The following is a 260,456-nucleotide window of genomic DNA, read 5'->3' as shown; positions in this document are numbered from 1 at the left end:
ACAGCTTTGGATGTTGGCTCCTGGAAGGATAAGTACTGCACAATTTAATTGTTTTAAATGCCGGTGTAGTAGCTGTGAAGCCTGTTGCTGCAGTGACAGCTGTAATAGACTAAGAGGGGGCTAAGAAATACCTTAGTACCCCTACATAGCTCTGTCCAACATATGCTGCACTGACCGCGTCAGGTGCACACAGTACTTCTCCCCACCAGCCGCAGTTACAAGCTGAGGATGGCTGTTTTACTTAAGGTAAATTACACCTGCTCATGCGGGATAGTGGTTAGCGTTATTGCCTCACCGCACTGCGGTCGTGGATTTGTGTTCCACTACAGCCCTAGGTTCCAGTGCTTGCTTTGGCAGCACATATATTAAAATTGGAGCCCTGCGAAGGGGCCTCCGGTCTAAGCAGATTAGCATGGTTGCTGCGCCAGGATGGTCATGCAAATGAAGTGCACTAGTGAAGCATGAAAACCAATTTCAGACTTGCGTATTCCGTCATCTCGAGTGGCTTCCTTCCCTCCTTAGGGTTAAGTACCCAGCCACGGTATGTCCCGCTCTGGCTCCATGCCTCGCTGCATCATTACTTACATCAGGTTGCTAGTGCGCTTTTTCAGGTATCCTCTGCTGTGCCTTGGAGGCATCTTCCTCCTTCAAGGGCCCATTCCACATTTAGCAAAGGTTTCTACTTCAGGGTCCACAGGGTGACCTTGGGGTATAGCTGGATCCTCGGGCACCACGGAGTTAAAGCTTTTAGCTGCTCCCAGGATGCACTTGGGTCCAACTTCCCCTATACCCCGCCCCCGAGCCACAGGCACCTCAGTTTAAGATGGTGCCCGGCCGGAGTCGGGTCACCCTGCGGGGGGGGGGCTGCAGGAGCAGCCCCCTAAAGCTTTTTATTTAACTAGGTTAAATCTATTTTTACTATAGTTTTTTTTCTCCAGAGCGGCAGCGCTGGGCTGTCTGTACAGACGCCCACGCTGCCGCTCCTCCCTGCTGGTGCCGCGACGCCAGCACTGAACTGGGGATCGCGGCGGGGGAAGCCAGAGTCTGTACTAGCCGGACTCTGGTTTCCCCCGGGACTGGTGCCGGAAGACGCCGGGGAGCTTAAGGTAAGCCGCGCACCGCTGATTAGCGGCGGTGCGCGGGTAATGCCTTTTATATGCAGTCCCATGCCTCCGGTCTAGGGGACAGACTGGGGGCGCTAGCGGTGGCGGCGGGCCCCCCCTCTATCGGAGGCATACCCAGTCAGACCACTAGACCACCAGGGTAAATTAAGCGGCAAGCGGGATGCCGCAACCTTGGGGGTTAATATGCTAGCCAGGGGAGGAAGCCTTCCCTGTCTAGCTGCTCCTCAGCTCAGCGCGCCTTTCAGCTCGGAGTCTGGCGTCGCTGAGCTGCAGCTACTCGGCCACTCCTCCTCTGAGGTCTCCAGCGTCCATTTTCTTACTGGCAGCGTGGATACTCTCAGGGAGCACGCGGACCGGTCCCCCTGTGTACCTCTCCCCCCGACAAGGACAGTGTACACAGCGCTATAGCCCTCCCAGACACTGAATCTGGGAGGTTGATTGTAGTGGAAAGGTGCAGTGAGTATATCTTCCTGCATGGTATGTGACTTTTGCTAGTACTGCCTGTGTCTTTTTTCTACTTACTGTCAGCCTATCCCTTTCCTTCTCCTACAAGCCCTACAGGTGTGCGGGGGAATGGTGTTTCTACTGACCTCACCTATATAGATCACGTATTTGTGAGGTCCGTCACATACAGTTGTGTGCTACACGGTGCCATATTGTGGGCTGTTGTTCAGCACACTGGTGAGTGCGCACGTTTTCTTCCTAAGTCATGTCTGAGGAGGAGATTGAGCACTCCGGGGCTCCGGCATTGTTCTCCTGCAGGCGCTGTTCTGCAGGAGTGGATAGGGAGGATTTGTCACAGGACGGCCTGTGCGGACGGTGCCAGGCGTTCCCTGGTACGTCTAAACCTCCCATGTCGCAGGAGCCACCATGGGCGATGTTTTCCCAGGTGCTGGTGTCCATCGCGGACCGTCTGTCGGTCCCGACTGCCACCCCTACTAGGGCGTTGCCCCAGCCTGCCATCCCCCATTCCCCGGGTGTCCCACAATTATTGCAGACTCCCCCGGGGTCTCAGCCTGTTGGTCCCTATGCGGGGTTGCCAATGTATATTCAGTCCACCCCTGTGGCACAGCCGGCTGTGGTGCCGTTTCAGGCTCCTGTGACAGCCCCTCCACCCTGGGTGGATGCGCTTTCCCACACTGTCCAAGATTTGGCGGCAGCATCTTCGGCTTTTCAGTCGATGTTGCGTAGTGACGTGCCCTCCAGGGCGTCTAAACACTCAGTCATGGCACAGGCTGCGCATCTTTCGGATTCTGAGGGGTCCTCGGACGATGGTGAGGTGCAGGATGACTCAGTGTCTACCTCCTGGACTGAGGCATCTGAGGCTAAGTCTTCCATCAATGTGCGGGCTCTGGTTAAGGCGGTGCGGGCCATTCTTCTGATTGAGGATGAGGCACCCGCTCCCAAGTCAAGGTATCCTAGTTTTAAAAAAGCTAAGGTTACTTCTACAGCGTTCCCCCTTGTCTGATCAGTTGACTGATCACATGGCGGTGGCCTGGCAGACGCCCAGTAAGCGTTTCCTGCCACAGAAACGCTTGGCGTTCAATTATCCATTCCTGGAAGCGCATTGTAAGAAATTGGAAACTCCGCCTGCAGTCGATTCCCATGTAACACGCCTCATCAGGAGTGCTACTTTGCCATTGCCGTCTATATCCTCGCTGAAGGATCCTACGGACAGGAAGGTGGAGACTTGTCTAAAGTTTATTTATTCTCTCTCAGGGGCTGTAGCCCGGCCGTCCATGGCCATCTCCTGGGTGGCCAAGGCCATTGAGGGGTGGGCCAACGCCTTGGAGGACACATTTACGGATGAATCTCCGGACGTCCAGAGGGCGTTGTTAGGACAGATGAGAGATGCCGCCTCCTACATTGGAGAAGCATCTTTGGGTGCTAGCCTGTTGACCTCTAGGGTTTCGGCGGCAGCAGTGTCTGCTCGTAGATCCTTGTGGTTGCGGTCTTGGAGAGCAGACGCGGATTCAAAGAAAGGCTTGGAGGCCTTACCTTTTAATGGGGAATTACTATTTGGTCCGGACCTGGACAAAATAGTAGATACCCTGGCAAAATCCAAGTCAGCCTTCCTCCCTTTAGCTACTACACCTGCTAAGGTCCGGAGCTCGGCGTTTCGTTCCTTTCGGGTTCAGGGCAAGGCAAAGGGTCAGTCCTTCCCGAGGCAGTCCGCACCCAAGACCGCCTCAAAGCCAAAGAAGCAAGCCTGGAGTGCTAGGCGCCCTTCTTCCAAGCCAGAAGATAAGCCTTCTGCGTGATGGGACGGGCCTCCCTCTGGGTTACCCCAGAGTGGGAGGCCGACTTCTTCAATTCGCCCAGTGCTGGCACAATACCACCACGGATGCCTGGGTGCGAGAAGTGGTCTCCCAGGGGTACGCCCTGTCTCTTCGGCACAGGCCGCCTTGCCAATTTTTTTGCACAAGTCCTTCTCAGGACAAAACCAAGGCCTTGCAGGTTCAGGAAGCCATAGAGGCCTTGCTGACGGCGGGGGTCATTATACCCATACCACAGTCTCAACGTGGGATGGGGTATTACTCTACGCGGTTTCTGGTGCAGAAACCCAATGGCTCTCATCACCCCATCCTCAATTTGAAGTCCCTGAACAGGTTTCTCAGGGTTCCCAAATTCAGGATGGAAACTGCGTTCCATCATACTGGCGATGGAATCGGGGGATTATATGGTCTCCCTGGATATCCAGGACGCCTACCTCCATGTGCCTATAGCAACATCGCACCAACGGTTTCTGCGGTTTGCTAGTCTCCACAACCACTACCAATTCAGGGCTCTACCCTTTGGTCTCTCCACGGCACCAAGGGTATTTACCAAGGTGATGGCGGTCATGGCGGCTCACCTTCGGAGCCAGGGGATACGGTTGCTACCGTATCTAGACTACCTCCTCTTGCTGGCAAGCTCCCCGGAGGTACTGATCCAGCATCTCCACCTGACTGTCGCTTGTCTACAGGCGCACGGCTGGTTGATCAACTGGAAGAAATCCTCCCTCATCCCATCACAACGGATGGTTCATTTGGGGGCCCTGCTGGACTCTCGTCAGCAACGGATTTTTCTGACTCCAGAGAAGGTCTCCTCCTTACAGCTGCGGATTCACAGTTGTCTGAGCAGTGGCAGAGTGTCGGTGCACTCAGCGATGAGAGTTTTGGGGTCCATGGTGTCGGCATTCAACATGGTGAAGTTTGCCCTGTTCCATTCCAGGCCCCTGCAGGGGCTGATTCTTTCGGAATGGAACGGATTGCCACACAGGATCCGCTCTCAGATGCTGGTGGTGTCCTCGGAGGTGCGTCTGTCCCTAGCCTGGTGGCTGCAGACAGCTCATCTCCTGGAGGGGCGCCCCTTTTGGATCCCGGAATGGGTTTTGCTCACGACAGATGCCAGTCTCCGGGGTTGGGGGGGCGGTGACAGGCTCCTTGTCACTTCAGGGTCGTTGGTCGGCGGAGGAAGCGATTCTTCCCATCAACATCCTGGAACTGCGGGCAGTATACAGAGCCCTGCAGTCGTCCGGCACCGCTCTTCACGGAAGGGCCGTTCAGGTGCAGTCAGACAACGCCACCACGGTGGCGTACATCAATCACCAGGGAGGGACTCGCAGTCAAGCTGCGATGTCGGAGGTGTCCCGCGTCCTGGCTTGGGCGGAGCGCTATCTTCCAGCTCTCTCGGAAGTTTTCATCCCAGGAGTCCTCAATTGGGAGGCAGACTTCCTCAGCCGTTCATCCAGAGGTATTCCAACTATTCGTGGACAAGTGGGGGCTGCCAGAGCTGGACCTGATGGCGTCCCGTCACAATTACAAGCTGCCTGTGTACGGGTCAAGGACAAGGGACGCAGGCGCGAGTCTGATAGACGCGCTGTCGGTGAAATGGCTGTTTCAACTGGCTTACTTGTTCCCTCCAATATCTCTGCTGCCTCGGGTCCTGCGCAAGTTCAAACAGGACGGAGGCACACTGATCCTGGTGGCCCAGAAGGCCGTGGTACTCCGATCTGCGGAGCCTGTCCATCGACACTACGTACCTCCTACCTCAACGGCGGGACCTGTTGTCTCAGGGGCCCTGTCTTCACCCGGATCTGGGTCGACTATCTTTGACGGCGTGGCTCTTGAGACAGCCGTCCTGAGGTCTTGGGGCTTTTCTAGCTCCGTTATTACCACCATGCTGAGGGCGCGCAAGCCTGCTTCTGCGAGGATCTATCAGTGTGGCACACTTACTTTCAGTGGTGCGAGGCCAGAAACTATGATACCCAGGTGTTCCGGGTTTCGCGTATTCTGGCTTTCCTTCAGTCGGGTTTGGATTTAGGATTACGTCTTTCTTCACTGAAGGTACACGTGTCTGCTCTGTCGGTGTGGTTCCAGCGCAGGATCGCTGCTATGCCGGACGTACACACCTTTTTCCAGGGTGTTTTGAGAATCCAGCCTCCCTTTGTGCCACCTGTGGCCCCGTGGGATTTGGCGGTGGTTCTTCGGGCCTTACAGGGTCCTCCTTTTGAGCCCTTTGAGTCAGTGGAGCTCAAGTGGCTAACTTTTAAATCTGTTTTCCTCTTGGCAATTGCTTCTGCCAGGAGGGTTTCAGATTTGGGGGCGCTTTCTTGTCGTCCTCCTTTTCTGATTTTTCATCAGGACAGAGCGGTGCTTCGCACTCGTCCTGATTTCCTGCCTAAGGTGGTTTCCAGGTTCCACATTAATCAGGAAATTGTTGTACCAGCCTTTCAGTCACCTGATCTTTCGGCTGGGGAGACTTCCTTAGACGTTGTCCGGGCACTCCAGGTTGATGTGGACCGGACTAGTTCTGTGAGGAAGTCGGATTCTTTGTTTATCCTCTTTGGTTTTCACAAGAGGGGTTGGCCTGCCAACAAACAGACTCTAGCCCGTTGGCTTCGTTCTGTTATTATTGAGCTTATATGCAGGAGGGTTTACCTGTTCCAGCCTCTGTTAAGGCTCATTCCACTCTTCTTGGGCTGCTAGCCGTGGCGCCTCTGCTGTTCAGCTCTGTAAGGCGGCCACCTGGTCTTCCATTCAGACCTTTTTGAGGTTCTATGCGTTTGACACCTTTGCCTCTCAGGATGCATCCTTTGGGCGCCGGGTTCTCCTATCAGAACAGGAGCGTCCCCGCCCTTAGTTGGACTGCTTTGGGACATCCCCAAGGTCACCCTGTGGACCCCTATGGACCCTGAAGTAGAAAACGAGATATGGTAAGAACTTACCTTTATCTGTTTCTACGAAGTCCATAGGGTCCACAGGGCACCCGCCCTGACGCACCTGGCTTCATATGGGCTCTGTGACTGGTCACCGGTTTTCCGTCTCCCATTTCTGTGAGTATGGTTCTTGTGTGTTCCAGTCTTCCTTCTCTCTGTTTCGTCTCCTCCTCCGGCCTGGGCTGCTTACCAACTGAGGTGCCTGTGGCTCGGGGGCGGGGTATAGGGGAGGTTGGACCCAAGTGCATCCTGGGAGCAGCTAAAAGCTTTAACTCCGTGGTGCCCCAGGATCCAGCTATACCCCAAGGTCACCCTGTGGACCCTATGAACTTCGTAGAAACAGAGATAACAAAGGTAAGTTCTTACCATATCTCTTGTTTTTGCTCTGTAAGAGACAATTAGATCCTGAAAAAAAACAATTTACAAACCAACAATAATCACAATAAATCAATAATAGAATATTTTACTCTGTTGGTGGTGCTCCCTTGTAAAAGTGTAAATTATCCTCTTAATTACCCGAAAATTCCCTTTCGATATGATAATATTAAAATCGAAACTTTATTGTAGTTGTATTGCTAAAATAGTGGGATGTATTTGAGACTAAAATATCATTTAAACATATTAGTCTCCCCCCATACAAATATAGTAATAAATTATATGCTCCGTAAAGCGACAAAATATATGTATGTTTTAATCATCACTTTAATGTAGATAAATGACAAAGGAGATGCATGGGGATTCAATAACCCCCTTATGAGTGCTGTGGCAGCTAAATACTACAGTTGTTGCTCTTCAGTGGATACAACAGTGTATGATTACATATATGTATACAGTTATACGGTCAGAATTTTAACCAAATAATCCACCTATTCAACAATAATTATTATAAGCTTAAGATGTATATATTGCACTTAGCCCATTAACCAGAGATCTATACAAAAAAATCTCATAATTTATAATCACATGTCCCTATTTCATGAGAACTTGCAATCTACATACACAGGATATTCAAACAGTTCATCCATAATAATCAAAATAATTGCACTTTGCCCAAATTCATTATAGGATCATATACACATTGTTTAAATTTCATCGCAGAATGCACATAAACAAGGTAAATTCTGAAAACCTGCATCTTGTACACAAGTCAGGAAATAAATCAAACAAATGAGCATTTGCACTTTCCGAAATATTAAAGCCTGCACAAAGCAGTTAATCCTTAAGAGTCAAAAATGATCAAATAAATCATTGCACTTTGCCCAATTTCTTTGTTAGAACAAAGAATAAATCAAACCAACAAGTAATTGCACTTTGCCCAATTGTTAAAGCTTATTGTTAAATTCTCATTGCATGATGCGCTGAAACAAATTGCATCCTGAAAACTCACAACATGTGCATAGTTTCTGATGCCCCTAACAGTGTGTGGGTTATAAAACAGGAAAAACATTCAGAATGTGCCTGTTTAGCCTCCTAATTAGTTTGTGTTCAATCCCATAAATAGGGATAAGGCAAGGTACACTGCACCTACAGTCAGGTGCATAGATATTGGAACATTAACAGAATTTTCATATTTTGGCCTCAATTCACCACCACAATGGCTTTGAAATGAAACAAACAAGATGTGCTTTAACTGCAGACTTTCAGATTTAATTTGAGGGTAATTACATCCAAATCAGGTGAATGGTGTAGGAATTACAACGGTTTCTATATGTGCCTCGCACTTTTTAAGGGGCCAAAAGTAATGGGACTATCAACTCAAAAGCTATTTCATGGACAGGTGTGGGCCATTCCCTCGTTATTTCATTATCAATTAAGCAGGTAAAAGGTCTGGAGTTGATGCTAGGTGTGACATTTGCATTTGGAATCAGTTGCTGACTATCAATATGAGATCCAAAGAGCTGTCACGATCAGTGAAGCAAGCCATCATTAAGCTGAAAAAATCAAAACAAACCCATCAGAGAGATAGCAAAAACATTAGGTGTGGCCACATCAACTGTTTGGAACATTCTTAAAAAGAAAGCACACACCGGAGAGCTCAGCAACACCAAAAGACCCGGAAGACCACGGAAAACAACTGTAGTGGATGACGGAATAATTATTTCCCTGGTGAAGAAAAACCCCTTCACAACAGTTGGCCAAATCAAGAACACTCTCCAGGAGGTAGGTGTATATGTGTCAGTCAACAATCAAGAGAAGACTTCACAAGAGTGAATATAGAGGGTTCACCACAAGATGTAAACCATTGGTGAGCCTCAAAAACAGGAAAACCAGCTTAGAGTTTGCCAAACAACATCTAAAAAAGCCATTACAGTTCTGGAACAACATCCTATGGACAGATGAGACAAAGATCAACTTGTAGCAGAGTGATGGGAAGAGAAGAGTATGGAGAAGGAAAGGAACTGCTCATGATCCCAAACATACCACCTCATCAGTGAAGCATGGTGGTGGTAGTGTCATGGCGTGGGCATGTATGGCTGCCAATGGAACTGGTTCCCTTGTATTTATTGATGATGTGACTGCTGACAAAAGCAGCAGAATGAATTCTGAAGTTTCGGGAAATATTATATGCTCATATTCAGTCAAATGCTTCAGAACTCATTGGACGGCGCTTCACAGTGCAGATGGACAATGACCCGAAGCATACTGCAAAAGCAACCAAAGAGTTTTTTAAGGCTAAAAAGTGGAATGTTATGCAATGGCAAGTCAATCCCCTGACCTGAATCCGATTGAGCATGCATTTCACTTGATGAAGACAAAACTGAAGGGAAAATGCCCCAAGAACAAGCAGGAACTGAAGACATTTGCAGTAGAGGCCTGGCAGAGCATCACCAGGGATGAAACCCAGCGTCTGGTGCTGTCTATGCGTTCCAGACTTCAGGCTGTAATTGCCTGCAAAGGATTTGCAACAATGAGGGGAATTCAATATGAAATCGTAAACTTCGATGTCGAAGTTTACGTTTCATATCTGAGCTTTTACCTGGGATAAAGTATCGGGCTTATCCCCGTATTCAATATGAAACTAACGAAAACGGGAGCCTGCGAAGTGGGATTTGCGTAAAGTTACGAAATTTTCCTTAAAATTGTAGGACCCCCCCTAAAGTTGTAAAAACATGGGGGATCACTATGGGTACCCCCGTTTTTAGCCTGCAAATGAAAGTCTGGGATTTAAATAGCCGCAGCAGGTGTTTTTTTCCCAACATTGAAGAAGTGTTGCAGAAGAGCACTTAGGTTATTTTTTTCATTTTTTTAAGTGGTCCCATCAAATTTGGGGTACATGAAAATGGGTACTAGCATATTTTGATGTCCCTAAAGTAATTGTTTAAAAATTCTGCAACTATGCACCTGCCGCTAATAGCTTATTCTAGAATACACCAGCCGCATACTTGCAGAATTGCCCTGAACCTATTTCCCTATTTTTAAACACTTTTTTTCACCCCAATTTTTTAATTCATTTTTTGGGGTGTCCCTATTTTTTTTGTATTTTTTGACAGTTAATTTTAAAATGTCATTCCCAGGGGTGCAGGCTATTTTTTTTTTTTTTTTTTTAAGCCTGCACCCCTAAACCCCAATTCTGCACTTTTTTTCGCCACCTATTCAGTGGTGAAAAGTTATCCCCGTTTTTTTTTCGAACCTGCAAAAAGTCTTTGAAATTGAGTACAGTGTAAAAGCAAAACCTGCAATAATGACGTCATAGGTGCGAAAACATCGCAAAAACGATGTTTTTGCTCCCATATTGAATACTCCTAAATGTGTTAAAAAGTGGAAGTTAGATTTAGAATTTAGGGCCTGATTCAGACCCACTCGCGAGCGGCTGTCCGCTCGCAAGTGGGTCGATGTTCTGGACTGAGCATGCGCACGACGGAGGGAGCTCCGTCGTGCGCATGCGCCAGACGCGACGAGCGAAGGAAAGTTCTTCGCTCGTTGTGTCTGATCAAAGGGGGCATGCTGTCGATGTTGTTTGACAGCACGCCCCCTTTGGTAGGCGTGCCATCCTGATGGGCGTTCCCACGGGAACGCCTCCCGTCAGAAGCCGGCCCACTGACATCACTAGTGATGTCAGTGGGAGTGATTTTGGCTCTGATTAGAGCCAAAATCTCTCCGGAGCTTGCGGTTGAAAACCTCAACCGCAGGCTTCGGCTCGCAGTTTCGATGGTCGCGGCCATCAAAATGCACGCTCGTATAGCCTGTGGGTGGTGACCCACAGCTATAAGAGCGTCCAGGAGGACGCTCCATTTTCATGGAGGCCGGCCCTCATTCAGAGCGTGCGCTCTGCTCAGAGCGTACGGCTCTGAATGAGGGCCTTAGCTTGTTTCATTACTTTTGAAAGTGGGAGGCACATATAGAAACTGTTGTAATTCCTACACCGTTCACCTGATTTGGATGCAATTACCCTCAAATTAAATTTGAAAGTCTGCAGTTAAAGCACATCTTGTTTGTTTCATTTCAAAGCCATCGTGGTGGTGAATAGAGGCCAAAATATGAAAATTCTGTCAATGTCCCAATATTTATACATGTGTGTGTGTGTGTGTGTGTGTGTGTGTATGTATGTATGTGTATATATATATATATATGTGTGTGTGTGTGTATTATAATATATATATTTTTTTTTTTCACCTTTCTAAACAAGACTTGGAGTGCCACCTTTTTGTTCTTTGATCATATTGGGGGGTATGCTAGCCCCAGGGAGGAACCCAAGCAGGTCATTGGTGGGTTCCAGCTACCTGCAGAGTGCTGGCTGTGTTTACTTTCTGTATGTAAATATATAATTATTCTATAGCACAGCCCACTGTACAGGCCCTTATTCAAATTTGCAGGGGATCATATGGACAGTTCTAGTGGGTGTGGTAGTAACAATAAATTGTATATGATCAAACGATACAATATATATCGTCTGATCGTATGTGATATTGGACTATGTGTAGGCTCGATATCGTATGTTCTGCCCTCTAGGGAAATGAGATATAAAATTAGTCCAATTACAAGTTGTTCCGGTGTGTACCCACCCTTACAATCTGGCATACATCTATGGTTATTTTCTATTCTCCTTATGTAATGCAAAGATTTTGTAAAGCTGCTGCTTTAAGGGATTGTCAACCCTTTAGTCGATATCCATAAAAATCAAGCCAGCTACAGCGTAAACACATATTTTCACAAATCTACATTGGAATAGTTTGTTACAGTCTTAATAAAATATGCTGGCATTAGGAAAAGTGTGTGTGTGTAATAAATATATATATTTAACACATTAGGGCAGTCGAGCCCTTATATTAAGGCTGCACCAAACAAAACAAAACTGATTTCTCCATAGAAAATTCTAAAGGGGGGCAGGGTGTTTAAGGGTCTACACTGCAAAAGCTATTAGAGGTATGGAGCTGAAATGCAAAAACATTACTCCCATATCATATATATTTTTTTTTAAAGCTAAAGCTCCAACTGTCACTTTTCTGACATTCTAAATTAGGATCACTTTTCTGCTGTTCTCTATGGGTTTTTTTTGGGAAGGTATAACTCAGGGTAGAGGGTGAATTTAGACTTTGGGTTTTAATAGGTAGTTATTGTTCCAGGGTATGTGCTTTTGGGGTTTAGGTAAATTAGAAACTTAGTTTTTAAACTATTACCTCCAAGAATCCGCCATTATACAGATAGGGCTTTAAAACTTGTCTGCAGCCTCAGAAGGAGCCTCCAGCAGGTGTACTCACTGTTGCTTCACTTGGGTGTACAAAGATGGCTGCCTTTTACTGGAGTTAGCGGCAATGGCAGCAGGTGGTATTGGTGGGCAAGCGTCGGCGGTTTTGATGGCGGCGGGTCTGGAGCAGAGAGGATCCCGTCCCCGCCAGCCATTCTGCAGAGTATGGCAGTGGCATCCATTTAAAAAAAAAAAATGGTTCAAGATGGCTGCTGTGAGCCAATCACTGCTCGCGGCGTCATTGGGACCCGGCAGTGCCAGCGCTGTGTCCCAGCGTCTGTGGTGGGCCTGGATCCAAGAGGATCTAGTCCCTGGGAGCCATTCTGCCAATCATGGCTTGCGATGCCCTTGCCCCACCTCCTCGGCTAGCTTATACAAGCCAGCGCAAAGAGGCAGCATGGCAGTCCGATGGCCGGGAGGGAGGAGGGAAGAGCTCCTGAACAAACAAGATGCCAGAAGTCCTAGTGGGCGGTGGCCATGCAAAAGAGCTGACAGGCTGCCGCCTACTATGCGAAGACGCTGAATCCCTGACTGGTTGGTGCCCGCCAGGAAAAGATGCCGAATCCCTGGGTTGGCTGTGGCCACGCAAAAAAAAGGCTGCTGCTCCCCAGGTGAAGCTGCAGATGAAATGAAAATCTGTCTTTTTTTTATTTTTATATATTTATTTTTTTATTTTTTTTTACAAGTGGGCCCAAAATGCCCCGCTTGCTAGTACTAGTGGTTTTCCAAGTACCAACATGCAGGGGAGGCTTGCTGAGACTTACTGCTCACCTGCAAAAGAAAATATTCTTTAAATGAACCACAGTACAAAATCAACCCACCGCCCAGGAGTGCTGGGGATAGCCCTGGGTCTGTGCATCAAGTTGAAACTTCCTATCTCTATAATGGCGGATTCATGAGGTAATGGTTTAAAAACTAACTTTCTCAATTATCTAAACCCCAAAAGCACCTACCATTGATCAATAACTAGCTAATAAAACAAACCCAAAGTCTAAATTCACCCCCTACCCTGAGTTATGTCTTCCCAAAAATCCCCCAAAGAGAACAGCAGAAAAGTGGTCCTAATTGAGTGTCAGAATAAACTGACAATTGGAAATTTAGATTACTCCCAAGTCCTCATTTTTTACTATTTTGCCCTAAAATTTGGCATGCATCACCGAGAGACAGTTCTACCAGCCCATGCCAAATTTTAGCTCCGTACCTCCAATAGCTTTTGAGGTGTATACCCTTAAACACTATGCCCCCCTTCAGGATTTCTCTATGGGAAAATGCAATTTTTTTGTCGAGGGGAACCCCCTACATAGTTTGTCCCCTGTATTTTGGCACAGGGAACCCCTACTTCATTTGTCCCCTGTGTTTAGCACAACCAGTACTGGGGCTTCAAAGCCTGATGCAGGTTGTGCTGTGGGGGCACGTCATTTTTATTTTTATATATATATATATATATATATATATATATATTACACTTTCATTTTTTAAAACAATGCGGATCTCACTCATACGTCCATGCATTTGTCTTATTGATTAGATTTTCTTAGGTGCATGCCCAACACCAGTGAGTCCCTCTGTGGCCCGCTGATGCTTCTGTGCACAGCTCTGTTGCTGCCACTGCTCCACAAACCCGCTGCTGCCACAGCCCCACACACCTGCAGCCTGCCCCCACAGCCGTCTCTCCCTCTGCACCCTTAAAACACCTCCTGTGTGCTGGCTGCTCCTCCACCCATGTTAGTGTACCTATTTGTTGTCCTGTCCTGCAGGTGGCCTGGTTTGCCCCTCCAAACCCTAATAGTACCTACATTTTAAAAAAGCAATGAAATTCCATAGACAAAAAAACCTTACGGTTTCACATGTCCCATTAAGGCTTCTTACACATGAACTGAAATTTTACAAAACCTACTGAATTTGTGCCACTCAAACTAAATAAAACAATGAACTTACTATCTTTAAGGCTGACTACTTAATGGACATGTTCCTTGCGCAATACAGATATCGTATGCCATCAAACCCTGTGGTTAACTGCAGATTCAGTACTCTGACAGAGTGAGATTGCTGTCCCTCACAAAATGGTGGAGCTGCTAATTCACAGAATTGTGTGCTCATTGGAATACACACATGTAGTCTATGCAACTGAAGTCTGAGCAGAAGATAGAGCTGCACAGATGGGATAATACTGGAGTGGATGTGGGAAGAGATAGGATGGGGACATATATGGGCGTGGAGAGGAAGTAGATTAAGCGGCACTGATGGGAAAAAGCCAAAGTGATGCAGAGGCGTGGAAAACTGTGTGGATGCAGGGGACGCAGTGTCACGGTTTGGAAAAAAAGCCACGTGGATGGGAGTACAGAGTGGCATGGATACGGGAATACAGCAGCGCAGACGGGTAAAAACAGATTGGTACGGATGAGGGAATACAGACTAGCACAATGGTAGAACACATCAGAAGAGATTGGAGAGACAGATTACCATGGTTTGATGGGGGCCAGAGTGGTACAGATACAGGAATAAAGAGTGGCACAGATGAGGGGTAGACAAAGTGGTGTGACTATGAAGAAGGCGGTGGTGCAGATGGATGGAAACAGTAGCACGAATGCAGTAAGACAGCACAGCGTGGATGGGGAAAGAGAGATTGGTTCGGTTGAGGGGAAAAAAGAACTAGCATAGTTAGGAGATCACAGCTATAGGGATTGGGGAAGTTATAGCAGCATGGAGGCACAGATAGTGTACATGCATAGACTTAGGCCCATATTCAATTAGCCGCTATAAGTCAGTATCTGCGGAAAAGTGACGTAATTTCGCCATGCGAAAAGTATCCTCCGTATTCAATTCCAAAGTGTTTTCACTGATGCGAAAACTCAGAATCGGCGAAAAAGATTTGCCTATGAATAGCAGTTGGAAAAAAAAATGCAGAATTGGGGTGCAAACTTCTGAAAACCCCCCTGCACTTTCTGGACATTTCCCCAAAGGTAAAGTAAAAAAAGTTTAAAAAATACTTTAGAACACCCCAAAAAGGTACTTTCATTTTGGAGGTGAAAAAGTTCAAAGTTGGGGGACAAACCTAAAACCTAGCGAAATCGACTCCAGGGTGCTCCCCAAGTATGGGGCAGGTGTTTTTAAGTTTGCAGGTGCTTGCGGCAGGTGGATTTTTAAAGATTTTTAATCTTCACTTTAGCGACTTAAAAATAGGCACCCATTTTCAGGTACCCCAAAATTGCTGGGACTACTTATTTTCACCAAAATAAACTGCTAAATGCTATTGACCACTTAAGCAAAGACGCTAAATAGCAGCTATTGTGAACATTTAAGTACCACAAATACCTTCAGCAGGGCTATTTGGGGGCATCTACCGTGATCCCCAATGTCAATGCATCTTTTGGGGGGGTCTCAGACTGTATTCCCCAAATCTGACAGGACTTCTCGCATGTTACAGTTTCGTCGGCTCCCGTTTTTGCAAATATCCAATTGAATATGGTGAAAAGCGGGGACGCGCGCAATCATTTTCCGCATTGAAAACCAACGAAGTGGTCGAAAAGCACTGCATGCGAAAAGTACGGAGCTTTTCGCCGGGAATTGAATATGGCCCAGAGTATTAGCAATTAGGGAGCTGAATGCGTATTCTGAATGATCAGTATGTATGTATGTTTGGAGTAAGAAGTATGTTGGAGCCCAGTGGGATGGTCGTGAACGAATGGGAAGATTGTGGGCACTCAGTGGGATGTGTGTGCCACATAACTGCTCAGATCTCAGTTGCATAAACTGCATGTGTGTATTCCACTGAGCACACAATTCTGTGAATTAGCAGCTCCACTCTGTGAGAGTGCTGAATCTGCAGTTAACCACAGGGTGTGATGGCATACAATATTTGTATAGCGAAAGGAACACCTCCATTATGGCTTCATCCTTAATGATCGTAATTTCATCGCTTGTTTTTAGTTTGTGTCACAAATTCAGTAGGTTTTGTGAAATTTCAGATCATGTGTAAGAAGACTTAATGGGACATGTGAAACCATAAGGTTTTTTGTCTATGGATTATATATAGATATTCATTCACAAATCGCAAAATAAATGGAAATCCTGTTTTGCTAATTGTTAAAGTGTAGCTTTCAGCTGTAAAGCTTGAAATTCTACTCATCATTTCTTCTTGGCCTACTTCCTCTACCTAAGCAATGTGCTCATGATGGTTGTCTCATCTGTTTTGCTAAATTTTTTCTATACTTTGTCTTATTTAGTTTAACCCCTGTAATGTGATTTAAGTGGAGTGTCTCACTCTCTCTGCCTTCTGTGCTTTTGATATGTTTTGGATATAATTTGATTTGTAATTCCTCCACCGTGTATCATAAGAACTGCTTTGCCACCTACTGTAACCTATGTTTGTGCTTAGGTTGTATTTTGTATCTTCTCAAAGTGTATAATTTTTATATATTGCTCATCATGTTTGTTGTAGCATTCACAAATCGGTTGCTTTGTCTTGTACAGTTGTGGGTACGATGAACAATCCATAGAACCTACAATTCTAAGGATGTCCTGTATTTTGTATATATTATATTAACCCAATATGTTGTGTCCACGTAGTGCACCAAAGATGGCTGCATCGCCCCCATTACATCTGGAAATAGAAAGACTGTTGCAAATATATACATTACACAATACCTACAAGATTAAGGGTTGGGTATGAAATCCCGGCTCTAGGGTTGCCGCTGGTCAGAATACCGACAGCGGTATCCTGCACCCATAGGAACTAACGGTAAGTATTTTCCTAACCCTCCCTCGTGCTTAAACCTAACCTCCACCTCCCAGTACCCTAATCCTAACACTCCCTCCCTGGTGCCTAACACCACGATACCTTCGGGATGCTGACTGTCGGGATACTGGTGCTGCAATCCTGACCTGTCGGGATTTCGGTGTCGGTATATAGACAGTCTGCATACTGCACGACGGAACGCAGATTACATCCCATTTGCAACCATTGTGGTGGTTTGTTTTTCATGTGTGTAACCATTATAGTGCATACACAATTGCCATCTCACCTTCTTGTAAAGGTGTAGATGCACTTCCCGACAATGAAACGAGTGCACGATTATGACATTGTAATCGTGTAGTCATTTCAGTCTGTGATGTGCCTACATCTAACTTCAGTGTAGGCACATAAATCATCCCTGAACATGGGAAACCTAATGTAGACGCCAGGTTGACCAGTATGTTTGGGCGATGATAGATGTACAAAATGACCAGCGGGCGTGTGCTTCGCTGGTTGTTTTCTACATTGCAAATCGGGCACAAATCAGGAATTTTAAACGATTGAACGATAATGACATTATTGTTCAATCGCTCTTGTAAATGGGGAAGTGGATACGCACCTTAACATGGTTTCTTTCCTGTGTAAGTAAAGCGCTATATAAATATTTATAATTTACATGTGCACAACTAAATAAGTATTCCCAGTTATGTACACATGTGCCAATCAGGTAAGGAATTCAAAAGAATTATAGGCATAGAGCACCAAGAGATAGTTTTATTGCAGATTGTTGCAATCTTGCATTTCACCAAATCATGTAAGCAATTCACTCCTCATCAGGAATTCTTCTTTTTTTTTCTTTTTTTTTTTCAAATCGCTCCTCATGTTAATAGACCTGGATCAGCATTTTAGGTGCTACTAGTCTACTACTCCCTGGTCAGTAGGAAGAATGGAGGCCATCAGCCTACTCTTCAATCTAAATTTGTTAACAGTTGGTTAGATTAGTCATTCCATGGAAAAACCTTCAAGATATCCACTGAACTCCTGAATTCATCCCCTCTGCAAACTAGAAGGATCTAGGTTTTGTATTGTGTCTGTGTAGCCCACCTTTAGCACATGGACGTTTCCTTAAACTTTCCCTTGGGTATTGTTTTACAACCCCTACATAATCCTTAAGTAAAACTTTGAAAGCAGATTCTGCAACTATTTGGCAGGTTTGTCAGTCCCAAGATGAGTGCTCTGTTTTTGAGAGACCGATTTGACTTTAAGATCAGACATGGGCAGCAAAGGTACAACAACTAGCATACTACACTACCAAAATTGTTGGTCCAGCCTAACGCACATCTCCTGGGGCTCATAGAATGAAATGGTTTTGAGAGCAAAAACTCACACATCCAAACAGGACCATTGTAAACTGTAATTCAGAACTAGAGACATCCACCTATTGTACTGTATCACTTACAAGTCAGACAATCCTGGCTTCCTTCAGAACTGAACAGATGAGTCTGCTAGGTTGGTTAGTCTGATGCTGTCCAATCACTTAAAATAATATCTTCCAAATTCAGTGGTACAATGTAATATGTATAATTAATATCGTGGAGAGGGGGTCACACCATCATGAAATTTTCAAGTAACTGGATAGTCTCTTGGACCACCTGGACATAGGCCTAATGGCCTCTCAGTAAAGTTACAAGCTCCTGTGCAAGGTCCTGGTACCCACAGGGACATTAAACAATGGTACCGATATTACTAGTCTATCTTTTCTCACGACAGTACACTCTTAAACACAGCTTTTTTTGTGTGTGCATCCAGGAAAAGCTATGTCTACATGCCGGATGAAGGTCACTGCAGCGGCTGGTGCCTCAAAATGAATCCCATGCATCTTGCGGTTGATTTGTAGGAACACACAAAAATTGCAGGGGGCCTGTACTGTATGGCAGAAGACCCTGGCTGCTTTTATGGGCCAGAAAATCCACCACTGCCTTAGACTTGTGGGGCAGGTGCATTTTTATGATGGAGAAGGGCAGCATGAGTTCTTGGATGGCACCTGGAAATTGCTTCCAGCACTTATGGCAGGTGTTGGTTGGCGTACCAGTCCCCAGTGACGGTACACTGCTGCACTAGTGGTACGGTAGGTAGCTACATGACCAGTTTTGGCCACAAAAACGTCACCATCTGCTTGGCCTGGCTGCGCTCACCTCGGAACTTCTTTGGTGGTGCACCTCCATCTGGGGTCTACTGGGCTGACTGGTTTGTCATTGTTTTGGTCTCTGGGTTGCCCGGTGCTACCGAGTCATGACATGGTGCGACAAGAAGTGCTGTTTAACGCACAAGGAGGCTAGATGTATGTGGACCCATCGAGCTACTTCATAATCAGGTCATATCATTAGGTCAATATTACCTCTTGTAGACCATCTCTGATTCCTTCTATATAAATAATGGCAGTTTGAGAAGTACAGAATATCTTCCAAACACAATAGCATATCGGCTAGCGCACTGGTAGTCAGATTGTTCTTCTTTTCCATTATATATATTTACTTTATTTAAAAAATATTTTATCTGCTGGATTTGGCTTCACTGCGCTAAGGTCATAAGTTACATTTCCAGCAATGACCCTATCTGTATGGCATTTATTAGCTCTAACAGGTGCTCCAATTTTCTCCTACACACAAATACATACTATGTTAATCAGATTCTGTCAAAATTGTCCCTTGTGTGTCTTGTATGATATGGCATTTCAACTCTAAAGGCACACATCCAGTAGACGACAGGCAAAAGACTGCACAATTACGAAATTGTAATCGTGCAGTCGTTTGTCCGTGAAGTGCCTTCACTGAACGAGCAGTCGTTCAGTGAAGGCACATCAATCAAAAAGTATGGTGGTCGCTCACATAAGCTTAATGATGTTGCACAGGTGCTTGTAAAGGGTGGGGTTTACACTGAACCACAGAAAAAAAGGGATATTCCCTCCGTCACACTGAAGCAATATTAGCAAAAATACTTGAATCCTACATGATAGTAGAAATTCAGAGGTATTCGTTACATGCTTATTCATATATTTGCAAATGTGATAGGCAAGCTCCTCTACACTGGCGTCCGTAACATGGGGTTCACGTCCAAGGTGCAGGGAACCCCAAAAGTATCTAGCCAAGGACAATCACACTAAAAAGGGAAAAAAGTGATAGTGAAGTATATAATATAGATGTGTAAAGAAAAATCAATAAGTGTTAATATAATGAGAGAGTTAAAATTACATAAATAATAGACAAATATAAAAGTGATGAAAAATATCTATGTGAATTAAGTGGTGATGCACTGAAAAAGGCCCAGCCAGGGCAACTCCAGGGGTCCCACGCCCAAACGCTCAATGGGAGGATGTGCTGGTCCGTATAGTGCCATTTGGAGGTTTCTGGGGTACCTCCTAGGTGAGTCAGCTCTTGGCTTATACATGTGCTGTTATCATGCAGTACAATAATTTGTAAATATATGACCCAGAGTGGGTGCTACTATTAGGTAGCAACAATTATTTTGGGGTGAGCGTTTGGGCGTGGGGCCCCCAGAGTTGCTCTGGCTGGGCCTTTTTCAGGGTATCACCACTTAATTCACATAGATATGTTTTCATCACGTTTATATTTGTTTGTCTATTATTTATGTAATTTTAACTCATTATATTAACTTATTGATTTATCTTTACACATCTATACTATAAGCTTCACTATCACCTTTTTTCCCTTTTTCATGTGATGCCCTGGGGATGGTCCTTGGCTAGATTCTTTTAGGGTTCCCTGCGCCTCGGACGTGAACCCCATAATGTTAGGGACGCCAGTATAGAGGAGCCTTGACGCTGGCCTGGCGCTTATTCATATATTTGCAAATGTATGTAACTAATACCTCTGAATTTCTATTAAGTAGGATTCAAGTTTTTTTGTTGATATTGCTGCAGTGTAAGGCACATCAATCATCTGCAAACATGTTGAACCTGACGATATCGTTAGGTTGAACAAAACTATTTGGTTATCCGCACAAGACTCCAATATTTCATGACAATCTTATCCCTTATATGCTTTTTAAACATTAAATAAATTCATGTATATAGGGAGGTGCACCTAAGAATAATACACAAATCTTACAGAAAAGAAAAAACAGGTATTATGTAGGGCACACACATTTTGTCCTATGTGTTTATATGTCAAAAGTTGTTTTAATACTTTAATCAGATTTATTAGATATTTTATTATCGGCGAAATAATCAACAAATATATGTGCAAAAATAATATGTTTATTAAAATTATGACTGAAAACCTTGGTAATGTGTTGTTTACAATAAAGTATAAATACTTGTATATTCTCATGAACCGCTGTATCCTAAAAGGAGCCTCAATACACTATGGATGGACTTATTAAATTCTGTATCCCGTAGGATCCAATTATATAAAATATTGCAGTTCTGTTTAATCTCTTGGAAGAGATAGTGATATATGATATACAGTCAGGTGCATAAATATTGGAACATTGACAGAATTTTCATATTTTGGCCTCTATTCACCACCACAATGGCTTTGAAATAAACAAGATGTGCTTTAACTGCAGACTTTCAGATTTAATTTGAGGGTAATTACATCCAAATCAGGTGAACTGTGTAGGAATTACAACTGTTTCTATATGTGCCTCCCACTTTTTAAGGGGCCAAAAGTAATGGGACAAACTAAACAATCCTAAATCTAACTTTCACTTTTTAATACTAATTTTAAATATAATTACAGCCTGAAGTCTAGAACGCCTAGACATCACCAGAAACTGGGTTTCATCCCTGGTGATGCTCTGCCAGGCCTCTACTGCAAATGTCTTCAGTTCCTGCTTGTTCTTGGGGCATTTTCCCTTCAGTTTTGTCTTCATCAAGTGAAATGCATGCTCAATCGGATTCAGATCAGGGGATTGACTTGGTCATTGAATAACATTCCACTTTTTAGCCTTAAAAAACTCTTTGGTTGCTTTTGCAGTATGCTTCGGGTCATTGTCCATCTGCACTGTGAAGCGCCGTCCAATGAGTTCTGAAGCATTTCAATATGAGCATATAATATTTCCCGAAACTTCAGAATTCATTCTGCTGCTTTTGTCAGCAGTCACATCATCAATAAATACAAGGGAACCAGTTCCATTGGCAGCCATACATGCCCACGCCATGACACTACCACCACCATGCTTCACTAATGAGGTGGTATGTTTGGGATCATGAGCAGTTCCTTTCCTTCTCCATACTCTTCTCTTCCCATCACTCTGCTACAAGTTGATCTTTGTCTCATCTGTCCATAGGATGTTGTTCCAGAACTGTAATGGCTTTTTTAGATGTTGTTTGGCAAACTCTAAGCTGGTTTTCCTGTTTTGAGGCTCACCAATGGTTTACATCTTGTGGTGAACCCTCTATATTCACTCTTGTGAAGTCTTCTCTTGATTGTTGACTTTGACACATATACACCTACCTCCTAGTGAGTGTTCTTGATTTGACCAACTGTTGTGAAGGGGTTTTTCTTCACCAGGGAAATTATTCTTCTGTCATCCACCACAGTTGTTTTCCATGGCCTTTGGGTCTTTTGGTGTTGCTGAGCTCTCCGGTGCGTTCTTTCTTTTTAAGAATGTTCCAACAGTTGATTTGGCCACACCTAATGTTTTTGCTATCTCTGATGGGTTTGTTTTTCAGCCTCATGATGGCTTGCTTCACTGATCGTGACAGCTCTTTGGATCTCATATTGAGAGTCGGCAGCAACTGATTCCAAATGCAAATGTCACACCTAGAATCAACTCCAGACCTTTTACCTGCTTAATTGATAATGAAATACCGAGGGAATAGCCCACACCTGTCCATGAAATAGCTTTTTGAGTTGATAGTCCCATTACTTTTTGGTCCCTTACAAAGTGGGAGGCATATATAGAAACCGTTGTAATTCCTACACCATTCACCTGATTTGGATGTAATTGCCCTCAAATTAAATCTGAAAGTCTGCAGTTAAAGCACATCTTATTTGTTTCATTTCAAAGCCATTGTGGTGGTGAATAGAGGCCAAAATATGAAAATTCTGTCAATGTCCCAATATTTATGCACCCGACTGTATATTATGTATCAATTGAATAATAATATTAATCACCAGCCTCAGGATAAAGGTATTCTAATGGTTATATCTGTGGGAGTTACAGTACAAGTCTCTCCTCACTATCAAGGTTCTATATTCTGTGAGGTCCTATATGTAATATATTGGAATACAATTCAACCTCTAGTGGGAAGTAGTAAATAGATATCAGTTGACTCTATTAACATTATAACCACCAACCCCAGGATATAAATATTCTCCTAAAGGTTATATCTGTGGGAATCTAGTGCAGTTCTGCTGGATTCACTTCACATTCACATATATTGTGGCTTGTGTGAGGTTTAATAATAGTCACACCTCTAAATACAGAACACCGAGTTCTGATCATTTGATTACACAGCCACGTACATTATAGCTCCCTGTGAGACTTAAATCACAATCACTTAAATCATATTAATGGGCAATCCAATCTTATAAAGATTGGATCACAAGATCTTTTTCACATGGATACAGAGCGTATATTTTGGGTCTAATAAGTCACCGCTGAGTAGCATGGTGAATATAAGCAACACGATCTGCCACATTTATTCACAACTGTGTGTAGTTAAATTCGGTGTGAGGTTTAAATGGCATCAATACTTTTCATATAAGCAGCAAAGTTTGCTGAATTAATTTCACAGCCACATATATTATGGCTCAGTATGAGGCTTAATATTAATCACGCCTCTAATTATACAACACCAGGTTTTGATGATTTATCTTCACATCTGCGTACACTGTGGGCAGTATGTCAAATAATGTAAATATAAAACAGTTCACAAATCTTTTTTCAAATGGATACAAAGTATATATTTCGTATCTTATTAATCACCGCTGAATAGCGTGGTGAATGTAAGCAGCGCGATCTGCCACATTTGTTTCACAGCCGCATGTAATAAGATTCGGTGTGAAGTTTACATAGCATCCATACTTTGGTATAAACAGTAAGGTCTGCTGGATTAACTTCATAGCCACATATATTATGGCTCAGTGTGAGGCTTATTATTAATCATATCTAAATATAAAACTTCCAACTCTGCTAATTTAATTTCACATCTGCGTACACTGTAATTCATTGTGAGATATGAATCACAACCTCACTTTAATCATAAATGTAGGCAGTATGTCATATAAGGAACAATTCACATAAACCTTTTTCACATGAGTACAGAGTATATGTGTTTTTTATATTTCATTAGTCACCACTAAATAGCGTGAGTATGAACAGCATGGTCTACCAAATCTGCTTCACAGCTGCGTATACTGAGATTAAGTGTGAGGCTTAGATAGCATTCATACTTAAGATATATTATCATTTAACACAGGAAGTGGTTCACAAAACACAAAAGGTACAGTCTATTAAAACAAAGGAGACGCCATATAGTATGTCCTTAATGCCCTGATGCACGTTTTGCCAGTGGCTTACTCATAGGGGCCAACCCGTCCAGTGGGCTGTCTTCCTATTTTAAGGGTGTATAACCAATCAATCCTAATTGATGGTGATTGATGGCTTATTTGTCCAATCTAAATGCAGTGCTGAGATTCTCATACAAACTAATATGTTTAATGTCAAAAATTGCTTGTTTTTTTAGGTATAATAGAAAAAGGAGAAAAAAGGGGAGCTGATAGGACGATTGGATACTACTAGCTAAAATAATAATATAATTAACTAGATAATATAAGATTACTTAAATGTATAAGGAAAATAAATCTAAGTATATACATATTTAGGATTTATGAGGTGCAAAACAAATAAATTGAAACCATCCAAATTAAATGCTCCTAAATAATTTATAGTATAAATATATAGTGTGTATATTCTGTGTGTGAATATTTTAATTATATAAATATAATGTGATCATTTGAATTATATTAAATATGTGAATATCCTTATATTGACTAATAATTTGTGAAGTAGAATTAATATGAGTGATTATTAATTGAATAGTTTCACATAAAATTTAAAAAAGTGTACAAACTTTGTGGAAATAAAATATAATAAACTAAGAACCCATCATATTATTAATAAATATAAAATAACAATATATTATTATAAGTCATTAATGATTTAGTATTGTTTCCTATATCATTAATAAGATGTATGATATTAATTGAAATATTTTGGTATAATATACCAAAAGTATAAAGGAAAATTATTAATAATCTTTCAAAGAATTAGCTATAAAAATACTCCAAAATTGATGAATTCATTAAGTCCTATCGGATTTAAACTTCCCTTTTTATAGGTCCATCTACTTTCTCTCCATAGTAGTTCTTCTGTTACATCTCCACCCCTAATCCCCAATTGGACTTTTCAAAAGTCTAACATCATTTTGATGACAGTCATGGAAGAGTCGAGCTATCGATTTTAGTTTCTTCCTTTTGGTTATATCAGTGATGGAATTTCTGATATTTCCCACATGACCACGAGACCCCTTAAACAAAGGGTACTAGAGCATATCTATATAGTTTTTCTCACAGGGGCATTTAATACAATATATTATTCCTGATGTGTTAAAATTAATGTAATCCTGGATCGGATGTATTTTATGGAATTTATCTTCAAATACTTTGTTTTTATCATGTGTTGGCGTGCTTTACATCCCCCACATTTATATGATCCGTTCACCACAGGTTGTTTCTTAGGTCTCTTTGTGAAATGACTATGTACCAGATGATTCCTTAAATTTCGTGTTCTTCTCTATGACATTTGTATCTTTGGTTTTAGATTTATTGCCAGATCTGAATCAAGTAGAAGAACATGCCAATGTTTTTGCAAGATTGTTTGAATCTCCCTCCATTCTTTACAGAATTCACCAATAAACCTCACCTCTGTTGGCTCTTTGATCTTGTTTTTGGGGTATATCAGATGTTGTCTATCCTTCTGATCAGCTTCATACTTGGCCTTTTTTATGGCTCGTTTGCTGTATCCCCTATTAGTCTAAGGCTTAGTTCCTGACATCTCAGATTGTATTGATTTGGGTTTGAACAATTGCGTTTAAGATGTTTGAATTCACCTTTAGGTATTCCTTTCAGGATCGGTCGCGGTGTGTTTTCTAATAAGATCAGTTATAATTTTTCCATCCTCCAGTTCTTCTTTAGGACCATCCCACAGTACCAGGATATTGTCTATAAATTGCATCCATAATATTAGATGTTTAGTATATCTTTAATTTTCCTCACTGAATATCATGTTTCTCCCACCAGCCAAGGTAGTTATTTGCATACGTGGGGGCACAAGCTGCCCCCATAGCTGTGCCCCTCACTTGAAGAAAAAACTGGTCGTTAAAAATGAATACATTTTTAGTGAGCACAAACTTGAGTAATCACAGCAAAAATCTCCAAAATCAGTTATTCCTTCCATCTCAAGGAAGTATCTCACAGATTTTATACCTGCTTAATGTTGAATACTTGTATACAATGATTCAACATCACATGTTGCTAACAAGGTATTTTCTCCAATGTATACATCTTCAACTTTCTGAAGGACATCCATGGTATCTTTGGTATAGGAAAGGAGTTCTGTCACAAATTTCCTTAAATGGATATCAAGAAATATACTCGCTTTTTCTGTTAATACTTTTATGCCTGAGACGATTGGACCTCATGGTGGCTTGGTCTCATTATTTACTACCGAAGGTCCATAAAAATAAGTTGGTATGACTGGATTCTCTGTTTTAAGAATCATATTCAGTTTTCAAAATTATTCCTTCAAAAGCATGTTTAATGAGGTTATTATACTGATGTTGATAGTCAGCCATAGGATTTAAAGTAAGAGATTTGTAACATGATTCATCCTGTAGTTGTTTCATAGCTTCTTGGGTATATTTCTCTTTATCCAATATGACAATATTGCCCCCCTTATCGGAGGGCTTAATGACAACATCTTCAGACTTCTCCATTTCTTTGAGAAGCTTTTTTTCTTCTCGTGATGTTACCAGGATCAAATTTTCTGCAACTTTTTACATATAACAAGTCTAAATCCTTGGATACTAAATCCATATATATAGTAGCTTCAGGACATTTATTTGATTGGGGGGGAAAATTTGGATCTATTTTTGCAGATAGATCTATTTGTGCTTGTTGCGTCACTGGATTCTTCAGCCAGTTCTTCCAATATACGTAATGCTTCCAATTCTTCAACAGAAATATTATCCTCATTATTTATCATGGCTATTTCTTGGGAGGAAGATGGTCCATACAATTCTGATTTTTTACAGAATATTTTTTTTAGTAAGAGTTTCCTCCCAAACAATCTAAGGTCTTTCTCCCAGTTGAAACTAAATGGCTAGTAGGGGAGAAGGAAAGCCCTCTACTTAGAACATTCACGGAACAACAATTGAATTTACTATCTGAAATGTTAATAACCCTTAATGTTGATTCATGCATTCTATTATCTTTCTCCAGGTTTAGCATCTTTTCTGTGATCGTTTCTGGTATCTTGGGGTGTCTTGATTCTCCCACCTTCCTTGGTTCCTTGTATTTCTTCCCCCTTCTAATCTACCTCTTTGAGGTCTTTGATCTGGGGCCCAAGGGAAGATCTAAAAAATCCCTTGATGTCATTTCTGATGTTCGCTCTTGTGGGTTATCAATAATATCATCTGTCCCTGAAGATTCCAGATCAGAGGAGGAGTATCTTTCAAGATTCTTGCTGTTATTCTTGGTACTCGGGTTCCTATGAGGCCATTAGGAAAGTTTATTCAACAGGGGTTCTTTTCAATCTCTCTGAAATTTGTTCCTTTTACGTTCTTTAATTATTTCTTCATACTCGGACAGATCTTTTTTTATACTTTTCAAATAATTTCTGAAATTTAGTTTCTTGCTCATATGTTTTGAGTTCAATACTCAAAGTATCAATTTCCCTTGAGCATTATTCAAGTATTAGATTATCATGTTTGATTAGAATCAACATAAGTTCATGTGAACATTTTTTCAGAGTCTCCTCCCATTCAATTTTAAGATTTTCAGTTTTGAGTTCATAAGCAGGAAAGAGACGTGGTCTTAACCCTCTTGGAATCAATTTTCTGTTTCACGTAGTTCTCAAACATCGTCATATCCCACCATGTGCGGTTCTGTTTGTAGAGTAATCTTTTCAATTGCATAAGGTCTTCCTCCCATATATTGATATTATCTGGGTTAATCATTCTATTATCTGAGAAGATAGATCCCAGTTCTTCATTCCATTTATTTCTTCTTGTCGAAAGCTCAGCACTAAGACTAAATGTTGCCATATTGTATAGAAAAGGTTATACACTTCAAACTTGTTATTTATACCAGATTATTGACAGTTAAATTTGGATAGTATCTGAGGAAAGACCTCAGCAGAGACTATATGAACTAAACGATTTGGTTATCTGCACAAGACTCCAATATTACGTGACAATCTTATCCCTTATATGCTTTTTAAACTGTAAATAAATTAATGTATAAAGGGAGGTGCACCTAAGAATAATGCATAAATTGTACAGAAAAGAAAAAACAGGTATTCTTATGTAGGGCACACACAGATTTTGTCCTATGTGTTTATATGTCAAAAGTTGTTTTAATACCTTAATCAGATTTTTATTAGATATTTTATTAACGGCGAAATAATCAACAAATATATGTGCAAAAATAATGTGTATTAAAATTATGACTGAAAACCTTGGTAACGTGTTGTTTACAATAAAGTATAAATACTTGTATATTATCATGAACCGCTGTATCCTAAAAGGAGCCTCAATACACTATGGATGGACTTATTAAATTTTGTATCCAGTAGGATCCAATTATATAAAATATTGCCGTTCTGCTCAATCTCTTGGAAGAGATAGTGATATATGTTATATATTATGTATCAATTGACTCTAATAATATTAACCACCAACCTCAGGATAAAGGTATTCTCCTAAAGGTTATATCTGTGGGAGTCACAGTACGTCTCTCCTCACTATTCTTTTGGGGTTCCCTGTGCCTCAGACATGAACCCCATAATGTTAGGGACGCCAGTATAGAGGAGCCTTGACACTGGCCTGGCGCTTATTCATATATTTGCAAATTTATGCTAATACCTCTGAAATTCTATTAAGTAGGATTCAAGTATTTTTGTTGATATTGCTACAGTGTGCTGGAGGGAAAATCCCTTTTTTTCTGTTAGGCACATCAATCATCTGCCAACATGTTGAACCTGACGATATTGTTAGGTTGTACAACATATAAAAATCCCACACCTATGGGGTTTGTCCTGCATGTACAGGATTTTTGCTATTCAATTAGGTGCGTGTTTTTTTTTTTTTTAATAATTTTGAGGTCCGGGAGGTTTTTTTTTCACGCACCTCCAGAGCAAGTGTTATTTTTCCAAAAAACGTTAATTTAAGAAAAACTCGGAATTTGCTCTGGGTTCCCGGCAGCATTTCCCCCCCCCCCCCTTACGGACTAGTTAAGCAAATTGGAAACTTCCAATTGCTTAATTAGTCCTAATTACTTACCTTCTGCAGCGCTGTCTTCTGCATCCAGTGTCAGGAGGGGGCTCTTCTGCAGCAGCGGTGAGTATGTCAGTGTGTGTGGTGTTTGTAAGTGTGTGTGTGTGTGTGTGTGTGATCCCCGGTGTATGTGTATCCCCTCTAATGTATGTGTGGCCCCCTGGAATGGGCACTAGGAGAAATATATCTCCCAGCAGCCCTTGCCCCTCCCACTAGCCCCTGGAGCCTCTCAGCAGCCCCTTCTCCAGTAAGAAGATAAAGGGGAGGCCATCGGCCAGGTAAGTGCAGATTTTTTATTTTTTTTTAATTTTATTACGTGGCGTGAGGTTTTCAGCTCTGAAAACCTTGCAACCACTTTTTTTTACATTGGATACTGTGGGTATCAGGAGCACGCATACCTGCGGTAGTCCAAAATTGGGCGCGAGGTATTTTATCTCGCTAAACCTCACTCCCAATTGAATATGCCCCTAATAGGTATATTTACTAAAGTGCGGGTTTTTAGAAGTGGAGATGTTGCCCACACCAACAAATCAGATTCTACCTATTATCTACTAGAAGGTGCTAGATAAATGAAAGTGCAGGACTGGGAGAGCTGGAGCTATTGAGGGCACAGACATGGGGAGGGCAGGGAAGGCTGGACCTTAATGGGGGTGCACAGGGCAGGGAGGGTATAATATGGGGACCTGGAACAGGGAAGGTTTGATCTATTGGCACAGGGATGTCTAGACATAGTGGGGGAGTAGCACAGGGCAGGGAACACTTCTGCTGCCATGAAGCCAGTGTACCCGGCTGGTTAATGCAGTTAGAGGGAGGGAGGTGCTACCCTGGCAGCTCCTCCCCCAACCCAGAACATGACTAAAAGGAAACAGGAGGGGGAGCCCCCTGTGCTGGTTTCATGTAAATCATGTATGACATATGTGTTCTCTCAGGATGTAAAGGATGGTATGTGTGTTGTCTGTTATAAAGAGCCACCTCACAAGTACAGTTTTCCTGTCTCTGGACAATAGCCATCTTGTGTATCCTCTTTGTCCCAGATAATGAAGCAATTTGTGGATCATATGGTTGTTGCCACAATGCCTTCTTGCATGGGGTGGCTACAGCATGCTATGTTTGTACCTCCATCCTTTCTGGAAAGATGTTTATGGCCATTCTAGTCAGAGTATAGCACCATCTAATGTTGAAAGCAGACCAGTAGTTACTAAGGTGCCTAAGCAAGTTATCTTTTTATCAGTCGGCTCAACATATGGATTCAGACGCATCAAAGGAATCAGATGATGCTCAGGGTTCTTCTCCAGGGTCTAACTCTGGGAAAGACCATAGTGGATGTTCCTTCTTTGGTGAGGGAGGTTAAATCAATGCTACTCAGGATGATGAACCAGCTCATAGTAAGTAGGCTCCAATGTTTAATCACCTCCAGAAAGTGGTCAAGACAGAGTTTCCTGTATCTGAACAGCTTACTGAGCTTCTGGATGAGGCATTGGGTAACCCTAACAAATGTTTTTATGTGAATAAGAGAATAACATTGTTGTATCCTTTCCAAGCTTCTGTATGTATTAAGCAGGAGGTATCACCTATTGTGGATGCTCATGTGATGCATTTAATCAGAAATGCTACATTGCCTATTCTGTCAGTATCTTCTCTAAAGGATTCCACAGATAAGAAAATTGAAGCATGTCTTAAAGCAATATTATCATCACCTGGAGCTGTTACTCATCCAGCTATGGCTGGAGCCTGGGTAGCCAAAGCTGTTAAAGAATGGATGGGGGCATTGGGAGACTCTCTACCAGATGCTACCAGAGAACAGAGGATGTATATCTCCCACATATGGGAAGCACCTTCCTATCTGGGAGGAGCTGTGGTAGATGCTGGAATATTAGCTTCTAAAGCATCAGCAGCTTCAATAGTGGCACGCAAGGCTCTTTGGTTAAGATCCTGGAAAGCTGATACAGGATCAAAGAGGGCACTAGAAGTCTTACCTCTCTATGGAAAGGTACCTTTTGGAGCAGAGTTGGATAAAATGATAGCTACTCTGGCGGCTTCAAAATCAGGTCTGCCATCTACGGTGACTTAAAAGTCTAAGCAGGTTTCTTTTTGGTCCTTTTGTCCTCTGGTATGAGCAAGAGAACAGTCTTCCTCTAGGTCAACTAGTTTTCTCAAGACAACAAACTAAGAGGTCTGGCCTGCCAAGACGTCTGACAGGATGGGCCTCCTGGGGCATCCCCTGGGTGGGAGGCCGACTTCTTCAGTTAGCAGATTATTGGCATCAAACAAAAACAGATGCCTGGATCTGAGAAGTGGTCTCTCAGGAGTATGCCCTCGCTTTCAGGATGCATCCTCCCCAGTTCTTTTGCACAGATCCTCCATCAGATACGGTCAAAGCCTTGGCCTTTCAGGAAGCCATTCGCTCCCTGCTACTGGTGGGCAGGGCCGGTTCTAGATATTGTGGAGCTCAGGGCAAAAGTTCCCAGTTGCGACCACCCCCCTTATTTTGTAGATGGTGTTCCTCCTGTGCGTGCGGGCCTCCGGAAAGGGGAGCATGTCCTTGTGGAACACCCCCAAATTCATCACACTTCGGGGCATGCCCAGCACTTGCAGAGGTGCTTGGCTTCTCCCAAGTTCTCCCCTCATAGTACGGAGGTGCTGGGCTTCCCCCAAGTTCTCCCCTCAAAGTGAATAATTGCTGTGCGCAGTAATGCGCCTTACACATTATGCTGCACGTAGTGATGCCCTGTATAATACAATATAATCCCCAATTCAATTTACGCCACACAGTAGTCCCTTACTCATGTTATGACACACAGTAGTGCCCCTTTTACACAATGCCCACAGAAGTAGTGTCCCTTATACAATGCTAACAGTAGGAGTGTCCCCTACACAAAGCCCCCAGGAGTGGTGCCCCCAGTAGTAACTGCCCCATTAGTAATGCCACCAGTGGTAATGCCCCATTAGTAACTCTCCCAGTGGTAATGTCCCCTATAGTAGTGCCCCCAGTAGTAGTGCACGCAATGGTAATGCCCCCAATAGTAATTTCCCCAGTGATAGTGGCCCCTATAGTAGTGCCCCCAGTGCTAGTGCCTCTAGAAAAAAAAAGTTTCAGATACTTACCTTAAGCCCCGCTCCTGCGTCCACTGTCATCCGGTCTGACCACTTTTCGGAACTATGGGAGAGACATCATGACGTCTCTCCCATAGTGCTCACTGAGGGAGCCGGAGCACAGGAATGAGCTCTGGCTTTTGGCTGCCACTGTGGGGAGAGAGCTGGGTCCCCTCTGGTAACAAAATGACAGCAGGCGCCCAGCAAATGGAGGTTCCCCACAGCAGCAGGAGGTTGGGTGCGGATAGTAGTGTGGCGGCTGCCACTAAAAGAAATAAAAACACCAGTCATACTATTTTTTTTGGGGGGGGGGGACTCAGCGGCACCCTCTAGGGGCCGGCGCTCCTGGCGATGGCCCTGTTAGCCCACCCCTAGAACCGTCCCTGCTGGTGGGGGTAATAATCCAGGTTCCTGTGTCGCAACATGGACGGGGTTATTATTCCAATCTATTTCTGGTTCAGAAACCAAATGGGGCTTATTGCCCTATACTAAATCTAAAAACCCTCAACAAGTTTATCCATGTACCCAAGTTTCGGATGGAAACTCCCCAGTCAATTATTTTGACAATGGAGCCAGGGGATTACATGGTTTCCCTGGACATTCAGGATGCATATCTGCATTTTCCTATAATACCATCCCAATTTTTCCAGGAAAGTAATCTGCCAATAAACATTCTGGAACAGCGTATAAGGCACTTATCATGGCACAGGACCTACTCCAGGGCAGACCAGTCCAGATTCAGTCCGACAATGCAACTACAATGACCTACCTCAACCATCAGGGAGGCACAAGAAGTTACGCAGCCATGAAAGAAGTGACAAAGGTTCTGATTTCGGCAGAGCATCATCATCCAGCCATCTTGGCAATATTCATATCGGAAGTACTCAATTGGGAAGCAAACTTTCTAAGTCGCCAGGACATACATGCCAGAGAGTGGTCTCTCCATCCCAGAGTGTACCAATGATAGATCTCATGGCATCACGTCACAACCACAAGGTCCCCAGCTACAAGTGGATGGAGTGAGAAACATTATTACAATCTAAAGTATCCAAACATTACAATAAAAATGAAGATGGTAAACATCTAGCATTTATTAGCAAATACAATAGCCGAGCCGCAGATATTAATAAAATTATAAAAAGCAACTATCAGATCCTAAATCCTCAGGTTATATACAGAAAAAATAGGTCCATTAAAACAATGCTGGCACCTAGCCATTTAAAAACAAAAGAAAGATGTCAGGATGCAGTCTGGGATTGGCCGTTACTCACAACCGGTAAGGACGCCTTCGGGCTCCTAAACCTCCGGACATCAGCCGTGGAGACAGGTAGCAGCTGAGTATTCTGCTGAGGACTGGTAGAGCTTTCATGTGTGCATCCTGGTTGGTGCTGGTGGAGTCTTGGGTGCCGCCATGTTGGTTGACAGGAGGTGCCGTTTGTGGGTGGTGAAGGAAAGGTGGTAGTCAAAACGCAGGTGTGCCAGTGCATTCAACGCCATTGCAGGAGCGTGCATAAATTATCCACTGTGATGCCATCCTTATGTAGTGTTGCGACGGCATAGCGATTGCAATGGATTAGCATATCATCGCAGTGAGACTGCATGCATAATCACAGCCGCGATCACAGTTGTGATCCGTAGTATATCAGGCCCTATATTGCCTGATTTATTGACCTCAAACCAAATGGGTTTCGCACGTGGTCGACATTACGTGAAGACAATACTATTGCAGCAGTGGTTGCAGCTACTCAAAGACAATATTGTGGGGGGATGTTACTTGGGTTAGAAACACAAAAAGCATTCGACACTCTTGCTTGGTCCTACCTTTTTACAATTGTAGAAAGACGTGCATTTGTCCATACATTTGTTTGACTGATTCACTACTTTTATTTTCAGTTCTCCACATATTTATTGGTTAATGGAGTTAGGGGGTATCCTGTTCTAATGCACAGAGGCACTCATCAGGGATGTCTCCCTCAGTCCTTTTGTTCAACCTCTTTATTGACCCTCTAGTCTGCATTTTCCAGTCTTGGTCGCTATTTAAAGGTATCTCCATCAAGGAGATCAAAATTTCGGCCTTTGCTGATGATGTATTATAATGATTATTGTATATTGCAAACTCCAATGGAAACTTAGTGCCAAACAGCTGTAGTTTACCTAGAATGAAGTCTATCTCTGGCTTTGTAGTGAACATTTCCAAATCCATGGGCCTTTCCTTGCAACCCTGGCTACATAAACCACATTTGTAGTAATCCTATTCCATTTCTGAATTTAAAAAAAACAAAATTGTTTATATAAATACTGGCTTATCTAATTTTAATACATGGTAGCAACTCCTTTAGCATTAATTATACCAGTAAGTTCCATTAAACTGCATGGGAACCATCAGTAAACACTGAGGGCCTGATTCAGACCCGGTCGCAAGCGCTGAGCGCTCGCAACTGGGTCGATGCTTGCCCACTGGGCATGCACATGACGGAGCCGGCTCCGTCGTGCGCATGCGCGAGACCCGGCTAGCGATGGGTGTTCCGTCGCCCTGGGTCTCGCACCGGGTCTCGATGGTGATTGACAGCTCGCCCCGTTTGGTAGGCGGGCAGGGGGGGTGGCTGGCCAAACTGAAGCGTTCTGAAGAAGCTCTCTGGAGCTTGCAGCCACGAGACCTTACCACAAGGGTCTCGTCACAAGCCCGATGGTCGCTATGGTCTTGACCATCGTGACCATCATCCTGGCCGCTCGCAATAGCTGTGGGTGGTCACCCACAGCTATGCGAGCGGCCAGGAGGCCGACCAAAACAAAAAACGCCCTGATTCAGAGCGAGCGCTCGTTCAGAGCATCCATCTCTGAATCAGGCCCTGAGTTTCAAAGAGTTCTCGATGGTGTGGAGGTGCGGGTTTTGACTGGGTTATTCCAGGACATTGATTTATTTTGCATTAAAGTCAATTTAATGTAGCCTTTGTTGTATGCTTTTAGTTATTGTCATGTTGGAATGTAAATCTAAATCTTGCAAGTACTGGGCCTCTTGTAGAAGTCTTTAACCACTTGACAAATTCTTTTTCCAAAAACCGCTAAAAAATTGTAGTTTTTTTTAATGACTGAATTAGGTCAAGAACATCTTTTTAAAATGTATCCAACACAATTTTATAGAAAAATCTATTTTTTTAAAACACTGTATACCATAAAAATTGCAATTTTGGCCGATGTGTTCAACTATCTATAAAAACCATTGAATGTTTGAGGCTACAGCCACCGATGTTTCCTTAACATCGGTTTGCAAACTGTCCATGGTCCCTGGACCCCTTCGCACCCCGCCGCTGGACCCCTTCGCACCCCGCCACAGATGCCGCTGGAACCCCGCATCCTGCCACAGTGTGTGTGTGTATGTATATAATATATACACACACACAGTATACATAAACATACATGCACACACATACATGTACACACACATACAGTGTGTGTATATATATATATATATATACACACACACACAGTGTATATATATATATATATATATATATATATATATACACACACATATGTATGTAAATATATATATATTACACATATATATTTTTTTTTATTTATCACTGTATTCCGGAGCCACAGCGGGAAGGTGTCCCGCTGGCGGCTCAGATACATAGCAGCCCAGTCTGGTATGGTTGTATCTGATACGACTGTGCCAGGCAAGTGGTTAATTTGTGCTTTTCCATTTTGGCCTCAATAATGAGTTTTTTTAGTCACTGGATCAGAAATACATTACATAGCATTATACTTCCACCACCATGCTTCTGGTATGAATAATATTATTGGGATGAACTAGCACCAAACATATTGTATAAAGTTGAGACCACATTTCTGACAAATTCTAGGCAAAATTTCACTAGTGTTTTCTGTTTGCCACCAGTTCATTAAGCACAACTTTGTGAAGTGTCCAGGTTTTGTTATCCATGAACCATTTTTTACTGCCTCTGCCATAAGAGTCTAAATAGGCCTCAGATGTTCAGTTTTGAGCTATGTGCTGGAGTCAAATTGACGCCTGTGTTTACTCCTTTGTTTTGTGTCAACTGCACATTCATCTGGTATATTAAGGTTTTGACATGTTTTTATAGCATTTCCCTGTCGAAGCCAGATAATTGGCTGAGACAGAATCTGTTAAAATTAAATCTGCACGACGCCATTTTGCGAATGGCAGCAAGGCGCCATTTTGTGAATGGCCGCCCAGCGCCATTTTTGCGAATCTCACACATAAGTACATACGGTGATGCTACTATTTAGCGTTGTGCGATTTCCACGCAATAGAAAGATGTTAAAAGTCCTCATTATATAAATACCTACAGTTACTAAAACATATAATATGATCAACCCTGCAAAACACGTATCACGGTGTACTCCACAAAACACGTAGTCGCACAATGCTAACTAGCATCTTTTCTCAATACCCCAATACTCACACACTGCACACTTACATAAAAATGTTCCCTAGCATTAAGGTTAATATTTAAGGTTTTATTCATTATCAGTAATGTTGTGAAACACATGTTAGTTGAAATCTAAGGTTTAGTATATGATAAGCTGACCAAGTTTGGTGTCATTCTAAACCACTGTGTCTTTGCAGATTTCCAGTTTCATCGGTGAGATCGCAACATGTGTCTGCAAATTATGGAACTTAGAGAGTTAGGTATTAAAATGTAAGTGAAAGTAGCCTTGACGGTCTTTCACCGATTTAAATCTCTATTGAAAAGTTTAGTGATTTTTCCCAAGATGGGAGCCAAACAAACGGTAGAGATGTTAGATGATGTGCTGCTGTTGGAAGCGCCGCTTGGGTCGGCATGGCATATTATGCATACTAGGTACGGTGCTTATGCAACTAGGTACTGTGATGTATGGTTTAAAATGACGAGGGAGAGTGTGAATCCGTTTCCCAGAAATGGCAGCTTTGATAAGGAGGTATTGAACAAAGGGCCTGATTCAGAGCCGCTCGTTAAGCGGCCGCTCGTTCGTTCCGAGTGATGTTCGCACAACTGCGCATGCGTACGGTTCGTAATACGCATGTGCGAACCAGTCAGTGCGGTCGAAATTCATGTGCTCGCAAAATAGCGAATGCCTGCTAATTTGAGTGACAGGATGAGGCGTTTGTGGGTGGTAACAGGGGAAGGTGCTTGAAAACGGGGAGTGGAGATCCGAACGCAGGCGTGCCAAACGGTCAAAACGGGCGTTTAATGGGAGTGCATAATTAACAAAGCAGCGTCATCGACCACGTCACTTGGTTGTCTTTTAGCCAGAACTGCTCGCATGATTGCGGTAGGAAAATGCTACCACAAGAATAGCGAGCAGTTCATACGCCGTTCGATGTACTCGATTAATCTAATAAATACCGGAGATGACGTATGATGCGAGCGGCCAGGGGGCGTTTTTCTCAAAATAGCAGCCGCAGGTTTTGTTCGCTCATTCAGACTTAGAGGCGTCAACAGACCGCAAAGAGCGAGCACTTCATTTAAATAGCCAGCCCCTTTTTCAGAACGACTGTCCGCAAATAGCGTACGGCTCTGAATCAGGCCCAATGCCCGAGATTGCATCTGTATGGTGCACTCTCGAATGAAAAAGATAAAGTATAATGATTGTTTAAAACTATGGCAGCATGAAGGAGATACGTGGCTCAGGGGTGTGCATGTGATGCAAACCAGCATCGCGTGCACGATGCAGGGGAGTGCGCACACAGTGCTAAACTGCGGTGCATGCATGCCATGAAATAGCGCGCACGCACAGTAAGGTAGCGTTGCAGAAGGGGGTCAGTAGTTCACACGCACCACCACCGCCCTATGCGGATGGGGATGGAGGTACAGTCGATGTAAAAACTCATGAAAATGTAACATGTAACTTGTATCCTCTCTTGAGTAATCACAAGGAAAATGTTTATGATGCGGATGATGAACCTGTTGTTATGTCTGCCATTTCCCATGCTGTACACATGTTAGATGCTCCATCACAACAAGCATGAGTGGTGGCCCCATCTTCATCAGTGGTAGTACAGGAAGTGTTAACATCCACTGCACCCGTAGAGGAAATTGTTCACCCTATACATAGCAGTGATAGACTAAATCCCCAGCAAGGTAACAAGGTCAAAGGTAACAGTGTGGCTGGTATCCATCCCATTTGGACAATAACTGTTCCCAATGGGAATCCGGATGCGAATGGTGTAGTGCCCACAAGGAGGTAGCAATGCATTGTCCTTGGACAAGAGCTGAGCTAAATTCCATAATGAATGACTTCCCTGACCCTAAAAAGGAATTAGCAAAATGCCAAAGATTTTTGAAAAATTTGGGTAATGCTCACGAGCCAACCAATAAGGATTGGCGTGTGGTGTTAAGTGCGTGTCTTCCACACAATACCGACATGAAAAAGTTTATCACGGATTGCGTATTGGAGGGAGATGGTCCCTTAACAGACGAGGATAACCAAGGTAACATTACCCGCATAATAACTCAAATGGGTATATAATTTCCAGTAGTAGTTAACTGGAGTAAAATTTTCACCATAAAACAAAAAGAGAGTGAATCTGCAGAGGATTACTGTACCCGAGCTCTGCAGGCTATCACCCAGTACACTGGGATAGAAGATATTAAAGATAGCACTCACCACAGGGAAATGGTCATCACGGTGCTTATGGATGGTCTTAAAGACAATCTAAAAATCCGAGTCCAGACCTCTCTACCTGGCTGGAGAGGAGTTACTGTAGACACACTCTTGAGTCCGCTATTGAGCATGATAAAAACATCCTCAGGAAGAGAGAGACCCAGAGCAAAAAGCTAATGGCTGTTAGTATTCAAGCTCTAGAAGGAATGAATGTAACATCACAGCCACCAGACACACATACACCTGAACAGCTAAACACCCTCACAAATCCTGTTCAGCCACAAACACAGCCCTACCCTACTTATCACACACAGCCACAAAACCCATACTATTCACAGCCACCATATTACCCTCAGAATCCCTATCCACATCCACAATCTTTCTCTACCGCTCAACCCACACAGCAACCTTTTCACCCACCCCACTCACGATGGTGCTTTAACTGCAACCAAGTGGGACATGTAACTAAGAACTGTAAGGTGAAGAGAGTAGGACCCCCTAACCAGGGAGTACCTGGATATCCACATAAGGGATATACAAAGAATGCAAAAAATTTTCCACAGTCACCAGCTCCAATTGTTGCCTTAAATGCTGTTTTGGAGAATGAGAGTCAACGCCAGGGGTCAGGTCATACCTGTAGTCTACAGATAGGTTAACTGGAAGTACTAGGGAAGAACCGGTGATGATGGTTGATGTAGCTGGTACTAAACATCCTTTTCTTGTAGACACAGGGGCGACCAGATCAGTGATAAAATCTCCAACTAATTTACAGGTGACCAGCGAGACAGTACCAGCAATGGGTGTAACGGGTAAAATGCAACATCATCCTTTAACCAAATCCACAGAGGTTACTATCGGGGAAGGGATTTGTTATGTAAGATGGGATGTGTCATATATTGTATCCCTGATGGTATATTCTTAGATATCCCAGAGAGAGTGACACATGAGGTGAGGGATATGTTGGACACTCCCCAAAGGTTAATGTATCACTCTACTGGTTCAGGTAAAAATCCATCTCAGGTAGATCAAATGTTATCCCAAATTCCAGATTCTCTTTGGACCAAGGATGGACAGGACACTGGATTAATGGCATATATAGCTCCCATAATGGTAAATCTAAAAAGTGGTAGGCAAGCTCCAAAAATTCCCCAGTACCCATTAAAACAGGAGGTAGAGTTAGGGGTTTATCCCATAATTGAGCGGTTATTACAACAGGGAATTTTAGTGCTAACAGCGAGGATAGCCAACAGTCCCATCTTTCCTGTGAAGATAAGTGATGGGAGAGGTTATAGGTTGGTACAAGACCTTAGAGGGGTTAATAAGGTAGTAGAGAGCCAATTTCCCATAGTGCCAAATCCAGCTGTAATTCTTATGCAGATCCCACCAAATGCGACCCATTTCACTGTCATTGACCTCTGCTTTCTTCTCTGTACCTCTTCATCCTGACTGTCAGTACCTATTCACTTTTACATACAGGGGTGTACAATACACATGGACACGATTGCCCCAGGGCTTCATTGACAGCCCCAGTATCTTCTCCCAGGCCTTAAATGACTGTTTACAATCTTTTCAACCTGCCAATGGATCTGTTCTAATACAATATGTGGATGATTTATTGTTATGTTCTGATTTGTTTATGTCATGTTTAAATTATACTAAACTTTTGTTGCTCCATCTCTCACATACAGAACACAAGGTTGCTAAGGACAAACTACAGCCATGCCAGTCCAGGGTTAAATACATGGGACATAGCCTAACCCAGGGGTTACGACATCTTACAAATGACAGAATCCAAGCCATACAGACCATGACACTGCCGCAGAACCAACAGCAAATCCGTACCTTCTTGGGAATGTGTGGATACTGCAGAATGTGGATCCCAGGTTTTTCTATTTCGGCCTTGCCATTATAGGACTCTCTTCCTCAAAGCCCGATTGTGTCATACACACAGAGGAAACAGAGCAGGCTTTCCTTAACCTTAAGGATAGTCTGACAAGAGCACCTGCATTGGGAATACCTGATTATGAAAAACCTTTTAATTTGTATTGTACGGATGCTAATGGTTGTGCAGCAGGTGTCCTCACACAAAAACATGGTGATGCCAGTAAGCCCGTAGCATACTACAGTGCACAATTGGACACTGTGGCAAGATCACTCCCAATGTGTTTAAGAAGTGTAGCAGCAACTGCTCTATTGGTCAGTAAGAGTGAGGATGTGGTATTAGGCCATGATATGATTGCCAATCCTCCCCATGCTGTGTCTGCTTTGCTAGACTCTGCCCAAACCAGACATGTCTCCTCAGCTAGGTTCACAAAATAGGAACTAGCCCTAATAGCACCTGCAAACATCACCATCAAACGGTGCAGTACGTTAAATCCAGCAATGTATTTACCATATGTGCAACAGGATGCACATGTGGAGGTGAGTCGCTGGTGGAAGGTGAGTTCTGCAGGTATATTGATGCACATGATTGTATGGAATATCTGAATCAGACCTTTACTGCAAGACATGACATATGGGATACACCTTTAGAAAATGTAGATGTGACATTTTACACGGATGGGAGTTGTCATAGACAAACTGACACTGGAGAGTTATGTACAGGTTATGCTGTGGTAAATGACAAGGACATCATAGAGGCCGAACCTTTAGGTCCACCTCACTCGGCCCAAGTGGCGGAACTGGTGGCATTAAGGAAAGCGTGTGAATTAGCAGAAGGTAAATCTGCTAATAACTACACTGACTCAAGGCACGCCTTCGGGGTGGTACATGATTTCGGTGCTCTATGGCATCTGAGAAATTTTATTACAGCAGCAGACACACCAATCGTACATTCCAGACATATAAAAGGACTACTGACAGTGATCCAATTGCCTAAGACAGTGGCGGTAATTAAGTGTAAAGCCCATATATGTGAGGATGATCAGGTGTCACTGGGCAATAACAGGGCAGATGAAGCTGCCAAATGGACAGCAGGGTTAAAAGTGAATGTGCCAATTAACCAAATGATGTTCCAAACGATTGACATGCTGAAATTGAGATGCAAAATTTGTGTTCCATCCATAAAAAGGCAGTCTAGAAGTCCAAGGGATGTGGGCAAGAGTCCTCTGGACTCTGGAGAGATGGACAAGGTAAGCCAGTGGCCCCAAAGGCATACTACCCAAGACTGGCTGAGGCAGCGCATGGTCTGACTCATTTGGGAAAGCAAGATATGTGCAAATTGGTGAGAACATACTGGTGTGCACCGGGTTTTTCTTCTAAAATGGGAAAGAGAGCAATGTCCTGTCTGACCTGCTTGAGGAATAACATTGGGAAAACGATCCCTACCGAGCCATCCCACATTCCTCCGACCGACGGACCTTTTCAGGTAATACAAATTGATTTCATCCAATTACCACCCTGCAGGAATCTCAAGTATGTGTTAGTGTGCACTGATGTGTTTTCTAATTGGATTGAGGCATACCCAGCTGCCACTAATACTGCTGCGTTTACTGCTAAGAAAATAGTTCAGGAGTTTGTATGCAGATACGGTATCCCTATAATTATTGAAAGTGATAGGGGTATTCATTTCACAGGTGATGTGTTCCAAAACATGTGTAAATTGATGAGTATTCATAGTAGACTTCACACCCCTTACCAACCGCAAGCAAGTGCCAAGGTGGAGAGGATGAACGGTATTATTAAAAATAAATTAAGTAAAATCATGGCAGAAACTGGACTGGGTTGGCCAGAAGTACTACCACTTGTGCTTCATAGTATCAGGACAACTCCTAGACCCCCTCTCAATTTGTCCCCCTTTGAAATACTGTTTGGTAGACAACCTCATTTGATTATAAGTCCGCAGGAAGATTTGAAAAGTAGGTAACTGTAAGGTATCTTATAACAATTAGTAAACAGTTAAAACAGCAACAGCAGAAACTGAAATTGTTGTCACATGATATGCTTGAAACAAACTCTCGTGATGTTGAACCTGGAGAATTTGTTATGATCAGAAATTTCTTGCGCTCAGGATGTTTGACAGATCGGTGGGAAGGTCCGTATCAGATATAGCTGACGATTACAATTTAATTGAAGGTGGCGGAGATACCTGGGTCCATTCCACTCACTGTAAGAAGGTCAACCAACCGGTGGGGAGACAAGGCGGAATCGAGACAGATAATGTAGAACTGTCAATTGCGAGCCTGTTCCGGGAGGGTTAAAGGTTACAGTGAGATACCGGAGCTAAAGAAATTTGTAGATCCTTGTTTTCAGCAATGGATTGGTCTGCTGTGGTTATCTTTGTGTTTTCTCCCAGAGTCCTCATTATCTTGGGTTGTTTCGAGATCTCTGGTTTCTGTGACAGGACGGAGAGGGGAGCCGATAGTGATATCAATGGAGTAGAGTCAGGAGAAGCAGTGCTAAACCAACCGGGGGAGTATCTGACCAAACCCAGTACAGTAATTGTTAAGAGATCTGCTATTCTGGATACTCGGAGACAGTGTGAAGGTCTATCGTCTGAGGATTATTGTATGTGTGAGTTCTGTGGGTCCGTAGTCGATGAGAGATGCATACAACAGTGCCAACCTAAGTATAACCAGTATTGGGGTGGGTATCCTTTAGAGGATTATCATACTATGGTGGGCAAAGTTTTAATCCAAACAGACTGTTGGTGTGCTCTCACGTGCCTCAAGGACAGCATAATGTAGGGTTAGAGCCATTTCCATTAAATGTCTCTGAGATTTTAGAATTACAAAAAGGGAAGACACTGGATGGAAAATTTCTTAACACCAAACCACCCCATTTTAAACTCCACCAGTACCAAGTAGATAAATCACTTTAATGTTTAAACATCACCAACTCCAATGAACCAGGAAGTTGGGAGGTGACGGGGAATAACCATACGATGACCTTCTCACTAAGAGCTGATAATGAACCTATAAATTTTGAACTGTTACACAAAATTAGGTTGGGTGGAAGACACTTCCGGTAAAAATATACACTAAGTAACACCAAAGAAATGGTTGGCAAAGTACCAGAAGGGTACTGTGCCAGGGTTATACAACCTGAAATGTGTATTAGCCAGATGGGAGAACCTGAGATAGGATTATTTGTTAGAGAAATCTGTTGGATGATCATGATGCATTCTATTCCTTATGTTCTCCCCGATGATTAATATATTATATGTGGAAGGAAAGCGTATAAGTGGCTCTCTCCGAGTTCCGAAGGTTTGTGTTACCTGGGAAGAGTAGTCCCAGAGGTTATAACCTTTACACATGGTGAAATGCTTGGTATTCATAAAAACACACCATCACCATATCTTCACACACAGGATGAACACAGAGACAAAAGAAATATGATACCTGGTGACATACACAAAGCCACACAGTTAATTAGTGAAACAACTGGCTTTCAAGTTTTGGTAGCATTGGATCCCACCAGGATCACTCGGGGTACACTAAATTTTAGATATATCTAAGATCTTGCTAAATTAATAGATAATATCACCGAGATGTATGATGACACATTTAGATATACAGGTAGGGAGTTGCAAGCTTACAAGAAAGAACTCGTGCAACATAGACTCGTGTTAAATTATTTAACAGCTGTCACTGGAGGGTATTGCGTAACTTTGGCCACCCAATTTGGTTTAAAGTGTTGCACATATATTACAAATAACACTAGTGACCCCAAGGATGTGATAGACCGGAAGATGGACGAAATTCTGCAAGTGAAATGGGAATTCCAGAAGAACCATAATGCTTCAATGGCTGAAGTAGAGGAGAAGGTAGAGGAATGGGTTTCATGTTTGAACCCAGTAAAATGGTTCTCTGGTCTAGGAGAGTGGGTCCAGGAAATGGTTGCTAGTATAGGTAAACTCCTGATCCTCATATTGGTTGTCATCATAGTAATTGGCTTATGTGTCAGGTGTGTTCCTACTGTGTTTAAATATGGAAAATGTAAAGATAAGGTAAACCGAAAGAATGAAATTTTGATGGTGGTTAGAAGTAACAATATGAATACTGAGGTAACTGTAGGACTGCTTACAACCCTGAACTAGAAGGTACCATCAGATGATATAAAAATTTAGTCATGCATGAATGTTATTTTAAAACATCTTAAATAATGTAAGTCCCTATTCCCCTTCAAGACTTCCATTATAGGATTGGTGCATTTCCACATCTTTCCCATGATCTCCAAAGATCTGTGGTGCGTATAAGGGTAGTTTTATGTCCCTCCCTAGAGACACATTATTGATGGTTTAAGAACCACCTTGTGCCATCCCATAATATAACACTAAATAATATGTCATAATGTAAGCCTAAATTAAATTAATTGTAAAATCAGAGTGTGATAGCATGTTGTTTGCTATCAAAGGGTGGACTATTGAAGCCAGATAATTGGCTGAGACAGAATCTGTTTAAATTTAAATCTGCACAACACCATTTTGCGCATGGTAGCAAGACGCCATTTTGCAAATGGCCGCCCAGCACCATTTTAGCGAATCTCACATACGGCAATGCTATTATTTAGTGTCGTGCGATTCCCGCGCAATAGAAAGATGTTAAAAGTCCTCATTATATAAATACCTACAGTTACTTAAAACATATAATATGATCAACCCTGCAAAACACGTACCACTGTGTACTCCACAAAACACGTAGTTGCACAACGCTAACTAGCATCTTTTCTCAATACTCGCACACTGCAAACTTACATAAAAAGGTTCCCTAGCAATAAGGTTAACATTTAAGGTTTTATTCATTATCAGTAATGTTGTGAAACACATGTTAGTTGATATCTAAGGTTTAGTATATGATAAGCAGACCATGTTTGGTGTCATTCTAAACCACTGTGTCTTTGCAGATTTCCAGTTTTGTCGGTGAGATCGCAACATGTGTCTGCAAATTATGGATCATAGAGAGTTAGGCATTCAAATGTATCCTGTAATGCAGCCAGTTTAGATTTGTTATGAAGCAGGAAAATGGACACAAAGAGCTGTTGGAGGCTGCACTGTGACAATACGAATTGACCTATGAACTGTACTGTAACAGAAGAACCAGGAAGAACCAATGGAATCATGCCAACCTGTTCTATTGTATTGCCTATCTTTGTAAGAGTATATATGTAGGCTCTCTGAAACTAGATGCTAGTCATCCTTTCTTTGCTGTTGACGGAGGTTTCATCTTTGATGCCTGGATCTGGATCCAGAGCGCGTGCATATGTAACGACTGTACCTTGTGACTATATGATTTGTTTGCGCTAATTGTATTTAGATCACAGCATGTAACCATCTGCTTTTATGTTGAATAACTTTTTGTGCTTTGGAACCACAATCAAAGTCTGAAAGCAATTATTTCTTGTACGACTCATAACGCTAAATAGCGACAATTTTAGAGTGTATAGATAGGTATGAATCGATATCCCAGATTGGTGTTTTTAATGACATTGTTTTAAATGTTTTTTGATCTTCATGATGAAGCTCTTGTAGTTTCTGTATACTTACTCCCACAGTGACCTCTGAAGACATAAATTGCATCCGAGTGTAAAAGGGGTGCATGCTATGTAAATTAATTGTTTCTTTAGTACAACATTTAGTGTTGATCAGTGTTAATTAATGGATACATTTTTATTTTATTAAGAAAATAAATATGCAGTGAAAATACTTTTTATAGACGTTGTATCCTTTCTAAAACAGATGCGATTCTTTTCAGGAATGTCCATAATTAATATAGTAGTTAATATATGACCAAGCACATATCTATTTCTATATATTTTAGTGTTGCCATTTTGCCACCTAAAAATGGAACTGTCACGACCAAGGCTGTGTGTGACCAGGGCCAGCAAGCCTTACCTGTTCGGACGCTGCGGTGGGGTCCCTCTGGTGGGGGTGCGGGCGTCTGGCGGTCAGCGCTGCATACTTCAGGGTCACACAGACACAGAGTTCTGAATGCAGGTGTCAGTTTGGGTCACTTTAGGCAGTGCTGCAGCACTACATGGGCGTTGCCATCTTGGATGTCATCAGATGACTAATTTCAGCCAATCCAGCCAGAGCATTATCAGTAATCCTAGCAACCATGTACTTCCTTTGGTATTTAAGGGCTGCCGAGCAGTCCTTTCTTTACCAGTGAAATGTTAATCCCAATGCAAGCTGGGTACTAATTCTCTGTGGTCCCTTGCTGTTACCTGTTCCAAGCTACTATCCACAGACCCCCAATTGCGAGCAGGGTACTAATTCTCTGTGCTTCCTTGCTGTTACCTGTTCCCAGCTACTATTCACTTGCTTGCTCCAGACTCCAGCTACTCGTCAGACCTCTGTAAGACAGCAGTGCTTCTTCAGGCTACCACCCCTAGGGGGACTCCTGCTGACAAACAAACAGTCTGCACTTCTCCCCAGTCAGCCAGTTACCAGTCGGCCATACTCAGCATATCTGTTGGGTTTACCTATTTGGGCGACCACCTGCCAGCGGGCCACTCATGAATCATACCCCTCTGAAACCTGCATCCTTCCAGTACCAGCAATCTGCCCGGAAGACCTCTCTTAGCTCCACTCTGTGTCCAAGTCCTAAGCCTTCCGTGACAGGAACTAGTTATACCTATCAATGCTACAAACAGCTTTCACAAATGTAAAATGGACGTTTCAGAGTTATGGATTAAGTGGCTTTTTTTTTCCTTTTTAACATTTCCTTTCTACGAAGCTGGTTTGACCCAACAGTCTAAAGCTGCATATACACGCAACGATTTTGTTACCAACGATTTTATGAACGATTTTCTGTCAGTGTAATGAACAAACTTTTTGTACTACAAAGATTTTTGCATATTCCCTTAATGAAAATCGTTGAGTTGGTCAGTCTGACTGAACTCCAAATTACAAACGTGAACGCGCATGAACAATAATCGTTCGTTTTAACTTAGAAAGTGAACAATTTTTTCATCGATTGAACGATAAACGATATCGTTAACAATAATCGTTAAAAAAAATCATATGTCGTGCGCATGCGCTTTGGGTCACCATCGACCTGGTTGCGAGCGCTCAGCGCTTGCGACCTGGTCTGAATCAGGCCCTAAGTACGGAGGTACCGTGTTAGTTTTTTTTTTTCCTGTATTTGTTGCTAATGGAAAGCAGCCCATTCTATACTTTTATGATATTATAGTGTTTTTTCTCGATACTTATTTGTTGCAAGTGTGTAGCTGTCAACATTTTGTTTGTAAGAGAACAATAACATGACATATCATCAAAAGCTGAACTAAGTAATGAAATACTTTATTGTGATTGTACAAAACAAACAAATGAATTGACAGTAAAATACATTTCCTGATAGACACAGAGGGCCTGATTCACAGCTGAACGCTCTGACCAGAGCGTTACCACCCACAGCTTATGCAAGCGTCCATGATGATGGTCGCGATGGTCAAAGACCATCGTGACCATCGGGCTTGCGACGAGACCCTGCGGTAGGGTCTCGCTGCCGCAAGCCCAGGAGTGATTTGGCTCTATCATGGGAACCCCATGGGAACGCCTCCGTCTGGCAGCCACGCCCCCGGCATGCCCACCAAAGGGGGAGTGCTGTTAGTCACCATCGACAGCACGCCCCCTTTGGTGCAAGACCCCGAGCGACGTATTCCTCGTCGCTCGCCGGGTCTCGCGCATGCGCACAACGGAGTTCCCTCCGTCATGCGCATTCGCCCAACATCGACCCGCTTGCGAACGTCCTTCGCTCGCGAGCGGGTCTGAATGACCCCCAGTATCCCAATAGAAACAGAGTGCCTAATTCAGAGATGGACGCAATGCCTATAGTTGCTGATATTTACGTAGATTGAGCAATTGTTTGCCATTGTACATGCATGTAAGCCGTGCCGCGCACGTGCAACGATTGATTTGTGATTACGCTCTCACAGAGGATTCACTCACAAAGTGAGTGACAGGTAGTCAGTGTTTAGGGGGTAACGGGGGGGTTGTTATAAAAATGCAGGTGTGTTGGACCATTTAAACCCTTTTCTGGGCATCCATAAACTAGACACTGCAGTTCTTGCTTGCAGCAGGAGAGCCCTCTGCATGTCTGGAGACCCACTTACTCAGAAGGCTGCTGTCCACGTGATCTGCATTCGATGTTTCCCGTTTTGTGCCTGAGCAGCGACTGTTAGATGCTTTTAGTGAGTGTCTCTAAATCATTTGCATATTTTTGCAATTGCAATCCGTGAGAGATTGCAGCTGCAATGGCATTTGTGTCCATCCCTGAATCAGGCCCAGAGATCTAACATAAAATACTACTTTGCACTCTCATTTAAATTCATTCAACAATAAGTGAGCAGGAAAAACATGACATATCTCCAAAAGCTAGCTATACAGATTTATAGTTTAAGAAAAAAAAAACAATTAAAAACTATGCCATTTCTTTTGGAGACTGGAGAAAGCCACAAAAATTCTAGTAGTACACCCTCACCTGATTTCAGCCTGTTTCAATTTGTCTTGCACCCTGGTTCAGAAGAACAGAGGAAACCTGAAGAAATACCAAGAACAACCAAGTGGTCTTTAACAGTTTGTTTATATTTTTGTCATTTCATCCCATGTGTAGAGAAATTAGCAAACTACTCGTAGTATAGGTATAAGGTGCAAGACGCATTTTATTATATTTCAGAGTTGGCCATAGTAGAAGATTCATGCAGCTACGTAAAGGTAGCATATGCGGCTGCAGCATTTAAGGAGAAAATAAGTGTTATGGTATAACATACCTTTGTTAACTCTTTTTCTTCAAGGTCCATGGGGTCCACAGCAAATACGTTGGGGTATGTGGTTGGAATGATCCAGGCAAAAAAACAGTTAAACGAGCTATCCGCTCCCAGGATGCCCTGGGTCCTCCCCCCGCCCCTGGCTATAGGCAGTCAGTTCGTTACCAAAGCCCAAGCAGAAGAAGACAAAGGATAAGAAGGAAGAACCCTTGTACTCTAGACCAATCTCTCACAGAAGAGGGAAAATATAGAGATACAGCAATAGATTACCCAATAACACCAGTTATTGGGTGGGTGTCTTGTGGACCCCATGGACCTCGAAGAAAAAGAGTTAGGTATGTTACACCATAACTCTTATTTTCTTCTTCGGGGTCCATGAAGTCCACAGCAAATACGTTGGAGATGTCCCAAAGCAGTTCCCCTAAGGGCGGGGACGCTCCTGTGTCTCGGAAGATAGGAGAATCCTACACCCAAAGGAGGCATCCTGAGAGGCAAAGGTGTGAAATGCGTAGAATTTGACAAAGGTGTGAAAGGAAGACCATGTGGCTGCCCTTCTCAACTGTTCAGCAGAGACACCCCAGCGGGCCGCCCACGAAGGTACCACTGACCATGTAGAATGTGCCATTACTGAGTCTGGCAGATTGGCCTGTGTGTATGCCTGAGAAATTGCCATGTGAATCCATCTGGCCAGCGTCTGCTTATTGGCTGGCCAGCCACGCTTATGACAGCCATACAGCACAAACAGAGAATCAGACTTCCTCATGCTGTTGGTGCGATCCACATAGCGCATGGACAACATCCAGAGAGGCCTCACCTACCGAGAGGCCTGAAGTCTGAAAGGCTGTGACCACAATTTCTTCATTCATATGAAAACAGGATACCACTTTTGGAAGGTATCCCACCCTGGTACGAAGGGTGGGATACCACTCTATCCCTATGGAATATTAAAAAGAGGGAGCGGCAAGAGAGAGCTGCGATAGCGAGAAAAAAAACGCTGTCAACCACTTGATGTCTACAGATTTCAAGGGCTCAAACAGTGGAGCCTGTAGAGCCTTGAGAACAAACAGCGGAACCTGTAGAGCCTTGAGAACGAACGTCAAATACCACAGGGCTACCGGGGGAACAAAGGGGGGCTGAACCCTTAGCACTCCCTGAAAAAACGTCCCCACATCAGACAGTGGAGCGATTTTCTGGTGAAACCAGACTGAAAGAGCAGAAACCTGAACCCTCAAGGTGGCCAGCTGGAGCCCCCGTTCTAATCCAGTCTGAAGAAAAGAAAGCACCCTAGAGACCCTAAATACCTCAGTGTCATATCTTCTCAGTGTACACCACTGAAAAAATGAGGGCCAAATCCTATAATAAATGCGGGCCGAAGCAGGTTTATGCGCCCTCAACATTGTCTGTATCACTGCCTCAGAAAACCCCTTTTTCCTCAAGATCCATGCCGTCAACGACAGATGAGGCAGATACGGATAAAAGCAGGGTCCCTGTATTAACAGATCTTGCCTCAGCGGAAGAGGCCACAGAGTGTCTATGGAGAGACCCTGAAGATCGGTGAACCAATAGCATCTGGGCCACGCTGGAGCTATCAGTATCACCATACTGCGTTCCTGCTTGACCTTCCTTATGACCCTGGGAAGAAGAGCAAATGGCGTAAACAGATACGCTAGCCTGTAATGCCACCTTACTGCTAGTGCGTCTACAAACTCGGCCATCGGATCCCTGGTCCTGGGCACCCTGTGGTTTCCCCTTGAGGCCATGAGGTCTATTTCTGGAAGACCCCATCTGTCCACCAGGCTCTGAAATACCTGCGGATGCAGAGCCAATTCTCCGGCATTTATCTCCTGCCGACTCAGGAAGTCTGCTTCCCAATTTAGGACCCCTGGAATGAACAAGGCTGATATTGTCGGAAGGTGACGCTCCACCCAAACCAGGATCTCTGATACTTCTGCCATAGCCGCCCGACTCCGTTTGCCTCCCTGATTGAGGTAGGCCACCATGGTGTGATTGTCAGATTGTACCTGAATAGGTCTGCCTTTTAGTATTCCCCAAGCCTGTACTAGAGCTCTGAATTCTGCCCTTAGTTCCAGGATATTTATAGACAGAAGACTTTCTGCCTTCATCCATATCCCCTGAAACGTGTGCCGACCTGTCACCGCCCCCCAGCCGTGAAGACTGGCATCGGTTGTGAGAAGTACCCAAAATGGGTGCCCCTGGTTGAGACGGCTCGTCTGCAAACACCATGACCGGGACAACAGAACCTCTGATGAGAGATGAATCATCTAAGATTTTATTGAGCGGTACTCCCTGTTCCAGCACAATAGAATTAGCTGTTGCAATGGTCTGGCGTGAAACTGGGCATATTCCACCAAGCTGAAGGTGGACACCATCGACCCCAGCACCCACATTGCCAACTGCACCGTCACCCGCCTGTTGCGAAGCAATTTGCGTATTCATGACTGCAGGGCCGCAATCTTGTCCTCCGGCAGATACAGTATATCCCCAGAGTCCAAACATGTACCAGTTTATGATCCAGCCGTGACTGTGCAGACAGGAAATAGTCAGTCCCAAATGATACTGCAACTCCTGTGGAGACTGCCCCAGCAACAGGAGATCATCCAGGTATGGCAGAATCCTGATGCCCTGGCGTCTGAGACTTGCCATCATAACCGCCATAACCTTGGTAAACACCCGAGGAGCTGTCGACAAGCCAAAAGGCAGTGCCTGAAACTGGAAGTGTTTGTGCCCTACCGCAAACCGCAGACACCATGAAATCCCCGAGTTCCATTGCCAACACAATCGACCGCAGTGTCTCCATACAAAACCTGGGCACTCGGATAAATGTGAGTCCTTTCAGGTTCAGAATAGGCCAGTAAGACCCATTTGGCTTCTGAATCAAAAACAGGTTGGAGTAAAACCCCTCCCGTAATTGATTCTCTAGAACCCGGGTAATGACTGCTGATTTTAGCAGGGATTGTATAGTCTGTTGAAGGGCCAAGGCCTTTACAGAACCCACTACCAGGTTTATGCAAAAGAATCTCTGGGGATGACTTCTCTGGATGTCAGGGCGTACCCCCGGGAGACCACTTCCCAAACCCAGGCGTCTTGTCGTGAGATGCCAGGCATCTGAAAACCAAAGAAGTCTGCCTCCTACCCTGGGGTCCCCCAGGGGGAGGCCTGTCCCATCAGGCCACGGGTTTATCCTGGGACCTGGAAGCCAGACGCTTGTTTGGCCAGGGTTTCTTAGGCACTGGTCTTCTGCCCAAACTGATTCTAGCTGAGGGCTGACCTCTGACCTTTCCCTGCAGCCAAAAAGTTTTAAAGGACGACTGTCTAGGTCTGGCCACAGATGCTGAAGGTAGACCAGCCGCTCTAGAGGCTGCCACCGTAGCCACAATCTTATCTAATTCCGTGCCAAACAGAATACCTCCCGTAAACGGAACGGATTCTAGGGCCTTCTTGGACCCTGCATCTGCCTTCCAATTCCTTAACCACAAGGCTCAGCATGCCACAATCGAGACCGCTGATGCGAGACTGTGAAAGTATACCAGCATCCAACGCTGTGTCTCCCAAATAAGACGCTGCTTCCTTGATATAGGAAATAATCTCCAGCTGTTTCCTGGAAGCTTCTGGCAGATTCTGCCAGTGCCTTCATCCATTCTTCGATGGCTTTGGAAACCCAAGCCGTAGTCATAGCTGGACGATGTGCATCTACCGATGGCGGAATTACCCATTTGGCACACTCCTCTGATGGAAATGGGTATAAGGCTGTCATCTTAGAAAGATGAAATCTCCTATCCAGACAACTCCATGCTTCCCCCATCAGCTCTGAAAGGTGCTCTGATTTGGGGAACTCAGCCTTAACCACCTTCTGGCGCTTAAATACCGGCACCTTTCTCTGTGGTGGCTCCCCCTCATCTATGTTCAGTACAGCCTTGACTGCCCTAATTAAAAAAGGGACATCTGCTGCAGAAAAATGATCCTCCTCTTCTCCGGAGAGAGTCTCCTGAGAGGAATCATGTACTTCCTCCTCCGATTATGTATCCGAGTCCGTGGCCTGGCCTACGTGAGGGGATCTATCTGCTTGTAGCGGTTGCTGAAAACCTGTGGAATATTAGGCATGGGTTGCCGGTAGAAATTTAGACAACATGCATGTGTAGTGAGTGATAGTCTCACTCAAAAAATAAAAGACCATAATGGTATCCCTTGTATCAGTCACGGTACTGCATAATGGATGTGACAGAGCCAGCAGTGGTAATTACCAGTCGCCATGTTACTTTCAGGTGGAGCAGGGAACCATAATCAGAGGGAACGGCAGCCCACAAGTCTTTAGCCTTTCCACGGGTAGGCACTGTTACTCGTTTCTCTGCCTCAAGCCCATCAGCGGTTTCCTCAGCCAGTGATTTGAGTGAGACTATCAATCGCTACACATGCATGTTGTCTAACTTTCTACCGGCAACCCACGCCTAATATTCCACAAGCTCACTAACTACAAGTGTTCTAACTGGATTTTCTTACAGCTTTTACCCTCGATTGGAATTGCTACATATAGCAAAAATACACTCATTTCTCCTGGGAACTTTGTCTTAGAGATTTTTTTACAATATTGTGTTTCTCTAAAGGATACAAACTATCCCTTCCAAATGGAGCGATAAATCGACAATTTAATGCTATAACAGGGTTCGTAAAATACAGGGAGTTGGGGACCCAGTTTTTAAAACTCAGCGGGTCCTACTGTGTGTGCTGTGTGAAGTGCTGGACACAGACTGGCTGGAGACATGAGAACTACAGCTCCCAGAATCCCCGCGTCTGCCGGCGCCTTCTGCAGCTCCCGCTCCCTCGGACTCTCCCTGTTCCTCTTCTCTACTGAACCTCCCACCTATGCTCCGTGGCTCCCCCTCCCCGCTGGCTTCCACCTCCTGCAGACTGGCAGCACATCCTGTAGGTGCAGGTGAGTAATGATGCATACACACTGTTACATTAGTAACAGTGTGTATGCTGGTAGTAAAGTGCTGCTGCGCATGTAAGGAGAGCTGGGGGACAGGACACGTACATACTGTGCAGGCACTGATCACAAGAGCTGGCAATCTACCTCCCTGTGCCAGCTCTTGTGATCAGTACCTGCGCAGTATGTACGTGTCCTGTGTATATGTGTGCAGGAAGTGGCTCTACATTGCGGGGGAGCATGCCCTGGTGTCCCCGAGGGTATGGAAGAGGGGTGATGGGGGCTCTAGGCAGGGTGGGTAAGATGGAGAGGGTGCACCCCGTGTTCTACCCCCCCCCCCCACGTGTGTATGTAGGTGACGGCGCTCAGTGATTGCTGAGTGTGCGCAGTGCTGACCCCTGGGGGTTCTCTCTGGTTACTGCAGTAGGGGAGCATTAGTCCCGTGCCCTTTGCACTTATTCTGGGCAGAGGATTAAAGATTATATGGTGTATATTTATCGCAGGGTAATAATCCCACCAAAGGGCATCAATATTATTCATATAAAGCATTTTATTCAGAGCAGTAATATGATGCTTTCATTCCTCTGAGACACCTATACGCTGTGAGCTACAGAGCTAGCACTCCATTCTCCAGCTGCCACTGTCCATAGTGACCATCTAATACTAATCAAAACACAAGACAATCTTTGAAATTGCCCCACAGGCCATAGGTTACCCCCATACTGTGTTTATTTCCATAATAAATACACAATACTATAGGCAGGGTTACTGGATATTCCTTACTGTAAACTACATTAGAGGTAGTATGTAACTGTCAGGATGGATACTGAAAATTACTTTGCAGTTCCACAGCATAAACACCTTACCCCAGCACTGCCTATCCCTAACCTCCTCTTTGCCCCCAACGCTATCCCAGCTGTCTACCCTTGTCCCCTCTCTACTCTTAGTACTACCTGCCCCTAACCTGTTCTTTGCCCCCAGTAATGCCAAAGCTGCTATCCACCCTTTACCCCTTCCTACCCCCAGCACTACCTGACCCTAGCCCCCTCCTTGCCCCCACCACTGTCGCAACTGCTGGTTGTACTTACCCCTCCCTACCCCCAACAGTGCCAGCCCTAAATTCCCTCTTGCCACAGCTCTATCCCAACTGCTGCTTGTCCTTAACCCCCTGTACCCCAACTGCTGTCTACCCCCAGCACTGTCCCAACTGCTTCCTGCCCTCAAACCCTATAATATGTGATGGGACCCAAAAACAGTGGAGTAGGACCCCAATTTTTCAAAGTGAGGTGTCCCTGGGACCCACTATTTTTTTCGCTCAGCGCGATCACTGCTATAAACATCCCAAATCAGACTTCTTTTTTGATGTTGTGCTGCTAAGCAGATTCACTTGGAATATTCTGTTTATGTAGCACTATACCAATATTGTGGTGCATGCTGATTTTATTGTGTATTCAATTTTTGTGATTTATGCTTTTCATTTATTTTTCATAATTTCTTTTAATTATGTATTTTATTTTTTGCTCATGATCTCTTATTGCTTGTTATGTGCTGTATATTTTGTGTTATTAAAATACACCTTTTATGTTTACTAGCACCCTACGTACTTATCCGGTTGCTGAAAAGCTGCTGAAGATGATGCCATGCCTAGACTTGAGTGCGCATACATGTCCATCCAAGATGGAAACATAGAGGGCATAACCATAGGAGGCTGCACCTGCTGAAGGTACCCCCACACTGGGGCTGCTGGGGCTGCCAATCGTTCAGCCACCTGTGCCATAATCTGGGAAAAAGAAGCCCAAGGGGATTCTGGCCCAGAGGCTGGTAAATTTGACAGATGTGGTGACTCTTTAAAACAGTGACCACATAATCCATTTTGTATGAAATCTTTTGGGGATAACCCCGCTTTGCAGGCCTGTGTTCAGCCACCTGTCTTTCAGACTCTTTAGACATAACAATGATTTCTTATGACAAGTTCTGAGTACACATGTGATTTAGTTTCACCCCAAGTACCCCACACACCTGTAGTAGAGGGTTATAGGGCGAAACAGCAGTGATAGGTTACAAACTGACAGTTATCGAAATATAAACGGCAGTACCACACACAGCAGCTTTCAAATTTACATGCAATGCATAAACACCTTAAATGGGCATATGTAATCTAAGCTCTTAGTCAACTACGAACAGCCCCAGGCCTAGTAGGATAGAGAGCTCTGTAATAACTTGTCACCGTTGGAAAGGTATACAGTGAGACTGATCCAGCCTCCTGAGTGTACAGCTGCTTGAGAGCACCTGAGAGTGATCTCTGGCTGACTCATATCGAGGGAGGCTGGGAAGAGCAACCCAGATGCGGGAACCTTAGACTGGGCCAGCGTGAGGGTTGGGGGAGGGTCTGCCGGGGAAAAGCTCCCCTATGCTGCATGGATCCACCCGGCATACTGACATGGCCGCCGCCAGCTAGTCCCCGGCTGTCAGGATCCCTCACGTCCCGATGGTCTAGTGTAGGAGACAGTCTACCTGGTTCCTCACTGCAGCGTTCCACCGTCCAGTCTCCCACCGGAGGACGGACCGCCACGTGGTCCGGCATCAGCGGCCGCCAACACCACCTTACCTGCATCCCCTGTACCCAGTTGTACTCCAGGGCCCTGTGCCCCTGCTGAAATAACTGGCTTTACACCAGTGTTGTGGCACCAGTGGGTGTAGATGGAGCCGCGCCATGGGCATCCGCCGGATGCTTCGCTGCTTCAGGTCTCCCCTCAGTCAGCGCGTGCCGTCTGCTCAGGTGGAGAGTGAGCTCTCCTCTCGTCTCTGGGCAGTGGCGGATCCAGGGGGGGGCGATTGGAGCAATCGCCCCCCCCCCCCTCCCCAGCACAGACAGTCCGCATCATGCACTGAGCTCAGCAGTCTGTGTTCAGCCTGTGCTTTGATCGGAGCCTGTGTAATCCTGGGTGCGCGCATTACACAGGCTCCGATCACAGCACTGGCTGAACACAGATGTCTCTCCCATAGTTCTGAGGAGCAGCCTGGCAGACCAGAGGGCGGAGGACGGATGCGGGAGTGGGTTTAAGGTAAGTTTATTTTTTGTGTGTGTCAGCGGCTATAAGGGCACTACAGGGGGCATTAATATAAGGGCACTACAGGGGCATTATTAATAGGACATTACCATATGGGCTCTGCAGGGGCATTACTATGGGGTAATTTCCATTATATGGACTACTATAGGGGCATTACTATGGGGGCGTTACCATATGGGCACAGGTGCATTACTATGGGGCCATTACAATATGGGCACTACTACAGGGGCATGGGGAAGGGGGGCGCAGAGAGATGGCTGGGGAAGGGGGGAGCAGGGAATTGGTGGGGGGAGTGGGGAGCTGGAGGAGGGGGGAGCAGAGAGATGGCTGCTGGTGCTCAAACTGTGTATTCCCACATAGTGAATACATAAATATATACATTGTAATAATAAATGTGGCCACAAAAAAAAAACCTGTAAAGGGGAGGCATTGGGAACAGAAAGGGGAGGAGACATTACACGAAGAGTAGTCATAATTAATCGCCCACCCCTAAAAGAACAGTCTAGATCCGCCCCTGTCTCTGGGACTGCTCCTGCAGTCCCACTGTCCATGCGGTGCCTTACGCACCAAACAGGAAAAACTGAGCTTGTTTAACTGTTTGGTGACTGGATCACTCCAACCACATACCCCAACGTATTTGCTGTGGACCCCAAAGAAGAAAACAGTAGTACAGTATATTCACTTTGCTTACTCCAGCAGAGAACAGTAGTATATGTACCTGCTTGACAGTGATAGTAGTAATGTACAGAACTCAATTGAAATACAATGTGTAGTCTAAAAGATCAAATAAAAATATGCTTTATTGCTATTAAATGATTGAAAAAAATCAGTGTAATAATGCAAATAGATTGCAGCAGCCCACTATAATACTAATAGTATAGAGAAGAGGGATTCAGATGCACACTGCCAATTAGAAGCAGTCACCACCCTTACTATACTTTCCCACGTTTACATACCCCCTCCAACCTCCTTTCCATCTCTCCAAGCGTCATAACCACAAAATGCGCCTCAGTTGCTCTTACAATACATGCTAAAAATGTTTGATACTCGTGTGCAGTAGAAAAAGACAAAATTTGTAGGGGGAAAAAACTTAACCTTTTCTAAACTGTCATCAAATGTATTTTTAATACAGGACTTTACACAAGTACAAAATTAATTATCTTCACAATTAAGGGAGCACCCTTGCTCCCTTTTGAATAATTTCTTAAACATTGCTACTTATAATTCACCCACTTTCCAAACGGCAGTCAGGCACTCCCATCCATATTTTTGGTGACAAGCTTCAATTCTATGTTCCTTTTATTCCACCTTCAGCAACACAGTGCCTGAGGGGTTTACCAGCAGTGGCAAGGTGCAAGTTGCATTAAAGTATCCATATTCATACCTTTTGGGAAGTAACTGTGTCACATAACAATTGTTTTTACAACCTAATCCTTTCCAGAGTATAGATTGTGAGAGCAGGAAATAGCGTGCACCACCGATCTCTTGACGATTTGTCACAGAAACTGCTAATGACCTTCTGGCTAGAGGCTTCTCCCATAGGTCAAAACTATCCACCTGAAAGTACAGCAGTGTATGATATTGTTATTATATATTGAGGGGAATTGACAGAATGTTAGAAGAATGCATATATTAATGCAAAATAGAATCCTTTATTTTGAGATAAATATTAAATACTCCAAATGTGCTCCAAGACTCCATACAAGTGGTATAAGTGTTACTCTTACACTTCTAAAAAGACATATACAGACATGTATATACATACTAAGAAATAATGGGGTTGATTCTGAGATGTGGGCTACACGCAAAAGCAACAAATATTTACCCTGTATGTAAAAACATAAATATATTTCCTTCCTTGCATTGCAACATGGTTTGTTCTAGATACAAAGTTACCTGTGTTTTTGTCTTGCTTTGCTCGCAACTCAGAATCAGTCCCAATGTGCTGATGTGGTGCAATGATCGACTCCTTGGTCTTTGAACATTATGACAGGCTTTTCTATCAATAATCATGTCTCTAATTCTGTATGATGTAAAAGTAGACATGAAATCGGTATGTAATACTGACAGACGGGATCCAAGCAGTCAGAATCCCGACAGGGTTAACATACCGACTTGGTGGTCGGTATGCTAACCCTCCCCCTCTCCCTACCCTAATTCTCCCTCCCTGGTGCCTGAACCTAACCTCCCCCTCCCCTCCCCGCACCCTAACCCTCCCCCTTCATGCTTAACCCTAACTCTTCCCCTAGTGCCTAACCCTAATCCCTAAACCTAACTATCACCCCCACCCCGCTATTTAACTTCGGCATCCCAACTGTCGTGATGCTGGCGCCGGTATCGTGACCGGCGTCTGTAAGCGTCGGCCTGCCTTCCGTCAGGATGCTGAATGCATACCAAATAAACATAGTGGATCGAAAGTTTTAATGTAAGAAGCCATCTTGCAGCACTGCACTAATCCCCAATCAACAGAACATATTACAAATTTGTAATAAATAAACACATTATATATATATATATATATATATATATATCTGCAAAATGTCTGTCCCTGACATGCACAATTAGTGTGTGTCTCGGACAAGCATGTGCAGTGGAATTATGCCATTATCAGCAACTGAGGTGCCCTTATTGTATGATATTCTGAAAACCATCTTTCTCTAGAATAGCCACCATTTGTAGTCATAGACAACAATTACATACCCTCTATGGGAGTATGGCGACAGCTCTGGCTGCTTAATCCTAGCTCAGTGTGCAGTCAGCTGTTTGCCAGGTTAGTCATCAAGGCTGTTTTGACTGTCCCGACAGTGGCTGCAGCTGGCGGGAGGGTTAGTGGGGTCCAGCAGTTACTGGGGCAATGCACAACTGGAAAATAATTCCCATGAGAATTTGCTGAGGTGTGGAGGAACATATACTGAGCTGATTGCAGGAGCCCATCACATACTCCTCTGACCCATAGAGATTAGTAGGTGAGCTACAAAAGCAATTTCAAAAACTTAATAGCACATTTTTTGTTAAAAAATTGCAGCTTTAAAGGCATATAATTTAAAATCCAATGTATATATCAGCCTAAGATTTTGAATATATCTTCACACCCAAGTCATCAAGTAATATTCCAAATTGTATTACAATCTGAAATGGTCAGGTTGAAAGCCTGTGTTGAGTTGGTGTGGAATAAGACCCCTGGTAGATTGCACATAGATGTTAGAGATTGGGTGGAAGCACTGTAATATATTTAAGACCAGAGATGACAAGGACAACAGAATCAAGACCCTGTACAAATATCATGCGAGCCACGGTTTCAATAAGAATAACACATCCAAATATGTATGGTAATTTGAGATTGAAAAACACTTTATTAAAAAACACATTCAACATGCATAGAGCTTATTGCACACCTAGGATAAAATTTCTTATTGGACAGGCAGAAAGCGCGAATTGTTATAAATGTGATTCTGCAGATGCAGATATGTACCATTGTATATGGGAATGCCCAGCTGTCAAACTATTTTGGGAGCAAGTATATGTATATAATAAAAATAATTTGGAAATAGATTTCGCACTTTCCCCAGAGTGGGCATTATGGGATAAACATATTACGGATTTAAAAAAAGGTGAAACGATATTATTAACAAAAATTGCAGCTGCGGCAAAAAAGGCAATAATATAAAAATGGATTGAAACTAGCGCACCAACAATAATAGATGTGATACCAAGAATCACATACTTGTTCAACATGGAATGGGTTAACACAGTTTTAAACAAGGAAATATTAACAGAAAAATCTTTGCAAGTTGGCTCCGTATGTAAAATTTGACATACATTCATATTGTCTGTCTGACAATATGAATGTAGCTTTAAAAGAAAGTTTCCAAAAGACAACTTGGTATAATAATAGAGTAATAGAAGGCAATGAACCATTTTGAATAACACAGGAGAAGAGGAGAGGGAGAAAAAAAAAGGAGCAAAGAAAAGGGATAAAAGGAGGGTCTTAATCTGTACAGCTTGCACGCCTATATCTGTGTGTATAGTGTATGACTTATATATCAACCTTTTGAAGGGGATATATGTATCAATAATATAGATAGTCAAAACCTGTGTGAGATATAAATAGCAATGCTTACATTTATCAGGATATTGAAACATACCTCAGTAGCCATTGTTGTAAGGTCACCACAGCATATTTGTTAATAACATGCTTTTCTCCTTTATAGACTGGGAAGTGGGTGATAAATATATATGCTGTGTTTAAAATATCTTAAGGACGATCCATATTGCATGAAAAATTAATAAGTACATAAAATGGTTTAAGCATGTATTGAATATGTAAAGAAGACTAAATATATGTACTCAATGATAACAGGCTATGAATGTGAGATATTATATTGTAATATTTTACACTTTTGGAAAATTAATAAAAATTATATTAAAACAAAAAACACATTCAACACACAGTCGGGTGCATAAATATTGGGACATTGACAGAATTTTCATATTTTGGCCTCTATTCACCACTACAATGGATTTGAAATGAAACAAACAAGATGTGCTTTAACTGCAGACTTTCAGATTTCATTTGAGGGTAATTACATCCAAATCAGGTGAACGGTGTAGGAATTACGACAGTTTCAATATGTGCCTCCCACTTTTTAAGGGGCCAAAAGTAATGGGACAAACTAAACAATCCTAAATCTAAACTTTCACTTTTTAATACTTTGTTGCAAATCCTTTGCAGGCAATATCAGCCTGAAGTCTGGAACGCATAGACATCACCAGACGCTGGGTTTCATCCCTGGTGATGCTCTGCCAGGCCTCTACTGCAAATGTCTTCAGTTCCTGCTTGTTCTTGGGGCATTTTCCCTTCAGTTTTGTCTTCATCAAGTGAAATGCATGCTCAATCGGATTCAGGTCAGGGGATTGACTTGGCCATTGCATAACATTTCACTTTTTAGCCTTAAAAAACTCTTTGGTTGCTTTTGCAGTATGCTTCGGGTCATTGTCCATCTGCACTGTGAAGCGCCGTCCAATGAGTTCTGAAGCATTTGACTGAATATGAGAATTCATTCTGCTGCTTTTGTCAGCAGTCACATCATCAATAAATACAAGGGAACCAGTTCCATTGGCAGCCATACATGCCCACGCCATGACACTACCACCACCATGCTTCAATGATGAGGTGGTATGTTTTGGATCATGAGCAGTTCCTTTCCTTCTCCATACTCTTCTCTTCCCATCACTCTGGTACAAGTTGATCTTTGTCTTATCTGTCCATAGGATGTTGTTCCAGAACTGTAATGGCTTTTTTAGATGTTGTTTGGCAAACTCTAATCTGGTCTTCCTGTTTTTGTGGCTCACCAATGGTTTGCATCTTGTGGTGAACCCTCTATATTCACTCTTGTGAAGTCTTCTCTTGATTGTTGACTTTGATACATATACATAAACCTCCTGGAGAGTGTTCTTGATTTGGCCAACTGTTGTGAAGGGGTTTTTCTTCACCAGGGAAATAATTCTCCTGTCATCCACCACAGTTGTTTTCCGTGGTCTTCTGGGTCTTTTGGTGTTGCTGAGCTCTCCGGTGCGTTCTTTCTTTTTAAGAATGTTCCAAACAGTTGATTTGGCCACACCTAATGTTTTTGCTATTTCTCTGATGGGTTTGTTTTGATTTTTCAGCCTAATGATGGCTTGCTTCACTAATAGTGACAGCTCTTTGGATCTCATATTGAGAGTTGACAGCAACTGATTCCAAATGCAAATGTCACACCTAGAATCAACTCCAGACCTTTCACCTGCTTAATTGATAATGAAATAACGAGGGAATAGCCCACACCTGTCCATGAAATAGCTTTTGAGTTGATAGTCCCATTACTTTTGGCCCCTTAAAAAGTGGGAGGCACATATTGAAACTGTTGTAATTCCTACACCGTTCACCCGATTTGGATGTAATTACCCTCAAATTAAATCTGAAAGTCTGCAGTTAAAGCACATCTTGTTTGTTTCATTTCAAAACCATTGTGGTGGTGAATAGAGGCCAAAATCTGAAAATTCTGTCAATGTTCCAATATTTATGGACCTGACTGTATGTATGTATGTATATGTGTGTGTGTATGTATGTATGTATGTATGTATATATATATATATATATATATATGTCTTGATAAAAGAGCAGCAACTGTGATACGTTCATAGTCTAAAGCCAGTCTCAGCGTGTTTATTATTGATTACGACCTGGGAATGCCGTCCATCAGCAGTGTGGAGTGTATTGAGTCAGTAGGAATGGCACCCAGGCGCATATGTCTTAATACTCAGGAGGGCCGAGCAACACAAAACTTCTTATATTTATATACACACACACGGGTGGATAAATAAGTAAAGTAACAAGACCTCTCACATGTGTAATGTTTTCTATTTAATTCTAATTTCCTGCCAGGCCAGAGCAGGTAGACCACTGCTTCCCCTTACGGCCATTAGACTGCACCTCATATCAGTCATACTGTCCCAACATCAGTTGTAAGATGGCGGGGCTGGTGGAAAAATGGTAAAAAATTGAGTTGCACAGTGTGATCAGATTTCTGCGTCTAAAGGGCACATCAGCAGCTGAAATTCATAGCCAAATTGTCAAGGTGTACAGTGATAATGTCATGTTCACTGAAACAGGTTTGGTGTACTGCCTTTGATAACATGCTTGGCCGCTCTTATCACTGCTTGTCTTGAATGTATGCCCTGCTGTTATCAAAGGGGCAGGGGAAAGTGAGCCTTGGCAGCTCGTAACAGTACCCCCCTTCAAGAGGAGTTAAGGAACCCCTAAATCCAGGTTTATCCACAAAGGATTTGAAAAAGGCCTTTTCTAGACTGTCCGCAAGTAAATGCCTGCAAGGAAACCAAGACCTCTCCTCTGGTTCATAACCTTTCCAATGGACTACGAATTGAACTTGGCCTTGAACTTTGTTAGAATCCATGATTTTTTCCACTGTGTATTCTTAGTAACCATTGCTGACAACTGGGGGTATCTTCCTAGGACAGTAGAACTTGAATTTCTTGGAAATGACAACTGGTTTTAAGAGTGAACAATGGAAGGTATTAGGACTTCCTAAAGACCTTGGAAGTTTTAAACAAAAGCAACAAGTATTATGACCTGTAGCAACAGGATTTCTAGGTACTGATAGAGTTAACAGTTGCACAGAAGGAGTATTTCTAAGAGACTTGTTTCTGGAACAGACTTCAAAAGCTAAAGCAAATTATTTGACAACTGTATAGAACGGACTAGGAGTTCCTGGGTCTTGGAAATTCCAGGATATCCTGGCACCTTGCTTGAATGGATCTCAGACAAACAAAACCTCTGAATCGTTCAGGAATGAACCAGGAGGAGTTTCAGGAGGAGCCGGATCGTGGAGTTGAGTGAGATGAGAAGATAAATCAAATGCCAGTCCAGCATGAATGAAAGTTGCAAGACACAGCATCAACTTTGATATACTTTGAGCCAGGTCTGTAAGTGATAATGAAGTTAAACCAAGCAAAAAATAATGCCCAACATGCCTGTCGGGAGTTAGGCCTTCTCAATAAAAACTGTGATCACATTCCTGGTTCCTACCAATATCTCCAGTACACTAAATTGCAAGGAGCCCTGGATTTCTGACATCATAATTGGACTCAGCAGGAGAAAACTTCCTTGAATGGAAAGCACAAGGGTGCAGCTTATTGTCCACAGGATCACGTTGGGAGAGGACTGCTCCAATTCCCACTTCAGAGGCATCTACCTATTATTATTATTATTATCGTTTATATGGCGCCACAAGTGTTCAGTAGCGCCTTACAAAGTACATAAACAAATAGGTTGATTTACAGTGACACAGTACAGTACAATACATTACAGGACATGGATAATATACATTGCTACTTTCACCACCATAACACCCAGATAAGCTACAATGCAAAGCAATCAAGTGTTAGGTGCCCTGGTAGAGAGTAAGAAGTAGATGAAGGTATAGTAAGGAGATGCACAAGAGGGTAGAGGGCCCTGCTCATAGGAGCTTACATTCTAAGGGGGTGGGACAGACAGACAGGGGTGAAACAGATGGGGTAGGCAGGGAGAGAGGAGTATGTAGCAGCAAGTTAAGATGAGAGCTGGAAGGCTTTGATGAAATAGTGGGTCTTGAGAGCACGTTTGAGGGATTGTAGAGAGGTGGAGAGTCTGATGGGAAGTGGGAGAGAGTTCCAAAGGTGGGGAGCAGCGTGGGCAAAATCTTGTAGGTGGGAGGAAGTAATCAATTGACATGAGAGGCGGCGTGCATTTGATGAACGAAGAGGGTGGACAGGAGAGTGAAGGGAGATGAGATCAGAGATGTAAATAGGAGAGGAATGGCTGAGGGCTTTGTAAGTGAGTGTGAGAACCTTAAATTGCGTTCTAAAGGGGAAGGGGAGCCAGTGGAGTGCTTGTAGGAGAGGGGAGGCAGATGCAGAGCGTTTTGAGAGGAAGATGAGCCGAGCAGCAGCATTGAGGACAGACTGGAGAGGGGAGAGAAGGGATTTGGGGAGGCCAGATAGGAGAAGGTTACAGTAGTCCAATCTGGAGATGACCAATGAGTGTATGAGGGTTTTAGTGGCATCCTGGGTGAGAAAGGGTCTAATCTTGGAAATATTTTTAAGATGAAAGTGACAGGACTGTGAGAGATTCTGGATATGTGGTTTGAAGGAGAGGGAGGAGTCCAGGATAACTCCAAAACAGCGCACTTTGGGGCTAGAGGAGATAGTTGTGCCATCAATTGATAAAGAAATGGTGGGAAGTGTGGTTATGTAGGGGGGAGGGAAGATGATAAGCTCAGTCTTAGACATATTAAGTTTAAGAAATCGCTGAGACATCCAGGAAGAAATGGCAGAGAGACAGTTGGAGACACGAGAGAGGGAGAGAGGTCAGGGGAGGAAAGGTAGATCTGAGTATCATCAGCATAGAGATGATATTGGAGGTCAAAAGAGCTGATTAGTTCACCTAGTGAGGATGTATAGAGTGAGAAGAGGAGAGGTCCAAGAACAGAACCTTGGGGAACACCCACTGCAAGAGGCTGTGGGGGAGAAGAGGAGTCATGAGAGGAGACAGAGAAGGATCGGTCAGAGAGGTAGGAGGCTAGCCAGGAGAGGGCAGTGTCACGGAGACCAAGGGAGTGAAGGATTTGCAGAAGGAGAGGGTGGTCCACAGTGTCAAAAGCAGCAGAAAGGTCAAGGAGAATGAGCAGAGAGTAGTGGCCCTTGGATTTAGCAGCAAGGAGGTCATTGCTGACTTTTGTGAGGGCAGTTTCAGTGGAGTGGAGAGAGCGGAAGCCAGACTGAAAAGGGTCAAGGAGGGAATGAGAGGAAAGAAAGGTGGTAAGGCGCTTGAAAACAACATGCTCAAGGAGCTTGGAAGCAAAAGGGAGGAGAGAGATGGGACGGTAGTTGGAGAGAGTGTTAGAATCAAGGGTTGTTTTTTTTAGTATGCGGGAGACAAGGGCATGTTTGAAAGCAGACGGGACAGTGCCTGATGATAGGGAGAGATTAAAGAGGTGGGCAAGATGGGAGCAGGCAGGAGAGAGGTAGCGGAGGAGACGTGAAGGGATAGGGACAAGGGGGGAGGTGGAAGGGGGGGAGGACTGGATGAGGGACACTACTTCCTCTCCAGATACAGGGGAGAAGAAAGTTAGAGTCGGTAAAATTGAAGGAGAGGGGTGATCTGGGAAGAGAGGCTGAAGTGGATAGCAGGGGGACTGGTGGGATATGATGTCCTGACGTATGGAGTCAACTTTAGATGTAAAGTAGGTAGCAAAATCAAGGGCAGAGAGCGAGGAGGGGATGGGCGGAGGAGGGAGTTGAAGGTGGTGAAGAGACGTTGGGGATTTGAGGACTGAGAGGAGAAGAGGTTCTTGAAATATGACTGTTTAGAGAGGGAAAGGGCAGCACTGTATGATGAGAGCATAAATTTGAAATGGAGAAAATCAGCCTTACAGCGTGATCTTCTCCACTGTCGTTCGGCAGTTCGCGAACACTTTTGCAGGTATCTGGTGCATTTGGAATGCCAGGGTTGAGGTGTAAATCTGCGAGGGTGAATAGTGATCGCTGGAGCAACAGACTCCAGAGCAGAAGTAAGGGAGGTATTGTATAGAGAAATGGCTTGTTCAGGGCAGGAGAGAGAGAGAGAGGATAGGGGAGAGAAGTGAGTCAAGCTGGGAAGAAAAAGAAACGGTGTCAATAGCGTCAATGTTACGCTTAGTGATATTGGCCTTAGGAGGTAGAGGAAGGGAAGGAGAGAAGGATAGGTTAAAAGAGAGAAGGTGATGGTCTGAGAGGGGGAATGGGGAAATGGAGTAATCAGAAATATCACAACGGTGAGTGAAGACCAGGTCAAGTGAATGCCCACTCACATGGGAGGGTGAGGAGGTCCATTGGGAGAGACCAAATGAGGACATGAGGGTGAGGAGTTTGGAGGCAGAGGCTTCTGTGGGGATATCAATAGGAATATTGAAGTCACCTAGGATAATAGAGGGAAGGTCAGAGGAGAGAAAGTGAGGAAGCCAGGAAACTAAGTTGTCAATGAATTTGGAAGGAGGGCCAGGGGGACGGTAAATGACAGCTACTCTAAGGTGAACTGGTTGGAAGAGGCGTATAGCATGAACCTCAAATGTAGAGAAAGTAAGAGATGGTTCAGAGGGTAGGAGTTGATAGAAGTAACCGGGGGATAGAAGGACCCCTACCCCACCACCATGGCGACCCACAGGCTGAGGGGTATGAGAGAAGATGAGGCCCTCAGAGGAGAGAGCAGCAGGGGAAGTGGTGTCAGAGGGTGAAATCCAGGTTTCAGTAATGGCTAGGAGATGCAAGTTTTTAGAGATGAAAAGGTCATGGGTGGGTACGAGTTTGTTACATACTGATCTGGCATTCCAGAGGGCACAGGATAGAGGGACAGTGTTTGCGGGAAAGATGTGAATTAGATTATTTGGGTTGCTGTAGCGAGAAGGTGAGTTTAATATGGGTGGCTGAGATGAATGTAGTGGAGAGATTATGCGGGGACCAGAGCTGGGAAGGGAACCTGTAGGTGGTTGGCAGGGAGGGAGTTTAATATGATTTGGGTGGTATGGGGTGACACGGAGAGGAGGTTTGGAGGAAGGGTTATCAGTGGGGTAGTAGGACAAAGGAGGGGTAGAAGAGAATGAAAGTGTAATAGTGGGAGAGGAGAGGGAGGACGGCAGACAGGAGGGGAGATAAAGGAAGGAGGAGGTGGAGGAGACAAGGGGGAAATTATATAGGTGGAAAAAGGGGGTAGAGCAGAGTATTAGGTAGACAGTGAGTGGAGGGGGAGGTACACATGATAATGGTGTGGAAGAGTTGGGTAGGGGGAGGAAAACTAGATGTGGGAATAAAGTATGAGTGCAGAGAAGCAAGTAACAAGGAAAATGTGCCTGCAAAATTTCCAAACTATTATTGAGCAGAAGAAAAGAGGAGAAATGGAATATTAAAGTAAACTGAATTAGAAGACAGATGACAGGCTAGGAAAAGAAGAGAGGTGGGAAGATATTATTTCTAAGACATATACTAAAATTGGCACTGAATACAGTAAGCTATGAGTTGTTTGTGAAACGAGCGAGTCAGTACAAATAATAGCAGGTGTAAGTTCTTATAGTGAGCAAGCAGAGACCATTGAGGATTGTCCAGGTGATGCAGACAGCAGTTGCTTGTAGTGTAGATATTGTGAACTTACATTTGTTGATTATACTTTGTCCATATGTTCTTGTTAAAGAATAGATTCAGGTTAGAGTGGTCTCCTTCTGTTTAACTTCGGTTTAATGCCGGTATAATGCCGAATTTGGTAAGGAATGCACTTTTACAAATTATGCACTTCTAATAATTATGCCCTACTCAGCCCAGGGGCCTTCAGCCTCTCATATGAAACTTAAATAGTCAGTGCTTGCATGTGTATGCAATGAATCCAATCATCCCCCAATACCCTCCCACTAATATGGCTAGCAATAAATGTCCTAACATAAACAAACAGTGAAGGCCACAAACCTAAGAAGAACTAGGTCTAGTAATCTATACACTTTTCAAATAATTAAAAATTAGATGGACTCCTCATAAAATGTAGACCAGGTTTGGATGACAAAGTACTGGAGCTGAGACAATGGCCCTCATTCAGAGCCGTACGCTCTGAGCAGAGCGCACGCTCTGAATGAGGGCCGGGCTCCATTTTCATGGAGCGTCCTCCTGGACGCTCGTATAGCTGTGGGTCACCACCCACAGGCTATACGAGCGTGCATTGTGATGGCCGCGATGGTCGAGACCATCGCGACCATCGAAATTGCGAGCCGGAGCCTGCGGTTGAGGTTTTCAACCGCAAGCTCCGGAGTGATTTTGGCCCTATCAGAGCCAAAATCACTCCCACTGACATCACTAGTGATGTCAGTGGGCCGGCTTCTGACGGGAGGCGTTCCCGTGGGAACGCCCCCGTCAGGGAGGCACGCCCCCGGCACGCCCACCAAAGGGGGCGTGCTGTCAATCAACATTGACAGCACGCCCCCTTTGATCGGACACAACGAGCGAAGGACTTTCCTTCGCTCGTCGCGTCTGACGCATGACGGAGCTCCCTCCGTCGTGCGCATGCTCAGTGCATAACATCGACCCACTTGCGAGCGGACAGCCGCTCGCGAGTGGGTCTGAATCAGGCCCAAAGGCTGTAAGCCATAATATTAGAAGTGCAAAATTATTATTATTATTAGTTATACCTTCAGCTGATATTGTTTGTGAATTGAGACCTCTCCTCTTCTCTTCTTATCATCTACAAGTACTTGACTACAACACCCAGTATTTACTGCTGCCTTGTATTTGAATAGCCCAGCTTTGAAGAGTATCTGGGGTGGAATAAAGAGACATTTTTTGGAAGATAGTGACTGTAAACCTAAATGGATCTCTTCCTCATCCATTAGGCTTGGCCTGGCAGGACTCTACCACTGGGGATCTATTACCACTAGGGGGTGGGGAAAATGCCAGTGGGGTTCTATTGCCGCTGGGTAATCTGTTAACACTTAAGGCTGGGAGGTACAATTACAATGAGAGCCTATAGAGATATGGGGGAGGGTGCTAGAATACTTTTTTTTAAATAACATTCTTAAATATTTAAAAAAAAAAAAACACATTCTAAATTTAATTTAAAAAAAAAAAAACAATTTCTGGGCAGTTTTGCCCAAAAAAACTAGTGTGTCAAGTGGTTAATGGAGTAAAAATTCTCAAATATACTTGTCACATTTATCATTTCTACAGGCCACACAACACCCACACCTATATAACTCCTTTGTTTTGGTGTGACCATCTTTATGTTTTGGAATGCGAATATGGTAATTTATATTTACTGTAGGTATGTTTATGTAATTTTAGAGGTGTATGTGAGAGTGCTTATACATAACCACAATAACCTGCTGTTACTAACATACTAAAATAATATTAAAAGAAAAAACATGTAATCAACAATACTAATTCTTCTCTATCATTTTAAGATCATGTTTTTCTATTAAAATTTTAATGCAAAACAAACTTTAAATTAGAATTAATAATTGTTGAAAAAAATTATATTCGAAATTTCAACTCATAACATATTAATTTATAATAAATTTTAAAAGACACAAGAAATTGTAAAAATATGACTCTTCTATGCTAAATGATGACAAAGATATAACTTATACCCAGAGGGCGTAACTCGTAACACTAGCTGTTGTCCCCTGGGATTCCTTTTCTCTCTTTCTCTGTCTCCCTCTTTGACTAATTCTCTTTATTCCCTCAAACACCCTTCCTTCTCTTTTGCAATTCCAAATCAGTTTCAGATGAAAAGAATATATATGAGCTTACTTTGGCGTTGTCTGAGTCTCTGGAGTTCTTTTTGAGATAAGCTCTTACTGTATAATATTTTTATCTTGAACTGATTGGGATACCAGTAAAATGTTCGTTTTGGATTGTGGACATGTAAAACATGTGATATGCTGGCAAACTGTTTCAGTTATGTACAGGCTTTTTCACATTACCTAACAGTATTATGCTATGTGCTCCCTTCTGTCCTTAATTTGGTAGTTCTTACTAATATGTATTTGAGTGGAACTGCTGGTGAGGAATCAGTAAAACAACACTACAGTGAGCTGATCAAGTTAAAAAAAACAAGAGATTGATTCCTTCTTACATGGTGTAACCCTGTCCGACTATTTTTGGGACAAAAAAATACAACAGGGTTCCGGATAACAAATTTGCCTACCATAAGGCAGATTTGTGCCGTAAATTGGTGTCAATTTTAAATAAAGTATGTTTTGATTTGATCTTGTTAGTACTCGAAGAATGTGGTAGAGAATTGAATCTGGTAAGAGATAAAATTAAGACCTTTGAGACACACCCTCTAGTAGAGATTCCGACTGATACTACCTGTGATTGGATGTCTAAATTGGGTACCCATGTTGAGAAATACAAACAGGATTGCAATAAGTTGGCACTGCACGATTGATATTGTAAGCCAGTGATTCCCAACCTCGGTCCTCAAGACACACTAACAGTCCTGGTTTTAGTGATATCCATGCTTAAGCACAGATGGTTAAATCAAAATAACTAAGATACTAATTAAGTCACCTGTGCTCAACTATGGCTATCCTTAAAACCTGGACTGTTAGTGTGCCTTGAGGACCGTGGTTGGGAACCCCTGCTATACACTAACATCCCCCATGGCCGTAGACTGGAAGCAATGAGACGGCTAATTATAAATAATCCTGACATGATGGACCAGACATTGATTTTTTTTTCCTGGAGCTTCTACAATTAACCTTGATGAGAAATTATTTTTTATTTGATGGTCATTTTTATATCAAAACCCATGGATGTGCTATGGGATCTTTTGCCACACCGGCTTGTGCTGATAGCTTTATGTTTGGTGTAGAAAGATATATTTTTCTAAGCAATACTGAGTTTTATAGATACATTAAATTCTACACTAGATACATTGAGAATGCCTTCATGTTGTGGACGGGTACTAAGGAACTGTTCCTTGACAAGATGAAATTCATCAATGTACAAGATCCGAACATAAAATTTACTTTTGATAATTACTCGAATCGTACATTATTTAGATGTGTCTATAGAACTCTCAGAAAGTTGTCTTAAAACTTCAGTTTATCAAAAGCCAACAGACTGTAATAATTATTATCCTCTAGTCATCATCCATTTTCGCTAATTAAGGGTGTCTTGTATTTTCAGTATTTGAGGGTACACAGAATTTGTAGTGATCCTCTAGAAGAGTGTAAATAAGTGGTATTAATGACAGAAATAGGTTATTCTTTAAAGTTACTGAAACAGGCCACAACAAAAGCTTTGTCAGTACCTAGAGCTGATACTTGCATAGTGTCCCTAAAGCTATGACCAAGAAATTGGTTTGAGTGAATAGGCTTTCTTCGAGATATAACTTATAGTGCGTACACATGGGACGATCAGTCAGCGGTCAGCAATAACGATATCGTTGACTGATCTCTCTGCACCTTCCCGGTGTGCTGGATGGATCAACGATCGCGGATCTTTACTGTATGTAACCTAGACGATATCGTCCAGGTTGGCCTGCATGCACGACTGATAGACGATATCGTTATCGTCCATACGTGCCCGTGCATCGCTGGTCGTTTGAAGGCACAAAAAAATTTACGATAACGATATGAACGATATAATTCACTAAAATTGGACCGTGTGTATGCACCATAATACCGCTTAAAGTATGTGGTCTCTGTTAAATAATTATATAGGACTGCCTCTTTTGCGGGAAGTATCCCTCTTAGCTTGCTATATACGCGGGAGGAATCTGAGGGACTGGTTAGTCTGCGCAGATATTACAGGATTTAGCCAAGAAAAAAATAAACACTTTCTTACAAACAAACCAGGTAATTATAAGTGTCTAGGGTGCACCACATATAGTTTCTTAGAAACTGGTGATTCCTTTGTGCACCCCCACTCCGGTAAATAGTATAAACCTAGACATGTGGTAAATTGTACTAGTCTATTTATTGTCTATTATATCAGATGTCCTTGTGGACTCTTATAAGTAGGGAAAACTACACGCACATTTCGTGAACATATGGCCCTACATCGGTCAGCTATTCGGAAAGCTTTTGAGGAGCCGTAGAGCAACTGGTGGCTAGACACTTTAAAGAATGCAGGCATATTCTCGTGACACTACGTTATAAAATGATAGATTGTATTCCAGAAGACATCACACGGGGTGATAGGTCTAAAAGGTTACTTCAAACAGAAGCACCGTTTAAACACAGTGCAACCAAATGGGTTAAACGAATCCCTGCCATTAAAATGTTTTTGTTTTTCTTATAATTTTTTTATCTAATTCGGCATTGATATATATTTAGCTTAGTGGTTTAAGTGGACCCTTGATTTATTTGTATATATGGATTCAAGTTTATGCACGATGGTGATATGCTAATTACCGTATTCCGCTATTTGGCTTGTGTACATCTTTTTAATATGTGAATAGATACTTGGTTGGTGATAGATAATTTCACTATTTTGTTTATTTATTGCTATAGTTCCTGGCTCCGGTTACTGATGTCACACCCGCTGCGACGTGCGTCGCAATGGTGTCAAACGCCAGCATCGAGAATCATAGTTACCACCACTTGTGGTGATTGCTTCTGTTATATAAGTAGGTGATAATTTTTTGTATATTATTCCTGATGAAAGTTATTAAAGACTGAAACATTGAATAGATGTATGAGGTTTTTGGTGATACTGGTATTACTGGTGATATGTATTTTGGAGTGCCGCTGCCTCTCCCTTTTTGATAATAATATTGTTCATTATATACAAGCACTTCATATAATTTTTTTGGGGGTGGATAATCTCTTTAAAGGTTCTTGTCTGCACAGTTACTGCTGGAAACATTCAGTAGATTACCCTGGTGCATTATTAATCCAGTGAAATAATTATTACAGATATTAAAAGTAAGAAAAATATTGTATTTGTTTTTGTACATACTTGAGCCAAGTCAGCTCGAGTTATTAAATCAGATGCTGTAAACATCTATATAATAATTAATGTTGACCTGTCCTGTCTCATTTATGAGCAGTGGGAATAGGGTCACCCACAACCAATGGCTCCCCACCACAGCGAACTAGACAGGATAGACCCGGAGAAAAGAACACTGCTGCAGCTTAACACAGAGTAAGTATAGTGGGACGTGGTTAGGGTGACCCAGTATAATACCAATTTCTACTTCAGGGTCCATAGGGTATCCACAGGATACCTTGGGGTATAGGTGTGACGTCAGTCGCAGGGCACCAAAGAGTTAAGCTTTCAGCCTCCCAGGATGCACTAGGTCCCCCTCCTATACCCCGCCCCCGGGCCAAGGCACCTCAGTTTAGTTTGGTGCCCGGCCGGAGTCGGGTGCACCTGTTGGAGTGGGGGCTAGAAGAGCCCCTGAAGCTTATTCTTCATGCAGCTGTGGCTGCACAACTGGATGAACAGCATGGACAGTCAGTCCTGACGTCCATGCTGTCTTCCCTACACCCCGCCGGTACCAGAACGCCGGTACTGATCCGGGGATGCTGGTGGGCGTCTGGGGTCACAGCTAGCGGTGACCCCAGATGCTCCGGACCATGGCCGGATTCAAGGGGGACAGAGGTAAGCAGCGGGGTCCCGCGGTGGGTCCCCGCTGATCACATGGTCCTAAGTCCCCAGGCAGGGGGCTCCCTGGGGACTGGCTGCAGCGTGGAGCCAGGCGACCAACCTGCGCTTCCACTACCCCCTGGGACAGCGGACCGCAGCAGAGCGGTAGCGCTGCGGCGTCCCAGGGGTTAAATGCATGCCAGGGGAGCGCGCCTTCCCTGTCTCACAGCCGGCGCCTCCCCCGCTGCACACAGCCCTCTCTGCATGCTGCCGACTGGTCCTGTGGCAACGCTCCTCCCCCAGGCCAGCCTCCTCTCTGCTCCTCGGCGGCCATCTTCTCCAGAACGCATGGTGAACGCTGCTGGAAGCGCTGGACGGAAGCATCGTGGTCTGGGTCCCCCCGCATACCTCTCCTCCGCTGTGGTCAGGTCTGTGTATGCAGCGCTGTGTCCTACCAGGCCCTGTGTCTGTGTAGTTGAGTGATCAGCGCTGTTAGTGCAGGAATTGTTATTTTTCTGCATTGTATGTGACTGTGCTAGCGCTGCTGCCTGTAATCTTTTCTTCTCTAAACTGTCAGCTTTATTACTGTCCCTGTTCTTTCTGCTAAAGCCCTTGCGGTGCGGTGCTGCAGGGTGGTCTCTCGCCTATTTAATACTTAATTGGTGAGAGAGGTCACATACGTGGTGCCATCATGTCTGAAAGTGATTTTCCCCTCCGGCTACAGTGTACCACGTGCAAAGTACCGTTAGCGGAGGGGGAGGGTAGCGCGGAGGGCCTTTGCCGGCAGTGTTTGTCCATGGCGCGGCCTATTACGGTTACAGCACCGGTACAGGAGCCGCCCTGGGCTTGTTTCGCTCAGGCGTTAACAGCTTTAGTGGGCCAGTTAGCTCCGCAGCCCGCGTTTACTCCGATGGGTTTGTCCCAGCAGTCAGTGGTGTCGTCACCCATGCAGGGGTTCCCACGACAATTGGTGGTACCCCACAGTCTCCCTATTTCCCCGCTCCCGGGTTCTCAGGAGCCAGCGTGGGTTAACTCCCTGACGAGTTCTGTACAGCACTTGTTGGATGTGTTGCAAGGGGAGTCTGTGATGCGGTCTCATAAAAGGCCGGTGGCGTCTCTGTCCGCTCCTTATGAGGATGACGAAGGGACGTCTGATGATGGGGAGATTCTAGATCCTTACGATCAGGAACCTCTCCATACTAAGGACGCTGATGCTAAGTCCAAAGTATATATTCCTGGACTTATTCGGGCGGTCCGCACAGCCTTGGTGATTGAGGACGAAGTTCCCCCAGCGGCTAAATCTAAGTATGCCTTTTTCAAAGATGTGAAGGGCGATGCCACAGTCTTTCCTCTTTCGGGTCAGTTGGTGGACCATTTAGAGGAGGCGTGGAAACAACCTGGCAAAAGATACCAGCCGCAGAGACGCCTGGCGGTGGCTTATCCGTTCGCGGATAATTATTTTGCGAAGTGGGAATCCCCTCCACAGGTGGATTCTCACGTGACCCGTCTTGTCCGTAGTGCCACATTGCCGATGCCATCCATGTCCTCCCTTAAGGATGCTACGGACCGCAAGGTAGAAATCTGCCTGAAGTCCGCTTATTCCCTTGCAGGGGGGGCAGCACGGCCGGCTATGGCCATTTGCTGGGTTGCCAGAGCGATGGAGCGCTGGGCGGATTCATTAGAGGCTTCTTTTGAATCCGACTGTCCGGCCGATCAGGCGGAGTTGATTGGCAATCTCCGTGATTCGGCCACCTACATCAACGAGGCGGCTCTAGACATTAGTACTCTGGTGTCTAGAATTTCTTCAGCAGCGGTAGCTGCTCGTCGCACCTTGTGGCTGCGATCCTGGAAGGCGGACGCAGATTCCAAGAAAGGTCTGGAAGCGTTGCCGTTTACCGGAGAAGTTCTCTTCGGTCCGGATCTGGATAAGATTGTGGCCACGCTGGCGGCAGCCAAATCTGCCTGTCTCCCGTCGGCCGCTGCTCCTTCTGGTTCGGGACCATCGTCCTTTCGGTCATCTAGGGCCCAGGGCAGGCCCAAACCACAGTCGTTTCCTCGACAGGCTGGCCCTAAGAAATCGGTCAAGCCCCGGAAGCAGGCATGGAGTACCAGACGTCCGGCCCCCAAGCCAGATGACAAGCCTGCGGCCTGACGGTCCGGGCCTCCCTTTGGGGGATCCCAGGGTGGGAGGCCGCCTGCTACAGTTCGCCCAGTGTTGGTCGACCACTACGACAGACACTTGGGTTCTGGAGGTGGTTTCCCACGGATACGCCCTCTCCTTCCGGCACAGACCCCCGGCTCGCTTCTTCACCACGGGTCTCCCATCAGACCGGAACAAGGCTACGGAGCTGCGGAAGGTATTGCACACTATGCTCCAGGCTGGAGTTAAAGTGGCGGTTCCATTCTCCCAGAGGGGCCAGGGTTTCTATTCAAATCTATTTTTGGTACAGAAACCCAATGGGTCATATCGTCCGATTCTCAACCTCAAAGCACTCAACAAGTCTTTGCGGGTCCCGAAGTTTCGGATGGAGACCCTACGGTCCATCATTCTGGCGCTGGAACCTGGGGACTACTTGGTGTCATTGGACATACAGGACGCTTACCTGCATGTCCCTATTCTTTGGCGCCATCAACAGTTCCTCAGGTTTGCAATCAGCAGCGACCACTTCCAGTTTCGGGCGTTACCTTTTGGCCTGGCAACAGCACCACGTGTTTTCACCAAGGTGATGGCGGTCATGGCGGCTTCTCTGCGGCTGCAGGGAGTCCGCATGTTGCCGTATTTGGACGACCTGTTATTGGTGGCAGGATCTCCAGAGCTCCTGTTACGCCACTTGGACCTGACCATTGCACTGCTGCAACGGCACGGCTAGCTAATCAACTGGCAGAAGTCCACTCTAATCCCGTCTCGGAGGATTCTGCATCTTGGAGCCTTATTGGACTCGGGACAGCAAAGGATCTTCGTGACGGAGGACAAGATCTCTGCTTTACAGTCAAGGGTGCGCAGTTGTCTGCACAGCCGCCGGGTGTCCTTACACTCGGCGATGAGGTTACTGGGCTCCATGGTGTCGGTGTTCGACATGGTGGAATACGCCCAGTTTCACTCCAGACCTCTGCAGCACCTGATCCTGTCCAAGTGGAACGGGCTGACTCAGTCTCTGAAGTCCCAGACGATTGTGCTCACCCAGGAGGTTCGCCTGTCCCTTACGTGGTGGTTACAGACGACCCACCTCAACAAGGGACGTCCGTTCTGGGTTCCAAATTGGGTCCTGTTGACAACGGACGCCAGTCTTCGGGGCTGGGGAGCAGTTTCGGGTCCACACTTGTTCCAGGGCAGGTGGACGCCGACAGAAGCAGAGCTTCCAATAAATATCTTGGAACTCCGTGCGGTCTTCAATGCTCTCCAGCAGGCACAGCGGTTTCTCCAGGGTCGCCCGGTGCAGGTCCAGTCGGACAATGCTACCACCGTGGCCTACATAAACAGGCAAGGAGGAACTCGCAGTCGGGCGGCTCTCGTAGAGGTCTCTCGGATCCTGGTTTGGGCGGAGCGCAATCTTCCGGCCATATCAGCGGTCTTCATCCCGGGAGTGCTCAATTGGGAGGCGGACTTTCTAAGTCGCCAGGACGTTCATCCGGGGGAATGGTCCCTGCACCCGGACGTTTTTCAACTACTGGTGGACAGGTGGGGTCTTCCAGAAATCGACCTCATGGCGTCCCGGCACAACAACAAGTTGCCTGAGTACGGGTCTCGCACAAGAGACGAATGGGCGTCTCTGGTGGATGCTCTGTCCGTCCGGTGGACGTTCCGGTTCGCATACCTGTTCCCTCCGGTCTCCCTTCTTCCACGGGTAATCCGGAAATTCAAACAGGAAGGAGGGACGCTCCTGTTGATAGCTCCCGCGTGGCCCAGACGGCACTGGTTCTCAGACCTTCAGGGTCTGTCCGTGGACATTCCTCTGCGGTTGCCGCTACGACCGGACCTTCTGTCTCAGGGTCCTTGCCTTCACCCGGACCTGACTCGGCTGTCTTTGACGGCGTGGCTGTTGAGACGGCCATGCTGAGGTCCCGGGGGTTTTCCAGCTCTGTGGTGCGTACCATGTTACGAGCTCGGAAACCGTCTTCCGCGAGGATATACCATCGCGTGTGGCATACGTTCTTCCAGTGGTGTCGACCGAGAGGTTATGCACCGCGGGAGTTTCGTCTGTCTCGGATTCTTGCCTTCCTGCAAGCGGGACTAGATCATGGGCTTCGCCTTGCTTCTTTGAAGGTACAGGTTTCGGCCCTATCTGTCTGGTTTCACCGTAGGATTGCTACAATCCCGGATGTGCGCACCTTTATGCAGGGTGTTCTCCGCATTCAGCCGCCCTTTGTTCCACCTGTGGCGCCTTGGGATTTGGCTGTGGTCCTGAGGGCTCTCCAAGGACCGCCGTTTGAACCACTGGGCTCAGTGGATCTTAAATGGCTAACAGCTAAGACTGTTTTCCTTCTGGCCATTGCTTCGGCCAGACGTGTTTCTGAGTTAGGGGCTCTTTCTTGTAGACCCCCTTTCTTGGTTTTTTATGGGAACAGGGCAGTGCTCCGCACTCGGCCCGAGTTTCTTCCCAAAGTTGTTTCCCAGTTTCATATTAACGAGGAAATAGTTGTTCCGGCCTTTAACTCACCGGGTCTTTCCGTGGGTGAGGCCTCTTTGGATGTTGTGCGGGCCTTAAGGACTTATGTTGACCGCACTTCTTCGTTTAGGAAGTCGGACGCTTTGTTTGTCCTCTTTGGCTTCCGTAAAAAGGGTTGGCCTGCTTCAAAGCAAACTTTGGCAGCCTGGATCCGTATGGCTATTTCTGAAGCTTATCTTCATGAAGGCCTACCGGTCCCTCCTTCTCTGAAGGCTCATTCCACTAGGTCTGTGGGTCCTTCGTGGGCAGCTCGACGTGGTGCCTCGGCAGTTCAGATCTGCAAGGCTGCTACGTGGTCTTCTGTCCATACCTTTGTGAGGTATTACAGGTTTGACACCTTCGCCTCTCAGGATGCTTCCTTCGGGCGGCGGATTCTCCTTTCTGCACAGGAGCGTCCCCACCCTTAAAGGATACTGCTTTGGGACATCCCCAAGGTATCCTGTGGATACCCTATGGACCCTGAAGTAGAAAATATGAGATATGGTAAGAACTTACCCTTGTTATCTCTATTTCTACGAAGTCCATAGGGTTCCACAGGACTCCCGCCCTGTCGCACCTGTGCTGCAGATGGGCTTTGCTCTGGTCACCGGTTTTCCGTCTCCCTCTGGTGAGAATGTGATTCTTGTATGTGTCCAGATCTTTGTTCTCTCTCTTCCTTCTCCTCCTCCGGCCTATGGCTTGGTAACTAACTGAGGTGCCTTGGCCCGGGGGCGGGGTATAGGAGGGGGACCTAGTGCATCCTGGGAGGCTGAAAGCTTAACTCTTTGGTGCCCTGCGACTGACGTCACACCTATACCCCAAGGTATCCTGTGGAACCCTATGGACTTCGTAGAAATAGAGATAACAAGGGTAAGTTCTTACCATATCTCATATTTTATATATTTTATATATATTTGCAGTTTCCCCATAGATATATTATGGCCTACAAATATAATATGAATTTGAAAAACTTAATTATAAACCCAACTTTACCTAACTTACAATAACGTAACCATATTAGGCAATTAAAGGGGAGTCCATCTGACCTACTTTCTTAGGAACTACTTGCCAAACATCACCATTTATCTTTTCTAGACAAAATGTAGAGTACCACCTTTTTAAATACAGACGTACAGTACCACACATCAAATTGTCTTCTAACATTCCAGGTGAATTCACTTTTCTTACACTTTAGAGAAACACATTGCATTGGGGTAAGTATGTAAGTAGCATACTGAAAAGAATAGAAATTCTCATCAACACATCTTTCTGCCATACAATGATGGGTGGGGACTCTGCAAAAGTGTGTTTCAACACTGATCTGGTAAATTGTAGAAGGTAAGCTCATTGCATAGAGGAACTAGACCTGCAGAAGGGAAACTCATGCTTATAGTTTCCCTGCTGTATGGAAAACCACTCTAGTGTGCATAACTTTGGGATTGGTTGGGGATTTGGCTTGCATGCTGCTCGTTCTTTAACCGATCTGAGTTAGTGCACACATTTTGCGGTTCATAAATGACTTCTTCTACCTACATACAGTATAAGCAAAATACCACATCTCACAGGTCTGCGAATTACAGTATATCTGGAGGAAAATGTTTGTAATCTTAGATAGGTATTTCATAACAAGGTATCGTAGGAATGTCAAATCAAGGACAATGGTAAAATGATACATTACTCACTGATAAATGACAGCAGTCAATAAAACTACTGTCATAACATTCTGTCTGTCTCCCCACGTTCTCCTCACTCACTGCTGCCAGCCTTCCATGTTCTTGCACTGTGTGCAGTAAATTTGTGTATGAAAGTTACACAGATGCACATACTATAGATCACTTTCTATGTTTAAACTGGAGCCACAGAATCCAGCACACTACATTCTAGGGGCTCAAATAGTTTTCAGTGTCAGCAACCTAGGCAGAGATCTCATTTTCATTATAAGACACTACAACATTTTCTTCACCCATGCTGCAAGCAGGGAGGAGTATTCTGCTTGTGAATGCAGTGAAATGCTGCCAGGGGTCCCTAAATCACAAGGCTATTGCTCTATTCAAAGGAAAACCCTGCTGGACCCACAGAGATGACAAAAATACCAAAAGGTTCCAATCTTGTATATTGACCTGACTTCACAGCCCAGGATAGGGTACAGTAAGGGGCTGGTAGCCTCTGGGAAACTTATGTTTTCCCACCTCTAGTGGGAGACAGCCAGGCTGCTTAGCACTGCAACTAGTTAAAGATTTTTTTTTTTTTCTGAGGGGAAGATGTATGATATTTCTGTATTTATTTATTTATATTTCACTGCAGACAACCTGCAAATCATTACTCACAGAATGCAGATACCTCATCGACAACTCATACATTTACAATTACTGAATAGCAAACCATGCAGTAATTTATGGAATTGCAAATTAAACCCATGAATGGATAAAGGTGCCTACACACCATACTTGCCTACTTTTGAAAAAGCTTTACAGGGAGATTGTGAAAGCAGCACCTATGAGCACGGCGGTAAAGTGGGCGTGTACTGCTACATCTGAGAGGCGTGTAATAAAATTGATTAACATCCACATGTAAATGAGCCCCGAAGCTTTATTATGATCTACTTGTTGATGAAAACACACTGATACTTCTCAGAAAATACATGTAGCTATAGGGATCATTGTGCCTTATAACCAATGCAGGGAAATTATACTAATGAACCCATTTGAATGTATATATCTCTGTTTTTCTTTTATATAACAGTGTCATAATGGGGGTAAGGTGAAATGAGAGAGATAGGTAGACTCTTCAGGGAGACAGGGAGATTGCTGCTATTTCAGGGAGTCTCCCTGACAATGAGGGAGAGTTGGCAAGTATGCTACACACTAGGCGATATTTTACACGATCCGCCTGATTCCGATGCATCGGAACGTGAAATAGTTTAAAATATGTCCAAATCGTGAGTGTCCATCGTGACTGCTTGTTAAGTGAAGGCACATCACAGACAGACAAACGTCTGCACGATTACAAAGTCGGAATCATGCAGTCTTTTGCCTGTCGTCTAGTGGATGTGCGCCTTTAGTCACGATGCACTGGAATAGTTAGGATGCACGATAGATCGTGGGTCAGTTTGGACACTTTTTAATACCAAATCGTTCCCATGACTGCCAATGGAGATATCAGACACAATATCGCATCGTGACCACATCGCCTAGTGTGTAGGCACCTTTAGTGGTAAAAGTTAAGATCATTAATGGATAAATTATGGCATGAGCAACACGAAGACAGCAGAACTGACTAACAGTAAAAGACAATATGATGTGTATTACATTTGTATTTTTATTGCATTTGACCTTTATTAGCTTTGGTGAGCAGGGTCATCTCACCTTTTGTTTAATTGTTTTTAATGGTATTTACTAGTCCTTGCTTGCTCAATTTGATTTTCTCCCTCTGACTGTACAGTAATATATACTTTATGTAAGTTGGTGCTCCACAATAACATAATAATAATGGCATCAGTTCTTAATTGTTGAAGGGTATCTCAGTACCTATTTTCCTGGAAACATTATGATGTATTGAATTGGAATATTTAATTGTTGAAGGGTACAGTTAGGAGGAGGTGGTCTGTGTACCCAATCTTGAATGCTAAAGAGACCAATCTCACTTTGCATCAGGTTTTCTAATACCTTTAGAACTCTGTATCCCTGTACACCAAGAGAATCTTGGTTGATAGCGATCACCTCTTGGTTCTGGAGGAGAGCTTTGGACTCTGGACTGATATCACGCAAATCATTAGACATTAGTAAAGGTGCAGCCATAATCGACCATAGAGCCATCTGGGTGACCTGCTGATCCCAACTCAAGCCAAAATTACCTATGACAAGCTGAGACAAAATTTTGAACCATTATAATGAAGTATAAGGTTTCAATAACACAGAAAATAAAAAATAAGGGTGTGGATCAAGGATTCTAAAATTAGTTATGCTGGCCATACACACTACAATTATCGGGACGATCCGCCCGATATCGGCGGATCGCCGCGATAATTGTAGCGTGTGGGGGGGGCGACCGAGGGTTAAATATTGCTCGGTCGGGCATGCTGGATTGTCCAGCATGCCCGTCCGATGCAATATTTACCCTGTAACTGTCGGCCGCATCAGGCAGTGTATGCCCAGCGCGGCCGACAGACAGAAATTTCCTGTGTTCCTTCCTACGGAAGGAACAGGCAAATGTCTCCTCCCCCAGGGGCGGAGCGCGGATGTCGGGCTATACACTGTGAGATTTCTCTCACAGTGTATGCCGCGGACATCTGCGGCTGGCAGCCGGCCAGATAAATTGTCTGTCTGACAGGCATTTTATCTGGCAGTGTACGCCCAGCATAAGTTTAGGCCAGAGAATTACAAATTAGTACAAATAGGGATATTTATGAAAATGATTTTAGCAGAAGAACTGCACTGTAAAGTTATATGTTTCTTTTATTTTTATAAACTGCACAATTAGTTTAGGTAGCATAGTGGATAGCATTGCTAATTGATAGCAATACAATCTTGAGTTCTATTACCGACTATCTGTGTGGAGTTTGCATGTTCTCATTGTGTTTGCATGGGTTTTCTCTAAGTGCTCCACTTTTTCCTACACTACAAAAATATACTGGAAGGTTAATTGCCTTCTGACTAAAATAACTAATTAGCAAATGCACACATTACACATGTCTTACTCACCATATCTGGGTCATTCCATGCTCCCGGACCAGCTACAAGAACCAATTCATCTTGCAAAGCGGAGGTAAAATCTATCACAGATTTTACACTTACCCAAGAGTCTTCAATATCATCAAAGTTTCTCCATGAGTTGCAATATTTGGAAACTTCTGAATAGTTGACCTACAAATGGTAAATGGTGCAAGAGTAAATCAAATAATGAAACTAGGACTTTTTACAGACTTTCCTGAAAACTAGTGAACCACGTCCTACAATTTTTTTCTGCATGTGACTATTGCAGGAACACACTTTAATAAAAAAAAAAAATAAACACCACATATCGGGGAACAGTTATGAAAATGAATACAACTTATAGAAACCATATTATCAGTTATAGGTTGCAAAAAGAAGTCAAATGTCTTTTCAGCTCAGTTACCTCTGCACCAGTTTTCAAAGACAATCTTACCTAGTACTGTATGTCTTTTCTATCATAGGAAATCATTCAGACCTGCTCCTAGGATGCTATCGCTCGTAGCTGGCCGATATTTGTATTCTGCGCATGCGTATGCATCACAAAGCGCATGCACGAACCACTGCGTCAGACCGGGAAACGCTTGATCGCCCAGCATAAACAGCCCAGTTGAATGAATGACAGAAGAGGCCATTTGTGGGAAGTAACAGGGGCAGGCCACTAGAAACGGGGGAGTTGAGGTACGAATGCAGGCGTGCCTGTGTGTTTTAATGCCGTTTCATAGGCGTGCATAATTAACAGGCAGCGTCATTGTACACGTCAGCTTGCAGCCAGGTATAGTCAACCTCAAGTACTGCGAGCACATTCGATGGTGCTCGATGTACCAATGTTTTCAGGCTCTTTCAGGAGATGACGTGCGCAAGTGGGCATCTTATGAATGGCTGGTGGGCGTCTGCATACACAAAGTGATCGCTCGCCAAGACATAGTGGGCGTGCAAATGCCTTGCTGGGCGTGCGCTGGATTTGCATACGCTGGAAGCGAGCGATCGCATCTAGCGAGCAGGTCTGAATCAGGGGCCTGATTCAGACCCACTCGCGAGCGGCTGACCGCTCGCAAGTGGGTCGATGGTGTGCACTGCGCATGCGCACGACGGAGGGAGCTCCGTCGTGCGCATGCGCGAGACGCGACGAGCGAAGGACTTTCCTTCGCTCGTTGTGTCTGATCAAAGGGGGCGTGCTGTCGATGTTGATTGACAGCAGGCCCCCTTTGGTGGGCGTGCCTCCCAGACGGTGGCGTTCCCAAGGGAACGCCTACCGTCAGAAGCCGGCCCCACTGACATCACTAGTGATGTCAGTGGGAGTGATTTTGGCTCTGATAGAGCCAAAATCACTCCGGGCCTTGCGGTTGAGAAACTCAACCGCAGGCTTCGGCTCGCGGTGGCGATGGTCAAGACCATCGCGACCATCAACCTGCACGCTCGTATAGGCTGTGGGTGGTGACCCACAGCTATACGAGCGTCCAGGAGGACGCTCCATAATTATGGAGGTGGGCCCTGATTCAGAGCAAGCACTCTGGTCAGAGCGTCCGGCTCTGAATCAGGGCCCAGGTCCATAGTGTACTCCCTTCAAAATGACACATGCAGAAGAAATCTACAGTAATGTTTCACCCTCACACTCAAACTATAGAACATAAAAGATTGTTATGTAAGGTGAGAAATAATTGTAAGGTCTTACTTTGCGTCTATAATTGTTGTTTAGTGCTCTATATTCTAGAACTAGATGATGTCCCCGGTGGTACCTGGGTTTTTTCCTACTCTTTCTGCCTGTTTCTCTATTTCCTCCTTTTTCTCTTCAGCGCCCACCCTGCTTCTTTTCTCCACCTATTTTTCCATCTTTCATTTCCCCATTATCTGTTTGTTTCTCTTATAAGCACTTGATTTAGTTTCTTTATTTTAACATTGCCTACAGATGTGTTCTCATACACTATTGCTGCAGTCGCGCCAAACAGCCCTTCACAGCACATACACTAAAAGAGAAAGAAAGAAGACTTTTTTTTTAGGTTCACTGTTATAGAAGTAATGCCATAATAAAATATAACTTTTAATGAATATATTAAAAAACGTGTGTGTGTGTGTGTATATATATATATATATATATATATATATATACACATATATATATATATATACACACACACACACATACATACGTGCATATAACCTGTGACTGAAAATTCTATTTAATAAAAATAAAATGAATAAATTGGCTGTTACATATATTAGTGATGTGATTACGTTATACTGATGCAGTCTGGTTATATAGTGTAGTCACTAACTGTAACAGTATTGGTTCTAGTTGTACATAGCAACACTATAATCCAAACATCGATTTAGGCAAAATAATTTAATTATGAAGTTATTTAAAACATAATGTGGAGCTCTTGAGATGGTAATTTGCAAATATAAATACAAATTAGATCCTTAACCAAATGACGTGGTACCTATTAGCCATAGGCGAAACTGGGGGGTGGTCCAGTGGTGCACAGGACCACCCATTAGCCCAGTTTGCTTAAAAAAAAAAAAAAGCCACCGGGTAAGCTGCTGCAGCTCTTCCCAAAAGCAGCAAAACAACGGAGCAGCAGGTAAGTGCTGGCGACTGCAGGTGGTGGGGGGGGGGAATTGGAGCTTTGCACGGTGCTAAGAGGGGAGGGGGCATTGGAACTGTGCACAGTGCTAAGGGGGGAGGTGGAGTTGGAGCTGTGCACAGTGCTAAGGAGGGATGGATTGGAGCTGTGCACAGTGCTTGCAGGGGGGAGCTGACTGCACAGGGGGCTAGGGAGGAAGGTTGGAGCTAACTGCACACAGCTGGGGGGGATTGGAGCTGACTACACGGGGGGGTTTGGAGCTTACTGCACAATGGGCTGGGGGGTATGTTTGGAACTGACTGCACAGGGCTGTGGGGGATTGGAGATGACTGCACAGGGGGCTGGGGGGATAGGTTGTAGCTAACTGCAAAGGGCTGTGGGGGTTGGAGTTAACACAGGGCTGGGGTGACACGGGTTGGGGAATGACGCTGACGCACACTGTGGCTGGGGGAATGGGGCAGAGAGACGCACACTGGGGCCGGGGGAATGGGGCTGAGAGACGCACAGTGGGGCTGAGAGACGCACACTGGGGTCGGGGAAATGGGGTATAGAGACACTGGGGCAGAGACACACACTGGGGTCGGGGAAATGTGGCTTAGAGACACACTGGGGCAGAGAGACACACACTGGGGTTGGGGCAATGGGGCTGAGAGATGCACACTGGGGTTGAGGAAATGGGGCTTAGAGACACACTGGGGCAGAGATATACACACACACAAGTTGGGGCAATGGGGCTGAGAAACACTGGGTCAGAGAGACTCACTAGTGCTGAGAGATGCACACTGGGGCAGGAGAAATGGGGCTTAGACGCACACTGGGGTTAGAATGGGGCTGAGAGACACACTGGGTCAGAGAGACGCAAACTAGTGCTGAGAGATGCACACTAGGGCAGGGGGAATGGGGCTTAGATACACACGGGCAGAGAGACGCACACTGGGGGAATGGGGCTGAGAGATGCACACTGGGGCCGGAGAAATGGGGCTCAGACACACTGGGACGCACACTGGGGTCAGGGCAATGGGGCTGAGAGACACACTGGGGCAGAGCGATGCACACTGGGGCTGAGAGGTGCACACTGGGGTCGGAGGAATGGGGCATAGAGACGCACACTGGGGCCAGGGGAATGGGGCTGAGAGATGCACACTGGGGCCGGGGGAATGGGGCATAGAGAGGCACAATGGGGCTGAGAGATTCACACTGGGGCCGGGGGAATGGGGCTGACAGACGCACACTGGGGCCGGGGGAATGGGGCTGAGAGATACACTGGGGCAATGAGACGCACACTGGGGTTGGGGAAATGGGGCTTAGAGACACACTGGGGTTAGGGAAATGGGACTTAGAGACACACTGGGGTTGGGGGAATGGGGCTGAGAGACACACTGGGGCCATAGAAATGGGGCTTAGAGACACACTGGGACGCACACTGGGGTCGGGGCAATGGGGCTGAGAGACCACACTGGGGTCGGGGGAATGGGGCTGAAAGACACACTGGGCTCGGGGGAATGGGGCAAAGGCATACACTGGGTCCGGGGGAATGGGACTGAGAGATGCACACTGGGGCCGGGGGAATGGGGATGAAAGATACACTGGGGCAGAGTGACGCACACTGGGGCAGGGGGAATGGGGCTGAGAGATGCACACTGGGGCCGGGGGAATGGTGCTGAGACTCACTGGAGCAGAGTGATGCACACTGGGGTCAGGGGGAATGGGGCTGAGAGATGCACACTGGGGCTGGCGTAATGGGGCTGAGAGATACACACTGGGGTCAGTTGAATGGAGCAGAGAGACGCACACTGAGGCTGGTGGAATAAGGCTGAGAGCCACAGGTGGGCTTGAGGATGGAGAGACACAGGGTGTCCTGGGGATGGAGAGAGACAAGGGGGCCTGGAGATAGAGAGACATGGAGGCCTGGAGATAGAGACACAGAGAGTCTAGAGAACCACAGAGGGGCCTGGGGATGGAGACATTGGGGGATCTGGAGTAACAGGGGAGCCTGGAGAGACACAGAAGTTTGATCAGGGAATTTTAAATTTTTCCTGCACAAAAGCTTCTGTTACTACAGTATACATTATCTGGTTATGATGATGGCATGGGTTATATTTTTACGTAAACAGGCATCTTCCAGACAATATGATCTCCTACATGAATAGTGAATACCGGCTGAAGACGCTGCCCAGTGAGACTCAAATTCCTCAGAGGTTTCCCTTTGCAGAGAAACCACCATATAGGTAAGAAAAGACTTTCAAACTGACTGGGGTCCCAAAACCCACCTAGGGGTGACACCAAGGTGACAGGAGCCGGATGCTGCACTGTAGCATTAAGTGCAGCACTCGGCTCCTGATAGTGTGAGGGAGCTGATACTGCACAGTGCTCACCCGTACTTCTTCCACACACCAGACCACTGGGGTTCGGGCTGCGAGGCCATTCTTTCTTCTCAAGTGACCATGCCCCCTGTTCACAAGGCCACGCCCTTTTTTTGGCGGCGCGCAGAGTAGACGAGCGCACAACATGCCTCCCTACACCAGGTGACACCATGGGGATGGACTCCACTGGTGACTGGTGTTTTTTTTCCAATATCTGACATGGTGCTAAAACTGGGACCACCCATTACCAGATCTTTAGTTTAGCCTATGCTATTAGCCAAGTATAAGGTAGGGTTAGATTATAAAATTAGCTCCTTAATCAAATGTTGAACAAAGATTCAAATGTAATATCAACATATAGGTGACTGTATAACTCAATATCTGAATTCTTGCTAAGCCGGATGAAAGTTAAAAAAAAAGTAGAAAGTACTGTAGGAACCAGAGTGTATGCATGACCTACCAGTTTATACTGCCTCCTTGTATTCCTGGGGCAGTAAACAGATAGGAGCAAGGTAGTCTGTCCCTACATTTGGAGAATAGAAAGTCAGATGGATCTGGTTTTGGGGTCCGAATTAAGAGTCCATCTGGAAATAAGAATAAAATAGAAGTCTGTGTGTGTGCAGATATTGTGATTCCCATTAACTCATTGTTAGCTCCCGTAGTCCACCACGCATAGACCAGTACACATACAGTGAAATCGCGCGGCAAATCAGACCCTATAATAGGTATTACTTAAGTTAATTAAAGATCTAATCCTACATTATACTTGACTAATACTGTAGGTACCATGTCATTTGATTAAGGATCTAATTTTTTGTCTCAAGAGCTCTACCCGTTTTAATGACGATATATAAGGCTATATTATATGTTAAATATCTTCATAATTAAATTATTTTGCCTAAATCGATATATTTTGATTACTGTATAATGTTGCTGTGTACAACTGGAATCACTACTGTTACAGCAGGTGGCTACGAGTATATGGAGTATGGGGGTGATTCATCTTCGGACGCAAATCTTATCTGCAAATGCAGCAGGAGGCGTATGACAACCCCTGCTGTATTTGCGATCCCAGCACTGCGACCCAGGTTTCAGGCTGGGATCATGGTGGACGGTGCTGGGCCACCAGCCAGCTGAGTAAGCCTGGCTGTCCGGCTTGCGAGGCCGGGAAACTGCGTCTGTCGACGCAGTCCCTGGTCTTGCCAGTCCCAGAAAACGGGATGGACACATCCCCATTTCCAGGAAACACCGCCCCCGCACCGGCCCTTATATGCCTCTGACTGTCAATCAGGCAGATGCATTGAAGGAGCTGCATGGAATTATGCAGGACCCATTCTGCATACACGCAGAATGGGTCCTGCGCACGTGCATATTCTCCGATAATCGGAATCTGAATTTAGCATTGCACGCTGTATCAGCCCCTATATTGTATATGGAGATCGGTTCCCTGATCACAATATAACCTGAATGCATTAGTATAACTTGGGCAGCAGAGACGGAGTAATGCTTAGCATTACTATGGCTGCAGGCCTGTTACAAGGCTGCATAGGTTTTTATTTCAAAGTGGGGGATTTTCTAAGTGGTATTATATGCACAGCATAATTTAAAGCGTTAGACAAGAGTTAACAAGGAGGAAGACAGGAGGACAACATTTAAAAAAGAACTCTTTACAACTTGAAAACAATTGAAAAGGTTCTGAGCTTCTGGATACCTTGCAACTTCATTATAACCTGAACACACATTTTGCCAACAGCCTGCTTCCACACTGCTAGCAACTACCAGTTGGATTGCTGCATTTTAATTTTTGAATGTATGTTTTTTGACCCTACACTGTTTATATTATTCCTTTACCACTGTCAATTTATCTCTACACCACTGTAGTATCTACCATTTTTAAACACCTTCTCATCTATAAGAATGCTTTATCCTTAATTTAAAGTCCTGCAACTTTAACAGCTCTAAACTCATTTTGTTTATTATATACTCTTGTAGTTTTGCCTTTACATCTACTAACAGTTGTTCTTCCTTTTATCTGATTTTTAGACACTTTAACTGTACTATTCCTGTATCTCACTCTCATCAATACTACTGCTGTTTTCTTCCCCCTCTAATCCCTCATCTACGCAATGTCTCTTTTCTTCTACTCCCCCCCTCACTCAGAAGCTACATAATACTGTTCTCTACCACCAGTTCCCATTTCTTTTCTCCCTCCATAGTCTCCACTTTCTCTTCTATCTCCCTTCATCCCATCTAGTACTCTCCACCGCATCTCCCATAACTCATAAGCCTTGCGCCCTCCATATTCTCCAAGTTACAACTCTTCTTCTCAACCCACACTAAACCTCCACCTTGCCCACCACCTGCTGTAACCCTTCCTCACTCAGAAGCCCACCACATACCCACACTCTCCTTATCCCCCTGCTCTAAATCAATCTCAACCCCACACTACAGCAACCCTAACAATCTCTTCTCTCTTCTCCCAACTCTGTCCCTGTCTCCTCTGGAAAGCCAGTCCTGTCTATAATCAACTGGTCTCTGTCCATTACGGCTTCATATTCAACTCCTTCAATCTCCTAGCCATCACCAAATCCTGGACTTACCCATCTGACACCACTTCTCCAGCAGCTATCTCCTTTGGGAGCCTCACATTCTTTCACACTCCCTGGCCTGGAGGTTGTCACAGTGTTGGGGTACTTCTATCATCTGGTCACTCCCACCAACTCTTACCTTCTAAACTCTCCACTTCATTATTTGCATTCAATGCTCACATCAGTTGCCTTTTTCAGCTTCCTCGAGTAGCTGACTGTCTTCGTCCCCCTGGCCTTAAATTCCATGTTAACTTCGCTTCTTGGCTCCTAACCTTGAAATGGGCTCTCAAGACCCCTTTCTTCCTCAAAGCTTTCCAGCTCTCATCCTAACCCACTACTCCATGTTCATTCCTCACAATCCAGCCCATCTGTGTCACCCCTGTTTGACTGCCCCCTCCCCTTTAGAATGTAAGCTCTCACGAGCAGGGCCCTCTTCCCTCATATGCTTCTCCTTCAGTTACTCCTACTTTAATTTACAACAGCACCTAACCCTTGGTTTCTGACGCCATGCTGATAATTTAAGTGTTATGCAGCAATGTATAAATCGTGTATTTGTCCTGCATTGTTCGTACTGTTAATAACAGTTTTTCTTGTGTGCTCATTCGTATATGTACTTGTCTTATGTGCTTATTCTTCTATGTAATTTGTAAGGCGCTACGGCACCCTTGTGGCGCCATCTAAATAAAGGATAATAATAATACTGCCTCACAGCACTGAGGTCATGGGTTTGATTCCCACCACGGCCTTAACTGTGCGGAGTTTGTATATTCTCCCTGTGCTTGCGTGGGTTTCCTCCGGGTATTCTGATTTCCGCCCACACTCCAAAAATATACTATTAGGTTAACTGGCTCCCACCAAAAATGAACCCTAGTTTGTATGTGTGTGTGTGTACATGTGGTATGGAATATAGATTGTAAGCTCCATTGGGGCAGGGACTGATGTGAGTGGTCAAATATGCTCTGTAAAGCGCTGTGGAATATGTGTGTGCTATATAAATAACTGGTCATAAATAAAATTACTTAATCACATCACTGATATATGCAACACCCAATCGATATTCCCTTTTTTTTTAATTAGATAGAATTTTGTCACAGGACATATGCGTGTATATACACATTTTTTTTTAATACATTTATTAAAGGTTATCTTAATTATTACATTACTTCCATTAGAGTACACCATAAATTAGTCTTCTATCTTCCTCTTTTAGTGTATACATCTAACTTCACTGACTCTCAATTCACAATTGATATGCTTAATTCTTTTCACTCTATCAATAATATTGTTGGTCTTCGGTTTATCTTTAATTAAATTTTAATAGCTGGTGCGGAATCTACATTTCTCCCGAAAATACATCTCAGTCACAACTGGATGTGACAAAACCGCTTTACGATTTGTCGCATCCAATTGCAACTAAGATGCATTTTTGGGCAAAAAAGATGATACACCACTCAAGAGTGGCTCAAGAGTGCCAGTTTTCACATACCACATTGTGTATTGTGGCTAAGTGTTTGAGAACACATCTGTATTTTCTTTTCATCTTTACTACAGATGTGTTCTCATAGCCTAGCATTTTTGCACCATATGGCGCAAGATGCTTGGTGAGACTTTGTTAAAATAAACTAGAATGAAAAACTAGCGCTAAACACCACAGAAAAAGTTTCAGTACTGAATGGACTGAGATGAATGGTTAAGCAATTAAAATACAGGTAAATTAATCAGATAATATAAAATGATGTAGGTATACAATACCCTAAAAACACTAAATTACACACAATGCATAAATAAATTCAGCATGCAGTTAGCATGAGGATGGAAATCAGTGAAAGTACAGACTTGCAAGTGTTAATTATTCCCAAGTCATATATTGTGAAGTAGGACTCCCTCCTTGGTATCCAAAGGATAGTAATAAGCAGCGTTTGAAATTTACCAGTCTTGTAGAATGGTTGCAAAAAGTTCCTTATTGCATCCTAATAGCCATTCATGAGATGTGATGAAATAGAACCATAAAAGTTCCTGGTGACGCCGCAATCCTTGCCCGGGAGGTGTGAAGCAGTCCAAAGTACATCCAACACAGGAATAAATGAGATGGCCCTCTCAACGCATTTCACTGGTGTAATATCCCCCAGCTTCCTCAGGAGTGTAGGCGAATAAATATGTGTGTGTTGCTGTTAGGGTTAAAATACCCATTTATTAATTGCAAATTAAAAACATGTGATTATAAACATAGTTAAGAGAGAAACCGTCCTTCAAAGTCACAAAGTTAAATCATAGGCAATCTTACTTAATCTTAATCATTGGTAAATCCTGCTTTCTATATTAAAAATATGTTTAAAACATACACTTACGAACAAGTCTCATCGGTTATATTGCAGTTTCATGATCACACTGTTGTGAATATGCCCGGTCATGTGTTTGAATCCGACCAGCTACACTCCATCAGATTCACATGACTATTCAGATCACGTGACATAATATGTACCAATGAAAATGGAGGTGTGTGCTGAATGTCTCAATCATGCGGTGCAGGCAAAGCCACAACGTGAGCAGTAATCATCCCCACACAGAGGTTTACACCAATACCTGCTCCGTATCAATGTGGCTTCACCGTCACACACCGATACAAATCCACCAGGTCATCTGGTTAAGTCTGACCCATATTAAACAGTTAGATTCACATGACTACACAGGTCACATGGTATGATCGGTACCAATGAAAACGGGTGTGTACAAAAACATCCCGTTCATGGTGCGTGTCTGAGTTATAACGTAAACAATGGTAACCCCTAGCAACCGTTGTCATTCTCATAATATAGATATATTAAGATAAAGATGATAATAATAAAAGACCAAGTATCAGTGAATAATAAAACATACGAATAATGAGCCGAAAAAATAGTATCAATTCATACATCTCAACAGTGAGGAAGCCCCCCATGTCTAAAGTATTCCTCACTTATCTTGGCACCATGTCTAAGGGTAACGACCATCCAATATCAGATATAGATATCTCTCCGTCGTATGTCTCCTCAAAGTCCTCCATGTATAGGTTAGCATAACTGGGCGCAAACCTGGTCCCCATGGCCATTCCCATAACCTGTAAATAATAAGTGTCAAGAAAAATGAAATAATTGTGACTGAGAATGAAATTCATGCAATCTAAAATAAAAATTCTGTGTTCTTCCCCAAGATCACCAACATCAGATAGTCTTCTGACTACAGCTTCCACACCCTTAGAGTGTGGGATATGCGTATACAGCGCAGTGACATCCAAAGTAAGAAATGAAAAAGATGATTTCCATACAATCGTATGTATTAAATTAAGAAAATGCATGGTATCTCTGAGGTGTGATCTAAGGGAATTAACATGTGGTTGTAAAAATGAATCCAGATAAAAAGAAAGATTAGAAGTGAGGGAATTGACACCCAAAATAATAGGACGACCAGGGGGTGAAGTGAGGGATTTGTGAAATTTAGGTAATTTATCTATACTGGGTTCTCTTTTGAACACATGTCACTATAGTGTATTTTTATTACTCTTGAGAAATAAGCAACACTAGGTTGACACTTTTTATAAACACAAAGGTTTATGACTGTTAGACTGTTACATCACCACCATTGATTCTCATTGGTTAAAGATGGTGTTTGTAATATTGTATGTCTTATTTGATAGTTACTTAGATTGTGCTGCTTTTGGTGAATGCTGGTGAGAATTGCATTTTTTGACCACTGCTTGATTAGTGGCATACGACGGAGAGATATCTATATCTGATATTGGATGGTCGTTACCCTTAGACATGGTGCCAAGATAAGTGAGGAATACTTTAGACATGGGGGGCTTCCTCACTATTGAGATGTATGAATTGATACTATTTTTTCGCCTCATTATTCATATGTTTTATTATTCACTGATACTTGGTCTTTTATTATTATCATCTTTATCTTAATATATCTATATATATTATGACAATGACAACGGTTGCTAGGGGTTACCATTGTTTAGGTTATAACTCAGACACACCATGACCGGGATGTTTTTGTACACACCCGTTTTCATTGGTACTGATCATACCATGTGACCTGTGTAGTCATGTGAATCTGTTTAATATGGGTCAGACTTAACCAGATGACCTAGTGGGTTTGTATCGGTGTGTGACGGTGAAGTCACATTGATATGGAGCAGGTAATGGTGTAAACCTCTGCGTTGGGATAACTACTGCTCACGTTGTGGCTTTGCCTGCACCGCATGATCGAGACATTCAACCACACACCTCTATTTTCATTGGTACATATTATGTCACGTGATCTGAATAGTCATGTGAATCTGATGGAGTGTGACTGGTTGGATTCAAACACATGACCGGGCAGATTCACAACAGTGTGATCATGAAACTGCAATATAACCGATGAGGCTTGTTCGTAAGTGTATGTTTTAAACATATTTTTAATATAGGAAGCAGGATTTACCAATGATTAAGATTAAGTAAGATTGCCTATGATTTAATTTTGTGACTTTGATGGACGGTTTCTCTCTTAACTATGTTATAATCACATGTGTTTTTAATTTGCAATTAATGAATGGGTATTTAAACCCTAACAGCAACACACACATTTATTCACCTACACTCCTGAGGAAGCTGGGGGATATTACACCAGTGAAACGCGTTGAGAGGGCCATCTCATTTATTCCTCTGTTGGATGTACTTTGGACTGCTTCACACCTCCCGGGCAAGGATTGCGGCGTCACCAGGAACTTTTATGGTTCTATTTCATCACATCCCATGAATGGCTATTAGGATGCCATAAGGAACTTTTTGCAACCATTCTACAAGACTGGTAAATTTCAAACGCTGCTTATTACTATCCTTTGGATACCAAGGAGGGAGTCCTACTTCACAATATATGACTTGGGAATAATTAACACTTGCAAGTCTGTACTTTCACTGATTTCCATCCTCATGCTAACTGCATGCTGAATTTATTTATGCATTGTGTGTAATTTAGTGTTTTAGGGTATTGTATACCTACTAGGGGTGAGCGGGTTCGGATTTCTGAAATCCGAACCCCCCCGAGCCCCCCCGATCCGAGTCCGATCCGAGTCAGGCTCGACTTTTCCCGCCTGACTCGGATCTGAAATCGAGGCAAAACGTCATCTTCCCGCCTTCCGAGTCTCGCGGGTTTTGGATCCTATATAAGGTACACACGTCGGCGCCATTTTCTCACTCGGCTGTGGACAGTGAAGAGGGAGGGTGGGAGTTAGGGCTGTGTAGTGTAGTGTAGTGTAGTGCTGCTGTTGTCCACTACTTCAAAGTCCATAGGGGCTGGCTGTGTTGTGCTGTGCTGCTGTTGTTAATAGGGGCTGTGTCCACTACTTCAAAGTCCATAGGGGCTGGCTGGACTGTGTTGTGCAGTCAGTTCTCCATAGGGGCTGTGTCCACTCCAAAGTCCTGTGCAGTGTCCCAGTCCTAAAGGAGTGCTGTAGTGTTGTCCAGGGGGTGCTCTGTCCATCAGGGGTGCTCCCCCCAAGTGCTAAAAAAATAATATATTTTCTGTGTTTGTGAATTGTGTGCGCAGTAGCCGCACGTGCATCAACAAAGTAGTGCCAAGCGTGCGCCTGTGTCATAAGTAAAGGGCCGGCTGGCTTGACCGTTAAGGGTGCTGTAACCCCCGAAAGTACACTCCAGTCCAAACCAAAAAAAAAATTATTTTCTGTGTTTGTGAATTGTGTGCGCAGTAGCCGCACGTGCATCAACAAAGTAGTGCCAAGCGTGCGCCTGTGTCATAAGTAAAGGGCCGGCTGGCTTGACCGTTAAGGGTGCTGTAACCCCCGAAAGTACACTCCAGTCCAAACCAAAAAAAAAATTATTTTCTGTGTTTGTGAATTGTGTGCGCAGTAGCCGCACGTGCATCAACAAAGTAGTGCCAAGCGTGCGCCTGTGTCATAAGTAAAGGGCCGGCTGGCTTGACCGTTAAGGGTGCTGTAACCCCCGAAAGTACACTCCAGTCCAAACCAAAAAAAATATTATTTTCTGTGTTTGTGAATTGTGTGCGCAGTAGTCGCACGTGCATCAACAAAGTAGTGCCAAGCGTGCGCCTGTGTCATAAGTAAAGGGCCGGCTGGCTTGACCGTTAAGGGTGCTGTAACCCCCGAAAGTACACTCCAGTCCAAACCAAAAAAAAAATTATTTTCTGTGTTTGTGAATTGTGTGCGCAGTAGCCGCACGTGCATCAACAAAGTAGTGCCAAGCGTGCGCCTGTGTCATAAGTAAAGGGCCGGCTGGCTTGACCGTTAAGGGTGCTGTAACCCCCGAAAGTACACTCCAGTCCAAACCAAAAAAAATATTATTTTCTGTGTTTGTGAATTGTGTGCGCAGTAGTCGCACGTGCATCAACAAAGTAGTGCCAAGCGTGCGCCTGTGTCATAAGTAAAGGGCCGGCTGGCTTGACCGTTAAGGGTGCTGTAACCCCCGAAAGTACACTCCAGTCCAAACCAAAAAAAAAATTATTTTCTGTGTTTGTGAATTGTGTGCGCAGTAGCCGCACGTGCATCAACAAAGTAGTGCCAAGCGTGCGCCTGTGTCATAAGTAAAGGGCCGGCTGGCTTGACCGTTAAGGGTGCTGTAACCCCCGAAAGTACACTCCAGTCCAAACCAAAAAAAATATTATTTTCTGTGTTTGTGAATTGTGTGCGCAGTAGTCGCACGTGCATCAACAAAGTAGTGCCAAGCGTGCGCCTGTGTCATAAGTAAAGGGCCGGCTGGCTTGACCGTTAAAGGGTGCTGTAACCCCCAAGTACACTCCAGTCCAAACCAAAAAAAAAATTATTTTCTGTGTTTGTGAATTGTGTGCGCAGTAGCCGCACGTGCATCAACAAAGTAGTGCCAAGCGTGCGCCTGTGTCATAAGTAAAGGGCCGGCTGGCTTGACCGTTAAGGGTGCTGTAACCCCCGAAAGTACACTCCAGTCCAAACCAAAAAAAAAATTATTTTCTGTGTTTGTGAATTGTGTGCGCAGTAGCCGCACGTGCATCAACAAAGTAGTGCCAAGCGTGCGCCTGTGTCATAAGTAAAGGGCCGGCTGGCTTGACCGTTAAAGGGTGCTGTAACCCCCGAAAGTACACTCCAGTCCAAACCAAAAAAAAAATTATTTTCTGTGTTTGTGAATTGTGTGCGCAGTAGCCGCACGTGCATCAACAAAGTAGTGCCAAGCGTGCGCCTGTGTCATAAGTAAAGGGCCGGCTGGCTTGACCGTTAAAGGGTGCTGTAACCCACAAAGTACACTCCAGTCCGAACCAAAAAAAAATTTATTTTCTGTGTTTAGCCGCACGTATATATCAAATCGATATAACATAAATGGAGGACCAAACTTTCTCCGATAAAAATAAAATAGAGAAAGATCAAGAACCACTTCCTCCTAGTGCTGAAGCTGCTGCCACTAGTCATGACATAGACGATAACATGCCATCAACGTCGTCTGCCAAGGCCGATGCCCAATGTCATAGTAGAGGGCACATACAATCCCAAATGGCAAAGTTCAGGAAAATGACCTTGAAAAAGACATTTAAATCAGCTGAAGAGAAACGTAAACTTGCCAATATGCCATTTACGACACGGAGTGGCAAGGAACGGCTAAGGTCGATCCCTAGTATGTTCATGACTAGTGGTTCAGCTTCACATGACGATGGAAGCACTCCTCCCACTAAAAAAATCAAAAGAGTTAAGCTGGCAAAAGCACAGCGAAGAACTGTGCTTTCTAAGAAGATATCACAAATCCCCAAAGAGAGTCCAAGTGTGGTGGTGGTTGCGATGCCTGACCTTCCCAGCACTGGACGGGAAGAGGTGGCTCTTTCCACCATTTGCACGCCCCCTGCAAGTGCTGAAAGGAGCACCCACAGTCCACTTGCTGATATGCAAATTGAAGATGTCACTGTTGAAGTACAACAGGATGAGGATACTGGTGTAGCTGGCGCTGAGGAGGAAGTTGGCGAGGAGGATTCTGATGGTGATGTGGTTTGTTTAAATCAGGCTCCGGGGGAGACAGTTGTTGTCCGTGGGATGAAAAAGCCCATCACGGTCATGCCTGGGCAGAAGACCAAACATTCCACCTCTTTGGTCTGGCAATATTTCTATCCAAATCCGGACAACAACTGTCTTGCCATATGTACCATATGTAAAGGTGAAATAAGTAGGGGTAGGGACGTCAACCACCTAGGAACATCCTCCCTTATACGGCACCTGCAGCGCGTTCATAAAAAGTTACTGTCAAGTTCAGAAACTTTGGCTCAGACCGTAAGCAGTCCAGGGACACCTAAATCCCGTTGTCCTGTTGTATCCAAGCGCCTGCAAACCACACCGTCAACTCCCTCCTCGTCAATTTCCTCCTTAGTCAGGATCGGAAGTAGTCCTGCAGGCCATATCACTGGCATGACTGACTCTCCTATCCGGGATTCCTCCGGAGGATCCTGCATTGCTACGCCTACTGCTGCCGCTGCTGCTGTTGCTGCTGCTGCTGGGAGTCGTTCATCATCCCAGAGAGGAAGTAGGAACACCACTACTTTTACTAAACAATTGACCCTCCAACAGTCCTTAGCGAGGAGGATGAAGTACGACAGCAGTCATCCTGAAGCAAAACGTATAACTGAGGCCTTGACTGCTATGTTGGTGTTAGACGTGCGTCCGGTATCCGCCATTAGTGCAGTGGGATTTAGACAATTGATGGAGGTAGTGTGTCCCCGGTTCCAAATCCCGTCTAGATTCCACTTCACTAGGCAGGCGATACCGAGACTGTACAGAAACGTCAGAAAAAGTGTCCTCAGTGTCCTGAAAAATGCCGTTGTACACAATGTCCACTTAACCACGGACATGTGGACAAGTGGAACAGGGCAGACTAAGGACTATATGACTGTGACAGCCCACTGGGTAGATGTATCACCTTACGCAGCAACAGCAGCAGCGTCACCAGTAGCAGCATCTCAGAAACGCCAGCTCGTTACAAGGCAGGCTACGCTGTGTATCACCGGTTTCAGTAAGAGGCACACCGCCGACAACCTCTTAGAGAAACTGAGGGAAATCATCGCCCAGTGGCTTACCCCACTTAGACTCTCCTGGGGATTTGTGATATCTGACAACGCCACCAATATTGTGCGGGCATTACATCTGGGCAAATTCCAGCACGTCCCATGTTTTGCTCACACAATAAACTTGGTGGTGCAGAATTTTCTGAAAAGCGACAGGGGCGTGCAGGAGACGCTTTGGGTGGCCCGAAAAATTTCTGGCCACTTTCGCCATTCAGCGACTGCGTGCCGAAGACTGGAGCGCCAGCAAACACTCTTGAACCTGCCCCGCCATCACCTGAAGCAAGAGGTTGTGACGCGGTGGAACTCAACCCTCTATATGCTTCAGAGGATGGAGGAGCAGCAAAAGGCCATACAAGCCTATACATCCACCTATGACATAGGCAAAGGAGGGGGTATGCACCTGACTCAAGCGCAGTGGAGAATGATTTCCGTGTTGTGCAAGGTTCTTCAGCCCTTCGAACTTGCCACACGTGAAGTCAGTTCAGACACTGCCAGCTTGAGTCAGGTCATTCCCCTCATCAGGCTTTTGCAGAAGCAGCTGGAGAAAGTGAAGGAGGAGCTAAGACGGAGCGATTCCGCTCGGCATGTGGGACTTGTGGATGAAGCCCTTCATTCGCTTTGCCAGGATTCCAGGGTGGTCAATCTGTTGAAATCAGACCACTACATTTTGGCCACCGTGCTCGATCCTAGGTTTAAAGCCTATGTGGTGTCTCTCTTTCCGGCCGACACAAGCCTGCAGAGGTGCAAAGACCTGCTGGTGAACACACTGTCAGCTGAAGCGGAACGTGACACGTCAACGGCTCCTTCTTCATTTTCTCCCGCAACTGGGGCTGCCAGGAAAAAACTTAGGTATCCTAAGCAACCCGCTGGCGGTGATGCAGGGCAGGCAGGACCAAGTTTGGACATCTGGTCCGGACTGAAGGACCTGGCAACAATTTCTGACATGTCTACTGTCACTGCATATGATACTGTCACCATTGACAGAATGGTGGAGGATTACATCGGTGACAGCATCCAAGTAGGCATGTCAGACAGTCCATACCTGTACTGGCAGGAAAAAGAGGCAATTTGGAGGCCCCTGTACAAACTGGCTCTATTTTACCTGAGTTGCCCCCCCTCCAGTGTGTACTCCGAAAGAGTGTTTAGTGCAGCCGGGAACCTTGTCAGCGAAAGGCGTAGGAGGTTGCTTCCACAGAATGTGGAGAAGATGATGTTCATCAAAATGAATTATCAGCTCTTCCAGGGAGACCAGCCTCCAGAAGGTACAGAGGGACCTGTGGTGGTGGATTCAAGTGGGGACGAGTTAATACTTTGTGAGGATGAGGATGTACACACTGAAGAGGGTGAGGAATCGGTGGATGAGGAGGATGAGGATGACATCTTGCCTCCGTAGAGCCAGTTTGTGCAGGGACACATTAATTGCCAGCTTGTTTTGTGGGGGCCCAAACGAACCAATCATTTCAGCCACAGTTGTGTGGCAGACCCTGGCGCTGAAATGATTGATTTGTTAAAGTGTGCATGTCCTGTTTATACAACATAAGGGTGGGTGGGAGGGCCCAAGGACAATTCCATCTTGCACCTCTTTTTTTCTTTGCATTATGTACAGTTTGGGGCCTAGTTTTTCTAACTGCCATCCTGCCTGCCACTGCAGTGTCACTCCTAGATGGGTCACGTGTTTGTGCCGCCCACTCGTGTCGCTTAGCATAGTCATCCAGCTACCTCGGTGCAACCTTTTGGACATAAAAACACTATTGTGAGGTGTGAGGTGTTCAGAATAGACTGGAAATGAGTGGAAATTAAGGTTATTGAGGTTAATAATAGCATAGGAGCAGAAAAACCTACAAATTCTGTGATTTTAGCTGTTTTTATGCTTTTTTTCAAAAAAATACAGATCCAAAACACAAAACCCAGAACCCAAAACACGGAAGGGTGGTTTTGGCAAAACCAATCCAGATCCAAAACACGAAGAAAGATCCAGATCCAAAACCAAAACACGAAAAGTGGCCGGTGCACACCCCTAATACCTACATCATTTTATATTATCTGATTAAAATTTTCCTGTATTTTAATTGCTTAACCGTTCATCTCAGTCCATTCAGTACTGAAACTTTTTCTGTGGTCTTTAGCGCTGGCTTTATTCTAGTTTATTTTAACCATTTCTGTGGGGTTTGACTTTCACAAGCTGCTCGATTGACAGCACGTCATCACTACTCCACTCTTGAGCTTGGTGTGACTTGACTGCACCACAGATAGTGAGTTTCGTATTTTACATTCTATCATCTTTTTCACACCACATAGCATTATTATCACAACACAGCCGCTTATCAAAAGACTTGTAGTGTACAGGGGACTTATTATTTGCACTATTCCCATAATTGTGGCAAGGCAAATTTGCACAATACTATGTGGCGTGTTGCATGGTACAATTCAGTCAAACCGGTTCCCGGTCTCTTTCCTTTTTTCACAGATTAGCGAGCATCTTTTGCACACAACTATAGCACAGAAATTCACTAGGGATGTACAGGGTATATGTACCTGTAGCAGTGCAAAAAAGGCATAAAATGAGTAAAATAATGTGCAAAAAAGAAGCATGGTGTGCCAAACGGGGCTACTTGGCACAATTTGAGGATATTTGTATGTGGACACATCTGTATTATACTTTTTGGGACAGCCTTACTTTTTTTCCTCAACAGAATGTTTTTTCTTTCTGTATGTGGTCTGTGCATCTATATGCTTTTTCCCTTTCTTTTATATTGTTATACATTTTTGGTTGTGGATAATGCTGTAATGTTGTTATTGGTTGATTTTCGGGAGTGTCTATTTTCTTCATGAGGTGGTGTGTGATTAGTAAGTGTTGGAAATAACAGAAAGGTTGTCAATGTGTGAACTCTCTGTTATGACATCACTAACAGAGGCTGGAGGGGCTAGAGTTCAGACAAACTGTCACTAAATTGTAATGTGATTAAATCATTATTCTCACTCTTCAGCTTTATGTATGTACAACACATATATATATATATATATATATATATATATATATATATTGTGGTGAGAGGGATGGTCTCTCACCTGAATTACCCACATTCTGGTGAAATCCGCTCTCTCCAAGGGAGGCTGGAGTGAAACCTGTGCGTTCTGTATTAGCAGTGGAGGTGTGGAATTCTAGGGTTTCACATTTACACAGACCCACCTGGAATAATCACTGGAGCCCAGGAAGGGTTTAAAACTCTAACAAACCTGATGCTCACTGTCCTGATGCTGAGTAGCAGCCAGGAACTAGGGACACAGGGCCTGATTCAGACCCGCTCGCGACCGCTATGCGCTCGCAATCGGGTCGATGGTGACCCAGTGCACATGCGCACGACGGAGCAGGCTCCGTCGTGCGTATGCGCACGACCCGGATAGCGACGGGCAAACTGTCGCTCGGGGTTTCGTACCAAAGGGGGCGTGCTGTCGATGCTGAGTGACAGCACGCCCCCTTTGGTGGGCGGGCCGGGGGCGTGGCTGCCCAGACAGAGGCGTTCCCATGGGAATGCCTACCGTCTGGGGCCGGCCCCACTGACATCACAAGTGATGTCAGTGGGAGAGCTTTCGGCTCTGTTAGAGCCGAAAGCACTCTTGGGCTTGCGGCAACGAGACCCTACCACAAGAGTCTCGTCGCAAGCCCGATGGTCGCGATGGTATTGACCATCGCAACCATCTTCCTGGCCGCTCGCTATAGCTGTGGGTGGTCACCCACAGCTATGCCAGCGGCCAGGAGGCCGCTCTAAAAAAATAGAAGGCCGGCCCTGATTCAGAGTGAGCGCTCTGTCAAAGCGTCCGGCTTTGAATCAGGCCCACAGTGTTGTAGTGCCAGGGTCCAAGGGCTATGCTGGGAGAGCATGCCCAAATTGTGGCTGCAAGTCACTGCTGACTGATTAGCACAAGGAATGCTGAGACTTTTATATTTGTTTATTTTATGTTTAGGTGCAGGCCTAACCTCACGTATGCTAAGGTGCAGTGGCTGCTACTATTAAAAAGATATTGGTTTACCAAGTACCTGCCTTTCTGGAGTCCTCATTTCAATACCCCGTGTTACAATATATACACACATATATATAGATAGATAGATAGATAGATATAAATACTGAGGTTCGGCACTCTGGAGAGAGATTACACAGATTGGGGTGCCTTCCTAAATAATTAAATAAAGACAGATGGTCCTCAAATGTGAGGTTACCCCACGATGATGGAACAAAGCAGGCGGCACTCCCACAAGGATTTAGAAAAAAAGTCATATATTATAGCATGGTGCAAAAAAAAGGCAAGTTTCTGTACCCTTTTTTTTGCACCATGCTATAATATATGACTTTTTTCTAATAATATATGACTTTTTTCTAAATCATCGTGGGAGTGCCGCCTGCTTTGTTCCATCATCGTGGGGTTACACCTCACGTTTGAGGACCATCTGTCATATATAGAGATATATATATATGTATATATATATATATATATATATATATACACACACACACACTCATATGTAAAATATAGAAGTAAAATATAGAATATGTTACATTGCAATTTTATCCTGCTATGTCCTATGTTAAGTAAAAAAGTGGACATTTTACTTCATGTGAGTCAAATATGCAAAAAGAATAAATATAAAGTTGAAAACAGACAAACTGCACTTGAATAATAATAGTAAGTCTTCCTGAAGTACAAATACTAATATAAAGTCACACATACACAAAGGTATCAAAATCAATATAAAAAAACCATAACCAACAATATCACAGAAAAGAGAATCAAACAGTTAAGGTGCATACACAAGTAACGATTTTGTTACCAACGATTTTCTGAACGATTATCTGTCAGAATTTTTAAAGTGTAATGAACTATTTTTTTAACTACAAACGATTTTTGTAACTTCCCTTAATGAATATCGTTCAGTTGGTCAGTCAGAATGAACTACAAACGGGAACGCGCATGAACGATTATCGTTCATCGTTATAACTCAGAAGCTGAACGATTTTTTGAACGATAACGACGTCGCTATAGTTAAATCATTACGTGTGTGTGCACCTTAAGGGAGGTTTAATTCCAGCACTTTCTGGACCTTAACCACTTAACTGACAAATTGTATTCATCAAAACCGCACAGAAATTGTAGTTTTTGTTTTTTTAATTGAATTAAGTTTTTAAAAAGTATTTTTGGGTGTGGATTAACAGATAGACAGTAAAAAGGTCGACAGTGTCTAGATAGACACCAGATGTTAGACAGTCAATAGGTCGACAGGGACAAAAGGTCGCCACACTCAATGTCGACATGTAAGAATGTTGACAGGTATAGATGGTCGACAGGGTCAAATGGTCGTCATGAATGGTAGACACAAAAATAGTCGACATATTATTATTTTTTTGTTTTTTAGCCCTAATCTTCATCCTAACTCTCCCCTTAGAACCTAACTCTAACCTCCCTCCTGGTGTCTAACCCTAACTGTAGAAATTCACAGATATGTCCTCATACACCTTTCCTTTTTGCTTCATTTGGCACAAGATGCCAGCACAGTTAAGATGCACCATGAAGAGTAGCAATTAGATAGATCCCAATTTTTTTTTCTGTAAAAGTATTTGTATTAAGTATCAGATAAAATTGGAAATTTTAAGAAAAATCACAAGGCATGGCTAATTCGCAGATTTATAGGCATGGCACATTTAGCCGTATGGCTAGATTTTAGGAAAAGTGTATGTTGACACATCTGTAGGTGCCTGACCCTAACTGTCCCTTCTAGTGCCTAACCCTCCAGTAAGTGCATAACCCTAATCCTCCCTCCTGGTGCCTAACCCTAACCGTTGGGGTAAGTGTTTAACTCTAACCCTCTTGTAAATGCATGATCCTAAAGCTAACCCTAAAAAACAAAAGAAAGCATGTGCCAACCATTTTTATGTTGACCTTTTGACCCTGTCAACCATTTGTACCTGCCGGCCTTCTTACATGTCGACATTTAGTATGTTGACCTTTTGTCCCTGTCGACCTATTGACTGTCTAACATCTGGCGGCTATCTGTCGACCTTTTTTACTGTCTATCTATAGTCCGAAACCCGTATTTTTAAAAATCTATTTAAATATTTTATTTAAAAAATATATACCTAGTGGATATTTTGCATCCCCCCCCAACTCCCATTAATAGGCCCCCATTGTAATTTTATGTCCCAACCACATCACAAATACCCCCCATTGTCAAAATATCCTCAACAATAACAACCCCCACCCCCTAGGTATATTAGGTACCTGTGGCACAGCCCCAGCCTCACCCTCAAGGAAAATGGGTGCCCAACTTAGTCCCCCTTTCCTTCCCATGTGTCACTATTTATACGTTAAAATTTTTTTTTTAAATAACCCCACCCTCCCCAGCCAAAAATTTTTCTTAATGGCCTGCATAAGCCGCCCTCTGCAACCCCAAGGCCAAAAGATGCCACCCCTCGTTACCCCCCCAAATCTAGCCCCACCCCCTCACATTTGCAGAGTGCAATGGGGCACCAATCATCAGTCCCCCCTGCTACGGCTGATCTCTGCACACACAAACACTCCAAACACATTTACTATCGGCGCATGCACCCCAGGAGCGCCGTTCATATGGCATTTTGGGGCGCGATACTGGCAGTAATTTTGGCGGTCACAGACCACTGCATCACTGCAGGAGGTCCGGGGAGACAGAGGAGATCCATTCTGCACTTCTGCAGAATGGATCTACTCTGCTAAAGCTGGGGGACAGAGCGAGTTGGCGTGGTAGCATTATATGTCATCTTACCAGATGAAGCACTCCTGGCTCTGGTCGCATTACTTGTGACTATGCCACTTAAGTGGTAAAAAAACTGTATATAATGTATATATATATATATATATATATATATATATATATATATATATATATTTATTTCTATATATATATATATATACACACACACACACATATACACCCATGGCCAAAAGTTTTGAGAATGACACAAGTATTGGTTTTCACAAAGTCTGCTGCTTATAGTTTTTCTGAAGCAATTTGCATATACTCCTGAATGTCATGAAGAGTGATCAGATGAATTGCAAAGTCCCTCTTTGCCATGACAATGAACTTACTCCCAAAAACAACATTTCCACTGCATTTCAGCGCTGCCACAAAAGGACCAGCTGACATCATGTCAGTGATTCACTCATTAACACAGGTGAGACTGTTGACGAGGACAAGGCTGGAGATCACTGTGTCATGCTGATTGAGTTAGAATAACAGACTGGAAGCTTTAAAAAGAGGGTGGAGCTTGAAATCATTGTTCTTCCTCTGTTAACCATGGTTACCTGCAAGGATATTGCTACTAGTAAGATTGCACCTAAATCAACCATTTATAGGATCATCAAGAACTTCAAGGAGAAAGGTTCAATAGTTATGAAGAAGGAAGGGTGCACAAGAAGTTGATTCAGCTGTGGGATCGGGGCATCACTAGTGCAGAGCTTGCTCAGGAATGGCAGCAGGCAGGCGTGAGTGCATCTTCACGCACAGTGAGATGAAGACTTTTGGAGGATGGCCTGGTGTCAAGAAGGGCAGCAAAGAAGCCACTTCTCTCCAGACTGATATTCTGCAAAAGGTACAGGGATTGGACTGCTGGGGACAGGGGCACAGTTATTTTCACTGATGAATCCCCTTTCAGATTGTTTGGGGCATCTGGAAAAATGCTTGTCCGGAGAAGGAAAGGTGAGCGCTACCATCAGTTCTGTGTCATTCCAACAGAAAAGCATCCTGAGACCATTCATGTGTGAGGTTGCTTCTCAGCCAAGGGAGTGGGCTCACTCACAATTTTGCTTAAGAACACAGCCATGAATAAAGAATGGTACCAACCATCCAAGAAAAGTTTGGTGACGAACAATACCTTTACCAGCATGATGGAGCACCTTGCCATAAGGCAAAAGTGATAACTAGGTGGCTTGGGGAACAAAACATCAAAATGTTGGGTCCATGGCCAGGAAACTTCCTAAACCTTAATCCCATTGAGAACTTGTGGTCAATCCTCAAGAGGCGGGTGGACAAACAAAAGCCCACAAAATTCTGACAAACTCCAAGCATTGATTAGGCAAGAATGGGTGGCCATCAGTCAGTATGTGACCCAGAGGTTGATTGACAGCATGCCAGGGCGAATTGCAGAGGTCTTGAAAAAGAAGGGTCAACACTGCAATTATTGACTCTTTGCATAAACTTAATGTAATTGTCAATAAAAGCCTTTGACACTTATGAAATACTTGTAATTATACTTTAGTATACCAATAGCAACATCTGACAAAAAGGTCTAAAAACACTGAAAGAGAGCCGAGCCCGAAAAGAGGGGGCGGGGGGCAATGCTGTCTGTCCCGGTACAGTACATAGCAGGCATGGCTTTAGGGAGCGCGGCTACTGCTTCTAGTGTGATCACTGTCGGCCAGCAGCCGGCGGACACAGCAAGTGCCGTGGCTACTGCTTCTAGTGAAGGTGGTGATGCCAGGTGCCCGATCACTGCTGGCTACAGTGATTGGGACACAGCAGCAGCCACAGCTATGGGAGCCATGGCTGCTGCATGACAGGTCATGGCTGCTATAGGAGCCGCACCGGGAGGGGAGTGCCGCCGGGTCCCAATCACTGAGGCCAGTAGTGGTCGGGACAAACAGGAGAGGGCGCTACGGGTGTTGATGGACCAGGAGGTCCCACTGTTATAGGGGGCTGCGGGAAGGTTAGCTTCCCGCAGCCACCTAGTGGGCTTTTCTGACTGGTCGCATCAGATGTGACCATTTCAGGGAAAGCCCAGTCTGGTGTGGACAATCTAAGTGCCACTAAGGATTTTATGCAGGGGCCAGGAGATTTAGATTTTAAATAGTTCAAAACCAGCTCATACCAAACAAAGAAACATGACTGTAATAGGAGCAAGTTGAAACTTCCTACAAATAGGTCTCTTCTCCGCCACCGCAATCCAAGACACACACCAGGCTTCCTGAGATCTGGATACACCACACTTGCTTTATAAGGTACAGACTTTAAACTAACTAACCATACATTTGTCTGCACGTAGATCTGTACTAACCATACTACATGCACTTTTCTTTATACTCACTTTCTGCTACTTATAAGACATTATTCTCTTTATACAAACTCTTTCTACAACTCCCTGGACCCCTTGGCTATTAACCCTTTCTCTGCCTGCATCCTGTACTCTACAAAATATAACTTGCCTGTACTCCCTTTCCCTGCCTGCATCTCTTTCTATAAAATAATTAGAACTCTCTCTATATTTGCCTGTACTCTCTTTAACTGCCTGCGTCTCTCTCTGCCTGTATTATCTAAAGTGAACACACTATATCAAGGATTATAAACACACTCACACTTGGTACAATAGATAGGACAATGAATCTGAAATCATCTCTCTCTTTCTCTCATCTCCATGCTCACAGTCATGCTCACAAATGCCTATTTATTGACAAAAGGACACCATCATGGCTGCTTTGCCATGAGGCTTCTACCCTACCCCACACATAGCAACATAAAGAACACTAATATTTATCTCTTTTCTCTCTATCTATACTGGATAACCTCTCCCTCTCCCCATCAGACTCTGCACCTTTCTACAATCTTTCAAACGAGCTCCCAAGACCAGGCCCGCCAAGAGCCGTGGTGGGCCCCGGTAATAGGGGGCGTGGCCTAATCACGGGAGGCGTGTCCACGCCCCCTTGCCGAGAAAAAAAAAAAAAAGATTTGCGCGCTGGGGAGAGGGGGTGCTCTGAGCCCCCTCAGCCCGGCGCAAAGCCAGGGGGGGGCGTGATCAGTGTGATCGCTCCCCCGCACAGGCATAGGAGACTGCTGCGGCTGCTGCTCAGCAGCCACGAGCAGTCTCCAACTGCGGCTCAGCACACGCTGTGTGCTGGGCTGCTGTGAGGGGGGGGGAGTGGCGCCATACCTGGGCCCCCACCGGGACCCTTAGGAAGCCCGGCCCCAGGTAATCTGTACCCGCCCCCCCCCTCTCGGCGCCCCTGCTCAAGACCCACTACTCCATTAAAGCCTTCCAGCTCTCATCCTAACTTGCTGCTACATCTTCCTTTCTGTATCACTCCTGTTTGTCTTCCCCTCCTTAAGGAATGTAAGCTCTTTCGAGCAGGCCCTCTACCCTCTTGTGCTTCTCCCTACTGTAATTTAATTTATCTCTTACTCCCCACTAGGGCAACTAACACTTGGCTGCTTATGCGGGCGTTAAGGTCGCTAATATAGCAATGTTTATCCATGTCCTATATTGTATTGTATTGTAAGTCAATGGTTACTTTTTTGTCTATGTACTTTGTAATGCACTGCGGAACACTTGTGGCGCCATATAAATAAATAATAATAATAATAACAACCTACACATGCATTCTCTCTATATTTTCACATATACATATCCATACACAAATAATTGTTTTCTCTGATAGATTGCAATCCACCAATATTAATAATCTCGCTGGAAGTGCAAGAGAACATTTATTCCTTAATTATACATACAATACATCATGTATCCCCCCCATACACACACGCATGTACACTTCTCACACTATTTTCAGCCATGTGCTCTCTTTATCTCACATTCTTATACTCACGTACCCAGAGAAAAGCAAAATGATATAACCTTTTCTTACATACACATATAAACATACACTGGTGTCACAAGTTGGGTGCGGGCCACACCCAGGTGTCACCAGCTGAGGGGTGACACCAAAGTGCTGGCTCCCCCTCAGTGACAGGAGGCGGGCGCTGCATTACGTGCAGCACTTGGCTCCTAGAACAGCAAGGGAGCCGGCACTTCACACAGGCTGGTCCCCGGGGGCAGCCTGCACCTCCGGCACCCCCGGTGTGACAAACCCCCCATCCCCACCTGTGAGGCCACGCCCTTATTTGTCGGCGAGGCGTACTCCCCACACCGGGTGACAATAAAGGTAGGGGCACAACTGTAAACATATATCTGCACATACACCAAGAAGAATCTGCATTGACGTTTATTTAGCAACTGCATGGGGTAATTCATTACAGGAATTAAAGTTAGAAATTCACTTCTGAGTTATTTACCCTATACTGTATTATCTCTGTATTATAAACCATCTATTACCTTGCAATTCCCGTTTATGGAGTAAAATATTTTTTATAGCATGTACATGATCTTTAGATAACGGAGTATAATTGCAAGGTTTAATTAATATGCAATAATACATTATGGGCAAGATAATCAGGTGACTTGATGGATTTCGCCAAGGGATAGGTGGGCGTTATCCGGCCCAGTAAAAGCTTGCATGTTTAGCTCACATGGAGCTTTGGTTGTTATGCATAGCATAACAACGGCAACCCTCTGTCTGGGTTTTTTTCTGGTAAAAGACGGAATAAGTAAGAAGACTGTATGGAAGATTAATAAAGTTATCTAGATGTAGCAAGACAGAGAAAATAGATTAAAGAGGAAAATATTCTGTCATATTCCTATTATTAATTATAATATAATATTTATAATAATTATAATATAATCATCACTATTGATGAAAAAATTATATTTTGTGTAACTATTAGACCCTCGGAGAGGAGGTCGCGCAGACCAACAAAAATACACTCTTACATCTGTAAAATAATATAATGTGTAATATGTTTTAAAAATAGGGGAATAAATTGCGAAGGTTCCCAATATTTTTAAAACCAGCACCAGACTCAAATCTAATGGGGTGTAATGCCACAGCCAGGGGACCCTTTCACCGGGTCTCCCCGGCCAAAGCATTAACACCCAAGCTAGTCAGCAGGCCAGGGATCTCAGGGGAGGTGGGGACCCCCCAATAAAGATGTCCCCCCTCTCCCAAGCATCCCAGGCTTACTCTGAAGCCTGGTACTCTTCCCTTTACCCCTGGTCGGTGGGTGCAGGAGTAATAGTGTGAAAATTAGAATTATACTATTGTTTTTTACAGTAGAACTACAGGTGGCAGCGTGCCTGCCCTTTGGCACTTGTGGAACTAAAAGTGCCAGCAGGCAGCCAGTGCTCGTAACTCCACTGTAAAAAAAAAAAAGACAGTACACACTGTAGCGGAAAAGCTCATTTCACATCAGAATGGGCATAACTGCAAATGATATTGTATTAGTAATAACATGTAATTTGCCCTTGTACATTTGTATGTCCTTTGAACTAGAGTCTGTGTACTCTACTCTAACCAGCATGAGGTCTGGGGTGTGGAAAGGTGACAAGCCTTTGAAGCTGGGCAAGAGAGGTTATAAGAAGGTCTGTCTTCCTGAGTCAGTCATAAACCTGTCTCAATGTAGATGGCATAAAAGAAATATATCTGTGGAAAATATGACAGCTGCCTAGACCCTTCCTAAAAACAGTCTTTAAGAGCCCTGTGTTCAGTTTGGGAACAATGATCAAAAAATAGTTGTTTATACAGGGATACACTCGGTCATTGGAGGTGTGAATCTTTTCACCTAGTCACTGGGCACGTTTATTGACCCAGGCCTGTTCCCAGACTTCACATAGGGCTGAATGTGTAATTAAAGAACCCCTGCTCATGTGGCCATGAAAGCCTGAGCTTCAGCCAGCTGAACAATCCACTCTGAGGTGAAAAGGGTTAAAATCATCCCCAGGGAGAGGGTGAGGGGGGGGGGGCGTGGAAAAGGCAGGCATAAAATGTGAGTCCACCCTGACTCAATGGTTCATTCAACATGAGGATATCAAAGGATACAGATTAGGAGCAAGTGGATATTATTTGACTAATTTTTTTCCCTTATATATCATAGGAGACAGTACCCACACCCAGGTCTATCTCATAACACCTCCAATCAGGAAACTGAACTGCTACTATCCTTCTATTCATTTACACATCCATCTCCCCCAACCTACCCCTGCACCCCACATTTGTTTTTGTTTTTTTGCCCATTTGCAGTTATATTAGGGATAAGGATTAAATGTGACTATACTGAGAACCTAATCTTTCTGCTGCAAACATAAAACTTGATAACATTTGTTACATTAAACATAGATTTTTTGAACAATTATTCTGCTACTAGCTTTATTCTCATAGGAATTAGGGGTATATATACTTATTAATCACCACTCACGAACAGGTCAAGCACAGGTACTCATTAATCATATTCACTCCATATTGCAAAATAGGGGATTTGGGATAGACCCCTGAGTACCAGCAGCTGACACAACCAATCAAGTGTGCGCAGGTTCTAATTAATCCATTTATAAATTCCTCTTGTCTATCCTGAGAACCAGCTGCCATAAACACATGGGTTTACTTGACATTAGACAAAATAGGGAAAATAAAGCACAGGAACTATTTTCAAACTTCCACCAATGCCCAAATCAAAGGACAATATTTCTGTGACAATTTTATTAAACTAGTGAAATTAATACACAAAGAAAACAAAAGCTGGTGGGATAAACAGACCTTACAATGGTATGTGACACAACACATTACACCAAGGGGCTTAAAAATAAAGAAACAACCATCACACAGTCTGAGTAACAACATATTTATGAAAAAATGGGGAGCCATTTTACATCAATACTCCCAGAATCTTCTACAATTGATCATAGACACACATAGTGAGACACTTATCCATCTCAATATGGAAATAGAGATATTACATCAGGAATTGGACATTTATAAAGAGGATGAGGAATACAAGTATTTAGAAACTATTGCACTAAACAAACTAGAAAAAAAATGAGGAAACCATAGTTGCCACAAAACAAGCCAAAATTGTAAGAGATAGAGTGGGGAAAACCAAAAACGCATAAGAATCCTCGCAAGAGAGTTAGAGAAATCATTAAACGACCAGTCACTAACAAACGGCCACATACAATTAAACCAGCTCATATAAGGACACCGGTCTACAAAAGACTGAACTTAACATATCAACAGTTTATGTCACAAATACATAGCACAAACGAATCCCCTCATATTCCAATACTACCAATTAAGCCAAACACCCTTTCTGAATTGGAAGATCCTGCTTTGGATACAAGCACCAACACTGAATTTTCAACTTACAGTGTAGAGGAGACTTCTACCTATGAGAATCAAGCTAGACTCTCACTGGATGCAGGATCCCAGATCACAAAAAAATCAGACAACACTGCCTACAGCCTCAAACACAGTGGCCATTAACATAACAAACACACAATCAGAATGGGGTTCCTCTTTTTTAGATCTGGAGGCAGGCCTCCATGCTTGCCATCAAACCAATCTCAGCAACAACAAACGAAAATTAGAGGACACAGACGAGGCTGTAGGGAAGGCAGACACTCCCATAAGAAAATCAACCAAATTTCAACTGGAATCGAACCAGCAGGTATCTTCAACCTGAGTAACACCAGACTAAATGATACACATATTTCTGTTCTAAACAAGGGTCTTAAATTTGCCCCACAAAGCAAATTAAACAAATTCGAGACATATCTGGACTTAAATAAATTTATCTGGAAACTAAAACTACAAAAGTATCACACAAATAACTTCAATCCCGATTACAAACAGCGCAAAGCTCCACTGGTTTCAAACAATCGGACCTAAAACCCAAATCCAGATTTTACCCACAACATCTTAGGGGTTCGCATATTGATACTTTTGAGTCACTAGTCATTAGAGATCTGGATACAATCAAACCACACAAACATCATCAGAATAATTTCACTAAAGCTGAACACACAGCATTGAAAGAACTGGCCAATGACCCCAAACTAATTAGCAAGCCAGCAGACAAGGGAGTGGGATTAGTCTTTTTAGATAAGGCAGACTACATTTCAGAGTGTTACAGGATATTGAAGGATAAAGAAACCTACGAAATACTAGAGAAAGATCCTACAGAAGATTATCATACGCAACTCAAATCCCTCATGTGGGCAGGCTACAAGAGGCATACTAACTAAACCAGAACACCAGTTCCTAAATATTAAACATCCAGTAGTACCCGTCTTTTATTACTTCCCTAAACTCCACAAAAACCCCCAGAAACCACCTGATAGACCAATTGTTTCCGGCATTAATTCCATAACATCCAATTTATCTCAATACGTAGACAGTTTCCTACAACCTTATGTTAAACGTCAAAAATCCTATCTACAAGATACATCAGATATCTTAAGAACAATAGCACAAACCGAAAGGCAGCCTGATTGTTGGCTGTGTACGTGTGATGTGACTTCACTATACATGGTCATAAACCACAGTCAGGGACTGCAAGCAATAGAACACATCCTTACTGAAGATACCAGTATACACATTGACCAAAGGGACTTCCTTATTACGAGCATTCAATTTATACTTCAGCACAATTATCTCTGGTTTGATAATCATTTTTACAGACAGACCAGTGGCACTGCTATGGGGACCAAATTTGTGCCAAGTTACGCAAATTTATTCATGAGCATGTGGGAGGAGGAGACTATCTGGGCTCAGAGCGAACTTGGCGTGAATTTGGTTCTCTGGCGGCGTTTCATTGACGATATATTCTTTATCTGGAGAGGAGACGAAACCTCTACAAAAGTTCCTAATATACATAAATTCAAACAACCTCAATCTAGCCTTCACTACAGAATACAACCGCACTAATTTTTTTATCAAAGACAACACATTACATACAAAAAGTTTGCAGATGACTGTTGATGTAAACAGTTACATTTTATCATCTAGCGGACATCATCCAAACTGGATCACCAATATCCCTCTAGTTCAATTTACTTGTATTAGATGCAATTGCACCCAAGAGTCTGATTACCTAGAACAAGCGAGAAAAATTAAGGACCAGTTCATAGTTAAACATTATGATCCCACACTGGTAGAAACGACTTTTCAGAAAGCACTCACACTGGAAAGAGAACCTCTATTGATCGCAAAACAAACAAAAATATAATAGATAGCAGGTACAGTACTTGCATGGTTACACAATATAGTAGGGATGCAAACTCCTTAAGGATAATATTGCAAAGACATTGGCATGTAATCTTACAGGACGAACAATTAAGAGGCATCCATCCTAATAAACCAAATCTCATATTCAGGAAGACACAGGATCTCAATCGTGCACTCAATAAAAATCACATTCCACCAAAAACAAAAATACAAAAGACCTTAAACAACTCACAGCCACAAGGAGGATTCTTCCATTGTGGACATTGGCAAATGTAAATCTTGCCCAATAACTACAAAACGCATAACGTCCTTTACATCAACAACAACAAAGAAAACATTCAGGATTAGGGAGCACATTACATGGTCATCTACTTGGCAGAATGTAAATGTGGCCTCCAATATGGAGGACCACTAGGATATTGAGTGTGAGGAATGCTGAGCATATTAGAAACATCCGCAGGGGTTTAGTAACACACAGTCTGTCAAATCATTTTAGAATGACACACAACAAGGACACAGAAAACTACATTTCCCAGCATACCCTTGACTTCCGGTTCCGCTTCATAACATGCGACTCACCATTCTCAGGGTCACTGAGCACCCGCACGGAGGGCGTAACAAGGTACGCACCGTGACCAGCACCATCTGGACCAGCCTCCTCCAGTGTGAGTTGAGCCACCAAACGGCGGCAGTGGACGGCGGAGGACCACGTGACCTCACGGGAGCGTGGGACTCGGCTGTCCTGCCATTGTTGGTGATCCAGGCAGCTCAGTGAAGGTGACTTGTCCATCCATCGGAGACACATAGCAGAGAGGAAGACGAGAATCAGGACCACAGGGTAAGTTGTCGGACCGGAGGGTATGGGACGCCGCCCCTCCAGAGCGCAACACCTGCAACTTTATTATCAACAGATCATGCATGACTTTTATTCTTTCTCTGGTTAGGAGCAAGTGGATATTATTTGACTAATTTTTTTCCCTTATACATCATAGATGACAGTACCCACACCCAGGTCTGTCTCATAACACCTCCAATCAGGAAACTGAACTGCTACTTATCCTCCTATTCATTTCCACATCTATCTCTCCCAACCTACCCCTGCACCCCACATTTGTTTTTTTTTTGCCCATTTGCAGTTATATTAGGGATAAGGATTAAATGTGACTATCCTGAGAACCTAATCTTTCTGCTGCAAACATAAAACTTGATAAAAATTTTTACATTAAACATGCACGAACAGGTCAAGCACAGGTACTCAATCATATTCATACGATCCGATGTATCTAACGATTGTAAATCGTTTACGATCAACCGTATGCAGCAAATACAAACACAATGCATCTGCTGGAATGTAAATAGGGGGGGTTATCTAGGGGGTATAAATGGCAGCATCCATTTTAGATCTGTGCACACTCTGCTCAGTGACCAGCGAGGCTTAGTTTTATACCCTGCTGAACACTGTACTTTGCTAGTAGTGTGTTTTGCTTTGTGTTAAGTATTGCCTTTTCAAAGTGTGATTATTCTGCTTTCTGATGGATTCCTATCGCCATAAGCTTCTGCTAGCCTATAGCAATCTGAGACTGAAAGTAGTAGGTCCTGAGGAGAGGAGGAGGATGCAGTCTTGCTGGACCAAGGAGTGGCTGACGAGGAGGGAGACCCACTCCCATATGCCTCTGCTGATGGAGATTAGAGAGAACCCGGACGATTATCGCAACTACCTGAGGATGGATGACGCCACATTCCAGGAGTTGCTGTGTCTGATGACCACCTATATCCAGAGGCAGGACACCAACATGAGGAGGGCCATTCCGGCAGAGGAGAGGCTGATTGCGAAGCTGAGGTACCTGGCTACAGGAAGGTCATTTGAAGAACTGAATTTTGGGACCCTCATTTCCCCCCAGGCATAGGGGCGCATCATCCTGGACACCTGTGATGCCATTGTCAATGTCCTGAAGTTCCACTACTTCAAAGTAAGTAAAACATTACACATGTTTCTTGTGAAAGAATTTTATTTTTTTTTCTAAACACAATGGAGTTTAGTAAAACAACCAACATGGCTGTATATATATTTATGTTTGTGGGTACATAAATTCCCAACCAACATGGCTCATTTATTTTGTGTCACAAACCAACATGGTATATTTACTATATAAAAAGTCATATATCCACAAGTAAAACTGGCTGATAGTTAAAATGGTAAAACATTCAGCAACTTTATGCAAAGAAATGCACTGAAACAAAACTGCTATCTCCTCCAGTTTTAGGTCTCCTAATAGTTATTCATCTACATAGTATACGGCATATCAGATGCTGGATTGAACAGGCCACGAGGCACATGGCACAAGTCCAGATTGAGGCCCCGGCATGCAACAATCTGTCCTTGTGCCATGTGCTTCGAGACCCTGTCCAACCAGCATCATCAATGCCGTATACCACGCAGCACCTATTGGGAGACATAAAACTGGCTGATAATGTAAAATAAAAAATTTGCAAATGGAAGGGGGTCCTCATCCTCTGCCAACATGGCACTATACACCACTTCAGAGGATGTGGAGGGATTGGTCAATTGAGGAGTAGGATAACTGGGATAGGGTGGTGTGGCCTGGTAGGATGTGGATGGGACATAGTTAAATGGCTGTAGCGTTGTCTGGGGGACAGGGTGATCCTTGAGCCTAGTAGTGGTTGCCAGCTTTTTCATTCACCCCCAGATAACTGTATCATACATCAAGCGTTGGGCATGTATCTGCTGGCTTTCCTCCATTTCCCGAAGCGTGCTAGCTATGGGCCTGATTCAGAGCCGGACGCTATTTGCGAACAGTCGTTCAGGAAAAGGGGGTGGCTATTCAAATGAACCGTTCGCTCTTTGCGGTCTGTTGACGCCTCCATGTCTGAATGAGCGAACAAAACATGCGGTCGTTTTTTTGAGAAAATACGCCCCCTGGCCGCTCACACCATACGTCATGTCGTATAATAATAGATTAATCGAGTACATCGAACAGCGTATGAACTGCTCGCTATTCTTGTGGCTGGTTTTTCCTACCGCAATCTTGCGAGCAGTTCTGGCTATAAAATAACCAAGTGACGTGGTCGATGACGCTGCTGTTTTAATTATGCACACCCTAAAAACGCCCGTTTTGACCTTTAAGCACGCCTGCGTTCTGATTTCCACTCCCCGTTTTCAAGCACCTTCCCCTGTTACCACCCACATACGCCTCCTCCTGTCACTCAAAATAGCAGGCACTCGCTATATTGCGAACAAACGATTTCTGGCTGCACTGACTGGTTCGCGCATGCGTATTACAATCCGTACGCATGCGCAGATGTGCTAACATCGCTCCGAACGAGCGAACGGCCGCTTACGAGTGGCTCTGAATGAGACCCTATGTGCGTGCCCAGGTGGTCAAACATGTCGGGTGGTTTGTTCCAGCCTGACCTCATTCAGTAGTTCATCCGGTTGTTCCTGGGTTCTATGCTGATATCTACAGCGTTTAGGCGCAGGTTGTGGTGTTTGGGGCTGGCTTTGGGAGGCAATTTGCGGGCTGACCGCTAAATCAAGGTTAGGTGTTGAAGGCTGTTGGAGGATATAGATAATTGTATAATGTAAATAACATGTTTTTCAAAGGTTTAATTTACTAAATTTTTTATTCTAGTTCCCAGCAACGGTGGAGAAGTGGCAGACCATTGCTGAGGAGTTTGAATGGAGATGGAACTTCCCAAACTCCGGTGGAGAAATAGACGGCAAACATGTTCGGATTACCCCACCTGCCCACAGCGGGTCCTTTTATTATAATTATAAAGAGTTTAACAGCATAGTGCTCATGGCAGTGGTTAACGCCAATTATTAATTTATTTTTGTGGATGTGGGCAAAAATGGCCGTGCTTCGGGTGGGGGTTCATTTAAGCAATCACTCTTCTATGAGAGACTTGGCTCCAACCGCCTGAATTTACCATCTGTAACGGAAACAAAAACTATGTTTTTGTGGCTGATGAGGAGTTTGCTCTACATGAGCATTTGCTGAAGCCGTATGCGCAAACGAGGCCATACAAAAGAGAAGCGCATTTTTAATTACAGACTATCCAGGGCTCGCCGAATTGTGGATAACACATTCGGCACTTTATGTAACCAGTTCCGGGTGTTCCATACCTCTATTAATTTGCGTATGGACAAAATAGATTCAGTTGTTTTTGTCTGCTGTGTCCTCCATAGTTTCCTATGGAAAAAGAGTTCTACCCAGAGGACATCAGACACAGCAGTGCTGGATGACCCAGACCAACCGAAGGAAACAGTCCCAATGCTCTCTGTGGCCCCACCTTCACTCGCTTCAACAACAGGAATTGTGCAGGCTAAAGAGGTGAGGGAGCAATATCTGGCTTACTTCAATGGAGTGGGGGCAATTCCGTGGCAAGAGGACAGTGGAGCTCATTCAGACCCGCTCGCAAGTTGCGGCCGCTCGCTGGCAAAAAGGGGTTGGATATTTAAATGAAGTGCTCGCACTGCCTCGCGTAAGGATGCCCACTATGTTTTAGCGAGCAATGGCAAAGTGCGCTTGCAAGTGTATAAAGACGCCCCCATGCCAACCGCAACACACGTCACCTCCGGAAAATGTAGGATTAATCGGGACCATCGTGAGCAATCGGAGCTGCTCGCAGCCCTTGAGGTTGCCTTAACCCGCCGAAAGCACAGCGATCAGTGTGGGCTGAAATACATGCAGGTGACGTGTACAATGACGCTACTTTGCTAATTATGCATGCTCTTTAAATGGCGTTTTGGCAGCCTGACATGCCTGCGTCAACAACACCACTCCCCCGTTTACAAACACCTTCTCCAGTTACCACCCACAAACGGCACTATCTGTCACTCAAAGTAGTGACCTGATAGTGGCTTACGAGCAACCAAAAACAGATCGCAAAGACAGGCTTGCGCACGCGCACTGCGAATTATACGCATGCGCAGATGGACAAACATCGCTCAGAGTGAGCGCAACTTAGCGACCGGGTCTGAATCAGGTCCAGTATCCGCTAATGGACTACAGTGGACATGTGAACTAAATGGAATTATACTTACGACTTCACAAGAGGACTCTTGTCCCGCATCTGGGTTGTCCACACCAGGGTCCTCTGTATTCACCACCATTAGGGCCTCTGAAGGTTACTGCGGCTCCTGCTCATGCAGGAATTTCAGCAGGTACCACAGCGTGCTTGAATAGGTGTCAGCTGCCCCTGCTCCGGATGCCCAGGACTATTCCTGCTTCCTTTTCTCCTTCACCTATACAGTAAGGAGATTTTGTTTTTGACCCAGACTACTGTCACATCATCATCAGGATGAAAGGTCTTGCTAAACTCAATTAGCTCATGGATTGCTGCATTACCACAGGGTTGACCTTGGGGTATAGCTGGATCTGGATCCACGGGCACCACGCAGTTAAAGCTTTGCTGCTCCCAGGATGCACTTGGGTCCGTCCTCCTCTATACCCCGCCCCCGACCACAGGCACCTCAGTTGGTAAACAGCTAAGGCCGGAGGAGGAGACTAAACAGAGAGAAGGAAGACTGGAACACACAAGAAACCATACTCACAGAAATGGGAGACGGAAAACCGGTGACCAGCCACACAGCCCATTTGAAGCCAGGTGCGTCAGGGCGGGCGCCCTGTGGACCCTATGGACTTCGTAGAAACAGAGATAACAAAGGTAAGTTCTTACCATATCTCTTGTTTTCTACTTCAGGGTCCACAGGGTTGACCTTGGGGATGTCCCAAAGCAGTTCAACTAAGGGTGGGGACGCTCCTGTGCTGAAAGGAGTACCCGGCGCCCAAAGGATGCATCCTGAGAGGCGAAGGTGTCAAACGCATAAAACCTCAAAAACGTCTGAATTGAAGACCAAGTAGCCGCCTTACACAGCTGAACAGCGGAGGCGCCACGTCTAGCAGCCCAAGAGGGACCCACAGAACGAGTGGAATGAGCCTTAACAGAGGCTGGCACAGGTAAACCCTCCTGTGCATAAGCCTCACAAATAACTGAACGAAGCCAACGGGCTAACGTTTGCTTGTTGGCAGGCCAACCCCTCTTGTGAAAACCGAAGAGGACAAACAAAGAATCCGACTTCCTAACCGAAGCAGTCCGGTCCACATAGATTCTAAGTGCCCGGACCACATCCAAGGAAGCCTCACCAGCAGAAAGATCAGGTGACTGAAAAGCTGGCACAACAAGTTCCTGATTAATGTGGAACTTTGAAACCACTTTGGGCAAAAACTCAGGACGCGTGCGGAGCACCGCCCTGTCCTGGTGAAAAATCAGAAAAGGAGGGCGACAGGAAAGCGCCCCCAATTCTGAAACCCTCCTGGCAGAAGCAATTGCCAGGAGAAAAATGGTCTTAAACGTCAGCCACTTGAGCTCCACCGACTCAAGCGGCTCAAAAGGAGGACCCTGCAAGACCCTCAGTACCACCGCCAAGTCCCACGGAGCCACCGGAGGCACGAAGGGAGGCTGGATCCTGAGAACACCTTGGAAAAAGGTGTGATCATCTGGCAGTGTAGCAATCCGTCGCTGAAACCACACAGACAAAGCAGACACATGAACCTTCAGAGAGGCCAGGCGTAAGCTGAGGTCCAAACCCGATTGAAGAAACTCCTAGATTCTGGAAACCCGGAACACCTGCGGATCATAGTTTCTGGATTCACACCACTGAAAATAAGTGCGCCACACCCTGTGGTAAATCCACGCGGAAGCAGGCTTGCGTGCCCTAAGCATGGTACCAATGACCGAACTGGAGAAACCCCTAGACCTCAAGACGGCTGTCTCAAGAGCCACGCCGTCAAAGACAGCCGACCCAGATCCGGGTAAAGGCAGGGCCCTTGAGACAACAGGCCCTGACGCTGAGGAAGAAGGTACGGAGCGTCGATGGAGAGGCACCTCAGATCGGAGTACCAAGGACGTCTGGGCCACGCCGGAGCCACCAGCACGAGCGTGCCGCCGTCCTGCTTGAATTTCCGCAGAACCCGAGGAAGCAGGGATATCTGAGGAAACAGATACGCCAGGTGAAACGTCCATTTCACCGACAGAGCGTCTACCAGACAGGCGCCTGCGTCTCTTGTCCTTGACCCGTAAATGGGCAACTTGTGATTGTGACGGGAGGCCATCAAGTCCAGCTCCGGCAGCCCCCACCTGTCCACAAGTAGCTGAAACACCTCTGGGTGAAGGGACCATTCCCCGGGATGCACGTCATGATGGCTGAGGAAGTCCGCCTCCCAATTGAGGACTCCGGGAATGAAGACTGCCGAGATCGCTGGAACGTGACACTCCGCCCAAGCAAGAATGCGAGACACCTCCGACATTGCTGCCCGACTGCGAGTTCCCCCTTGGTGGTTGATGTACGCCACCGTGGTGGCGTTGTCGGACTGCACCTGAACCGCCCTTCCGTGAAGAGCGGGGCCGGACGACTGCAGGGCCCTGTACACAGCCCGCAGTTCCAGGATGTTGATGGGGAGAAGTGCTTCTTCCACGGACCAACGACCCTGAAGCGATAATGAGCCGGTCACTGCCCCCCAACCCCGGAGACTGGCATCCGTCGTGAGCAGGACCCAGTCCGGGATCCAAAAGGGGCGCCCCTCGACCAGATGCGCTGTCTGAAGCCACCAAGCCAAAGACTGCCGAACCTCCGGGGACAACACCAGCATCTGAGAGCAGATCCGGTGAGGTAACCCGTTCCATTCCGATAGAATCAGCCCCTGCAGGGGCCGGGAATGGAACTGTGCAAATTCCACCATGTCGAATGTCGACACCATGGACCCCAGAACTCTCATAGCTGAATGGACCGACAGGCGGCAACTGCTCAGGCAACTGTGTATCCGCAGCTGCAGGGAGGAGACCTTCTCCGGAGTCAGGAAAATCCGTTGCTGACGAGAATCCAGCAGGGCTCCCAAATGAACCATCCGCTGTGATGGAATCAGGGAGGACTTCTTCCAATTTATCAACCACCCGTGTGCTTGAAGACAAGCAATGGTCAGGTGGAGATGTCGAAGAAGCACCTCCGGGGAGCTCGCCAGCAGCAGAAGATCGTCCAGGTACGGCAACAGACATAGACCCTGACCCCGAAGGTGGGCAGCCATAACTGCCATCACCTTGGTGAACACCCTCGGAGCCGTGGAAAGGCCGAAAGGCAACGCCCGAAATTGGTAGTGATGGTTCAGGATAGCAAACCTCAGATACCGCTGATGTGCCGGTGCTATGGGCACATGGAGATAGGCGTCCTGGATATCGAGGGAGACCATATAATCCCCGGGTTCCATCGCCAGAATGATGGAACGTAACGTTTCAATCCTGAACCTGGGAACTCTGAGGTATCTGTTCAGAGACTTCAAATTCAGGATAGGGCGATGAGAACCATTGGGTTTCTGTACCAGAAACAGAGTAGAATAGTACCCCGTCCCGCGCTGAGACTGCGGAACGGGAACAATGACCCCTGCTTGTAGCAAGGATTCTATAGCTACCTGAATCTGACCAGCTTTGGTCTTGTCCAGAGAAGGACTCGTACAGAAAAACTGGTGGGGCGGCCTGAACCGAAAAGACAGGGCGTACCCCTGAGAGACTACTTCTCGAACCCAGGCATCCGTGGTGGTATTGTGCCAACACTGGGCGAATTGGAGAAGTTGGCCTCCCACTCTGGGGTCCCCCAGAGAGAGGCCCGTCCCATCAGGCAACAGGCTTATCCTCCTGCTTGGAAGAAGGGCGCCGAGCACCATGCTTGCTTCTTGGGTTTGGGTGCGGCCTTGGTCGCCGAATGTCTCGGGAAGGATTGGCCCTTGGCCTTACCCTGAACCCGAAAGGACCGAAAGGCAGAGCTCCTCACTTTAGCCGGCGCAGAGGCCGAAGGGAGGAAAGCCGACTTGGACTTAGCCAAAGTATCCACTATTTTGTCCAAATCCGGACCAAATAGTAAATCACCATTAAAAGGCAAGGCCTCCAGACCCTTTTTTGAATCTGCAGGACCTCAGCCACAGGGAGCGCCGAGCAGACACCGCTGCAGCCGACACCCTAGAAGTGAGCAGGCTGGCATCTAAAGACGCTTCCCCAATATAGGAAGCTGCATCCCGCATCTGTCCCACTAAAGCTCTCTGGATATCCGGAGCCTCATCAGGAAAGGTATCCTCCAAGGCATTGGCCCATGCCTCAATGGCTTTAGCCACCCAGGAGATAGCCATGGACGGGCGAGCCACCGCCCTGGAAAGAGAATAAATGGACTTTAAACAAGTCTCCACCTTCCTGTCCGTGGGATCCTTCAAAGAGGAGATAGACGGCAATGGCAGCGTCGCGCTTTTGATCAAGCGGGTAACGTGGGAATCCACGGCCGGCGGAGTCTCCCATTTCCTGCAATGAGCTTCAGGAAAAGGATAGTTCGCCGTCAACCTCTTCTGTGGATGGAACCTCTTACTGGGTAATTGCCAGGCCGCCGCCATATGATCCGATAATTGATCAGACAGGGGGAACACAGTTGAAGTCACCTTGGCCTTTTTAAAATTAGGAAACTTCGACCTAGGAGCCAGCGCATCATCCTCAACATGTAGGATAGCCCGCACCGCCCTAACTAAGGCTGGAACATTAATAGAGGACTTAGCTTCCACCTCCTGCCCCATGGCATCAGAGTCAGAGTCCTCATGGATTTCTCCATCATCTGAGGACACTTCCGAGTCCGACAACTGCGCAGCTAGTGAACTCACAACCGGACGTTTAGACGCCCTTGGTGGCACATCACCTTGCAACATGGACTGAAACGCCGAGGATGAAGCCGCCAGACTCTGTACGGAGCTGGAGAGAACATCCACCCAAGGCGGAGGAGCCGTCGGAGCAAAACTCTGCAAAGGCACTACAGACTGACGCGTTACTGGGGAAGACTGCACATACACAGGCAGTCCCGAGTAAGGACCCACAGTCTGGGCCCCGGGGGGAGACCGCAACATTTGTGGAACACCCGGGGAATGGGGGATGGTGGGCTGCGGCAACGCCCTAGAAGGGACCGATAACCGGTCCGCAATAGACGCCAGCACCTGTGAAAACATCGCCCAAGGAGGGTCCTGTGATACAGGGGGGTTGGAGGGGCCCGGTACCAGCTGGCACCGCCCGCACAGACCATCCTGAGATAAGTCCTCCCCATCAACTCCAGCAGCACAACGTCTGCAGGAAAATAGCACAGGAGCCACAGAGCGCTCAGTCTCCTCATCAGACATGATACCGTAAATCACAAGAAATACGTATCACCAGAGGAATTACGGTTTTAACACCCGCGCACTCACCAGTATGCGACACAACAGCCCAGATATGGTACTGTGTAGCACACAACAGTATGTGACTGACCCCACAAATACGTGATTTATATAAGTGAGGGTCTCAGAAAAACGCCCTTCCCCCACACACCTGCCGGGCCGTAGGAGAAGGAAAGGGATAGTTATAAGCTGACAGCAAGGAGAATAAGTCACAGACAGGCAGCACTAGCAATAGTCACATACAATGCAGAAAAGTTAGTACTCACTGCACCTTCCGCTACAATCAACCGCCCAGATTCAGTGTCTGGGAGGGCTATAGCGCTGTGTACACTGTCCTTTAGCAGGGGAGAGGTACACAGGGGGACCGGTCCACTTGATACCGCCTGGGAGTCTGCGATGCCTGCCAGTAAAGATGGCCGCCGGAGACCTCAGAGGAGGAGTGGCCGTAAGATAAGAGCAGCTCAGCGACGCCAGACTGCTTGTTGAAAGGCGCGCTGAACTGAGGGGAGGAGCCGCTAGACAGGGAAGGCTGCCTCCCCTGGCTAGCAATTAACCCCCGGGTTGCCGGTCCCGCTACCAGCCTGTTACCCTGGTGCTCTAGCGGACACGCGGGGTATTCCTCAATAGAGGGGGAGCCCGCCGCCGCCGCTAGCGCCTCCGGTCTGTCCCCAGAGACCGGAGGCTTCTGACTGCATAAAAAGCTTACCCGATCCCCGTCGCGTCCGGCAGCAGTCAAGGGAGTCCCCAGAGCCCGGCTAGTACAGGCTCTGGGGTCCCGCCGCGATCCCCAGAGCTGTACTGGCGTTGCGGCGCCAGCGGGGAGAAGGAGCGGCAGCGTGGACGTCCTAAAGGACAGTCTGATGCTGCCACTCTAAAAGTGTAAAAAAAGTAGAAAAAAAAAAAAAATTCTCTTTTAAAATAAAGCTATGGGGCTGCTCCTGCAGCTCGACAGGGTGACCCGACTCCGGCCGGCACCAACTAAAACTGAGGTGCCTGTGGTCGGGGGCGGGGTATAGAGGAGGACGGACCCAAGTGCATCCTGGGAGCAGCAAAGCTTTAACTGCGTGGTGCCCGTGGATCCAGATCCAGCTATACCCCAAGGTCAACCCTGTGGACCCCTATGGACCCTGAAGTAGAAATATTTAATTTTTAAGAGTTATTACCGTTTGACGAAATAAAGCAGGTTGTTTATTTGGCATGTAAAATTTAACAGAAACATGGATTTTAAGCTTGGGTATGCATTGGTGGCACAGGGGTTAATACATATTGGTGGCGCAGGGGTTAATACACATTGGTGGGGCAGGGGTTAATACACATTGATGGGGCAGGGGTATGCATTGGTGGTTCAGGGGTACAGTGGAATACAGGCGATACTCACTTTTTAAAGGCACACTCCGCTAGATAGACGATGCTGCTTCTCTTCATTTCTTCCGTCGTCTGCCACAAAATGGACGAGGGGAGTGTCCAGAGACATCGAACATCGTACTGCAACAAAAGTACGTACGATGTGTGTCAAATCACACACGATAGGTCGCAATCTTTGTGCAAAACCATCTGATCTACGATGCCGATCCACGACGCCGGGGACGCGCATCGCATCGTAATAGTGTATGAGAAAACTACTTTTCACACGATTGGTCGTTACGATCAGTCGAAAATGGCCAGATCGTGTGAAAAATCGCCCCCTGTATGGGGGCCATTAGATATGTTGGACCAACATATTTTTGTCTGTAGCCCCTGGCATTAAAATTTGATTCATACCTTCGTTTTCAAAAAATCATCAATGCTATAATGCATGTGAATACTGCCTCATAGGAATAGCCCTAACAATACTGTATACAACTTTTTGTCATTTCTAAATCTTTGCAGTTCACATAATGAGACCCACATTAGAAAATACATGGTGTATCCAACACCCAAGGTACAGAAAAGCATAGGATGTGGTCACATTTAGACCAGATTGCAGTTCCTGACAGCTAAAACTAAAAATTCTCACCAAAAAAATAAATTATTTGAAAAGGACAGTCAAGCAGGTAAATTCTGAATGCACTCCAAATAAAATCCCTGTAACTTGGAAGCCCCTCATTTTACATACAAGAGTAGTTCCTCAAAGACAAATATTGTGTCATCACTGACTTCTTTGCTGATTCAGGGCCTGATTCAGAGATGGATGCTAAATGCACAACAGCTGCATCTTTGGACGTAGATGCTGTGCGAAAATATGTAAAAGCAGCGGGAGGTATCTGTAGGTGACAGACGCACACTGCATGCTTTTGTGATCCGCTGCTACAACGAAACATGCAGCATCAGATCATCCGCGTGAACATTGGTGATCTGAGTAACTCACAGGTTACTCAGGATGCCTGATGTTTTCACGCTGCCGGGGTCAATAAAGCTGCGTCCAAGGACAAAGCCACTGGCCTCGTCACGCACAGGAAACAGGGCCGCCACACCCCCCGTGTGAAAACACTGGCCATCTCCACCCCTTCCCTGTCCCCAAACTGCTGGGGCATGTCAATCATGCTGCGGTTCAGGCAGCATTGTGACCGCCATAACAGATAGATATTTGCTCAGCGCAGTGTGGCTGACCGCGCCCACACTAGAACACTTGAAAGAGTGGTGCTTAATACAGAATGTGGAGTTATAGATGCACACTATTGTATGAGCCTTCTGCAGGTAGAATGGATATGACAGCTGGAATCTGTATGCATGTCAGGTGTGGATGAAATCAGTCAGGTGGTGTAGATGACGTGAACACACTTTAGCTGACATGACTTTGTGTAAGTAGATGATGGTAGCTGTTAGGGAGTTATTATTATTGTTACATTTTATTTATAGGTCACTGCAAGTGGTCCGCAGTGCCGTACATACAACAGTAGGACAGTAAAGGGTACACAGAACATAATATTACATTACAGTAACCAAAACATAAATCATAGCAAAGGTAACAAATTAGCATAATTGTCAGTACACAATTCAGATGGGAAGCAAGGTGAGTGAGGGTGTAATCCCCAATAGGTGGAACCTGTTTCCAAAAGTGACCCCATGACTAGCAGGAGTAGAGCCACTGGAAGAGACAAATGGCTATGAGCAAGAGGAATTCCGGGCTAAAGGGCCACTGAGTAGGGAAAGGTTGTTATTGAAGTGCTAGAGAAGATGGCTATAAAAACAGGAGGGAGGAGGACCCAGCTCCTAGTGTAATACCCAGCCGCCCACTATGACTTTAGGGACTGAACAGGTTCCTTTTACTGAAGTGAATGTGGGTAGGCAGAAGGTGGTTTGCCCTTCCTGAATTACCCCAACCTTTCAGAGAGCAAATTCCCCTGTCAAATTTTGGATGCAAGATGTACCTTAGACTCCGATAATATATACCACTTTGGTTGGAAAAGTACAATTTTATTTTTGAAGGAGCGGAGCAATGGACGACCTCGCTGGTCAGTACTTTCTGCAAAGTAAGAGGTTAGTTAAGACAATATACATGTACATACAACTTTAGAATTCAACACAAATAACTTACTGCTACTGCGCCATCAAATTGCATTTATCACAATTTATCCAACACTTTATCATCTAACATACTGTACATAACACGATTTCTAAATGCACTACAGTGGTCTCCAACCCATAGCTCGCGAGCTACCGGTAGCTTGTGGCCGTAATTTGGGTAGCTTGCGTAGCTGCAGTATTGCTGAGTCAACTAGGAGGAAGTGACCTCTGACAAAGCCTTTGGTGGAGCGACGGGGAAGCGCGTCAGGTGTGCCGTAGGGTGGCACTATATGTGACGGACACCATCTGGACATCACAGGAGTCGACTGCATTTGGGGCGAGTGACTCCCGCCCAGCCCTGCTGAAAAATAACACAGCAGGCCTGCCTTTATCTTCTGCTACTCTACTGTACTTACCTCCTTGGAGCCGGTAATTAAAAGTTAAATGTGCAACAATATCACTGAATTAAATGCATTGTTGTTTTCTATGAAACATTTTTTTCATTTTCATTAAATGATCTTTAATTTTTCGGTTATTAGTCGGTTGGCGACCACCACGTTATAGAATACAATTTTAGTACCTATTAGTGAACTAAGAGCCTCATTCAGAGGCGGTTGGAGGATGCAAGCGGTCGCTCAGAAACTGGGCGGCCGCTTGCATCCTGACCGCCCGCCTCTGTTTTGGTCGTTAGGCTGTGGGTGACGACCGCCAGGGTGATGGTCGCGATGGTCAGAGACCATCGCGTCCATCGGGGCTTACGACGGGACCCTTGGGTAGGGTCTCACTTGTCGTAAGCCCCGGAGAGCTTCTGGCTCTGTCAGAGCCGGAAGCTCTCCACTGACATCACTAGTGATGTCAGTGGGGCCTCCCCCAAACGGTAGGCGTTCCCATGGATACGCCTCCATTTGGGCTGCCACCCCCGCGGCCCGCCTTCCAAACGGGGCGAGCTGTCAATCAACATCGACAGCTCGCCCCCTTTGGAAAGAGACCCGCTACGACCGGCGCTGTCGGTCATAGCGGGTCTCACGCATGCGCACGAAGGAGCCGGCTCCATGCGCACTGGACAAACATCGAGGCGGCCGTAGACCATACGGCCACCTCTGAATGAAGGCCTAAGTAACTTTACTGCAGTATAAATAATTTCTCTACACTAAACAAAATTTCTCAGAGGTTAAGTCAGCTCGGTGGTGCACAATGTTGATTTCTTCCTTAACACTGAAATATTTCCAGATGGCCAATCGACTGAGGTAATCACTACTAGGTAGTTTTAACCTTTGACCTATTTACAGGGGGAGGTGGGGGTTCTCTTGTGGATTCAGGTACTACTGTGACTATTTCTAATACGCAGTAGAAGCCCTTGTTGAATAGCTGTAACTGTTCTAACATTTGTTGCGAAAAATTAGTGACAAATTATTTAGTTGTTAAGTCTGGACACCGAGCCAGCAATGTAGCACTTTTTAACTTCTTCTCCGTGACATGAGTCAGCTTTGCTAAACAATAAGCCTGCTGAAGTAATAGTAAAGCTTTGCAAGGTGAGACTATCTAATTTTTAAACTTCCTTATGTGAAGGCTCCCTGACAGGGATATGTCTATGCAGAGTTGGGTAACTTTACTGAGGCTAATAGTGAGACTATCTAATTTTTAAACTTCCTTATGTGAAGGCTCCCTGACAGGGATATGTCTATGCAGAGTTGGGTAACTTTACTGAGGCTAAGATGGGTCCGTATATATTGTTTTCTTCACAGACTCCCTGGCTATCTTAAGGTCTCAATCAGCTAGTGTCACACTCATCCTACTGTATTTTCAACTATGGAGTGCTGCTTTGTCAGAGAAAAGATGGTTAAACTCATACTTGCCTACTTTTGAAAAAGCATTTCAGGGAGATTGTGAAAGCAAAACCTATGAGTGCTGCGGTAAAGTGAGCGTTTATTGCTACATCTGAGAGGCGTGCCATAAAATTGATTTACATCCAAATGTAAATGAGCCCCAAAGCAGTTGGAAAGATCTACTTGTTGATGAGAAAACACTGGCATTTTTAAGAATATGCATTTAGCCATAGGAATGATTGTGCCTTATAAACAATGCAGGGAAATGATACTAATGATCCAATTTGAATGTATCTATGTACAGTATTTTTATATATATATATATATATATATATAACAGCTACATAATAGGGGTAAGGTGCAGTCAGGGAGATTGGTAGACTCTTCGGGGGGTCAAGGAGTGTATTGGGAGTGCAGACTGAAAGCCATAGTGTGTGTAGTGATTTTATAAATGTATAAGGCAATAGATATGCCAGAGGTTCCCAAAAGCGGTCCTCAACGCTCCCCAACAGTTCAGGTCTTAGAGATGCCCATGGTTGAGCACAGGTGGTTAAATCAAATTGACTGAGGTACTAATTGAGTCACCTGTGCTCAACCATGGATATCTCTAAAACCTGAACTGTTTGGAAGCCTTGAGGACCGCTTTTGGGAACCTCTGGCATAAGGTGTTTTTGACAGAGAGAAGCAAAGGACAAAGGGCCCGATTCAGACCAGTTTGCTAGGCTGCGTTCGCACGCATCTGGCCAATTTTCGCTATCTGCGCATGCAGAAAAGATGCAGTGCGCGAACCAGTCACTGCGATCAGGCAGCGATTACACGTTTAACATAGGCATGTTGTTACCTATAGTTTATCTGAGTACCTACACTATAAACACAACTCAAATAGTTGTTCCAACATTCATAATTGAGGCAACAGTGCCCCCTACTGTCTATTAATATTTATGTATATTTCCAAACATGACCGTTATACTTGTTCAAATGCTTATGTATGAGTCTTCCTCCTATATAAGACGTTATTGGTCAGTATACATTCAGCCTATGCCTATGGTCAATGTACGAGATCCAGCTCCAAGGTGTTGGAGAGGCTCTTGGGAATTAAACCATTTATGTTCTGAGTAGATGATCTGACAAGCAAGTTAAGTGTTTATTATACTTTATTATCTTTCTTTTACTTTGTAATATATGTATTTTTAACTGTTATTTGTTTGTGTGGCTTGATTAACGTCTTTGTATCCAAAGAATCTTATCACGTTCCACCGAGAACAGGGAGATTGCTACTATTTCAGGGAGTCTCCCTGACAATCAGGGAGAGTTGGCAAGTTAAACTGCACCTCTCACTTTTTTTAATGTAGCTACTTACTCTCTCCTGTCACCTGCAGCACTATCCGTGTTATATAGGCTGGGGGTGTGTGTGCACTGTTGGTTTCAGGTTTACCGTTGCAGGCATCAGTGTATTCACCACATCACTGCACCGCTCAGGAGCCATTCTCAGAGCTGAGGATCAGATCACCTTTCTCAATTTCTGACAGCCTCTCAGGGCTAGCAAAGCACAGAGCACACCCCTCTCTGAATTACAGCCACCTACTTTCACCTCTGCATATTCTTCCCTGACAGGACAACTGCCCAGCATAGACCTTGCAGCTCCCTGCAATGTGCAGACTGAGGAGCGAATATAGAGCTGGTCAGCGGTGCTGCTCTCTTATGCCTGAAGATGCTATGCGTCCAGGGACGGACTGCTGCCTCAGTTTTCCTCTTTATTGTGCGGTTTCTAGAAGCCAGGCCCCTTGTCTACACTGTAGCAGCCTGCCCTTCCATAAATAGGATGTCACCAGAGGATGTGATCAATGCAACACCATCTGTCAGTCAGGGTGTCTGCGCTGTCTTTGTGAGCTGTAGCAGGCTCGCCGGTAATCAGTAGTGCTCTAAGGGTCCCCTTCTGTGCAGCTTCCTTGGAAGTAGTTACCGCCTGTCAGCTGCACCTCAGCTCTCTCTGGCAGGAGCCTCTCACCATCGCCAGTGTCCTACCTCTCTCTGGGCCTTATTCAGTATGGATCGCAATATTGCAAACACACGCAGTTCAACTGCGATAGCAAGCTAATCCATTCCGATCACAATGTAAACTCAGCACAACATATGTATGCCCACTTTACCTTACAAACACATTCATAATGTTTAGCAGAACAGCAAAACCATTGGTATAATCGAGTACCATTGCTGCCTCACGCACAGTTGAACAACCCCTGACCTTACTCAGAAACTGCTAACAACCACACACTATGAGACCTCACACTGCGTAGGCTATCACAGTGGTTAATTTATGCACGCCTTTGCACTGGCACGCCTGCACCCCCCACAAATGGTGCTTCATGTCAGTCACTCTGGGAGGGGTCTGCGTAGCCTCTGCGATCTCAGTTCCGATCGCAATAGCTAGCTTGCACACTGCAATGCATACACATGCGCAGAACGTAACAATCGGCCTATTGTGTGGGTCTTAGCAACTGCGATCCAAGCTAAATCAGGCCCTATGACATACTTCTGACTGCCCCAACGGGGTCGCATGACACTATCCAGCCAGCGCATGGTAATCTAGATCTTTCACCTAGAGATGCCCATCTGTAGGTTGTCTATCGATGGGTATAATCGATGGTTACCATCGATGGCACACCAACATCTATGGCGAATGATCGATGGTTTGCGCCCCTCTATGGCCACCGCTGCGAGGGAGAATAAAAAAAAGAGGGGCGGGGCTTAGCTGTGGCTTAGTCTTGTCTGGAAAAAAAACAATCGGCTCTCACTAGCCATCAATGGTAAGAATATTAAAAATCAGCCATAATCCATCGATGATTTAGAATCATCGATGGTCAATGGCCATCTCTACTTTCACCCGCATGCCAGCTCCTGCAGCTGCTGCCAGTGTCCACTGTCACATATTAACACTAAACATACAAGTCGCTGTCAGGCTATATAAGAAATACAGGGTACAGGTATACAATTGCACTAAACGTTGGTAGTTATACATAGACATATCCCCATTAGCTTTGAGGTAGGAGGCTGGGGTGAAGGGTACACTTGCATGAACAGGTGGGTTTTCCGTGCACGTTTAAAGCTATGCAAGGTTGGGGAGAGCCTGATAGAGCGAGAAAGCTCATTCCAGTGAAGGTTAGCCACACGGCAAAATCTTGGATACAAGCATGAGATGCTGTAACGAGGGTGAGAGGACATGTGGTGGTCACTGGCCGACCGGAGTGGGCGGAAGAGAGTATGTAAGAAGATGAGGTTGGAGATCTAGGTAGCAGTTGAGTTAGAGATAGCTTTGTATGCGAGTGTGAGGAGTTTGAAGAGTATTCTGTAGGGGAATGGAAGCCAGTGCAGGTTTTGGCGGAAGGGAGTGGCAGATATGGATCGGCAGGAGAGGAAGATAAGTGTAGCTGCAGTGTTGAGAACAGATTGGAGGGGAGCAAGATGGGAACGTGGGAGACCAGTGAGAAGAAGATTGCAGTAGTCAAGGCGAGAAATGATTAGTGAGTGGATAACCAGTTTGGTAGCATTCTGGGAGACGAAGGGCCTGATGTGAGCAATGTTGCGTAGCTGGAACCAACAGGTGACAAGTGCAGATGCTGTTTAAGAACTTGCTGAATGAGCAGATGATGGTAGCTGTATGCAGGAATATACTTCGGTAGACTGTGCACAGAGAAGCAATGAATCCGCAGGTAATGAGTGCAAGTTGTTCAACTGAGATGGTACAGTAACAAGTACAGTAGGTAGTGAAAATAGGACTTCCAGTAGGAGTTGAAGGTAAGCAGGAGTGCATTGGTGTAGATAGGTGGAGCACCACAAAGTAATCTAGCAAGTCAGTAACCGGAGGTACCAAAAGAGGTATCAGGAAGATGAGTTGTACTGGCGATGTGCTAGTGGGCTGAGGAGGTTTAAATAGGGTAGACTGAACAGGGATTGGCTTCACTGGTCATGTGATTGATACAGTCTGATGATTGGCAGCAGCAACGTCAAAATGTAAACAATATTGCAGCTAAGACGCGCTGTAACGCTGTCAGCTGGAATCCATGTTTGGAAGAACACATGGCATTTGTACTGCGGGTGCATGCCATGTGGCAAAGTGACAGCAGTGTGTAAAATAAACAGGTTTGGAGAACAACAAACTGACACCCATCATCCTTTGTTTCACATCCACCAGAACTGTAGATGCTGGTGAACTGCAACAGCAGTGAAATGGATAATATAAAAATAAAACAAATAGTAAATTTTTCTATTTCCTTCAGAAAAACCTTTGAATAAATTACTGAATAGAATATGGTGCAAATTGTATAGTTGTTACAATTTTAAGAATATTTTCAGATTCTCTACTGTTATAGAATATCCCATATGTTAAACAGAGAGTATTGTAAAATGCAACAGAATATGCTGGCATCATATAAGTAAATGTTAATAAATAAATATCCCTATTCCGTCTCACCTTTTCTAAGCGTCGAGCATACAGTGGCCACTCACAGGAATACACTATACTTCTCCCTGTATGATTCAGTGCAATAGACATACGGCGGTAACCTTTAAAAGGGAAAAAACAGAATGTACAAGTTGATGGATGTGGTAAACAATTATGGCACTTTAAAAAAAAAATTATGTTGTAGGGTATTTCCAACATTTAACAAGAAAAAGTGAAAAGTAATATTAAACTAAGCACCACCTTCGACCTATCAGAATTACACCTGATCTGCCCAAAGCCACTACTGGGTGCCCAACCCACATTTTAGCAGGATCATGCAAGTTTTAAACCTCAAACCTTTTGAGATTAGCAATTCAGCACAGGTCTTCCAAAATACTTTTTGCATTATCTAAAGATATTTTGCTATAACAATTTGTGACTACTGATGTTTGATCACAATAATGTTTAGGCATTTTCCCTGGTTACAGTAAATGGGCAGTGTGAATGGAGTTTGACTGTACTGTCATATATTAATGGAAACTTCTCTGAATGCAGCATACATTTGTCACTGGTAAATGTTAACACTAACATGCACATATAACAGTTAAATATTTTAACTCCTTGAAATTTTAATTTTGCATCTGCTAGCTGAGAAAATTATGTATTTGTACTAGCTTCAGTAATTGTATGTCTATTTTTATAGTAAGCACTGCAATCCAGTATGCAAACCAATTACATTTTGGGGCCTAGTCATCAAGGTGAATGGGTTCATTAAATATGTAGAAACAGTATTTTCTGCATATCCTGTGTAAAGGACCCATTCACCATAAGTGTCTTAATGTGTCTCCCGTAGGGATGGCCATCAGTGGGTTAACAATCTATGATTACTATCTCTGGTGCTTTCAGTGATTAACATTGATGGCATGAAGCCAGCAACAGGAAACCATCAATAGTTTACACCCTTTGATTGTCATTCTTGGTGTGATGAATGGCAGGTGGCAGCCATTGTGCCAGCCGTGGGACTGTTAGTGCCACGCTAAGCCGGCACTTTTGTCAGATTTCACCTCACCCCAAACATCACGCTTAATTGAATAGCTCCGGGAGCTCCCTCCCCGGGTTATTCATCATTGGTTTGAACTGAATCGTGACCAATGATGGCGGTTTTGGCATAATTCCATTCCCCAACGTCGAGAGGGAAAAAAAAATTGCTGTCTGCTCTGCCATAGATGGCTGAGAAACACCAGATCTCTGCCATCAATGACATAACCATCACCCATTGGTGGCAAATGATGGCCATTGGTGGTCGATGGCCATCCCTAGCCTGCCATCCATCAAGCTCTGAAAACCGAAAGCTGTCAAAGCTTGTCTGTGGAAAATGATGCCATCTTCAGACGGTTTTACCAGTTGAACCCCGGTTCTTCCTATACAGTGCAAAGAGGGATCCTCCTCTGGTCCTCACAATGTGCACGCGTGAACGAAGTACAGATCTTTGCATCTTTGCCACGTGGGTGGCAAATCGTGCCATGCATGGGGCGATTCGCACTCCCACAAATGGGTACGTGCGCTGCGTTTGCACCTGCGACTCCATAGAATTGCATGGTGTAAACGCAGCACTAGGCATGGTGTAGTGTGGCACACATGGTGGCGGCTAATTGCTTGGCGTGATGCGTGCGCATGTTTGCAGCGTGATCGGAAAATATGCAAGATATGGATTTTTTCTTAAAAAAATCATGAAAGCAGCTAAAATCACATAAAATGGGCCTGTTTCTGTTCCTATAGTATTATTAACCTCAATAACATTTATTTCCACTCGTTTCCAGTCAACTTTGATTTTTTTTTCCATCTAGTTAAGGGCCAAAAGGTTGCATTTAGCTAGCTGGCTGTCACGATTCCTAGGCGGAATCAAAACTGAGTGATAAATGGAGTTGAGGACTGTGCAAAGATGATGGTTGGGGTACCCCTTGAGGATTGGATAGTTGATAGTTGGCGCAGTCACTGGCTGAAGTAAGAATAGTTGATACTTGATAGTTGGTGCAGCCACTGGCTACGTGACACTGGACTGATTGTTGTTAGGATTGTTGTCCTTACTTCTGCTCACTCTTACTTGGCAACAGTTACAAATGGCTTGGCAAAGGTTGTCCGGATTTGGGTGGAAATAACTCCACACATGAGAAGTGGATTTTTTGGTCCTTTGCCCAGGCATGGCAACAATGTTATTTTTCCCACCATGGGCAACAACTGTTGCCTGATTTACAATTTTTACACAAACATCCTTGGCACCAACATCCTCCTCATCATTATCAACATCCTAGTCATCCTTGTTGTTATCGCCAACTACATAAATATCCTCCTCATCCTCCTGGTTCAATTCCACAGAAGCATCCTCGATTTCTAAGTCAGCATGTTGACTTGTGCTGCTCATCCCCACATTTGCAGATGGCACACAAAAGGTGGAAGGAGGATCCTCTTCAAGTACAGTATTAGAAAAGGTCAGACTCACACATGGCAACCGCAGACACACTTGGGGGTAAATTTACTAAGATTGGAGTTCTATTAAGAAGTGATGTTGCCCATAGCAACCAATCAGATAGATTCCAGGTATTATCTTCTAGAAGGCGCTAGTACAATGAGAAGTAGAATCTGATTGGTTGCTATGGGCTACATCACATTTTAAATAGAACTCCCATCTTAGTAAATTTATCCCCTGGACTCTCCTCTGGGATCTGTGACTTTTCAGAGCACACAGTTTGTTCCAGTGTCTTACCCATCTTAACATTATACATTTTTTTTGTACCTCTCCTACAAGCAGAAAGTCTTAAATCATCACAACTGGAACCACCAGTCATAAATAAAGGCCAAGGCCTTATCTTTTCCTTGCCACTTCATGTAGTGAATGGCATATTGCCAATTTTTTGTTCTCTAAAGCTAACGGCTTTATTTTTATTTTATTAACAGGATACTAGTTGATTTTACATGGCCTGACTTAAGCCCTGGTGCATTGGCCTTCATAGATTACATTGACGGCCTTGCATCATCAACATAACTGCTGCGGCAGCTACAAGACTGGTATGTGGATCCTGGTCTCCTGTCATGTGACTGTCCTCCATACTCACTGCAGTCTTGCAGCAGTGTCACCAAGCAATTATAGCGCAGCTAAGAAGCATCTAACGCACACAACCACATAAATAAAATATTTTTCAAACTGGGGAAGATCACCCCTGAACGAGGCAGCAGCCCCTTGATAAACAATACAGGTACAGCTACGTTGCTGATTAAGTGTGGCTAACGTGCACACACACAGAAAAAAAAAACACTTATTTATTATTTTTTTGCACTTGGTGGGGGGGAGAGAGCACCCCTGAACAAGGCAGCAGCCCCTTGAATAATGACACAGGCAGTACGCTTGGCACAGCTACATTGTTGATAAGTGCGGTTAACACGCACACACACAGAAAAAAAAACACATTCTTTTTTTTTTTTTCAACTGTGAGGGGGAGAGAGCACCCCTAAATGAGGCAGCAGACCCTTGATGAACAACAGAGGCAGCACCCCTGTGCAGCCAGTAAATATATATTATATTTGCACTTGGGGGGGGGCACCCCTGAACAAGGCAGCAGCCCCTAGATTAACGACACAGGCAGCACGCTTGGTGCAGCTACATTGTTGATAAGTGCGCCTAATGCGCGCACACACACAGAAATTTTTTTTACACACTTGGGGTGAAGAGCACCTCTGATGGACAGAGCACCCCCCTGGACAACACAGCAGCACCCCATTATGGACTGCAGTGACACAGGAGCCACTGAAGCCCCCCTCTTCTGTCTGCAGCACAGCTCCTAGTGTAGACAACACAGCCCTTATGGACAACAGGCACAGCCCAGTAGCCAGCCCCTATGATAACCCCTATGCACAGTAGCCAGCCCCTATGCACAGCAGCAGCACAGTCCTCTTCACTCAGTCTCCACAGCTGGAAAGAAAATGGCTGTGAGCGCGGGGAACCTTTATACAATCCAAAACCTGCGAGAATCCAACAGCGGGATGGTGACATTATGCCTCGCTTTGAGATTAGAGTCAGGTGGGAAAACCCGAACCGGCTTACATCAGACTCGGATCTGCAAAATTCAGATCTCTGATATCCGAACCCGCTCATCTCTAGTTTTAAACCAACATTTTAATTTATTCTGGTTTCCTACAACTGTGGATAAGTGGAAAACCATCGCTGAAGAACTCGAAAGGCGTTGCGGGGGAGCCATTGATGGGAAACATATCCGCATTACCCCACCTGCCAACAGCAGATTCTGCTATTATAACTATAAGGGGTACTTCAGTATCAATCTCATGGCAGTGGCGAATGCCAATTACGAATTTGTGTTTGTGGATGTTGGCAAGAATGGCCGTGCTTCAGACGGTGGGTCGTTCAAACAGACGCCATTTTACCAGAGGCTCACCACCAAGACCCTCAACTTCCCGACAGTGGAGGAGACCAAGAATGGCCTAGACTTTGTCTTTGTGGCTGACAAGGCATTCGCATTACATGAGAATATCATGAAGCCATATGTGCCCAAAGGGGCTTGACCAGAGATCAGTGTATCTACAATTACAAGCTTTCCAAGGCACGCCGTATTGTGGAGAACGCTTTTGGAATACTTAGCAATCGTTTCCGCATTTCCACACCTCCATAAACCTGCGTGTGGACAAAATTAACTGGGTCGTCATGGCGTGCTGTATCCTGCATAACTTTCTCAGGCGCAAAACCACCCAACAAAGGGCATCAGGAACAGCTGAGCCAGACAACCATGACCATCCTGAGGAGATTGTCCAGTTCTAGTCTATGGCAACACCTGATGGGGACCAAGCTGGAAAAACAGGTGAGGGAGGAATACCTGGACCAGGGGGCAGTGCCATGGCAGGAGGACTGTCTCAGATAAAAAGAAGTGAATTGGACATTTGGGAACAGTACAGATTGTGATTTAAAAAAAAAAAAAAGCAAGGTGTGTATGCACTGTCTCTACTTACTAAACTTGCCTCGGAAGCCACGCTGACAACTTCACCTGCCTCCTCTTCTCCCTCTCGCTCGCCCATCAGGACAACTGACCTTCGATGAGGTTCTTGCTCCAGAACAAAGGAGATTAAATTGTAATACCACAAGGTGGGGTGGTGCACATCATCAGCGGAGGCTCCAGAACTTTTGGACTTTTCCACCTTCTTCCGCTCTTTCACAAAAACGGTCCAGAGATTCTGGATCTTCCTCCTCTCCCATGAAACTGTTGTGTCGCTGTAGTATGGACTGCTATATTGGACCAACTCCTCCAATGCCAATAGTTTTTTGGATTTGTTGGCATAGTCATGACAAGTGACCCTCCAGAGACATTCTTTGGCTTCATAAAGCTCCAGGAAGCCAGATATAAATTTGCCTTCCTTATCCAAAGACATTTCTATGGGGAAAAAAAAATAAAAAATTAAATGGACATTTGTAATAACACTTTATTGATTTGAAACAGTTTGATTTTTTAAGTATTTTTAATGTTGCTATGTGTTGTAGTTTTTAATGTTGTTTATAGTTATAGTATTTTTAATGTTTTAATCTATGTTGTTTTAATGTTAGTGTTTTAATGTTGATTTTAATTTTTTGCATTTTTAAATAAAGTTTTAATTACAAGAATTTCATTATTTCATTATGTTCATAATATGCATTATATTGTTTTTGTTTTTTTGTTTTTAATTCTATTTAGTGTTCAATAACGCACCAATGGTATATACACAACAGGGCTGGGCAGACATTGGTGGTCAGTGGGTCATGCATTTAATACACATTGGTGGACAGGGGAGGGGACACAATGCTGGACAATGGGTCATGCATTTAATACACATTGGTGGACAGGGGAGGGGACACAATGGTGGTCAGTGGGTCATGCATTTAGTACACATTGGTGGTCAGAGGACACATTGGTGCTCAGCAGCACTATATATAAATATATACTCACTAAAATAAGGACCAAGCAATCAGGTGTGCCAGCTGATCACGTCCTTCTCCTTCCAAGGCACGATGCTGCACAAAATGGAGACCGGGCCTGTCCAGCGATGTGTCAGTCAAGTGACGCTGATATGACGATGTATCGTTCGATAGTTCGTTAGTGCCAAAACACGAACGATCTGCACAAAATTGTGTACGAGATTCTCAGATTTGGACATATTTTAAAGATTTGTCGTTCCAATGCATCGAAATCATGTGAATCCTGCAAAATATCATCTAGTGTGTATGCACATTGTGAGGGTATGATAACCTACTATTAGAGGTATATTTCCTAAAGTGAGAGTTTTTAGAAGTGGAGATGTTGCCTAGAGCAACCAATCAGATTCTAGCTATTAGATTCTAGAAGGTGCTAGTTAAATGTTAAGTAGAATCTGATTGGTTGCTATGGGCAACATCTCTACTTCTAAGAACTCACTTTAGTAAATAATATGAGATATGGTAAGAACTTACCTTTGTTATCTCTATTTCTACGAAGTCCATAAGGTTCCACAGGATACCTTGGGGGTATAGGTGATGACGTCAGGCATCGGGCACCATAGAGTTTTCAGCCTCCCAGAATGCACTAGGGTCCCCCTCCTATACCCCGCCCCCGAACCAAGGCATCTCAGTTACGTACCAAGCCATAGGCCGGGGGAGGAGAAGGAAGAGAGAGAAAAAAGATCTGGACACACACAAGAATCACATTCTCACCAGAGGGAGACGGAAAAACCGGTGACCAGAGCAAAGCCCATCTGCAGCACAGGTGCGACAGGGCGGGAGTCCTGTGGAACCCTATGGACTTCGTAGAAATAGAGATAACAAAGGTAAGTTCTTATCATATCTCATATTTTCTACATCAGGGTCCATAGGGTATCCACAGGATACTTTGGGGATGTCCCAAAGCAGTATCCTTTAAGGGTGGGGACGCTCCTGTGCTGAAAGGAGAATCCGCCGCCCGAAGGAAGCATCCTGAGAGGCAAAGGTGTCAAACGCGTAATACCTCACAAAGTTATGGACAGAGGACCATGTGGCAGCCTTGCAGATCTGGAATGCAGAGGCACCACGTCGAGCAGCCCACGAAGGACCCACAGACCTAGTGGAATGAGCCCTTACAGAGGAAGGAACCGGAAGGCCTTCATGAAGATAAGCTTATGAAATGGCCATACGAATCCAGCCTGCCAAAGTTTGTTTTGAAGCAGGCCAAACCTTTTTACGGAAGCCATAGAGGACAAACAGGGTGTCCGACTTCCTAAACGAAGAAGTGCGGTCAACATAGATCCTTAATGCCCGCACAACGTCCAAAGTGGCCTCACCCACTGAAAGATCAGGTGAGTTAAAAGCCGGCACAACGATTTCCTCGTTGATGTGAAAACTGGAAACAACTTTAGGAAGGAAACCAGGACGAGTGCGCAGCACCGCCCTGTTCCTATGAAAAATCAGAAAAGGGGGTCTACAGGAGAGAGCCCCTAAGTCAGAAACACGTCTGGCCGAAGTAATGGCCAGAAGGAAAATTGTTTTAGCTGTCAGCCACTTGAGGTCCACTGAGCCCAGTGGTTCAAACGGCGGTCCCTGGAGAGCCCTCAGGACCACAGCTAAATCCCAAGGCGCCACCGGTGGAACAAAAGATGGCTGAATTCTGAGAACACCTTGCATAAAGGTGCGCACATCAGGGATTGCAGCAATGCTACGATGGAACCAGATGGACAGGGCAGACACCTGCACCTTCAGAGACGCAAGGCGAAGCCCATGGTCCAGTCCCGCCGGTAGTAAAGCTAACACTCTAGACAGACGGAACTCCCGAGGAGCATAACCTCTCGGCCGACACCACTGGAAGAACGTATGCCACACACGATGGTATATCCTTGCAGAGGACGGTTTCCGAGCCCTTAACATTGTTTGCACTACAGAGCTGGAAAACCCTCTGGACCTTAACATGGCCGTCTCGACAGCCACGCCGTCAAAGACAGCCGAGTCAGGTTCGGGTGAAGACAAGGACCCTGTGACAGGAGGTCCGTAAGCCTTGATAAAGCCTGTCAGTGAAACGTACGTTGGCGTTTAGAATGCTGACCAAAAGGGCGCTGCTCCTAAAATGATTGTCTTTTAAATGTGTTACTGTTTGTGCATGTATATGTATTGTCGGCACTTAGTTAAGATAATAACGCAGTTCATACCCGAGACGCGGCTGTAGCGTGCTCGTGGACATAGGAAATCAATCTGATATTCATGGGAACAATACGTTAATCACGAACATTGCCCAACAGAGTATAGGTGACCGCTGTCATTTGGTTTAGCTATCAAATAAGCAAATAGAATTGAATCAATGAGTCCTATATCCTGGTCTTGGGATGATATTTAGCTGCACATTAACCTGACCTCTATCCGGGACGCGGCCACAGCACGCTCGGGTATACAGGTATTCAACATAATACGTGCAGGGAAGCCATGGCTTAATAGTGTGGCTGGTTACTAATAATTATTATTTAAACTACTCACAGTAAGTCACGCCTTACTATTAAAATCCCATATTCCGGTCTTGGGCTGGTGCACAAGCTATAGACCGGAGGATTAACAGGTGTAATATCTAAGCCTATGACAAAATATAAACAAAGCTGCTGATTATATTAAACCAATAGTGTGTCCAATAATTTTTTCTTTGTATGTTGGGTACATTATATCACAACATACTGAGTTATGTGACAACCTTTATGCACTGATGAATAAACGGGTTAACTTGACAACAATTCAGCCAGTAATTTATTATGTGATTCAGTGTGTTCATACTTAGAAACAAATGTTTCAAAATTAATGGGAACATGGTATCCCATATATGAAAGGTAACACACAGCGAGTGACGTGCAAAAGCAGAGTAATTTAAACAGGTGGATATATATATATATATATATATACTTACCTTGACTTACCTTGACGGGGTGACATGGTTTATTACATGCACCTTATTACTGTAGAAGCATGATGATGTACACTATCCATCAATATATACTCATACTGTGAGTTATCAGTCTACAGACGAAATAGAATACCCTCATATATATTTGGAGGGCTGATGTGTTAATCTGATAAAACATTTACTGATGGATTTTTGATACTGTAATATATTGTATTAAATACCAATCTTCGTAGGTCAATTAATCGCTTAGTTACGCACTATAGGTGTCACAATAATTGTGGCTAAGGAATATACAGGGATGCAATAAATTTTTCATTTAAGAATTGACACAGTGTGTGAAATGTAAAGCGTGATAATCTGAGTACGCTATTATTCATACTTATCTAGGTTCAATACCGCTGAGAACACTTGTCATAATAATATGTTTATATATTGTCTCTCTGTCTATTAAACCGACTACATATGCATCAAGAAGAGTCATGAACACTCAATACAGAATACAGTAAACTTTATTTATAGGATAGTAATTGCCCTTAAGTGTCAGCTGATTTTATTCACAAATTTCAATTCTTTTTTCACAATCTCTCAGTATTTTTTATTTTAATAAATATTTCACTATAACAAGGTTTTAGTAAATTTAATAAAGGTTATATTTTAGTTTATTATTCTGTGTGCGCCTACATAGGACTTTCTTTCTCCTTTCGAGGAATTTGTAAATATCAATTTGGTTCTTGTCCTTGGCAGCACCCCCAACAATAGATTTAATATTAGCAATACTATAAATGGGGTCTCTTTGTTAATAATTCTTTCTAGTGCAGTGGTTTTTCCCTTCTCTCCCCCTTCCCTTAGTATACAAGGTCCGGGCGTAATGGCAACCGCAGAGGAATGTCCACGGACAGTCCCTGGAGGTCTGAGAACCAGTGCCTCCGGGGCCAGGCAGGAGCTATCAACAGGAGCGTCCCTCCTTCCTGTTTGAATTTCCGGATTACCCGAGGAAGAAGGGAAAACGGAGGAAAGAGATAAGCAAACCGGAACGTCCACCAGACGGACAGAGCATCCACCAGAGATGCCTTTTCGTCTCTTGTGCGAGACCCGTACACCGGCAACTTGTTGTTGTGCCGTGACGCCATGAGGTCGATCTCTGGAAGACCCCACATGTCCACCAGAAGTTGAAAGACGTCCTGGTGCAGAGACCATTCCCCTGGATGAACGTCCTGGCGACTGAGAAAGTCCGCCTCCCAGTTTAGGACTCCCAGGATGAATACTGCTGATATGGCCGGGAGATTGCGCTCCGCCCAAACCAGGATTCGGGACACCTCTACGAGAGGCGCCCGACTTCGGGTTCCTCCTTGCCGATTTATGTAGGCCACGGTGGTAGCGTTGTCCAACTGGACCTGCACTGGGTGACCTTGGAGAACCCGATGTGCCTGCTGGAGAGCATTGAAAACCGCGCGGAGTTCCAAGATGTTTATTGGAAGCTCTGCTTCCGCCCGAGTCCACCTGCCCTGGAACAAGTGTGGACCCGTGACTGCTCCCCAGCCCCGAAGACTGGCGTCCGTTGTCAACAGGACCCAATTCGCCACCCAGAACGGACGACCCTTGTTGAGATGGGTTGTCTGCAACCACCAGGCTAGGGACAGGCGAACCTCCAGAGTGAGCACCATCGTCTGGGATTTAAACTGTGAGGCAGTCCATTCCATTTGGACAGGATCAATTGCTGCAGAGGTCTGGAGTGAAACTGGGCATATTCCACCATGTTGAATACTGACACCATGGAGCCCAGTAACCTCATCGCCGAGTTTCAGAGACAAACGGCGATTACGCAGACAACTGCGCACACTCAACTGCAAGGCAGAGATCTTTTCCCCCGTCACAAAGATCCTTTGCTGTCCGGAGTCCAATAAGGCTCCGAGGTGCAGAATCCTCTGAGACGGGATCAGGGTGGACTTCTGCCAGTTTATCAACCAGCCGTGCTGTTGCAGTACCGCAATGGTCAGGTCCAAGTGGCGTAGAAGGAGCTCTGGAGATCCTGCCACCAACAGAAGGTCGTCCAAGTACGGTAACATGCGGACTTCCTGCAGCCGCAGGGAAGCTGCCATGAGCGCCATCACCTTGGTGAATACACGTGGTGCTGTCGCCAGTCCAAAAGGTAACGCCTGGAACTGAAAGTGGTCATTGCGGATTGCAAACCTGAGGAACTGTTGATGGCGTGAAAGAATAGGGACATGCAGGTAAGCGTCCTGTATGTCCAACGACACCATGTAATCCCCAGGTTCCAGCGCCAGAATGATTGACCGTAGGGTCTCCATCCGAAACCTTGGCACCCGCAAGGACTTGTTGAGTGCTTTGAGGTTGAGGATCGGACAGTACGACCCATTGGGTTTCTGCACCAAAAACAGATTGGAATAGAAACCCTGGCCCCTCTGGGAGTATGGAACAGGCACTATAACTCCAGCCTGGAGCATAGTGTGCAAAACCTACCGCAGTTCCATGGCTTTGTTCCGGTCTGATGGAAGACCCATGGTGAAGAATCAAGACGGGGGCCTGTGCCGAAAGGAGAGGGCGTACCCATGAGAAACCACCTCAAGAACCCAAGTGTCTGTCGTGGTAACCGACCAACACTGGGCGAACTGCAGCAGGCGGCCTCCCACTTTGGGATCCCCCAAAGGGAGGCCCGGACCATCAGGCCGCAGGCTTGTCCTCTGGCTTAGAGACCGGACGTCTGGTACTCCAGGCCTGTTTCCGGGGCTTGGCCGATTTTTTGGGGCCAGCCTGTCTGGGGAAAAAACTGTGTCTTAGGCCTACCCTGGGCCCTGTAAGGCCGTAAGGACGACGTACCTGAACCGGAAGGAACTGCAGCAGACGGAAGACATGCCGCAGCGTGGCTACGATTTTGTCCAGATCCGGACCAAATAGGACTTCACCATTAAAAGGCAAAGCTTCCAAGCCCTTCTTGGAATCAGCGTCCGCCTTCCAAGATTGCAACCATAAGGTGCGACGAGCAGCTACAGCTGCCGAAGAAATCAGAGACGCCAGGGTACTGATATCCATGGCCGCTTCTTTGATATAAGTGGCCGAATCCCGGAGATTGCCTATCAACTCAGTCTGTTCAGCCGAACAGTCGGAATCGAAAGATGCCTCCAAACTATCAGCCCAGTGCTCCATAGCTCTGGCTACCCAACAAATGGCCATAGCCAGCCTAGCTGCCCCCCCCCCCCCCGCAAGGGAATAAACGGACTTAAGGCAGATCTCCAAGACATGGAGGGCATGGGCAATGTGGCACTTCGGACTAGGCGTGTCACATATGAATCCACCTGTGGAGGGGATTTCCACTTAGAAAAATAATTATCCGCAAACGGATAAGCCACCGTCAAGCGTCTCTGAGGCTGATACCGTTTGCCAGGATTTTTCCACGCCTCCTCTAAATGGTCCACTAACTGACCCGAAAGAGGAAACACTGTGGCGTCACCCTTAATATCCTTAAAAAAGGCATATTTAGATTTGGACACCGGAGGATCTTCATCCTCAATAATTAAAGCTGTGCGGACTGCCCGAATAAGTCCAGGAATATAAACCTTGGACCTAGCGTCCGACTCTTTAGCATGGAGAGGTTCCTGGTCAGAAAGATCCAGAATCTCCCCATCATCAGACGTCACGTCGTCATCCTCGTAAGGAGCGGACAGACGCCATCGGCCGCTTATGTGGCCTCAACACAGACTCCCCTTGTAACACGTCCGACAAGTGCTGTACAGAACTTGTCAGTGAATTAACCCACGCAGGCTCCTGGGAGACCTGGGGAGGGGAAATAGGGAGACTGTGGGGTACCATCAATTGTCTCAGGAAACCCTGCATGGGTGACGACACCACTGACTGCTGGAACAATCCCATCTGTGGGAACGCAGGCTGCGGAGCTAACTGGCCCACGAGGGTTGTAAGCGCTTTGGCGAAACAAGCCCAGGGTGGCTCCTGTACCGGAGCCGTGACAGTAATTGGCCGCGCCAATAAATGACACTGCTGACATAGCCCCTCCGCGTTACCCTCCCCCTCCGCTATTGGTACCTTACCCGTAGTACACATAAGCTGGAGAGGAAAGTCACTCTCAGACATGATGGTAAGTATGTGACCCCTCTCACTGATACTTGTTAGTATAGTGTGAGACCACCCTGCAATCACCGCACTGCAAGGGCTTTAGCAGAAAAAGATCAGGGACAGTGAAATGGCTGACAGTAGAAAGTGAAAGTACAGGCAGCAGACGCTAGCAGAAGTCACATACAATGCAAAGAAATCAATTCCTGCACTATCAGCGCTGATCCTCAACTACGCAGACACAGAGCCTGGTAGGACACAGCGCTGCATACACAGATCTTAATTCAATGGAGGAGAGGTATGCCGGGGGACCCAGACCGCGATGCCACCGATCTTCAGCGTCCAGCAGCGCTCACCATGCTTCCAGCAAAGATGGCCACCGAGGAGCAGAGAGGAGGCCAGCCTGGGGGAGGAGCGCTGCCACAGGACCAGTCAGCTACAGTAGAGAGGGCTGTGTGCAGCGGGGGAGGCGCCGGCTGTGTACAGGGAAGGCGCGCTCCCCTGGCATGCAATTAACCCCTGGGACGCCGCAGCGCTACCGCTCAGCCGCGGTCCGCTGTCCCAGGGGGGTAGTGGAAGCGCAGGTTAGGTACCTGGCTCCACGCTGCAGCCAGTCCCCAGGGAGCCCCCTGCCTGGGGACTCTGGACCATGTTTCAGCAGGGTCCCACCGTGGGACCCCGCTGCTTACCTGCTGCCCCCTTGAATCCGGCCATGGTCCCAAACATCTGGGGTCACCGCTAGCTGTGACCCCAGATGCATACCAGCATCCCCGGCGTTCTGGTACCGGCGGGGGTGTAGGGAAGACAGCATGGACGTCAGTACTGACTGTCCATGCTGTACATCCACATGTGCAGCCACAGCTGCTTGTTGAAAAAAACTTCAGGGGCTATCCTTAGAGGGGGTCTAAATAGGTGCATCCGAGTCCGGACGGGCACCAAACGAAACTGAGATGCCTTGGCTCAGGGGCGGGGTATAGGAGTGGGACCCTAGTGCATCCTGGGAGGCTGAAAACTTAAGTCTATGGTGCCCGATGCCTGACGTCATCACCTATACCCCCAAGGTATCCTGTGGATACCCTATGGACCCTGATGTAGAAATACCCCTTACTGTTAGAATGTGGAATAAGCACAGCTAATGTTCAGGTTAGTTATGTGAGATTCATTCAGTCTACTGGCAACCATTCATTTGTGCAATCTAGGTCTCACTGTGCTGGGCTTCGTTCTGATTCCTGATTGCTGCAGCTTGGCTTAGAGCCTTGCATGATTCTTTGACTGGTGTTGATTGAATGTTCAAACCTCATTGTCACGCCTGAAGGTTGGGGTTGGCTTGGGCAGAGGTGTGAGGCTGAAGCAGGAACGGAGGTGGTGTAAATAAAGCTGGGAGGCTTAATTCAGCTTGTACTCATGTGTTAAGAGGCGGCAGTGGAACAGCTGGTAGAGATCCAGATGAGAACCGATGGTGTGTAGCCCAAAGGCGTGAATAGGAACAAGAACACTTTATTAGACTGGAATTGTAGTAGATGAGACCATCTGGGTATTGGTGCAGTAATGACAGTTGGATGGATGGTAACTCAGCTTTCCGGCAGAAACCGATGTTAGGATATCGGAATGGATATGTTGAAGCAGATATTGGATTGGGAACGATGATGCAAATATCGGACTGGGACCGAGGATGCAAATATCAGACTGGGACCGATGATGCAGATATTGGACTGTGGGCCTGATTCAGAGCCGCTCGTAAGCTCCGAGCGATGTTCGCACATCTGCGCATGGGTCGTAATGCGCATGCACCAACCAGTCAGTGCGGTCGGAAATCGTGTGCTCGCAAAATAGCGAATGCCTGCTAATTTGAGTGACAGGATGAGACGTTTGTGGGTGGTAACAAGGGAAGGTGCTTGAAAACAGGGAGTGGAGATCCGAACGCAGGCGTGCCAAACGGTCAAAACGGGCGTTTTAAAGGTATGCATAATTAACAAAGCAGCGTCATTGACCACGTCACTTGGTTGCCTTTTAGTCTGAACTGCTCGCATGCTTGCGGTAGGAAAATGCTACCACAAGAATAGCGAGCAGTTCATACGCCTTTCGATGTACTCGATTAATCTAATAAATAGCGGAGATGACATATGATGCGAGCGGCCAAGGGGCGTCTTTACAAAATAGCGAGCGCATATTTCGTTCGCTCGCTCAGACATAGAGGCGTCAACAGACCGCAAAGAGCGAGCGCTCAATTTAAATAGCCAGCCCCTTTTTCTGAACGAGCGCCGCAAATAGCGTCCGGCTCTGAATCAGGCCCAGTGTTTGTTTTGAAATCGTTTATATCTCTTTTAAATTTATGGTTCTTTTTTTCTATTATTGATTTTGCAAAAGCTTCCACCCTTTGATTTACCAACAAGTCTCTCTCTTTAAATGAACTAGCGTCCTTAAAGTAGGGGTGTGCACCGGCCACTTTTCGTGTTTTGGTTTTGGATCTGGATCTTTCTTCGTGTTTTGGATCTGGATTGGTTTTGCCAAAACCACCCTTCCGTGTTTTGGGTTCTGGGTTTTGTGTTTTGGATCTGTATTTTTTTTAAAAAAAGCATAAAAACAGCTAAAATCACAGAATTTGTGGGTTTTTCTGCTCCTATGCTATTATTAACCTCAATAACCTTAATTTCCACTCATTTCCAGTCTATTCTGAACACCTCACACCTCACTATAGTGTTTTTATGTCCAAAAGGTTGCACCGAGGTAGCTGGATGACTATGCTAAGCGACACGAGTGGGCGGCACAAACACGTGGCCCATCTAGGAGTGACACTACAGTGGCAGACAGGATGGCAGTTTGAAAAACTAGACCCCAAACAGTACATAATGCAAAGAAAAAAAAAGAGGTGCAAGATGGAATTGTCCTTGGGCCCTCCCATCTACCCTTATGTTGTATAAACAGGTCATGCACACTTTAACAAACCAATCAATTCAGCGCCAGGGTCTGCCACACGACTGTGGCTGAAATGATTGGTTCGTTTGGGCCCAAAACAAGCTGGCAATTAATCTGCCCTGCACAAACTGGCTCTACAGAGGCAAGATGTCGTCCTCATCCTCCTCATCCACCGATTCCTCACCGTCTTCAGTGTTGTGTACATCCTCATCCTCACAGAGTATGAATTTGTCCCCGTTGGAATCCACCACCACAGGACCTTCTGTACGTTCTGGAGGCTGGTCTTCCTGGAAGAGTTGATAATTCATTTTTATGAACATCATCTTCTCCACATTTTGTGGAAGCAACCTCCTACGCCTTTCGCTGACAAGGTTCCCGGCTGCACTAAACACTCTTTCGGAGTACACACTGGAGGGGGGCAACTCAGCTAAAATAGAGCCAGTTTGTACAGGGGCCTCCAAATTGCCTCTTTTTCCTGCCAGTACAGGTACGGACTGTCTGACATGCCTACTTGGATGCTGTCACCATTCTGTCAATGGTGACAGTATAATATGCAGTGACAGTAGACAGTAAAAACCTCTATTGATTGCAAAATTCTATTGCATTTATATATTATTAATAATTTGGAGTTGTGCACCTGAGATTTGTCTGTTTTTGTGCCTGCAATTAGTCTCATCAGGTAGCACCTCCCATTATATATATAGTACAGGGTGTGCAGTCCAGAAATCTTTCCCATATATGTCAGAAAATGTTGCCAGGTCCTTCAGTCCGGACCAGATGTCCAAACTTGGTCCTGCCTGCCCTGCATCACCGCCAGCGGGTTGCTTAGGATACCTAAGTTTTTTCCTGGCAGCCCCAGTTGCAGGAGAAAATGAAGAAGGAGCTGTTGACGTGTCACGTTCCGCTTCAGCTGACAGTGTTTTCACCAGCAGGTCTTTGCACCTCTGCAGGCTTGTGTCGGCCGGAAAGAGAGACACCACATAGGCTTTAAACCTAGGATCGAGCACGGTGGCCAAAATGTAGTGGTCTGATTTCAACAGATTGACCACCCTGGAATCCTGGCAAAGCAAATGAAGGGCTTCATCCACAAGTCCCACATGCCAGGGTGGAATCGCTCTGTCTTAGCTCCTCCTTCACTTTCTCCAGCTGCTTCTGCAAAAGCCTGATGAGGGAAATGACCTGACTCAAGCTGGCAGTGTCTGAACTGAATTCACGTGTGGCAAGTTCGAAGGGCTGGAGAACCTTGCACAACATGGAAATCATTCTCCACTGCGCTTGAGTCAGGTGCATACCCCCTCCTTTGCCTATGTCATAGGTGGATGTATAGGCTTGAATGGCCTTTTGCTGCTCCTCCATCCTCTGAAGCATATAGAGGGTTGAGTTCCACCGCGTCACAACCTCTTGCTTCAGGTGATGGCGGGGCAGGTTCAAGAGTGTTTGTTGGTGCTCCAGTCTTCGGCACGCAGTCGCTGAATGGCGCAAGTGGCCAGAAAATTTTCGGGCCACCCAAAGCGTCTCCTGCACGCCCCTGTCGCTTTTCAGAAAATTCTGCACCACCAAGTTTATTGTGTGAGCAAAACATGGGACGTGTTGGAATTTGCCCAGATGTAATGCCCGCACAATATTGGTGGCGTTGTCATATATCACAAATCCCCAGGAGAGTCTAAGTGGGGTAAGCCACTGGGCGATGATTTCCCTCAGTTTCTCTAAGAGGTTGTCGGCGGTGTGCCTCTTACTGAAACCGGTGATACACAGCGTAGCCTGCCTTGGAACGAGCTGGCGTTTCTGAGATGCTGCTACTGGTGACGCTGCTGTTGTTGCTGCATAAGGTAATGCATCTACCCAGTGGGCTGTCACAGTCATATAGTCCTTAGTCTGCCCTGTTCCACTTGTCCACATGTCCGTGGTTAAGTGGACATTGAGTACAACCGCATTTTTCAGGACACTGAGGACACTTTTTCTGACATTTCTGTACAGTCTCGGTATCGCCTGCCTAGTGAAGTGGAATCTAGACGGGATTTGGAACCAGGGACACACTACCTCCATCAATTGTCTAAATCCCACTGCACTAATGGCGGATACCGGACGCACGTCTAACACCAACATAGCAGTCAAGGCCTCAGTTATACGTTTTGCTTCAGGATGACTGCTGTCATACTTCATCCTCCTCGCTAAGGACCATTGGAGGGTCAATTGTTTAGTAAAAGTTGTGGTGTTCCTACTTCCTCTCTGGGATGATGAACGACTCCCAGCAGCAGCAACAGCAGCAGCGGCAGCAGTAGGCGTAGCAATGCAGGATCCTCCGGAGGAATCCCGGATAGGAGAGTCAGTCATGCCAGTAACATGGCCTGCAGGACTACTTCCGATCCTGACTAAGGATGAAATTGACGAGGAGGGAGTTGACGGTGTGGTTTGCAGGCGCTTGGATACAACAGGACAACGGGATTTAGGTGTCCCTGGACTGCTTACGGTCTTAGCCAAAGTTTCTGAACTTGACAGTAACTTTTTATGAACGCGCTGCAGGTGTCGTATAAGGGAGGATGTTCCTAGGTGGTTAACGTCCCTACCCCTACTTATTTCACCTTTACATATGGTACATATGGCAAGACAGTTGTTGTCCGGATTTGGATAGAAATATTGCCAGACCAAAGAGGTGGAATGTTTGGTCTTCTGCCCAGGCATGACCGTGATGGCCTTTTTCATCCCACGGACAACAACTGTCTCCCCCGGAGCCTGATTTAAACAAACCACATCACCATCAGACTCCTCCTCCCCAACTTCCTCCTCAGCGCCAGCTACACCAGTATCCTCATCCTGTTGTACTTCAACAGTGACATCTTCAATTTGCATATCAGCAAGTGGACTGTGGGTGCTCCTTTCAGCACTTGCAGGGGGCGTGCAAATGGTGGAAAGAGCCACCTCTTCCCGTCCAGTGCTGGGAAGGTCAGGCATCGCAACCACCACCACACTTGGACTCTCCTTGGGGATTTGTGATATCTTCTTAGAACGCACAGTTCTTCGCTGTGCTTTTGCCAGCTTAACTCGTTTGATTTTTTTAGCGGGAGGAGGGCTTCCATCGTTATGTGAAGCTGAACCACTAGTCATGAACATAGGGAAAGACCTTAGCCGTTCGTTGCCACTCCGTGTCGTAAATGGCATATTGGCAAGTTTACGTTTCTCCTCAGATGATTTAAATGTTTTTTTTAAGGTCATTTTCCTGAACTTTGTCATTTGGGATTGTATGTGCCCTCTACTATGACATTCGGCAACGGCCTTGGCAGACGACGTTGATGGCATGTTATCGTCTATGTCATGACTAGTGGCAGCAGCTTCAGCACTAGGAGGAAGTGGTTCTTGATCTTTCCCTATTTTATTTTTATCGGAGAAAGTTTGGTCCTTCATTTATATTATATTGATATATACGTGCGGCTAAGGCGCACACAAACACATAAAATAATTTTTTATTTTTGTTGGAGAGTAGTGCACTTTGTGGGTTACACCACCCTTTAAGAAATGAGCCAGCCGGCTCTTTACTTATGGGACACAGGCGCACGCTTGGCGCTGCTCCTTTGTTGATGCACGTGCAGCTACAGTGCACACAATTCACAAAGACAGAAAAAAAAAGAATTTTTTATTCTTTGTGGAGCGCACTTTGAGGGTTACACCACCCTTTAACAGACAGACGCACGCTTGGCGCTGCTGCTTTGAGGATGCACGTACAGTGCAGACAATTAACAAACACAGAAGAAAATGTTTTATTTTTGTTGGAGTGCACTTTGGGGGTTACACCACCCTTTAACAGACAGACGCACGCTTGGCGCTGCTGCTTTGTGAATTGTCTGCACTGTACGTGCATCCTCAAACACAGAAGAAAATATTTTATTTTTGTTGGAGTGCACTTTGGGGGTTACACCACCCTTTAACAGACAGACGCACGCTTGGCGCTGCTGCTTTGAGAATGCACGTACAGTGCACACAATTCACAAACACAGAAGAAAATATTTTATTTTTGTTGAAGTGCACTTTGGGGGTTACACCACCCTTTAACAGACAGACGCATGCTTGTCGCTGCTGCTTTGAGGATGCAGGTGCAGCTACAGCCCACACACTTCACAAAGACAGAAAAAAAAAAGGAGAATTTTTTATTTTTTGTGGAGCGCACTTTGAGGGTTCCACCACCCTTTAACGGACAAGCCAGCCGGCCCTTTACTTATGGGACACAGGCACACGCTTGGCGCTGCTCCTTTGTTGATGCACGTGCAGCCACAGTGCACACAATTCACAAACACAGAAAATATTTTTTTATTTGGTTTGGAGTGCACTTTGGGGGTTACAGCACCCTTTAACGGTCAAGCCAGCCGGCCCTTTACTTATGACACTACTACGGCTACTGCGCACACAATTCACAAACACAGAAAAAATATTTATTTTTTTTGCACTTGGGGGTAGCACCCCTGATGGGCAGAGCACCCCCTGGACAACAATACAGCACCCCTTTAGGACTGGGACACTGCACAGGACTTTGGAGTGGACACAGCCCCTATGGACAACTGACTGCACAACACAGTCCAGCCAGCCCCTATGGACTTTTTAGGAGTGGACACAGCCCCTATGGACAACAGCAGCACAGCGCAGCACAGCACAACACTACACTACACAGCCCAGGCAGCCCTAACTCCCACCCTCCCTCTTCACTGTCCACAGCCGAGTGAGAAAATGGCGCCGACGCGGGTACCTTATATAGAATCCAAAACCTGCGAGACCCGGAAGGCGGGATGATGACGTTTTGCCTCGATTTCAGATCAGAGTCAGGCGGAAAAAGTCGAGCCTGACTCGGATCTGCCTCAGATCGGGGGGGCTCGGGGGGGTTTGGATTTCAGAAATCTGAACCTGCTCACCCCTACCTTAAAGCCTGTCATTTTGGATTTTAGATCCTCTATTTGTTTAGTAACTTCTTCAACTTTATTTTCTCTATATATAATGAGCAGCCTCATAAGTGATAGAGAATAGTTATCAAGCAATTTTTCACATTCAGTTATTATTAGTTCTGGGTCTTCCCGGAATGACATTGCTTTAAAGATTCTCAGGACCCTTGGAATCATGTTCTTATCCATATATTTTTGTAGATTGATCGCGTCCCACCAATGACGCATCTCTATTTTTAGTAAATTCTCCATCTCTAAAAAACAGCTTTCCATATCTAGCTGTTTTTCGGTGGGGTTATTAGTACTTTCAGGTTCCAAGTTGCCATCTACATCATGTAAATAAGCCTTTCTTCTATGTAATCTGTTATCACAAGCAAATTTATCCATTTTAGGAGTCAGGCTAAAAAAGCACTAGAGAAAAAAAACACAGATAGAAATATATAGCCTCGGTGCTTCAAAACAGAATACAAATATGTAGTATGGTAAGATCTATTAGCAAACTCCTTCATATATTTCTGGCAATTTCCTTAGCTGCAGTATGTGTATATTTCTCTGAGTTGAACTACAACTTGACATTTATTAACAGTGCCATAGTACATCCACAACGGAATTCTTCTATCCATTAAATAAGAAGATATTTATCACTGGATGTTTCTAACTGCACCATACAAAAAAAAATGGCATTTTGTGGAACATTTATAGAAGGTGCAAATACACACAAGCACTAAGTGATATCACAGGGATTATTAACAACAGCGGGTCCCAAATTACCAATTTATACAGACACACTAAACAAGTTATGTGGTGGCCGGATTTATAGTTTTCTGGCTGCAATACCTATTGAGAACTGTTTAGGGAGAACAAAACATTTTTGGATCATTTATTGTTTTTGAGAAATTAGCCGGACGCGGCTACACTTATACCCCTTTTACACCTAAATTCCGGGTCTGACCCGGGGTTGGAACAGGGTTTTTCCCAAGTCGGCGCCGTTCACACTGGAGTCGGGTCTGCATAAACCCGGCTTTTCCGGCGTTGAAGTGGACGCTTGGAGATGACGTCATCTCCAAGCGCCACTGAAGCCGGACCAATTGGCCGGCATGTGGCGCACTCCAAGTCATCGTGACCCGGAGCGCGCCGTTCACACAGTAGGGTTTCACGGGTTACTCCCGTGTTAAACCCTGCTAGTTACCTGGTTGGATTGCCGAGCCACTCGACCCGGCGATCCAACCCTTTCCCCTTTTACACCAAGGAGCTACCCCGGTTAACCCTGCAATAACCCGGGTTTTAGCTCCGGTGTAAAAGGGATATAAGTCAAAACTAATAATTTTTATTATCAAAGAACCCATAGTGGCTACTTTTGAAACGTGATCTGTTTACATAAAGAGAAACATTGTTCTACGATTTTACCAAAGAGCTTTTAGCAGCTATTTCTGAAATGTGATTAATCTAAAGCAACACTGTGTTACATTGTATGCAATTGTCATCCTTAATATTATTTTTATTATCATTATTAAAAGATTCTGTTTTTTATTATATTTCTTTTCATGCATCTATCTTAAATACTAAAAACAACATTGATATTACTTTTTAAGGGTTGATGGGATACTTATCTTTTATTATTATTTAATTTCCTTTGGGCATTTCCTGCAAGCGAGGAAACCTTTTCCTTTCTACACTGTCTCTCAAGAATGTTTTGAAAATGTATTGGGTATCCTGGGCGGTGACAGGGAGGTGGCTAAGTGGACGCATGGAGATGGTCCATCTTATGGGCATGTTATGTGAACGTCACAAGCATGCCACTGATAGTGGTTGCATACAGAGACACAAGATCGTTCACATAGGAGGCCATATTCAGAGGGATAATCTGCACCTGATATAGGGCTGGTGCAAGTTTCGAAGATGCATTAAGTGGTATTTGAGCATCTGAAAAGCTCAAAATGGGCTTTTCAGTTCTTACACATTTGGACAAATCGATGTGCACCAGGGTAGGACTTGTAGCAGTATTTGCAGAAAGTTGCAGAAGCAATACCAGCAATAGTTGTAGACACGGACGCTGCAGTGTGTAACTCAGAATCGGGCCCAATGTGAACGGCTAGAATATTGGGCAATGCTGAAAGAGAGGTGCTTGTATTAATCTGTATTTTGAATAAAGATGAATTTATGTTAGCTTTATTTATGTTTTTAGAGATCATTAATACACTATAATAACCCAAGCAAAACAGGTCTCTCACCATCTTCCAGTTGGTCCAGACTTCCATAATTACAACCATCAAATTTTAGTAGATCCACTCCCCAGTCGGCAAATGTTTGTGCATCCAATTCATAAAAACCCTGACTTCCTGGGTATCCAGCACATGTTTGTGTACCCACATCCTGATATATTCCAAGCAGTAGTCCACGAGAATGAACCTAGTATATAGTGACAAATCAATGCACCTTCCATTACATGTTTTGTAGTTTGTCTATTTCAGTTCAATTTCTAAATAAGTTGTATGGCTTATAAAAAAAATAATTTTCTGATTTTCTACTCTAAAGTAAAGTAATGTACCAAAAATTCCCTATGTTTCTAGATATTGTAGACATTATTATTTTCTGGTTTTAGGCTTTAAGTGACAGCTGAGGCTCACTACTTATGATTATGTTACCATAGGTAAACATGAAGAAATATGCCTGGAACTACTGCACTTCTTTTGAGAACCATGTGTATTAATTGTTATTTGGGTTTTCTTTTCTGTTACTATTACTTTGATACCAACAGAGAGGTAGCAAAATATCAAGAAATTATATAAATAAGGCGGGTATAAAGACTTTGCTTAAAACAAATATGTTTACCACCTTTGAGTCAGTGTATCACTGCTTGCTTTTAACCCTTTACTTCAGGGGTGAGAAACCTTTTTTTCGGCCATTTTAATATATATAACATTATTCGCTGGCCTGGTGCAGGCCACGCCCCCTCCGTGTGACGTTACATGGGGAGGGGCCACAATCGCCGATGATTATAGCAATGCCCGGAGCATCCTGAGGATGCTCCGGGGAGCTGTTAGGGAAGCAGTGTGACCATCTGAAGCGTCATAAGGACGCTCCTGGTGGCACTGCATAGTTTCTTGTTGCAGTGTGCCATTCTAGGCATCCTGCTAGCCAGACAAGGCTAGCAAAGAAAAGTTCAGAGGGCCGGACCAAATGACTCCGCAGGCCTTATACGGTCCCCGGGCCGGAAGTTCCCCATCCCTGCTTTACTAAGCAACATTAATTTAGTACGATAGTTATTTTATAGTGTTTACATTTTTATCCTTTCTGTGGCAGTGATGCTCTCAAGCAACATCTAAATGAGTGCTTTTATAGCAGTCAGCTGTTTGAGAAGATTCACAATTAACAATTAAGTGAAAATATTATTAAAAAAAAAACACAAATATTACTGTGCATTTTCAATGCTTGTCAAAGAAAGGTTTAAGCACCCCACTCCTTGCCTCAACTCTAAAGGCCCCCATACACTAACCGACGGATTGTCGGATCCTGCCATGGGATCGGAAACGCAGATGTTCCGCGATCTGTTGAAGGATCGGTGAAATTCTCCATGTTAAATTTCACAGATTTGCAAATCACAATCATATTTTGATTGTGATCGGCAAATAAGTCAACTCCAACATGTTGGATTTCACCGATCCAGAGATGCAGAGTTGCAGGATAGCAGTGATCCATCGCCTCTTCATATTATAATACGGCCATCACAAAAATAAGTAGATAAGTCACTGCTTCGACAAGATCAGTACAATCAATTAAATATTCTAAGTAGCTGTGAGCATACACTGATCTGGCTGTAAAATAAACAGGGTACTTAACAGACAAGCAGGAAATTAAGATTGCAACTTACCAGTGATGTGTGGTCAGGTGAGACAGAGCCTTTCCTGTCATACTAAGGTATACTCCAGAGTTTTAACTATAAAAACATGAAAAATGTAAAGAAAATATTATAAATATTTTCTTTGTATTATTCTAATATTTTTTTTAGTCAAAATTCTGGAGTATAAAGTGTATGGTAGGTGAGGCACTGCCTCCCCTGTCTACCTTTACACACATCCCTGATTAAAACTCGCCAAATTTCCAGCACTATATACTGCTGCACCTTTGTATAATGCCCACAAAAACCCTCGGGTTCATATATGTATCTGTAATCTGGCTCTGATATTAGGCAGTGCCCCCTCCCCAGCCATTTACCTCACCGCATGTCACTGATCAGAGGGCCTGATTCATCACAGATCACAACTGCCACAGCGTACGTAGATCGGCCGATCGTGTGTACTGGGTTCATATATGTATCTGTAAATCTGCTCTGATACTAGCTAGTGACTCCCCAGCCATTTACCTAACCTCAACTTACATAATCAGCAAGTTTTTTGATGCCTCCAGGAAACCTAACGGGGTCAGCCTGTAGCCTGTTATTCACATCTCTATGTGGAGACAGCCAGCAGTCATCAATACATAGATATTTATATCCAGCATTCAACCATCCATTTGACACCATCATATCTGCCATCTGCATGAAGAGCTGTTCACTGTAAAAAAAAACAAAAATAAATACAATTGTAGTCATTAAAACATTTTTCTGCTTGAATAGCATGGTCATAGTCAGTGCTTAAAGTGGTCCTATAAAAGTGGTGAAACTCACCCACATCCCCCCTCCCTCTGCACTTTTTAAATAAAAGGGACAGCGGTGCACGCCGTAAAAGGGGGAGTGGTCTCAAAAGAAAGGGGTGTGGTCACACAATAGTATTCCCAATTCAAATTACGCCACACAGTAGCACAATCTCTGATTCACCCGATTCACATTACACCACATAGTAGAGTCCCTTAGTCATGTATGACACACAGCAGTGTCCCTTTTACACAATGCACACATTTGTGCCACTTATACACAATGCCCACAGTAGTAGTGCCCCTTATACAATGCCCACAGCAGTAGTGCCCCTTACACATAATGCTCACAGCAGTAGTGCCCCTTGGGCAGCACAGACGGTGTAATGGTTAGCATTACTGCCTCACAGCACTGAGGTCGTGGGTTCAATTCCCACCACGGCCCTAACTGTGTGGAGTTTGTATATTCTCCCTGTGCTTGCGTGGGTTTCCTCCAGGTACTCCGGTTTCCTCCTTCACTCCAAAAAATATACTGGTAGGTTAATTGGCTCCCAAAACAAATTAACCCTAGTGTGTATGTGTGTGAGCATGTGGTAGGGAATATAGATTGTAAGCTCCAGATGTGAATGGTCAGATATTCTCTGTAGAGCGCTGCGGAATATGTGTGCGCTATATAAATAACTGGTAATAAATAAATATCAATTATGCAGAGCCCCCAGTAGTGGTAGTGCCCCTTATGCAGTGCCCCAATAGTAGTGCCCTTTATGCAGTTCCCCCAGTAGTGGTGCTCCTTATTCAGTGCCCCCAGTAGTGGTGCCCCTTATGCAGAGACCGCAGTAGTGGTAGCGCCCCTTATGCAGTGCCTCCAGTAGTGGTGCCCCTTATGCAGTGACCCCAGTAGTGGTGCCCTTTATTCAGTGCCCACTGTAGTGGTTCCCCTTATGTAGAGCCCACAGTAGTGGTAGTGTTCCTTATGCAGTGCCCCCTGTGAGCAGCCAATGCTAGACATTTCTCTATTGTTACCTATTAAATCACCATTTGCTGTCATTTTATAAACTTCAATGACGACGAGATAGCGTTACATGGAGGCAATGGAGGACCAGAGAAATCAGTGAGGCTTTGCTGGATCCCCTCTGGCTCATGTACTATGCACATGTGTTACCGATCTCTGTGCATTTTATCGTATTCTTTGCGGGCAGAGGGCCTGATTCAGAGATGGACGGAATTGCACAGCGGCACAAAAGCTGCTGTGCAATTCCGTCCATTTAAAATGCAAATGCAGAAGCTGTCACACACCTCCTTGCTGCATTTGCGTGATCCCAGCGCTGCTACCGAGGTTGTTGCCGATGTTCCTTCCCCCAGGCTGCGGGAGCTAAAGCTTCCCGCAGCCTGGCCAGATCCTGGCAGCTTGCAAGACCAGGAAGTCTGTGTGCACCCACACAGACTTTGGCCTTGTCCCTCCCAGTAAACTGGGGCGACACGCCCCCATTTCCGGGAATGCTGCCAGGGAACGCCCCCGCTCCGCCTCCTAAAGGCTAGGAGACACTGCGAGCGGACTCGCATTCGGAGGGCTGCACATGCGCAGTCCTCCCACCATCGGAGATGTGCGCTAACCATTGGGTTAGCGTACATCTCTGAATCAGGCCCAGTGTTAGGATGCTGATATCAAGGAGAAAATCCTCACAGCAACTACAGTGTAGATCGGTACTAATACAGTCTTCTCTTCAGTGTTGGATATTGATAAATACACCCTAAAATCCTGATTTCACTCTGCAGTGACGCATATGTAGGTATCAGAACCAGGTTAATTGAGTGGAAACACAGCTGTAGCGTGCCTTGGATGCAGCAGATCAGAGAAGCCGGAAGAAGGCGTCTATTTATATAGGACGCCACCTGCGGTATCTGCAGATTTTAGCACAGCTGCTGCATACAAAGAAGAAGTGGCTGTGCTATTTGCGTACAACAATGAATCAGCCCCATATTCATTAAAAGCATGTGGTTTGTTATTTGCTAAATGTTTACTACAACCACAAAACATACTGGAGCTGATGCAGTGTGACTACTGCGCCAGGTTGCTTAAAATATCTTGGGTGTGAGTAAAAGCCGGAAACATAGTAACTGCATTGAAAAAGCCGGAAACAATGTAAAGTGTATTACAAAAGCCGGAAATCATAGTAAGTATATTGAAAAAGCCGGAAATCCATAGTAAATGTATTAGAAAAGCCGGAAATCCATAGTAAATGTATGAGAAAAGCCGAAATTATAGCAAATGTATTAGAAAAGCCGGAAATCAAATTACATGCATTGAAAAAGCCGGCAATCATACATTTACTATGGCTTTCCGGCTTTTCTAATACATTTACTATGGATTTCCGGCTTTTCTAATACATTTACTATGGAATTCCGGCTTTTTCTATACATGTAATATGATTTCCGGCTTTTCTCATACATTTACTATGGATTTCCGGCTTTTTCGATACTTGCAATATGATTTCCGGCTTTTCTAATACATTTACTCTGGATTTCCGGCTTTTCTAATACATTTACTTTGGATTTCCGGCTTTTTCAATGCATTTACTATGTTTCCGGCTTTTACCCTCTTCCAAATATCTTGCATGAATTCACAATGCACATGCCCAGAATGTGAATGCATACAAATGCGCAGACATCCACATAGTATGCTTACATCTAACCTTATGATCATAGAGTCATGGATTTGGGTAGTGAAGAGGTCTTTTCACACCAGCATTTCCAGTGAGAGCATGTTTACGTAACTGTGGCTTATGCAGATCAGCAATTATACTCCTATCCAGTGATCGCAAATACGCGCTATAGTGCGTATTTTATCCGAAAATGAGGACTGGGGACCCACTTTTGCAGAATGGGTGCGGCTAATCCCTAGCTCCTGATCATATGACTCAGCCAGGCCATGGATGAATATAAAAAGTGGAGGTGAAGCCAGCCCTCTTCAGCACCTGATGCTGCAGTACCCGGAACTATAGGGACAAGTGGCCCTGGCACCCAGACAGCGCCAGCATGATGACAGCCCCAGCGGGAAGATGGCTGCGGCACGATGATGGCCCCGGCACCCGGCAGGAGGACAGCCCCAGCATGATGACGGCCCCGGCGGGAAGATGGTTCCGGCACGATGATGGCCCCGGCAAGATGACCGCCCCAGTGGAAGGACTGCTCCAGCACCTGGCGAGAGGATGCTGTACAGGATTATTAAAGTAAATTTAACAAGTAGGTGGCAGTTTTTTTGTGCAGTGGGTTAATGTGTGGCTGTGCTGTGGCAGGTGGGGGGCTGAGCATAACTTCCTGTGGTTGCTGGTACTGCTGCTGCTAACAGTGAAGAGTGGCAGACGGGCACCCAAAAGGGAGGTACATTTAGTAAACAATGTAGGGGTGATGGGTTCAGCTCCTGCTACTACTACTACTACTACAAGCTACCTTCTATCTACCCTGACCCCCTCCCAGCACTGTCTTCCCCTAATCCCTCCCCCCCCCAGTACTGCAGCAGCTGCTGGAATGGAATGGTATTGCCCGCAGCTGTATAGCCACCGGTTCAAATCCCGACAGCGGCTGCCGAATGGAGGAAATCCTGACAGCAGACGCAAGTACAGCTTACCCTCCCCTCTCCCCCCCCCCCCCCCATAACCTTCCTTTGGGGGTGCCTAAACTTAACCTCCCCCCCATTAGTGCCTAAACCTAACCCCCCTTCCCCACACCTTAAACTAACCCTCCCAGGGAAGGGGGGGGGTGCCTAACCCTAACCTCTCCCCAGGGGTGCCTAACCCTAACCACCCCTTCCCCTAGCCTAACCCTAACCCTCCCAACCCTTCCCCTAGCCTAATCTAAAGTCCCCCCGGGGTGCCCTAAACCTAACCCCCCCCCCCCCCCACAGCTAAGAGGACGGGCGCCCATACTTACCTTGTTCGGGCCCGTGTAGTTCTGCATTCCGGTGTTGGGATTATGACAGGCGTGGGTAACTTGACGCCTGTCATAAATCCCTAGCCGGCTTTCCGACGTCGGGATTGTGACCAGCGGCCACAATCCACCAGCTGCTATCTACCCTTACCCCCTCCTTACTCCCGGTACTGTCTACCCCAACCCCTCCTTGCCCCCCATTACTGCACCAGCTGCAATCTACTTTTACTCCAGGCCCACAGAACTGCCTGCCCCTTACCACCTCCTTGCCCCCACAGTACTGCCCCAGCTGCTATCTACCCTTACCCCCTCCCAACCCCCAAAACTACATGCCCATAGCCTTTCCTTGCTCCCCAGCAGTGTTGTAACATCTGTATGCAGTTACCCCATCCCTACATCCAGCACCATTTGCCCTTACTCCCCTATACCCCCAGCTCTACCCCAACTTCTCCCTGTCTTTACCCCCAAGCTCTACCCCATCTGCTGCTTTCCCTTAATCCCCTCTACCTCAACTGCTACCTGCCCCCAGCACTGTCAAAACTGCTGCTTGACCTCATCCCCCCCTTAATATGTAATGGGACCCAGAAATAGTGGAATAGCCCCCAATTTTTTTAAAGCGAGGGATCCCTGAGACTCACAAATTTTTCCACTCTGCATGATCACTGATATCCCTATATCCATCTTTTAGGAGGCTTATCTTTTGCACCTGTTATAGGGCAGCTGCAAGAACACTATGATGATGATGATGATGACTTGTAGTAAACGGGGCACATATGCTGCTAATCCAGCATATGTATCTTGAAATGTGCACAGCTCAGCAAATGTGCAGATATACATTTGTGTAATTTACACCCCCCCCCCTTTTTTTTGCCAATAACTCTGCATTTGCCCAGCTGTCAATAATCCCAAGTAGAAATGTTTTGGGTCTTACACCTAATTGACATCTTTTAAAACTTTTCTGCATGTTAACCAATTCTGAGAACAATTTGCATATATGCTTTATACCTTTAACGCATATTCTTATTTAAACATACCAACCCCAAACAATAATACAGTAACTCAGTATTTTACCAATAATAGAATAATACTTTTTTTTAAATTGAGTTTACACATACTGAGCCTGATTCACTACGGATCGCTATTCCGATTTTAGCTGCGATTACGCAAGCAGGTCTGCTGCTAAAATATGCAAATGTGTGTGTGTGTGTATATATATATATATATATATATATATATATCTATCCAAAGCAATCCCAATATTAGGTTACCCTCACCCACCTTTTACCTAATATTGGATTTGCTTCAGATACACTATCGATTGGCCTGAACCAGCCCTCGGAACTGAATAGGACAACACAAGCTGAGAGGAAGTATATATTCCCTTTGTTTGGACAGAACCACAAATGGACACTGGGCCCGATTCTGACCCGCTCGCGAGCGCTGGACGCTCGCAAGTGGGTCAATGGTGCCGAAGTGCGCATGCGCGGAGAGAGCTCCGTCGTGCGCATGCGCGAGACCCGGCGAGCGACGGGGAATCCGTCGCTCCGGGTCTCGCTACAAAGGGGGCGTGCTGTCGATGGTGAGTGACAGCACGCCCCCTTTGGTGGGCGTGCCGGGGGCGTGGCTGCCAGACGGAGGCGTTCCCATGGGAATGCCTACCATCTGAGTCCGGCCCCACTGACATCAGTAGTGATGTCAGTGGGAGTGATTTTGGCTCTGATAGAGCCAAAATCACTCCTGGGCTTGCGGCTGCGAGACCCTACCGCAGGGTCTCGTCGCAAGCCCGATGGTCGCGATGGTCTTGACCATCGCGACCATCATCATGGAGGCTCACTATAGCTGTGGGTGGTAACCAACAGCTATGCAAGTGTCCTTGAGGCCGCTCCAAAATGAGGTAGGAGGGCTCTGGTCAGAGCGTCCGGCTCTGAATCAGGCCCACTGTGTGACTTGAGGATTGGTTATGTTTTAACAACACATTATATAAAGAGCTTTCCTCTATCGGTGACAAGGATTATTATCATCTGGCACTCCCAGTGTCCATCAGGAAGGCGTTGTGCAGGAACAGGAACTTTTTAATATTGTGGGTGAGATATTGGCTCAATTATCTGTGACTATTTATGCGATTTTAAATATAATTAAATCAGTAATTTATACTGAACTTTTTGCCATATATACATATTTATTTGTACTTGTATTTATTTCTATGGTTTCATTGTTTTTAGTGCTACTACTTTCTGTTTGTTTATATATCTGTATTAGGGACTGACTATCCCTTCCCTTGTTAGCGGCTCAGTGGACAGACGTCCGGAGCGTGGCGACACCACTTACTAAGTGGCAGCTCGGTTCAACACAGGCTCTGCCGGGAGATGGGTTGGCACGTGAGAGGTTACCTATCAAGCAGTAGCTTGTTCCTGACACTGGCCCTGTCGGGTATATTTGCAGCACAGCAGCATCACCTATCAGGCGGCAGCCTATTCATGACCTTTTCCTGCTGGAAGACGCCTGAATACTGTAAGGTACCAATATTGAGGGATCCCTATCGTTGGTCTAATTTCTTCGGCTGACCGGGACGCCAGTGACAGTCTTTAGAGACGGTATTGATGTCCCATTAGGGAAGTTGCATACAAGATAGTGGATTATAAATTGCACTAATTAAGAGAGGTGCTTTACTAACAAGGTATGATAATCATCTCAAGATTACTACCAGTTCCCTCTATCTCCATCTGCCATGTTTTACTACTAATACTAAAATTAACTGCCATGCTTTGCTGCTATATCTACTGATATTTATTACCATCAGTGCCAACTATGGAAGTCTGTGCATGACTATAACCTGTCCTGTTTTGTTACTAATACCACTAATACACTGGAACTTTGAATTACTTGCTGACCATCTGATACATACGCAACTTATCACTAACCATTGGTGCTACTCTATACTGACTTCTTGGTCCTAATAGCTCATTATCTGTGTGCACACAAGATCATTGCTATAGTTCTATTTGGGTATATTTCCTTATGAGATCTTCTATATTCAATTTTGTAGCTCATTTGCTTTTCCTGGTATATGTTATATGTATTTTTAATCATCTAAATAATTATTTATTATATTGTATTCTAAACATTTTCTGCAGTGGTATTAAACAATTATACGTGATTGCTTCAGCGCTTCCCTTAGCCAGTTCCTGTTTCCTTCCCACAACTCATTTCAGCGCCTGTTTTTACAACTGATTTGGTATCTATTCTTGTGCGGAATCTAGACGTTGCGCTTAAATAAATGTAAATAATGAATTTAATAACTAGACATGGCAGAAACCAGAATCAAGACACAAAATATAAATTCTGAAATAGTGCTTTATTAAATAACAATAGCAACAATAAAATAGAATACAATAATACAAAAAAATCAATAATAAGAACTAGTTCTTTGCTAGAAGTCTGTACAGACTGATAAAAAAGGGGGCGAGCTCTCGTGCGGCCACGAGACCCTACCACAAGGGTCTCGTCGCAAGCCCCGATGGTCACGATGGTCTTGACCATCGCAACCATCAACCTGGCCGCTCGCAATAGCTGTGGGTGGTCACCCACAGCTATGCGAGCGGTCAGGAGGCCGAACAAAAAAAAAAAAAAAACGCCCTGAATCAGAGCGAGCGTCCGTCTCTGAATCAGGCCCAGACTCCAATAGGTAGTAACATCCAGCAGATATGAAGCAAATAGCAGTGTTAAAAATCCTCTGATCCTATGACGCGTTTCGCTTCCAATCTATGAAGCTTTATCAAAGAGTGCACAGTTACTTTTTTGCTTTTTTTATCCTATATATTTTTATATCTCATGCACTACATAGGAGCATATTTACAGGTCACCATGTATACCTCGACCTGACAATAAGATATTGCATGTGTCAGCCATAGCATATACTTTTAAACACTGTGAGAGATGATGTTTTATGTACACCGTGCAATAGAAGTTCCTGCACAATGCACTTTAGGCACAGATGCAACTTATCTGCTGTTTTATTTCATTTTATTGTTGTGGTAAGGTGTCCATGGCACCGGGGCTCTGCCGGATGACGTCACTTCCGGTTGCGGCAGCTCCGCAAAAACCGGAAGTGCAGCTGCTGGACGGAGGCCAGGTGGACATGGTCGTACAGGGGGTAAGTGGTTTCACATTATGTATCTTGTATGTTTGCACTGTTTTTCACTATGTTGTCCTAAGGAAGGGGTACAATACCCCGAATAGTCGACTCACCAATAAATTCCCTCCGGTGAGGGCATTATTTTAACCAGTATCCGAGTGCCGCCTGGATATTGTCTGTGTGTAATATATATATATACACACACACACACACACAGTCAGGTGCATAAATATTGGGACATTGACAGAATTTTCATATTTTGCCCTCTATTCACCACCACAATGGCTTTGAAATGAAACAAACAAGATGTGCTTTAACTGCAGACTTTCAGATTTCATTTGAGGGTAATTACATCCAAATCAGGTGAACGGTGTAGGAATTACAACAGTTTCTATATGTGCCTCCCACTTTTTAAGATGCATTATTTGACACAGGATCAAAGGTACTCTTCCTTTGGAGTTTTTGCAGTTGGTGAGGAATTTGTGTAATAGCAGAAGCAGGACTCTGTAAGTTATTCTTAGAACCCCTAAAATGTTCATGCAGTTTTAGCTGACGTGTCAATTTATATTTCTCAACCTCTAGTGTAAGGTCATTAGAGTTACATGTAGGGACGAATGATAAGCCCTTGCTCAATACCCTCATCTCAGTCTCTGATAAGGAGTGTGACGATAAATTAAACACTATCATTTCCGGGATAGTGGGGGTCTCCCGACTCTGCCTTTGCCTCTGCCCGTCTGTTCGCGTATATTGCCTCCGGCGTTTAAACCGCTGTTCCGTGTAGTAACCCCTAAAGGGATAGCTGTATTCCGTCTATTGCTGGTGACAAGATTATCTGAATCACTTGTAGAAGCAAACTCTTGTGAGGAGTTAGAGTGTACTTTGTCACGCTGAGGACCTCTGCGATGGTATCTGCCACGTTCATATTGATTCCTCTCACAGGGACCAGCTCCTATCCAGTGATATACGTGGTTTTGTTTGTAATCAAGAATAACCTTTAATAGTTTTTTCTTCTTAAATGCAATCAAATCGCATTTATAAACAGATATCTGATTAGATAATTTCTCAAGCCAATTAGTGGTAGTATCCGCTTCAAAATAAGATTTATGGTTCGTCTCAAACAATGCACTTTTTTCTTTAATCAAACTCAACTTACGAGTAGCCTCTTCAATTACCAGCAACATCAAGTCAAAACTACATTTAATTAATACTGCAATCCAACGCTTGCAGAATGAGATGTTAAATTTGCCAATAGTAGGTGCATTGCGGACCCGAAAGACCCTTGGAATGCGTTTTTCTTTATAGTAGTCACTGAGTGAGATGCCGTGGTACAAAAAAAACAATTTCTTTCTGTTTGAGACAAGACCATTCCTGATATAGGTGTTCTAATGGGGCAGCTTCAGCTTCATCAGTTAAATGTTGGTTCAAAAGTATAGACTCAGCTTTAGATTCGGAAAAACTCAAAGTTGTACCCAGTGTTTGTATCGCCAGGTTGACACTATCAGTCTCTATCTCAGTCGCCATAGCAAACAACTGAGACACAAAAAACAAACAATACACAATGAAGGGAAAAATACTGTAAAGATTGGGGTGCTCACATCCTAGATCCTACGTACTAGCTGTGATAGTCGTGAAACCAGAATATACACATCCAAAAACGGGTAGCACTCCCTCAGTAACAGGATGATAAATGCTGGTGCCTTCCTAGGTATCCTGCAGCGAGGATCCAAATACATAAAGCAATGACAGCGGCACTGAGAAATAAATCGCTGACACACAGCCAGTATATATGAATCAACGTTTCAAGACTTTTACTGTCTCGTCATCAGGATACATAACATACACATATACTAACCTTATATAACCTCCACCACACCATGTGCATCGCTGGATGACTGCTCACCCGGAAGGCGCACAATGAGTGACGTCATTCAAGGGCGTCCGTAACCAGTTGTTTTATGTTGTCCTGGTTACGGTCCTGGTTAGTGTCCTCATTGTGCGCCTTCCGGGTGAGCCGTCATCCAGCGATGCACATGGTGTGGTGGAGGTTATATAAGGTTAGTATACGTGTATGTTATGTATCCTGATGACGAGACAGTAAAAGTCTTGAAACGTTGATTCATATATACTGGCTGTGTGTCAGCGATTTATTTCTCAGTGCCGCCGTCATTGCTGTATGTATTTGGATCCTCGCTGCAGGATACCTAGGAAGGCACCAGCATTTATCATCCAGTTACTGAGGGAGTGCTACCCGTTTTTTGGATGTATAAAATATATATATATATATATATATATATATACACACGTAGGTATAGTGATGCTTCGGTGCCCTCCCAGGGTGATGACACCCAAAAACAAAAATGCAGTAATGGCGGCACTTGAGTATAAAAGTCCTTTATTCCAACGCCGTTTTGGGGTTAATCCCCCGTCTTCAGGGACAGACAGTACAAGTGTGATGATAAAACATCATCATATTTGACAATTCCATGAACGTATGGCACTGCACCGTAGTGCCATGCGTTCAGCACTGGCCTCTGGCCAAAGTGACCAACCTGTGGCCCGTCACTGTATTGCAGCTAAACACAGCATAGCCAGCATACGGTCAATTATTATTGACCATGTTCCTCTTTCTATGCGAGGGGGCAACCGTAATAAATTGCTCCTTCAAAAGGAAAGCTAATGGATTCATACTTTGAACACTCTGACACCCAGGGGCCTTAATGAGTCCTTAGGACTACAGTGCTTTTTGTGAAACATCCTAGCTGGCATTGTATTTTTGACAGGCATTTTTGATAGGATCTGCCTTCAGTAAGCTTCTGTGTATCTTAAATTTTCATTACATGATGGACGTGATCAGGTCAATCATTCAATATGTGTTTATGTTGTTTGTCTTACAGTTTGTTTTATATAGGCATGTTATATTTTCCATGCCTTTATTTTAATTGTTTCTTTGTTGTTACTCTGCAGTTGTTGCTGTGTTGTCATAGCAACCCACTTATGTCTATCATTGGTTGCCTCCCGGGGCGGTGACGGCATCGCGACCGCGCTGAGATGTCCTCGGCACGTGGAGCTGTGCCGCTATCGGTCGGAGTTGTCCAGGTGAGTCCAATGATTATGCTTTATTTAGTGTTCACTCTAGCTCCGGTGGCAGGCAGGGCGCCGGAGCTAGAGAGGGCAACTTTGTGCGCGCGCCTGAAAAGGGGGCGTGGCCATAAAAAGGGGGCATGTCTATAAGACGTGTCCCCTTTTTCGTCATACTTGGGGGCTTGCCCGGCACTTACGGACACGCCGGGCAGCCCCCAAGCGCTGTAGACAGGGAGAATAGATGCCGGGCGCATGCGCCCGGCGTCTATTCTTCGGCGGTGACCGGGTCACCGCACATTTCTTCACCCGCGGGACACTGCATCCCGTCGGTGAAGACGGCACCCGCAGGCTGTGAGGGCAGGGCACTTTTTGCCCTCCTTACTATTTATTTGTTATGTGATCTATGATATATATATATATATATATATATTATGTGTGTTTGGTGTTATCATCACACTTGTACTGTCTGACCCTGAAGACGGATTAACCCCGAAACGGAGTTGGAATAAAGGACTTTTATACTCATTAATATCCAGTCTGCTGAGTGCCGCCATTACTGTATGTATATATACACACACACACACACACACACACACACACACACACACACACACACACACACACACACTTGTCCTGCATTGTTTTGTACTCTAAAGCTGGCCACACATCTACAGATTATCTGTCCCACCAGCCAACTAGTTGGCTGGTTGGAATGAAAATCTGGTAAGGTATGGGAGTAAACGATGATCAGCATTTTGCTCCTAAATGCCAGAAAACAGATGAAAATGGACGTTCAGACAAGTTTGTTAAATGTTTGATCTAAACAATTTGTTCAAACAACAGTTTTTGTGGATTTTCCGGCATTTGGAAGCAAATTGCTGATTGTCATTTGCTTTCATACCTTACCAGATTTTCATTCCAAATAATCAATTAGTTGGCTGGTTGGATGTAAGTTGGTCTAGTGTATGGCCAGCTTTAGTCACTGTTTTCCTGTTTGCTCATTTGTTTATGTACTTTGTAAGGCGCTGTGGAACCCTTGTGGCGCCATATTAATAGAGGATAATAATAATAATTATAATTTTAATAATAAAGTGGACACACTGTGTAAAATGGAGGTTTTGATAATGTTTGCGGAGATGGCTACTGGGCAGCAAACCCTAATACAGGGCCAGCAAACCCAAATTCAGTTACTGCATGAAGAAATAGTGGAAATAAGGAAAGATGGACGAGAACAGGAGGTGATGCAAAAGCCGACACCATCAGATGACATAGAGCCTATTTGTGCACCTTTGAGTGCATGGCTACCAGGCTAAAGTGGCAAGATTAGCTCCTGATCTTACAGGGCAAGCCCAGAGGGCCTAGGTCAATTTACAAGTGTCAAACGTAGACTCTTATCTTTACCTGTGACGGGCCCCAGCAAAGCCCAGAAATTCCATGATTGGTGTCTGAACCCCTGGCTACAGCCAGATAAGAACACCCCTCAGCGCATAATGGAGGTTGTTGCTATAGACCATGCTAGAAGGGCGATAGATCGTGGTGTGCAACAGTGGGCCTTTAGGATGACCCTCAAACAATGGAGGAGTTAGCCGTGGTTGTGGAACGATATGTGACCCTTGGAAAGCTGAATAAATCTAAACAAGAGGTACGGCCAACTCCCAAACCTAGGACCAAGGTCTCAAAACTGATAAACCGCTACCGATTGTATATTTTGATTGCGGTGTGTCTGGTAATGTACACTGTCCAAACCGGAGTGAACTGATGGACTGTAGCGGGGATAAAGCAGCCCGACCTGTTGTCAGCCTGTTTACGGGAAACACCTCCACGGCAAAAACCACCTTGTTCCGTTTAAAAATACAGGTTGAAGGCGGGAGGTCTGGGCTTTGGTTGATATGGGTAGTGCACTCACCATTATTTTGGCTAAGCTGGTACCTAACAGAGTTGACCAAATTTTACCCTCTGTAAAGGTATTGTGTATCCATGGAGATTTGGAAGAATACCCACAAGTACTGCTTCAGGTGGTGTTAAAAGGATGACCATTTAAAATAGTGGCTGCTGTGGCCCCTAAGACCCCTTATCCTTTGATCTTGGACCGTGATTTTCCACTGTGTAGGAGGTGGTTACCTGGCGTGATGAAGGAGCCAATGGCTGAGATGCCCACAGAAACGAGGTCTGATTCCTAAGGCTATCAAACCTTCCTTAATAGGTGAACAGCAGGAGGGAAGCAAGGTAGAGGAGAACTGGTTACCCATTTGCAAAAATCTCTCCTTACAGGACTATGCTCGAGATCAGCAGAACAATGGGAATCTCGTACATCCTTTTGAAAACAATGGTAAATGGAAAAATAGTAAATTGCTTACCACCAGAAGGCACACCTTATTTTGTATGAAAGAATGATATATTGTATCACGTAACTTATGTGCAGTGTAAAAAGACAGACCAGTTGCTGGTTCCAAGAAAACGCGAGCAGTTAGTACTGAGGAAGGCTCATAAGCATTTGTGGGGTGGTCATTTAGGAGAAGAGAAAACTCTCCCCCCCCCCCCCCCCCCCCCTAATATAGTTAAGGTTCTTTTGACCAGGCATCCATGCTGCAGTGAAAAAAATATTGCCAGGAATTCCCAGTATGCCATAAGACAGCACCCCAACCAGAGTTTAGAGCACCCTTGGTCTCTTTACCTATAAATTCTGTACCTTTTGAGCAAATTGGTATAGACCTGGTAGGTCTGGTGGAAAAATCTGCTCGTGGCCATCAATAAATTTTAGTGGTGGTCGGCTACGCCATCCGGTACCCTGAGGCAATACCGCTACGTAATTTTAAGTCTAGCACTATCACCCGGGAATTGGTAATGCTTTATACTCGCATGGGAATCCCAAAAGATGTCCTGACTGACAAGGGGACACCTTTTATGTCTAAATTAATGAAAGATTTGTGCTGTCCGGGGTTCAAAGAATACACACTTCGGTGCATCATCCCCAAACAGATGGATTGGTAGAACACTTTAACCACACCCTTAAGCAGATGATAAGGCTGGCAGTATCCCAGGATATGAGGGAATGGGACCTGCTCTTGTCCTATCTAATGTTTGCTGTGTGGGAGGTACCCCAATCATCTATGTGGTTTAGCCCCTTTGAACTTCTTTATGGTAGACAACCCAGATGAATCTTGGACCTCTTAAAAGAAGGGTGGGAACAACTACCATCCCAATTTGTGTCACAACTGTATGGCCGATTAAGACAAATTGAGCCACTTGTAAAGGAACATATGAACTTGGCTCAGCAATGTCAAAAGCGTAATTATGATGTTACTGCAGTGAACCATTCCTTTAAGTCAGGGGACAAGATTTTGGTTCTAGTTCCCACCCCTAAAAGTTGTATGCCTATTGGCAGGGTACCTATGAGGTCATAGAGGCAGTGGGACCTGTCAACTACAAAGTGCTCCTAGAGGGTAGATGAAAGAGGTACAAATTTATCACGTTAATTTGTTAAAACCTCGGAAGGGAAGTACCAGCCAACCCTCTCGGTTGGCTGTAAAAACTCTCGATTGTCAGGTACCAATTGAAGACTCATTAACTCCCAGGCAAAAGCAAGAAGCTATAGACCTAGTAACACAAACCCGGATATCTTTTCTGCCATTCCTGAGAAACCCCAGATTATACAACATGATATTACACCACCTAGGGTGCTGATAAAAGAAAGGCCTTACCGTGCTAAATACAAAAAGGAATAGTACCTTGCGCCTCAGACTGCTGCTAAGTATTATATCCAAGGTTCACCAAAATAAACAATCACACATAAAAAAATTTTTGAATAATACACCAGCGCTATTTAAACAAAATGAAGACCACAGAAAGATATGTGGATATGACTGGGATATATGATCTAGGATCTTCCTTATTTGAGTTCTTCACAGACTTGTGATACACTGCTGTGTTCTGAATAATCTGGATAGGACTCACAAAATAGAACCTGTACCGGTCCTTGAAAGATTTCTTTAGTTTTCCCATCCTTTCTCCTACTGGTTATCCTCACACACAAATCTTAAGGAATGGGACTCACCTACCGTATATACCCCTTGTCGCATTCATATAAAAAGGTATCTTTCTAGGGGAACAATTCCCAACAGATTACACCTCAGTTTTCAAAGAAGAGAGAAATTGGCTTCTCCAAAAAGGTTGTTTATTCCATAAAACACATAAAACATGGATTTACCATAGGTAAACTCAAAACAGAAGATTTAAGGCTATTGTGGGATTATTGATCTCCTTACATGAACCTGGGGAGCAAGGTGATCTCAGCCAGATGGAAACAACAGCAAGATGACATACAATTTCTTCTGTCCGGTATATACAAGGTCCACCACCATCAACGCGTTTCAGACCACAAGGTCCTTCCTCAGGGGCGGTCTGGCTTGCGTTGCAGGAGTACAGCGGCATCCGTGGTAGGGTGCAGAGTTCCAGCAGCGTCCATGGTGGGGTGCGGAGGGGTTTAGCAGGGGTGTGGGACCATCGATGGTTTGAAAACCGATGTTAATGAAACATCGGTGGTGGCTGCTGCTGTGACCCGATCACTGTGGCCAGCCGTGATCGGGCAACCGGCCCCATCCCCTTCAGTAAGAAACAGCAGTAGCGGCTCTGGTAGCCGCCGCTGCTGCTATGTATTTGGGCCGCCAGCGGGACACCCTCCCGCTGCGGCTTCGGAACAACAGTGATCACACTAGTGATCACTGCTGTGTAGAAGCAGTGGCTCTGGTAGCCGCCGCTGCTATGTATCCGGACCGCTAGGGGGACACCCCTAACTTAGAACAGAAGAAGCAGCGACTCTGACAGCCGCAGCTGCTGCTATGTACCCGGGCAACCTAGCGGCGCCCCCTATTTCCGGCCTCAGCTACGCCTCCTCATGTGTCCTGATCACTGCCGGCCACAGTGATTGGGCAATATGTAAAATATAATATAGACCGTACATATCTATATATCTAATATATATCTCTCTCTCTCCTATCTATCTATCTATCTATATATGTGTAAAGTACAAAGAAACCAATAGACATGAAACATAGAATCATCATGACCTATAAACAAGGCAAAAGAGTATAGGGGTAACTACAAGACAAGCCTATAAGGATCGACGATCATAGATGTACTAAAGACCCGGTGTAGACACTGCACATAAAACTCTGCCCAGATAAATCATGTCATGTAAAGCAGAAACAGAAATAGGAAATAAGAAAGGTGTCATGCTCTCTATGAAACAAATCCAGGAAGAAATATGGAATATGAATAAATATTAGAAAATGTTAGATAAATGTTAAAAAAGATTAATAGAAAAGGAAAATAGAAAAATGTCATAAAGAATAAATATGTGTAAATTACACTAGGTCCGTGATACAGAATGTATGCATAACATCTATATAAATCTATGAAGTGTATAACAGGTGCCATGGCTATATGATAACGTGACCTTATACATAAAGAAAGAGTCCAGCAAAAAGGGTTATTCACCTTAATGTAAAATGATTACTACTGCACAATGGTAACTACAAAAAACACAACAGATGTAAATTCTCATTGAGGCCAAACGGAGCCACACTATTCATTTTATGTATCCATCTGGCTTCTAATTTCAAAAGTGCTTTCTCTCTGTCACCTCCTCTAGGTGATGCTGGGAAATGGTCCACTATTAGATAGGACAGGGTTGCCAGAGAGTGTTTCAGCTCTTTAAAGTGGCGGGCCACTGGTTGGTCCACCTCTCTTCCATTTAGGGCCAGTCTGATGGCCGAACGGTGCTGGGCAATTCTCTCAAGGAAATGGCATATGGTCTTACCAATATAAACCAAACCGCACTGGCATTTAATAGCATAAATGACGAATTAACTAGTGCAGGTCAGTACATGCTTGATCAGAATCTTGCATCCTGTATAAGGATGCAGTATATAACTACCGGTCTCCATATATCGACAGGTGATGCAGCCTAAGCATTTATAGCATCCCGGCTTCTTTGTCAGAAAGTTCTCTACTACAGGAGTAGTGTAGCCCGTGATATCGTTTTTTACTAAACGGTCTCTTAGGTTGGGACCTCTGCGGTAACTCTGTGTGACCTTAGAATCCTTCAAACGTTTTCAACTGTGATCTGTTGTTATTATAGGCCAGGGCTTTTTTATTATAGAGTTAACATCATTACTGGCCAAATTAAATGTATTACCAAAGAACATGTGGTTTTGTGTTTTCTTTTTCATCTCCTGTTTATGTGAGCCACTCAGGCTTTCATCTCTGGTAATTTTAAGAGCCTTGTCTAAGATCATAAGAGAAAAAATTAAAACCTTTGAGGAGACGCATATGGCTCAATTGGTACAGGACAAACCGTCCAAGTGGTTGGACAAACTTAACACCCAGGTCAAAGCATATAAACAAGATCTTATTAGATTTAAAAAAGAAAAATTACAGAAAGTAAATGAAGATTATGATGAGCAATCTGTATATCCCTGGGCTACGGGAAAGACTCCCACCAGAAACCGCAATATATATAGGAACAGACTGTTCCCTCGGACATATACGGAAACGGATCAATCCAGTGAGAATAATGCCTCAACTAGTGACCAAGAAACATTACCTTCTACATCAGCTAATAAACCCCCTTTAGGAGTTATTACCCGCGCAGCTCGCGGGTCAGGAAGAGGTGGTACACGAGATGGGGGGGTCAGAACCAAAGGCAGAAGGCCCTACAAAAGGAGGATCTAGTAATCAATTTATCATCGCATATACTAACTAATTCTGAAAAGGATTTACTAAACAATGGCCTTTCTTTTCTTCCAACCAATAATTTTCAACCTTTCGATTGGAAAGTAGACCTGTGGAAGTTCAATAGGACTCTTAAACTCAAAGAATATTTCTCAGAGTCTTCCACCAATATTACTGATGTACCCATAGCCCCTCTAAAAAGTAGATCCTCCTTTGACCCCATTTCTACGAACGCCTCAATACGGTGCTTCTCGCGTATGGTGGATCAAGAGGTCCATTCCATTTCTGGCAAGTTAGATCATAAAGGATATAATTTATCTTGTTGTCAACGGGAAGCTTTAAACACATTGAGCAACGACAAATCAATTGTCATTCGCCCCGCTGATAAAGGCGGGACAATTGTATTACAGGACACTGCAGCATATTGTAATGAAATATACAGACAGCTAGAGGACCATAAGGTATATAAACAATTAACTTGTGATCCAACACCGATCTACAAAGAAGAACTATACTGCATTTTAAGTACTGCAGTAAACTGCAATCTTATCTCTGAAAAAAACATGAAATCACTTATACAAGAACACCCAGTGGTCCCACTGTTATACACCTTACCTAAGGTTCATAAAAACCTTGCCTTTCCCCCGGGGAGGCCGAATATATTGGCTCAGAACTCTTTATACAATTCAATCTCTGTATATTTGGATTACTATCTGCAACCGCTCATTCAATCTGAATCCTCTTTACTAAAAGATACAACATCTTTGTTAATTAAATTGCAACATCTAACTGATTTACCTTCTTCTGTACTTTTATGTACCATCGATGTATGTAATCTTTACACGAGCATCCCTCACCAAGAAGGCCTTATAGCTATGTCTAATTATTTGTCCTCTAAAGAAGATTATGCAGGTCCTATGATACCTTTTTTTCTGGAACTACTTGAATTGATGCTCAGTAGAAATTATTTTTATTTTGATGCAAAATATTTCCTTCAATTACAAGGCTGCAGTATGGGCTCCAACGTCTCTCCTTCATTGGCCAATAATTATATGCTTAAAATTGAAAAACTCTTATTTTTTGAGAATTCGCAGTTTGCACAACATATGGCTTTTTTTGTACGTTATATAGACAACATTTTTGTCATCTGGTCAGGCACCGTCGAGGAATTCAGGCATTCCATGGATGAAATAAATACTGTACATGACACCTACAAATTCACTTTTGAACATAATACAAATAAGATCTATTTTCTAGACGTTGAAATCAGCTGGAATGGAACATCTTTGGGAACTAATCTGTTTACCAAATCTACGGACAGGAACACCTTTTTGCATGCCACGAGCCATCATCCTAATGCACTGAAGATGGGACTTCCTTTCTCACAATTCATGCGGATAAGAAGAATTGTGAGTAATGAGAATGAAGCTATATCCCAAATGGATATTATGTTAAATAAATTTCATCGTAGAGGCTATTCCTTGAAGGAACTCTATAAGTCTAGAGATAAGGCTCTTAAAATTACCAGAGATGAAAGCCTGAGTGGCTCACATAAACAGGAGATGAAAAAGAAAACGCAAAATAACATGTTCTTTGTTAATACATTTAATTTGGCCAGTAATGATGTTAACTCTATAATAAAAAAGCCCTGACCTATTATAACAACAGATCACAGTTGAAAACGTTTGAAGGATTCTAAGGTCACACAGAGTTACCGCAGAGGTCCCAACCTAAGAGACCGTTTAGTAAAAAACGATATCACGGGCTTCACTACTCCTGTAGTAGAGAACTTTCTGACAAAGAAGCCGGGATGCTATAAATGCTTAGGCTGCGTCACCTGTCGCTATATGGAGACCGGTAGTTATATACTGCATCCTTATTCAGGACGCAAGATTCTGATCAAGCATGTACTGACCTGCACTAGTTCATTCGTCATTTATGATATTAAATGCCAGTGCGGTTTGGTTTATATTGGCAAGACCATATGCCAATTGCGTGAAAGAATTGCCCAGCACCGTTCGGCCATCAGACTGGCCCTAAATGGAAGAGAGGTGGACCAACCAGTGGTCCGCCACTTTAAAGAGCTGAAACACTCTCTGGCAACCCTGTCCTATAAAATAGTGGACCATATCCCAGCATCACCTAGAGGAGGTGACAGAGAGAAAGCACTTTTGAAATTAGAAGCCAGATGGATACATAAAATGAATAGTGTGGCTCCTTTTGGCCTCAATGAGAATTTACATCTATTTTATTTTTTTTAGTTACTATTGTGCAGTAGTAATTATTCTACATTAAGGTGCATAACCCTCTTTGCTGGACTCTTTCTATATGTATAAGGTCGCGTTATCATATAGCCATGGCACCTGTTATACACTTTATAGATTTATATAGCTGTTATCCATACCTTCTGTATCACGGACCTAGTGTAATTTACACATATTTATTCTTTATGACATTTTTCTATTTTCCTTTTCTATTAATCTTTTTTAACATTTATCTAACATTTTCTAATATTTATTCATATTCCATATTTCTTCCTGGATTTGTTTCTACATTGCTTCCCTTTTGAGTATTTTTTCATAATCTGTAATATGCCTTCTATCAGTTTATTTCTGTTCATATTTTCATATCTTGTATCATTTCCATCCCCATGTTTAACAGTGGCCGTTTCACAGAAAGCATGACACCTTTCTTATTTCCTATTTCTGTTACTGCTTTACATGACATGAATTATCTGGGCAGGGTTTTATGTGCAGTGTCTATAGAGACACTATGATCGTCGAGCCTTATAGGCTTGTCTTGTAGTTATTAATACCCACAGCCTTCAATACCCCTATACTGTTTTGCCTTGTTTATAGGTCATGATGATTCTATGTTACATGTCTATTGGTTTCTTTGTACTTTACACATCGTCTTCACGTTGGTGATGGGTTAATCACCTTGGTTACCAGATGCTGCCCGATGCGTGAGAACATCGCACGCCCCGCTAGCGGGACGCGGCCTGATGACGTCACCTCCCCCGGAGCTGGCCTCGGACGGTGCTGCACATGGGTGAGTGCTTATCCTTTGTCTATATAAGTGTACTTGTATGAGGTTATATTGATCCCTGAGGAAAATCTCGAATAAATGAGATTGAAACGTTGGCAATAAGGTCTATGTTTCCTATGATTTAAAGCGACTGAGAGTCCTGTGAGTGCCGCTGTTCTGTCTATATTAATGCTTGCAGAGGATACAATCCCCCGGGGAGGGCACCAAGGCAAGGTCTAGTTGCAACACATGGAGTGCCGGTTAGTGAACATTGCATATATATTTATACGGGTAAAAAAATTTTCAGAATGCATCACCTCACATGCAACAGCATGTTTGTGATATATCAAATAATTTGTCCTTGTGGGCTCTCCTATATTGGGAAGACACAGCGAAAATTTAAAGAAAGGATGGCGGGCCATAGGTCTGCCATCAAAGCAGCTATTACCCATGGTACAAGTGATCAACCCGTGGTGAGACATTTTCAGGAATCTAAGCATACCTTAGCGTCATTAAGATATCGTATGATTGACCATGTCCCACCTCTAATGCGGGGTGGGGATCGCGGGAAATTACTATTAAGGAAAGAGGCAGAATGGATTCTGAGACTTGATGTATTATACCCTAAAGGTTTAAATGATAATATCTCCTTTGTTGGCTTTAGCTAAACTCTAAAGCACCGCTACCATTATGTGTTAGACTAAAGTTCCCTTTGGCTAAAATATCCATGATGATAGAATATTGGTGTATGTATGTATGTATTTTGTTCTCATTTGTCTGTTTTTATATAGGATTATTCAGTTAGATAATTGCTGATTTGTGTAGTATGGCGATGTGCTTTGAGGGTGTACCAATGTAAGTAACATTGGTTTGTAATAGATATTGACTCAGCATGATTGCATTTTTATGCATTACCCTATGAGCTTGATGTCTAAGCAATTATGTCCTGTGTGTTGAGATTCGTTCCGCTTTGTAATACATCTCTCTTTTTTACAATAATAATAATAATAACGATATACCCGGGTGATTGGGTTGTGTGAGCAGTCTATTTTGGTACTGCTGGCGGCTAACTTTTATGTACTGTTGTATTTATACAATATAACTATGTAGCCTGGTCATACGTAAGTGGTGTTGTGATTAAACAACTTGTTATTTTGTTGCTTAGCAACGATTGGTGTGGGTGTCACGTGGTGTGCGCCGAGAGTGGTGACGTCGTCGTCAGCGCCGACGATTCAGCGGGAACGAGGAAGCTGATCATGCGGCGCGGATTGGACACTTGGTGATTGGTGATGGGCTATTTAAGGTATGTTGTTTGTATGTTTTGTACTTTTCTGAAGACAGTTACATAAAAGAACTGAAACGTTACCATTTGGCTCACCTTCGTGTTTCCTCATATGGGTCCGTGAGTGCCGCACCTCCTGGTCTGTATTTCGCTATATTGTGGGGGCACCCGGCAAAGCTGCTTATATTTTCAATGAGTGCCGGTCCTGTGTTGTTTGTTGTTTATATATATATATATATATATATATATATATAATTTATGCAATCATCTGTCGACGACGCGGAAACACTCTCCAGACTTGGTTTGTAGTTGCAATATTAATCAGCTTTATTATGCATACCAAATTAATTTGCCAGCAGCAGGACGGCATACCACAATAAAAAGTCATGACAAGCAGTTAACTAAACCCTGATGTTAAGAATACTGATGCCGTGACAAAGGTTCAGTAAGAACCGAAACGTCGGCAAATTAATTTGGTATGCATAATAAAGCTGATTAATATTGCAACTACAAACCAAGTCTGGAGAGTGTTTCCTCCGTCGTCGGGAGATGATTGCATAACTATATATACGGGAAGCTGAATAAGCAACCCTGGATAGCACCCCAGTGAAAAGGACTAACTGAAGTGCGAGTGCCGGACAACTGTTTTATATATATATATATATATATATATATATATATATATGAAATATTAGAGCACAAAAAGGGGGCGCCACATCGTGCATCAAGTATAGACAAAAGTTTTATTACATAAAAAACAAAGACTCCAGGTCAGCGTGCGTACCAAAGTAGGCGGTGTAAAACCACCGCAAGCATAAACCGTGAAATAACAATAAGGCTGGTGTTTCACCCGAACGTCTCCAGGATCTAATCCAGCCAGTCAAGCAGTAACAGAGGGCCACGCCAGGCCACGCCCCCGTGTAGCCTGGTGTGACCCTCTGTTACTGCTTGTATTATAAACACAAAATGCCCAGCACTCAAGTCCATCCAAATAAACGTGCTCGGTGCCCGTCCTCCAATAAGTATTCCCACAGTAGCACTGGACGGCACTCTGAGTCCATGTATGAAAAATAAATCTCCAGGACACTGAGATAAGATCAACGTTTCAGGGAACCAACCCTTTTATCATGCAAAAGACAAAGTAATACTGCCATCTAGTTGTAGGATTCAACCATTCTCTTGAAAAAACAAATTGTGTCCAAAACAGGACTAACAAGAAAACCTGCATAGGTAAGCATGACTCATAAATTAATGGTCTTAAATTGGTACATATATAAAAATATAGAAATATGATTCAAAACCCGAGTGTCTCATATGACCATAATGATCTAAATTGACATGAATAACACTAAACCAGATCAAACTGTTATAAAAAATTAATCAGGCCCAAGTTTTAATTTAGGCCTCTCGGGGACAATGTATCCAAACGAAAGATCCATTGGGACTCCAATTGCAGGAGACGTCTAGCTCATCTCCTCCTCTTGGGGATAGTGGTACATGATTGATTATCTTATAGCGCAATGTGGCTAAATTATGTCTTAACATACAAAAATGCCGTGCAACGGGCTGTTCGCTGGAACCTGCAAACAAAGCTGATCGAATGGCTGAACGATGTTGGGCCATGCGTATCTTAAAAGTGCATTCCGTTTTGCCAATGTAGTAAAGCCCACAAGGGCAAATGATAATGTAAGTTACAAAACTCAAATTGCAAGAAAATGGCCAATCGATTTTAAAGTGTCTACCTGAGTAGACACTTTAAAAATACTGTCATAATTTAGAATATTTTCTACACCTTCAAAATTAAGTTCACTGAGAACATTGTTGTTGGCATTTGTGCATGGTTAGGTATTTTGTTACATACAAACATGTTTCCTTTATTATGTGTTATATACAGTCAACGCACATTGTCTTTTTGAATGCAAAATGCATTTTATTCTGTGGTCAGCCACTTATGGGCTTCCCACAGTCTTAAATTATATTGTTGTCACAAATTTTATTTTATATTTTTATGCTTATTGTATACATGTATTTTTTGATTGTGCACAATGTAATTATGTATTTTGTTTCACTCTATCAGTGTTGAGCTATTCACGAGCTCTCCACAGTCTTTGCTTACACCGTTGTCATGGTTCTTCAGGTTGCCATGGTTCCTACTGCCGGATGACACAGCTTCACTTCCGGTTCACGCTGATAGTACTTCCGGGTTGTGACGAGCGGGTCTGACGGAGGACGGAGCCTGGCACACCTGATCAGGGGTATGTGGGTGAGTGTTTTATCTATTTATTTGTCATGTTTGCAGTGTTTTCATTAATGTTGTCTTGAGAAAGGGGACACGATCCCCGAAACGTCGGCCTTATGTGACAAAATAAAGTTACCCCCGAGAGGGCCTTTGTTCACCTTATTTTGGAGACTCTGTGTGCCGCCTCTTACAATTGTTGACTAATAATGTGTGTGTGTGTGTGTATGTGTATATATATATATATATAATATATAAGCAGGAGTACATGGTAGTTCAGCACTCAGGACAAAAAAATGGAGATAGTGGGTGCCCTCCTAGAAATTGATGGAAAAAAAAAAAAATAATAATAAATAAATATATATATATATATATATATATACACATACACACATATGCATACACATACTCGGGACCAGGAGCATTTCGGATATGTGATTTTTTTCAGTATTTACAATACGTGGAGGTCTGGCTTGCGTTGCGGGGGTTTAGCGGCATCCATGGTAGGGTGCGAGGGTCCAGCGGTGTCCGTGGCGGGGTGCGGAGGGGTCTAGCAGGTGTGTGGGACCTTCGATGGTTTGAAATCCAATGTTAAGGAAACATCAGTGGCTGTGGTCTCAAACAATCGATGGTTTCTATTGATGGTCAAACCTATCGGCCAACGATGGTACAGCTGTCAATGGCCATCATTACAGTATACCATAAGAATTGCTATTTTATGGTATATTGTGTTTAAAAAAAAAAAAAAAAGATGTTCTTGACCTAATTCAGTCATAAAAAAAAAAAACAGACAATTCTGAGCGGTTATTGGAAAAAAAATTGTCTGTTAAGTGGTTAACTCATTATAGTTTATTCTGTTATTTGTGTTACATTTATTAGCTGAGTCTAAATGCCTTCATCAGCTCCTCAAAAGGAATTAGCAAATTGTATAAAACAATGCAGTGGCTGATGTGTATAGTCAGTATTTAAAACTGATGTCTTCTCTTCCTATGCTTAGATGTCTTCTCCTTCTGTATTGCCATGTAATGCTTATCCTTCTGTATTGCTATGCAATGCTTATTATAAATACTTCTTAGCTATGCAGTAAATACAAGTATTTGTTATATTTCTGAGTCTCTTAGCCATAAGGTTCAATCCCACACAGCAGGTATATTATGTTAGTAAATAGTTGATCAACATACCTAGTATTAATGGGTCTCCACTACATGTGATATATATTAGTAGTTCCCATTATATCATGTGTGTGAATCACATACTGTAAAAAAAGGTTAATAGGTAAAAATGGTAACCTTTACAGCTCTGGTTATTCATGTATATAATTAGGCAATTGCAATCATTCCCAGCGCTGCGTATAGCACATGTATCATTTTATACATCAGTAGCTGGAGCATTGGCCTCATATATTTAGCATAGCTTTTAATAATCGTAGGCAATAGCAATTAGTCTCGGCACTATATATAGCGCATATATCATTTTAACTTCGACATCAATGGCTGGGGTTTATATCCATTTAGCAACATATTAACATTGTTAATGTCATGTAATTTAATGTCAATCAGTTACAGATAAAGCCTGACTGCTGAAACGGCTGTAGGCTATCAAAGCATCACCTGTCATGTCATTTCCTTTTCCTTAAATCCCCTTCCCTAAGTTCTGACTGGTTGTCAGCAAATCAATCATATTTAACATTATTAGAATGGTAGTATAGTCTTATTAGTAATCCACCAACATCCACTTCTTAAAACATAAATATGAACAATTCACTTCATTATATGAAGTATAATGTTAAAACACATCCTCTGAGGTTTCTATGTGTGATTTTGCGGCCAGATATCCTATATAAAACTTGATTTTGAGTTTATCCATTATATACATATAAATTAATCCATAATGTTAGATCTTCTATATCGTTCCCATCTGATGTCCAATTTAATATATGATCAGATATTTTATATATATATATATATATATATATATAAAAAAAAATGTGTGAGTGTGTGTATGTGTATATATACACATACACACACTCACATAGTCATGCCCTTATATTAAGGCTGCATGTAAAAAACTGCAATTCTCCCATAGAGAATTCCAGAGGGGGGGGGGGAGGGGGCAGGGCGTTTAAGGGGCTAATTTGGCACGGGCGAATAGAACTGTCACTCAGTGATGCATGCCAAATTTCAGGGCAAAAAGATGAAAAAATTAGGATTTGGTAGTAATTTAAAGTTCCAACTGTCACATTTTTCTGACATTCTCAGAAGGGACCACTTTTCTGCTGTAGTTTATGGGGTTTTTTTTGGGAAGGCATACCTCAGGGTAGGGGATGAATTTAGACTCTGGGTTTGTTTTATTAGGTAGCTATTGTGCCAGGGTAGTAGGGCCTTTTGGGGTTCAGGTAAGTTAGAAAGTTACAGTTTTTAAACTATTACCTCAAGAATGCGCCATTATACAGATAGGATTTTTCAACTTGTTGCGCAGCCTCAGTAGGAGCCTCCAGCAGGTGTTCTCACTGTGGCTTCACTTGGGTGCACAAAGAAGCCCATCGTTTGCGGGCGATAGCAGCACTGGAACACAGCAATGGTAGCAGCGGCGGGGACGCAGCGGCGGTAGGGACATCAGTGGCGGCACAGGTGTCAGCGGCGGCTGTGGCACGGTTGTTGGTGGAACCCAGTGGCAGAGGAACTGGCGGTACGATCCAGTCCCCGCCAGCCATCCTGCCGGGTACGGTAGCGGCGCCCATTTAAAAATGGTGCCTCATCGCCATTTTTGAAATTCAAAAATGGAGCTGATTTTTTAAATGGGCGCGACTGCCGTACTTGGTAGAATGGCTAGCGGGGACTGGATCCTCTCGGATCCAGGCACACCACAGACATCCAAACAGGCGCCGGTCCCGCAGCTGCAGGGTGCCGCAGACGATGACGTCGCGAGCTGTGATTGGCTCACTGCGGCCATCTTTGATTTTCAAAGATGGCCGCCGTGAACCAATCATGGCTCACGACGTCTTTGGAGGCGGCGGGACCCGTCAGCGGAACCTAAAAAGGACCACATAAGCCCTGGGGAGGTGGCAGCCACCCCCCAGGTGAAGACGCCAGAAGCCCTGGCGAGTGGGCGCCCGCCAGACAAAGCGGCCGAAGCCCTGGCGGGTTGGAGCCCGCCAGGTGAAGACACCATTCGTCCTAGTGGGCGGCAGCCACAAAAAAGAGCTAACACAGGCTGTCGCCCACTAGGTGAAGACACCGAAGCACTGGCGAGTTGGCGCCCGCCAGACGAAGACACCAGAAGCGCTAGTGGGCGGCGGCCACGTAAAAGTGCTAACACGGGCTGCCGCCCACTAGGCGATCTCACATACCTCTCTAACAGCTCCCTTATTGTATAATAATCCGCACTCATAATATTGAGTGCTGGTAGGCATCCATTATATCCTTCACAACCTTAATCTAAAACCATTATTACTAAATATGAAAATAAATTACATACATAAAAAAAGCCACAACATAAATCCAAAAAACTATATATAGCCAAAAAGGTATCCACATAATTAAACAAATAATAAATAAATAAAAAAATAATAAAGAAAAAAACAAAACATGGCTCATCAGGCCAAAAAACTAACAAAAACAAAGCTGTTTCAAGTAACATAGACCTCAAATCGGTTAAATCCACTCTAAAGAGTAGATATAGTGTGAGCAGTGTTTTACGAGAAAATGGCTTTATTGAAAGAATATATTTAAAGAACTGACTTCATTTATACCTTTGGGGGACTAGAGTCTCTACTGATTAATCCATTTGACTTCTCTATCAAGTAGAATCAAGTCACGATCCCATCCCCTTTGTATATTATATATTTATTTTATTTTATTTTATATTTTGTCTGCAGTCAACAGAGAAGCATGGTGGAGGTTCCTTGCAAGTTTGGGGCTGCATTTCAGCAAATGGAGTTTGGGATTTGTTCAGGATTAATGATGTCCTCAATGCTGAAAAATACAGGCAGGTACGATTTGAAAGCAAAGCGTGGTCGCACCAAATATTGATTCGATTTAATCTCTCTTGTTCATTCACTTTGCATTTAGTTAATTGCTAAAAATGAACTATTGACACACATATATATTATATATATATATATATATATATATATATATATATATATATAAAAATACAAGAGCTGAGAACGAGCGCCTTATAGTATAGTAAGAGTGCACACTTATATTAAATTACAAAGCGTACCGTATGTGCTTAATAAGCAGGCATACAATGATGTGTTCCTGGTCCACAATCATACATACCTTTATAGTGTAGAACTTCCCTCCAGGTTAGGATGGTAAATACAGCCACAAAATTTATGAAAGTAGAAGAGGTGAGATCAAGCGTTTTATAGTGTAGTAAATTATACCATCAGCTGCACACTTATAATAATTTACAAAGCGTACCGTGTGTGCCTAATAAATAGGCATATATTGATGTATCCTTGGTCAACACCCTTGCATCCCTTTATAATGTGGCACAGTTAGTTCACTCCCCTTTTGCAATCCTAGCTCGACTGGTCCTCTTTTTGGTGTTGTTCCCCAATTCAGATCCTCAGGGTCCTCTATACTATAAGGCGCTCGTTCTCACCTCTTGTATTTTCATACATTTTGGGACCGCACAACAACGATCCTTTTGGACAACTGTGAGCAGCCACCGTGACAACGGGATTATAGTAGAATACTAACCGATCCATCAAATGACTGTGATGCTTACAGAATCCACATTGGGACTAGCGCTACTATCACTACTCCTTGTATACAATATAATATATATATATATATATATATATATATATATATATATATATATATATATATATATATATACACACACACACACACACAGCCTAATTCAGACCCGCTCGCAAGCGCTGAGCACTCGCAAGCAGGGTCGATGTTGGCCAAGTGCGCATGCGCACGACGGAGGCCCAAGCCGTCGTTATTGCTACCGTACCAAAGGGGGCGTGCTGTCGATGGTGAGTGACAGCACGCCCCCTTTGGTGGGCGTGCCATGGGCGTGGCTGCCCAGACGGAGGCGTTCCCATGGGAACGCCTACCGTCTGGGGCGGCCCCACTGACATCACAAGTGATGTCAGTGGGAGTGCTTTTGGAGGCCGCTCTAAAAAAAGAGAGGGAGGGCACTGATTCAGAGCCGGACACTCTGACAGAGCGCTCGCTCAGAATCAGGGCCGGACTCCAGGCCGCTCGCATAGCTGTGGGTGACCACCCACAGCTATAGCGAGCGGCCAAAATGATGGTCCATCGCGCGACCATTGGGCTTGCGACGAGACCCTTGTGGTAGGGTCTCGTCTGCCGCAAGCCCTGGAGTTCTTTTGGCTCTATCAGAGCCAAAAGCACTCCCACTGACATCTGATGTCAGTGGGGCCGGCCCCAGACAATAGGTGTTCCCATGGGAACGCCTCCGTCTCGGCAGCCACGCCCCCGGCACGCCCACAAAAGGGGACGTGCTGTCAATCAGCATCGACAGCACGCCCCCTTCGGTGCGAGACCCATAACGACGGCATAGTTTGTAAAAAGTAATAGCTTATCTGAGTCATGAATCAGAGGAAAATCACTTTTCCTAGGACAAGAGATGGGGTACCCAACGCGTTTCGTCTTATGGACTTCTTCATGGGGATAGGGGTTGAGGTGTAGTATTCACCTATTTATACCCCCTTTCTATCATTAGGGACTGATCACTTCCGGGTCAGGGTTGAACCCCTGCATTCGTTAATTGTGCCTTCAAAGGCAAGCTCCCATAGGGGGTGTGTATAAATACTAATTATAAGATCGTGTAATTGATAAGATGCATATCTAATTTAAAAACATAGTTCCTCTGCTAATATGGCTCCGTCCGTAATAATAAGCAATTCGTTACTTCCGCCCTTCCGGGTATCGCGCGTGTGCTTCCATTAGATGTATCCCAGCAACCATGTCTAGCTACTCCGTCTAGCTGTTCCATGCGATTGGCTTCCGCCCTTAGCATACCGCTCACGACCAGTGTGTAGAGACGGCATCTAAATATATTATTCAATGTATCTATAATTAAACAGAATTCATTGTAAATATATGATGCATCAATAATAAAACGAGATTAGACACATGGTATATCAATATTATGAACTTATAAAAAGCGCACTTGGTATTCATAACAATGTGTGCATTTAGAATGTGATACAATAAAAGGAGGCAATAAAAATTAGAGATGTATGTGTGATAGTTGAATCAATCAGTAAATAAATAAAAATAAAGAAAAAGTTGTTTATATGAATAGTTCAAAGTTCAAAATTGCATATTCCATAGATATAAGTATTTATTCTCAATGTATGAAGATTTAGGATGAGGTAGTTGATTAGGTTACAATATAGTCCTCCAGAATTGGTTCAAAAAGTAACTTGAAAGTGAATTATTTGAGTATTTATTCTCAATGAATGAAGATGAGGTAGGTGATTTGGTTATAGTAACGTCCTCCAGAATTGGTTCAGAAAGTACCGTATATACTCGAGTATAAGTCAACCCGAATATAAGCCGAGGTACCTAATTTTACCACAAAAAACTGGGAAAACTTATTAACTCGAGTATAAGCCTAGGGTGGGAAATACAGAAACTACTGGTAGTAATCCTCCCCCCCTGGTACTGCCCCCAGTAGTAATATTCCCCCTCTGGTAGTGTCCCCAGTAGTAATACCCCCCTGGTAGTGCCCCCAGTAGCAATATCCCCCCCTGGTACTGCCCCAGTAGTAATCCCCCCCCCCCTGGTACTGCCCCCAGTAGTAAGATTCCCCCTCTGGTAGTGCTCCCAGTAGTAATACCCCCCCTGGTAGTTCCCCCAGTAGTAATACCCCCCCTGGTAGTACCCCCAGTAGCAATATCTCCCCCTGGTAGTGCCCCCAGTATTAATCCCCCCCTGGTAGTGCCCCCCGTAGTAATCCCCCCAGTATTAGCCCCCTCAGTAGAGAGATGTTTTAAAAAAAAAAAAAACACCTGAAACCCCACTCCTGGTCCCGACGCTGCTACTGGCTCCTCCGGCCGCTTTGCATTACGGGAGAAACGTCGTCATGACGACGTCTCTCCCATTACCCACTGTGGGAGACAGAAGATGGCTCCCGCAGTGGGAGCAGCAGCAGCCGATGAGAGTCTGACAGACTCTCATCGGCTGCTGATTACAACAAACACACAGCTGCCATTGCCGGCGGCTGTGTGTTTGGCAGTGTGTAGTGCTGACCGAACTCCGTCCGGTCAGCGCCACACACGCAGTGCAGCTGTGTCACAGAGACACAGTCTGCACCGCGGGCGACCCGCATGGTACGCTACTCAGCTGCGTACCATGCGGGCATGACTCGAGTATAAGCCGAGGGGGGGCTTTTTCAGCACAAAAAATGTGCTGAAAAACTTGGCTTATACTCGAGTATATACGGTAACTTGAAAGTGGATAGTTTGTTTAAAAATATTCTGATTCAAAGGAGGTATCAAACTTCTTGCTTGGACTAGCTTCTTCTACGATGGCTTGCATGGGAACTTCAGATTATGTATGTTAGGGGTATTGTGCTCGCCCTTTTGGACTCTAGTAGCTACAATACCAGGTTTTCCCAGGAGGTCTCCCATCCAGGTACTGACTGGGCCCAGTCATGTTTAGCTTCCAAGATCGGACAAGTTTGGACACATGCATACTGATATGACTGTAGATACTCTTGAGTCCACTTTTCACCATAACCCCATCACTGGTAACGTTGTTACCAATTGGAATTATTACTACACCTGGTATTCTCTGGGGGTCTCCCTCCCAGATACTTGTCAGGCCCAAAACATGAATCACCCCACCAGGGTGCCCACAAAATGGGCTTTTCATGTTGGTATAGTATTAATAACCATTCTGTCGATCATCTTGTTGTATCCTCATAGGAATAGTGCAATTTCATAGCTCTCGTTGAAACCTTTTGGAGCCATGGTGTTGAGTTCAAAGATCCAGTACATATACCGTCTGGCTAGAAGAATCCCCATATCACCTCCTCTTTCTCCAAGGGTCAATGTTCAATGGCTTTGAACATTAAATCCTCCGGGTTTGAATTATGTTTGGTTATGAAGTGCTTAGACACTGCATGAGCTTCTACTTTATTTTGGATGTTTCTGGTATATTCTTGGATACGAAGTTTTAGTAGTCTTTTTGTCTTTCCAACGTACTTGATTCCACAAGTGCACTCCAACAGATAAATAACCAATGAAGAATTACAGTTCATAAACCTTTTGATGGCAAATTCCTTTGTTCCATCTGAGTCTGTGAAAGTTTTTCTCTTGGGATGCAAATGTTTACATATATTGCAACGTCCACATTTATAACTCCCCTTGCAGCTCAGGGTTCCACCCATGCTTCCCTTCTTTTCTTTCCTCAGAAGACTTGGTGCTAAAATGTCTTTTTAAATTTCTAATTTTCCTAAAAATGATCTGTAGTTTAGGAGGTAACTCCTCTTTTAGAACTGGGTCCATTAGAAGTACGTTCCAGTTCTTATTAAGAGATGCCTTAATCTTTTCTTGACCATTGAATGTAGTAACAAAGGGAACAATTTCTTTCTTTTCATTTTTGTTGTTGTATTTAAGTAAATTCTTTCTATCCAATGCCTCAGTTTTCTCCAGTGCTCTCTTCAGGATCTCTTCTGGGTATTCCTTCTCCCTGAATCTGTCAGCGTATTGTTCCAGTTGTTCGTTACATATTTTTTGATCGCTGCAGTTACGTTTGATCCTGTAAAATTGGGAATATGGTATATTTTCCTTCCATTTATTCAAATGGCAACTTTTATAGTGTAAATAACTATTGGTGTCTACATTCTTGATGTAGTTTTTAGTAGAGATACTTCTTTCTTCACCAATTAAGACCAGATCTAAAAACTCAATGGTCCTCTTGTTGAAGTTGGATGTAAACTTCAAATTCATGTTGTTATTCGATACCAATGATAAAAACTGGTTAAAAGATTCTTCTTGTCCATGCCAAATGATTAGAATATCGTCTATATATCTTTTATAAAAAATTATGTTGTCTTTATATGGATTAATTAGTATAGATGTAATTTTTCTCCCAGCATCCCATTAAAAGACTAGCAAAACTGGGAGCAAAGGTAGTCCCCATTGCTGTTCCGCAGATCTGTCTAAAAAATTGGTCTAAGAATTTAAAAATAATAATGATTAAGTATAAAAGACATAAGATTGCATAAAAACTCCTTATGAGGGGGCTCCAGACTCAAATCCAAGTCTAAAAAATCTCTTGTTGCATTAATGTCTTTTGTATGTTCGATACAGGTATAAAGAGACTGGACATCGATGGTGACCCAGTTATATCCCTCTCTCCACTCAATGTTCTCTAAACATTGCAAAACATTGGTGGTATCTTTCAAATATGAATCCACTTCTTTCACATAATTCTGTAAGAAAATGTCCACGTACTTTGAGAGATGAGAAGTTATTGACTCAATTCCAGCTATGATTGGTCTACCCGGCTGTGTTTTCAGTGATTTATGTATTTTGGGTAACAAATAAAATATGGGGGTTGTGGAGTTAGTTTTCATTAAAAACTGGAACTCCTCCTTTGTGATTATTTTATTATGGAGTCCGTCAACTAAAAGTAATCTTAATTCATCAGTATATTCCTCAACCGGGTCTTTTTCCAATTTCTCATATGATTCCACATCATTAAGGAGTCTATTGGCTTCTTTTGTATAGTATGCATGATCAATGATGACCAGCCCCCCCCCCCCCCCCCTTTATCAGCCGGTTTTAACACAATAGCTTGGTTGTTTTTTAATCCCTTCAAGGCTTCTTTCTCTCGACTGTTCAAATTCTGTTTCTTGACTATCTACTTCTTTAAGTCTTTCTTTATCATCTCATAAAATATCTGAACATGGTTCCCTTTTCATTCAAGTGGATAGTAAGTGGATTTGCCCTTTAAACCAGATTTGGACAAATTCTCATTGTAATTTCTTATTGGCGCATCCTCTTTTCTCAAGAAAGGCCTCTTTAGAGTCAATAAAGACATCAAATTTCTTCATGTTGTTTGTAGGAGCAAAATTTAATCCCTTGCTCAGTAGGGATATTTCTGGTTTTGTGAGTTAATGTTAAAAATACCCTTGGTCTTAGGGTCTATTGGTGGGACCTCCTTTTTGGGTTCCTTCCTCCTGTTGCCCCTTCTTCCTCTTCGTCTTTGTACCTTCTTTTTAGCAGGGAAGCTGGTTGGATGGTTTCCCTGAATATCAATTTGTTAGGAGCCTGACTCTAAAGAGGCATTTCCTGAGAAACAAAAAACAACCAAGCTATTGTGTTTAAAACCGGCTGATAAAGGGGGGGGCTGGTCATCATGGATCATGCATACTATACAAAAGAAGCCAATAGACTCCTTAATGATGTGGAATCATATGAGAAATTGGAAAAAGACCCGGTTGAGGAATATAATGATGAATTAAGATTACTTTTAGTTGACGGACTCCATAATAAAATAATCACAAAGGAGGAGTTCCAGTTTTTAATGAAAACTAACCCCACAACCCCCATATTTTATTTGTTACCCAAAATACATAAATCTTTGGAAACACCGCCGGGTAGACCAATCATAGCTGGAATTGAGTCAATAACTTCTCATCTCTCAAAGTACGTGGACATTTTCTTACAGAAGTATGTGAAAGAACTGGATTCATATTTGAAAGATACCACCAATGTTTTGCAATGTTTAGAGAACATTGAGTGGAGAGAGGGATATAACTGGGTCACCATCGATGTCCAGCCTCTTTATACCTGTATCGAACATACAAAAGGCATTAATGCAACAAGAGATTTTTTAGACTTGGATTTGAGTCTGGAGCCCCCTCATAAGGAGTTTTTATGTGATCTTATGTCTTTTATGCTTAATCATAAATATTTTAAATTCTTAGACCAATTTTTTAGACAGATCTGCGGAACAGCAATGGGGACTACCTTTGCTCCCAGTTTTGCTAATCTTTTAATGGGATGCTGGGAGAAAAATTACGTCTATACTAATAATCCATAAAAGACAACATAATTTTTTATAAAAGATATATAGACAATATTCTAATCATTTGGCATGGACAAGAAGAATCTTTTAACCAGTTTTTATCATTGGTATCGAATAACAACATGAATTTGAAGTTTACATCCAACTTCAACAAGAGGACCATTGAGTTTTTAGATCTGGTCTTAATTGGTGAAGAAAGAAGTATCTCTACTAAAAACTACATCAAGAATGTAGACACCAATAGTTATTTACACTATAAAAGTTGCCATTTGAATAAATGGAAGGAAAATATACCATATTCCCAATTTTACAGGATCAAACGTAACTGCAGCGATCAAAAAATATGTAACGAACAACTGGAACAATACGCTGACAGATTCAGGGAGAAGGAATACCCAGAAGAGATCCTGAAGAGAGCACTGGAGAAAACTGAGGCATTGGATAGAAAGAATTTACTTAAATACAACAACAAAAATGAAAAGAAAGAAATTGTTCCCTTTGTTACTACATTCAATGGTCAAGAAAAGATTAAGGCATCTCTTAATAAGAACTGGAACGTACTTCTAATGGACCCAGTTCTAAAAGAGGTATTGCCTCCTAAACCACAGATCATTTTTAGGAAAATTAGAAATTTAAAAGACATTTTAGCACCAAGTCTTCTGCGGAAAGAAAAGAAGGGAAGCATGGGTGGAACCCTGAGCTGCAAGGGGAGTTATAAATGTGGACGTTGCAATATATGTAAACATTTGCATCCCAAGAGAAAAACTTTCACAGACTCAGATGGAACAAAGGAATTTGCCATCAAAAGTTTTATGAACTGTAATTCTTCATCGGTTATTTATCTGTTGGAGTGCACTTGTGGAATCAAGTACGTTGGAAAGACAAAAAGACTACTAAAACTTTGTATCCAAGAATATACCAGAAACATCAAAAATAAAGTAGAAGCTCATGCAGTGTCTAAGCACTTCATAACCAAACATAATTCAAACCCGGAGGATTTAATGTTCAAAGCCATTGAACATGTGACCCTTGGAGAAAGAGGAGGTGATCTGGGGAATCTTCTAGCCAGACGTTAAATGTACTGGATCTTTGAACTCAACACCATGGCTCCAAAAGGTTTCAACGAGAGCTATGACATTGCTATGAGGATACAACAAGATGATCGACAGAATGGTTATTAATACTATACCAACATGAAAAGCCCATTTTGTGGGCACCCTGGTGGGGTGATTCATGTTTTGGGCCTGACAAGTACCTGGGAGGGAGACCCCCAGAGAATACCAGGTGTAGTAATAATTCCAATTGGTAACAATGTTACCAGTGATGGGGTTATGGTGAAAAGTGGACTCAAGAGTATCTACAGTCATATCAGTATGCGTGTGCCTAAACTTGTCCGATCTTGGAAGCTATACATGACTGGGCCCAGTCAGTACCTGAATGGGAGACCTCCTGGGAAGACCTGGTATTGTAGCTACTAGAGTCCAAAAGGGCAAGCACAATACCCCTAACATACATCAACTGAAGTTCCCATGCAAGCCATCGTAGAAGAAGCTAGTCCAAGCAAGACGATTGATACCTCCTTTGAATCAGAATATTTTTAAACAAACTATCCACTTTCAAGTTATTTTCTGAACCAATTATGGAGGACGATACTATAACCAAATCACCTACCTCATTTTCATTCATTGAGAATACTCAATTCACTTTCAAGTTACTTTTTGAACCAATTCTGGAGGACTATATTGTAACCTAATCACCTACCTCATCCTAAATCATACATTGAGAATAAATACTTATATCTATGGAATATGCAATTTGAACTTTGAACTATGCATATAAACTACTTTTTCTTTATTTTTTATTTATTTACTGATTGATTCAACTATCACACATACATCTCTAATTTTTATTGCCTCCTTTTATTGTATCACATTCTAAATGCACACATTGTTATGAAAACCAAGTGCACATTTTGTAAGTTCATAATATTGATATACCATGCGTCTAATCTCGTTTTATTATTCATGCATCATATATTTACAATGAATTCTGTTTAATTATAGATACTTTGAATAATATATTTAGATGCCGTCTCTACGCACAGGCCGTGAGCGGTATACTAAGGGCGGAAGCCAATCGCATGGAACAGTGTTGTAAGGGCGGAAGTTATTGGATCACATGCCACCTAAGCAGACGCCAGCCGAGAGCAACAGTCCGGAACGGAGTAGCTAGAAATGGTTGCTGGGATACATCTAATGGAAGCACACGCGAGGTGTCTGGAGAGGGCGGAAGCACACGCGCGATACCCGGAAGGGCGGAAGTAAGGAATCACTTATTATTTACGGACGAACCATATTAGCAGAGGAACTATGTTTTTAAATTATATATGCATCCTATCAATTACATGATCTTATAATTAGTATTTATACACACCCCCTATGGGAGCTTGCCTTTGAGGACACAATTAATGAATGCAGGGTTCATCCCTGACCCGGAAGTGATCAGTCCCTAATGATAGAAAGGGGGTATATATAGGTGAATACTACACCTCAACCCCTATCCCCATGAAGAAGTCCATAAGACGAAACGCATTGGGACCCCATCTCTTGTCCTAGGAAAAGTGTTTTTCCTCTGAATCATGACTCAGATAAGCTATTACTTTTTACAAACTATGCAATTTTTATTCTATTTAATTGTAATGGCTATGTTTTAATCTCTTAATTGAGCATCCCCATTTTTACCTGTTATCCATTTATCTCGTTTTAATCTCTGAAATAAATTCTATATCGTTTTTAACTTTATTTATTGGTATATTTATTGCACTGATTTTATGTGTTACACTGCTTAGCACATTTGCACTTTAATTAGTACTTTATATATTGATTATTTGCACAAAAATTTTATTTTTTGCACTTACTAGCGGATTTGTCGCACATGGTCAATTCCCCCATTTGTATACATATATAAACAAATGGGGGAATATATATATTTGTATACATATCTATATGTCCAAATACTCGGCACTGAACTAAAACACTTCAACTGCTGCTGGTGCCCCCCTTCACAAACAACAAGTACATATACAGTAGGCGGCACTCAAGCATATGTATAAAATAATCACACAGAGTTCCCGTAGTTAGGTCAACGTTTCAAGGACGTCCTGATGAAAATTAATTTTGTGAATTGAAACGTTGACCATACATATGCTTGAGTGCCGCCTACTATATATGTACTTGTTGTTTGTGAAGGAGGGCACCAGCAGCAGTTGAAGTTTTTTAGTTCAGTGCCGAGTATTTGGATATATATATTATACATATATACATACGGGCTCAACAAATCACAGTTGCCATGGTGACCAAGGTTTTGGTCCTGGCGACTAGGTTTTGCAGTACAAGTAAAGCTAATTAAAAAAAAAAAAAGCTCCTCCGGAGATGGTTACAGCAGTAGGCGTGTGTGTGCTTGTCACAGGAGGAGGCATGTGTGCCTGCCACTTTCAGTCAGAGCGGCTCCGGCTCCTCCCTCCTGCAAGGCAGAGTTTGTGGTGAGAGAAGTTACCAGAGCCTCCTCACCGCAGCGTGTAAGTGTCGGGGGGGGAGACGGACGGACAAAGAGACCGACCGCCTAACGGGCCATGCCACCGCGCTGTGACTGCCCACTAGAGTGGATGGAGCCCACCTGGTCTGACTGTTGCTGCAGGACCCAGTCCAACGGAGATCAGATCTCCGAATTTTAAAGTAAGTGGCCGATACCCCTCCTAGCTCCCACAGCGTGGGGTAGATATGCATGCGGTATGGCTGTGGGGGTGGTTTGTCTGGGGGTAGCAGAGCAGTGGTGTTGCCGCATCGGGTGGTTTGTTCGTATGCAGTACTTTCTGATACCACATTAATGTAAAAGAAAAAAAATGGTATGTTATGGGGGGAAGGGGAGAGGAGCTGTGCAGAGTAGTGGCATGGCTAGGTGAGGAGGCACCTTTCTCCTGGTGGGTCATATAGTTTTGTCCAAATTCTATTGTTTTATTATATGAGTATTAATGTGCATTTGGATCCTACTGTGTAATAGAATTTGTGTCCTTGTTTGTGGCATAAAATGTATTTGGTCCTACTGTGTGTCATAATGTGTATGAGACCTACTGTGTGGCGTAATGTGCATTTGGGACCTACTGTGTGGCGTAATGTGCATTTGGGACCTACTGTGTGGTGTAATGTGCATTTGGGACCTACTGTGTGGCGTAATGTGCATTTGGGACCTACTGTGTGGCGTAATGTGCATTTGGGACCTACTTTGTGGCGTAATGTGCATTTGGGACCTACTGTGTGGTATAATGTCATTTGGGACCTACTGTGTGGCGTAACGTTCATTTGGGACCTACTGTGTGGCGTAATGTGCTTATGGGACCTACTGTGTGGCAGGTATAGGCATGTGGTAGAATCTGATGACCAGTGAAGAGGCATGTGTATGGTCTGATGGCATGTGGGGAGGTTGAGGGGCATGTGTCTTGGTCTATACAAGTTTTCATTTATTTTGGTCAAGAAAGTTGGTCAGGCTCGTAAACTTTTAAGCTGGCTCCTAGATTTTACAAAAAATTGTCGAGCCCTGGTATACATATACATACACACACGTTTAGTCTCCCATATCCAAAATGCTTGGGATCAGAAGAATTTTTGGATTTTTTTCAAATTTTGGAATATTTGCATACCCTAATGACATATTTTGGGAATGGGACCCGCGTCTATACACAGAATGCATTTGTTTCATATACACTTTGTACATACAGCCTGAAGATAATTTTATACAATATTTGTTATAATTTTGTGCATCATACAAGGTTTGTGTACATTGAACCATCAGAAAGCATAAGTGTCACTATCTCAATCATGCTAAATAATTCTGTATTTCTTATATATATATATATATATATATAATTTATATATTAATATATTAGAGAGAGAGATATATATATATATATTGATACAGAGATCGATCGATAGAGAGATATCATACTAAGAGCCGTGGTGAAAATTTAACCCAAGACCAACTGTGCAGACTTTGTATATTCTTCCTATGCTTGTATGGGGTTTCCTCCAGGTACTCTGGTTTCCTACCACAATCCATAAATATGCTGGTAGATTAATTGACTCCTGACAAAAAATGAACCCTAATATGTGGGTGCATGTGGTAAAGAATATACATAAAATGGGGTACACTTTGGTTGGTAAGGGGCACCCCTGTTGGTAGTAATAAGGCACGTAGGAGGATTATGCAGGTAAAAAAAAAGACAGGCCACAGCCCCAGATTTAAATTTTTTTTTAAAGGTTTTTAGCACTTAATACATATTTATGCCAAGGTGTATAGTGGTGCCCCACTAAGGCTGTCAGCAGGCAGTGAACTAGTCTTGACCCTTTCTATCTTATAGCCACGGTGCATATGCTAAACGGCTGGCAGATCCCCAGGCCAGGCAGCAACGGCTGTAGCCCGCAAAAATTACACCATAATCTGATTTGTGGCCGGGGTTGTGGGGCAAAAGTACCCAGGGCCGGCTGTTAGCATAGAATCGAGGCCAGTGAGGGAACAGAGGCCCTCATTCAGAGGCGGTCGGAGGATGCAAGCGGTCGCTCTGAAACTGGGCGGCCGCTTGCATCCTGACTGGCCGCCTCTGTTTCGGTCGTTAGGCTGTGGGTTTACACCCACAGCTCTAACAACCGCTGCCACCCCCCCGGCCCGCCTTCCAAACGGGGCGAGCTGTCAATCAACATAGACAGCTCGCCCGCTTTGGAAAGAGACCCGCTACGACCGGCGCTGTCGGTCGTAGCGGGTCTCACGCATGCACGCGAAGGAGCCGGCTCCCTCGTGCGCATGCGCACTGGACAAGCATCGAGGCGGTCGTAGACTGGTGGTACAGTATGCTGACAGTGGTACAGTATGCTGACAGTATGTACTGGTGGTACAGTATGCTGATTTCAAGGGAAGGACCTCCATTTCCCCCCATCCCATTTGCTGACTCCCAGGTGTAGAAGAGGACCCCGCCAGAGGGACTGTGACTGCTGGACCATGGAACAAACACCTTATGCCCGGAAACTGGATTGCTGAAGGGGAGGTGAAGTCGTGGAAGTACTGGAAAAGACCCTGCCGGAGAAGGGGACCCCTGCCTGCCAACAGAGACCGGTACCCTGCAGACCGTGAACACCGTTGGAAGGATCCCAGGGAAAGACCTCTGTAGGGATGGACATCAATGGTCGATGTTTGCCAACCATCGATGTTTTTGTTTTTATGGTAGTTTTTTTACCATTCGATGGCAGCATTCCGATGTTTGCCGCCACTGAATGGTAATGATTCGATGGTCTTGTGATTGTTGTCTTTTTTTTTCAATAATAATTCTAAGAGCTGCGCTGTCCCTGCCTGCATCTCTCACCATTGGGAAATCTTGTCATTGGAGCTACTCCAGGTCCATCCCCAATCTCATCCCACCTCTCCCCTGATCCTGTCCCTTGCCAGGCGCAGTAAAAGGTTATTGCGCATGTGCAAACAAGGTCTTTTGCGCATGTCAAATTAATAGATTTTTCAATCGAATATTTTTCATGCGATGGTTACTTACCATTACATCAAAAGTTTTGATGGTGGAAGCCTAGCTATCATTTGATGGTGGACTTACGATGTCAATTCCTAGACCTCTGCCTACAGCCATAGCTGTCCCTGTCATTGCCGGTGCCTGAAGTAGTCGTTAGGGGAAACACTGAAGACTGCAGCAGCGAGAACACAAAATGAATGGAGGAGTGGAAGAGTACCTGCGGAGGTGACAGTTGCAATGGGGTCCGTCACAAAGGGCGGCAGTGGATGCAAAATAAGGCGGCTGGCTAGAAGTCTCAGTAAAGGACCCCACAGCAAGGACTGTCAGGGCACCCATGCCAATTCAGCAAATAAGTGGGGAGAAAAGACCAGGAATATGAACCCATGATCGATGGACAAGCAAGATGTCAGACGTACTGGGACAGCTCACCTAAAGACCCTGCAGTTTTTATGCTGTCCGATGCAGTGTATCATCCTGGGCAGCACTGAAGTCCAGGGAATGCTGAGAGCTGGTCATACGGAGGCAGAACAGCTGCTGCTGGGGTTGAGAAACTCTGTGCGGAAATTCCCAAAGGCTGTCTCTTCTCCCCCCTTTCCCCCAAGCTCCTACGTATCTATATAGTTTTGGTTAGGATGTTAAGCATTGTCCCCTCTACTCCTAGGATAGGATAGTCAGGGGCAAAAACCTCTGAGTGGTCCCATTTTAGGGTTCATTGCTCTGTTGGCCTTTCTGTTCTTTTACTGGCCTCCTCCCTCTGGTCACTCCAACTACTCCTTTTGGGGGTGAGAGTTATTATCCTTCTCTCTCTGGGTGTTTCAGGGGAAGTTCATATAGGGGGTTAGTGAAAAAGTATTGAGGTGTCCAAAATTTAGGAGAAGCCTCATAGCCTTCAGGGTAGTAATATGATATGGTGATACCTGCTTGCTCAAAGGTGATTGCTAAAAGAAATGTATGTCAAATTCTGTTGGTATATGTTTTTATGGTGATATTAAAATGTCTTCACGGGTGTTTATACTGCATTGACTTTCTGGTGTGAATTAAATAGTGCACTACAAAACCACAATAACCTGAATATACTGAAATGTCTTCACTTGAGCTGTTTAAGTTGCATAAACTTACTGGTGTGAAATAAGTAATCCACTACAAGTACAGTAACTCAGTAAACTGCATGTGCAGAACTGTCTTCACCTGCGCTGTTTAAATTGCATAGACTTCCTGGTGTGAATTAAGCAGTGCACTACAAGTACCACAGTAACAGTAATCTGCATGTGCTGAACTGTCTTCACTTGAGCTGTTTAAATTGCATAGACTTCCTGGTGTGAATTAAACAGTGTACTACAAGTACCACAGTAGCTGCAGGTGCCCAACTATTTTCACCAAAACAGTTACTGTATCTGGTATGCTTTTATTCAGAATCTTTTTGTTTTTACTTATTTATAATTGGCATATTATTGTTGGCCCGATGCTTTTAACCATTGAATTAAGGGGAAAGCAGTGTATATGTATTAAACAGTTATAGTCGGTCTGTCAAGCAATTGTCCTGCATATTCTTTTCACAATTAAATAGTGTAGGATCCTCCATTTAGTAGTTGGGCTTGCCTCTGTCATGGTGTGTTAAACCAAAACAAGCAGAAGGCAATCTAACACTGTTAATGCAAGTCAACCCACACCTGAGCCCGTTCCTTGGCGGTGCCCAGTTTCCGCTGGGACATTACAATGGTTAGCTCCACTTGGGAACAAATAGGCTCTGTAAAGCGTTGTTGAATATGTGTGGTAAATAAATAACTGTTAATAACACACACATTATATATATATATATATATATATATATATATATACACACACACACAGTATATACTCATGCATACACACAGTTCAGTCTTGTTTCAATAGTAATTTCACAACATTACACTGTAATGCCATCAATACACAACAGTTTCTGTGAAAGTGCAATAATCAGGTAGTTTACATAAAAAAAAAAGAAATTAAAACACCATGTACTGTGCAGACACCGATGCCAGGAATCTGATTTAGCACAAACCAGAAAAATATTTTACGCTAATGCATAGAAAAAGGACCTACAGTATATATTTTCTTTTCATTGCACTTTTTACTTCCATTTTAACTATATACTGTACATACATGAAAATAAATGAAGTACTGTATTTTTCACACCATCTGCCGATCGAAGAGAAAGTCTAAAGCTGGGTACACACCAAACAATGTGTGTACCCAGCAATGCGACACACAGCCCGACTGCTGACAGGTCAATATATCGGGCGGTCTGTACATACTGGCGATCCAGTGCCCGATATGCCACCCCCCTCGCGAATATCGCTGCATGTGATCGTCAGCTGATCGCCTGATCTTACATGCTGTACATAAGATCAGACGAATAGGCTGACTATCCACAGCATGCACTACACGATGTAGTGCATACCACCACACATTTTTTAACGATTTGCCGTCCGATGTGGCGGAATCAGCCAAATTGTTAAAGATATCGTGTACTGTGTACCCACCTTAAACACTGTAGGAATTGTAAAGCTAATAATGTTTATGTGTCAGTCTATCATCTGATAGATAGCCAAGTAACACAACAATGCACTATTTGCTTCCATTTCGTCATGCTTTAAACACTGACTTTGCTGTTGTTTCCTTACCTAATACAATTGACAGGGTTCAGTTTACAATCGGTCTCACACATGAATCTCTGCCAGTGTAACCAGCCCATAGGAGGGGTAAGTGCCAAGCCGTTGTGAAGGGCAAGCAAATCTGTGTGCCATAATACAGCACCCAGAATTATTACAGTCCACGCAGATTTCATTATGGCACGGGCCATCTGTCATAAAAGCTGCACAGCAATCACTTCACTAGTAACCTGCAAGAAACCTACTTAAGAAACTGTATGAAATGCTCAGCAAATCAGTGTGCAGCTTCCTGGATAGAACCCACCCACGGTATATGTATATCCACCCAGCTGAGAGCAGCAGCCAACCAATCCCAATGAAGTGGAAGAAGGGAGGAAATAGTGACATGTGACCTAATGGTAGATGCTGTATCAGAGTGGGCTAAAGGTCTCTTGCTGCTATCACATGACCAGCCACATGACTGGGACTCTGGGAGGAGTTAAGCATATAAAGAAAATGTTTTGTGTCATATTTACTTTTTAATTCGTATAAGGGTGTGTGATGTACTGCTTTGTAATCCACAAAGGTTTGATTCACATGGGCAAAATGCCAATCTTTTTTTTTTTTTGTGTGTGTGCAGCCCAAAAATGTTGCACAGCTTTGTTTTTACACTGCAGTTTAGCTTTGAGCTATGAGACGTCCCTCCCATATCTAATTCCCTCTACACATTTAAATCTACTCAACCCACATAAAACATTGTTTGCTGGTATATATTTAGCATGTTGACATTAACAATGGCGGCATTATGTCAGTGCCAACAATGTGAATGTCGACAATTGCATATCTCCCAACCAACTCGACTCCAGCAGGACAGTCACGTTTTTCATGCACTATCCTGCTATCCCACCCACTGGGCGACACTGGCACTGCCTCTGCTCTGCATAGGGTGCAGTTGAAAGTAAATGGATGCCGCACACATTCAAAGAAGTGAGGAGGCTGGGGGCAGCCCAGCAGTTGCCCACAGCATGGTGAGAAAAATAGCATACTATTATAAGCATACTACTCCAACTATACCGATTTGGCCGGTACAGTACCGTTTTTTAATGGTCTGTACTGGCAAAACAGGAGAGGTACCAATTGTACCGGATGAGTACAATCTCCTGAATTCTATAGCAGCACTGCGGGGACACAGACTCCTGCAGCGCTGCTGAGTGACAGTTGGCTCCGTCCTCCGTAGTTCTGGGCAGTAGGCACCGACACTGACATAATGACCAACCAGGACCAGCTGCCTCCAGTCTTCAGTACCCGTGGACACGCCCCCTTTATATATTTCTTTTTGGACGCTCGTATATGCTGTGGGTGGTGACCCACAGCTCTACGAGCGTCCATGAGGACGCTCCATTTTAATTGAGGAGGGCCCTGATTCAGAGCGAGCGCTCTGGTCAGAGAGTCCGGCTCTGAATCAGGGCCATAGTTTATTGTTAGATCTTTTGCAAATCTTTTGCAAATTGTTCAGAGTGGAAGATCATATTTCAAGGGAAAATCGTTCAGAGGTTGGACAGGGATAAAATTGTCTAGTGGATGCCCCCCATTAGGAGACCTCTTTCTATTAAACTAGCAGCCCCTTATCTGTCAGTTAGGAGTCCGTTCAGGTGGCCAGGTAAAGTCTAAGGTGTGTGAGGTATTATCCTAGCAGTTGATTTGTGCAGGGGAAGTAAAGGATAGGTCACTCCCTCTCCCTTTGGCCTGAGAGTGGCTTGCTTACTTACCTGATTACTCTGTGGGTGACAATAACATGCTCATGCTGGGAGGTAATGTCTGAGGTTGAATTGCACCAGCTCATGCCTAATGCAACTGTTTTGCTGTGAAATATTTCAAATGCTATTTTTCTTTAATGAAGTGTACATTAATTGTTGCTGGTGCCGGATTTAAATGCTGAATTCTTTAAAGGCCTTATATGTACCTCTGCTATGAAATATTGCAAATGTTGGTACAATCCAATGCAATGCATGTTAATCCGCTGTTATTCATCTAAATGGTGATCGTGTTGCAGTTACTAGGTGTACTATTATATTCTGTAGTAGGATCCCCCAAACCCTGTGTGACCTCAGCTGGCAAGATCCCCTTGGTACTATTTGTGCACTTATTGTTAGTAACTTGAGGAGAAATCTATGAATCATTTAAATTCGGCTACCGTGTGCCGCAGGCCTAGGACATCAAATTGTATTCTCTATCTTGTGTTTTGTCTTGAGTCTAATTAAATTGGATGATACCTTATACTATTGCTATAATAAAATAGTGTTGTATCTTTACCCTGTGTGGTTATTGTGTCTTTTCTGTCACGGTGTGCTGTTCTTAGGGTTGTGCCCAGAAGGCGACACCAGAAACCTACCAAAGGAGAGAAACCGGTACTTTAGTAACTTAAAGTTGCTACTTTTTTTTCTTTGCTTACAAATCTAAGCCAGTGATGTGCGGTCAGGTGAGGCAGGTCAGCAGAGCCTTTCCCGTCATACCTAGATATACTCCAAAGTTTTGACTATAAAAATATAAGAAAAAATTAAGGAAAATATAATACATATCTTCTTTGTATTATTCTAATAATTTTTATAGTTAAAACTCTGGAGTAAAAAGTGTATGACAAGGGACAGCCTCCCCTGCATTCCTTTTCCGTACATCACTGATCAAAACACACCAAATTTCCAGCACCTTTGCATAATGCCCACATTAACCCTTGTGTTCATATATGTATTTGTAAACTGACTCTGATACAAGCCAGTGCCCCCCCAGCCATTTACCTCACCGCACGTTACTGATCTGAGGGCCTAATACATCACAGATAGTAACTACAACAGGGTACGCAGATCAGCCGATGGTGCATACTGCACATGCGTATGCCCCGCTGTGCACGTCCGTGAGGTTAGCATTGCGATCTCCTACGCAGATACAAAGCCATCACAGACCAAGGGACGAGATGTCAGCGGGTGGTGACAGGGGAGTGGTCAGAGAAATGTGGGCGTGCCAGTCCATTTGAACGCCGTTGCATGGACGTGCATTAATTAGCCACTGCAACGGCATACGCAGCTTGAGTAAGATCAAACCTGTTGTAATTGTGCGTGAGGGGCCGATGTTACTCAATGTCCCCGATGTATGCGCAGTATTGCAAGGTATTACGGATGTGAGATAGCGGTAGTGGGCGTCTCTATGGTGGCTGTGCGGTGGCTTTGCGATTGCATTCATTAGCATATTTTTGCAGCAGACCTGCATGTGTAATCGCAGCTGTGATCGCAATTGCAATCCGTAGTGAATCAGGCCCTCTGTGTGTGTGATATGTTTTATATTAGGATGTGTGTTGTACACTTTGTAATCCACCTTAAATGTTTTTTAGTTTTTCTTTAACAGGGTAAAAGTTGATTTTTTTTTACATGTCCTGACTTAAGCCCTGGTGCATCGGGCTTCATAGATGACGTTGACGGCCTTGCATCGTCATCATGACTGCTGCCGGCAGCTACAAGACTGGTATGTGGATCCTGTGCTCTTGTCATGTGACTGTCCTCCATACTCACTGCGGTCTTACAGCAGTGTCACCAAGCAATTATAGCGCAGCTTAGTTGCGGCTACCGCACACAACCACACACAGGAAATATATATTTTTTTCACACTGGGGGGGTAGAGCATTCCTGTACGAGGCAGCAGCCCCTTGATAAATGACACAATTAAAGTTTGATTTTTTTCACACTGGAGGTGAAGATAAAACACACACACACACAAAAGAATGGTTTTTATATTTTTCACACGGGCGGGGGAAGTACCCCTGAATGAGGTAGCAGCCCCTTGATAACTGAGACACAGGCAGCACAGCACCCCTGCGCACCTATGTTGCTGATAACTGTGGCTAACATGCACACAAATAAAATACTTAATTTTTTTCACATTAGGGGGTGGGCACCCCTAAACGAGGCAGCAGCCCTTGATAAATGATACATGCAGCACCCCTGCACAACCTACGTTGCTGATAAGTGTGGCTAACGCGTACAGACACAGAAAAAAATTATATATTTTGTTTCACACTGGGGGTGAAGAGCACCCCCTGGACAACACAGCAGCACAGCCAGCCCCTATGGACAGGATAACAGCCAGCCATAGGTGAAACTGCGTGGTGGTCCGGGGGTCCACCCATTAGAATTGCGGCAGCATTTTTAAAAAAAAATCTATTTGATGTAGCCGAGGAGCAGCTCGGCCCCCTGTAGTGCACTCTGACTACTCAGCATCAGCAACAGTGTCACTCTGCCGCCGGGGAATGGACACTGGACACAGTGGACAGGAGGGAGCCTCGGGTGGGGGCGGAGCTGCCTTATGACTCATCGGACTACTGTAAGCTGAACTGCTTCAGTCATGGAAGCTCCACCCCTTAGAGCTCAGCCTGTACAGTCCTCGGCAGAGGAAGAAGCAGACTCAGAGGAGTCAGAAGACAGCCCTGCCAGTGTTGTTACAGGTAAGAGTAGCCTGTCTGGGAGGACCCGGGGGTTAGGGGGGAGGGGGTAAGGCATTATGTGGAAATGAATGTTAGGAGGGAAAAGCACTATGTGGGAGTGGGGCAGGGGAAAACACTTTGACTGGGGTAGCACTTTGTGTAATGGGGCAGGGAAAGCACTATGTGGGATTGGGGCCAGGGAAAGCACTATGTGGATTGGGGGCAGGGAAAGCACTATGTGGAATGGGGGGAAGCATTATGTGGGATGGGACGCAGGGAATAGCACTATGTGTAATGGGGAAGCACTATGTGGGATGGGAGGAAGCACTATGTGGGATGGGAGGAAGCACTATGTGGAATGGGAGATGGGATAACACTGTGTGTGATTGGAGAAGCACTATATGGAATGGGATAAGCCCTATGTGGGATGGGGGAAGCACTATGTGGGAAAGGGGACAGGGAAAGCACTATGTGGGATGGGGGAAGCACTATGTGGGATGGGGGCAGGGAAAGCACTATGTGTAATGGGGAAGCACTAGGTGGAATGTGGGCAGGGAAAGCACTATGTGGAATGGGGGCAGGGAAAGCACTATATGTGGGATTGGAGGGAAGCACTATGTGGGATGTGGGGCAGGGAAAGCACTATGTGGGATGGGGATGCAGTCAGGAAGCCGACGGTCAACATGCCGACCGCCGGCTTCCTGACTGTCAAATCCCGGCAGGGTACTAATGACGGGCAGTGAATCCCGTCGCCTGTCATTATACCTACGCCGGGAGCCCGACGCCCTGCATACTGAACGAAGGTAAGACGGGTGGTGGACGCGGACAGCTACGGGGGGGAGAGTTAGGTTAAGAACTCTGGGGGGGACTTAGGGTTAGGCACCCCCCCGGGAGGGTTAGGGTTAGGCACCCCCCAGGAGACTTAGGTTTAGGCTGCAGGGATGGGGGGGTTAGGTTTAGGCACTTAGGGGGGGTTAGGGTTAGGCACTAAAGGGGGAAGTTAGGGGAGTAGGGTTAGTTATACTTACCTAAATCCTGTGTCGGGATTTTCACTGCTGTCGGTCTGCCGGCGTCGGGATTTGAACCATCAGCCATAGGTCAGTCATACTAATTCTGTGTGGGATGGGATGCAGGGGATAGCACTATGTGGGATGGGGGAAGCACTATGTGGGATGGGGGAAGCACTATATGGGATGAGGGGCAGGGAAAACTATGGAAGTGGAGGCAAGAAAAAGCACTATGTGGAATGGGAGGCAGGGGATAACTATGTGGATGGGGGAAGCACTATGTGGAATGGTTGTGAAGAACTATGTGTGATGGGGTGCAGGGAAAGCACTTTGTGGAATGGGAGGCGTGATAGCACTATGTGTGATGGGGAAGCACTATGTGGGATGGGGCAGGGAAAGCACTATGTGGGATGGGGCAGGGAAAGCACTATGTGGGATGGGAGGCAGGGGATAACACTATGTGGGATTGGGGAAGCACTATGTGGAATGGGAGAAGCACTATGTGGGATGGGGGCAGGGAAAACACTATGGAAGTGGAGGCAAGAGAAAGCACTATGTGGAATGGGAGGCAGGGGAAAGCACTATGTGGAATGGGGTGAAGAACTATGTGTGATGGGTGCAGGGAAAGCACTTTGTGGAATGGGAGGCATGTGATAGCACTATGTGGGATGGGGGCTGCACCATGTGGGATGGTGGGCAGGGAAAGCACTTTGTGGAATGGGAGGCAGGTTATAACACTATGTGGGATGGGGGAAGCACTGTGTATATCATTCATCTCATCAGTGCGTTACCACCTCGCCTGTGTGCAGTATACCTCCATTCCACCAGTGCGTTACCACCGCCGCCTGTGTGCAGTATACTATCCATTTCACCAGTGCTTTACCATCATAGCCTGAGTGTAGTTATATGTACCAAAATCTCCAGCGTTATAATCTCTGGCTGGCTCCAGTACTACTACCCACCTCGTTACTGGACTCTGTGGTACCTACCTACGTGTTACAGTATTGCACCGTGGTGCACTCTTTCTGACCAGCAACCCGGTAGAGTGTGTCCGCAGTGCACACTTCCTTGTACCTCAAGTACAGTGTCCCTACGTGCCCCTTACTGGCACCGACCCTTTGGCCCACGAGTGTTCGTCTCTCCTTTTTCCCGCAGGCTTTGGTCACCTAGTCAAAGGACCGCGACCTGCTTACGAGGTGCAGCTCAAGCCCATATCCCTATTGGTGGGGTCACTGGCGAACACCATCTCGTGGGTTAGATTCCGCACATTTGACTAGGTCTCGCCAACGACCAAGACCCGTGGATGCGGAGGTCGTACATTCAGGCCCCTCGCCTCCGTTTCCTCCCGCAGCCTCAGGCCTCAGCTTCCAGAAAACCGCCTCCCAGCATGACAGTGGCGCTTCACAGTGCAGATGGACAATGACCCGAAGCATACTGCAAAAGCAACCAAAGAGTTTTTTAAGGCTAAAAAGTGGAATGTTATGCAATGGCCAAGTCAATCCCCTGACCTGAATCCAATTGAGCATGCATTTTACTTGATGAAGACAAAACTGAAGGGAAAATGCCCCAAGAACAAGCAGGAACTGAAGACATTTGCAGTAGAGGCCTGGCAGAGCATCACCAGGGATGAAACTCAGCGTCTGGTGATGTCTATGCGTTCCAGACTTCAGGCTGTAATTAATTAAAAAAGAAGAAAAAGGAACTCTGTTTGGTGAGCACTCTAAGTTTTGGTAAATCTTATATAAAATAAAACATAACTTTTAATGTAGATAATTAATATAATTAGACTCACTATTGTATAGAACACTCAAAATTTATATCACAAAAAATGTAAAAAAATTGTTATAAATCTAATACACTTGAAATCCTAGAAATCCTGTGTATTATTATTAGACATATACAAAATATGTAACTATACACAATAATATTAGTAAATTTCAAACACCCTCCTATATATCAAAAAAGAGCGAAATATACAGACAATAAAAGACAATTAGAAACAAGCTTAAATAGCATACTTATGCAGACATCGGTTTATCCCCTAAAGCATGTCGTGAATACATCCTTGCTTAAATAGCATAATCATACAGGCATCAGTTAATCCCCTAATATATAGCATGAAAGTATCTTTAATTTAGGTTTAGAAAAGTCCAGGCATAGGAACTGCCAAACCTCATTCTACTTCTCCTCACTTGGACCACGGTCTGTCTATGAGGAGTGAGAGATTACTGGAAAGGCAGGTTGCCCTTAGAAACAACAGTATAACCGCAGTGTTATTCAAGTATTCATTTCTGCTGTTAGGGGTCTTACTGTGTAGAATTGGACCCCTAATGAGAGAACTACTAACTTGAGGTAGCCGTCAGTTAATAGAGGGATAGGGAAGTGACAGCAAACGTCAATTATAATAAAATATGATAATAATAAAGATCAATAATACTCAACGCTATGTCTATCCTGAATTAAATTCTATCTCAGTGAAAATGCAACTCTAACATTGTAAATGATGAAGACAGGCAATAAATTCAGTTCACATAAGTATGTCAATAATACTGCAATATAATATAATAACATCTAGGACACACCCAAATTGTCACTGTATGAATTGCAATAAATCAGCTCGTTTCCATCCAGACAATTACATCAGGTGTGACATTTAATAATAAGGCCAATTAATTACTACGTTGTAAATAATGAAAACAGACAATGAACTCCATTCACATAGATTGTGTCCTAATATTGTGGTATAGAATATTGACACTTAGGACATATCTAAGAAATCATCATATGAAACAGTAGGTCAGATAATTTCCGTATAGATAACTACATCTGATATACCATTTAGTAATGGAGCCAACTAGTCAGAAGATAAAGTGACTGCATGCATATAACTATATCTTTGTTGTCACAAAAAGATAAATAGTTATATAAGAAATGTTAAGTAGATAATTTAAATAGGATACAGCGTATTTCAATGTTAATTGTATCAGAGTATAACCGCAAGTGACCTCTACATTAAATCCTATTTGTATCTCAATATGAGCAGCAAATAACTGCTAACACGTGTACTACCTATTAATGCAATGATCCCCTATTTTAACAGGATACAATTTAATGGATCTAAACAAAAAGCTGGATTAACGTGAATAATATATATCCTAGTAATACCAGCAAAATATATAGATATTCTGGCGTATATAAATTAGTCCCCATATAATCAGATGAAATCCGCATAGATAGTTACATCTGGTATAATAGAGAACGCTGAAAATAAACCTGTCAAATAAGAGAAGTAACTACATATAATTAAACAGATCAATGGTACTGTAGTATAAATGATAGTTAAACAAACGTGTTTACATTAATACGAGATACATGAAGTGTAAAAAAATTTTTTACTTATCAGTGAATGACCTCAGGTAACCTCTATCATGAAGGGGAGGATCTGACTGGGTCATATACGTGTAAGAATAAGGATCACTTGAAGCAATAGTGCAAAGGTGTCCGGGGATACAAAACCTGATGGAGGGGTGTGTCGGGTAATAAATCATCAGACACCCGATGCTGCCTTGCTGCCTCAACGCGCGTTTCGCCGTACCAGCTTGTTCACGGATTAAATGGTGTGATGACAGTACCTAACAGGCCTGAGTATAAAATGAATAGAATCACCAATCATCTACTAATTGGTCATGAAGGACAGTTCCTATAGCCAATAGAAGCCGCGCCTTGATCTTTCATTATCAGGGCAGAAAAGCCTACTCTATTAGCGGCTTCCCTCTTTATGCTTTGAAAAGTAACATTTGGCAAAATTCATATTATTGTTGCTAACGAAAAATGTGGAAACCTTATATTAAGGTAACCATAAAATTATTCATAGATAGAATAAGAATAGATCATAATTACATCATACATTATAAATTAATAAATTCTAACAGTGTAAAATATTTATAACTTGTGTTGCATACTTATATATATATATATACATTCTACCATAGTATAAAATAATCTCAGTGAATAATTAATAATGGTAAAATTATATTTAAAACACTTGCACTCAACTAGTGCCATTATTTATTGAATAAAATAATAATATTATTATTAAATCCTACCTAACACCAATATGTGCTGTGCTACATGAAGAATACAACAAAAGAAAAGAAGAAATGAAGAAAGAAAAATTTAATTAATTAATAGTGCCATAAGAAGTGTTGTTCAAAATTATTATAGTAAATGCTATAGGTAATGAGTGAAGGTGAAAATATATATATATATTGTGTGAATGAAAAAAGAGGTGATGTCCAATAAACTATTACCGGGATGTATAGTGGAAATAATAATATTATGACATATAAGTAGGAACATATTTTAAATATAAGTGTGGTAGATACTTGCACTGTTAACATGATATTGTGATAAAAGAGAAATAATATTAGGAAAAAATTAATAAGATGTACATCATTACTAGGATCTCTATATAACCATGTTGTATATATGAATAAAGGAATTATGCTACTAACATATTGTAGCTATAGTCAAAACTATGATAAAAAATATAAAATATGGGTGAAAAAAATATATTTTATATATAGTCAACAAAATATGACTTGTGATAGTGTAATGTGAAAAAAGGTGATAAAAGTGACCATCATCAAGATATTTAGTGGAAATTAATATCATATAAATAAAGGTATATTTGTACGCGTGATATGCACATATACTGTAAATATGAGATTGTAGTAAATAAAGAAAAAAAACAAGGAAAAAATCCAAAATGTACAAAGGTTTTATTAAATGGAAAAGAACTACTTTTCGAGATCTAGTTTATAGAAAGGCACTGTAACTATTGTACTCATTTAAGCCTCCCGGAATGAGTGTGCCCAATTTAAAGATCCATTCTGTTTCTTTACGTAGCAAGGTGGTATTCAGATCTCCTCCTCTAATGCCCATATAAATCTTTTCAAGGCAAAAGGCTTGTAGTTGCCCCACATTACTATGGTGTTTCTGCAAAAAGTGCCTGGCAACTGAGGTGAGTTTCTTCATTGTAAGGGCATCTGATCTAGCATTCCTGATATTACAGGCATGTTCTAAAAGACGTAGTTTAAAAGTATGTGTAGTCATGCCCACATATCTATAACCACATGGGCACAATAGGCAGTAGACTACACCAATGGTATTGCAGTTGAAGTATTCTTGTATAGAAATCTTGTTTCCAAATCTATCTTGTATTTCATTAATTGTAATAATGAAATTACAAGCTTTACATCTACCACAGGGATACGTGCCTTTCACTTTAGTTTTTCTCCTGCAGGTTTGCTCATAGTGGCTGTGTGTGAGTAAATCCCCCATCTTCCTTGCTCTCCTCCAACTCATGGAAACCTTGGTTTCTAGACGATCCTTCAGATCATTATCAAGAAGTAGAACTGGCCAATATTTTTGCAAAATACCTTGTAACATTTGCCACTTTTGGAAAAGTCTCCAACGAATCTAATAATAGTATTTTCTTCCTTTTTCTTAATTTTGGGAAATAGAAGGGTATCTCTATCGACCTGAGAGACTAAGTACTTAGCTCTTTTAATAGAGCGATTGCTATAGCCCCTGTTTTTTAGTCTCAAAGAAAGATCTCTGCATTGTAGTTGATAATCACTTTCATTAGAACAATTTTGTTTTAGTCGAAGAAATTCACCTTTTAGTAAATTGGAAATAGTGGGCGGAAAGTGACAACTTTTTTCGTGTAGCAGACTATTTGTAGCCGTTGATTTTCTGTACAAGTTAGTAATGATTTCCCCATTCATTCCCTTGTTAATTGTTAAGTCCAAAAAGGAGATACTCCTATCACTCAGATCCCAGGTAAATTTTAAGTTAAGATGGTTGAGGTTGAGAATTTCCATAAACTCAAGAAATTCCTGTTTCTGACCTCCCCATATGACAAAGATGTCATCAATGTAACGCAACCATTGAACAATATACTGTGTATATTTTTCATTTATTTCCGAGAAGACAATCTCCCGCTCCCACCAACCCAAAAACAAATTGTTTGACACTTCAGGCTGTAATTGCCTGCAAAGGATTTGCAACAAAGTGAAAGTTAGATTTAAGATTGTTTAGTTTGTCCCATTACTTTTGGTCCCTTAAAAAGTGGGAGGCACATATAGAAACCGTTGTAATTCCTACACCGTTCACCTGATTTGGATGTAATTACCCTCAAATTAAATCTGAAAGTCTGCAGTTAAAGCACATCTTGTTTGTTTAATTTCAAAGCCATTGTGGTGGTGAATAGAGGCCATAATATGAAAATTCTGTCAATGTCCCAATAATTATGCACCTGACTGTATGTGCATGTTTCTTTGTGTACTTATGTAAAACGTTTTTTATAAAAAAAAAATGGCGTGCAGTCCCCCCGCCCAAAGCATAACCAGCCCCGGGCTTTATAAAGCCTGTCCTGCTTCTAAAAATACAGGGGACAAAATGTGTAGGGAGTCCCCTGTATATTAAGAACCAGCACAGGGCTTTGCAGAGACGGTGCTGGTTATGGAAAACAGGGGACAAAACAAGTAGGGGTCCCCCTTATATTTTATAACCAGCACCGGACTTTTTCTAGCAGGGGGGGTAATGCCAGAGCCAGGGTAAACCTTTCACCGGTTTACCCCGGCCACAGCATTACCCCTGACTGCTAGTCAGCCCAGGCCCGGGATCCCTGAGGAGTTTATCCCCGCCAATAAAGGGGTTCCCCTCTGCAGGGCACCCCAGGCCTAGACTGATAGCCCGAGGCTATCCCCGGCACCCTAGGGTGGTGGCTGCCAGGTTGATAGTGTTTTCGTGTAGTGTAAAATAGTGGTTTCAATATTGTCTTTAGTTGTGGTACTACACGTCCCAGCAAGCCTCCCCCGCATGCTGGTATTTGGAGAACCACAAATACCAGCATGCGGGGCATTACGGGCCCGCTGGTACCTGTAGTTCCACAGCCAAAGAAATACGTAAATAAACACAACACACACCGTGAATGTAAAAGTTTATTCTAACATACCTGCACACTCACCCTTACACACACTCACACATACTCACCTAGTATCCGTACACATACTCACCTAGTATCCATAGTAATCCATAGGGGTACCTATAAAAAAATTCCATACTCACCTCTCCTGTGAATAGTTCACATCCTCTTCGTTACAAATAGACATCCAAGGGGTTAAAATAAAAAAATGAGCATTCCCGAAACCAAGCCGGACTGAGTAAAGGTATGTGTGTACACATACCTTTACTCCGCGAGAATGACTCTAGCACACGTGTGCTCCAGTCATTGTAGGAGCTGCCAGTCAATCAGCAGACGTCTCCGTCATAGCTGCTTGCTGATAGGCTGTGTGCGGTCAGCCTGTCTTCCCCATAGACTTCAATGGAGAGAAATCTAAATTGAAGTCTATGGTAGGAACCGTGACATTGTATTTACTGATGTAACCACAAGGTTCACATCAATTAACTGACACCCTATTACATTTGGCCCTATATGTTTTATTTTTTTTCTGTGGTCAACATTTTATTTGACAGTATTTTTCTCTGTATCAATGTATTTTTTTTTTTCCTAGCGGGTCTTTTGTGCTTTTGTCATGTGAAGCCTATAGGGCCTCATTTATCAACGAATTTTATCACTCACGAGTGATAAAACTTGTTGTGTATGATAATGATGCTCCAGCCAATCAGCTCCCAACTGTCATCTGTTTAAAAAATGACAGTTTTGAGCTGATTGGCTGGAGCACCATTTATCATACGCTCACTCGTTGTGAGTGATAAAACTCATTGATAAATGAGGCTATATATGATTTCTTTTTTTTTAAATAAAGTATTCTTTATTAAAACATTTTTCAATTTTAAACATATACAAAATAAAACAAAACATACACAAAATAAAACAAAAAAGAACACTCCACATTCAGTATTCCTGAGCAACAAATAATATAAAATAAAATAGAGAAATCATGTTATAAACCAAAATGAAATCAACCATGATTTATTTTTAAGTGCTGTGCAAGCCGTTTAATTTTTCTCTTATCGGTGCTAATGTGTGGGGTTTTTTTTCATGTAAAGCTTATGTTTTATTTTTTTGGTGGTAGCCATTGTGTTTTATATTTCTCCTATCAGTGCAGTCAGATAGTATATAATGGGCAAACATGTTTCACTTATATAAAATTAGGAGGTGCTGTATATGCCAGAATCTAAAGCGTAGGAAGGCCATCAGCTGTGGCATTTGCATAAAGATACAGTCGCAGCTGCAATTGTATCCAGCTCTGAATCAAGGGCCTGATTCAGACCCACTCGCGAGCGGCTGTCTGCTCGCAAGTGGATCGATGGTGTGCACTGCGCATGCGCACGACGGAGGGAGCTCCGTCGTGCGCGTGCGCGAGACGCGACGAGCGAAGGACTTTCCTTCGCTCGTTGTGTCTGATCAAAGGGGGCGTGCTGTCGATATTAATTGACAGCACGCCCCCTTTGGTTCCCAAGGGAACGCCTACCGTCTGAAGCCGGCCCCACTGACATCACTAGTGATGTCAGTGGGAGTGATTTTGGCTCTGATAGAGCCAAAATCACTCCGGGCCTTGCGGTTGAAAAACTCAACCGCAGGCTTCGGCTCGCACTGGCGATGGTCGCGATGGTCAAGACCATCGCGACCATCATCCTGCATGCTCGTATATGCTGTGGGTGGTGACCCACAGCTATACGAGCGTCCAGGAGGACGCTCCATAATTATGGAGGTGGGCCCTGATTCAGAGCGAGCGCTCTGGTCAGAGCGTCCGGCTCTGAATCAGGGCCCAAGTGTGCTTGTATGGTGCTGTAATGTTTGTGAGGCTGCAGCCCCCTCAGCAAAATCCACCACCTCAGTGTAGTCAGTGCAGTCCGTGAAAAGGGAAAATAAAGGAAAGCTCATGTGGTGGATTATATTGTTAAGAAATGCTAATATATGCATAGGAAGCGATCGCACGGCCAGGCAAGAGGACGCCCACTATGTCTTAGCGAGCAATGGCACAGCGAACGCACGCCAGTGTAATGAAACCCCCTTCCCTTCGCAGCACACGTCATCTCCAGGAAGTGTATGCAATATCAGTAATATCGAGAGCCATCGGAGCTGCTCGTAGCCCTTGAGGTGGACCCTATCCCACCGCAAGCACTGCGTTCACTGTAGTGTGAAATACAACCAGGTGACGTGTACAATGACGCCTCCATGTTAATTATGCACGCCCATGAAACGCCATTAGAACGCAAAGGCATGCCTGCGTTCGCACATCCACTCCCCCATTTTCAAAGACCAGCCCCTGTCACCACCCACAAACGGCACAATCTGTCACTCAACCACACTTCCCGATCGCTATGACTGGCTCGAGCACGCACAATGCGATGCATATGCATGCGAAAATGGGAAAAATTGGCCGGCCCCCGTGTTTTGGTTTTAGAACTGTATGTTCTTGTGTTTTGGATTTGGTTTTGCCAAAACCGTCCCTTGCGTGTTTTGGTTTTGGATCTGTATTATTTTTTTTTAATTGCTAAAATCTGCTAAAATCACATAATTTGTTTTGTTTTTTATTGTTCCTACAGTATTATTAACCTCAATAACATTAATTGCCACTTGTTTCCAGTCAAGTTTGACCACCTCACAGCACACAATATTGTTTTCATCCGGTTTAGGCCCAAAATTTGCACCAAGCTAGCTGACGGACTAAAGTCGGCCATACATGGTACGATTTAGATATGTCACGATGTGTTGTATGAGTTCCCTTGAGATTTTTCCCTTGAAATTCTCTATACGATGTGGTCAAATGGTGTATGATTGTACATATGATACGATGCGTCCTTTATGATGGCAAATCGTAAACAATTGATCGTTTACTGCACATAACCTCACGATGAATCAGCTGGAATCTGAACAGGTGAGGGCTAATCTAGGGGGTATAAAAGGTAGCATCCATTTTAGATCTGTGCACACTCTGGGCCTGATTCAGAGCTGAACGCTCTGACCAGAGCGCTCGCTCTGAATCAGGGCCCTCCTCCATGAAAATGGAGCGTCCTCCTGGAAGCTCGCATAGCTGTGGGTGACCACCCACAGCATATGCGAGCGTCCATGATGATGGTCGCGATGGTCTTGACCATCGCGACCATCGGGCTTGCGATGGAGACCCTGCGGTAGGGTCTCGCTGCCGCAAGCCCTGGAGTGATTTTGGCTCTATCAGAGCCAAAATCACTCTCACTGACATCACTAGTGATGTCAGTGGGGCCAGCTTCAGACGGTAGGCGTTCCCATGGGAACGCCTCCGTCTGGCAGCCACGCCCCCGGCATGCCCACCAAAGGGGGCGTGCTGTCAATCAACATCGACAGCACGCCCCCTTTGGTGCGAGACCCAGAGCGATGGAGAGCCCGTCGCTCGCCGGGTCTCGCGCATGCGCACTACGGAGCTCCCTCCGTCGTGCGCATGCGCAGTGGGGGAACATCGACCCGCTTGCGAGCGTCCTGACGCTCACGAGCGGGTCTGAATGACCCCCTCTGCTCAGTGACTTGTGAGCCTTGGTTTTATACCCTGCTCAGTGGAAAATGCAAGATTTCTAGAGGGGGGGTTTCCAAATGCTTGATATAGGACTGAGGACCTCATTCAGAGTCGGTCGAAGTGGCCGCACGGTCGTACGGGAAAAGGGGCCGGATATGCAAATGATTCCCTCGCAAGTTGCGTCCCTAAGTTCGGATCGGCTGCTGGCCGACCAAGGGGAGGAAGCGGCCGGAAGGCAAAAAAATACGCCCCCTTCTCGTACGCATTACACGTCATCTCCAGGAATATAAGGATTAATCGAGACCATCGGGAACCATCGGAACTGGTCGTAGAGCTTAAGGTTGACCATACCCTCTCTTAAGCTCTACGATCATGTCAGTGTAAAAACCTACCATGTCACATGTGCCATGACGCTACTTTGTTAATTATGCACTCCCATAAACCTTATGCACTCCCATAAAACGCCGTTCGCATAATTAGGCACGCCTGCGTTTGGATCTCCACTCCCCCGTTTTCAAGCACCTTCCCCTGTTACCACCCACAAACGCCTCAATCTGTCACTCAAACTACCGACCTGGCTGTGTTCAAGGAGAGAGAAATTTCTGATCGTAACAGCTAGTTTGCGCACGCGCATTGCGAACTTTACGCATGCGCAGTATAGTGAACATCGGTGGCGTACGACCGTGCGGCCGCTTCGACCGACTCTGAATGAGGTCCTGAGTGTGGCCAGGCCCAGTCCACAAAGAGGGCATAATTAGCACTTATCCAGCTTTAATATGCATCATACAAAGGGTATTGAGTGTCATAATTCTAGCATATACAGGAGCACCGATCACAGTAAGACATTAGATGCAGCAGTAGGGCCATCCTGCCTGAGCTGAATGTTTTTATTTCAGATGTGGGCTCCATTCCAGAGCATTGGAGAAAGTCCGAGAGTCTGGGGGAGTAGCAGAAGAACCTAGCACTGCCCTGGGCATATATGTAAATATTGGTCTCCTCATGCAATGGATAGTGTATTTTTGTACAGTATTATTAATTAACCCTATTGATGGTCTATAGCAGTGCACCCCTAACAGTGCATGTTTTCCCGATCTCCTAGTTTATTTGGTGCATAGCTGTATTTGTTACTGGCTGACGCTTGTTAAAAGATTGACAGGTGGTCCTAATTATTTCATTTGTGACCCTGAGAAGAACATGCAGCACTAATAAAATTCTATTTTATTGCTATTTCTATTGTGATCATGGTGTGGGCTGGGGAGGGGGTTTCCAGGCAACCGGAACCCCCCCTGCGTTTGCCTATGCTGCTGAACATTGTACTTTGCTAGTGTGTTCTTGTCATGACCAGGGCTGCGAGGGGTCAGGGTCAGCGGGACATACCTGTCCAAACACTCTGGTGGGGTCCCTCTGGTGGGGGCGCGGGCATATGGAGGTCTGTGCTGCATGCTAAAGGGGTCTGGAGGCATAGTGTCCTGGTTCCTGGTGTGAGCATAGCACACTCTGGCAGTGCTGCAGCACGACATGGGCAACGCCAGCTTGGATTTGGTCAGGTGACCCTTCTCACCCAATCCAGGCAGAGCATTCGGGGAGTCCTAGCAACCAGTCCTGCACTTCCTCTGTGTATTTAAGGGCTGAATTGCAGTCCTTTCATTGCCAGTGCAACGTTATTCCCAGCCTAACTGGGTGATAGTTGTCTGAGCTCCTTGCAAGTATCCTGTCTCTGCTGTGTTTCATATATCCACTGTTCCAGGTTCCAGCCTCCGTCAGCCTGTGGACCAGCAGTGCTACTCCCTGCTACCACCCATAGATGGAGCCTTGCTTCTACATTCTGACAGATGGTGATCCTCTCTGACTACCCACTTACCTGTTGTGTGTATCCATGCTCCATTCTGAGTATACACCTCCGCCAGTATCACTCCTCCGCTAGTGGGTCATCCATGAGCAACACTCCTCTCAGACCAGTGTCCTTTCAGTACCAAACGTCTGCCCTCATAACCTCTCCTGGATCCACCCCGGGTTCAGTACCCGAACCGCTTGTGACAGTCCTGCTTTGTGTTAAGGCTTGCCTTTTACAAAGTGTTTTGTTTCTCTGCTTTCTATCGTCTGCTGATGGATTCCTATCGCCATAAACTTCTGCTAGCCTATGGCTATCTGAGGCTCAAAGGTGAAGGAGCTGAGGAGAGGAGGAGGTTAAGGTCATGCTGGACGAAGGAGTGGCTTACGAGGAGGGAGAGTCGCTCCCATGTGCCATGCTGATGGAAGTTAGGGAGAACAACCTGGATGATGATCGCAACTACCTGTGTATGGATGATGCCACATTCCAGGAGTTGCTGCATCTGGTGACCCCCTATATCCAGAGGCAGGACACCAGCATGAGGATGGCCATACTGGCTGAGAAGTTGGTGGCTACCCTGAGGTACCTGACTACAGGACAGTCTTTTGAAGACCTGAAGTTTGGGACCCTTATTTCCGCCCAGGTGTTGGGGCGCATCATCCTGGACACCTGTGATACCATTGTAAAAGTGCTGAAGTTTCAGTACTTTAAGGTGAGTAAAAGCACAACTTTTTTTTTTTTTGGTAAAAAGAAATATGTTCACATTAAATAACATTGTAAATAGAAACGTAAGCGTAACCAACATGGCTGCTTTTTAATGTTTACTGAAAGCAACATGGTTTGTTTATTAAAATAACTGGTAATTTCAATCATTTTTTTGTCACCCTATAGATAGCCAGCTGCATGGTATACGGTGTCAGATGACGTATTGAACAGGTCAAGATGCACATGGCGCAAGTGCAGATTGGCAAACATCAATCTGTTCTTCCGCCATGCGTTTAGTGACCCTGTCCAATCCGCATCATCCGCACCGCATACCATGCAGCAGGTATTGGGAGATGAAAAACTGGCTGATACTGTAATAATAATGGAATTTTTAAAAATTAACATATTGTGGCGTCTCATCCTCCGCTAACATGTCATTATACAAAACCTCAGAAGAGGTGGATGTGGAGGGGTAGGTGGTTTCTGATCTAGTGAGAGGGGGTGCGGGGTGGAATGGGGTTGGCCCCATTCTGTTTGTGGCCAGGTAGGTTGGTGGTGGATATGTATGGGATTCCGTATACCCATGGTATGAAGGAGCTGCGGACGGCAGTAGAGGCTCTTGGGTCACCCTACATGTGCCTGATAGATTTTTTAATTTTCCCTGCATAATTCCTTCATAAATTATGTTTTCTGCATGTAGTTGTTGTTCCTCGTCCATGACCCTGATACTACTTGCAACATGGCATTCCAGGCTGTCAAATTGGTCTGGTGGTTTGGAGAGGGCCTGTTTGATCTGCTGCAGGAGTGGATCAGGGGTGTGCTGGCTCCTGCGTTGCGCTCTTCGGGCTCGCCTCGGAGGCTTAGGCACTGCTTTACCACTTTCTGGAGGCTGTGGTAAATTCAGGCTTGGACTCCGCTCCAACTGAGGCGTAAAAGACTGTAGGAGAAGAGATTAATGTTAATATACAGTAAAGTACAATTATTGTATTTGCTAGATTTTAGTTTCCAACAACGGTGGAGGACTGGCAGACCTTTGCTGAGGAATTTGATGGGCGGTGGAATTTCCCAAATTGCGGAGGAGCCATCGACGGGAAACACATACGCATTACCCCGCCTGCCCACAGCTGCTCCTTTTATTTCAACTACAAGGGCTTTCACAGTATTATGCTGATGGCGGTGGTAAATGTGAACTATTAATTTATTTATGTTGATGTGGGAAAAAATGGGCGTGCTTCAGATGGTGAATCCTTCAAACAAACGGAATTTTATAACAGACTCTCCACCAACCGTCTAAGTTTGCCATCATCTGCGGTTACAAAGCACGGCCTGAACAATGTGTTTGTTGCTAACGAGGCATTTAATGAAGCCGTATGGACAAAGATAAACGCATTATTGCCTATCCAGGGCCCAGCGCATAGTTGAAAATGCATTTGGGATAGTGGGGGTTATTCAGACCCGGTCGCAAGCACTGAGCGCTCGCAACAGGGTCGATGTTTCCCCAGTAGGCATGCGCTCCGTCACTACGAGTCTCGTACCAAAGGGGGCGAGCTGTCGATGAGTGAGTGACAGCTTGCCCCGTTTGGGAGGCGGGCAGGGGGCATGGCCGACCAAACGGAGGCATTCCCGATGGAACGCTTGCGTTTGGGGGCGGCCCCACTGACATCAGCAATGATGTCAGCGGGGAGCTTCCTGCTCGATCAGAGTAGGAACTTCCCTGGGGCTTGCGGTTGATGAGACCCAACCTTAGGTTGATCACAAGAGCTGTGGGTGGTAACAGCCTAGCGATCGACCAGGAGGTGGCACTTAAAAAAGTAAGCGGCTGCCCTCATTCAGAGCGATTGCTTGCAGCAAGCGATCGACTCTGAATGAGGTCCAATGTGCAGCCGGTTCCGGATATTCCATATGGCTATAAATCTTCGTGTGGACAAAATAGATTCTGTCGTCATGGCCTGTTGTGTTCTTTACAATTTCTTAATGAAAAGAAGTTTGATACAACAGCAAACAATGAGGATGACCATCTACGACACAGAGCAACCACACGAGGGTGTCTAAATGCCCTCTGCCACTGCACCCACAGTGATGGAGACACTAGCGAATGCGCAGACAAAACAGGTCAGGGAGCAATACCTGGCCTACTTTAATGGAGTGGGGGCAGTAACATAGCTGGAGGACACTATCCGATAATTAACTTATATTTACTTACAACATCCTTACTGGACGGTGGCTCACTCCCAGGGTTCTCCAATGCCTCATCTTCGGGGACTGTGGGCCTGATTCAGAGCTGGACGCTATTTGCAGACGCTCGTTCAGAAAAAGGAGCTGGCTATTTAAATTGAGCACTCGCTCTTTGCGGTCTGTTGATGCCTCTATGTCTGAGCGAGCGAACGAAACATGCATTCGCTATTTTGTAAAGACGCCCCTTGGCCGCTCGCATCATACGTCATCTCTGCTATTTATTTGATTAATCGAGTACATCGAAAGGCGTATGAACTGCTCGCTATTCTTGTGGTAGCATTTTCCTACCGCAATCATGCGAGCAGTCCAGGCTAAAAGACAACCAAGTGACGTGGTCGATGACACTGCTTTGTTAATTATGCACACCCTTAAAATGCCCGTTTTGACCGTTTGGCACGCCTGCGTTCGGATCTCCACTCCCCGTTTCCAAGCACCTTCCCCTGTTACCACCCACAAACGCCTCATCCTGTCACTCAAATTAGCAGGCATTCGCTATTTTGCGAGCACACGATTTCTGACCGCACTGACTGGTTGGCGCATGCGCATTACAACCCATACGCATGCGCAGATGTGCGAACATCGCTCGGAGCGAACGAGCAGCCGCTTACGAGCGGCTCTGAATCAGGCCCTGTATCCACTAACAGGCTTTGAGATGTTCTCTGGGGCTCTGCTTCATGGAGGAATTCCAACAGATAATAGTACCAAAGGGTGCTGTTGTACAGCTCCTCTACCCTCACTTCTGAAGCCCGCGACTCACTCTCCTTCCTTCTCTCTTTGACATACATTGTCCTGAGGTTCTGGATCTGCTGTTTTACCCACTTGGGGCATGCCTCATTGTAGTACCTGAAGCTGTAGGTGACTATGTCATCTATCGCAGAAGCCCCTTTGTGCTTATTTTTATAATCTCTGGATTTGACACTCCAAAGACACTTGTGAGAGCGATAAAGCTCCAAGAATCCGGAAATAAATTGCCGTTCCCTTGGGCTTGTCATATCTGTGGAAATACAATACACCAGGAGCATACATTTATATATTTAATGTTGGAATGTTACAAATTTTAATGTTTATCACTGTTTATTTTATAATGTTGCTAAAGGTGAGTTTATATTATATTTTAGAAGTTTTTAATACAAAAAAAAATAATCAAATATTAATCTGTGTACATAAATCTGCACCAATGATATGATCTGGACAGTGGTATAAACAATGCAGAGCCAGGGGTGATACACATTGGTGGCACAGTGGTATAAACAATGCAGGGCCAGGGGGGATACACATTGGTGGCACAGTGGTATAAACAATGCAGGGCCAGGGGTGATACATATTGGTGGCACAGTGGTATAAACAATGCAGGGCCAGGGGGGATACACGTGGGTGGCACAGCGGTAGAAACAATGCAGGGCCAGGGGTGATACACATTGGTGGCACAGTGGTATAAACAATGCAGGGCCATGCGGGATACACATTGGTGGCACAGTGGTATAAACAATGCAGGGCCACGGGTGATACACATTGGTGGCACAGTGGTATAAACAATGCAGGGCCAGGGGTGATACACATTGGTGGCACAGTGGTATAAACAATGCAGGGCCAGGGGGGATACACATTGGTGGCACAGTGGTATAAACAATGCAGGGCCAGGGGTGATACACATTGGTGGCACAGTGGTATAAACAATGCAGGGCCATGCGGGATACACATTGGTGGCACAGTGGTATAAACAATGCAGGGCCAAGGGTGATACACATTGGTGGCACAGTGGTATAAACAATGCAGGGCCATGCGGGATACACATTGGTGGCACAGTGGTATAAACAATGCAGGGCCAGGGGGGATACACATTGGTGGCACAATGGTATAAACAATGCAGGTCCATGCGGGATACACATTGGTGGCACAGTGGTATAAATAATGCAGGGCCAGGGGTGATTCACATTGGTGGCACAGTGGTATAAACAATGCAGGGCCAGGGGGGATACACATTGGTGGCACAGTGGTATAAACAATGCAGGGCCAGGGGGGATACACGTGGGTGGCACAGTGGTATAAACAATGCATGGCAAGGGGAGATACACATTGGTGGCACAGTGGTATAAACAATGCAGGGCCAGGGGGGATACACGTAGGTGGCACAGTGGTATAAACAATGTAGGGCCAGGGGGGATACACGTGGGTGGCACAGTGGTATAAACAATGCAGGGCCAGGGGTGATACACATTGGTGGCACAGTGGTATAAACAATGCAGGGCCAGGGGTGATACACATTGGTGGCACAGTGGTATAAACAATGCAGGGCCATGCGGGATACACATTGGTGGCACAGTGGTATAAACAATGCAGGGCCATGCGGGATACACATTGGTGGCACAGTGGTATAAACAATGCAGGGCCAGGGGTGATACACATTGGTGGCACAGTGGTATAAACAATGCAGGGCCAGGGGTGATACACATTGGTGGCACAGTGGTATAAACAATGCAGGGCCATGCGGGATACACATTGGTGGCACAGTGGTATAAACAATGCAGGGCCAGGGGGATACACATTGGTGGCACAGTGGTATAAACAATGCAGGGCCATGCGGGATACACATTGGTGGCACAGTGGTATAAACAATGCAGGGCCAGGGGTGATACACATTGGTGGCACAGTGGTATAAACAATGTAGGGCCAGGGGGGATACACATTGGTGGCACAGTGGTATAAACAATGCAGGGCCAGGGGGGATACACGTGGGTGGCACAGTGGTATAAACAATGCAGGGCCAGGGGGGATACATGTGGGTGGCACAGTGGTATAAACAATGCAGGGCCAGGGGGGATACACGTGGGTGGCACAGTGGTATAAACAATGCAGGGCCAGGGGGGATACACGTGGGTGGCACAGTGGTATAAACAATGCAGGGCCAGGGGTGACACATTGGTGGCACAGTGGTATAAACAATGCAGGGCCAGGGGGAATACACGTGGGTGGCACAGTGGTATAAACAATGCAGGGCCAGGGGGGATACATGTGGGTGGCACAGTAGTATAATCAACGCAGGGCCAGGGGTGATACACATTGGTGGCACAGTGGTATAAACAATGCAGGGCCAAGGGGGATACACATTGGTGGCACAGTGGTATAAACAATGCAGGGCCATGCGGGATACACATTGGTGGCACAGTGGTATAAACAATGCAGGGCCATGCGGGATACACATTGGTGGCACAGTGGTATAAACAATGCAGGGCCAGGGGGGATACACATTGGTGGCACAGTGGTATAAACAATCCAGGGCCATGCGGGATACACATTGGTGACACAGTGGTATAAACAATGCAGGGCCAGGGGGGATACACGTGGGTGGCACAGTGGTATAAACAATGCAGGGCCAGGGGGGATACACATTGGTGGCACAGTGGTATAAACAATGCAGGGCCAGGGGGGATACACGTGGGTGACACAGTGCTATAAACAATGCAGGGCCAGGGGGGATACACGTGGGTGGCACAGTGGTATAAACAATGCAGGGCCAGGGGTGATACACATGGGTGGCACAGTGGTATAAACAATGCAGGGCCATGCGGGATACACATTGGTGGCACAGTGGTATAAACAATGCAGGGCCATGCGGGATACACATTGGTGGCACAGTGGTATAAACAATGCAGGGCCAGGGGTGATACACATTGGTGGCACAGTGGTATAAACAATGCAGGGCCAGGGGTGACACACATTGGTGGCACAGTGGTATAAACAATCCAGGGCCATGCGGGATACACATTGGTGGCACAGTGGTATAAACAATCCAGGGCCATGCGGGATACACATTGGTGGCACAGTGGTATAAACAATGCAGGGCCAGGGGGGATACACATTGGTGGCACAGTGGTATAAACAATGCAGGGTCATGCGGGATACACATTGGTGGCACAGTGGTATAAACAATGCAGGGCCAGGGGTGATACACATTGGTGGCACAGTGGTATAAACAATGCAGGGCCAGGGGTGATACACATTGGTGGCACAGTGGTATAAACAATGCAGGGCCAGGGGGGATACACATTGGTGGCACAGTGGTATAAACAATGCAGGGCCAGGGAGGATACACGTGGGTGGCACAGTGGTATAAACAATGCAGGGCCAGGGGGATACACGTGGGTGGCACAGTGGTATAAGCAATGCAGGGCCAGGGGGGATACACTTGGGTGGCACAGTGGTATAAACAATGCAGGGCAAGGGGGGATACACGTGGGTGGCACAGTGGAATAAACAATGCAGGGCCAGGGGTGACATACATTGGTGGCACAGTGGTATAAACAATGCAGGGCCAGGGGGGATACACGTGGGTGGCACAGTGGTATAAACAATGCAGGGCCAGGGGGGATACACGTGGGTGGCACAGTGGTATAAACAATGCAGGGCCAGGGGTGATACACATTGGTGGCACAGTGGTATAAACAATGCAGGGCCAGGGGGGATACACGTGGGTGGCACAGTGGTATAAACAATGCAGGGCCAGGGGGGATACACGTGGGTGACACAGTGGTATAAACAATGCAGGGCCAGGGGGGATACACGTGGTTGGCACAGTGGTATAAACAATGCAGGGCCAGGGGGGATACACGTGGGTGACACAGTGGTATAAACAATGCAGGGCCAGGTGGGATAAGCATTGGCGGCACAGTGGTATAAACATTGCTGTTCCCAGGGTTGCCAGAGTGTTCAGTGTTGTATGGCGATGTATATATATATATACTCTCTTTTTATCAGATTCTTCTCACCACACACTATCAAACGCACAGACGATGCTGCCAGCCTCTTTTTACCTGAAATGCCGTCTCTCACAAAATGGAGGAGGGGTGTGGCTAGGGATTTTGCAATACCTTGTACATTGGATCGGAGAACCAGCAAAACAGCATACGATGTGTGTCACATAGTACACGATACTTCGCAATCTTACGGTTTTGCTGTAAGATCTATGATCCAGCTATACGATGGAGGGGATGTGCATCGGCATTGTAAACGTACAAAAACAAGACACGATGTGCATGATTGATCGTTATGATCAATAGAAATCGTCCACATCGTGCAAAAAATCGCACCATGTATGGACCGCTTAAAGATGCAACTCATATTGGACAATTATCATCGATATCCTTGTATGAATTTTTTTTCATGTACTACTGATATCATTATTCACCATAAGTTCACCAGGATCTTCAGAGAAGAGATCAGCAAATAACAACAATTTTGCACAAGGACTGTTCGTATGTTCATGTTTATTATTTGAAGACTTCACTTGCTACACTAGATGGCGCTATCTTCTCACTATTTTTAGACATAACGTTTGGGACTGATTGAACAACGGTCCTGTTTGGAGAATTAAAAAGCAACCGCCCTTAGAAAGGGAAATGTTTTTTTCATCTTGCGGATTACAACTGACCATGGGCCTGATTCAGTAAGGATCGCTATTGCGATCGCAGCTCCGTAATCGGACGCAGTCTCACTGCAAAAATATGCTAATGATCAGGGCAGCACAGACGGTGTAATGGTTAGCGTTACTGCCTCACAACACTGAGGTCATGAGTTCGATTCCCACTACGGCCCTGTGTGGAGTTTGTATATTCTCCCTGTGCTTGCGTGGGTTTCCTCCGGGTGCTCCGGTTTCCTCCCACAATCCAAAAATATATTGGTAGGTTATTTGGCTCCCAACAAAATTAACCCTAGTGTGTATGTGTGTGAGCATGTGGTAGGGAACATACCTGTAGATTGTAAGCTCCACTGGGGCAGGGACTGATGGGAATGGCCAAATGTGCGCTATATAAATAACTTGTAATAAATAATAATAATAATAGTGATCGCAATGCCGTCACAGCCTAACATAAGGATGCCCACTTTACCTAACACACCCATTCGTAATATTTAGCAAGTCTGCGAAACCATCGGTAACATCGGAGCCTCACGCACACTTGCACAAGGTCTGACTGTACTCAGAATTGCTAACGCAGTGAAAGGCCAAGCTGCGTATGGAATCGCAGTGGCTAATTTATGCGCGCCCCTGCAACAACATTCAAACACACTGGCACGCCTGCGCTTCGCTGACCACCCCCCAAACGGTACTGCCTGTCAATCACTCTGCGATGAGTCTGCGTATATACAGCAATTGCAGACCCCACACATGTGTGATCGCACATGCGCACCGTGATGCATGTGCAGAATGCAACAATCTGCCAATTATCATACCTCCAAACTTTGCTGTACGTGGATGCAGAAACCTGCGCGCATCAAAGGGAGAGAAGCCCCAGGCAAAAGGGGCAGAGCTTCATGAAACTCCCATTCATGTCACTGTGAGGGTGTGCCCAGCACTCTCAGAGATGTTGGGCTGCCCCCAGGCTCCTGGTACACTGCAGTGTACATGTACACGACATCTATTCTCCCACTGCAACACGTGTGTGGGACAGCGGGACAGTCACAGGATAAAACACAGAGTTAGACTGGGCCACTGGAGAGTCAGGGAAATCCCTGGTGGACCCTGCTGATTCATAGCCACCCCTTATATCGCTTTTGGGTGAGACCTGCAATGATGGCGGTGTAGCTGCTTGCTGGGCAATCATCAAGGTTGTTTTGACTAACCCAGCTGTGGCTGCAGGCATTAGGCAGGTTAATGGGGTCCTGCAGCTATACGCCAAGGACCAGGGCACTGCATTACTGGGTAAATCCTATGAGACTCTGCTGGGGGTCTGAGGAGTATATGCTGAGCTATGATTGAAGGAGCCAGTTTTATTTGAGATCAGCAGCAGATCAGCCTCCCAGGAGTGATTCATTGTCAGGCTGAGTCTGCTGTACTGGATGGAAATAAGGGCCTGATTCATCAAGGATCGCTATTCTGCTAGTACGCATGCAACACAGTTTCTAATATCAGTGGTGATATGCATGTAATTGCATTTGGATTGCGATCACAGCCTAACATAAGGACGCACACTTCCCCTTATTCATATCAGTATACTTTAGCAATATAGCAAAATAACATCGAGTAACATCGGACCCATACGCACAGTTAAGGCAGGTCAGTCCTCACTCATGAATTGCTAACTTCAGCGCACGCTATGAGGCCTCAGGCCGTGTATGGTTTTGCAGTGGATAATTTATGCACGCCCATGCAACAGTGTTGAAACGCACTGGCACGCCTGCGTTTGCATGACCCTGTCACCACCCACAAATGGCTCTTCCTGTCAGTCACTTTGTTATGGGTCTGCATAGCAACTGCGACCGCAGTTCAGATTGCAGTGGCTGGTTCCCGCACGAGCACTGCGATGCAAACGCATGCGCAGTGCGAAACAATCGACCGATGCATGTGTATGTTCTACTTGATTACTCCTGATGACAGTGTTGATTAAACAGACACTGAAACATTGCAAACACATTTGGATATTGTGTATTTATTTTGACTTTCCCGAGTGCTGCACCTGAAAGGCATCTACAAATCGTGAGTGTATGTGCGGGCACATGGCATATTGAGTTTACTACTGTGAGTTCCGGATCCATTTATGACTATTACTATTTGGAGATTATTCTCTATATCTGCGCACCCAGCGATATATATATTTGATGTCCACCTACTAGTGGCTGAAAATCAGGATTTTTTGCATGTGCTCAATTTTACTGTGGATGTTATGGATTTTTCCTAGACCACGCCTGGGGATTGTTTTTCAAGTATTTGAATTCTTCTATTTTTCTACATATGAGTCAATGTTATATATATGCAATTCAACATGAACTTTATTGATTAAATCTGCTGCTGTCTTTTATTGATATAATTTTGCACTCTATGGCCCGTATTCAATTTGATTCGCACCAGCGATACATTTTCGACTCCCGGACATTCCATCTACTTCGCCTGTTTTGCATGCGGAAGAGTATCGCGTGCGTGCCCACGTATCCCCGTATTCAATTTGAAAGTACGCGAAAACGGGACCCAGCAAAACTGAAACAAGCGGAAAGTCATGTCAGATTTGGGGAAATCATCCTGAAACCCCCCAAAAGATGCTCTGACATGGGGGTTAGCTATGGTTACCCCCGAATTGGCTTGCTGAAGGTATTTGGTGCTTTTAAACGGGCTCAATAGCTGCTAAATAGCGTTTTTGTATAAGTGGTGAAGAATAGTATTCAGGAGGATTTTTTCCAGAAAATAACTTAGCCCAGCAAATTTGGGGTACTTGAAAATGGGGGCCAGCATATTTTAAAGTTGCTAAAGTTAAGTTTATAAAATCATGAAAAATCCACCTGCCACAAGCACCTGCAATAAAAAAAACACCTGGGGCATACTTGGGGACCTCCCTGGAGTCTAGTTAGCTAGCTTTTAACTTTGTCCCCCAACTTTTTTTTTTCGACCCCCAAAATGAAAGTGATTTTTTTGGGGTGTTCTTAAGTGTTTTTTAGAATTTTTTTACGCAGTTTAGCTTTGGGGGACTGAAGGCTGCACGGGGGTTCCCACAACGTTGCACCCCAAAACCCCAATTCTGTACTTTTTTCCGCCTGCTATTCATAGGCGAAACTTTTTTGTCTATTACATTGCATTGACTTTCCGCCTAGGCAGAAAGTCTTTCAAATTGAATATGGCAATACTTTTCCGCCTGGCGAAATTACTGGGGCTTTTCGCTCCACATTGAATACGGGCCTATGCTGCATGATGTTGTACAATTAAGCTAAGCCCAGCTGCTTTCTATTACTACATGCTGGATCCAACAAGTGCTCTTTGGAAAATCTACCAACAGTTATTCATCACTACTTGGTGCATATTTAGATGTTTGTGCATTGTGACTAAGACCCGTATTCAATTTGAGGCGAAAAGCCCGAGGTCGGACTTTTCACCATCATCAACATTTTTTCTGGGATAAAGTATCAGGGCATGCCCGCTTTATCCCAGTATTCAATCAGGATCCGGCAAAAACGGGACCCGGCGGAAAGGTAAGTATCGGAAAACTCCTGTAATTTATCGGGAAATCATCCTGGCACCCCCCCTAAAGATGTCCTGACATGGGGGATCACTATGGGTACCCCCGTTTTAGCCTTCGGAAGGTAAGTCGGGTTTTTTAATAACCGCGGCAGGTGCATAAATGCGGCTTTGCTAAAGTGGTGAAGAATAGCACTTAGGTTTTTTTTTCTAAATAACTATGGCCATCAAATTTGGGGTACATGAAAATGGGTGCAAACATATTTTTAAGTCCCTAAAGTTCTTTTTTAAAATTCTTCAAAAATGCACCTGTCGCTACCAGCCGCATTCTAGAAAACACCTGCCGCATACTTGGGGACCCCCCCCCCGTGAATATATTTTGCTAGTTTAATACATTGTTCCCCAATAATTTTTTTTTCACTAAAGTACATTTTTTGGGTGTCCTGAGGATTTTTGTTAATTTTTTTTTTACACAGATTACTTTTAGGGGAGCCTCCCAGGGCTGCAGGCTATTTTTTTTAAGCCTGCACCCCTAAACCCCAATTCTGCCCTTTTTTTCGCCAAGTATTACATGGTGAAAACTTAACCCCATTTTCTAACAAAGACTTTTCTCACCTGCGAAAAGTCTTTGAAATTGAATATGGGGATAATTGAAATAGGCGAAAATAATGTCATCGGTGATAAATTATCGCAGATAACGGACTTTTCGCCTCTAATTGAATATGGCCCTATATGCGCATTATAGCTTTATTTATCTGCTGCTATTGCACAAAATCACTTTTTTCTTGTTGCACTTTATGTTGCATGTTGCTATATAAGTAAGAAGAGCTCAGTCGCTTTTCATTTTTTGTATAGTTCCTAAGTGAGATTAAACAAGTGCTATCTGGAAAATCTGTGAATAGTCACTCATTTCTATTACTATATGGTACGTATCTGGATATTTGTGTAGTGTGGTTATATGCACATTATGATATTACATCTGTATATGATTCATTGAATACCATCATATATTCTCGACTCCTACTGTGGGAGGTAATATTCTGCATTTTCGATTGCTATTGGTGATCTATGTATTTCTGTCATACAAAAAAATGGAGTTCACCATGACGGATTTAGCAGAAAAGTTAATAGAATCTGGCTACAATTATCCTGTCTACCCTATGGGTGATACTCTAAGTTTTTCCGAATCAGAAGCAGAAAATATTTTATTTAAAGAACAACTATTTGACCAAACTGAATCTACAGCTGTTGAGGATTTATTTTGTGATCTCCTTAAATTAAAGAAAAAAGAAACAGAGTTCTTTTATCATGGAGTTACACGAAAGCTGGGTACACATGTAAAGATTTTCTGTCCAACCATCCAAATAGTTGATTGGTTGGAATGAAAATCTGGTAATGTATGGGAGTAAATGATGATCAGCAATTTTTTCCTAAATGCCAGAAAACAGATGAAAATGGTCGTCAGACAAGTTTGTTAAATGTTTGATCTAAACAATTTGTTCAAACAACAGTTATTGTTAATTTTCCGGCGTTTGGGAGCAAATTGCTGATTGTCATTTGCTTTCATACATTACCAGATTTTCATTCCAACCAATCAACTAGTTGGCTGGTTGGATGTAAGTTGGTCTAGTGTGTGGCCAGCTTTAGTCTAGCTGACACATGTGCTCAGGCAATAGGGAAGGTAATTGGAGGAGGCAGGGGAATCCAGCAGGGTTGGAGCAGGTCAGGTGAAGCAGGCTTAGGCAATGAATCCAACAGACAGGTGAAAGCACAGGAACTCTCTCTCTCAGCGCTCGCTGAGAAACACGTTGCACTGGCAATGCAAGGGAGCTCTGAACTCCCTTAAATCCCCAGTGCTCAGCCGTAACTGGTCAGAGAGGAGCACGTGACACACCAGGATAGGGTATCTAGGTCACATGTCCAGAGGCAAAATGGCGGCGCCCATTCCAGAACGGAATGGAAGCACCACCAGGCCTAACCAGACCAGAGTGACAGTATGCCCACACAGAACCACGCACAGCCAATGCTCCCCCCCAGGCACCAGCACCACCGCCAGATGCCCCTCGCCATAGCATCCTCACAGGTATCACCCGCTCACCGCCATGCAGAGAAACCCTGGTCGTGACATTTTCATACCTTACCAGATTTTCATTCCAACCAATCAACTAGTAAAGGACAAAAAGTAAAGTACTTGCACTAGATAGATCCACCTTACTCAATAATAAACAAAAAGATCATAAGAAAACATATATTCCATGGGTTAATAAATTTTATCAGAATAGTGATATCATTAACCAACAGCCTAAAAATCTTTGGCCCATTCTACAGGCGGATGATCATCTTAGATTATCTGATACTAGGCTGATGTCCTGTTATAAATGGGGGAAAAACCTTAGTTATTTTCTGGTTAAAGCAGATGTTAGTGGTTTAGGTCGTGCCTTGCCATCTCATTTTCTAGCCCCTAAAAATGGTTGTTTTAGGTGTACCTGTACTACCTGTAGGTTCCTTATCCAAGGCAATTAATTCAATCATCCATTATCTGGGAAAAGATTTAGTATTCAACATCATCTGACATGTAAAAGCCAATTTGTGATTTATCAAATTGTATGCCCATGCGGGCTTTCTTACATTGGTAAGACGGAAAGGTCTTTTAGGGAGTGGATGGCTGTCCACCACTCCTCTATTAGATTGGCACTAATATCTGGTACTAGCGATCAACCTGTAGCTGTTAGGATCTGGGTTTGTTGTGGAACCGGGGTGGTAATAGGAGCAGACACCTGAACAGATTTAAGTTGAAAAGTGGGTTTTTTAATGGGTGAACTTGCAGACATGTACACAGATAAAATAAAGTAAACAATATTAAGAGGATGGTGATGATTAGAAACTGTAGTGAAGTAAGAACAAATAATGTCCGGGTAGTGGAAGAACTAATAAAAGTCTTTGTAATCCAAAAGGTCACTGCAAGGCTGCAGACAAGGAAACAGTTACTGATTGATACTGGTGAGATGAAAGCCAGAGAGGTTATAGAGTAATTGGATTAGCAGCAGATGATGAATTAAGTGGAGAGTTGTACTGAGACGGCTCAGTGTAGAGTCAGAGAGCTAGGTAAATGGAGGCACTGTAGGTACAGGGCTAACTTCACACTCAGGTCCTTTGGCAGGGAAAGGGTAGATAGAAGGTGTAGGGTGGTTCCAGCAGGAGACTGGAAGCAGGCAGGGCGATGTAGGCTGCTAGGATTCAGCAAGAGCACAGGTGTGCACTCAAACAGACAGGTATTCAAGAGCACAGAAACTCTCACAGCATGTGCTGCAATATACATCGCACTGGCAACTATGGGAAGCTCTGAACTCCCTTAAGTATCCAGTGCAGAATCATGATAGGTCAGAGACAGCATGTGACATGCCAGGACTTGAGCAGCTAAGTCACATGACCAGGGGCAAGATGGCGGCATCCATACCAGAGCAGAATGGAAACACCACCAGGCCTAACCCGGACAAAATGCGGAACACTTCGAACAGCCAACGCCCGTGGCCACACACCAGCCCCTCCGCCAGAAGGACCATGCCACAGCACCCTCACAGGTAATACCCGTCGTCCCCTATGCCGAGAAACCCTGGTCGTGACAGTAGCCAGGCATTTTTGCCAAGCAGTAGGTAATAGATCTAAATTGCTTCTCCAATGTGAAAGTCAATGGATTATACGTATGGATATTAATTCTTCTAGAGGTCTGAATGTCCACTTACTGTAGGTCTTGGGTGCATAAAACAAACAACAGCTGCTGCGAGCTCCTAGAATCTTTTTGTGCTGGATTGCTATATGTACTATATGTGACTAGATTATGTAACAATTGTTTATATCTTAATGCAATATTGTGATAATTGTATATGTATACTACCCCTGAATGGCTTATGGATTCCACATTGTTTATTGTTGCTATGATACATTGGTGATGGGTTGAGTCACATGATTACTAGGGCTGTCAAACAGATGTGACTGGCTCTGCTGATATCAGTGTCCTGCGCCTCTGGCCAGGTGTTACATGATGAGGCCTAAGGCTGTATATGGTTTTGCAGTGAATAATTTATGCACACCCATGCAACAGTGTTGAAACGCACTGGCACGCCTGCGTTTGCATGACCACCACCCCGTCACCACCCACAAATGGCTCTTTCTGTCAGTCACTCTGTGATGGGTCTGCATAGCAACTTTGCCCGTAGTTCAGATTGCAGTGGCAATCGGCCGATGCACGTGTATGTTTCTATTTGATTACTCTTGACGACAGTGTTGATTAAACAGACACAACGTTGCAAACACATTTGCATATTGTGTATTTATTTTGGCTCTCCCGAGTGCCACACCTGGAAGGCATCTACAAATCGTGAGTGTATGTGAGGGCACCGGACATATTGATTTTACTACTGTGAGTGCCGGATCCATTTATGACTAATATATATATATATATATATATATATATATATATATATATATATCATAAACCCCCCTAAATAATCCCGCGTTTTGCCCCTGCCTTCATGCCCCTGTCCAACACGTTATAATGTGTTGGACAGGGGCATGAAGGTAGGGGCAAACGCAGGATTATTAAGGGGGGTTTATAATATATATATATACACACAAACACATAAAAGGCACTGATCCACTGCACTCGCCACTCCTATATCTGGGGTGCATGGGTGGTATGTGACCACATTATTTAAATAAAAATCAGAAGCTCTGCACTCACCATATACATTACAAACACTCCAAGCTGTATACTTTATAAACAGGGGATGTTAGTTTCAAATGTTTCAACTGCATAACAGCATGCAGACAAGATCAAGAGGTTCAGTTGTTGTTCAGACTAAACACCAAGGGGTATATTTACTAAAATAAAACTAAATAAAAAATTGTCTGTTAGTAAATGTGTGGTTTGGCCCCAGAAAAAAAATATCAATGTTGATCTACGGTATTTTAATCGAATTTAAATCGATTAAAATCGACCTTTAGTAAATATACCATCAAGACTTAAATTTAATAAGCAGCACTTTTCAAAGTGTCATTTTTGGGGCGTGGGTCCCCCTGGATTGCTTTTGTTGAACTGTTTCAGGGCACCTCATTATAACAAATTTTTCTTTTAGAACACATTTTAACCCTTCACAGTTTGTTTATTATACATGTACTTCACCTTTTTATTTTCATTTCTTTATAAGCAAAAATGACTGCTCTTAACTATCTCTTTTACACTTCAGCTGGGCTAGTTTGGGGGTGTCATGTGCTCTAGATTTGAACCCTAGTATGTTAGGGACCTACCCGACAGAGGTTACCTGGATATGGTGGGTAGGCCCATAACCTTGGCCATGATTATGCTAAAAACCTCTATTGATTGCAAAATTTGATTGGAAATGTATTTATATATAATTAGTAATTTGGAGTTGTGCACCTGTGGTCTGTTTGTTTCTGTGCCATCACAGATGTCTAATTCTCCCAATGGTTCTCTGTTGCTGCATCCTCAGACGCACGCAGCATATATGAGAAGCCGGCAATGGGCGACTCATTTCAAAAGACACCACCTGCAGCATTTGTATAACTTCTCAAATCCACTGCTACCGAAGACACAGCACCGATTCCTCTTGTGTCTAGATCTGAATCACCCCTAATAACTTGAAATGAGGCTCATTATTTGAATGACGGGACTCCTCTCTTTAAAACAAGTCCTCACCCATCTTTGAATGTGCCAGGATTGGGGAGAAAGAGGGACTTAAAATATTTAAATTTTTTTTTAACAAAACTGATACGCATACACAGTTAAATAATACTCACTAGATAATGCTGGACACGGACCAGCATATTCAAAATCAGGACATGGATGTTTTATGTATTGTGCACCATTCTCTATATTCTACAGTCTGCTGTGCATGTAAATCCAAAAAGATCAACAGTTTATGAGACATACCACCCCATCTGGCACCAATCATTCCATGGTCAAAATCACATATCACATTTTTATACCACTCTTGTGTTTGGACTGAACAAAACCTGAACCTCTTGACCATGGGCCTGATTCAGCAAGGAATGCATAGGAGAGTACACACGCACCCGTCCGCTGCGAGAATATACTAATCAATGCATACACACGGAGACCACAGCACAACATGCAGACGCCCAGCCCTATATTAAGCCGCCCATCTCCCTTTACTTTAATTGTGCACCTGTGATCTGTTTGTTTCTGTGCCTACAATCAGTGGTGTAACTACAGCCCCCACAGTGGCTTGGGGGCGCGGAGGATTGCGCAGTGAGGTGGCTGCAAATTCCATGCGGACTGGCCGTCCGCATGAAATCTGCAGAAAACAGCCCTCCCAAAATGGCCACCGCCTAGGAGGAGACATATGCTAGAGGTCCTACTGGACCTCTAGCATCTGTTAGTCATCCAGGCAGGGCGGTAGTGTGGACGGCACATAAGTGCCATCCGCACTACACTACTAGCAACAAACACACAGCCGCCGGCGTCAGCAGCTGTGTGTTTGTTTTAGCAGCTGATGAGAGTCTGACAGACTCTCATCGGCTGCTGCGCCCACTGTGGGAGACGGGCTTCCGGCTCCTGCAGTGAGTGATGGGAGAGACGTCATGACGTCTCTCCCATCATGCAGAGCGGGCCAGCCTGGGAGGACGCTGCACGGAGGAGCATGCCGGAGCGGGTATCAAGGTAAGCGGAGTTTTCTTTTCTTCTCTTTGTGTGTGCGTCTGGCCGGGCAGGGTGCATTGCTGGGGGACTACCACTTAGGGCACTGCTGGGGGGGAGGATGGACTACTACTAAGGGCACTGGGGGGGACCAATACTACTAAGGGCAGTGCTGGGGGGGAGGACTACTACTAAGGGCACTGCTGGGGGGGACTACTACTAAGGGCACTGCTGGGGGTACTACTACTAAGGGCACTGCTGGGAGGACTACTACTAGCACTGCACACTGGTGGGACAACTACTGGGGGGACACTGCATAGAGGGGGATTACTACTAGGGGCACTGCTGGGGGGGACTACTACTGGGTGGGACTGCTGGGCGGGACTACTACTGGGGGCACTGCTGGGGGGGACTACTACTGGGGGCACTGCTGGGGGGCTATTACTGGGGGCATTGCTGTGGGGGGACTACTACTGGAGGCATTTCTGGGGGGGACTACTACTGGAGGCATTGCTGTGGGGGGGACTACTACTGGGAGCACTGCACTGGTGGCACCACTACTGGGGGCACTGCACTGGTGGGACAACTGAGGGCATTGCATAGGTGGGGATTACTGGTGGGGGACTACTACTGGGGGAGGACTACTACTGGAGGCTCTGCTGGGGGGACTACTACTGGGGGCACTGCTGGGGGGTTAGGACTGGGGCACTATATAAGGGGGTCCACTACTGGGGGCATTATGTAAGGGGCACTGCATAGGGGGACCGCTACCTGGGGCACTGCATAGGGGGACCACTACTGGGGGCACTGTATAAGGGGCACTACTTGGGGCACTGTATAAGACCCCTGACAATGAGCAGGTAATTTAAAAGTAATTAGAAGCCTTACTGTGGGGCATAAAATGGTGTCTTGGCAAATATGTAAGTGGCACTTTGGTAATAGGCATTACAGTGTGTGGCATAATGTTTAATGGGCATTATGGTGTGTGGAATAATTTGTAAGGGGCATTACGGTGTGCGGCATAGTGTGTAATGGGCATTACTACAAGGAGGAAAATACTGTAAACTGTCTAGGGGTGGTGGGGGCACATTTTGAACTTTTGCACTGGGAGCCAAATTGCGTATAAATGGCCCTGTAATGATTTTACCAAAATTTCCATGGGGAAGGGAGGGGGCGTCAGAAACATTTTTGGCAGGGGGGAGCAAAATTTATAGTTACGCCACTGCCTACAATAAAAGTCTCACACAGATAGCACCTCCCATTATATATATTCAGGGTGTGAAGGCCAGGAATCTTTCCTATAAACAACCCTAATGATGCTCAGAGTGTCCATCGCAACTAAGCTGCTGAGGCCATTGATTCTGCAGTTGCTGACTTTAGCGTGCCCCCAAAATGCGTTGACAAGCCTCCATTTTTTATATCATTCTCCATCGCCACCCCCAAATGCCTGCAAGATATCAATCACACTACAGTTAAGACCGCAGTGTGACCAGAGCCTCAAAATCATCACCGCACATGCGCACTGCGGTACTGACGCATACGCAGAACAGAAAACATTGGTTATTTGCAATCGAATCGGAACAGTGTCCTCTTCTGAATCATCCCTGTTGTCTGTTGATCAGCATGATTATCAGACATTAACCCTTTACACTGCAGTAAAATATTGGAATTTCCCAATCTGACTTGCAATAAGTAAGGGACATCTACATTAGAAATAATGGGGCCCCTTAGTACTTAATATTCGGTGATCACAAATGTCACCGTACACTAAGGAAAACATATTGGCCCTCATTCAGACCCACTCGCGAGCGGCTGTCCGCTCGCAAGTGGGTCGATGGTCCGCACTGCGCATGCGCACGACGGAGGGAGCTCCGTCGTGCGCATGCGCGAGACCCGACGAGCGAAGGACTTTCCTTCGCTCGGAGTGTCTCATCAAAGGGGACGTGCTGTCGATGTTGACTGAAAGCACGCCCCCTTTGGTGGGTGTGCCGGGGGCGTGCCTATCAGACGGAGGCGTTCCCAGGGGAACGCCTACCGTCTGAAGCCGGCCCCACTGACATCACTAGTGATGTCAGTGGGAGTGATTTTGGCTCTCATAGAGCCAAAATCACTCCTGGCCTTGCGGTTGAAAAACCCAACCGCAGGCTTTTGCTCGCAGTTTCGATGGTCGCGATGGTCAAGACCATCGCGACCATCATCCTGCACGCTCGTATATGCTGTGGGTGGTGACCCACAGCTATACGAGCGTCCAGGAGGACGCTCCATATTAATGGAGGTGGGCCCTGATTCAGAGCGAGCGCTCTGGTCAGAGCGTCCGGCTCTGAATCAGGGCCATATTTTCCATTTATGGGTGGTACTGATCTGTGTGCTAAATCACACAGATAATTGCCCTTGCTACTATGTGAGCATCCCTTTTTCAAATTGTGGGGATCTTCAAGCTATTTTCAGGTGATCACCTGTGTTCTCTAAACATGATTCTGAGTTGTTTACAAACCCGATGGTTTGTGTACTGCACCTATGTTTAGTGATAGGCTCATGCGCAGGATCTGTAATGCGCATGTGCCAATCACTGACTGTTTGATAAACTGCATCCGTTTGACGGTGGGACAAGGCAGCTTGTATTCCGAAAACGGGAGCATGTTGGGCCTGTTTTTTGGGAGTGACGCAGATTTACTGGCCTCACAAGCAGGCAGGAGGTGGCCATTTTGAGTAAGTTTAGGCTTACTCAGATGGTTGTTGTCGCAATGTTGATCCATCCTGTGTCTTCAGACGCAGGCATATGATCTCAGGTGCTTGCTCTAGGCATTTTTTTCTTTCAGGTGTCTCCTGCAGCATCAGCATATATGCACACAGGAATGGGATTGAAATAACGGCGGCTAAACCGCCGGTTCAAATCCCGACTGCACAACTGCACAAGCCCCTCTCCGACTCCCCCCTAGCCCTAACCCTCCCTTGGTGATGCCTAACCTTAAAACTCCCAGGGTGGTGCCTAACCCTAAATCCCCCATGGGTGCCTAATACTAACCCTACCTTTCCACACACTAAACCTAACCCTCCCGGGAGCCTAACCCTAACCCTCCCTTTCCCTAGCCTAACCTTCCCTGGGGGTTGCCTATAACCCGAAGTCCCCCCAGGGATGCCTAAACCTAACACTTGCCCCGCGCAGCTAACAGTTAAGACGCGCCGGACTTATCTCGATTGGTCCGTCGTCTGTCTGTCTTCCAACGTCGGGATTAAGATAGGCGTCGGTATTTCAATGCCTATCTTAAGTCCCGTGTCGGCCTTTAGGCGTCGGTATTTAGACCGGTGGCATTCAGTCCACCAGTCTAATAACTGCCTCCCATGCACACAGCAGCTGCTTCTGTCTGTGTGCACAAGTGTACAGTTCTGAATCAGGCCCAATATCACCCATCGCTAAGGAACATTTTTGTTTCCATAGATGAGGGGAGGGTGCATTGGGCCCGACTCAGAGATGGACGCTAATGCCACCGTTGCTGCGATCCCGTATGCAGTGGTCTTGTGAAATTATGCAAATGTTGCAACAACATAGATTTGTAAGAGACACCCATTGGCTGCTTCGCAAGTCGAGTCGCAACCATCGAACTCACATCTGAGTAACTCTACGGACGCCCAGAATGGCTGCCAGAACTGAGATGTTAGAATCATTTTTTTTTCTGCATCTGGGATCGCAGTTGCTGTCTGTGACACATCCTGAAAACGGTCAGGACAAGCCTGCATTTGAACTGCCACTCCCCCGTTACCTCCCCTAAATGCTCCCTGAATGACAATCACACTGCAACCAAATCATCACTGCCACCGCCGACGTAATACACAGTGTGACTCAAATGCATGCGCAGATTTCCGATAAACGCTCAACTGTGAAAATATCTGGTTTGCGTCCAACTGTGTATCAGGCTCTTTGTACCCTATCTCCTCCTAGCTGTCCTGCACACACAATTGGGTACCCTTATTTGAAAAGAAAGAAGTCTTCTCTATCAAACAATGTGAACCCTTAGCAGTTGTTGTCTTGTGATCACCAGCAGGGCCGTAGGGAGGGTGGTGTGGCCGGTGCCTCTGCATAGGGCTGAATCCTGCAAGGTCACCGGCAGCTACAGTACCTGCCGGGCTCCGGAGGTCTGCAGGAAGAGACCTCCTGGAGTGCTACGCGGCAGAGCAGAGCAACTCTAAAGAAATCCCCGCCCTCCACCCGACAGCCGGGTGAAAACTTATGTGCTTACGGGAAGGAGGGGGCAGGGGGAGCGAGAAGGGCGGCAGTGCAGCACAGAGCGCACTGCCATCCTGCTACGGCGCTGATCACCAGTGACTTAAACACCACACAGAAAAAAGAAAATGACCACACATGGGGGTGATTTAAAGACATGGGGCAGGACGTATCAAGTGAGTCCCTCTGCGTATGCATGGCCATCAAGCCGCACATGCATGAGCCACGGGGGACCCTTGGAGGGATCATATTGGATCCCTCTCAGGGAAGTTTCCAATTAAAAAGCCTATAGGGTTCTATTATTTATAGATGCATATGGTGCATATGGAAAATGCGGTCAACCCCCAAAAACTGCATTTTCGGGGGTTTGACTGCATTTTTAGCTTTGATGCATCCCGTCCGCATCGCTTCCATTATATGCCAAATTAAAACGGAGTCCCTTAATTTAATAAGGTTTCTTATTCTACTTTAAAAATGGCAGGCCTTGCTGGGCTGCAATAATATTTGTACACATATGGCCTGATTCAGGGTTGTACGCTGTGCTTGGACTGGGCCACCGGGGATGTAGTGAAATCCCCGTTGGGCCCCTCTGGTTTGTAGCCACCCACTCTATCACGGGAGGGTGTGGCCTGGTATAGCAGACAGTGCAGCTGCTTGTCGAGCAGTGACCAAGGCTCTGAATGACCCGGCTGGCAGCTACACACAGAGGACGGAGTCACAGTTAATCAGATCCCCACTGCAGTGCACTACTGGGTTATTTCCCAGTAGTCTCTGCAGAGGGGTCAGAGGAGCATGTGCTGAGCTCTGATTGGAGGAGCCCATCACATGCTTCTCTGACCCATGAAGATAAGCAACTGCACAGCCTCATGGGACTGATACAATGTGAGGCTTGTGACTGCTGCTCTGTCAGCTGCCTGAAGCTGCTGTGGCTTCTGGTGAGTTCACTGTGTGGGCACTACAGGTGGCATAATGTGTGGGCACTAGTGTGGTTAGTGGATTATAAAGAATGGCATAATGTGGAGGGCACTACAGTGGATAATAATGTGTGGGCACTACACACTGTGGATACTACAGTGTGGCATAATATGGGGGGGTACTACTGTGTGGCATAATGTGGGGGGCACTACAATGTGGCATAAAGTGTGGGCACTACAATGTGGCATAATGTAGGGGCACTACATGTGGAATAATGTAGAGGCACTACATGTGGCATAATGTGAGGGCACTACATGTGGCATAATGTGAGTTCACTACATGTGGCATAATGTGTGGATACTACAGTTTGGCATAATGTGTGAGCTCTATAGTGTGATATAATGTGTGGATACTTCAGTGCAGAATAATGTGTTGACACTATAGTGTGGTATAATGTGGTGGGCACTTTAGTGTGGTATAATGTGTGGGTACTACAGTGTAGCATAATGTGTTGGCACTACATTGTCATAATGTTAGGGGCACTATAGTGTAGCATAATGGGTGGGCACTACAGTGTGGCATAATGTGTGGGAAATACAGTGTGGTAAAATGCGTGAGCACTGCACTATGGTGTGGTGTAATGGGAGGGCACTAGAGATCACTGACCTCTCCCACTAATTATATATATATATATATATATATATATTTATATTGTGACAGCTTGGGGTTAATTAGCTAGGCAGAGGGTGGATAGGTGCAGTGTTTAGGTGCTTAATGAGGGTCCACACATGGCATTCCAGTAAAATAAAGGAAATGGTGCTTTACTTCAGCATGATAGCCAGGAAACAAGAATAGAAAATAAAACAACCTAGCCCTCTCTTAGGGCACTAGCTCACTTCTTGAACCCTCTCTATCAATGGTGCAGCTAGTCTGCCAATAACAGTCCTGGTGGCCTTTCCTTTATCATACAGATATAGGCCCTGGCTTCCTCAGCCTGCAGCTTTACTGCTCCAATGTCACACAGTCCGAGAGTTTGTGGTCCCCCCTTGCCTCCTGCAATGTCCAGACACAGGCCTCCTGGCCCCCAATGGCTCGCTCAGCTTCACTGGGCTCTCTAGCTGCCACAATCCCACATAGATTGTTTCCCACGGCAGCCTGACTGGTCTGCCTTCTCATCAGCCCACACCTGAGCTCTATCCACAAGGCAGCCCTTAGGCATCTTCCCACAATGCTTTTCTAGTCTGTGTGGGCGGATCTCCCCTGCCCCACACAGAATCTGCTGCTCACCAGTGCCAACTCTGGTGATACTGCCACTATATATATATATATATATATATATATATATATATATATATAAGAGAGAGCGAAAGATTTATAGTATTTTTTTTGTATAATAACAGGTCATAAATTAAACTAATACTTTCCCCCATTATAGTTGTCCACACACCCTCTAGTGGCTGGTCACATGCCATTTTGGGCCTCTATTATTGCGTTCCCTTGTGGACCCTTCATACTCCAGTCCGCCACTGGTTGTATGCCACCCATATGGTTTGCTTACAACACCAATTGTGAAAGACCTGCGCATGGATCTGTACTGCGCATGTCAGGTCTCCCTGTGGTGGTGTGTCGCTCCCATTTTCTGAGAGTACCGAAACCAGGCTTCCTGGCCTCAGCTAAGGAGCTGCAAGGGCAATCTGAGTAACCTCAGGGTTACTCAGATTGCTGATGGTCTTACAGAAGATCCAATGCTGCATCTTAGGATGCAGCGATCAGATCTGCAATGTGGTCAGGATGCGTCTTGCTACATTAGCATATTGGATAGTATTATACAAACACTTCCCTGCAGCTGTGCAATACCATACAACTCTGAATAAGGCCCATGATTAGCTTTTAAATTGAGATGGGAAAAATTTGCAAACACGAAAAAAAATTATACTTTTGAAGAGCGATTTTTGTTTTTTTTGTGAAACCCTACATGTAGAATCCTGTTTGTTGCAATTGTTTGAATGGTTAATTAATTAAGAAGTAAGAACCACAAAGCATTTATTTGTGGTGTTTCTAAAAAATATTATCAGATTTGCTTTTGGTACACTTCCTTGAAATTTTGGCTACATTTTATTTGACATGTTAAAATCAGAAATAGACTAATGGTATCTCAAAGTGTAATTTGTGTGGGTACTGCATAACAAAATCAGTGATATTGATGTTGGAATGTGATGAATGAAAGTAAATGTAAAAAAATGGGACGAGAAAACCCTTAGCAGCAATGGTGGTAATAAACACCACTGAATAGATGAATGATTGATCCAGCACAAGGCCGGATTATAGGAGGGACGAACAGGGCGGTCGTCCAGGGGCCCCCACACTGCCGAAAATATTGACTGGAATCTGGCCACTCACCCTGGCTGGCTTCCGGTCCCGGCAGCATCACAGCACAGTCTCACTGCCACTGATTCACAGACCCGACAATGACTGTCTATGTAAGCCCCGCCCCTTTGTTGACATAATGCCTTGATTCACGGGTGCACAGGTAGGGGGGGTGGGGCCTAATGCAGTGAAGTGCTTACCCCGATCAGAAGACTGATGGTTGCCTGCTGCAGCTGCAAGAGGTTTGTGTGTGTGCTCCCTTCCTCCCTCTCTCTCTTCCCCTCTGGCCCCTACTCCCTTCTCACTCCCTTCCTCTCTCCTCCTCTATTTCCCTTTGTCTCTCTCTCTCTCTCCCTTTCACCCTCCCTCCCTCCCTCTCTCTCTCTCCTAATTCTCTCTCTCCCCTTACTACCTCTCTGCCCTTATTCCCTCTCTGTCTCTTTCTCTCTCTCCCTCCCTCCCTCCCTCCCTGTCTCTCTCCTCCCTCCCTGTTCCTTCCTTCCTCTCTCTATCCCTCTCTTTCTCTCTCCCATTACTCCCTCTGTCTCTCCCCTCCCTCCCTCCCTCCCTCCGTCTCACTCCCGGTCCCTCCCTCCCTCTCTCTCCCCCTCCCTTCTCCCTCTCCCTCCCTGTCCCTTCTTCAGAGGAGTAGCGTGTAGCCAGGGTGCCCGGAGCATGTGCGTGCTACGGCGCCCCCATCAAGTGTTTCAGGGAGGAGGCGGGTCCATATGGGATTAATGTAAAAATAAAGATTAGGGGCAGCCCCCTGTAGTGGTGCCCATATGCAGTGCCCCCTGTACCCCAGGAGAGGACCCCCTTATGCAGGCCTCCAGTAGTGATCCCCCCTATGCAGTGCCCCTTATACAGTGCCCCCAGTAGTGGTCCCCCCTGTGCAGTGCCCTTTGTGCCCCCAGTAGTAAGCCCCTTATATACTGTAGTTCTCCCAGTAGTGGTACCCCCTATGCAGTGCCCCCAGTAGTGGTACTCCCTATGCAGTGCCCCTTATATAGTGCCCCCAGTAGCCAGGGCCAGATTAAAGGCAGGGCGACAGGGGCGATCGTCCAGGGGCCCCCACACATAGGGGGCCCCCACACACTGTACCCGGTCCCGGCGCTTCTACTAATTAAACTGCTGCGGTCCTCGGCAGCTCAGCTGTTCCCTTACACAGCGGCTGCCGAGGACAGTGACTCACTGCAGAGACAGTCACAGTCTCCTGAGATTATGTCAAATCTCGCGAGACTTTGACTGGTCTCAGAGAAGAGCCCAGGCTGCTAGCACTGCGTGCGGGGCATAGCAGTTGCCTCAGCGTTTCGTCTGGCCGTGGAGCAGAAGAGCAGTCAGCAGAAGATAGCAGAAAGGTATACATACACTGTATACATACAAACACATACTGTACTTATACTGTCTGTATGTGTGTGTGTATATATTAGGGGTGAGCGGGTTCGGATTTCTGAAATCCGAACCCCCCCGAGCCCCCCCGATCCGAGTCCGATCCGAGTCAGGCTCGACTTTTCCCGACTGACTCGGATCTGAAATCGAGGCAAAACGTCATCATCCCGCCTTCCGAGTCTCGCGGGTTTTGGATCCTATATAAGGTACCCGCGTCGGCGCCATTTTCTCACTCGGCTGTGGACAGTGAAGAGGGAGGGTGGGAGTTAGGGCTGTGTAGTGTAGTGTAGTGTAATGTAGTGTAGTGCTGCTGTTGTCCACTACTTCAAAGTCCATAGGGGCTGGCTGTGTTGTGCTGTGCTGCTGTTGTTAATAGGGGCTGTGTCCACTACTTCAAAGTCCATAGGGGCTGGCTGGACTGTGTTGTGCAGTCAGTTCTCCATAGGGGCTGTGTCCACTCCAAAGTCCTGTGCAGTGTCCCAGTCCTAAAGGAGTGCTGTAGTGTTGTCCAGGGGGTGCTCTGTCCATCAGGGGTGCTCCCCCCAAGTGCTAAAAAAATAATATATTTTCTGTGTTTGTGAATTGTGTGCGCAGTAGCCGCACGTGCATCAACAAAGTAGTGCCAAGCGTGCGCCTGTGTCATAAGTAAAGGGCCGGCTGGCTTGACCGTTAAAGGGTGCTGTAACCCCCGAAAGTACACTCCAGTCCAAACCAAAAAAAAATTATTTTCTGTGTTTGTGAATTGTGTGCGCAGTAGCCGCACGTGCATCAACAAAGTAGTGCCAAGCGTGCGCCTGTGTCATAAGTAAAGGGCCGGCTGGCTTGACCGTTAAGGGTGCTATAACCCCCGAAAGTACACTCCAGTCCAAACCAAAAAAAAAATTATTTTCTGTGTTTGTGAATTGTGTGCGCAGTAGCCGCACGTGCATCAACAAAGTAGTGCCAAGCGTGCGCCTGTGTCATAAGTAAAGGGCCGGCTGGCTTGACCGTTAAAGGGTGCTGTAACCCCCGAAAGTACACTCCAGTCCAAACCAAAAAAAAATTATTTTCTGTGTTTGTGAATTGTGTGCGCAGTAGCCGCACGTGCATCAACAAAGTAGTGCCAAGCGTGCGCCTGTGTCATAAGTAAAGGGCCGGCTGGCTTGACCGTTAAGGGTGCTGTAACCCCCGAAAGTACACTCCAGTCCAAACCAAAAAAAAAATTATTTTCTGTGTTTGTGAATTGTGTGCGCAGTAGCCGCACGTGCATCAACAAAGTAGTGCCAAGCGTGCGCCTGTGTCATAAGTAAAGGGCCGGCTGGCTTGACCGTTAAAGGGTGCTGTAACCCCCAAAGTACACTCCAGTCCAAACCAAAAAAAAAAATATTTTCTGTGTTTGTGAATTGTGTGCGCAGTAGCCGCACGTGCATCAACAAAGTAGTGCCAAGCGTGCGCCTGTGTCATAAGTAAAGGGCCGGCTGGCTTGACCGTTAAAGGGTGCTGTAACCCCCGAAAGTACACTCCAGTCCAAACCAAAAAAAAATTATTTTCTGTGTTTGTGAATTGTGTGCGCAGTAGCCGCACGTGCATCAACAAAGTAGTGCCAAGCGTGCGCCTGTGTCATAAGTAAAGGGCCGGCTGGCTTGACCGTTAAGGGTGCTGTAACCCCCGAAAGTACACTCCAGTCCAAACCAAAAAAAAAATTATTTTCTGTGTTTGTGAATTGTGTGCGCAGTAGCCGCACGTGCATCAACAAAGTAGTGCCAAGCGTGCGCCTGTGTCATAAGTAAAGGGCCGGCTGGCTTGACCGTTAAAGGGTGCTGTAACCCCCGAAAGTACACTCCAGTCCAAACCGAAAAAAAATTATTTTCTGTGTTTGTGAATTGTGTGCGCAGTAGCCGCACGTGCATCAACAAAGTAGTGCCAAGCGTGCGCCTGTGTCATAAGTAAAGGGCCGGCTGGCTTGACCGTTAAAGGGTGCTGTAACCCACAAAGTACACTCCAGTCCAAACCCAAAAAAAAATTATTTTCTGTGTTTAGCCGCACGTATATATCAAATCGATATAACATAAATGGAGGACCAAACTTTCTCCGATAAAAATAAAATAGAGAAAGATCAAGAACCACTTCCTCCTAGTGCTGAAGCTGCTGCCACTAGTCATGACATAGACGATAACATGCCATCAACGTCGTCTGCCAAGGCCGATGCCCAATGTCATAGTAGAGGGCACATACAATCCCAAATGGCAAAGTTCAGGAAAATGACCTTGAAAAAGACATTTAAATCAGCTGAAGAGAAACGTAAACTTGCCAATATGCCATTTACGACACGGAGTGGCAAGGAACGGCTAAGGTCGATCCCTAGTATGTTCATGACTAGTGGTTCAGCTTCACATGACGATGGAAGCCCTCCTCCCACTAAAAAAATCAAAAGAGTTAAGCTGGCAAAAGCACAGCGAAGAACTGTGCTTTCTAAGAAGATATCACAAATCCCCAAGGAGAGTCCAAGTGTGGTGGTGGTTGCGATGCCTGACCTTCCCAGCACTGGACGGGAAGAGGTGGCTCTTTCCACCATTTGCACGCCCCCTGCAAGTGCTGAAAGGAGCACCCACAGTCCACTTGCTGATATGCAAATTGAAGATGTCACTGTTGAAGTACAACAGGATGAGGATACTGGTGTAGCTGGCGCTGAGGAGGAAGTTGGCGAGGAGGATTCTGATGGTGATGTGGTTTGTTTAAATCAGGCTCCGGGGGAGACAGTTGTTGTCCGTGGGATGAAAAAGCCCATCACGGTCATGCCTGGGCAGAAGACCAAACATTCCACCTCTTTGGTCTGGCAATATTTCTATCCAAATCCGGACAACAACTGTCTTGCCATATGTACCATATGTAAAGGTGAAATAAGTAGGGGTAGGGACGTCAACCACCTAGGAACATCCTCCCTTATACGGCACCTGCAGCGCGTTCATAAAAAGTTACTGTCAAGTTCAGAAACTTTGGCTAAGACCGTAAGCAGTCCAGGGACACCTAAATCCCGTTGTCCTGTTGTATCCAAGCGCCTGCAAACCACACCGTCAACTCCCTCCTCGTCAATTTCCTCCTTAGTTAGGATCGGAAGTAGTCCTGCAGGCCATGTCACTGGCATGACTGACTCTCCTATCCGGGATTCCTCCGGAGGATCCTGCATTGCTACGCCTACTGCTGCCGCTGCTGCTGTTGCTGCTGCTGGGAGTCGTTCATCATCCCAGAGAGGAAGTAGGAACACCACTACTTTTACTAAACAATTGACCCTCCAACAGTCCTTAGCGAGGAGGATGAAGTACGACAGCAGTCATCCTGAAGCAAAACGTATAACTGAGGCCTTGACTGCTATGTTGGTGTTAGACGTGCGTCCGGTATCCGCCATTAGTGCAGTGGGATTTAGACAATTGATGGAGGTAGTGTGTCCCCGGTTCCAAATCCCGTCTAGATTCCACTTCACTAGGCAGGCGATACCGAGACTGTACAGAAACGTCAGAAAAAGTGTCCTCAGTGTCCTGAAAAATGCCGTTGTACACAATGTCCACTTAACCACGGACATGTGGACAAGTGGAACAGGGCAGACTAAGGACTATATGACTGTGACAGCCCACTGGGTAGATGTATCACCTTACGCAGCAACAGCAGCAGCGTCACCAGTAGCAGCATCTCAGAAATGCCAGCTCGTTACAAGGCAGGCTACGCTGTGTATCACCGGTTTCAGTAAGAGGCACACCGCCGACAACCTCTTAGAGAAACTGAGGGAAATCATCGCCCAGTGGCTTACCCCACTTAGACTCTCCTGGGGATTTGTGATATCTGACAACGCCACCAATATTGTGCGGGCATTACATCTGGGCAAATTCCAGCACGTCCCATGTTTTGCTCACACAATAAACTTGGTGGTGCAGAATTTTCTGAAAAGCGACAGGGGCGTGCAGGAGACGCTTTGGGTGGCCCGAAAAATTTCTGGCCACTTTCGCCATTCAGCGACTGCGTGCCAAAGACTGGAGCGCCAGCAAACACTCTTGAACCTGCCCCGCCATCACCTGAAGCAAGAGGTTGTGACGCGGTGGAACTCAACCCTCTATATGCTTCAGAGGATGGAGGAGCAGCAAAAGGCCATACAAGCCTATACATCCACCTATGACATAGGCAAAGGAGGGGGTATGCACCTGACTCAAGCGCAGTGGAGAATGATTTCCGTGTTGTGCAAGGTTCTCCAGCCCTTCGAACTTGCCACACGTGAAGTCAGTTCAGACACTGCCAGCTTGAGTCAGGTCATTCCCCTCATCAGGCTTTTGCAGAAGCAGCTGGAGAAAGTGAAGGAGGAGCTAAGACGGAGCGATTCCGCTCGGCATGTGGGACTTGTGGATGAAGCCCTTCATTCGCTTTGCCAGGATTCCAGGGTGGTCAATCTGTTGAAATCAGACCACTACGTTTTGGCCACCGTGCTCGATCCTAGGTTTAAAGCCTATGTGGTGTCTCTCTTTCCGGCCGACACAAGCCTGCAGAGGTGCAAAGACCTGCTGGTGAACACACTGTCAGCTGAAGCGGAACGTGACACGTCAACGGCTCCTTCTTCATTTTCTCCTGCAACTGGGGCTGCCAGGAAAAAACTTAGGTATCCTAAGCAACCCGCTGGCGGTGATGCAGGGCAGGCAGGACCAAGTTTGGACATCTGGTCCGGACTGAAGGACCTGGCAACAATTTCTGACATGTCTACTGTCACTGCATATGATACTGTCACCATTGACAGAATGGTGGAGGATTACATCGGTGACAGCATCCAAGTAGGCATGGCAGACAGTCCATACCTGTACTGGCAGGAAAAAGAGGCAATTTGGAGGCCCCTGTACAAACTGGCTCTATTTTACCTGAGTTGCCCCCCCTCCAGTGTGTACTCCGAAAGAGTGTTTAGTGCAGCCGGGAACCTTGTCAGCGAAAGGCGTAGGAGGTTGCTTCCACAGAATGTGGAGAAGATGATGTTCATCAAAATGAATTATCAGCTCTTCCAGGGAGACCAGCCTCCAGAAGGTACAGAGGGACCTGTGGTGGTGGATTCAAGTGGGGACGAGTTAATACTTTGTGAGGATGAGGATGTACACACTGAAGAGGGTGAGGAATCGGTGGATGAGGAGGATGAGGATGACATCTTGCCTCCATAGAGCCAGTTTGTGCAGGGACACATTAATTGCCAGCTTGTTTTGTGGGGGCCCAAACGAACCAATCATTTCAGCCACAGTTGTGTGGCAGACCCTGGCGCTGAAATGATTGGTTTGTTAAAGTGTGCATGTCCTTTTTATACAACATAAGGGTGGGTGGGAGGGCCCAAGGACAATTCCATCTTGCACCTCTTTTTTTTCTTTGCATTATGTACAGTTTGGGGCCTAGTTTTTCAAACTGCCATCCTGTCTGCCACTGCAGTTTCACGCCTAGATGGGTCACGTGTTTGTGCCGCCCACTCGTGTCGCTTAGCATAGTCATCCAGCTACCTCGGTGCAACGTTTTGGACATAAAAACACTATTGTGAGGTGTGAGGTGTTCAGAATAGACTGGAAATGAGTGGAAATTAAGGTTATTGAGGTTAATAATAGCATAGGAGCAGAAAAACCTACAAATTCTGTGATTTTAGCTGTTTTTATGCTTTTTTAAAAAAAAATACAAATCCAAAACACAAAACCCAGAACCCAAAACACGGAAGGGTGGTTTTGGCAAAACCAATCCAGATCCAAAACACGAAGAAAGATCCAGATCCAAAACCAAAACACAAAACACGAAAAGTGGCCGGTGCACACCCCTAGTATATATATATATATATATATATATACATACACATACACACTCACACACACATACACTGTATACATACAAACACATACTGTACTTATACTGTCTGTATATATATATATATATATATATATATATATATATATATATATACACACACACACACACACACACACACACTGTATACATACACACATACTTATGCTGTATGTATATATATATATATATATATATATATATATATGCACACAGTATAAGTATATGTGTGTGTATATATATATATATATATATATATATATAAATAAAATGTACACACACATAAGGGCACTCACCAACACCAAGGTTAATCACACACACACACACACACACACACACACACACACACACACACACACAAAACACACACACACACACACATATATAATATATATATATATGTATTTGTGTGTACATATATCTACAGTATATATACATATATACTGTGTATAATTTTATTGATTGGGGCCCCCACAAGTTTGTTGCCCAGGGGCCCCCACAGACCTTAATCCGGCCCTGCCAGTAGCAGTCCACCCCTTATGCAGTGCCCCTTAAATAGTGGCCCAGTTGTAGTCCCCCCTATGCAGTACCCCCAGTATTGCCCTTTACATAGAGCCCCCAGTAGCGGTCCCCCGATGCAGTGCCCCCAGTGGTAGTCCCCTCTCCTTGTAATGCCCCTAGTAGTAGTCCCCCACTTGTAGTGCCCCTAATAGTAGTCCCCCCTTGTAGTGCCCCCAGTAGTGTTCCCCCCCTTGTAGTAGCCCCCCAGTAGTGGTCTCCCCCTTGTAGGGCCCCCAGTAGTGGTCTCCCCCTTGTAGAGCCCCCAGTAGTGGTCTCCCCTTGTAGGGCCCCCAGTAGTGGTCCTCCCCCCTTGTAGGGCCCCCAGTAGTGGTCCTCCCCCCTTGTAGGGCCCCCAGTAGTGGTCTCCTCCTTGCAGTACCACCAGTAGTGCCCCCCCAGTAGACACATGTAAAAAAAACAAACAAAAAAAAAACACACCTGAATCTCCGCTCCTGCCGCTGCCATCGGCTCCTCCGTCCGTCCTCCCGGGCCGGCCTGCTCTGCATTACGGGAGAGACGTCATGATGTCTCTCCCATTACCCACAGCAGGAGCCGGAAAATGGAGCGGCTCCGGCAGTAGGCGCAGCAGCAGTCAATAAGAGTCTGAAAGACTCTCATTGGCTGCTAATTAAAACAAACACACTGCTGCCGGCGCCGGTGACTGTGTGTTGGTCAGTGACTGTGTAGTGCTGACCGAACTTCATCCGGTCAGCGCTACATGCGCGGTGCACCTGTGTCACAGAGACAGACTGCCCACGGCCCGCATGGCGCTGCGGCCGGGGGGCACATGGCACCCTGCCCTCCAGCCCAACACGCCTTTGCCCGGCAGGCTGTCAGCTTAGACAGCTGCCGGGTACTCAGCGGGCAGTGCCTCCGGACACCTTCGGCGTCTGGAGCTTGCGCACCACTGGAACCGCCCTCCCTATGCCCCTGCCCTTACTCCCTCTATCTATACTGTATATATATATTAGGGGTGTGCACCGGCCACTTTTCGTGTTTTGTGTTTTGGTTACGGATCTGGATCTTTCTTCGTGTTTTGGATCTGGATTGGTTTTGCCAAAACCACCCTTCCGTGTTTTGGGTTCTGGGTTTTGTGTTTTGGATCTGTATTTTTTTGAAAAACAGCTAAAATCACAGAATTTGTGGGTTTTTCTGCTCCTATGCTATTATTAACCTCAATAACCTTAATTTCCACTCATTTCCAGTCTATTCTGAACACCTCACAATAGTGTTTTTATGTCCAAAAGGTTGCACCGAGGTAGCTGGATGACTATGCTAAGCGATACAAGTGGGCGGCACAAACACGTGGCCCATCTAGGAGTGACACTGCAGTGGCAGACAGGATGGCAGTTTGAAAA

At 44.7% G+C, this 260,456-nt stretch overlaps 1 protein-coding gene and 1 long non-coding RNA gene across 3 annotated transcripts; one reads left to right on the top strand and one right to left on the bottom strand.

Moving 5' to 3' along the window:
• Nucleotides 1–58,577: 58,577 nt before the first annotated feature.
• GLA (galactosidase alpha) lies at nt 58,578–207,703 on the bottom strand. 2 transcript variants are annotated; one of them, XM_088467402.1, is made up of 7 exons: nt 207,466–207,703; nt 162,528–162,702; nt 160,381–160,558; nt 137,332–137,423; nt 84,767–84,928; nt 83,732–83,929; nt 58,578–59,331 (listed from the first exon to the last, which is right to left on the bottom strand). In XM_088467402.1, exons 1-7 carry the CDS (start codon nt 207,642–207,644, stop codon nt 59,074–59,076), a joined length of 1,242 nt encoding a protein of 413 aa, XP_088323528.1. In that variant the 5' UTR covers nt 207,645–207,703; the 3' UTR covers nt 58,578–59,073. The 2 variants fall into 2 exon arrangements, with proteins under 2 accessions (XP_088323528.1, XP_088323529.1); XM_088467403.1 differs by having other exon boundaries at nt 84,860–84,928.
• Nucleotides 183,570–209,691, top strand: LOC148542798 (uncharacterized). The gene is made up of 5 exons (XR_015877694.1): nt 183,570–183,707; nt 184,849–184,986; nt 187,103–187,228; nt 191,079–191,192; nt 207,482–209,691. It is a non-coding gene; the product is annotated as an uncharacterized LOC148542798 (long non-coding RNA).
• The last annotated feature ends 50,765 nt before the right edge of the window (nt 209,692–260,456 follow it).

This window comes from Taudactylus pleione, unplaced genomic scaffold (assembly GCF_031769625.1).
Source record: "Taudactylus pleione unplaced genomic scaffold, aTauple2 ptg000009l, whole genome shotgun sequence".
In the NCBI taxonomy this organism is placed as follows: Eukaryota; Metazoa; Chordata; class Amphibia; order Anura; family Myobatrachidae; genus Taudactylus; species Taudactylus pleione.
The sequence above is the reverse complement of the archived record's forward strand: the minus strand, read 5'-3'. Positions and strand labels throughout refer to the sequence as shown.

Coding starts and splice junctions, on each gene's coding strand:
- GLA (XM_088467402.1), bottom strand. CDS start 207,644: ATGGCCCGTGCCATAATGAAATCTGCGTGGACTGTAATAATTCTGGGT. Junction 84,929..137,331: donor ATGCTCGACGCTTAGAAAAG/GTGAGACGGAAT, acceptor TACCATTTGTAG/GTCAACTATTCAGAAGTTTC. Junction 59,332..83,731: donor AGGGATACAGAGTTCTAAAG/GTATTAGAAAAC, acceptor CTGTACTTTCAG/GTGGATAGTTTTGACCTATG.